Consider the following 246,024-nt stretch of genomic DNA (forward strand, 5'->3'; position numbering starts at 1 on the left):
ACCTGGTTCCCAGATGCTTTATGGGCCCAGCACTGCAGCCCTTCCCTGGGTGTTTTGTCTGCAAAATCAGGTCCTATGTGCCAACAGCAGCTTCTACCCCAGCTGTTAGCCAGTATTTGGGTTCTTGCCAGGCTGTTTCCATTAGGAGGGGAAATTGATGGCGCAAGTCAGGTATATCCTTTGCTGCAATCCTGTTTATTTGTGTAGAATGAACACAAAGTCCTGTTTCTCTGGACACAATAGAAACATACAAGGCAAGGAGTCAGTTTCCTTACTCACCATTTCCAACCCTGTTTCTCCAGCCAGTCCTGTGTCCCAGGAAGCTCTGTCTCTGCTCCCTCTCACAGGTATGCTTCTCTTGTTGTCTGGTGGCTTTCAGGTTCCTTACATGTACAGCTCCAACCAATCAATGCCCCAACACCTGCATTCAGTCTCCAGGGAAACTCTTTGGGCCACATAGCTTAGTTTTTTCTCAACCGTTGCTCTCTTGGCCTGCGCTTTGGGCAGTGGCTTCTATTATTTCAGCTCTCACCAAACAGGACATTTAATTGCCCCCCTCATTTAGCCTAAATAACTAGTGCAACTTTTAATAGGTCTATGATTGACAACTGCCATTAACACCTTCCAGCATATCATTATATATAGTGGACATTCAGGGTCTAACATTGCCATGTTCTGCTGAACGCATAATCTGCCTCAGCTCTCACTTTGGCTTGTTTCTCCGTAAAGATAATCCAAGGCTTGATTGTTCTAATTCCCTCCTGGATTCCAGCAGGTTTTCTCTATGATAGGAACGTAAGAACTGCCAGACTGCAGCAGACCACTGCTTCATCTAGACCTGTATCACCTCTCTGTCAGTAGCCAGTACCTCAGAAAAAAATGCCAGAACCCTCCTAGTAGATAATTCTGGAATAACGTCCTGTCCCAGATTCACAGGAGGGGTGCTATGCCCCAGCTTTGGAACAGTCTCTAGGAGGAATCCCTTCAGTGTGCCAGACCCCCAAGGGGTCTCCACTCTTCCTTCAGCCTTCCATACGGCCTCACCACCTCTTTAGACTGACTCTCTGGGGCTCCAGCACTCCTGCTTCACACCGTGAGCTCTATTCACCAACTCCAACTGAGAGACTCCTGGTAGAGACTTTTCAGGGATTAATGCATCTCATGAGGATTTGCAGTGACACTCAAACAGCATTTTCTAAACAGCAGGGTTTATTAGTCAAAGGAAACACAGCAGAAGAGGTCCTTAGGTTAGCAGAGAGAAATGAAGATAAAGCATAGCCTGGTTAGCCCAGAGCCCAGCCAAGAGGTAGTGAACCTCATGGCTCAAGCTCTCTCTCCATCTGACCTTGGTCAGTTCACAGGTGAAAGTCTCAGACTCTCTCCAGCAGCCATCTCTTATACCCCCACCTCACTCCTCTCCAGTCCTTTGTTCTCAATTTGGGAAATGTTGCTCAGCTTTCATATTGAGAGCCTGGGAAATGAATCTCCCTCCGGGTCATTGGTTGCTAGGTGTCAATGTCCTGGTGACTGGATTTGCCATTATCTTCAGATTTTCTGAGAGCAAACAGTCCTTTTTCACCCCCTCAATAGCTATGCACAATATAGGGGAAACTGAGGCACGTACAAGGGTCATAAAATATTACAGAAAATTCCCACTTTGTCACACCTCCCCTGGGAAAGTTTACTAATCTCCTTCAGTTAGTGGTTGTCTTAAACCATGAAGCTATAGACTTTATAACCCCTCAATTTGTATCCTACCTAATGCAAATGTGGATATTCCCATTATCCATATAAATATCTAACCTTTTCAGGAATCCTATTAAATTACTGGTCTCATCAATATCATGTGGCAGTGAGTTCCATAGGCTAACTCTGTGTTGCACTAGGAGCTTGTTCTGAAAGTGGCAGCATGTTTGCTCTGTGGTTAGAGCCAGTATGATTCTGTTGTGCAGGCCCTGTGTTTCTTTATGATGGCCAGCTCTAAAGACTGATTTTATAATCATTTTCCCTCCTATCCAAGGATCCCAAAGTACTTTACAGACACTAACAAAATATCCCTTTCAAGCCCTTTCTTGAATCAAAGGAATATTTGCTCTCCCCATTTGACAGATGGGGAACTGAGGCAGAAAGAGATGTAATTTTACCTGGCCAAGGTCAGAGAGGATCCAGAGTATGGCAATGAGAATGATCAACCACCTGGGGTAAACTCTCCTCTGAAGAGTGATTGAAAAGACATGGATCATTATTTTAAAGAGGAGATGAATACAGGGAGCTGTGGTCAAGTATGAAAAATATGAAAGTGATGGAGAAGGTAGATCAGGAATTTCTGTTCTCCTTGTCACCTAACACAAGGACAAGGGGACTTTCATGGAAATTTAAAAGTGGCAAATTCATAACTGATAAAAAGGATTTTTTTTCACAGCGGGTGTAATTAACTTGATTTTTTTTATGACATTACAAGTTTGGTTGATAAAGGTGATAGTGTTGATGTAATATATCTAAACTTATTTAGGCATTTGACTTGGGTGCAAACAAATAATATGTTTTTAATACAGCTAAATGTAAATGTATACATATAGAAACAAAGAATGTAGGTGATACTTATAGAATGGGGGACTCTCTCCTGGGAAGTAGTGACTCTGAAAAAGATTTAGGGGTAATTAGCTGAACATGAGCTCCCACTTTGATCCTGTGGGCAAAAGAACTAAAGTGATCCTGAGATGCATAAACAGGGGAATCTCCAGTAGGAATAAAGAGGTTATTTTACCTCTGTATTTGACACAGGGGCAAACACTACTGGAATATGGTGTCCAGTCCTATAGCCCACAGTTCAAGATGGATGCTGATAAATTGGAGAGGATTCAGAGAAGCGCCATGAGAATGATTAAAGAATTAGTAAATATACATTATAGTGATAGTGTCCTGGGGCACTCTACTCACTGCTAGGGATGCCTCTTTGTGGTCACCTCTGGGATTAGTTTCACCCAGCTCAGATGTTCCCTTCTGATTCTTGCTGCCCGCCCACTCTGCTGTCTCTCTCTCACTCCCTGTGACTCTAAATGCTTTGTCTTCAGGGCTTGGCCCTCCAGTCAGGTCACTATAGTCTTCTCCTTCCAGGGTATCTAAGTCTTGCCATATCAACAGTCTCTTGCAGTCTTCTCATGCACCACCTTAATGTTGCCACTTCCCCAGTGGCTAGTAGGGGAACCCAGGCCCGCCCACTACTCCATGTTCCAGTCCAGGGACCTTATACCTGGCAACTGTGGTCAACTTTCTCTCAGACCCTGTTCCTCTTTCTCTGGACCCCTTATTACAGCTTCTGGCTCCCCACTCTTTGGGTGTACCAACCCAAACTCCCACCTCCCAAGGAGTGACTTCAGACCACATCCCTGCAGCCCCTTTCTGTTGCCAGCTTCCTGGCTTTATACTAACCTTGCCTGTTCCTTCTCAACTTGGCGCTGTCACCATTCAGGGGATTACTTAGGACACCAGATTCCCATCAACTGTGGACTAGCTGATCCATTGGCCCCTTCTCAGCCTCATTAATCTCTTCCAGGATGGTGTGAGGTAAACACCCCATCACAGATAGACTCAAAGAGCTCAAAGAGTCTATATAGCTTAACAAAGAGAAGGTTCAGAGGTGACTTGATTACTGTCTACAAAGGGAACAAATATATAATAATGGGCTCTTCAATCTAGCAGAGAAAGGTATAACACAATCCAGTAGCTGGAAGTTGAAACTAGACAAATTCAGATTGGAAATAAGGGTAAATTTTTGACAATGAGGGTAATTAACCATTGGAATAATTTACCAAGGGTCATGGTGAATTCTCAATCACTGGCCATTTTAAAATCAAAATTGGATGTTTCTGCTAAAGATGATCTGCTCTAGGAATGATTTTGGCGCAGTTCTCTGATCTGTGCTATACAAGAGGTCAGGCTAGATGATCACAATGGTCTCTTCTGGCCTTGGAATCTATGAATCTATCATTAGACTATGGAACTCACTGCCACAGGAAGCTGCTGAGGCCAAGGACGTAACAAGATTCACAAAAAGATTGGACATTTCTATGGATAACAAGAATATTCAGAGTTAGCGTAATTAATCGCACCAATGGTTATGGAAGGTATGTCAAACCTCATTCTTTAGGGCTTGAACTGATCTCTAACTATTAGAGATTAGAAAGAGACGTAAGCAGGTGGTGGATTATCCCACATCTGCTACTGCAAGCTTCTTATACCAGTGCTGGTCACAGTCAGAGAGAGGATTTGGGACTAGATGGATCACAGCTCTGATCCAGTCGGCAATTCCTATGTTCCTAGGTCACCCAGGAGTCTGTAACAGAGCTGAGAAGTGAATCCCAGTTGCCTGTATATCAGTACCGTGCATTAACCTCAAGGCCGCCCTTTCTCTTTGCCTGAGTGATTCTAACACCCACAGACTTCTGTCCCTTCTGCCTTTATCTCACATTCAGTACTTGCTGTCAGACAGCAGCCATGAGATAAGCAGGACAGAACTCCGGGAAGGGTTCAGAGTCCGGAATGGGTGAGTCTCGGGTCCACCCATCACGCAGTGCCCTCCTTTACTGAACTCCTTCCAGACTCTCCGTCTTCTCCACCTGCCACTTTCTTCTTCTCTGGCAGGTTTGATTCCAAAGGACTCATCTATGGAACCGCTAGATCCAGGGTCTCTCTCCACCTGCAGTAGCGTGAAGCGCTGGTAATGTCACAGCAGGTGGGTGCTGGGAGAACACAGGCTCATCTGCCTTAAGGAGGAAGGGGATGAATGTTTGGCACTGGAAATTGGAGTAGGTCAGTGTCTGGAGCTGGAGGAGAGGCAAGAGGGAGGGTGCAGGACATAAATAAATGGAGAGATAGCGCTGACGGAAGGATAGACAGAGGCTGATAGACACAAACCTCTAGCACGAGACAGGAGAGGATGGGTGGTTCTGTGGTTAGGGCACCTGGATTCAATCTTTGCCACAGACTCCCTGGGTGGTCTTGGATGAGTCCCCTAGGACAAAATTTTCAGAAGGGCCCAGAACATCGGGATCAGAGCTCTTTGGAAAATTTGTCCCACGTTCCTTTGTGCCTTGGTTTCCCATCCCTTGTTCGTATGTTGTATCCCTTTCTCCCATCCTTGGCTTGTTTATTTAGATGCTCAAGCCTTTCAGAGTGGGGACTGCCTTGCCATGTGTTTGTTCAGCAACCAGCTGATCTCTGTTGGGGTCTGTGCAGCACCCACCACAATGGGGGCCCTAATCTTGGTTGGGGCCTCAGGTGCAATATAAGAATACAGATTCTGTGAGCAGGGTGTATGAGAGAGTTTTAATTCAGGTTTCACTCTCTTGCCCTTCCATAGTTCTTGTGGCACACCCACAAGCAGATCCCTGGCTCCTTTCGTGCTTCTGTTTGCTCGGACCCGGTGGGAGGAGTCACCATGAAGAAGACCGTGAGAGACAGCTTGCTGTGGACACTCAATGACCTGACAGACAGAGAGCTCAAGACCTTCAAGTTCCACCTGAAGACAATGCCCGTGAAGAAGCCATATGAGAACATCCCCTGGGGCACGCTGGAAAACACAGATCGCATCGACCTCACTAACCTGCTTGTCAGCTACTACCAAGAGGACTATGCAGTGGATGTGACTGTGGAGGTGCTGAAAACAATAAACAAGAGAGACTTGGAACAGAGACTTACCAATACACGGAAAGCTGGTAAGGAGTTCTCTAAGGGGAGGAGATCTCCCACGTGCCTACAGAAAGATCTCACATAAAATCATCATTGATAAAGTAATGACCCAAAGATTGGGGGAGTGGTAAATAATGAAGAGGACGGGTCACTGATACACAGCGATCTAATCTCTTGGTAAGCTGGGCACAAGCAATCAATATGTGTTTTAATATGGCCGAATGTAAATGTATACATCTAGGAACAAAGAATGCAGGCCATACTTACAGGATGGGGAACTCTATCCTGGGAAGCAGAGACTCTGAAAAAAACTTGGGGGTCATTGTGGATAATCAGCTGAACATGAGCTCCCAGTGCGACGCTGTGGCCAAAAGGGCTAATGCAATCCTTAGATGTGTAAACTGGGGAATCCTGAGTAAGAGTTGAGAGGCTATCTCACCTCTGTATTTGGCACTGGGGTGGCTGCTGCTGGAATCCTGGGTCCAGTGCTCGTGCCCACAATTCAAGAAGTATGTTGATAAATTGGAGAGGGGTCAGAGAGGAGAGACAAGAACGATTAAATTATTAGAAAACCTGCCTTAGAGAGATAGCTTCAAGGAGCTCAAGCTGTTTAGTTTAAGGAAGAGAAGGCTAAGGGGTGACTTGATCACATCTATAAGTAAGGCTATGTTTTAGTCATGGGTATTTTTAGTAAAAGCCATAGACAAGTCACGGGCAGTAAACAAAAATTCACTGCCCGTGATCTGTCCATGACTTGTACTATATACCCCTAACTAAAACGTAGGCCTGGGGGTGGCGGGTGCTCTGGGGATGAGGACCGGGGGTGCTGTGGGTGCTGGGAGGGTGGCCCAGGACCCCTGTTGGTGTGGGGGGCAGAGGGCGGTGTGCGACCTGGGACCACCGCTGGTGCTGGAGAGGGGCTGGGCTGAGGCACACAGCCTGGGACCTGTACTGGTGCTGGGAGGGCAGGGGTTAGCGGGGCTGGCAGGCTCCGATCCCTACCTGGCTCCGCACAGTTCTCCGGAAGCAGCTGGCATGTCCCTGCAGCTCCTAGGGGGAGGGAAGGCCAGGAGGCTCTGCGCACTGCCCCCTCCACAAGCTCCAGCTCTGCAGCTCCCATTGGCCAGGAACTGCAGCCAATGGGAGCTGCGGGGGTAGTGCCTCCAGGCAGGGAGAGCTTGCAGAGCCTCTCTGTCCCACCAGCCCGTCCTCCTAGGAGCTGCAGGGACATGCCGGCCACTTCCAGGGAGCCCACCCCCTCCCAAGGCAAGCACCGCCCCACACCCCAACCCCCAGCCCTGAGCCTCATTCCACACCCAAACTGCCTCAGCAGCGGCCAGTGTGGTTGGCCCAGGGGCTGCCTGATCTGCTCGGGCAGCTCTGGAGCCAGCCGCACCGGCTGCTGAAGAAGTCACGGATGTCACAGAAAGTCGTGAAATCCATGACTTCCATGACCTCCGTGACAGGCACACAGCCTTATCTATAAGTACCTACATGGGGAACAAATATTTAATAATGGGCTCTTCGAACTAACAGGCAAAGGTCTAACAAGATCCAGTGAGTGGAAGTTGAAACTAGAGAAATTCAGGACTGGAAATACAATGCAAATTGTATTGACCATTGGAGAAATTTACCAAAGACGTTGGTGGTTTCTCCACCACTACAGATTTTTAAATGAAGATTGGATATTTCTTTAAAAGATCAACTCTAGTACAAAGAGGGATCAGTTTAGGGAAGTCCTGTGACCTATGTTATACTGGCTAGATGCTATACTACTGTTATATAGGCGAGATGATCACAACTGATTCTGGTTTTATGATCTATACATCTATGAAATCTATACCATCTCAGCATTTGTTTATAGGTGGGATCTTAGCTACAAAGAAAAAGCTTTAATATACCAGGATATTGGAGGATGGATGCAAAATTCTCACTGGTTGTTGTTCCTTAACAGCTTAGAGCATCTCCGCTCTGTGTCACGGCATGGTAGAGCCATGGTATGCTAGTACCACACAGGCTACGGTTTAGCTGGAGGTGTACAGCCAGCATTCTACCAGGTGTAGACCATCCGCAATCAGACTCACAAGTCACGACTCTCCAATCAGAGAGAGACATCTGTACTGTGTAGATAAGAAGGACTGAGACCACACACAGAGTTGTCCATTATTCCCACACGAGCCACCTAATGGAAATGAGATACCCAGTGGTCAAAGAGACTAAGGATCAGCCTTTGTTTTAATAGCCCTCCGGGCCAAATTTTTCAAAAGCAGCCCCCCTCAGTTCATGACTGAAATGCCTACAGATTGATGTCCCAGATGTTTTGAGCATCACTAACTCCAGCTGACGTCCATTACAGGTGCTCAAAATCTGTGAAATTCAGGCCGTTGGTGTCTCAGTTTGGACACCTGAACAATTAACGTCAGGTAATGGGAAAAAGGTAAATAAGATGGAAAGAATGCTCCCAAGCAATTGCGCACATTAAACCAAAGCCTTTATCTCCCCAAACTGAAGAACCCCAGTGAAGAGGGGCATGTAAATTAGTGTAATTCCTACACCCCTTTTCCGTGACAGACTGGCTGCTCTGAGAAGGAAACAGAATGTCTCGCTTGGTCATTCTTTGTAGTCCTCACAGGAGGCAACCAATAGCATTTGAGAATTTGCACATCTTCAATCACTGACTCCTCCCCCTTTTCTCTCTCCATAGCTCCAGCTGAAAACATCCAAAGCTCAAACATCAGCTTAGGTTAGTAATGATGCAATAGGCTTGTATATAAGCTAAACTCTGCATGGAAACTCCACGAAAGCACATGGTAACTGTAACTGAAGAGTGGCTGTCCTTTATGTGCTCAGCCAGCCTGCCATCAGTTGCTCAAGTCCTACTGGTCAACAGCTCCCTCTGGTGGCCAGACTGCGGGGGGCGAGGGTGTTGAAAAACCAGATCAAGTCATTGTATATTTGTAAAATAAGCAAGGCCAGGGGATATCCCTGAAGTTCAGGGACGCACAGATGGCCAGGTAGGACAGACCTTCATGGCTCCCAGCTACAGAAATTCAGCTTCTATCAATAAAATGGGATCTGGATTGAAAAATATAACCTGGCTTACTTTTATTAACATGAAATTCTTGCTCAGCCAGGGATTTTAAAATTCAGAAGTCCACGGACCAGCTACAAAGGGGAAAGGGGAGGGGAGCAGATTTCCCTGCATCCCAAAAATAAAAGGCTCCTTCAACGGGGAAAGCTGGGCTATAACCCTGCAACAATGCACACTTTACCACAGCTGGGGGTCAGGACGGGAAACAAGGGGTGGGACTCTTTCAAGCTCCACCCACAATATAAGCTCCACCCATGCGAGTTGCCAAAATGAGACACCACACATAGTAGATTGTGCAGGTGTTAAAAATAGGTTTGCACATGCCACTTGGTTCCTCTGGGTTCCCTGAGCCTGGCTGTCCCTCTGTGGGGCTTGGGTGTGCTCATGGGCTCTGCCAGTCTCCATAATCTTGGCTCCTTAGTGACTGAGAGAAAAAAAAAGTGGTGGAGACTCCCCAGCAGCACCCACTTAAGTCTCCAGAATGTCACTCATAGTAAATTGTGCAGAGCTGTGATTCCCCTTTCTCCCGCCCCCCCACCCCTTTCCTCCCATTAGAGATAAAATAGCTACCAAAGTTGGCATTTAAAATGATGATCACTGAGCATCTGAGTTAAACCCTCACGGAGATGAACTGGAGAGTTCACACCTCTCTGAGCTACAAGTAGGAAGGTTCACACCTCTGAGAGTTATTGCTCCAGACTCTCTGCACACTCACATCATTTTTTAGGTGTTTTTCTTCACAACCAGAGCAGCTAGAAACATTCATTCTTTCTCTTTCAAGGTAAGCTGAGATTCTAGAGAATAATGTAGCGGCTTCAGAGAAGTGTTGGTCCAGCGTAGGGAGGACAGATTGGCTGTTTCCAAGTCCTGGCCACAGCTCTGACAGAGGTACCTCTCTCTTTCTTTTTATATTGATATTCTTTGCCAGGTCAGGAGGGACTAAATTCCAGTGGTAGGAAACCAGAGACAAGCAGATGCTTGCCATGTTGCTGGTGTTGGTGCTGTTGGTACTGCTTATACTGCTGTTGTAAAAAATGCATGATGAAGCGCGAACCCACAGGTAAGTTGGATTTTTCCCAATGTTTTTGGGGGGGTGGAGTGGCAGTAGGGTTCAAAGCTTGTCCTTGACTTTTCCTTCACAGGTTACCCAGCCTCGCCACTTCAGGCCCTGGAGTTGACCTTTGGGGTCCATGAAAACTATGGTCATGGTTCCCTCAGGTTTTTTCAAGAACAGTTCATGGCTACTGTGGGACGGTGCTACCCAGGCTGCTACTGACAGCCACCAAACCTGCCTCCCATCAAGCCACCAGCGTGACTTCTGGCCTGAGAAGAAATGGCTAACAGTCCAAAGGGCAGTGTGGTCTAGTGGCCTTGCTACAGATCCAATACCAAGCAACTCCCATGTTCTAATCCTATCTCTGACACCAACTCCCTTGATGACCTTGGTCAAGCCACTTAGGCCCGAAGCGTTGAGAGTAGCATCTAAGTTTGGATGCCTCCATTTTTAAAAGGCCAATTTGAGACACCTGAGCACTGGTTCCCAACAGCGCTGAGTTCTCCATAGCTCCCACTGAGTTCAAGTGGCATTGTGGGTGGCCAGCACAACAGAGAACCAAGGTGTCTCAAGAACGGGCAGTGGAAAATTGAAGCCCTCAAGATGAGGTCACTGTTGATTATCTTCCTAGGGCCTGACTTTCAGAGGGGCTGAGTATCCACAACTCCAGTCAGTAGAATTCAGCATCTCTGACAAGCAGGTCCCTTGATGGTGTCTTACAACACTATAGCAAAGTAGTCACGATGGAGACAGCATCTTCCATTGAAATGGGTAGCAAAAGACATGGATTCTATTCTCAGTTCTGCTGCTGACCTGCGATGTGATCTCTGGCCAGTCCCATCTCTTCTCTGTCTCTCAGTTTTTCCTAAAGAATAATGATTCATAGAGGTTTAAGGCCAGAAGGGACCAAATGATCCTGACCCTCTTCTGGGAAGTGCTTTGAGATCTACAGACGAGAAGCACTCAGTGCACTGGAGTTTGAATGGAGTTGAGTTTTCAAAGATCTTTCTTTTTCAGAAACTCTTCCAGCACGCCAGGTTACCAAGGTTCAGCTAGAAACACCTCAGTTTCCAGATACCAGTACAATCTGTCTGCAAATTCCCCAGACATGCTTTGCAGCTCAGTCTGCTTGGAATCATGAAGGTAACAGTCCCCATTTTCACTCTGCAACAACGTGGAGCAATTTGCCTGAATATTTGTGAAGAAAGGCATCCAGAATCTTTTTTAAAGGGTTTTTAAGTTTCAGTTTTAACTGTGTAAACTACCTGATTAAGGTGCAGTTCTGCTCTGAAAAATGCCAGCAGGAATGACATCATGAATGCTAAGTTTATTGTCTCATAATGATTTCAGTATAGAGGAAAACACAATTTGTTTTAACTGCAGACTTACCCTGGGAACTGAAAGTCAAGCTGGGTTACTGTCCATCACAGGCATTGTTACCATTAACATGAGTTCAGCCGGAGCGCCTTCAGATAACGCCTTCAGTGGCCCTCACACAATCCCTCCATATAAATACAGCTGAATTTCTCTCCATCATTAACGTTGACCCAGACATCCAATCTATTCACACACACCCCCTCTTACTTTGCCAGATCTTAACTCACTGATCTTGGGTAGAATTATTGGGGAATCTTTGAGGCAAATTGTACAAGGGGAGTCAGAGAGAGGTGAAAAACTGGGGTACGTTTCACTTCTGGGACAGTTTCACAACTTTGATTGGCTTGTTAGAACTTCAGAAGGGCTTGATCTAGAAACGGCATGTTTGTTGCCATGAGGCAGACACACTGGTTCTGTGCTGCCCAGAACTCAGCCAGGCGAAGATTGTGTGTGTGTTGTAAGAAATGACCCAAGAATCATAAACAGCCTTGGCAGAATTCGATTTTTCATTTTTTATAATTTTGACAGGTAATACAGATATTTACTTTTAATCTTTTTATTTTTATTGATTTAAATTTTCACGCTTGCTGGAAGTTGTGGGGTGATTCAGACACCAGCAGGCATCAGACAATAATTATTTAATGACAAAATATTCAACAAGTTAAAGCTTTATAACTGTTAAGACACAAACTGTCAACATCATATGCAAAATATACAAAGTAAATATCCTTAAATCAAACTCTAATAAGTTCTCAAGCATCAGTTTCTTACTTTGCATATCAGTAAATTTCAGTTATTATTGATGGAAATATTTTTAATCTGTTTGTTTCTGGTGAAATCGATGTTTTCTCAGACATTTACTGATAAAAATAGACTCCTTCCCAGCCTAATCGTAAGGCAAAATCCTCAACAAAGACACAGAATCTTCTGATTAGAGACTGATCTTGTCAGATATGGTTTTAAAGAAATGAGGAGACTATCCTTATTCATTCCCAAATCTGTTATATTCTTTCAATTAGGAATGAAAATTCTTGAGTGGACAAAGTAAGAAATGAAAAGGAATAATGACTTATGAGCATTAATTACTTTTCCCTCTGGCTTTCTTGTTAGGTAGCTCAGACCAGAAGCTGCAAGTCAGCACTCAGCCAACACCAGAGCCCTGGTGGAAAGATGGTTTACATCGAGAGTATGGGTCAGAAACCCAGCCTCACCCAAAGACAGAAGGGGAAGATGATGTAAACCTGGGGAAAGAGAAATCAAAGATTCAGCCAGCCCCTGAGTCAGGGGATGGAGATGGGGTACATCAGCAGCAGACACTAGGGAACCAATCATCCCCAAAGCCAAGGAATAGATATGATTTCACTCTGAAGCAGGAATTGGAGCCGCAGCCAGTCCCAGAGGAGTTGGAGAGAAACCTTTCTGAAGGTATTTTATTTTCCCTTTTATACTTCCCCTCACACGTGTAAAAATTGGTGCCGGGTGCAAATACAGCCTTTCTGATGGGGTGGCACATCACCCTCCCATTATGGTGATGTAAATGACTACACAAGGTGCAAGGCAGCAGAGACAAAGGGTGGTAGCATGGCCCAGTGGATACAACACTGGCCTAGGACTCAGGGGAGCTGGGTGACGTTGGATAAGTCATTTCCCCTTGCTGTGCCTCAGTTTCCCCACCTATAAATGGTGATAACTATACTGACCTCTTCTGTAAAGTGCTTTGAGATTTACCACTGATAGCAGCAGAAGGGGCGGTGGGTTGTATGGGCCCATGGCGCTCGTGCTCCAGGAATATTCAGAGCACGGGGGCCCGGCTCCACCAATGTTCGAGGCTGGGTCTCTCCCTCGGCCCTGCTTGCTGCCCCCTGCACGCCTCCCCCGGAGCGTCTCCCGGCTCTGCCTGCCGCCCCTGGGTGATTTAAAATGGCCCAGGGGCCCTCGCCGCCACCACCGCCAGCACAGCGGGGCAAAAGCAGCTTCCTGCCCGCCCTCGCTCCGCGTGGTGTGCCCCCCCCGTCCCCATCCCTCCCCCGCAGTGCTGACTCTGCCATTGGAACTGTGGCCAATGGGAGCTGCGGGGATGGTGCCTTCCGGCAGTGGTGCATGGAGACCCCCGGCCACCCCCGCCTAGGAGCCGCTACCAGAGGGGTATGGGGGTCACTTTCAGGAGCCACCTGAGGCAAGCACTGCACCCCCTTATCCCCTCCCGCGCCCCAACCCCCTGCCCCCAAATTCCCTCCCAGAGCCCGCACCCTGCACCCGCTCCTGCTCCCCAACCCCCTGCCCAGAGCCTGCACCCCGCACCCAAACTCCCTCCCAGAGCCCGACCCCTCACCTCTCCTGCACCCAGACTCCCTCCCAGAGCCTGCACCCCTCATCCCCTCATGCACCCAAACGCCTTCCCAAAGCCCACACTCCTCACCCCCTTCCTCACCCAAACTCTCTCCCAGAGCCTGAACCCCAAACCCCCTCCCGCACCCAAACTCCCTCCCAGAGCCCACACCCCCTCCTGAACCCCAACCCCCTGCCCCAGCCCAAAGCCTGCTCCCAGCACCCAAACTCCCTCCCAGAGCCTGCACCCCTCCCACACCCAAACTCCGTCCCAGAGCCTGAACCCCAAACCCACTCCCGCACCCAAACTCCCTCCCAGAACCTGAACCCCAAACCCACTCCCGCACCCAAACTCCCTCCCAGAGCCCACACCCCCTCCTGAACCCCAACCCCCTGCCCCAGCCCAAAGCCTGCTCCCAGCACCCAAACTCCCTCCCAGAGCCTGCACCCCTCCCACACCCAAACTCCCTCCCAGAGCCTTAGGCAGGCTCATTCTGGGCACCACCAAAATTATACAAACCTGCCACACCTGAGCAGCAGGTGTTAGTGTTAGTTGTACTGACTACATACAAGGGGCGGCATTAAGGTTGTGTGAACACCCTCATTAGAGGTCAGCAAATCATGGAATTTTTCAGTTTGTGGGCAATTTTGAAAAGCTCAGAGGAAAAAATAGTTTGGGATCAGATAGAAAACAAAACTTTCGAAAAGTTTTGGCAAATCAAAAAGTCGGAAAACAATGTTTTGGGATCAAAGAAAACAGCTTGAATGTTTATCTCTATCTGAATTGTTTGAAATAAAATTAAAATTAAATGTTTCATTTTGCAAACGTCAGAAAAAGTTGGGGGTCTTTTGGTTTAATTTGGCTGGTTAATTTTTTTTACAATTTGGCAAAAAGGATACAAATTAACAAAAGGTACACACTTACTGCAGACTGTCTAATACACACTACAGTAGTTAGTGTGCAAAGAACCAGCGCAAATTATCTCCCCCCATAGACACAAGGCCATTACTAAAAGTATGTGCAGCAGCCAGTACAATGGCGCCCCCTGTCTGCACAGAGCTCATTCCAGGATTGGAACGTTAGGCGTTTTTGGGAAAACATCACGTGTAATGTGTTCCACTCCTTCACATTAGTGACCCAACATCAACATACCTATTTGCCATCAAAGAAAAATAAAATCAATTTTTGTGCCTCAAACAGAATTTCTTCAGCTCTCAAAACTTCTGCCCATGTTTTCATATCTTTCTACAGAGGTGAGAAGAGTATTTGAGAAAGTCCTGTCGGAGCTAAAAGTTTCATGGAAGCAAAATACTCAGGCAGAGTGACGTCCTGGAAATTCACCCAGAAAGTGCAGAGGACTGGACAGTTCAGACATTTGGCACTCTTCCTTGGCAATTCCTGAGAAAAGCCATGGCTTTAAATGGGGTGGCCAGAAGCATGGGCCATTTGCACTGGGCTTCAGATGATACAGGAATTAGTGACTAACACAGGATATCTTGGCATAGAGACAAAGACACCAGAGTTTCTCTGCGCCCCCTCTATGTTCTCTGTGCCTTTCTGCTTTGCTCAGACAGTTCCCTACAACAGGAGATCCTGTCCAAAATGTCCATGTGCCAGTTCGCCCTCCCTCTGCTGCTACCTGCCCTCGACACCCCCAAGGGCACCCTACTGCTGTGGGCCATGAGGGACATTGTGAGGAAGTGGAGGCCGCACTCCCTGGCACAGAGCAGAGGGTTCAGAGAGGAGAGCCTGGTGCTCACATCAATGCCAACCATTTCCTTTGTGTGGATTGGGAGTTTCAGTCTGGACATGGAGTCTGGGAACGTCCCCTGGGAAATTGCAGATGGGCTGGTTGGGATTTCCATGTATTTCCCTGGGAGAAGGGAGAATTCAGATTTTCTCTGAGAGTCTGTTGCGGTTACAAACCTGCACAGAGACCTTGAATCCAACTGGCTGCAGTTCAGCTTTTTTAACAGTGGTTTCCTCATCAATGTCCGTAGTTACTGGCAGCATCAGTGAGAGAGACTACGTGCTGTGATCAGACCTCTCAACCTTCGAGCCTGCCGGTGTGCGACACAACCCACCAAAATGTGTGACAAAGGACTGAAATATAGAACACTTGGGTATTGTTGTGTGTTGTACCACAATGGTAAAATTAGAATGTTTTTAATTTAAAATCTGTTAAGGATGTTTTCTCACAAGGGGCATAGGCACCGACTCCGTGGGTGCTCCAGGACTCAGGCACCCACAGGAAAAAATAGGGATTACTTAGCATCCACCAGCCACAGTGGTTCTGGCCCCAGGGGTGGCCAGCGGAGCAGTGAGCAGCTGGTGGGAGGCGCTTGGGGGAGGAAGCGGCGGGCACACACATGGGGGAGTCTCGTGGGAAGGGGGAGGGCGGAAAGAGGCAAAGCGAAGGTGGGGCCTTGGGGGGGAAGAGGCAGAGCAAGGGCAGGAACTGGGGGGAAGAGGTGGAGAGGGGGCGGGGCCTGGGGGAAGAGGCAGAGTGAGGGCGGGGCCTGGAGAAGAGGCGGAGCGAGGCACCCACTGCGGGGGAAAATTCAGCACCTGTGACAGGGGAAACTAAATAAATTAATGTTTTAAAAAAGAAAATTGAAGAAATGAATTCCATCATGGGCACCTCTCTGCATGGGTCAGAACCAGGACTTGAATCCTCCATCATCAGCTGCCCACGATGGGCATCCACCACCAGAACTAAAGGTGGAGGTGTTCGCCATGGCATGGACCAGCCACTAGATGGCAACATGACACTGCTACTGGTGATCTCCAGCTATTAGCCATCAAAAGCTGGAGCTCAGGACTCCTGGGTTCTGTTCCTTCGTCTGACAAGGCAGCGGCTCTAGTCTGTTAGAGCAGAGGAGGCTGGGAGTCAGGACCCCTGGGTTCTAGCCCGGCTCTGGGAGAAAAGCGTGGTCTCGTCAGTTAGAGCAGGGGAGGGGGGGCTGGGAGTCTGCTGGGTTTGGTTGCCAGCGGTGCTCCCAGCTCACTACGTGGCCTCAGGAGAAACACTTCCCCTTTTGATGCCTCAGTTTTGCCAATCTGTATAATGGACATGGAGATAATAATGAGGTCTAGTAGTTACAGACAAGTCCCCACAAAAGATATTTAATTACTAACCTCATGTGCCATTTCCAGAATGCTAATTTTTAAAAAATAATTGTTAGGAAAACATCAAAATATAGGGAATTAACCCATGAATGCAGTGGTCCCCAAACTGGGGGGCGCACCTCCCTAGGAGGTGCAGAGGAATATTCAGTGGGGCATGCGACGGGGCCTGGGTCAGCCCCCACGGGGGGCAGGGAGGCAGTGGGGATGGAGCTCCACCCAGGTCTGCTCTGCTCCCAGTTGCAGCTCCACTCTGCCCCGTGATCTGCCCCCAGCCCAGGGCTGCTGTCATTTCTTCTCTGCCCCAAGGCCCGCTTCGCCTCTAGCCCCAGTTCCTCCCCCACCCCCAGGCCGGTTCTGCCCCCAGCTCCACCTTCAGCCCTAGCTCCTCTGCTGAGCTAATTGTGAAGTAATGGAAGGGAGCACAGACAGATTCCATTACTGGTAAGGGTGGGACGCGAATTCTACCTCGACACTACACTACTGCCATCCCAACTGTTCAAAAGCCATGGGCCGGGTCCCCAGCAATCACGAGAGTGTCTTAAAAAATCATGACATTAAAAAAACATGGAGGTCTTTTCTTTTGCCTTCAGCTCATGTTTTCAAGCCATTCTCTGAAGCCAGGAGGGCTGGAAATCGCACGTATTTAAAACGAAAGTGAGGATTCACATCAATCTAGGAGCTTTAAGAAAAACACTTCACATCGCAAAAGTTGGCAACAGTGACAGCAGGTCGTGGTGGAGGGAATTAAGGCCACTGTTTCCAGCGGGGAAAGTTTAGGTTCAATGCATGGATCTGCAGCAGGGAAGGATTTCCGGTGAGCTGCATTCACTCAACTTTACTACTTTCCCCCCCTCTATCCCCCCCCCCACACACACACACACACACACACACATCTAACCATGCAGATGCAGAAATCACTTCCCCTCTTTCACTTTTGGGTGGCCTTGCAGTTTGCTCAGGGCCCCCTCTGAGGAGCTGGTATGGAGAAGCCAGGGAGCGACCTCTGCTGGAGGCCCTGGATGATCTTGGGGAGGGCAATTTCAAGAGTTTCAAGAACAAGTTGCGAGCAGCCTGGCTGGAGGAGGGGTACAAAGCCATCTCCTGGGGCCGGCTGGAGAAGGGGGACCCCGTTAACAACCTGCTGATTAGTCACTATGGGGAGCGCTACAGGGTGGAGTTGACGGTGCAGGTGCTAGGAGATATCAACCAGAGAGACCTGGCAGAGAGGCTCAGCAGAGCTGGTGAGGAAAGAGCCAGGGAGAGAACAGGGGGATCTCACTGCAGGGTGCTGGACTTTTGGAGATGCAGCCCTGGAAAGGGACACTTTCATCTTTCAAATTACATCCTGGCTGGATATATTGTACCTGCCCTTCTTGAAAGAAACAAGCTGAGCTCATTCACCCAGTAACTCAGAGCGACTGGAGAGGAAATGGTCTTTGTGCACCATTTTTTCCCCAATTGATTTCCTGTGTGCTTTTGCCAATATTTTGCACTGCGTCTGTTTCATTGTTTCACTGTAGTCGATCTGCCCTCTTGTCTGTCGGGATTTTTCATGCAGCAAGGGAGAAGTGAAAAACAGTTTTGAAAAATGGAGAAAATCTGGTAATAAAATGGCAGGCGTTGACCTAGACGCAGCATCTGAGACCATTCCTTGCTCATTTTTTGAAACTGAATGGATTTAAAATGGACGGTTTCCCTTTAATGTTTATTCACACACAGTCTGAATGTGGATCGAAGGGTATGTCTACACTGCAATCAGGAGGTGGGATTGCAGCTCATGTAGACCTACCTTAGCGAACTTTAATCTAGCTAGTTCACCTGCCAACAGCAGTGAAGACAGAGCGAGATGGACTTCAACATGGGCCGTACAAGCCTGTATGGGACCCTGGGTAATTGCCCACATGGCTAGCCCACACTGAATCCTGTTGCTTTTATCTCAGCTAGCGAGATCAAAGCCAGCTTCGGTATGTCTGCTCAAGCTGCAAGACATCACCTAAACGTTTAAGGACCGCTTCAAACATTAGGTCAAATGTTTTCTAAAAAGAGGTGTCCTGCCTGCAGAAATGTCCTGTCTGCTATTACTAACCCTAAGCATTAAACAGCCGTGAGTCATCCCCCAGAAATCATGAGAGTGGCTTAAAAGAGATTTTTTTAAAAATAATAGATTCGGGGTTCCTTTTCTTTGCCTGATGCTTTCTGCAGATTAGGGTCACATTTTGGGTCATATTTGCAGACTTTTCTCTGAAATGATGAAGGCTGGAAACTTTCTCTTTAAATTAAAGCTGAGATTCTCACAATCAATGACCCCAAGAGCTAGGGATTTTAAAGCAAACAAACAGTACATTCTCATGAAACTTATGAGAAGAACAGATTTTTCAGTTTACTCGCAATACCAAGGAAAGGGTCAAACTGAAAATTTTCAAAACTTTTGGCAAATTGAAAAGTAAAATAAGAATAATTCTGGGCCAAACAAACATTTTGTTCAACCTGAAACAAAATGTTTCATTTCAATTTCAACCATTTTCCAAATGTTTTTAAATTAACAATAAAATTAAAGGAAGCTTCGAAACAAAAAGTCACTTTAAATCAAAAAATGGAAATGTTGCTTTTGTAAAATGTCAAAACACAAGGTTTTGATTTTTTTTCAGAATTGTGCTTGAGGGTTTTCTTTTTTCCCCCCCAACGGAAACAATTTGGCAAAAATGACACAAAATGTTTCGGTGCCACCAAATCGACATTTTTTTGCCAAAAAAAAGTTTTGAATGAAGAGTTTTGCCCAGCTCTAGTTACGGGAGTTGGAAACATTGTTTGGCCCATGTGTGCTGAGAAACACAGTTCACTAATTTATAGCACAATTTTCTGTACACAGGTGAGGCCTGGGTCTACACTACAAAGATTTGCCAGCATAGACATGTTGGTTAGGAGTGTGAAAACTTCACAGCCCCTAGGCAACACAACTACACCGGCAGAACTCCCAGTGTAGATGCATCTGTGGTGACTTTTGTCAGCTTAACTAATGTCATTTGGGGAGGTGGTATCCTTTTATCAGCATATGCTGCGGCTAGGCTAGAGGCTATGCTGACATAAGCTCTGTAATGTAGACGTGTCCTGAGGTTCCTCTGTTACAGGCCATCCTTGCTGGATCACTTTAAGAACTAATCTTTCTTGGTTTGCAGGTTGTGCTCTATTCGCACAAGTGGGGAAGGAGTTAAGCGTGGGATATTCTAAAGCTGTCAGGATTGTTCTGCTCCCAGTAGAGTCCCGTTTACACGTACCGAGGTCTATCACTGTGGACAGAGCTTTGGATCAACCCAGGGTCATTTGGGAGAGGGGAGGGAGACGATCAGGGATTAAGTATCATTAATTTGCATCTCCTCTTGGCTTTCTTGCTAGATTCTTTAAGTCGGGAGTGTGAATCTGAGACTCGGCGAGCCCCAAAGCAGAGGCACAAAGTTGGTTTAAATCCAAAGCTGGAATCAAAGACTCAGAACTGGGTCAAAAAACTGAATACCAGCCAAGGCTGCAGCCAGAGATTCAGCAAGACCCAGAGCCAGGGAAGAAAGGTGATTTAAATCCAGAGCAGGAATCAGGGGCCAGCAAACCCCACAACCTACAGAGATTGTACTTTCCCAAGGCATTTCCTTCCAAATCAACCTCCTCTTATGTGGTCTTCATCCCTCCCCAAAGGAAGTTGCATGAGCTGCCACATGAAAGAAAACACCGTCTCCTCCTGTTGTGCATAATGTGAACAAGAGCTGGTTGGAAAAGCAGGTTTTCTTTTGTGTGGAAAATTTTTAGCAAAAATATCAAAATCTGAAATATTTTGGCCAAAAAATCAAAATATTCCAATTTAGAAATCACATCACGGTGCCTCCTGGGAGCTGTTGTTCGGGTGCCTCATGCTCCCATTCCCTATAAATAAGTCTGACTACATCTCCCATGATGCACCAAAGTCCTCCCCTTGGAGAGATTGTTATCAGGTCCCCCCTCAGTCTATTTTTCTCAGGACTGAACATGCCCGGGGTTTTTTAACCTTTCCTCATAGTTCAGGTTTGTTAAACCTTTTATCATTTTTGTTGCTCTCCTCGGGACTCTCTCCAATTTGTCTACATCATTCCTAAAGTGTGGTGTCCAGAATAGGACACAGCACTCCAGCTGAGGCCTCACCAGCGCTGAGTAGAGCAGGACAATTACCTCCCACGTCTTACATATGACATTCCAGGGAAGGCCGCAGGAGCCAGGGGAGACGGGGGAGCAGGGAGGCAGCAGGGGCCAGGGACAATGGGGGGGAATGGGGAGGAGGACTGGGGGAGACAGCGGGGGCCAGGGATGATGGGGAAGTGGGTGTGGAGCCAAGGGAGGCAGCGGGGGTCAGGGGAGCCAAAATACAAGTTTGCCCAGGGCACCATTCTCCCTAAAGCCGGCCCTGTTTCAGCTACTAGAACTGAGTATATGTGTATAGAGATAATAATAACTAAAATGTCTGTTTAAGATGACTCCAACTCTGGGCTTTGACTTCATATTTCGATATCTTTCTGCAGAGATGATGAGAGCTTTAGAGAGAGCCCAGGAGCAGCAAGGAAGCAGGAATCTGATGACAAGTGATGTGCGAGGAGTCACCCCACAAACTACAGAGAAGGTTGTCCCAGAATCCTTGGAAGATCTGCCTCAGTATTTTATGAAAGTTGTCACTCGGAAAATTTCTGTGCGAGATTCTGGATGACCTAGGAATCAGTGACAGTGATGACAGTTACAGCGAGGAGGAGGAGGATTAAAACATTTTCTCTCTTACTGACACAGCGACATTGTGCTTTAAATGCATCTCCTAGCTTATTTCACAGTAGTTTCCCTATAGAGGCAAGGCCTGTGCCCTAGCTTATCCAAGTGCGTGTGTTTCTAGAGTGGTCCCACCAGGATCAGTTCTTGGCCCTAGGCTATTTACCATTTTTATCAATGATCTGGAAGGAAACATAAAATCATCACTGATTAAGTTTGCAAATGACTCAAAAATGTGGGGAGTGGAAAATAATGAAGAGGACAGGACACTGATGCATAGCGACGTGGATCACTTGGTAAACTGGGTGCAAGCTAACCGTAAATGTATATATCTAGGAACAAAGAATGTAGGGCATACTTCCAGGATGGGGTACTCTCTCCTGGGAAGAAGTGGCTCTGAAAAAGATTTGGGGGTCATAGTGCATAATCATCTGAACATGAGCTCCCAACTTGATGCCGTGGCCAAAAGAGCTAATGTGATCCTGGGATGGATAAATGGGAATCTCCAGGATGAGCAGAGAGGTTATTTTACCTCTGTGTTTGGAGCTACCGCTGCTGGAATCCCGTGTCCAGTTCTGATGCCCACAATTCAAGAAGGATGTTGATAATGTGGAGAGGGTTCAGAGAAGAGCCATGAGAATGATTAAAGGGTTGGAAAACCTGCCTTATAGTGACAGATTCAAAGAGTTCAATCGATTCAGGCTTCGTCTGCATGAGCACTTTTTTCAGTAAAACTTCTGTCGGTCAGTGGTGTGAAAAAACGACACCCCCGACCAACAAAATTTTCACCGACAAATGCGCTGGCGTGGACAGCGCTATGTCGGTGGGAGATGTTCTCCTGCCGACATAGCTACCGCCGCTCATTCGGAGTGGTTTAATTAGGCCAGCCGGTGAGATCTCTCCCGTTGGCAAAGAGCGGCTACACGGGAGACTTTCCAGCAGCGGTACAGCTGTGCCACTGATAGGTCCATAGTGTAGACACAGCTTTAGTTTAATAAAGAAATTAAGGGGTGACTTGATTACAGCTTATAAGTATCTTCATGGAGAAGAAATATTGAGTAATGGGCTCTTCAGTCTGGCAGACAAAGGTCTGACATGATTCAGTGGCTGGAAGTTGAAGCTAGACCAATTCAGACTGGAAATAAGTTGAACATTTTTAGTAGTGGGGGCAGTTAACCACTGGAAGAATTTGCCAAGGGTGGTGGTGGATGCTCCATCACTGACAATTTCCAAATCAAGATGGGATGTTTTTCTAAAAGATCTTGGAGTTATTTGGGGAAATTCCCTGGCCTGTGTGACACAGAGGTCAGGTCACAGGAGGTCATGCTCAGAATGGTCCCTTCTGGCCTTGGAATCTATGAGCAGGAATGCTGGTGCCTAACTCCCATGGGCCTAAGTAAGTGACTTGGCCAAGGTCACACAGGGCATTGAACCAGGTCTCCCAAGTCCCAGATATAGACTAGAATTCCTAAGCTCCCCTCTTAGGCTTTGCCTAGGAATAGTCACCTTTGGGGTGTGTTTGATGAAAGAGCCTGCATTTCATAGAATCATAGAATATCAGGGTTGGAAGGGACCTCAGGAGGTCATCTAGTCCAACCCCCTGCTCAAAGCAGGACCAATCCCCAATCAAATCATCCCAGCCAAGGCTTTGTCAAGCCTGACCTTAAAAACTTCCAAGGAAGGAGATTCTACCACCTCCCTAGGTAACGCATTCCAGTGTTTCACCACCCTCCTAGTAAAAAAGTTTTTCCTAATATTCAACCTAAACCTCCCCCACTGCAAGTTGAGACCATTACTCCTTGTCCTGTCCTCTTCTACCACTGAGAATAGTCTAGAACCATCCTCTCTGGAACCACCTCTCAGGTAGTTGAAAGCAGCTATCAAATCCCCCCTCATTCTTCTCTTCCGCAGACTAAACAATCCCAGTTCCCTCAGCCTCTCCTCATAAGTCATGTGTTCCAGACCCCTAATCATTTTTGTTGCCCTTCGCTGGACTCTCTCCAATTTATCCACATCCTTCTTGTAGTGTGGGGCCCAAAACTGGACACAGTACTCCAGATGAGGCCTCACCATTTCCTTCCTTAAAATCCGATGGACAGTGGTTGCCTGGAGGATTTGCAGTGTGCTTAGCCCTGTATAATGGCTTCGGGTTCAGGAAGTGCAATGGGAGGGCTCTGCTGAACTCAGCAGGGTTTTAGTTTCAATTTCAGTCTGCCGAAGCAGAAGCTGCTTCCTGGTTCTCTCTTTCTCCGTGATGGCCCAGCAGTTTGCTTAGGGCCCTGTCCGAGGGGGTGATATGGAGAAGACCGGCAGCAGCATCTCCTTCCTGCTGGAGACCCTGGATGCGCTGGGGGAGGATGATCTCAAGAGATTCAAGTACAAGTTGAAATGGATCCGGCAGGAGAAGGGATATGAAGCCATCCCCTGGGGCCGGCTGGAGAAAGGGGATCGCATGGCTGTTACTGACCTGCTGATCAGCCACTATGGGGAGCACGACGGGGTGAAGGTGACTGTGCAGGTGCTGAGAGACATCAGCCAGAGACAGCTGGCAGAGAGACTCACCGAGGCCATTTCAGCTGGTAAGGTATAACCAAGGTATAAGGTATAACCTGCAAGTGGCTATGGTGGGGAGAGACTCGGTGGAATAATACATCTGTTCCCTCTCTAGTGACTCTTCCATTCCATGATCAGCAGCTGCTCCCCATTACCTAGGTGCCTGAGCCCAGCTAGAAACTGTCCCTAGCTGGAAGCACTTGAAAGGCCAGATTCACTGATGCCTTGAGATCTTTGGTCTTAGCTCCCAGCAACAACTGAGCTCTGCAGACAGATGGGAACCCAGATGTGTCATGTAAGGCTACTGTAGAATCATAGAAGATTAGGGTTGGGAGGGACCTCAGGAGGTCATCTAGCCCAACCCCCTGCTCAAAGCAGGACCAACCCCAACTAAATCATCCCAGCCAGGGCTTTGTCAAGCCAGGCTTTAAAAACCTCTAATGATGGAGATTCCACCACCTCCCTAGGTAACGCATTCCAGTGCTTCACCACCCTCCTAGTGAAATAGTGTTTCTTAATATTCAACCTAGACCTCCCCCACTGCAACTTGAGACCACTGCTCCTGGTCTGTCACCTGCCACCCCTGAGAACAGCCGAGCTCCATCCTCTCTGGAACCCTCCTTGTGATGAGGCAGCGAAAGACACTTCTGCTGGGATCGACCAAACTGGTGGCATCAGTCCAGAGTCCAGAATGTGAAATGTGTCGTGCAGCGTAGTTGTAGCCGTGGTGGTCCCAGGATATTAGAGAGACCAGGCAGGTGAGGTCAGACCTGAAGAAGAGCTCTGCGCGGCTCAAAAGCTCGTCTCTCTCGCCCACAGAAATTGGTCCACTAAAAGATGTTACCTCACCCACCTGGTCTCTCCAAGTCAAAATTGTCAGTTAGGCCTCAGCCTTGGGGTATTTCAGCAAGATCAAAAATACTGCCCCCACAGATCAGGCCATTAGCCATCCCACTGCTACGTTCTGCACATATAGTTTATTTGCAGGCCCCCCCAAAACCAGCTGATATAATATTGCCAAGGCTCTTCATTTTCTTGTTTTATTTTTGTTTGCGGTTTCCTGGGAATTTATCCGTTTATTTAAAAAAAATTAAAAATGTGTGAAAATTGGTGCAAACTGCCAATGAAGGGCCAGCAGGTGAGGGGAGAGAGGGAGGGGATCTGTACTCATGGGGGGTCAGCAAGTGGGGAGGGAGAGAGCGGATCTCGGTCTCAGGCGGGGGGGACGGGAGGGTGTCTGAACAGCACCCAGCACAATGGTGGGACGGCGTCTGAAACCCTTTCTCACTCATTTTCTGAACTGCACTAGATTTCACAGGTGGTGGTTTCCTTTTTAATGGTTTTCACATAGTCTGCACACACACAAACGTGCGTGCGTAGTTACATGGACTATGTACACCTACGCTAGGCACACCCACACGGAGTGTGCACACCCACTCAGACCACACACACTAACCTGCACACTCACTGCAGGTATACTGATTGCCCTCGCACATTGACTGCGCACACGCCCATGCACACAGACTGATTGAACACATACACACACGCAATTGCATGTACACACATTAATCGTAATGTACACATGACTGTACGCACACAAGTGTGCACTGATCACATGTACACACATTACACACTCATGCACTGATCACACATATACATTGCACATACAGACATCGGTTGCGCATACACACACTGCATGTACACACAACAACTGCACACACACACAGATTGCATGTACACACATTGCCTGCCTACACACACGGACAGACTCTGACTTTACACCCACACACTGACTGCATTCATACACACTGACTCCACACACACACTAACCACACACACGGAGATAGAAACGGAGATTCTGGGTAAGATCAAAGCAGAAATCACTCTGTGTGCTTTCTTCTTCTTTGTAAAAAAAGCCCCACAAATGCCCCATTTATGCTAAGAAACACACCCCAAGGGTTTATATAGAGAGACCCACAACCAGCTCATTTCCAACTGCCCCAGACTGAGCACTTTAAACCAGTCTTTCCTTGTTTGCAGATCGTTCCTGTTTGCACACTGAGGCAGGAGGCAGAGATGCCCGAGCCCTTTGGGAAAAGGGCTGGAGCAGATCAGTGACTGAACGCCATTCATTTGTGCTTCCTCTTGTTTTCCTTGCTAGATCGTTTAAGACAGAAGCAGAACTCAGACACTCCAAAAGCCCCAGAGCTGGGGGAAGAAGTTGATTTTAATCCAGAGCAGGAATCAGAGACTCGGGGTCACCCAGAACCAGAGGAGAGAGACATTTCCCAAGGTATTTGCACTTACAAGCTTGTCTCTGCAAGGGATACAGTCCAGGAAAGAAATGTAACTGTCTCCTCCATATTCCACTGCCAGGGGAGAGCCCCATTAGCCGCCACATGAAGGACATTCAAGACTCCTCTGATGTACACAGAAATTGCAATAGCCTGAGATTTAGCTGTACAATGAAGTAACCTGCACTCACTCCACCTGCATAAGGCAGGTGCTGAGGGATCCGGGGTGCATGGGGGTGTATAGGGCTGGTGGTGAGAGACTCAGTGCCTGCATATCATGAACGAGATGGGAAGAGCATCCATCTGGTTTGTGTATGGAGGTGGGGACTCTGACCAGTTGTGGGAGGGTAAATTGAGGTAGAGTGGGCTATCCAGCCAATAATACAATGGTGATCAGGAGGGGGTGGGAGAGACGCATATCCTTATATGCAGAAGTACGAGCTAATGGGTATGGCCTCTGGTCCTAACATGGGAGTGAAGGGGGCAGTCTGGGCTCCAGCTTATACCATAAGAAGGACCAGACTGGGTCAGACCAATGGTCCATCTAGCCCAGTATCCTGTTTTGCAACACTGGCCAATACCAGATGCTTCAGAGGGAATGAACAGAACGGGGCAATTATCGGGTGATCCATCCCCTGTTGTCCAATACCAGCTTCTGGCAGTCAGCCAGAGAGTACGGGGTGACTGCAATGTTTAGGCCATTATGTCAAGTGTAGCAGGGAAGAAGAGTCTGTGACTTGTAGTTGAGAGCAAGATGGGGCATGGTGAAAGGGGGAACACTTAATATTGGGGGATGATCGCAAGAGTAACAGGGCAGAGTTATGGTTAGAGGCGGGTGGACATGGATAAAGGGGCAGAGTTAAAGATGGAGGATGGTGGAATGGCTTAATGGGGCAGAGTTAAGGTTAGAGGAGGGTGTGTATGGGTAAAGGGGCAGAGTTAAGGTTGGGGATGGGTGGTGTGAAGGTGTAAGGGGTCAGAGTTAAACTTGCAGGGGTGAACATCTGGAAATGGGCACAGTTAAAGTTGGAGGAGGCTGAACATGAGTAAATGTCATGTTCTTATTTTTTTCCTGCAGAGAGAAGACGAGCCACACAGGGAGTTCTGGAGAAGTTGAACTTGGAGCAATATAGAAGCAGGCAGCTCAGACTGAGGGATCTCCAGGAGATCAGCCCAGAGAGCAGAGAGACCTGGGCTCCTATGACATTAGGGGATTTACCATGGCATTTCCTGAGGAAACTCATGGCTCTGAATGGGACGGCCAGAAACACAAGGCTTGTGCATGAGGCAACGGATGATCAAGAGACCAGTGAGGAGCAGGAAGTACATACTGATTACAACAATCTTTCTCTGAGTAACATGGACAGTAGAAATTCTCTGCACCCCCTCGATGTTCTCTGTGCTGTTCTGCTTTGCTCAGACAGTTTCCTACAGCAGGAGATCCTCTCCAAAATGTCCATGTGCCAGTTTGCCCTCCCTCTGCTGCTACCTGCCCTCGACACCCCCAAGTGCACCCTACTGCTGTGGGCCATGAGGGACATTGTGAGGAAGTGGAGGCCGCACTCCCTGGCAGAGAGCAGAGGGTTCAGAGAGGAGAGCCTGGTGCTCACAGCAATGCCAACCATTTCCTTTGTACGGATGGGGAGCTGCAGCTTCTCCAAGTCCAAACTCCTCAATGACATTCTGAGCCTCTCCCAGCAGCCCCACGATTTCTTCATCCATCGCGACATGGAGTCTGGGAACATCCCTCGGGAAATCGCAGATGGGCTGGTCGAGATTTCCTGGTATTTCCCTGCTGGGAAGGCGAGCTCAGATCTTTTCCCAGAACCCGTTGCAGTTACAAACCTGCGCGGAGACATTGAGTCGCACTGGCTGCAGTTCAGCTTTTTAACAGCGGTCTCCTCCGCAGTGTTCATTGTTACTGAGAGTATCAACGAGACACAATACGCACTGTTATCATCTCTGCAGGGATCAGCCACTAAATACTACTTCATCTTTAACTGCAAGATTGAGAAACCCGAGGAGACCCTGGGATTCCTTTATAAATTAGAGTCTGTGCTGAAACTAGACAAACCAAGTGTGCTGATGAGAGAGAACACCCTAAATCATGCTCAGTTTGTGGAGAAGCTGCAGTTCACCATTGCAAGCCCAATGGAGTCCTCTCTCAAGAGAGCCTCCATCGCAGACATGGCTGTGACAGCACGAGAATTAGGTATCCGGGTGGATGAGGACTGTGAGGAATGCCAAAGTGCGAGCAAACGGGTGGCAGGAATCACAGCGGAAATAAAGGACGTGGCAAAGTACAAGAGGGAAATGTTGAGGCTCCCAGGGGATTGGTGCACAAAGTTGGCCAAGGCGGAGAAAGAGCTGTGCCGAATGCAACGGCAAGGGGACGCTGCCCTTGGGGTCCAAGCGTCTCAGCAAAGAGAGGAATGGTTGGACTTATATACCCAGCAGTATAAATATGAGCTTACTGATGGGATGGTCAAGTTTATTGCTGGGCTAGGAAAACTCTCTCAAGTGGAAACACACTACTTCCTAAAGTGGATGAAATACCATCTGGGTCATATTGCTCAGGGCAATCTCTCCAGCCTGCAGGCGGACTATAAGGAGAAATGTCATACTAGAGGGGATGATCCCCAGCATCAAGCAGAATTGCATGAACCAATTTCCTCCAGTCCCTTAGGGGTGGAGCATTTCATGCGTGGGTTGGGGCAGTTTTATGAAGCTGAGTGTGCAATGGTGAAGGAAGGAAAAAAGCTAAAAACCCAAAGGCAACTCATCCATCTCCCAGGCGTAGCAGCTGACCTGATGCTGGAAGGGTTTCCTCTAGAACTGATCGATGGAGACGTATCCAACATCCCACTGCAGTGGGTGACAGATGTTCTGACCCAGCTCCATGCCAAGCTGGGGGGAAGGTCCAGAATGCTGGTTCTAACAGTGCTGGGAGGGCAGAGCACTGGGAAATCCACCCTCCTCAACACCATGTTCGGCCTGCAGTTTGCAGTGAGCAGTGACCAACGTACACGAGGAGCCTTCATGTCAGTCATTAAAGTGGCAGAGAACTTTCGGCAGGACCTGGGCTGTGATTTCATCCTGGTGATAGACACAGAAGGCTTGAAAGCCCCCGAACTGGCCAAGTTGGAGGACAGTTATCAACGTGACAATGAGCTGGCCACCCTGGTGATTGGACTGAGTGACATAACCATCGTTAACATGGCCATGAAGAACGCCAGCGACATGCAGAGAGTTCTGCAAATTACGCTAGATACACTTCTGAAAATGAAGAAAATCAGGCAACATCCAAACTGCCAATTTGTGCATCATAAAGTCAGTGATGTGTCTGCACATGAACAAACCACGGGAGACAGGTATCTGCTCCTGGAGCCGCTGGATGAAATAACTATAGCTGCAGCTTGTACAGAAAAAGGAATCAGGAAAATGAAATTTCCTGGTATTATATATAATGATGGAGAGAAACACAATTGGTACATCCCTGACTTGTGGCATGGTGTCCCTCCCATGGCTCCAGTGAGCCTGGGGTACAGCGAGAGTGTGTTTGAGCTAAAGAAATACCTGTTTGAATTCATGAGAAGATACTCATCTAATAAACCCATTAAGGACATCCCCCAGTTTAGTGAATGGGTAAGGAGCTTGTGGAATGCTATAAAACATTCAAATTCTACCTTCAGCTTGAGAAATAGCTTTGTGGCTCACACTTATAACCAGCTGTTTACAAAGTATTCTGAATGGGAATGGGATTTCCGCAAGGAGATGCATCTCTGGGTGTCTGAGCAAGAAACTTTAATCCAGAATCAGCCTCAAGCTGAACTAGATCATGTGGCTTTAAGGAGGTTAAAACATGAAATTCAGCAGAAACTGCAGCAAGAAGAAAGGAGGCTCTTGGCTTGTTTGCAAGAATACATTGAAAGTGGAGCTGCAAATGTGCTTCTGACAGGGAAGTACAAGGAAGATTTCATCAGGAGCACCAATGGCCTGAGGAAAGAACTCAGAAGGTACTGGTTCAGAAAGTGTGAAGAAGCATTTGACAGCCAAAGCAGCCCAGAGAGATTGAGCCATCAGATCCAAGCCATGAACATGAAAACAATGAAAGGGAAAGAGGACGGTCTGTTGGGACAGTGCAGGAAAAGAAACCTTTTCTCGGAAAGGGACACCTTTCAAAAGGGGATCAGGATATTCTGTGAGGAGTGTCTGAGGCCTGCCCTGGTGGATTACGTTAATAGGATGCTTGGTATAAAAATAGTGGACAATTTTCACAGAAGCACACAGGGGATTGGATATGGCAATCGGAGCTTCTTCCAGTTTTGGTTGCTGAGCAGACTCTTGGAGGAGATGAACTTTGATGGCTACGTGAAATATATTAATAACTACGAAGAGTTTGCCAAAACTTGGATATGGACACACCTGTTAGATCACTACAAAGAGACTAGGGGCATGGAAGATTTGGTGACAGAGCTTCTGTCCACAGTAATAAAGAAAAGCAGGGATGCTCTGGAGAAATCCAAGACTCAGACTGACTTTTTAGGCAGCTTTTTCAAATATTTGCAAAGGGATCTTGTAATACCCAGGGACAGCTTAGGCAGAATCCAGCTTATTATCACAATAAATACAAACCAGTTTCCCACTGCTGTTCAAGGCTTTCTGCCTACACTTGAGCAAGCAATCTTATCCCAGTTTAAAGACTTGGATGTTGAGTCTAAGCTCTCCATCCTGCCTCTGAAGCCCCAGGAGGAGATCTTTAAGCACATGTTTGGCTGTGGGAAGTGCTGTCCGTTCTGTAAAGTCCCCTGTGAAGCAGAAGGCACCGATCACAAAGTTCATTTTGCATCAGTCCACCGGCCCCAAGGGTTAATGAAACCCAAGAGAGTCTTCTTACCCTGTTTGGCACATGGCCCAAAACTTGACTATTCTCCGTGCTATTTTGAATGGCTTATCAGGGATTCCCACGTCCACAGAGGTTACCGCCATTGTTTTTGTGAAGATAACAATGCCTTGAGCTGTCGTTCCCCAGAAGATTCCAGCTACAAAACTTCCAACTATTGGAAGTTTGTTTTCAAGGAGTTCAACCAACAGTTTGCTAGAGAGTATGGTACTAAACCAGCCGATCTGCCCGGGGACTGGGATAATATAACCCAAGAGCAGGCACTGAAAAGTTTAGAGGAAGCTTTTAAAGGGGCAATCTCAGTGCCAGGTCAAAACTGGCTCCAGGTTGTACAAAAGAAACCTAAGGTGTTTCCATGAAACATATGAAATAAAATTCTAATGGAAATAGAATAGTAATTATTCCTGTAGCTCAAGTGGTAGAAGTGCATGCTGGGAAATGGGATGTCTGTGGGTCAAACCCCACTTATTACCTATAGGGAGGAGTTTTATGGTTGCATGTGACAGAATTGGATTTCCCAGTTTTATTTTTTAAATACCGATATATTTAATTATTATTATTTATTTATATGGATTGCTGTAGCGCCTAGAAGCCCTAATCATGGACCAGGACCCTGATGTACCAGGCACTGTACAAACAAAATAAAAGGGCAGGTCCTGTGCCACAAAACTTGAAAAATTTAATTCACACATTGAGAAAAATCTCTCTTCAACTGGGCGTTAGAGTTAAAAGCTGTTATAAAAAAGGGTGACCCAGTTGTTAAGGTGCTAACTTGAAAGACTCGGGTTCAATTCCCTGCTCTGCCACAGACTTGTTGTGTGACCTTGGGACAGTCGCTTAGCCGACCTGTGCCTCAGTTTCCCCATCTGTACAATGGAGAGAATAGCTCTGCTCTGCCTCACTGCGGGGGATGTGGGAACAAATGCATGGAGAATTGTGAGGGGCTCAGATACTACAATAAAGGGGACTTGTCAATTGATGATGCAACAAAACACAGGGTGCTCCGCTTTTCCGCAATTGCAGGTGCAGAGTTAAGAATGACTCCCTGCTGCAGCAACTCAACGACAAGGTGGGGCTATGGCTGGCCAAAGCTGATCAGCGGAGCAGGGGAAAGTATGTAGCACCCTCTCAAGGGACGTAATAGGGAATCGCATCGAGCACTGTGGTTTTCTGCAGCAGAATATCTCAAGATACTTTGCCTGTGGTGGACTGGCTCTGTACTACGGGGTTGTGCTTATAGGGCCTGAACCAAAAGTGGTCTGAGCATTGGCCTGTTAAACCCAGGGTTGTGAGTTCGATCCTTGAGGGGGCCATTTAGGGATCTGGGGCAAAAACTGGGGATTGGTCCTGCTTTGAGCAGGGGGTTGGACTAGATGACCTCCTGAGGTCCCTTCCAACCCTGATATTCTATGATTCTATTCTATGAAAAGGCATGGACATTTGAACATCACTGGACTTTGGAGCAGGCCTGTAACACACAATCCAGCCCGGAATATGGTGCAGATTCAGCGATGCTTTGTCCAGCCAAATCAAGAACCACATGTGATCTATGTTTCTATTTTGATTATGGGAACAGGGTTTTAGACTGTAAACCCCATACTGTCTATATTCCTTTAAAGAAACTGTAGATACTTCCTTAAAACAAAATAAAAAAATACTGATTTTTTTTAATCCTGTGTGAAACAAGAATAATTTTGCATCTAAAGAAATAAACTGCAGAAAGACCCACGGGGATGATTTATTTTGCGTGCAAATTGGTCCTGATTCAGCAAAGCCCTTAAGACCAGATCCTCAAAAGGTACTTAGGTGCCTAATTCCTAGGGGAAGGGGTTAGGTTTCAGGTTCCATCCCTCACCTAGCCGGGCTTCAATTCTTCTTGATGCTTGCACAGATGCGGAGGAGAAGAACCAGTACATCTAAAGGCACAGTGGGTTTGGAATCATGGCAAGAGCTGGTCAGGGAAGGGGCTGTGGATTGAATTAATCACTGATGTTAAATGGGAATCCAGCTCCTCAACCCCTTAGGCAGCTTTGAAATTCTCAGGCTAAAATTCGAGATCCTACTAGCGCTGTGCATAGAATGGAGTTTTCAGATCACTGGCTATTTCATTTTTATTTTAAAATATTCATTTTGTGTGGAGCCGAAAACAATTTAAAAAAAAAAAAAACATCTGATGGCTCAGAAAGTGGGACCCAAAATGAATTCTTGTCTAACAACATGGCTCATGACCCAAAATGAAATTTCTCAATTTTGAACATTTTTAAACATTTTTGAAAATAACAGTCGGTCCACTACACCCAGGATAATGAGTCACTTTTTCAGGGTGTTTACAGGGCACTCCCACGAGGCGTGAGGGACTGTGTGGGTGAAAGCCCAAAGGTGCCTGTTTGGAAGTGTAACAGATGGGTGCTGGAAGCTGCCATCATGGGCCAGCTGAAGGCAGGAGTTGACCTTCATAGTGAAAGGAAGATGATAGGTCGGGTGGGGATTAGCCATGAAGGGCCTTGAAAGGGAAGACAAGCAGCTGACATGTGACGTGATGGAGCAGGGAAAGCTAGTGGAGGGATGCAGAGAGAGGTGATGTGGCCAAAGGGATGGGCCGTGTTCGGAACGGCTACGTGCAAGACAACATTGCCTGAGTCAAGGTCAGAGAGCAGGATGCTTCAGTCATTGAGAGCAGCGATGACACCGGTTTTAGCTGTGTCCTTGGATGGGAAAGGCCACATCTTAGAGACGTTCTGCAGAGCAAATCATCAAGATTTAGACATGGCCCTCTCTCTAGTTCCCGCAGGCGCTGACTTTCCATGTGCTGGGGGGTGCTCGACCCCTGGCTCTGCCCCAGGCCCTGCCCCACTCCACCCCTTCCCCCCAGTGTCCCGCCCCACCTCTTCCCACCCCCCTCCACCCCCGCCCTGCCCCGCCTCTTCCTGCCCCGTTCTGCCTTCTCTCCTGAGCACACCATTTCCTCGCTCCTCCCCAGAGCCTCCTGCATGCCGTGAAACAGCGACGAGCGGGAGGTGTGGGGAGGGAGGGGGAGGCGCTGATAGGCGGGGTCTGCCGGTGGGCAGGAGGCACTGGGGGGAGAGGGAGCTACTGATGGGGGGTTGCCAGTGGGTGCTTAGCAGCCACCATTTTTCCCCTGTGGGTGCTCCAGCCGCAGAGCACCCACGGACTCCGCGCCTATGCTGGGCCCTCACATCCAGGCTGAGTCCAGTAGGATGGTGGTGTTGTCCACCGTGACTGAGAAAAGAGGGAGGCACCAGTGGGGAGGGCCTGGGAGAGAAAGATTAAGAGCTCTCCTTTAACCATGCTGTGCTTAAGCTGATGAAGAAACAGCCCCAAGGGGATGTCACAGAGATAGGCCAAGACTTCAGCTGGAGACTGGTCTGGAGTACACAGCTAGATCCGTGAGTTGTCCGCATCAAGATGTTAGCTGAGTTTGTGTTGGATGTAAAGCTGCGATGTTAATATTTTTAGTTATATTTAAAAAACAGAGTTGAGTGCTCATAAGTTATGGTGGAAAATAAGACATTCTATGCCATGAGAGATTCTGATAATTTCGACATTCGTTTTTTCATACTGATTCGGGACTAAAGTCAAAATTCTGCATTTTTGTCACCGAATGAAAAATTCTGAAAAAATTTCCATTCTGAAATGGCAAACTGTTCCGCTTTGAGCCAGTTCGACATTCAACCGCCTCTGACTCCGGTGCCGCAGAGCTTCCCGGGAGTGGTAGGCCAGAAACCCCACGCCTTCATTCTCTGCTATGTGAGGCTGTCAAGGTTCCTTCCCCACTCTGAACTCTAGGGTACAGATGTGGGGACCAGCATCAAAACCTGCTAACCTTACTTTTACCAGCTTAGGTTAAAACTTCCCCAAGGTACAAATTATTTTACCCTTGAATTTCCACTACCACCACCAAACTTTATCTGGGTTCCTGAAAAAACGTAGTTTGGACACGTCTTTCCCCCCAAAATCCTCCCAACCCTTGCACCCCACTTCCTGGGGAAGGTTTGATAAAAATCCTCACCAATTTGCATAGGTGACCACAGACCCAAACCCTTGGATCTTAGAACAATGAAAAAGCATTCAGTTTTCTTACAAGAAGACTTTTAAAAAAAGTAAAAAAGGAATCACCTCTGTAAAATCAGGATGGTAAATACCTTACAGGGTAATTAGAAAAGGAGGACTTGTGGCACCTTAGAGACTAACCAATTTATTTGAGCATGAGCTTTCGTGAGCTACAGCTCACTTCATCGGATGCATACTGTGGAAATTGCAGAAGACATTATATACACAGACACCATGAAACAATACCTCCTCCCACCCCACTCTCCTGTAATTAGGTAATTACAGGGTAATTAGATTCAAAACATAGAGAATCCCTCTAGGCAAAACCTTAAGTTACAAAAAAGACACACAAACAGGAATATTCATTCTATTCAGCAAAGCTATTTTCTCAGCCATTTCAAGAAATCATAATCTAACACATACCTAGCTAGATTACTTACTAAGTTCTAAGACTCCATTCCTGTTCTGTCCCCGGGCAAAAGCATCACACAGACAGACACAGACCCTTTGTTTTTCTCCCTCCTCCCAGCTTTTGAAAGTATCTTGTCTCCTCATTGGTCATTTTGGTCAGGTGCCAGCGAGGTTACCTTTAGCTTCTTAACCCTTTACAGGTGAGAGGATTTTTTCTCTGGCCAGGAGGGATTTTAAAGGGGTTTACCCTTCCCTTTATATTTATGACAGGGGCACTGTGCTGCAGGGTGCCAGATGAGGGGCTCAGTAGGGGGTCCCCCTAGTGCCACACTGGAGTCAGCACGGTCTGCCGCAGGAGAGCGCCCCTTATCATCACGTGGGCATTGGGGACTGTATTGAGTGTGAAGGGGAAGTGCCTGCACCCTGCACCCTGCAGCACAGCGCCCCCAGCAGCTGACTCCAAGGAACTGCACTACCAGCTCCCTTTCTCGCCTGCCCCTGGCCAGCCCAAGCCCGTTTGGCTCAGGAGAACGGTTCTGAGAGAGCCCCGTTGGCGGGCTCAGCCTAGCCAATGCGTCCCACGGTTCCTTGCGTGGGGCGTGCTACCGCCGGCCTGATTAGACGATTCAAATACATTTGCTCTGGGTCATGAACTGGGTGCGGGGTGGACTTGGGGGCCATCAATCACGCCAGCAGCAGGGTATTTGAACAAGAAGGAGCCCTCGATAAGACCACTCCCTGCTGGCTCACACAGCACAGCTTGACTGACCTGCATATAAAACAAGAGGGTTTATTAGTCGACAGGAACACTGTCTAGAACAGAGCTTCTTAGCACAGAAAGCAGGAACAGGCAGTAAAGTCCATCTTGGGGAAGGGGAGCCCTGGCCCTCCCTCTGAATCCCAAGCCAGGAGAGACTGGCCACTTTCCAGAGCTGCCATCATGATATGTCACAACTGGCTGACATGTCCCCTCTATTCCTACCCTGGCACAATTTGGAAGTTCATGGCACTTTCAGTTCTGCCAGCTGTTTGATCTTTAGGAGTCGCTCCGTCAGCTGGTAGCAGCAGAAGGGTCTTATCCTCTCTGGGAGCCAGTGCACTACAAGGATATGTCTACACTGCATTGTAAGCCTGGTCTGTGGGGCTTGTGGACTCGGTGGGTATGTCTTCGCTGCAATAAAACCCCCACAGCTGGCCGGGGTCAGCTGACTTGGGGTCAGGCGGCAGGGCTATAAAATTGCAGTGTAGACATCTGGGCTTGGGCTCCAGCCTGGGCCTGTGGGGTGCCTGGGGGGCCCGGGCTCCAGCCCGAGCCAGCACATCTACATTATGACAGGTTTCAGAGTAACAGCCGTGTTAGTCTGTATTCGCAAAAAGAAAAGGAGTACTTGTGGCACCTTAGAGACTAACCAATTTATTTGAGCATGAGCTTTCAGGAGCTACAGAGCTTATGCTCAAATAAAATGGTTAGTCTCTAAGGTGCCACAAGTCCTCCTTTTCTTTTTGCACATCTACATTGTAATGTTATAGCACCTCAGCCTGAGTGCTGTGAGCCCAAGTCAGCTGCCCCGGGACAGCCATGGGGGTCTGTCATGGAGTCACAGGGCCGATGCTCTGGAACTGCTCCGAAGGGAGCCAGTCAGGACTCATGTTTAGCGTGTCTCCTCTCTCTGAGCTTCAAGCTCGGGGCTTGTTTACCTATTAAACCCCTAGAGAGTAGAAATAGTGAGAGGGGAAACAGAACCATCTGCAGCTCTCAAGGGTGGTGAAATCCAGTCATGGGAGGAGTTCTTTAGGGTAGGGTAACAGGGGCACTCGCCTCTGGAGCACCTCCTGCTGCCACGTGCGGTACCGCAGGCCTTTCCCATTCCTGGGACCCCCAGGGTGGGTTGCTGACATCACCTGGCAGGTCTTCAGTGAGGCAGCCCTCTGACTGGGTCACTCTCAGCAGTCAAAATGAACCCCTTCCAGGGTAGCACAGAGTCCAACAAAACGGTCTGTCTGCCCTCACCCTCGCCAGCCCCGAGGCAGGGCCAGGCTGGGCCAAGACAGGACCTGCTAAGCACCGTTTATCTGAGCCTGCTAGGCTCACATTGGCTGCATCCCTGTGCAGCCTCCCTAGGCAGACCTAGAGGGCCTTCCTCTGATGCTGCTTGTGTGGGGCAGGGTGTAGTAAGACCAGGGGTTCTCCAGCAGGGGGCGACAAAGGCCCAGGAGCACCCCGGCACAGGTCGCCATCTGCATCGAATTCCGGGTGCTGGGATTTGGACGGAATATCAGGAAAACCTCTTGTGGGATGCATCGGAGTCAGGAATCGCCTCCCAAGACCAGGGCTGGGACCTGGAGCCATTTAAAATTGAGATTAAGATTAAGATTGAGCAAAGCCTTGGAAAGCTGATTGTAGGGAACAATTCTGTACTGGAAGGGCACGGGGGATAGACTCTGAATCGCTCATAGCGCCCCCTAGCGCAGCATTGAGGTCAGCACTGACTGCTAGGGGAGAGCGCCCCCTCCTGAGCCCCCCAACCGGCACCCTGCAGCACAGCGCCCCCTCGTGCCACACTGGAGTCAGCACGGTCTGCCGCAGGAGAGCGCCCCTTATCATCACGGGGGCATTGGGGACTGTACTGAGTGTGAAGGGGAAGTGCCTGCACCCTGCACCCTGCAGCACAGCGCCCCCTAGCAGCTGACTCCAAGGAACTGCGCTACCAGCTCCCTTTCCCTCCTGCCCCTGGCCAGCCCAAGCCCGTTTGGCTCAGGAGAACGGTTCTGAGAGAGCCCCGTTGGCGGCCTCAGCCTAGCCAATGCGTCCCCACGGTTCCTTGCGTGGGGCGTGCTACCGCCGGCCTGATTAGACGATTCAAACACATGTGCTCTGGGTCACGAAGTGGGTGCGGGGTGGACAGTAGCCGGTTGGACTCGGGGGCCATCAATCATGCCAGCAGCAGGGTATTTGAACAAGAAGGAGCCCTCGATAAGGCCACTCCCTGCTGGTTCGCACGGCACAGCTTGACTGACCTGCTGCGCGGAGTCCAGGTAAGTAACTGTGCCTCGGCCTTTTCTCCTGCGTTCTCTGGCCGTCCGGCCCTTATCAGGGGGCGGTGGTGGCTGGCTCTGCATTCCTCTGGGCCCCCTGAACTGTACATCGACGTCTTCCGAAAACCGACTGGAAAGTCGTGCATTGTGGAATTCAGGGGACACTGTGCTTTAGTTATAATCCTAAATGCTGCATGACTGGCTGGCTCAGAGAATAGACTCGGGAGCTTTTCCCCTCAAGTGGGTGCTGGCTCCGATCCAGCCCCAGGACAGGGGACTGGCCGGTTTAGGGGATCAGGGAATGGAATGCGGCCTTTGCTTTCTCAGAACAACAGCTCTGATCCAGTCCCAGGGCAGGGGGACTGGCTGGCTCACGGAGCGGGGAATGGGACACAGGAGCTTTCTTCTCAGCCAAAGTGGAAAGAAGATCCAGGACCCCTGGATGGCAATCTTCCACTGTAACCATTAAACCACAGTCCCCCCGAGAGGTTGGAATAGAACTCAGGAGTCCTGTATCCTAGCCCTCCCCCTCCCCCTCTCTAACCCACTAGACTCCACCTCCCTCCCAGAGCCAGGGATAGAACCAGGACTCCTAGCTCCCAGCCCCAACCCAATGGGCCCCATTACCCTCCCAGAGCCAGGGATAGAACCCAAAAGTCTTGACTCTCATCCCCCCCGATGTAACCCCCTAGACGCCGCTCTCCTCCCAGAGCTGGGGCTGGAACCAGGAGTCTAATGTCCATTCCCCTGTCTTCTAACCACTAGCTCACCCAACTAGCTCAGCCTCCTGTGTGCTGTTACCACTGGGATACCAAGACGTCAGGCGCCTTATAAATATCACGGGGACACCTACATGTCAGGTTTTCATCAGACGGTAGCGCTCAGAGGATGTATCTAACCCAGCTTTTCCCTGCAAACTAGACCAGGCGCTAGCAATCCTCAGCGCTTACTAACCACTGGAACAAACTTCCAAAGGAAGTGGTGGATTCTTCAGTTCCAGAGCAGTTGCCTTTCTGGAAGAAGTTCTAGTCAAACACAAGTTATTGGGCTCACTCCAGAGGGAACTGGATTACATTCTCTGGCCTGTGCCACACAGAAGATCAGAGTAGATGGACAGGTGCGGAGAAGGGCTACTAGCAGGGCCGATGCAGCCACAAGGCAAACGAGGCGGCCGCCTAGGCCACCAAGTGGTTGGGGGCGGCCAAAAGCGCGCTCCGGGGAGGCGGTGGAGCGGAGGTGAGCTGGGGCAGGGGGGTGCGGGGATGGCCGCCTGCAGCAACTAACAGGCGGGGGATGGAGCGCAGGGGAACCGCTCCCCGTCCCAGCTCACCTCTGCTCTGCCTCCTCCCCTGAGCACCGCCCCACTCTGCTTCTCTCCCTCCCAGGCTTGCGGCACCAATCAGGAGGTGGGAGGCGGGAGAAGCGGAACTGCGGCGGTGTGCTCGGGGAGGAGGCGGCGCAGAGGTGAGCTGGGGCGGAGAGCTGCCGCATGGCTCCCCGGGCCGAGGGAGGGGGAGCAAGGAGCTGCCGCACAGCTACTCGGACCGAGGGGAGAGAGGGAGGGCCGGGAACCTGCTGCATGGCTCCCAGAGCCGAGGAGGGCGGGCGCAAGGTGGAAGTTTCGCCTAGGGGACACTGTGCTTTAGTTATAATCCTAAATGCTGCATGACTCCTGTTTCCCTCTGGGCTAAATCGGGGAACAGATAGCTGTACTGTTTGGCAATAAAAATCAGTGAATTCGGCACCCGGGGGCTCCTTAAGAGAGAGGGTTTCAAGCTAAGTCTCATCAAGCTGCCCAGTGGCTGTGTGGTCTCAATGGAGCCGGTGTCCCACTCCATAGGTGTCTTCTTCTCGATCTGTAGACAGCAGTCCCGAAAACATGACACACACGCTGACCTGGTCTGAATGGAACAGATGTGTCTGGGTCAAGCTGTTTAGGTGGAAATCCCAGGAGAATTGGGCTGCAAGCAGCACCACCTCTTGCTTCCATCAGGATTCCCCCCCCCCCTTACTTTTGCTTTTCCATTTGCTTATTGTGCGAGAAAGGACTGATAGCAATAGCTGGGCTAAGTTGGAAGGAAGAAGCATCTGGCAAAGATGTAGGAAGGGGAAGCTACCCCCTAACCTTGCTCTAGCAGAAGCCTAGCTTCTCTAGCTAGCCAGGAGAAAAGCTGGCCCTGGTTCTTTCATCTCATTCATTTCTCTTTGGTTTCGGTGTCATCATAAAACAAGCACTGGTGTCCTGTGTCTCATCAGGAACCTCCTGAAGTCCTTTAGGAAATGCCATCTAGGGTTCAGAGCAGGGGGGATGGGAACAACCAGGACTCCTGGGTTCTATCCCCAGCTCTGGGAGAGGAGTAGGGTTTAGTGGGTTAGCGCTGGGGGGCTGGGAGCCAGGACTCCTGGGTTCTATCCCCAGCTCTTGGAGGGGAGTGGGGTCTAGTGGGTGAAAGCTGCGTGGGGAGGCTGGGCATTCAGAATATCTGGAGACTAGTCCTAGCTCACAGAGGAATTGGAGTCACAGTTCCTCCCAGAGTTGAGAACAGACCACAGGAGTCTTGATTTCCAAACCCCATTCTGATCCACTAGACCCCACACCCCTGCTTTAGCTAAATAAACCACCCTGCCTCTGTACGTCTGATCTGGGCTCTTTGACTCTTCCCGGCTTCGAGAAGGCCCATTCCATTCACACTAGCGCTTCCTGCGGGTAGAGGGGCCATACCCTGGTTTCAAAGAACAGCGGCAGGACTCTGCAGCAAATGAGGTGAGGAACAGAAACTGCCGAGTCATGGGAAACTGATCAACTTGGATTAAAAATGCTTCCTGCTAAGAGCCGCGCCCTGGCTTTGCCTAGCTGATCAAGAAGGAAACTTTGCTCCCCAGCAGGAGAAAGTTCAGTGTCCAGATTAAGCAGCTTTATAGACCCCGTGTGACCATTTCGGTCACCCATCGGAGGTGTGAAGGAGGCTGGATCAGCTTGTCAAGACAACAGGGGGAAGGTAAAAAGCTGGGGAGGTGTAGGAGGGAATCTTGTCTCAGAGCCACTAAAAAGCCAACAGCAAAATCCATATTTAAGTTCTCTAACTTTTATGGCGTAACGGGGGCCTTAGTTTTAAAGGCGTTATTGCAAGAGATGAACTGATCGCTCCCAGAGTTTGGTGATAATTGAGTACAGATTGGGATTCTCTGGTTCCTACAGTTCAGCTGGGATCAATCAAATGAGCAAAATAAAAGACAGTTTAAGACATGAGTGTAACCTGAGAAATGAGCGAGTCTGTTGGAGTCAGGACACCTGGGGTCTCTCTTTGCCACTGACTTGCTGGGCAAATTCTCTTTGTGAATTTCTCCCCTGGCTGGGCTGGATCGAATGGAGTTGGACGTCTCTGGGCCTTTCCGCCCACATCTGCAAAACAGAGGCTTATTAATGAAATTATACACCGTATCTATGGTGTTTATACGCTCCAATTATTCTAGTAGCTGAGCACCTCACAATCTTTAATGTATTCACACTCAAACACCTCTGTGGGGCAGGGCAGGGCTATTATACCCATTTTACAGATGGGAAACTGAGGCACCGAGGGTACAGCTACACTGCAAAATAAACCCACAGGAGCAAGTCTCCAAGTCTGGATCTATATACACAGGCTCAAGCTACAGGGCTAAAAACAGCCATACACACATTCCTTCTCCGGCTCTGGGTTCCACCCCCTTTACTAGGGTTCAGAACCCTGGTGGGAATGTCTACATGGCTCTTTTTAGCCCCGTAGCACAGGCCCAAGTCTGTAGGCCCAGGCTCTGAGACTCCCTGCTCCGTGTGTTTTTCTGCTGGGTAGACATACCCAGACAGACTAAGTGATTTGCCCAAGGTGACACAGGAAATTGGCAATTGAACAAGGTCTGCTGAGGCAAAGGCTGCTGCCCTACCCACAGATCCACCCGTCCTCAACACTTCCTTGAAATGTACAAATGAAATAACTCTTTATTTTCAAACACCAGCTTTCGGCTCAACTGTTTTGCTCTCCGTGCGTGAGTATCAGTGTCCTGTCTTGATGCTTTAACAGCGGTTTTACTCGGTTAGCTTGGTGGAGTCAAGATCTGAGCCAGACTCGAATCCGACGCCTGCATCGCACACATTGTTCTTTTTTCTTAACTCAGTTCAGACTGAAGGCCTGTTACTGCTGATGAGAGAAGGGGAGACCCCTTCTTATCTCTCTGATCCCCGGCTCGCATTACAGGGTTGGTATCTAGGCACGGTTTAAATGGAAGACAAATACTCTCTTGTTACTTTTTCAGCATCTCAGCCAGGACACTAGTGGGTGTTTAACAGTTGCTGTGCCTCACCCCAGAGGCGGCTGCATTTCAGTGCTGGGTGATCATCCAGTCTGCGATACGCTATGTCCAAAGAACAGACTAAAGCGCTCACACCGGAAAAAGAGGGACGTCCAGAACTGGGCCAAGTGGAGGGGATTCTGCTCTCCCAGGCCACCTGTAATGAATGGCAGCGGATCCAGGGTTTCCAAGCCAGGCCCGACGATCTGCTCATCTGCACCTACCCCAAATCAGGTGGGTGTTTGCTGAGGGGAAGGCTATAGAGAAAGTTAGGAGCCCTGAGACGGCAATGTATGCCCATTCCTGTGGCCGGGAGCATCGCTAAAGGGCTTCTTCCGCTGTGGTGGGGAAGATTCAATAGGCTGCTCAAGGAAGAGCCTTGGAGGTGGTAGACGGCTGGTCAGGTATCATGCAGAGGAGCGTCCGGGTGGGCTAGCTCTTAGATGGGAGATGCAGGGAAAATCCCCGGATGCTGCAGGAAATAGCACTGGTGACTCAGTAGCAACCTAATACCCTAGTGTGGCACTAGGGGGCACCGTGCGGCAGGGGGCGGGGGGCTCGGTAGGGGTTGCTCTCCCCTCACGCTGGCCCCAGCGCGGCATTAGGGGGCGCTGGGCTGCAGGAAGCGGGATGGCGGGGGTACTCTGGTCTTTAAATCAGTACGAAAACAACCTGACCAACATGGCACCTGGGGGCGCTGGGCTGTGGCAGATGATGTCTTGGAGAAGATACACAGAGAATAATACATCCTTACCCCTTTTGGACCTGAGGGAAGAGGGAATGTTTCGGGTCCTGTGGGTTCTTTTGGAAAGAAAGAGAAACTGAGACTGGAATTGGTATTTCTTTGATGCAATTCTGTTTATTTACAAGGAATATAGAGACTCCTCTGACCTGAACACAGCAGGGATCAAACCACAGGGGACTGGTTCTTTGCTTACAGTTCCAAGACTCTTTTCCAGCCAGCTCTCCACCCAAAAGCTCTCGCTCGCTTAGCTTTGTCTCAGGGTCATGTTACCAGGGCTTTTTTGGCTGTCTCTGGGGCTTGATTGCTGCTGGCTTCTCTTAGACACACAACTGCAACCAAGTGAGTTGCTCCCCAGCCTCCTGGATTTCCATTCAATCCAGTCTTTGAGCAGTGGCTTTCGTTATCCGTCCCCTGGGTGGCTTTTTCCTTTGTTTCGGCTATCACTAAGCAAAAGAGCATTTAGTTGCTCCCTCATGCAGGCTGAATGGAATATCCCTAGTTCTTATATAGCATTTTCTGTCATCACATCTCAAAGCACTTTGCACAGGAGGTTGGCATCAATATCCTAATATAAAGATGGGGAAACTGAGGCACAGAGAGGGAACGTGACTTCTCCAAGGTCCCCCAGCTAGCCAGAGCCGGGACTAGAACCCAGGTCTCCCAACTCTGGTGTTTTATCCACTAGGCCTTGGTGTCTCAAGGCAGCCAGTAACCCCAATCTCCATAACAATATCGGCACAGCGGGTTTGGCTGGAATAAACACTCCACTCACCTCCTTTCTAGGCACAACCTGGATCCAGGAGATAGTAGACATGATCCAGCAGGACGGGGACTTGGAGAAGTGCAAGCGTGCCCCCGTCCACAGCCGGCACCCCTTCATCGAGTGGGCTCGTCCGCCCCAACCCTCAGGTAGGTGCTGCTGGGGTGGGTGGGGTTGGTTCTTCACGCACAACATCTGAACCTCACTCCCACTTGCAGGTGTGGAACAAGCCGAAGCCATGCCCCCGCCACGGACCCTGAAAACCCACCTCCCCACCAAACTCTTGCCTCCATCTTTCTGGGAACAGCAGTGTAAGGTAATCCTTCCTCTAAGTGCCCTGCCCGCCATGGCAGACACTGCGCCCCACCCCAGAGGTGGCTGCACTTCAGTGCGAGGTGAGTGATCCCTGTGCAGGGCTGCTGTGTGGGTATTTCACAGCTGGGAACAGAGGTGTAAGGTAACCCCTTCCCCAAGCTTGAGCTTAGAGACCCGCCTTGCCCTGCAGCAATGACCCAGAGCAAACCCCTCTCCCTCTGTCTTTCTTGCCCCATCCACCCAGTTCCTGTACGTGGCTCGTAATGCCAAGGACTGCATGGTCTCCTACTACCACTTCCAGAAAATGAGCAAGGTGGTGCCTGACCCGGGCCCCTGGCACGAGTATTTTGAGAGGTTCATGGCGGGCAAAGGTGAGTTCAGCCCAGCTCCTTGGCTTGGCATCCAGAAATTCCTCTTCCTGTTGTTCATCCTGGGGGGAGCGCCCCTGCTGGGAGTCACCCCACCCCCTCAGCCCTGGGGTCCCCTCTAGAGTATCCCACCCTGGGGAGAGCACTCCCTGCTGGGGAGATGTCCCCAGCCATGTGCTCTCAGTCCTGAGGTCCCCCATCCCAGGGAGAGCACACCCTGCTGGGGAGACCCCCCCATCCCTCTGCCCTAAGCCCTAGAGCCCCTCCCCCAAGGAAAGTGACCCCTGCTGGGGAGAGCCCCTGTACCCTTAGCTATGGGATCCCCCCTTAAGCTCCCAGCCTGGGCAAAGCATCTCCTGCTGGGGAGACACCCCACCCACAGGGTCTCACCTCTGGGGTCCCCTCCCAGTGACTCCTATCCTGGGGAGATTGTGCCCTGCTGGGGAGACCCCATCTCTACGCTCTCAGCTCTGGGATCCCCCTAGTGCCCCTGTGGTCTCGGAGAGCAACCCCTGCTGGGGAGCCCCCCGCATTGCTCCGCAGCCCCACTTGTGCTCACGGGGCTGTCTCCCTGCTCTCTCTGCTGCAGTGGGCTGGGGTCCGTGGCATGAGCATGTGAAGGGCTGGTGGAAGGCGAAGGACAAGCACTGCGTGCTCTTCCTCTTCTACGAGGACATGAAGAAGGTGAGCGGCTCTGTGCGGAGGCTTCGGGGGGGCTGAGCTGCGAGCCCCATAGGAGTTTTGAAACTGCAGCATACGGGACTCTGCATGGGAAGGGAGGAGATATGAACCCTTCCCAGCTTGTGTCTTTCAAGGGAACAGGAGATGGGATTCCAGTGCTGTGAGCTTCTCTGCAGCAGTGCCCTGCTCTATAGTCCAGGGCTGTGAGCTTCCCCACAGCTGTGTCCTGATTCAAGCTCAATTAACTTCCAGACAGTAGTGTCATGGACTGGCAGGGCCTCTAGTGCTGTGAGCTTCCTCGCAGCAGTGTCCTGTCAGTGCCTAGCAGGGACCCTAGTGCTATGAGCTTCCTCAGAGCAATGGCTTCCCCACAGGACCCAAAGCGTGAGATCCAGAAGGTGGCCCGGTTTCTGGGGAAGAACCTGGACCAGGAGCTTCTAGAGAAGATCGTCTATCACACGTCATTTGACGTCATGAAGGACAATCCCATGGCTAACCGCTCCGGCGTCCCCCTGTCCATCATGGACCAGTCCATCTCCCCGTTCATGCGCAAAGGTAACGCGGTCCTTAGACCTGCCCCTGGGATGGGTTCCAGGGCACCCCCTGCTGGTGATGGGTGTGTGACACCCCCTCCCCCGAAAGTAACACACTTCCGAGACAGGCTGTACACACCCCGTTCTTGTCTGGACCTGGGTTGGCTGTTAAGCTTCAGAAGGGCATTTAAAAAGGGGAGTTGTGGTTTGGGTACCTCATGCTCCCATTCTCCTATGTGGGTTACACTTCCTGGCTGGACGACAACTCCCATGAGAGACCACAGTCTGCCCCTCTTCTTGAATGCATCATGGGACTCTGGGCCATGGTGCATCATGGGATATGTAGTCTGGTTAGGTAGCCTGGGAGTCCAGAGTCCTAGATTCTAACCCTAAGTCTAGTCAGGACTCCTGGGTTCTCGCCTCAGCTCTTCCACCAACTCACTTCAGAAGGGCATTTCAAAGTCGATAGAGGTTTGGGGACTTGCCCTGCTTGGCTCACAGCAGTGCTCAGCAAGGCCTTGAGAGCTGTGAGCTTCCCCAGAACAGTGCCTTGGCAGCTGTGTTAGGCCTGGGGCAGATGCTGGCTGTGTCTAAAGTCCAAGCCCTTCCCCTCACACGGCGACTCCTGTCTCTGCATCTCTGTTGTCTGCAGGGTCTGTCGGGGACTGGAAGAACCACTTCACCGTGGCGCAGAATGAGCGCTTTGATGAGGACTATGAGGAGAAGATGACTGGGACCAATCTGACCTTCTGCATGGAGCTCTGAGGACCCTGCCTCTGAGCCTGGCAGGATCCACCCAGCCTGCTGCAGCCACCCCTGCAGTCCCCTGCATCTCCACCAGTCTCTTCCAAGGTGACGGACTTTCTGCCACGGACCATTCCCAGGCTCAGCCAAGCCCCAGGGCTTTTCTGTGGGGCAGCGGTGAGGGTTTTCCCATTGTATAACCCTGCCCTCTCTGTCCCATTTTCACCTCTTCTTCCCTTCCCATTCCCACCTACTGCTCCTTCCCTCCTCCTCACCCACCATGGCCCATCTTTAGGACTGGCTGGAAAATGGGAGCTATTTCTTTCCATCACAAATGCCAATTTTTTTTGGCAAAAACCTAAATGCCACACAATTTTAATTTAGAAATGCTGCCTTATGGGAGTTGTAGTTTGGGTACCTCATGCTCCCATTCTCCTATATGGGTCATACTTCCTGGCTGGACTACATCTCCCATGAGAGACCACAGTTCTCCCCTCTTCTTGACTGCATCATGGGACTCTGGGCCATGGTGCATCATGGGATATGTAGTCTGGTGAGGTAGCCTGGGAGTCCAGATTCCTAGGCTCTATCCCTAGGTCTGGAAGGGGAGTGGGGTCTAGTGGGTTAGTGCAGTGGTGGGCTGGGAGTCGGGATGCCTGGGTTCTATCCTCAGCTCCTCCACCAACTCCAGAATTCTTTTTGATGATCAGGTGTTGAGATTAATTTGTTGATTTGACTTTGATTTGGCAATTGTCATTAACGCTGGTCCCCCCCACCCCCCCGAAAGAAAATCTTGACGGAAGAGTTTTCCATCAATGGTGTATGGATGCAAATTGAAAGGTTTTGTTATCAGCTAAGCTTTTGACAGAAAAAAGTCTCAACACAATTCTGAATCAAAATGGAGTATTTTGTTTTGACTTGCTTCTTTTGAATCAACTTATATTGTGAAAGATTAATTGTTGTACTAACTTGATCATTTATCACTGAGTTATCAAAACATTCTGATCAGGTGGTGGGCAGGCTTCTGAATCAAAAATTTTCTTTTGAAATTTCCTTTCCATGAAAGCTGCAACTGCTCATCTGGATTGGCAACAAAATTCAGTGTCAAAATGGTGGGCCTTCCCACGGAAAATCCGGTTTTCCAGCCACCCCCAGTTATATTGTTTTTATTTGTAGTTTAATTTTACATTCGGAATAATAATTTAACTTTGGTGGGTGGGCGGGTTTGAAGTGTCTTTAATAAAATTCATAAAAAGGTACCAAGACATGCCTCTTCCAGTAAGCAATTTGGGTCTGGGTGAATATCCTTGAAGGTCGGGGTGAATATCAGCTGATCAACCTAAAAACCTGACCCTCTCCTCTCAGTCAGTCTCTGTGTCTTACATAAGACAAGTAACAGACAATGAGTGGACTGCAAAGCTTAGCCTACGCGTGACAATAAGTAATCTGAGTACACGTGATTTATTTTTTGCTCTCAAGTGTGAAATTAATAAAATATGAATGGTCTTAGTTTAATCTCATTCTAGTTCTGTTTATGCTCACAATCTGCTGTTGGACAAATCCTAGGTAAAAACAGATGGTTTCCAGATTAACACCACCTCCCTTCTCCCTACAAGGTATTCTTGGACTCCTTCAGGTTCATCTTCACAGGTGGCCTACTAATGGTTCACTCATTTGGGGCTGAGGCAGAGCTGACAGCGGGGTGGGGAACGTCGGTAGGTAAAAGCCTCACAGAAACACGGCACAGGGATGGCTTGCACCGGGCTGAGATGCAGCCACCTCTGGTGTGGGGCATCTCAGTTCTTTGGGGATAAAATCTAGGAGTCCTGGCTTCCAGCCCCCCCCGTAACCAGCTAGACCCTGCTCCCCTGCTAGAGCTGGGAATGGAGGCCAGGAGTCTTGGCTTCCAGCCTGCTCTTCCTTTAGCTACAGGACCACAATGCTGCTCTGTAGGTCTCATTATACTGCCAGCATTTTCGTTGCTAAGGACATTTGCATTCTTAGCATGTCCCCATACCCCTCCTCGTGGCCCATGCCATCTCTTTCTGCGCGTGCAGTGGCGGATTAACCACTGGGCCAACGGGGCTTGTGTCCAGGAGCCCTGGCTAATTTGGGGAACCCCCGGAAAAATGGGCGCCCCCATGTCCCAACCCCACTTCCCAGCAGGAGCGCCGGGCAGGCAGGGGAAGCCCCCACACCAGCTCCGCAGGAGTGCTGTGCATGGGGGCAGGACAGGGCAAGTCCCTGCGCCCTACTCCATTTCCCCCTGCAGAAGTGCTGGCGGGGGCGGGGGGGGGCACTTGCTCTGGCCCAGGGCCCCACAAACTCCTAATCCACCTCTGCTATGTGCCACACTGTCAGCATCATCTCTGTGCTGGGAACAGAACCCAGGAGTCCTGACTCTCAGCAGCCCCCACCCCTAATCACTAGACTCCACTGCCCTTCCAGAGGCAGGGATAGAACCCAGAAGTCCTGAGGTCCAGCCCCTGCTCTAACCATCACTCCCCACTCCCCTCCCAGTGCTGGTAATAAAACCCAGGAGTCCTGGCTCCCATGCTAAACAGGCTCGAGGTGTGAGATCGTTAACTCTGGCTGTGCTGTTCAAGGGCCTTCTTAGAGTCTACTTTAAGGAGACAGGGCCCTGCTTGTGAATTTGCCTGGGGGGGTGTTTTATGCATCTTCAAATACAAAGTCTTGCTCGAAATCCTTTCATTAAAGAAAGGAGGCTAGGAAAGGACCAGCTGACCTGGTGCTGCGGCATTCACAAACCTGGCTCTTAAGTAACCGGGCTAGAAACACAGGGCCAAAGTCATAGAGTTTCTTGCCAGAAGGCACCAGTAGGTTAGATCATATTCCGGTGTAATACGGTTTCACACACAAGGCACTCCTGTCTTGAGCCCAATAACTTGTGTTAGACCAAAGCGTCTTTCAAAAAGACATCCAGGCTGATTTTGAAAATGTCTAAAGATGGAGAATCCACTGCTGCCCTGGGGAGTTTGTTCCTGGGGTTAATCACCTTCACTGTTAAAAATTGGTGCCTTCTTTCTGACTGGAACTTCGTCTGGCTCTAACTTCCAGCCCTTGGTTCTCCTTCCACCTTTCTCCACTGGTTTAAAAGGGCCGTGGATACTTGGGATATTCGCCCCACAAAGGTCCTTGTACTCCAGCCTCAAGTCACCTCTCGATCTTTTTGATCAACTAAACAGACCGAGTCTCTCACTCTCAGACATTTTCTCCAGCCTGCCAATCTTTTTTTTTTTTATCTCTTCTCTGCACCGTCTCCAGTTTCTCAACCTCCTTTATAAAAATGCGTGCGCCAGAACTGGACCCAGCATCTGTGTCACCAATGCGGTGCAGAGAGGTTAAATGGCCCCTCTACAGATTCCCAGCTTGTGGATATCAGCAGAAGTCCCTTGTCTTCAGTGGCGCGACAATGATTAACGCCGGCGGACGGTCTGTCCACTCTGTGATAACCAAGTTACCCCGGCCCTGATTCTCTGCCGCCTTGCACCTTGTGCAGTCCCGGGTTTACAATGGCTCCAGTGGCTCCATGGAGCCGGGCCCTTGCTCAGAAGGGGCCCCAGGCTGCTCTGCTTGTACTGCGCCCCGAGACCCCACTGGCTCCCCCCGCCCACCACTTGCTCCTCTCTGCCCCCTAGCCAGATCCCAGCGCACCTCCGGCTCTGGGCAGTCTTTGCTTCCCACCACCTGTGGGGCCCCCCGTCTCCCTGGAGCTGAGCTGCCTGCGACTGGTGCAGAAGCCTGGCCAGTTTCAGCCAGGTGTGGGGGAAGAAGGGGACAGCGCTGGGAGCTTGGCTGGGCCTGTCCAGGCAAGTGCATCTTGAAGGAGCCCGGCCGGGGCAGGCCCTGGCCTGGCTAATCACACCACTCCCAAGGGACCGGAGCGATTCCTAGCCCTGGGACCAGCCCTGGCTGCGCTGCCGGCTCAGCCAGGCAGATACAGTACGATTACCATATTTGAACATTCAGAAAAGAGGACACTCCATGGGGGGGCATTTGCTCGCACCCCCTCACCCCCAGCCCTGCCCCAACTCCACTCCTTCCCCCGCCCTCATTCCAACCCCTTCCCCAAAGTCCCCGCCCCAACTCCGCCCCCTCCCTGCCCCACTGGACCCCTTCCCCAAATCCCCGCCCCGGCCCCGCCTCCTCCCCTGAGCACGCTGCATTCCCCCCCGCCCCCCTCCGTCCCAGCCACGCAAAACAGCTAGGGGGAAAAGCGGGCACTCTCTTGAGTGATCAACATTCACTCTCTTTCTTGAATGATCAACTCTTCTTTGGGGAAAAATAATAAATGGCAAAATTCTGGACATTTTTAGATATTTAAAAATTCTTCCCGGATGGCGATTTAAGAACCAAAAAGCCAGACATGTCCGGGAAAATATGGACGTATGGTAACTCTAAGATACAGTCTCCTCTCAGCAGGGCCAGTGAGTGCGGCTGGGAGGCAGGGTGTGGGGGAGTGGGTCTCTTGGGGGTCTGGGGTGGGGGGTGCTGGGCTGTGAGGGGGCACTAGGGAGTGGGGGGGGTTCTGTGGGGGGTGCTGGGCAGTTGTGGTGGGGCTGTGGGCCGGGGGGTGCTGGGCAGGAGTGGTGTTGTGCAGGGTGCTGTGCATTTGTGTGGAAGGGGCTGGGGGGACGCTGGGCATAGTGGGTCCAGGGTGGCTCTGGTCATAGGGAGTCAGGAGGGTCTTGGGTGAGGGGGCTGTGTGGCACGGCATGGGCCCACCCCCCGAGGGGAAGGGTCACGCTGTCAGCACAGGGCCCAGCAGGCCACTCTGTGGCTGTCAACTGCCGGTTTGTAAATAGTGCCCTCGCACTGGGCTGGGCGGAGGCGGGGCCGCCCCTGCTATGCCATGCCCCATTGCCCCTGGCTGGCCCCTTGCTCTGGGGACTGACTTTCCTGCGCCATGGTCCACTGCCTGCATGGGGGCCCACAAAAGGTTAATCCGGCCCTGACCTTGTGTTGCCATTTAAATCATATACTTGATAGTGTGGCCCTAGTGGATGCTGGCGTCTCGTTTTCTGCCTGGGGCACACAACAGTTAATCTTCTGATGATTGGAATGCTAGGCCTTGTCTACATGGCCACTTTACAGTGCTGAAATTTTCTCGCTCAGGAGCGTGAAAAAACACACACATCCCCACGGCGATGCAAGTTTCAGCGCTCTAAAGTGGCCATGTAAATAGGGCACCAGCGCTGGTAGCTACACCCCTCGGGGGAGTGGCTTTTGTTAACATGCTGCCACAGCAATGCTTTAACGTTGGTAGCGAAGACATACCCTAAGTCTCACTAAAGTTGTTGGGCTCAATATAGGGGTATTTATTTGGGTGTAATTGAATGGCCTGTGAAATACATATTAGCTGATCTAATGGACTCTTCTAGGCTTAAACTTTGGGCAACTGGGGCTTAAAGAGAAACACCATATACTGAAAAAAGAAAAGGAGGACTTGTGTCACCTTAGAGACTAACCAATTTATTTGAGCATAAGCTTTCGTGAGCTACAGCTCACTTCATCGGATGCACGAAAGCTTCTGCTCAAATAAATTGGTTAGTCTCTAAGGTGCCACAAGTCCTCCTTTTCTTTTTGTGAATACAAACTAACACGGCTGCTACTCGGAAACCATACACTGAGAGAGATGTATGCAGTGGTTGGATCTGAAACGGCTTTTCATTGATGAAATATAAAAGGGAGGCTGCCCCTTTAAAAAAATAGAGAGTGAAATGCAATTGATTCCTGTAATAAAAAAAGGTAGCACTAAAACCAGGATTGCCCTAGGTGACAGCTCAGAGGAAAACAACAAGGTTTTCAATTTCCCATTCTATGGGTGTGTACAGGTGATCCGTATCTGGCTCTGTGTGTTGGCTTGGTGATCTGTCTTTGGGGTGGAGGTTTTTCATTATATGTGTGTGTGCATGTGATGTGGGTATATCTATACGACCATGTGTGAGGGGGAATATTTAGGGTTGGCCATTTTTGCTGGGCTAATAGACAGGGCACTGGAGTGAGACTCAGGACTCCTGGGTTTTGTTTCTATCTCAGCTGCTGGGTGCCCCAGGCAAGTCATTTCCCCTCCCCGTGCTTCAGTTTACCCATCTGTACAATGCTACTTATCTCCTTTGCAAAGCTCTTTTGGGACAAATGGATGTAAACTGGCCACCAGGAAATTTAGACTAGAAATTAGACAAAGGTTTCTAACCATCAGAGTGAAGTTTTGGAACAGCCTTCCAAGGGAAGCAGGGGGGGCAAAAGATCTATGCGGCTTTAAGATTAAACTCGATAAGTTTATGGAGGAGATGGTATGATGGCATAACATGGTTTTGGTAATTAAATATTCATGGTTAATAGGCCCAATGGCCTGTGATGGGATATTAGATGGGGTGGGATCTGAGTTACCCAGGAAAGAATTTTCTGCAGTATCTGGCTGGTGAATCTTGCCCATATGCTCAGGGTTTAGCTGATCGCCATATTTGGGGTCGGGAAGGAATTTTCCTCCAGGGCAGATTGGAAGAGGCCCTGGAGGTTTTTCGCCTTCCTCTGTAGCATGGGGCACGGGTCACTTGCTGGAGGATTCTCTGCTCCTTGAAGTCTTTAAACTACAATTTGAGGACTTCAATAGCACAGATATAGGTGTGAGGTTTTTTGCAGGAGTGGTGGGTGAAATTCTGTGGCCTGCGTTGTGCAGGAGGTCAGACTATATGATCATAATCGTCCCTTCTGACCTAAATATCTATGAATCAGCTGATGAGAAGCTCTACAGAAGCTCTTGTGTGTGGGCCTGTGTGAATTTGTGTGGGATTGGATGTGGGTCTGTGTGTATTTGTGCAGGGCTGGATGTTTCTGATGACCCATATGTGGGTCTGTGCAGATCTCTCTGTGTGTGGATCACTGTTCCCTCTAAGCTGTGCACGTATGCATGCGCATACAGATCCTAAACCCCACGCACACGGCGAAACACCGCACGCACAAAAATTTGCACAGAAGCACGACAATTTGCACAGAAGAAATTTTTTGCGCACACGGCCTGTCAAAAATTTGCACAGAAGAAATTTTTTGCGCACACGGCCTGTCAAAAATTTGCACAGAAGAAATTTTTTGCGCACAGGGCCTGTCAAAAATTAGAGGGAACACTGGTGTGGATCTCTAGAGCTCTGCGCACGCCTGCACTCTGTGGTAGGGATCCGTGTGAACCCGTCCTGCACTGAGCCAGTGACCTACTTTCCACGGTTGCCTTGCCAACGCCCAGCAAGGCCATTCATAAATGGCGCATGGGCCTCTGAGCCGGATTGAACCGGTTTCAGGGACACAGACAGGAAAGCCTTGTATTCGGGAAGAAACCATTCTGCAAAGACGAGGGGGATGGCAGAGAGGAGAATCAAGTTTCTTCCTGAATCCTGATCCAAGACACCGACCAAACCTTTTCTATTCTATATAGGTTGTTATACCCCGCTCATCACTGCAGTATCTGACCCTCTGACACAGACCATCCGAGACACAGAATCCAGCCCTATATTTTGTTAATGGGCTTTTTTTCATTTGCAAATTCAGCTCACCTCCCCACGCTCCTTTTTTTAATCAGTCGACTTGCATTTATTTTTTGTCCTGAGGAGGAGAAACTCTGCACCTGGCAATAATTCCATGCCACTGAATGGCCTGTGATCCTGAGGGGTTTTAAAAGAAAGGCTGCTTTAAAAAAAACACAAACCTACAGTAACAGTTGTGAATCAGATACTCTGGTGATGGGTACAACAGAATTATTATTATTTGCGTTATCACAGCATCTAGGGGCTCTACACCCAAATGCTGCCCCAGGCAAGGAGTGTCTCTGCCCCCCTTCCCCATCTGTGAAACTTTTTAATACCTTATTTTTTATTTCATATGTAGCCCATTTCACGACTTCGATGCACGATTTGCACGCATGATTTATCCCTGTCATATAAGACGATACATTTGCACGCTATAGGATCTGTGTTTATTCACGCCATATATAAGCAAATAAAGAAAAGTGTTTCCTCTAAGCTTATAGAAACTTTTTAATTTTAAGAATAACTGAAATGTACTAACATCCAGAAATTGAACGGTCATCAAACATGACGTGTTAAGCATGGCAAAAGACGTAACAGTACTTCTTTTATATTAGTGCGTAGATAAGGGTTCAATAGATATCTCTGGCATCTCATTAAATATGTCCTCTATTAGTTGCTATTTACACTCTTCAAGTCTTAAAACACACTTACACAATAAAACAAGGTTCACAATATAGCAGCCGGGCTCTCACTTTAATTCGTTCTTCTATCTCACTGACTGCCTGGTGACGCCTTGCCCCGTATATACCCGTGAGGGCATGGCTGACAGCACTCTAGGAGGTTTAAGGAAAATGTAGTTCTCAGAAAGTCTGGAAGGTTCCACGAGATTATACAAAGGTCCAGAACATTCTAGGAGGTCTGTGGAAAATGAATCCACGTACGGACCACCTGAAACCTGTTACTTCAAACATTCTACCTTCCCTTTTGTCAGTAACAACAAAAACAGCACCCCAAGCCTGGCACTCCCCAAACCCGGCACCTCAGGCAGTCGCCTGGGATGCCTGCCCCTAAATCCAGCCCTGGGCCATAGTCATGAACTGTATTGGGCCTAAGGTCCTTGGCATGGCCAGGCGCTGTATAAACACAGAACAAAACATAAGAACGGCCATACTGGATCAGACCAAAGGTTCAGTTAGCCCAGTATCCTGTCTTCTGACAGTGGCCAATGCTAGCTGCCCCAGAGGGAATGAACAGAACAGGGAATCATCAAGTGATCCATCCCCTGTCGCTCATTCCCAGCTTCTGGCAAACAGAGGCTAGGGACACCATCCCTGTCCATCCTGGCTAATAGCCATTGATGAACCTATCCTCCATGAACTTATCTAGTTCTTTTTTGAACCCTGTTATAGTCTTGGCCTTCACAACATCCTCTGGCAAGGAGTTCCAAAGGTTGACTGTGCACTGTGTGAAAAAATACTTCCTTTTGTTGTTTTAAACGGTGGTCCCTACCCCAAAACATTTACAATCTAAGTATAAGATGAGAGACAACAAATGGATCTAGGTAGAAGAAAGAGTACAAAGAAACAATGAAACAGTTGTGGTCAGCACTCCAGCAGCCTAGTCCTGTTTAAAATAGAATGGAGCAAAAATCTAGTTTAGATGGTTGACAGTCAGATTGGGCTAGATTCCCCTGCTCACACCAGTTTTATCTTGGTGCAACACCAGGGGTGTTGCTCCTGATTTACACTGATGTAAATGGACTCAGAATTAGGCCTTTACTCTGATTAAGCTCCTACTCAGTTCCAGTTCTGTGTTTTTAAAACCCGACATTTTATTGTTACTGAAAAGATGATTTGAATGAAAGAGAGGTTTGTTCAGAGACTGTAAGAACATAAGAACGGCCAGACTGGGTCAGCCCAATGGTCCATCTAGCCCAGTGTTCTGTCTTCTGACGGTGGACGGTGCCAGCTGCTTCAAAGGGAATGAACAGAACAGGTAAATGTCTTGCACTGCATTAAAAGAAGGACATGCTTTAAAAACTGCCTTCACGTCAATGCAGAAAAGCGCATCTCTGTCCAGCCTTGGCTTATCCAAATTCTTGTTTCCCCAGGGATCCGGAGGCTTTGCATACAGAAAGGGGCTTTTTGAGCTATCATGGCTTTCATGAGCTTCTTTAAACCCAGTGACTGATGTCTCACCACACTGTGCAAATGATTGATCATGCTGATTAATTAGCCTAATAACCGATTGATTAATTAATTAGAGAGACAAGGTGAGTGAGGACCAACTTCTGTTGGTGAGAGAGACAAGCTCCTGATCCTACACAAAGTTCTTCTTCAGGTCTGGGAGAATGAGTTAATTAGCTAAATAACTGCTTTGGACCAGTAAAGGGTCTGGTACTAGCTCCTCTAGGTCAGGCCCTCAGGGTATTTAGGTACCTAATTCCTGCTGAGTTCTGGGCCAAAGTCCCCCCTGCCGCCCAATCTGTGCAAAAAGGGGGTGACAGATATTGCAACCGCATGCAGTATCTTTGGGGGCCATGTTGTATTAAGTTCATGGTTTATGTCTCACTGTGGGTCAGGGACTGTATGTGACTCCAGTGGGCCACAGCTCCTTCAGGAACAGTGTGGTGTGATGCAGGTGAGTTATTTAGGCTGTAAATACCTAAGAATACCCTAAGAATAAAGGTGTGTTGCTTTGGGAAGTCTGGTGATGACCAGCACATACTGTTGTAGCCCCTGGAGAAAAGCTAATCTCAGGTGTTAGACCCCAGTCCTGGGCGAGGACCCAGTCACGCTAAGGATTGTACGAAAGCAAAAGAGGTAACTCCTAACAGCTTTTGTTCCTATATACCAATCCCTGCTGAGCCAGCCAGATGGGGAACCAGAGTTCTAAGAGGGAAAGACTCTTCATCTTCCTTCAACAACGTGCTCTGGGGCCAGATAAGAGCAGGAGAGGAAAGGCTGTTTTTTAGGATGTGTTATGTTATGGTTCTCTTAAAATAGGGAAAAATCTGACTCCGTTCACCCCCACCCAAGGACTGATGTCCTTCCTGCAGCAAATGGAATTACGTTCTAAGGCCGCACTAAACTGGGATGATCCTAAAAAAGGAGGATTCTGCCACCCTGCACCCAAGCCACCCAATCTGTTGCCCTGTAGGACATTGGCGTTAACTGGACGTAAATCACATGGGCAATAATGTGCAAAGTCTTGGGTGACTTCTTAAGACTCATAGCTGCGGGTAACCTTATGCTCTCAGATTCTTCTTGGGATGAAAATTGCTTATGAGAGTTCAGGACCTGCCCCTCTCCCAGGGATGGCTTAGTGGAAGAGCTAACAGGTTTGAAATACCCAGAAATCCTGCAAACAGCTCTTTATTTTACCAAGATCTTGTCTCCTCCGGCAAAGGTCCCATGATGTTTTTTTTCAGAAGAGCAGGGGTTTGCCCTTAGTTCAGCAGGCCAACAGTGGTGGTGGTGTATGTGGCTTGACCACCAGGCTCCACCCCAGAGATGGCTGCACTTTGGCGGAGAAAAGCATAACAAGAACCAGTGGGTGGAAGCTGAAGCCAGACAAATTCCAATGAGAAATAACAAGGCGCTAACTTTTAACAATGAGGGTAATTAATCACTGGAACAAACTCCACAAGGGAAGTGTTGGATTCTCCATCTTTTCATGGCTTCAGATCAAGACTAGATGCCTTTCTGGACAAAAAGAAAAGGAGTACTTGTGGCACCTTAGAGACTAACCAATTTATTTGAGCATAAGCTTTCGTGAGCTACAGCTACATCGGATGCATTGGTGCATCCGATGAAGTGAGCTGTAGCTCACGAAAGCTTATGCTCAAATAAATTGGTTAGTCTCTAAGGTGCCACAAGTACTCCTTTTCTTTTTGCGAATACAGACTAACACGGCTGTTACTCTGAAACCTTTCTGGACAAGATGATTTCGTCAAACACAAGTTACTCGGCTCAGTACAGGGTTGACTGAGTGAAAGTCTCTGGCCTGTGTTATCCAGGAAGTCAATTCTATTAATGGAATTGTAGAGATGTAGGGCTGGAAGAACCCTCAAAAACCATCTAGTCTACCCCCATCCCACCCCTGCACTGAGACAGGATTAAGTATACCGAGATCTAAGGTCCCTTCTGGCATTAAAATCTATGAATCTGTTCATCCTAACAGTGGCTGCACTTCAGTGGGGATCTATACCCCAGGGTCTCCATCCCTTAATCATTCTCTGTGCACCAACCTTAGGACTGTATTTGGAAGAGCCCCATCTGCATGGCTAGGTAAAATATCATTGCAGAAGGCATGCTTTGAGATCTCCTACGGCTAGGAGGAGGGGTTGGAGCAGACAGTCTAGCGCTGGGGTGATGTGGAAGGTCAGGTGATTGTTACACCAGGGGAGAAGAGGGAACAAGGGCAAGTCATGGGTCTTGAAAAGGAATCAGGGAGTCAGATGCAGAGAAGAAACTTCTGTATATTATCCTTTCTATTGCAGTAGCACTTAAGCCCACTGTACTAGAAAAAAGTGACTAGAAAAGTGCTATTTACCCTTTCACACAATACAAAAACCAGGGGTCACCCGATGAACTTAATAGGCAGCAGGCGTCGTACAAAGAAGAGGAAGTACTTTTTCAAAAAAAGTTCAAAAAAGAACTGGATAAATGGAGGATAGGTCCAAATAGCTATTAGCCAAGATGGTCAGGGACACAACTCCATGCTCAGGGCGACCCTAAAACTCTGACTGCCAGAGGCTGGGAGTGGAAGAAAGAGGTGAATCACTCTAAAATTAACCTGTTTTGTACACTTCCTCTGAAGCTCTGGGTACAGGCCATTGTCGGGAGACAGGATACTGGGCAAGATGGACCATGGTCTGATCCAGTATGGAAGCTCTTATGTTCTTATATTAGGCACCGGACAAGCCCAGAACAAAAAGACAGTTCCTGCTCCAAAGAGCTTGCAATCTAATTTATGACGCACTCTTCAGAGATCTTTTTAATCCTTTTAAACACCCCTCCCCCCAAATCAGTGCTGAAATCCAGCTGTTCTAAATTCTAGGCAATCTCTATATTGTGCAATCTGAAGTGGTTAAAATCTCCCTGTCTTTGGAATTGCTCTGGCCTGATTCCACCATTAAAACCAACTCTTACTTTTATTAGCATTAATTCTCTCCTGGTTTGTTATCGGAGGGTGGCTCATTAATAAACGTCCCCACAGAACCTCATAGCATGGAAGCACTTCTAGGATTTGAGAAGAAGGTGTAGTAAACAGCTGAACTGTTGTTATAAATATTTAGATATGTGAACTTTGCAAGCCAGGGAATAAAGGTCAGCCTGGGTTCCCACTAAGCTTTATTAAGCAATTGAACTGGCTCGCCATCTCGAATCAAGAGCAAGACTGGAGATGTGAACGCACTGTATGCCAACACATGATTAATCCAGATTAAAACAGCTTTTGGAAATACCATAAACAAAAATGCACAGGATGATTCAGATCCTGGAGAAACAAACACAGATCCACACACAGATTTAGATACAAACACGTACCTATCCATAGATATAAACCCATGTACTCAGTCCTGCATATACACACATATACCCTAGCTCTTATCTAGTGCTTTTTGTCTGTCGATCTATAAGCGCTTTACAAAGAAGTTAATTCCTGGTTTAGTTAGGGAAACTGAGGCACGCCAAGGGGCAGTGACTTGCCCAAGATCACGCAGCAGTCCAGTGGCCTAGAACCCAGGAGTCCTGAGTATTGGTCCAGTGCTTTAGCCACTACTCCACACTGCCCTAAAAGCAACACAACTGGACAAATCCACCATCTTCAACCGATTCAATGAGCTCTCATTGGTATAACAAGTGTTGCCTGCACACAGACCCACAAACCTCTCTCTCTCTGTCACACACACACACCCCTGCCCACAGACCCACAAATCTCTCTCACACACACACCCCTGCACACAGACCCACAATGATCTCTCCCCCTCACCCCCCACAAAGAGCTCTCTGTCTCTCTCTCTCTCACACAGACCCCATCTCACCCCACATGCACACACTGCCCCAAGCACAGACCCTGCACACAGACCTCTCCCTCGCACGCATCCCGCCACACACAAAGAGACCCCCCAAAAGCCCATCCCCCACGCACAGAAAACACACACACGAAAACTGCTCACCCCCTCCCCCGCCACTTTGGTTCCTTCCACCCTGCCCCATGACCTCATTCCTCCTCCCCCGGGTGGCCTGCGCCATTCCCCTCCCGGGAGGGGGGGAAGCAGAACAGGGGCTTTTTGTGCACAGCGAAAAGCCCCCCCCCCAACCGCCGCCCCATGGACAACAACGCGCCCGGCCGCGGGGCGGCCTCGGAAGGGGGGAGATCCCGCAGCCGCAGCCCCGCGCATGGGCCGCGCCATCCTCCCCCGGCTGCCGGGGAGTTGGTTCAGGCCGGCGGCAGGGGGTGGGGGAGGGGAGCGTATATGAGGCGCCGGGTGGGGGCGGGACGCTCAGTCCAGCGGCGGCAGCAGCGCGTGGAGGGGACTCGGGGCGGCGGCAGCAGCGGCAGCGATGGCGTCCAACGGTGAGGCGCGGGAGGCTCCCCGGAGCGGGGCACTGCGGGGGCGGTGGGTTACAGGAACCATCGGGGCCGCAGGCTGGGCTGGGCAGGGGCCGCGCCGGACCCCCCCCGCCCCACGTGCATCTTGGGGGGCTCGGGGCGGGATCAGCACCCCTGTGCGGCGGCGGCGGCCGGGGGGCAAAAGGGGCTGAGGGCGCAGCCGCCGCCGCCGCCCCCCCCCCGGGTGGGTAAATTACCCCGTGGTAACGGCTCCCGGGCGGGGCGAACCCCCCCCACGCGTGCCCGTCCGTCCCCCCCACTTGGGGCGCTGCAGGGGGGCTGGGCAAGGGGCGTGGGTCTCTCGCCATCAGAGCAATTCCCCCGGGATGCTGACGGCGGGGTGGGAGGCCCAGTGCATTATGGGAAAGGGGTGGGTCCCCAGCTCCTCTCCTTGTGGCTGCCGTTTCGTACCTGCCCCGTCCTCGACGCTTTGGGGGCTCGGCCAGCCCCCCCCCCCCCCCCCCCCCCCGTTTTTTTTAAACTGCGCCACCAAAGCCCTTGGCCGCCATTTTGTGCGGGGGGGGGGAGGAAACCCCTTCCCTTCGGCGCGCGTGAGGCAACGGCGCCTGCGCGCCGGAGGCGGGAGGAGGCGCGCGCGTCGGGTGGCCGGTCAGGGAGCGCGTGGTGGCGGAGGAGAGGAAGGGCGTCGCGCGCAGTAACGCATGCTCGGTTGTGACGATCAGGTGTGTGCGCGCGTCTCTAGGAAAGTGAGGGTGCGCATGCGCGGCAGAGGGGGAGGGTGTCGCTCTGGGCACGCGTGCCCGAGTTGGCGCATGCGTGCTCCGTCTTTTTTTTGCCGCAGTCTTTCATCCGGGGACTTTCTCACTCCGCCTCTCCTGATCGCGTTTGGCGCGCGGCGCGGGTTCATTGGACCCTAACTGCCCAATCAACCGTCTCTTCTCTCCCTCCCCCCGTCCCTGCCCATTTGCCTTTAAAGGGCCGCCCAGCGCAGTGTGTGAGCCCCAACTAACCCCCAGTGCCCCAGCCACGGGGTTAATGCTCCCTGATAGCTCCCCTAGGGGGTAAAGGCCCCCCCTTGCCACCCACAGCTGGCTGGGGTGTAAATACACCACCCCCCTCACTTCTGCCTCAGTGCTGTGCTACCCACATCAGGGTGAATCCTGGTGATCCATCCCACCGCACTTGGGGGGAGGGCATGGGGGGGTTGGGTCAGGGCAATTGGGGCCAGTCCTGCACACAAGCAAGGACTGAGAGCTGTAGCAGCGCCCCCCCTTCCCCATCCATGTCAATCCCCCCCCCCCCAAAATATGTCCTCACAGGAGCTGGGGGTTGGTTTGGGATCAGGGCTTTGGTGTCTAATTTGTTCCTTTTCCTCTTGCAGATTACAGCCAGCCGGCCACCCAAAGGTAAACCTCCCCGCTTCTCTGTTACTAAAGTGGGGCAGTATAGATTGGTGTTAGTATGTGGTGCAAAGGACGGGAGTGTTAGATACCCCTGCCTAGCTGTCAGTCTGGGCTCTGCAAAAGGGGGGCAATGCTGGCTCATATCACTGGAACACTGGGAGGATTCATCCCAGGAATCTTTTCCCTTCATCCCGCTTCCATTGGTGTCTTACATCAGTGGTACCATCAAGCCCTGGATCAGAGCCATGGGCCTGCATAGCCCAATAACCCAACCCCCTCCCTGCTGCCCCAGATTAGACCCAGGGGCCTATCTAGCCTGGTGTCCATTCTCATTCCCTGTGGCCTGGATCAGATCAGTACACCTATCTACCCCAGTTCCTGTTTTCCAACAGTGGCCGACATTAGCTGGTTTAGAGAAGTCCCCCCAACAACGCCCCACTACAGCGGAGTTAAGCAATAACCTGACCATAAAGGGAGCTTCCTCCTAGACCCCCTTGATTTGTAAGCTCTTTGGGGCTAGGACTCTGTATCTAGCACAATATTGCAAAGGGTCATGACTGAAAGACTGCTAGTTGCCACATTAGGACTTGACGCTTTTATATCCCTTGTCGGGTACTCTTAAACTCTTGATATCTTTATTGTCCTTAGGAATGTCCAGTTCAGTCACATGCTTTAGGCCCTAACCTGTCATTTTGGATTTTGAGGATTAATCAGTTAATATTTCAAACATGGCAAAAAGCTCTTCTCTACCTATTGCCCTGTAGATCAATTGACAAACCCCATCAGTCCCTGCTGTTAAATTCATTGATTTGTGGCTGCTCAGGGTATTCAGGGCTCCTAACATGTTGTGATTGCTCCCAAATTGCACCACATACGGTGCCATGATGTGTCATGGCAATTTCTCTAGGTATATGGGACATTTGAAAAACGCTCTAAACTGTTGCAGCCTTAACTGTGGAGCCTTGCTCCCTCTTATCTGGAATATTTAACCTGAAGGGTGTGTCTGATCGTTCTCCCTCAGCTATGGGGCCTACCCAGCACCACCGGGACAGGGATACTCTCAGCAAACCAGCCAGCCCTACAGCCAGCAAAGCTACAGCGGTTATGGCCAGTCTGCAGACACCTCAGCATATGGACAAAACAGTTACAGTTCTTCCTATAGCCAGAGCCAAAGCTGTAAGTGCCAGAGTCTCTTGATCCAGCTGCATGGTGCATTCTGGAAGATTTTCTCAACTCAGACTAAAGTGAAGCAGGTTTTCACTGCCAGCAAGTCCAATCACTTTGAGTGCTAAGCATTATTTCTCCTGTGACACAGAACCAAGTATTTGCCCTTCAGTCTGCTCTCCAGATGGCCAGTCCCATCAAATAATCCATTTGTTAATGCAGCTATATTGCTGGTTCAGTCCCTACCCCAGCAACTATTATAAACCCAGTTTAACCTTTCTCTGGTGTGTGCCTCGAGGATGTGTACGCTCTTTGGCCCCGGATATCAAGGGTAGTTACTCTGTTGCCAGCTTCCTGAACAGGTCATAGTAGCGCCTTTGTAACACTTTTCACCCCTGCTGCATAGTACAAAATCAGGCTTTTCTGTATCACCTTCCATCCTGCATGGGGGAGAGAGTGAGTCTCTGCATCACCTGGTGTATGTATGGGTTAGGAATTGCCTAAAATTTGCTGCACTACTTGGCTTCCTCCCCTAAGCTGTGAATTGTGCATCTGTTAACCAGCTGCTGTATCGCATCCCCAGAGGTACCTGCATTTCAGGGCTGATGGAGGGATTCCCCATACATAGCGGTTTAGGGTGTTAATACTTACCTAGTGCTTTAAATCAGTAAATCTCGTGTCATTGTCCTGGTCTTACAAATGGGGAAACTGAGGTACAGGGCAGCAAAGAGGCTGCCCAAGGGCACCCAGCAGGCTGGTGGTAGCGCTGGGAATAGAACGTTTCTCCTGAGTCATGATCCAGTACTTGATGCACTAAGCAACACTGCCTTCCCAAAGCAGCTGTGGAGACATGAAGTGTTGATATGTTGGTGTCTCTCAGTTGTTTCAGTGCAGCTCAGGTATAAAAGGGACCCGGCCTCACCATGTTTTAAGGAGCTCTTAACTTTTTTTACTAGCTGGCTACAGCACTCAGTCAACACCCCCAGCTTACGGAACAACAGGATATGGCAGCAGCCAGACCTCTCAGACATCTTATGGGCAACCCTCATCCTATCCTAGCTACTCCCAGCCACCGGCAGCCAGCTCGACAACTGGAAGGTACGGCTAAAGAGTCTTAGTCTTCCCATAGATCTCCCTACATGTGTCCCTTCTCCCCTTTCTAGCACCCTGTGTCTGGATCTTAAAGCACTTTGCAGACGGTTCTACATTTAACATCACAACACCTACTGTGAAGTTTTAATCTCATTTTACAGATTGTGGGGGAGGGGACTTGCGCAGAGTCACGGTCAGTGGCAGAACTGTGTGTAGAACCCAGGAGTCCCAGCTCCCCTTTTCCCCTGCTCTAACCCACTAGACCCCACCCCCCTGCTGTAACCTGTTAGACTCCCCTCCCAGAGCTGGAGAGAGCACCCAAGACTCAGTCTGGTGCTCTAGCTGTTAGACCAAGCTATCTTCCCTGATCAAGCCAAATATCTGGTGGGTTGAAAAGAGGCTTGATGTGTGCGGAAAGGGCAGTGATCTTTTCTAATCCGTAGTTACGGAAGCAGCTCCCAAAGCACAAGCTATGGCCAGCCCCCAAGTGGAGGCTACAGCCAGCAGTCCAGCTACAGCAGCCAACCACAGAGCTCCTATGGGCAGCAGCCTTCTTACAACCCTCCACAAAGCTACGGGCAGCAGAGCCAGTACAGCAGCAGTAGCAGCAGCGGAGGAGGCGGTGGCGGGGGCAGCAGTGGATGTGAGTTGATCTTAATTGTGCTCTGTGTGTCAGGGTTGAAAGCTGGGGACACTTGGTGTAGGGGGAATCCAAATTTGTGCAGGCTGATGGTGAGCAGTAGTCACTACAGTCCTCAAAGGAGGATTACATGTGTCTTAAAGCTGATACGTTACCCTTTTTTAAGGGCTATTCATGCAGGCATCTTACTTTTAACCCCATGAGTTTATTTCCTCCTCCCCAGCCTGCAGGCTTGGATATTGAGAGACTGTTGCAAGGTTATGCAGCAAGTTAGTGGCAGCTCTGGAAATGCAACCTAGGAATATGAACTCCCAGTGCTGCTCTAACCCATTAGACCCCACTTCCCTTCCAGAGCTGTGGATAAACCCAGGAGTCCTGATTCCAGTGCCCCTGCTCTGACCACTGAAATTGTCCTCCTTTTGTAACTTTGAGCACATGTCCTTCTTCTCCCCAGCCAGCAGCTACGGCCAGGACCAGTCATCCATGAGTGGTGGTGGTGGTGGTGGCAGTGGCGGCTACGGTAGCCAGGATCAGAGCAGCTATGGAGGTGGCCAGCAAGACCGTGGTGGCAGGGGCAGAGGAGGATATGGCCGGGGTGGCTTTGACCGTGGCGGAAGAGGCAGCCGTGGCGGCCGTGGAGGCATGGGGTAGGTGTCTAGACGCTTGTGGTGGGAGAGGGAGTGGGTTGAAATGTTACTGTCTCTAGCACTGTCTGAAATTAACGTGTTGGGGAGGATGTGTTGCCTTATGTAGAAGCTTTTCCTGTATGCATGGGTGGAATGCCATGTCCTCATACTGCATGTGTTAAGGGAGTTGCAATGTTTTATGGGGGGTGGAGATTGAATGGCTATAAAAGCTTTTCTTGTATGTATGGGGCAGAGTCCCACTACTGTCTACCTTAAGAACCAGTGTAGGTTCATATCTACAGTAGACAATTTATGCATGGGGGTAAAATACCCCACTGGTGGTTACTATCAGAGTTGTGTGTCTGACATCAAACGTGTGTCTTAACATATCAAATGCACAATGAAAGTTCAGCAAGCACTTGGAATTCACATGCTACCTTGTCTAGGTATATACTGAAGGTTTATAAATATCGCTATTCAAAGGGCGTATAAATCTCTCTACATCAAGGGTTTATTTGCAATTTATCTGGTGCTATAATCTGTTCACCAAAGCACCTGGGTCATCTTGGTAAGAAACAAGGGATGTAAGTCTCCTCAGTCAGAGGAGAAGTTGTGTCTTCTTCCCAACCTGGTTGCTTACAACCTGTGTTGCAAACTTGGTTAACTCTGTGGTCCATCCACACACTGGAGATATTCCATGGGTTAAAGGATGTATTTGGGCACCCAATTAGCAGCTTCAGCAGCTGTGATCACATTTATATATGACTTGCTTTTGGTTTATCTCACTATATACACACAGAAAAGCAGTGTCTTAAACTGCCCTGGTGTAACAATCCTCCCTCAGCAGAGGGTTGCTCAGTGGTCTATTAAAAAGAAACGATAGGTTGAGAAACAGTTGTTAAATAATACTGATTGTGAACTCTGTTGATCTGGAGTTTAAATTGTGTTTTTTAGAAAGGTGAGTATTAGGTTGGGGGGGAAATCAAAGTATTGATGTTACTTGTTATCTGCTGTTAACACTACATGTTATCTGTTAACAAACTCTGCGTTTTATGTGCTACAGGTATGAAAGTCAATGAACTTTATCAATTCTCCACCTTCCACATGTTAGCTAAGGGTGAGGAAGGGAGAGAGCTTATGTTAGGTCCAGGCTTAGTGGTCAATCAGTTTATTATGCTATGCTAGGGAACTTGGGTTAGCTTTTTTTATATGCTTTCAAAGCAAATATTCTACGTATCAATGTTTAGGTGGTATCAACACCAGGGCGGGGGGAATACACTGTACAAATAAGTTGTAACATGCGGTTCATGGATTCGTACGCACGCTAGGACTGCATCGAGGAGTCAGCATTGTCTCGAGTGTACATCACGACGGCTGAAGTAATAGGAGAAGGTTGGAAGCCAAAGTTGCACTCGTGTTAGATTTGTCCATTCCAATTTTACAAGACAAAAAGGGTGTATTTAAATAAATAAATAAAAAGCCTAAATATGCTGAGGGACAGAACAAGGTTGAAAGGAGCATTCTTTAGGCTTTCAGGAAGAACTGGAAAAAACAAGTGTTGGTCAGGATTTTAAGATCTGGTAGTTTTAGTGAACCTTTTAGCCATGGAAAAAGCTTCATTATCTTCTAACTTATCTCCTCAGCGGTGGTGAGCGTGGTGGCTTCAATAAGTTTGGTGGTAAGTCCAAAGAGTTCAAAACTTGAACCAAAAAAAGTATATATATATTTTCCAGAGACTTGTCTTTCATATGCAGAACCTTTATGCGTTAGGAAAAGCCACCATTTATCAGATATAACCTATGGGAGCACCCTCTGCAGCCCTCTATACCAAATGAGTTCTTGAGATACATATGGTGTCACTTATTTCTACATCCACTGGGCTTCTACTTTGACCAAAGTTCTTGGTGCCAATACATCTTGGTTGAATGTTTTGCAACAAGACACACACAAAAACTTTGTGCTTTGGGGAATGAAAACAAAAGTGCTACTTCCTAGAAGTGTCTGGTCTGTGTGTGGTTCCTTTTTTAAAAAACAAAACACACAAGAAGCTTTAAGTGCTGGTGATTTTTTGGAGTTAAAACGTGGTGATGGAATTGCATGCAGTCCTGAGGATAATGATGCAAAGAGTTTACGTACCTTTTTATGGTTACTGGTAAAGAAAATGGGGGACGTCCCCAAAAACTGGAATGAATTTTTGGTCTTGTGTAAACTTCCCTTTGACTACATCACATGGTTTTGTAAGCTTATACCTTAAGAAAGATGGTTTATATTTAAGCTTATATCTTAAGAAGAAAAAAGGTATTTTTGCACTCAAACATACCAAACAAAATGTATCTGAACACTTCCAGGAGAGTTCCCATGGGTTTGCTGAAAAGGGTTTGGCATGAATGATCTCTTGACCAGGTCAATTTAGTTTTAAGAGACCAGTGTTGGGCATATGCTTTTAGGTTCATTAAGATAATTATTGATCTGATCTGGGTGTGATTAAAGGTATAATGGGTGAAATGTCTAAATATAGCAAAAATACTAATATATAAATGGTTTGTATAGGTAAATAATGGTTTAAGTGAAACAAAGCTATATTTATGCAAGGTTAGTTCACTGTAAATGTGTGGCATGGGCTAAAGCCACTATATCGCTGCATAAATCTTAAAGCTGTTAAGTGTGTGGTTATATACTGTGACGCTAACCAGGGTAGCAAGAGGTATGATGCTACAACCTGATGTTACTGAAGGATGTGAATGACAAAGGTGTATAAAAACATGTGGACAAAGATCTCTTTGGGTAGCAGCTACTTAAATTGTATACACAAAGGTCTCAATTTAAACAGACCTCAAAAGGTGATGCTAAGCAGAATTAAACATGTGTTAGGAGGGCTTTTGTAGTTGACCCTCCACGTAGAGTTGGAAAGAGGCGTTTTCTGTGTGCAGTATGACATCTGAAAAAGGAGTTGTCACTGGTTTTGCAGCACTGTCTTCGAAGTACCTTAAGTTCTCTGACTTCACAGAATTTTTGCCTTTGGCTAAAGTAAATGTAGGCTCAACATTCAGAGCACATGTACCAACACTGGCCTGCTGTCTTTAATATGTTTAGTATGTGTGGGAGAGGAGTCAGTTTCCATCAACTAACTAGATCTCTCCTTATTTTCATGTGCAAAAGGGCCCCGGGACCAAGGACCGCGCCATGATCCTGGTATGTGACTGTTCCCAAATAAGTGTGGGTTCACAGCATCAGTTACCTCTTGTGTTGTGGGAGTATTTTGTGTTAAATTAGATCAACTTCAGATCATCTCCCTAAGACATAAGCATCATACCCATTTCACAAAAAGAAAAGCTAATTTAGAGCAGCTTAAACTGAAAGTTTGCATGAAATTCTTGTGTAGCCGGAGTACCTACTAAGGTGTGGTCTTGTTAAAGAAGCTGTTACACAGCTATTGCTGTAGCGTCTACAGCGGGATAATTTTTTCTCAATCTTTTGATCCTTGGGTATGAAACTGAGTGACACTCGCTTACTTTGCAGCTTCTGAACAGGATAACTCTGACAACAACACCATTTTCGTCCAGGGACTCGGTGAAAATGTCACCATCGAGTCGGTCGCTGACTACTTCAAGCAAATAGGAATCATTAAGGTACCAGCACAGGGAACTCAATAGTCTGGGTTAGCAAGAACAGCATGGCGAAACAGCACTTCTCTTGTCCCTCTGCCTCTTGCCCTTAACGTACAATCCAAGCACTCTTACTGTGGAGGGAGTTTGGTCTACTAGCTGAGAATAAGAGTCAGGACTCCTGTATTTCTGGTTCAGGGAAGGGGGATATCGTGGGATAGGGCAGGTGAGATGAGGGCTCAGCACTCCTGCATTAGACTCCCAGTTATATCACTATAGAACTGGGATATATGCTTCTAATGAGCAAGGTTTAGTTTGTTAAAAAGCTTTGAACGATGGAAGGTACTCAGTAAGCAGTATACAGATATTACTAGTACCCTAGACTTGTACTGTGGTGCTGTGCCAGTGTGGATCTGACTGATAAAAAAGCAGTCCCTGCTGTGACCATCTTGCAATCCTTGTGACTAAGGCTATGTTTGTCATGGAAGTCAGGAATCCGTGACTTCCAGAGACCTCCCTATTCCATTCTCTACTGCAGCCCCAGGGGCCGAGGGACTGGAGCTGGCAGCCAGCGGGGCCTTAAGAGGGTTCCAGCAACAGCCTCATGTGGCTCCCTACAAGGTCCAGCGACAGGCCACAGCCTCCTGAGGGGACCCTCCTCAGGGTTCTAGTGAGGGCAACGGCCTCATGTGGAGGGAGGGGAACAGGGATGCCTAGGGCGAGCGGGTGTCCTGTTTTCTCTTTGGAAATTGTTTATTGCTTGTGACCTATCCATGACTTTTTTACTAAAAATAACCATGACACAATTTTAGCCTTACTCATGACTTATTGTTGATGGTTTTCAGAGATCCTTTATTATGCCAATTTCTCAAATAGTCCCTAGTCTAAAGGAATAGAATATTTCCTTCCATTTTTCAGTCCACCCAATAAGGGAGGTGGACAGGGTGGTCTTCAGCTGTAGGTTACTCCAGAAGCTAAGATCATGAGATGTACCCCTTGTTTGTGTTTCAGACAAACAAGAAAACTGGGCAGCCCATGATTAACCTGTACACAGACCGTGAGACCGGGAAGCTAAAGGGGGAAGCCACAGTGTCTTTTGATGATCCCCCATCTGCCAAGGCAGCTATCGATTGGTTTGATGGTAAGTTGCTTCCATCCAGCTGGGCCAAGGAGCTCCTGAAGAAGCAGCATAAATGGTAGAGCTGGGAGCCAGGACTCCTGGGTTCTGTCCCTGGTTCTGGGATGGGAGTGAGATCTACTCTACTGGATTAGAACAGGGAAGGAGGAGTTCTAATTTTAGTAGTGATCTGTTGCTCAGTCACTTCCCTTCTGAACCTTAGATTTTTCTCTTTGTGAAATGGGGATGATACTTATGTCTTGCATAATACTTGGCTACTGTAGTATCTGGTGCTGCAGTCATTTGAGTCAAGGGCAGGGCTTCAGTTAACTTCAGCATGAGTAGAATTCATTCTTCATGCCATGTCTTAAGGCTTGTCTACATTTGAAAATTAATTCAAATTTGAAAGTGGGAAGTGAATTTTAAATGCAGTAGCAGTTCTGGAATAGCTCCATGTGTGGAAACGCCCTTGGCTGTAGTGCCCTGCTTTGATTCAGAGACAGAGGGGTTAAAGCGCTGCTGGTCAGGAATCCTGCTGGTTTGTTTCTCTAGTGGGAAAACAAGTTGCCTTGAAATGAGGTTTTGTTTTTTGTTTTTTTTCCTGTGGGAAGATTTCAGTTCTGCTGGAATTTTGTTTTCCATTAGGGAAATCCATTTTTAGTTGGCAGGACATTCACCTGCATCAATATGGCAATCACAGTCCTGGGAGTTGCAGTTCAGGTCCTCAGCCCATTCTTGGGCTAGGCTTCCTGGCTGGACGACATCTCCCACAATGCACTGTGGTCTCAAACTAACAAAACACAGCCACGGAGTTGTGCATTGGAGATGTATCTTTAGCAATTCTAAGGCCAGAAGAGGGACCACTGTGATCTAGTCTGATCTCGTGTGACACCAGGCTAGAGAGCTTCCCTCAAAATAATTCCTGGAGCATGTAGGAAAAACATCCGATTTTGATTTAAAAATGGTCAGTTACGGAAAATCCACCGCAACTCTGGGTAAAGTGTTCCAACAGTTAATTACTCTCACCGTTAAATGTACACCTTATTTCCACGAGGCATCTGAACTGCAGCAGCCTAAAGAGTGCCTGCTGGGACAGATAGTCAAGCCAAGCAGAAACTCCATATTCCTATCTGGCAACAGCAAACTGGTTATTTGAATCGGAACTTCCCAATTTTAAAAAATTGATCCTAAGTTTTCATCCCAACGTGGGACAAATCAAATCCAAATTTCCATCCCAGGATAGGAATTATTTAAAAAAAAAAAAATTCAACCAGCTGTGGGTTAAAGTGGGGTGGGAACATTCCTTTTAGACCATTACAAAGCCAATCATAAAGCTCTGTATGAGGTGAAATTGACATGTCTGGTTTCTTTCCTCCAATTAGGAAAGGAGTTTTCTGGCAACCCCATCAAAGTCTCCTTCGCTACCCGGAGGGCGGACTTCAACCGTGGCGGTGGAAATGGACGGGGTGGCAGAGGCCGTGGAGGTATTTAGAAATGTGTTTGCTCCTGATGGGGATGGGTGCTCCACCCCAACAGGAGAGTGATCTGTTTTTCAGGATCTGGATACTACCAACCAAGTCTAGCAACCATTATAGAGACTGAGCTAAGGCCTAGCCATATAGACTTTAAACATTTGATTGTGTTAAAAGTCAGCCCTGTTAAGAGCACCCCTCCCTATCACATGTGCTTGTCTGTGGGTTATAGGTACACAGTAGATCTATGGGTCAGCCATGATTTTTGTATCCACTTTTCATCTGTGGCATAATCTTATCTGTGTCAGTGCATGCTGGGAAAATCTGCCTCAGCATGTGAGTGACCAGATGTAACAAAACATTTGTGGGAGTGCATTCTGGGATACCCACTGTCCAGCCAGCTCTGCAGCAAGGGAAGCACAGTTAAGGGGTGTGGCTGAGAGTGAAATAAGTCGTGATCTGGTTATAGGACGTTAACCAGAGGCTGCTAGCAAGAGATGACTGCTGAATCCAACTCTCAGGTGCTGTTGTGGTTGAGCTTGGAGATTGGCCTGCACAGAGGATCAGCGCTCTGCGGGTTGTGGATGCAGATAAACATGTCCCTTTCAGTGAGGCGGACCCCTTTGATACCTCTCTCCTTCCCCTCCTTATGTAGGGCCCATGGGTCGTGGTGGATTTGGTGGCGGAGGTGGAGGAGGCAGTGGCAACAGTGGCTCCAGTGGCGGTAACAGAGGTGGCTTCCCCAGTGGAGGCGGTGGCCAGCAGCGTGCAGGGGACTGGAAGTGCCCTAACCCGTAAGTAGAGGCTCTGGCAAGTGGGGGAACCAAGGGTTAAAACTCTTAGGTTTACCTGACACTAATGCCTCTCCTCAAATACTGCATCTTCCAGGACCTGTGAGAACATGAATTTCTCATGGCGTAATGAGTGCAACCAGTGCAAGGCACCAAAGCCCGATGGGCCCGGAGGACCACACATGGGTAACTTACACCATTCTTTCTCCTGCCCACCAGTAGCGGGCAGGCCTCCATGGGTGGGTGAGATTGTGTATGCTCCGAATGCTATTGCCTCGGAGGTATTCTTGGCACCAGTCTCACTCCTGTGCGTGTTTTTCCCTCCGCAGGAGGAGGATTTGGGGAAGAGCGCCGCGGAGGCAGAGGTGGTTATGACCGTGGCGGCTTCCGAGGAGGCCGAGGTGGTGATCGGGGTGGCTTCCGAGGAGGCAGAGGTGGAGATCGGGGCGGTGGATTTGGGCCAGGAAAGATGGATAACAGGTAAGCAGATTGGCACAGAAAGGGCATGATGTGATCATCTGTCCTGGGTTTTACTCCTGGTTCTGTACAGCTGCAAGTGTGACTCAGGGTCTGCAAAAACCTGCCTACTGGTGACAATCTCAACCCAGACAGCTAATCCAAGAGAAGGTTGGGGGCGTGGCTTGTGTGCCAGTCTACAGGCACACAATTCAGTGGTTGGCAACTGAAGCCAGACAAGTTCAGACCTGGGGTTATTTGTTTAAGTCGTGAAGGTAACTAACCATTGGCTCAACTTACAAGGGTGGTTGTGATGGATTCTCTGTCACTTGGGTCTTTAAATCAAGCCTGGTGCCTCTCAAATGTCATCTGTAGCTCTGCCACACATCATGGGCTGGATGACAGCATCGCTGGGTGAGATTCCGGCCTGTGTTGTACTGGATGGTCAGATGAGAGGATCATAATGGTCCCTTCTGACCTTAACATAGATGAATTGGGCAGGTTACTTCCCCTCTTGTAAAATGTGGATAATGCCACAACATCTAAAACAGTTATTGACTTGTTTCTGTTTATACGTATCACTCAGCTGCTTGTGGGTGAAGCTTAAAATACTTCCTTTATTCTGGCCCGCGCCAGTCAGTCCTAATCCTTCCCCTTTCTCTCCACAGGGGTGACCACAGACAAGACCGCCGTGAGAGACCCTATTAAGATTGTACAAATTCCCAGACCATGTGACTTACACTTTTTTTATTTTGTATGTCAGACTTTGTGCTGCAGCCTGTAAAGCTCGTTCCATTTGTGTAAAACTTTGTATTGCCCTCTCAATTTTACCTTTTTTTTTCTTCCCCCTGTATCTGGAAGAATCCCCTACATTAAAAAAAAACCCATTGTTTTAGTTGCCGTGTGTAGCTTTCTTGGGGCCAGGGTTTCAATAAAGGCAACTTCAGTTTATACCGGAAAGCTGGGGTCACTGTACTGGAATGCCCCAATGCTAGCCATGGGTGTTTAATATACGTAAATGCATTATGCTGTGAACAGTATTAACATGTAATTGAGCAGACGTATGCAGAGAGGCATCATGAGCTGTGGTTTAAATGCCAAATTCTTGATTTACCCTTGTGCATTAACATTTGAGTTCTCTTCTTTACCTGAAGCACCATCCTCCAGCGTAGGAGTGTTCAGCTTAGAAGGGACATTGTCAATGTGTGAGCCCTCTGATCAGTGTCTATATAGAAAGTTTGCTTGCTGAGGTTTTTGGGGGGGCACAGGGAATGGATGGTAAACAACTTGTTTCTGGGTTTTTGTGCTACCCCATGGAAAGTGTGGTAGCTGCAGAATTAGAAAGCTGTATTCTCTAAAGATCTAATACAAATAAGATGTGTATATACATCTTCATGCAAACTACAGGGATATCCATCGACACACAACCTTGAATGTGTTAAACGCAGATATGTAAAAGTGCCACCTCATGCACCAGATGTCTATTTTGTTCATGCATAATTAGTAGAACTATTAAATTCCAATAGATACTCAAATTATGTACACATCTATGCAATCCTATTGCAGACTAGAGAGTTGCACAGGTGAAACTGACCAAAGTTGTTAGTTTGCAAAATGTTATCCCTTGGCCTAAGGTACAAGAGAGAATTTTTTTTCCTTATTAGGGTGAATTTGGAGCAATAGTCTATGGTGATGAGCCACACAACTAGGTGAACAAAAAGCATCCCTGTTTTTCTAGAATCGGAGTTCGTAAGCTCAACCCACCCAAGCAAGGATGTGACCAGTAGTAGTTAAAGCTTATCCAGGGTGTTGCTCATACAATCACAGACAGCATTGTTGTCCATCTGCACAAAAATGGGGGCATGGGTAAAAAGGTGGACACACATCTGTATCTGGGCCTGGTAAACTTCTCCCAGGGGAAGTGCTGTTGTAGAAAACTTCAAGGGAGCAAATTGTCTAGGTCAATCTTTCTTATGGTTGGAGCTGCAGTGTGTATGAATGTAATAAACTTTAACTTAAACATGCTGAATAAAAAACAACCACAGGTTATAAATGTGTATCACTGTTCATATGTTTCTTGATTTCAGTTAGGAGCTGCATGGCTTTTTAAGCAAGGCAATAGTTCCTTTGTGCTCAGCTGTAAGAAACCGCAAAATGAAACGTGTTGGATGTAGGGAGATGTTGCATGATTTTAAAAATCACTGCTCTGGGGTGTGAAATAACTGCAAAGGGATGGTGTAAAGGAAGAGCTTTACTTCATGAACATGTAAAAAAATTTCAACAAACTTTAGGGGTCTAGTCCTAAAGTAAGGAGACCATGAAACTTAAGGCAGGAGGTCTCTCTCCAAACTTCATTATACTAACATCTGCCTGCATGGAACGACTGCAGCTGTTCTCACAAGAACAGGATGGATTGTTTTGGGAGTCTGGTCCTATTGCAAAAGCTTTACATAGCCCAGTTGGTGCTGCTGGCAGGAGTGTCATTCCAGGGTGAAAGCATCATCTGGTTTGCAGTGGAATCCAATTTGAAAAACATTTGCAGGTACAATCTGAGTTGAAGTGTAGGCCAGAGTCCCAGGTAGCAACAGTTCAGAACCAGCTGCTACAGACTTCTGATTGCAGTCTCCCTACTCATTTAAAAGTCATTGTGGAACGGAGTTGCTCTTGTTGAAATGCTTTGGAATAGGGCTGAGAAAAATTAGAATGCGTGTGAGCCAAGAGTATTGCAATACACCAGTTGTGGCTGTGTTACTGGCCCTAAACCACTTGTGATAGAGGATCGACAGTGATCTCTTTCCAGACTGATGCCATGGTGTGATTGATGGGGGGGAGCTCAGCAGTAGTGGCGAGATGCGTGTGTGATGGGGAATGCACATAAGGTTTTACGTAGACCATTTACTGTCACAAGAACAACTTCTCTTTTTGGAGGGGGATGTTTGCCTCTAACCTTTTGAACCCTAAGTAATTTTTAGGTGACAAATCTGTGGAAGTGTCCTGATTGAGGTTTATACATTTGTTTCAAAAATCCAACTATGTGTAAAGAGTAATAATTCATCAAGACCAGCTGGCCTTCATCCAAGAGTTTTGAAGGCACTCAAATATGGAATTGCAACACTGCTAACCGGGGTGTGTAACATGCTACCAGCAAACTGGATGATAGCCAATGTAATGTTTTTGTTTGAGTGCTTGCACGTGTCCATTCCACTGTGTGCCCCAGGCTCAGTTGCTGGAAATGTCCCTCGGTGGTACTAGTGGGGTTGGGTGTGGCACCCCCGGGTGCTGTGTGAGCAGAGCACCATTATAAAGAGCCCAGCTGGTGCCATGGCTCCTCAGCTCCTTCTTACTGCCCCTGACTACCAAATTTATGGTGGTGACTACTCTCCTTGCTCAACCAAGCTGGTCTTCATTTTTCATTTCTTCATATTGTGTATAGTTTAGTTGGCGCTTCTCCATAAGCGGAGTTCTGTCCGCTGCCTTTGCTGAGGCATGCCTCAGTCACGGGGCTTCAAGGCCCTGTCTCTCCTGTAACAAGGCTCCGCCTTTGGGCAACCTGCACTGGAGTTGCCTAAACTGCTTGGGTGAGGCTCACATGGACAATCCCTGTCAGATGGGCCATGAGTTGAAACCTACAAAGGACAGGGAGGCCAGGTTAAAGTGCCTATTGATGGAGGTAGCGCTCAGACCTTCTCTGAGCTGAGATGGTCGGACTTGGCACCAAATACCTCACCGTCAGGGCAGAGCACTCCTCCCGCTGTATGGGAGTCCTGACATTGTGTGCCATGGCTGATGCAGAGAAAGATGCTACTGGCCAGGGAGGGATGCTCTCCAACTTTGAAGAAGGTTAGACATGGGGAGTAGAGCTGAGTGTAACCACTGTTAGGCCACTCTTCTGCTTCAGCATTGCAGGCTGGCACACCTTGACTGCAGCCCATTCTCAGGCACTGTTGAGTCTGGTCCCAAATGAGCCATCTGCCCTGGAGGGACAGCAGGGCACCAGGGCTGTCCACTCCAGAGATGTTTCCTGCAGCCAGAGACCTGCTGGCACTTCTGGTGGCACCGTTGCTGGCAGTACAAGTCAGTGGTGCCTGTGAACAGGAGGGAACATATCATCCCCAGTTGCCATCCAGTTCTGGCCCCCCTCTACCATCTAGAGGGAAACCATCCTTGCTGGACCTTGTGTGGTGCAAGCCTCCCCGCCCCGGCACCGATCTCTGGCACCAGTAGGAACCACACCCCCATGGTCCCTGGAGAAAAGCTCATCTGATTCAGAGGATGGGTCATACTTCTCTTGTTCGAGGAGTCACCTTCATTATCCCTCCGGCCATCCTTACCCTGCCATGTGCCCCGAGTGCTGGACCTAGCAGTCAATGGCCTATGCTAATGCAATGGCCCTTTTGGAACCCATGGGGGTTTCCCCCAACGTCAGGGCCCCATTTGAGATGCTTTTACTCAGTGGCCCCTGAGAGAAGGGCACCTCTGTCCCACCGGGCAGCGCCTGACCCGGACTCTGGAACAGAGCCCAGGACTGAGCTTCAGGACCCGCATCTGTGGAATCCCATTGGTGCAGAATGAGAGGAGGGTGGTGCAGGCCACCTCCTCCTCCCTGGACAAGGCAGCGACCGGGCCGCACATGTCGCTTCAACACAACGATAAGGTCCAACAGGAGCTACTGAAGACGGTGACCTCAAACTTAGGCTTGCCGTCGAAGAATCCTCTCACAGCCTGGTCAACATCCTGGCCACAGTGGGCCCATCTAAAATGGCTCTACCTCTCAATGAGGCCATTATGGACACCGTGAAAGCCCTGTGGCAAACTTCCGCCTCCCTTCCCCCCACATCAAAGAGAGCCAAAAGGAAGCACCTTGTGCCTGCCCAAGATTATGAGTTCCTATACTCTCATCCCGCCCCACCCTCCAGGTCCCTGGTGGTCTCTGCGGCCAATGAAAGGGAGGGGCAGGGCCTATGAGGAGCGACTCCCAAAGCAAAAGACCCCAAGAAACTGGACCTTTTCAGTAGAAAGGTTTATTCGACTCAGGGACTACAGCTCAGGCTCACCAACCAGCAGGGGTTGCTGGGCAGATATGACTTCAACATGTGGGACTCCATGTGGAAGTTCAGAGATTGGCTTCCCCAAGAGTCCAGGCAGGTGTTCTCCTCACTAGTGGAGGAGGGGAAGGCCATAGCCAGGACCTCCTTGCAGGCAGCCCTGGATTGGCGGACTCGGCTGCCAGGTCCATGGCCTCCTCAGGGCCCATACATAGGAGATCACAGGTACAGTCTCCCGATGGAGGTCCAGCAATTGGTCTCCTACCGCTGCAAGTGCCCATTACGCAGACAAAGCGACACCACCTCCCCGACTGGCGTAGAGCCACGGTCAATGTAGTTTGACACATTGCTAGTGTAGACACTGCATAAGTTATGTTGACTCAAACTGTCCTCCAGCAGCTGTCCCACAAGGCCCCACGCTGACCGCTCTGGTCACCACTGTGAACTCCACTGGCTGAAAGCCCCTCCTTCCCCTTTAAAGCCCTGGGAAGTTTTAAAATTCCTTTTCCAGGTTACCTGGCTTGGCGAGCACACCTAGCAGCTCTCTGTTGTTCAGTGCAACCGCCCAGCTGACCATGTCTGGAGCCCATGTAGCCAGCGTGGTCCTGCCTGGAGCAGACAGGAGGTATTGGATCTCCCAGGCCTGTGGGGAGAAGTGGCTATGCAGGCCCAGCTCCAAACCAGCTGTAGCAATGTTGACATCTATGAGCAGATTGCTCAGGGGATGCAGGAGAAGGGGTATGACAGGGACCAGCAGCAGTGCAGCATGAAGCCAAGGAGCTGTGCCAGGCAGACCAGAAGGCCGGGGAAGCCATTGAGTGATCTGGTGCCGAGCCGCTGACCTGCCACTTTCCCAAAGAGCTGCACGCCATCCTCGGTGGAGACCCCACCACTGCCCCTAACAGCACAGCAGATACCTCTGCAGAAGCGAGTCACAAGCCCCTGCTGTGAACCACGAGGAGGAGGTGGTGGACAAGAAAGAGGAGTATGGGGGATGGGCAACTGGGGATCCAGCTATGCAGCCAGCCCCAGGACCTGGTTTTGACACCACTGCAATCCAGCCAGTGGAGCACAGGCGAGCCTGACGCAGGGAAAGGAACTTCGGGTAAATGTGTAGATTAATTTTCCATAATTGGGATGCCCCTTCCCCCAGTAAAGGAACAGGACACAATCTTTTGACTTTTCATTAATTTTACTTGTGCTAGACGAGGTTGTGGTCCAGGGCTGCTATCTGCTTTTCCTTCCTCTCCAGAGTTAGGCGTGAGGGCATGCGGAGCAGTTTGCTTACATACACAGGGATGACCCTGGAACTGTCCTGAGAGATCGTGCTGGATCTTCCATGGAGGTACTCTGCAACCCTCGGCCCCACGTTTCTGCGGAAGGCTGCCTTATTTCTTCCTCCACGATAGGAGACTTTCCAACGCCAGGCCGCGATAACTTCAGCAGGCACCATTGCAGCACACAGACTAGCAGCATACAGGGCTGGGCAGAATCAGCTGTACTCTCTCTGCCTCTGTTACCCTCAGCAGCGAGAGATCAGCTCAAATCACCGTCGTCTGTGGAAAACGGTGCCAGTGTTCGGTGCCAGTGCTCTACGCTATAGAATCATGCACATGAGCAATTCCTGCCTCATTTCCCCTGCTGCCATGGCTGATGCAGTGACTGGTGCCATGCACAAATAATCCCACACAGGAATGAGAATGTAGTGTGGACAGGGGAACAAGGGGAGTGAGTTCAGCATCTTAAGTTTCACTTTCTCTAGCGCGTGCGCTGACCGTGCTACCTGTGTGTGACATTGCAACCTTCTGGGTCTCCCCCTCCACGCCCGTGGAATGCCTGAGCCAGAGGAGGAGGAGGAGAAAGAAGGGGACTCGGGGTGATGTGTTCCAGGAGATCCAGCAAACCAGTGCGGCATCAGACCATGAGCAGCCTGGAGGATGAACCGTGTGGACAGCCTGGAGAAGAAAAGAGTGGACAGGAGAAAGGCCCAGGAGTCCCAGCAGGAAAAGGAGAGGGAGATGCACCAGGACATAATAGGGCTTCTCTGGCAGCAAACACAGATGCTGCAGACTCTGGTGGACCTGCCGATTCAACAGTCCCGGGCTTGCCTCCCTCTGCAGCCCACTGAGACCTCAAGATCAGGACCTCCCTGTTCCTATTAGTTGACCCCAGGGACTATTAAAGACAATCACAGCTTCACATACATGGGCTTGTGAAAGCCACGGTGGTTGAATGGATAGCTGAAATGGACCTGAATGTTCTTTCCCTGCATAAGTTCTGTCCTCTTGTTATATACTGTGACGCTAACCAGGGTAGCAAGTGGTATGATGCTACAACCTGATGTTACTGAAGGATGTGAATGACAAAGGTGTATAAAAACGTGTTTTATTAAGTTTTTAATGTATTTGTTTTAAAATTGCATGTTTGGTGGTGGTTGGGGTGTTTTGGGGTTTTTTTTGCACTAATTTTGTTAAAATAAAATTCTGTTCTTTGGAACGTCTTCATTAGTGCAACACATATGCTACTGCGTGCTCAGCCATTCTGAAGGCGACCAATTACCTGTAACTGGATGTCACACAACTCACACGAACAAGATTGATAGTTGTAATGACAGTGTTATATCTCTACACATACAGCAATCACCATGTGACTCCTACCAGGCCACAGAAGAGCAGGGCCAGGTAGAGCATGTTAGAACAAACACCATACTGCCCTGGCTCACTGTTTAAAATGGTTTCTCAAAGCCTCCCTGAGCATTATAGCTCTGTATTGAGCTATTCCAATAGCCCTTGTATCTGGCTGTTCAAATTCAGCAGACGGCTGCTCCACCTCCGACCCAGTGGAAATGTTTCCCTCTTTGCTTCACATACGTTATGTGGGACACAGCAGGCAGCTATAACCACTAGGATATTTTTCTTACTGAGGTCCAATCTTGTGAGTAAACAATGCCAGCGACCCTTCAAACAACCAAAAGCATATTCAACTGTCATTCTGTACCTACTGAACCGGTAGTTGAATCATTCCTTGGTGCTGTCGACGTGATCCCTGTATGGCCAGGGAATCAAGGGGTTGGCTGTGTCCCCCAGGGTCACGATTGGCCTGTCCACATTCTCAATGGTAACCTACTGATTGGGAATGAAAGTCCCTACTTGCCGCTTTCAGAATAATCCTGTGAGTTTAAAGATGCGAGCGTCCTGCACCTTTCCTGACCAGCCCGCACTGATGTCACTGAAGCATCCCTGGGGATCCACCAAAGGAGGTGATTAATGGCCCTGCACACTTGCCCCACAACGTCCCCTGCAGTGGATTTCCTGACTCCAGATTGATTCCTGACCGGCCAGTAGCAATCCAGCACTGCAAGTTTCCACTATTCAATCGCCACACACTTCTCCTCTGTCAGTACAGATCTAATTGTGGGGTCGCTGCTCTGGAGGGCAGCTATGCACACGGATCCAGGAATGTGGCCTTACACATCTGAAATTTCTGCAGCCACTGCCAGTCATCCCAAGCCCACACTGTGATGCAATCGCACCACCCAGTGTTTGTTTCTTAGGCCCAGAACCGGTGCTCCACCATCTGCAGCTGCTCTGGGAATGCCACCAACCACCTTAAATTGGTTGTCCCTATGTCCCACAGCAAACCGTCTTCCAAGGAATCGTCATGTTCCCCACTAGTTCAGTTCTTCCTGTGGCTCCGCAGATGCACCAGGATCATGCACCCTGTGCTTGCAACACCCATGACAATAGTGCAGAGCTGCGCAGGCTCCAGGTTTCTGTCAGAGTTGGTGGACAGCAAGAAGGGCTGTGCGAGCACTCCAGATGAGTACGCCCACCACCGACACCAGGAGCCAAGTGCGGGGGCAGTGTGCCGATGCACCTGAGTCGACATAAGTTTGTAGTGGAGACGTGGCCTAAATTTCCAAGTGCCAGAAGCTGGGACTGGACGACAGGGGATGGATCACCCTACATTGCCCTGTTCTGTTTATTCCCTCTGAAGCATCTGGCACTGGCCACTGTCAGAAGACAAGATACTGGGCTAGATGGATCATTGGTCTGACCCAGTATGGCCGTTCTTATGGATGATGGTTGCAAATAGGCTGTTCCATGGAATGAGGAGGGTGCATGGAGGGATTGGAGAGGGAGGAGCTTGAGTAGTGGCAAAGGCTGTGTGAGTTGGGAGCGGGGAGCCCAGGACTGGGTAGCATGGGGGGGCTGGGATTGAGGAGCACTGGCAGATTTTGGCGGGGGAAGAGGGTAGCTGAGGGCTGGGATAGGAGGTTGTTGCTTGCTAAGCCCCTGTTCCACCCCACTGTACTCCACTGGGCTGGAGATAGAACCCAGGAGTCCTGACTGACAGCCCCCTCCCACGTCAGTTTTTGACATTTACTCCTGAGCTACTGTCTCTCTCTCTCTCACACACTCCCCCACCGGGGCCTTGTTTTTTCTCCCCTCCCCGCCCCTGCCGATGGGAGGCTTTGGCCTGCCAGGGTGGAGGAGCCTGGCTCCAGGTGGGCATCAATAGCTCCAGCTGCTTCTAGCCAGCTGGAGGAGCGGCTCAGGAAGTTGGGTGCACTTCATAAATGGGAGCTAGGGCAGTGGAGCAGGGGGAAACCTCACATCCCTCTGCTGAACTGCCTGAAGGGGTGTCACCCATCTCTGAGTGCCCGTTGATCACTCCTTCCCCCCGCTGCCACCATTCTTCCCTGCCTTAACCTCCCCTTATCCCTTACAGCAATGCTGACTTTTAAATAACCACCATTAGGTTTCAGAGTTAACATAATTTGTATAAATGGGACAATTTGCCGCCTCTCACTCATGGCTTCACATTTCTGCTCAGGCTGCACTAATACACCTGGAACACTCCTCTTCACCCCTCTCCACACACACACTGCCCGCCTACCCTGTCCCTGAACCCACCTGCCTCTGAGTTGTAGTCCTGGTTGGTTTCAGGCTGTGTCAGTTGCGAGCAGAGGCCTTGGAGTTGGATTTTATTTTAGGAAGCACCACCTGGTGCCTTAGTCTCTGCCCTTACTTACAAGGAGTAGAGCTACTGCAGTTGGAGTAAAGTGTTATTCAGCTTGAAACTTTAAAGCTCATCATTAGTTTTCAAAGTTAACAATGCTATTCAGATGAGCTGGGGTGGTTCACACCTGGTAGATAATTGGCTCAGGCTCTCTGCAGACTCAGGCAGCCACTGCTACAATGGTTACGTTTTCCATTTTGAGGGCGGGAGACATAATTTTGTAACAAAGGAAAGCTGAGATTCTGGAGCACAATTCCGCAGGGCTGTGACTTACCCACATACACAGAGGGACCTGCTTGTAGGACAAATGAAGAAGGCCAGCGACATGCTTTAAGTGACCAATATACTCAAAGGCCAGCAGGGGGCAGCATGACAGAAAAGGTGGATAGGAGGGCGTTGTGTGCTTCTAGGCTGTCTCATACTCACAGGCCAGAAGGGACCATCATGATCTAGTCTGTTCTCCTGCACCCTGCAGGCCACAGAACCTTACTCCCCACCCCTGCTCAGCCCCGCTCCTAAACTCTGGCTGAGTCTCGGAAGTCCTCAAATCATGGTTTAAAGACTTCAAATTACAAAGAATTCACCATTTGCACGAGTTTAAAACTGCAGTGGAAGGTGAAAACCCCCAGAGTCTCTGCCCATCTGACCTGGGGGGGAAATTATTTTTTTTGGCTGCGTGGCTGGATGGCTCAAGGGAATGGGATGTTGAGATATGGAGGCACTGTTTTCCACTCCCTGTTCTTGTGTTATGTCTGTTTTTAACTCCTCGTCCTCAACAGGGACCTGGGGCCTTTCTCCTCTAGGGGGCACCAGCTTCAATCCAGATCCAAGGCCCCACGGAGCCTTGCCTGTCTAAGCCGCTAAATCTAAGGTGACTCCATATTTTCAACGTGCTTCTGTCTGAAATGTGCTCAGCGCCCGGTGAGCCATCCCCATGCGGCGCAGCTGTTCCCCAGATGTCTCACCCCAGAGGCAACTGCGTTTCTGGTCCTTTAAGCCACCAGCCTCGTTAACCCTTCAATTATTGGCAGTGAGGATGCTCTGCCCTGGGGTAATCACAAGCTTCCTGCTGTTGGGGAATCCACGCCCAGCGATTGACCAAGGACTCACCCGGATATAGCCTGGCTGTTTATGTAGCCGCGTGATGTGGGCAGATACTTGTTAGCTGCCTGCACGTCAACCCTGGCAGCTGGGACACCAGCTCATTCCTCAGCTGTCCCCTGGTGACTAAGGGCCAAGTCACGGGAATGTGATGCAGTGCAGGTGACTGGAGGCCGGGGATGGATGGGACAGGAGGACTGGGGACCAGGTCAGAGAGCTGTCGGCTTGCCCAGCACAGCAGTTGCCCAGCCCCACAGGCGGCTGCATCTGAGTGCCTGGTGAGCCATCCCGGTGTGGTGTTGCAGGGCAGCCGTTATCCAGTTGTCCCTTCCCAGAGGCAGCTGTATCTCTACGCAGGGTGACCCATCCCTGTATGGCAGTCTTCGCTGCAACACTCTGGTAGCAAAGGGCCAGTTCCCTGTACATAGGCTGCCCCTGGGGTGGAGGCGGGAATTAATACATTGGCTTGGTGTGTGTGTCTGGGGGAGCCAGTCCTGGTGCTGCCACCCCCTCCTGCTGGTGATGGTGAGCAGTTACACCATGGGAGGGGGTGGGTGCCATGGGTCATGGGGAGAGTGTCACTGGGGCATTGCTACCCTGCTGAGGTGGGTGTCAGTTCCCAGCAGGGCTGAGATAGGGCAGCTGCTCCTTTTGGGGTGGGTGGGGGGTGTATATCTGTCCCCGCTGCCCCCTAGTGGCTGTGCAGGGAGGAGGGTCCACTGCCCCCTACTGCACTGGCTGGGCATATTTGTGTTTATATTCACCACTGCCCCCTACCCGACTGCAATGTCCATGCCATGCCAGTGCTGTGTGTGTTCTTTCTCTTCTCTGGCTTTCCCGAAAGGGCTATTTGCTCTGAGGCCAATAAATGAATCAAGCTATAAAGATGAATTAAAAAGGAAGTAATTCGAGAAGGCAGGGCCTTGCCTCTGATACCAGTGATAAGAGGTATCAGGAAGATTAGAAAATGTACTGAACTGGAAGTAGAACCCAGGAATCCTGGTTCCCAGCCTCCCCTGCTTTAATCCACTAGATCCCATTCCCCTTCTAGGGCCAGGGCTAGAACCCAGGAGTCCTGTACCTCGAGCTCCCCCTGCGCTACCTCACTCCCCTTCCAGAAACCCCAGCCCTGCTCCTCTAACCCACTAGATCCCACCCCCCACCCTGAGCTGGGGATAACACCCAGGAATCCTGACTCCCAGCCCCACCCTGATCCACCCCACTAGACCTCACTCCCCTCCGAGGCCTAAGGCTGGGGACAGAACCCAGGCATCCTGACTCCACTCTGCGCTGGCCGTGCGAGTTTGTCCAGGGTTGCCCTCTTCAGCCCCCAACGCCAAATCCGTGATCAGTTTTTCCAGCCCATAAACTCAAGCCACCGAAACTCAGAGAGGCCAGGACCTGGGGCCCTGTGTGTGTGTGCCCAGCCATTGTGTGTCACCTGTCCGTGTGAAGCGCTGCAGGAACCTGTGTGCATTCATTCCCTGGCAACTATTCATACCCCCATCCCCCTTAGATAATGTCACATTCTTCACAGATCACTGCTTGATAAAAGCCACTGGAGTGCATTCCTGCCTCACTTATCAAGGGCAGCTAAACCGGCTCCAATGACGCTAACTAGTTACCTATTCACCTGTTCCAGACTTTATGCTTGGAGGCAGATAAGAACAGAGACTTCAACCTAGGGACAGCGGTCCAATAAGGCCCCAGAGTGGGGGAAGATATTAGCAGCTGGCTTTGCAGGGTGGGGAACGGGATATGGGGCCTTTCCCCTCCAGGGGGCCCTGGCTCCAATCCAGTCCTAGGCTGGTGGGACTGGCTGGCTTAGGGAGACAGGGAATGGGAGATGGGGCTTTTTCCCTCTAGGGAGAATGGGCTCTGATCCAGCCCCAGTGTGGAGGGCTTGGCTGGGCCAGAGGTAGGGTTGTTAATTTATTCCTGGAGGTTTCATCACATGACAGAATCTTTCATGAAAGATTAATCTTGGATTCCGGAGACACCAGGACAATCCTGGAGGGTTGGTAACCCTGCCAGGGTTGGTTGTTGGGGGTGGGGGAAGGATACGGGGCCTTGTCACATATCCCCCCAGCTTTCCTAAAAGTGAAAAGCTCGTATCTAGTTCCCACACACCCCTGAGTCCAGTTAGTTGAGTTGAACGGTGTTCATCCCAGGGGAAGGCGATTTTAACAGCTCATTTAACGACACATTTGCTTGGCTTTCCCCTTACCGACCTGTGCATTTGCCTCGTGGGCTTTCAAATTGGCTGGATGCCCTGGAAAACCACAAGCACACTCACCACACCCTTCCTGACCTAGGATAAACCCACCCAGCTCATCACACTAGCAGACTGTTTTGGTCTAGAGGAGACATGCCACCGCAATGGGGTTGCCCCAGCGTAACGGTTGCGGTCGCCAGCAAAGTTGCAGTTGCCAAAAGGGAGTAGGTGCAATAGATACTGTCAAACTCTAGGGGGAGCCAGGAGAAGGCACCCAGCCTGCTGCCCGCAGCACAGCGCCCCCTAGCGCCACACGGGAGCGGTGGGGCCAGCCCTGACCTCATAGCTTCATTCACTCCCTGTCCCAGTGTTAAGGTCGTTCACACGCTCCAGCCCAAAGGAAGTAGGGTGTGGGGGAGGGTCTGAAGGATCCCCCTCCCCATGGATCAGGGCTTTCATCCCGAGGGCAGGTGTGAAAAGAGCCAACCCACCCCCTGCTGAGCCCAATTAGCACCTTCCCTCCCTGCACCCAGCCCAGGGGCCCTGGGAAAGGAACTGCACACATCACATACACACTGACACCAGCAGCTCTTCCCCCGTCCCCCCACAGCATTCACACACACATCCCGTTCACACTCTCCCATTCATACATACACACTGCATTCACACACACGTCCAATTCATACACACACTGCATTCATATCACACACACATCCAATTCATACACACACACACACTGCATTCATACACACACTGCATTCACACACACCTCATTCACACATACACACATCCAATTCACACACACACACACTGCATTCATACACAAACACACATACATCCCATTCATACACACACACTGCATTCAGACACACACACACACATCCAATTCATACACACACACTGCATTCACACACACACTGCATTCACACATATCCCATTCACTCACACCATTCATACACACACACCGCATTCAGACACACACAAATCCAATTCATACACACACACCGCATTCATGCACACACGCACACTGCATTCACACATACCCACTCATATATACACATTGCATTCAAACACACACACATCCAATTCATACACACACACACTGCATTCACACACACAGATATCCCATTCATACATAAATACTTCATTCAGCCTCCATTCATACATACACACTGCATTCACAAACATACACACCATTCATGCATACACAGTGCATTCACACACACCCCATTCATCCACACCCCCATTCATCCATACACCCCTCAGTCACACACGCATCCCGTTCATACATACATGCTACATTCCACACCCGATTCGCCCGCCCACCCAGCTTCCCCCACTCCCTCCCCAGCACAGTGCTAAGGGCCCAGGGCCCCAGGCAGCCTGGCAGGGCTGCGGGAGGGGGACGGAGGGCCTGGCTGGCCTGTCAGTAGTGACCCTGCCCCTCCCCCTGCCCATGCAGCGGGGCCCCAGCCCTGGGGTGCTGATGAGGTGAGCGGGACATGGCTCACGTGCATCAAGGCAGGAAACAATTTTTCCCTTCCGGCCCAGGTGAGTGAGTCAGCCTCACATTAATGGATCGTGAAAACAGAGCCAGGAATGTCCCGGGCCTCACCGAGAGACCCTACCATAACAGAGGCGTCTGATGGGAGTCCCCACAATAACAAGGCGGCATGTGCAACGGAAGGAGAGACCCTACAGCTACTGAGCAATGTGTGCAAGGTACTGAGAGACCCTACAAATCTCAAGGCAGTGTGTGCCCTGCAAGGGGAGACCCTACAATAACAGAGCAGGGCAAGGACAGGCCCTAAATAAGGAGCACGTACAGTGCAATCAGGGACACGGCAATAAAGCAGCAGCGGCGTGTACAGTGTATAAGAGCCCCTACAATAACAGAGCCGTGTACTGAGAGACCCTACAATAACAGCGGGGGGCGGTGACCGAGCGGCCGGAGCGGGGCCGGGGGCGGGCCCGGGCGGGAGGTGGATCCCTGAGCAGCAGGTTGGGCGGCTTCCCTGGCACGGGGCGCCGTGAAAAGGGGAGGGAGCGAGCGCCGCGTCCCAGTGTCCCCGCCCGTGTGGAGACAGCGCACCTGCCCGCCGCTCAGCACCGCCAGCCGGCCCGCGGGACCCCTCGCCGCCCGCCCAGGAGATGGGGGCGCCCCTGGGGGCGCTGCTCTGCCTCCTCCTCAGCCTGGGTGAGTGCGGGCGGGGCCGCTCGACCCCTGTCCTCCCTCCCCCTTGTCTGGTTCCCCAACCCCCCCTTCTGCCTCTCCCCAAACCCCCCTTGTCTGGTTCCCCAACCCCCCCTTCTGCCTCTCCCCAACTCCCCCCCTTGTCTGGTTCCCCAACCCCCCCTTCTGCCTCTCCCCAAACCCCTCTTCTCTGGTTCCCCAACCCCCCCTTCTGCCTCTCCCCAACTCCCCCCCTTGTCTGGTTCCCCAACCCCCCCTTCTGCCTCTCCCCAAACTCCCCCCCTTGTCTGGTTCCCCAACCCCCCCTTCTGCCTCTCCCCAAACTCCCCCCCTTGTCTGGTTCCCCAACCCCCCCTTCTGCCTCTCCCCAAACTCCCCCCCTTGTCTGGTTCCCCAACCCCCCCCTTCTGCCTCTCCCCAAACTCCCCCCCTTGTCTGGTTCCCCAACCCCCCCTTCTGCCTCTCCCCAAACTCCCCCCCTTGTCTGGTTCCCCAAATCCCCCCTTCAGCCTCTCCCCAAACCCCTCTTCTCTGGTTCCCCAAATCCCCCCCCTTCTGCCTCTCCCCAACCCCCCTCTTCTCTGGTTCCCCAACCCCCCCCCTTCTGCCTCTCCCCAACCCCCCCTTGTCTGGTTCCCCAACCCTCCCCTTCTGCCTCTCCCCAACCCCCCCCTTCTCTGGTTCCCCAACCCCCCCCCTTCTGCCTCTCCCCAAATCTCTTTCTCCCCCCTCCCCTCTTTCCTTTGCTCCTTCCTTCTCCAAGTCCCTCTATCTGTCCCGGTCGCCCAGCTCAAGGTCCCAGCTCCTCCGCCCTGCACGGCGCTGCGGGGCTGGGACCTGGGCGGGACTGGGTCTCGGGGCGCCCTTTGGTGCCCCAGGGCCATAGATGCTGGAACTAGGGGTGCTGGTTGTGCTGCCGCACCCCCTGGCTTCAAGTGGTTTCCATTATATACAGAGTTCAATGGCGCTCAACGCCCCCACTATGCAAATTGTTCTGGGGAGGAGCGCAACATGGGGCTGAAAATCACCTGTGTGTGGGGCGGGGGGGTTATGGGTGAGTGGGTCTGTGTGATCCTGTATGTGGGGTGGGTGTTTGTGATGGATGTGGTGGTGGTGTTGTGTGTGTCTGTGTGACGCCTGCGTGGTGTGAGCCATGTGTGGTGGGGTGAAGTGGGGTGTGTTCCAAGGTGTGATGCCTGGGTTGTGTTGCAGGTGTGGTATGCGCTGTGTGTGTGTCCGGTGACATTTGTGTACTGTTACAGGGGTGGGTGGGTGTGTCACGCAGTGTGTATGCGCATTTCTGCAGGATGTGTGTGCTTTGTGTGGTAGGTGGGTGTGATGCGAGTGAAAAGCACCTGCCAGTTGATTGGTTTGAGGATTTGTACATTCCTGCAGGGCAGGTTTCCCTGGTCTGAGTTATCCAGGTTTTTGTGTGTATGTGTGCGGGGGAATGGTTAATCCTGATTTAGGAAACGGTTTTGTCTGGCTGGAAAGGTTTGCATGAAATCAGAAGCCAGCAGGGCTCCTGGGGTCTGTTCCCAGCTGTTTTGGAGGAAGTGAACTCTAACGGTTAGAGCAGGAGGGACTAGCAGTCAGGACTCCTGGGTTCTATTCCCAGCACGGGGAGGGGAGTGGGGCCTAGTGGGTTGGAGCAGAGGGATATGGATGAAAGGCCCCATTGCCAGACCTCCTGAGCCTGCCAGTCCCCTTTGTCTCCTTGTACAAACAGTATTTGGGAGGCTGTGAAACTCCCTAAGGTTCACCTGAAACTCCCTGTAATCAGACACTGTGTGAAAGGCCCTGCAACCCAAGGCACACCAGCAAATGGCCCATCAGCCCCTGCATTGTGTGAGTGTCTGTGGTCAGCTTGGGCGGCACCTGGGCTGTAAACTACAGACATGAACACCTGACCTCCCCCTCCAACCCCCCAGCAGGCTCTGTCTACTCCTAGTTCTGAATGCAGCAAGCAACAGGGCTCTGGGTGGCCAGGAACAGGGAATGGGCCACCGGGCCTTGCCCCGCTAGGGGGCAGTGACTCTGATCCGGCCACAGGGTGGGGGCAAAAAGAACAGGAGGACTTGTGGCACCTTAGAGACTAGCCAATTTATTTGAGCATAAGCTTTCGTGAGCTACAGCTCACTTCATCGGATGCATACTGTGGCGGGCTGAGTCTTGGGGGCAGGGGATGGGACAGGAGGCTTTTCTTCTCTAGGGGGTGCTGGCTCAGATTTGGCCCCAGGGAGGGGGAACTGGCTGGCTCGGGACAGGGGAGCAGGGAATGGGAGATGTTCCCATGGCTGAGGTACGTGAGCAAAGGTCTGTGTGAGCCTGGCCCCCGTCCTAGGGTTGCACAGAGAATCCAGCCTTCTGATTTGCCCCCACGCCCAGTGTAAGGCTGTGGCTCCCTGGGGTAACGGCACAGAACCTAGTGGAGGTACAGCCTGTGGGTTGGGTTGGGTCATGTCTAATGTTGTCCCAGGGCTGAGCCAGGCTCCCACTGCCCCTGCCAGTGTCTCTGAAGCTGGCCCAGGTTCCTCTAGCAGAAGAAGTAACGAAGTAACCTGTCCTGCAGGTCTGGCTCTATATTTAGCCTCTCTGCTCAGGCTGGAGGAATGTTGGGCGGACAGACAGCCACAAATACCTATTGGTCCATGACTGGGTCCCAGGCTAATGCAGGTCACTTGAGGTGATATTAAATCCGAAGCACCCTCTCTGTGGGGAGCGAAGAAGATGGGTGTATATGGCCCATCGAGCCCCTGGCTGAGGCTGGCTCTTGTGGCCTGCTGGGAACTGGGCTGAGACCTGTCAAATTCGCTTCACTGAATGGGACATCGGGTTGGGTGGTTTTAGAGCAATACGGGTCCAAGCTGGCTCCCCCTAGAGGGTAAAGGCCCCGTGACCCATTCACCACTGCCTTGAGGCAGTCAGTTGCTCTGCCCTGGGGCTGGATCGGAGCCAGCGCCCCGTAGAGGGAAAAGTCCCTGTGTCCCGTTCCCCTGAGTCAGACAGAGCCTTGAGAAGTGAAACTGACAACTTGCCTACTCGCGGAAGAATCTGGAATGACGCTGGCAGACCAGGGCCCTTCCTCTAAACAGGGAGCAGTTCCTGGGAAAGGAGGTGGCACGGGCTGGGAGACAGAGACAAGGCCCAAGGGAATAACCCTGCCAGGCTGCAGTGACGCGGCTGCCTTGGCCCAGGGGCTGTGCTGTATCACGTGGACAGCTCGGAGAAACCCAGGGGCCTTGGTGTTCCCGGCTCAGAAGGTGGCGCTCTTCCCTCCGTCTGCTAGGACTCCTGCGTTCTAGCCCTGGTTCTGGGAAGGTAGAGGTATCTAGTGGGTTAGAGCAGGGTGGGCTCGGAGTCCGGACTCCTGGGTTCTACCCTTGGCTCTGGGAGGGGAGTGAAATTTAGTAGGAAGAGCTTAGCTATGACTTGATTGCAATATCAGCATCTTTATTATTGCCTACTGTGTGGGCCCTATCCCGGAAATCTGACCATCTATTCCCCCAGCAGAAATGGAGATGCCCCTTTCCCAATTATCCCTGAGATGCTTCATTTCAGTGGCCCTGGTGTTGATGCGTGTTGTCCTGGGATGCATTCCTGATGGTGCCCCTTTTTTTCCTCCTCTGAACAGGTGTACAGGAGACCTCCGGACAATCAGGTAAAGATCTGGCTGGGAATGCGGCCCGTACGGGCAGCCGGTCGCTTTTCTCCTCCAGATCATTTTCCCACAACCCGCCCTTCAGTCATGTATTCAGCCAGTGTCATTTTCCTCAGTGGTTATTTGTGTAGCCATGTGTCAGCATCTCTAGGGGATATTTGTGTTCAGTATAACCAGCCCCCATAGTGATGGGAGGAGGATTTGAGCCCACCATCTCCTGCGTTTAAGGTATGAGCTGCTACCAATAGAGCTAAGGGAGCAGCTCCCTTGACTTGCAGCTATTGTAGGCTCATTAACCTCATATGTGAGCCAGCCACTGACGGGAATGACGGTGCCCCCCAGAGGGGAAAGGGAATGAACATCTATCCTCCCTTAGGGGTCAGGTCTACATTAAAAAGTTAGGTCCACCCAACTACCTCCATCAGGGACGTGAAAAATCCACACCCCTGAGCGACATAGTTAAACTGACCTAACCCCTGGTATAGACAGCACTGCGTCGACAGAAGGATTCTTTCATTGACCTAGCTGCTGCCTTTCGGGGAGGTGGATTAAGTACAGCGACGGGAGAGACTCTCACATTGGTCTAGGTAGCGTCTACACCACTGTAGCGTTTCAAGTGTAGACAAGCCCTTCGTCTGGGTTACATCTGTGTTGGGAAGTTGTGGTGAAGAGGGTCTCCAAACTTTTTTGATGGCAAAAATTGAGTTTTCAACAAAACGTTTTGTTTTTTTTTCTTCTTCAAAAAAGTCTGTTCTCGACAGAAAATGTAGAGGTGTTTGTGGACAAGCTGAGCAACCAAAACCCCAAAACAAACAAAAATATGTTTGGGGCTGAAACGTGGGCTTCACGGGTTCTGTTCCCAGCTGGGAGTGGGGTCTAGTGGGATAGAGCGGGGGAGCGGGGAGTCAGGACTCCTGAGTTCTAGCCCCAGCTCTCAGAGAGGAGTGGACCTAGTGGTTAGACTAAGGGGCTGTTTCTGCTTCATTCACTGCTGCTCTGCTCCCCTGCAGGAACATGTGGATCTGTTTCCATGGGCCGGATTGTGGGGGGCACAGATGCGCAGGCCGGGCAGTGGCCTTGGCAGGTCAGCCTGAATTTTCAGAGTGCTCATGTGTGTGGCGGCTCCCTCATTTCCCCCCAGTGGGTGATCACTGCAGCGCACTGCTTCCCACAGTAAGTACAGGGCACGGAGGGGGTCATCTGGGCTGGGCCAGGCTCTGAGTGTTACCGGGGTTGGGGGGGGCTAGTCAGGAGGAGCCTGTATCTTCCATCCATTTCTGACCCTAAACCTGTTTGACTGGGTTTCTGTGGACAGACTCCCAGCTGCCCCCACTCTCCTACCAGAAGCAGAGTTAGAGTCCAGGAGTCCTGACTCCCAACCCTCGCATCTCTAACCACCTAGATTCCCCTCCCAGAACGAGGATAGAATCAGAACCCAGGAGTCCTGATTCCCATATCCGTCCCACTCTAACCCACTAGACCCCACTCTCAATGTGGATGTGTACCTCTACCCTCCACAACATAGAATCCGCCCCTGCATGGCATGTTTCCTTGCCCCTACACTGCTGCTATCTAAGGGAGATTCCCCATTAGCTGAAGCTTTCTGCAGCCTGAGGTGCTGGCTTCTCTCCTTGCTGAAGGCCTATGTCTCTCTCCTCCACCTTGCAGGGAAAACCCCATCGCCGACTATGAGGTGACGCTCGGAGCCTTCCAGCTGTCCAACCTCCTGGCTGACATCGTGGTGGTTGGGGTGGAGCAGGCCATCAAGAACCCCGACTACACGGATGAGGGCTCCGGCGGGGACCTTGCGCTGGTGAAATTGAAAAGCCCCGTCTCCTACACGCGTAACATTCGCCCCATCTGCCTGCCGTCCGCTTCCGTCAGCTTCCCCAGCGGCATGACCTGCACCGTGACTGGCTGGGGGAATGTGCTTACTTCTGGTGAGTGAAGGGTTAACACAGCCACCTCTGGGGCGAAGCAGCCGGGTAATGATGTCGCACCTGGGGATGCAGCTGTGTCTGGGGTGGGGCAGCTGGATAACAGCGGCCAACAATTTTGGAGAGGAAGTGCAGGTGAATTGTGTGTTCAGTTGACACTGCAGGGAGGATTTTAGGGCCCGACCAGCCCCTGAACCTCGCTCTGGGATCTGGACTCACATCACTCCCCCGTCCCCGCTAAGCCTGGCTTAGAGCCTGGGCTGCTGTGGAGTGAGTCTCTTGGCCCGTTCCCCACACCACAGCGCCCCCTGGTGGCTCCCCCCCCCCCCCCCCCCGACTGAGGAGTCAGCTGCCCACCCGGACTTGGCTGATTTCTTTCCCCCCATGCAGTCAGCCTGCCCAGTCCCAAAACCCTGCAGCAGCTGGAGGTGCCCCTGATTGGGCTGGAGACCTGCCGCTGCCTCTACAAGATCAACGCCAACCCAGCGGATCCCCACGTGATCCAGGACGACATGATGTGTGCGGGCTACGCCGAGGGCAAGAAGGACGCCTGCCAGGTGAGCGGGGTGCTGGGGGTCCATCTGTCCATGGCACTAAGGGTGGGGCTACTGGGAGTCAGCCCTGGGTACTATGAGCACTGGCCCAATGATTGGGCTGTAGATTTCCCGTCTCTTCTGGGCTTAGGTGCCACTCCTTGACCTTTAACCTCAAGGCTCCCACCCCCACTCTGCCAGGCTCCACCCACCATGGCTAAGCTTTGTCGTAACCAGCCAGTTGTATCCCACTTCACCCACCAATCCCCCTCCTAATGCCATTTCCCTCTCCCCACCCTGTTCTTCCAGGGTGACTCCGGGGGACCCTTGTCCTGCCGTGTGGGCAATGCCTGGCTGTTAGCTGGGGTGGTGAGCTGGGGGGACGCGTGCGGGTCCCCCAACCGGCCTGGCATCTACACCCGCACCTCGGCCCACACAGCCTGGATTAAACAGATCATCCCGGCGGTGGAGATGAGCGACGTGCGCGTGAATCAGGAGCCAGTCTCGGAGGAGGGGCTGTGCCCCAACACCACCCGTCGGCCTGGCCCCTATGATGGCATCCAGCCCCATCCTGACTGGCCCCGGCCAATCTCCCCCAACAAGCCACTGGACCACGCTACCTCCCACGTCCTCGCTTCCAGCCTGCTGTTCTTCTGTCTGCTACTTCATGTACTCCCTGCCCTATAGCGCCCCCTACTCTCAAGGTCAGCTCAGCATGAGACCCCACCCCCGATGGCAGTCCAGGGGCATCCTGCCCCCCTCCCAAACTCAGCAGGATGGTCCCAAGATTTCAAAGACTTGGTTTCCCTCCCCATCCCCTTATTGTCCCCGTTTGTGTCCTGTGTTGTGATGCTCTGTCATGACCAGGGCACCGAGCTGGCAGCAGCCCTGTTCATGGCAACATCATTTCTGCCTCCGGTCCTGTAGACCCCTTAAGTTTTGGCCAACAGGGTCCTGCAAACCTCTCCCAAGCCTCGCTCTGGGATGGAGGCTCACGCCAGCCCCTGAGCCTCGCTCTGGCATCCGGGGTCACGCAACCCCTCCAGCCTCCCTCTGACCCCCCCAGGGCCCCACTCTGGGAGAATCAGGGCCCTAGCAGTAGGCAGCTCCCCGACCCCTGTTCCCAGGCCTGGTTCTGTCACCACGACACCGCCAAGGGCAGCCTAACAAGCTCCCAATCTCCCTCTTCCCACCCTGATTTTTCCAGGGCGACTCCGGGGGACCCCTCTCCTGCCAAGTGGGTAGTGTCTGGCTGCTAGCCGGAGTGGTGAGCTGGGGGGATGCATGTGGGGCCGCCAACCGGCCCGGCGTCTATACCCGCGCCTCAGCCCATGCTGCCTGGATCAAGGAGACCGTCCCAGAAGTGGAGCTGAGCGACGTGAGGGTGGATCTGGAGCCAGTCTCTGAGGAAGGGCTGTGCTCCAGGGCGGCTGCCCATCTCCTGGCCCCCTGGCTGCTCTGCTGGGCCTTTCTGAGCCTGGTCCAGGCTGGGTAACCCCACCCTCTCCAACTCCCAAGTGTAGAGATGCAAGGCGGGGAGGGGAACTTGGGGGCACGGGATCCGCCATTGTTGTCGTAGTGACTTGGTGGCAGATACCCCAGTAGAACTGGATTTTGCCCCCTACTTCTCCTCCCCACAAAGCTATTTTCAGGGTACCTGCCCTGGCAGCCCTTTGCCTGTGGCTGTCCCCAAAGGATTCTGGGAGGAGGCAGATTGGCCCCAGAAGAGGGGTGCTCTGGGAAACGTTCCCCTCGTCCTTACACCTGTGTCACGCAGAAACAGCCGGGTTTCAGTCCTGGCGTGAGTCAAGCCGATGGGCTCTAATGTGACACGTCTGGCAGGACACTCTCGGCTCCCTAACGTCAGCCGAACCCCCAGGGCTGGGCCAGGTGGCACCAGCAGAGCTGGTTTTTCTGCCTCTGGAGAGTCACTGAGTGAGGGCAGGTTCTAAAGGGATCGGAGTTCATCACACGCGTGAGCAAGGGACTGTTAGCACGTGGGACTGTGTCTGCCTATCTTTTATCTGGGGCATAAGGCCAGACCTCCTCCTTGTTCTAAATCAGGGGTGGGGTATGGAAGGGCTGTTTGACTCCAGATGAAGGGTTTAATAAAGAGGGTATTAGCCCTGTATTATGGGAAAGGCTCTGTTGGTTTTTTTTAAAAAAGGGTTTTGTGCTGTTCTAACCACTAAACCCTGCTCTCCTCCCAGAGCCGGGGCTAGAACCCTGGCATCCAAGCTCCCAGCCCCGCTCTCCTCCCAGAGCCGGGGCTAGAACCCTGGCATCCAACCCTGGAATCCAAAGTGAACAGAATGCTGGGAATAATTAAGAAAGGGATAGATAATAGGACAGAAAATATCATGTTGCCTCTATATAAATCCATGGTACACCCACATCTTGAATACTGTGTGCAGATGTGGTCACCCCATCTCAAAAAAGATATATTGGAATTGGAAAAGGTTCAGAAAAGGGCAACAAAAATGATGAGGGGTATGGAACGGCTTCCCTATGAGGAGAGATTAATAAGACTGGGACTTTTCAGCTTGGAAAAGAGGCAGCTAAGGCGAGATATGATTGAGGTCTATAAAATCATGACTGGTGTAGAGAAAGTAGATGAGGAAGTGTTGTTTACTACTTCTCATAACACAAGAACTAGGGGTCACCAAATGAAATTAATAGGCAGCAGGTTTAAAACAAATAAAAGGAAGTATTTCTTCGCACAAAGCACAGTTAATCTCTGGAACTCCTTGCTGGAGGATGTTGTGAAGGCCAAGACCATAATAGGGTTCAAAAAAGAATGAGATAAATTCATGGAGGATAGGTCCATCAATGGCTATTAGCCAGGATGGAGTCTCTAGCCTCTGTTTGCTGGAAGGTGGGAATGGGTGACAGGGGATGGATCACTTGATGATTACCTGTTCTGTTCATTCCCCCGGGGCACTTGGCACTGGCCACTCTCAGAAGACACGACACTGGGCTAGATGGACCTTTGGTCTGACCCAGTATGGCTGCTCTTATGTTCTCCCAGAGCTGGGCCTAGAACCCATGAATCCAAGCTCCCAGCCCCGCTTCCCACCCAGAGCTGGGGCTAGAACCCAGATGTCCGGACACCCAGAACTCAGTTATAGGAGCCCTGCCCCACAAAGCAAAGGATGGGCCAAATCTGGCTAAAGCTTGTTTGCTGGCCAAGAGGTTGGGTGTTGGGAACAGTTAATCCAGGGCTGGGCAGTGCTAATACACTCGGTGAATCCGGGTTGGATGTGCTCCAACGAACCTGCTGGCAGGGTCAGGGAGAGGCGCCTCGGTGGGGAGGCACCTGCGCTGAGCTGGCTGGGTGTGGGGAGGTTTTAACTCTTAGGGGAGTGGCTGGGACAGAGATGGGGAGGCTAAATACAGCGCAGAATGAATTTCTGTGTGGCCTCCACACTGCCAGGATCCCTCCAAGCCTGTGCTTCCCACCTGCCTGGATCCCTAGCCCAGCCTGTGTGCCCCAGTGCTAGGATCCCTCCCTGATCCCCCTCCAAGCTTGTTCTCCCCACACCGTGCACCTGCCAGGATTCCCCGTCCCGGGGCAATCCTGCTAAACTGTGCACCATACCCTGTGTGTGACCATTCCCCGGCAGACTTCCTGACAGACATGGGCTGTTCACACTTTTCCTTTTTATTTATGAAAAATACACTTCTTAAAACAGAAAAAAATACACCTGTAGGCAGCGAGTAGGAGTACAGAGAAGCTGTGGGGACTGGCTTGGGGGCTGTTGGCGCCAACCGTTCCCCCACGCTCCAGCCCCCCGGCAGCAACGCTTACTTGCACCTCCAGCTGGTGGCACCAGCCTCGGGATTGGAGGAGTGTGAGATTGGTGCTGAGGGAAGAGGCCTGAGACAGTATCCTCTGTGTATCTCTAGACTGGGGTGTCCCAGCCCTGGGAGAATCCCATACACATCTGCCCCATGCAGAGCTTGGCTTTGTGGGGGTGCGGTTCAAGAACTGACTTGAGACCAGCCAAACTCAGCAGACATTCCCACAGCCCTGCTTTTCCTCCAGTCCCTTGTGGGGATCCCAGGATCTCTGGAATGGGAGATCAGGGAGGGATCCCAGCCGTGGAGGAGGTGGGACAAGAGAACTGGGACAGAGATGCCAGGAGCAGGAGGGGCAGGTGGCAGGGGGAGCACTGGATGGTGAAGGGAATCCTGGCCTAAGGAGTGCAAGCCAAAGGGGCAGGTCGGGGGGAAGAACCCCAGCAGCAGGCTGGCAGCTGGGGCGTGAAAGGTTCCGGAAGGGACCCAGCTGAGATCCTAGTGGGGAGATGCCCACATCAAGGAGGCCTAGCAGAAGGGGCATCGTCATGGCCAGAGTGGGCTCTGCCTGCAGCAGCTGGGGCACATCGGTGGCATGTGTGTGTGGGGTGGTAAGTCAGGGCTCTGGCATTCTGCTCCCCCCTCCTCGAGACCCCGGCTCAGGGCAGGAGGTGCACGGTGGCAGAGCCAAATGTACGTTAGAAGGGACTCTCACACTGCCCCTGCCCTGTTCCAGCCTCCTGGTGCAGCTGTCCCAGTACCTTCCCCCAGTGCCGCTTCCCTATCTTGCAAGCCCAGGGGATCAACTGGACAGGGAGTGTTTGCCCAGCAGAGAACACCCAGTGCCATCCTGCCATTAGCAACCCTGGGCATCTCTCCCCCCTCCCCTGCCAGCTGAGTACCTCCTCCTGCCCCAGATTCAACTGCTGGCTGCCCAGCAGACCGCACCCCCCGACAAATTAGCCAGTCCACCAAGGTGATATTGACCAGGGTGCAGCACGCAACTGACTAGCCGGGCAGCAGACACTGGCAGTGGTGCAGGGAACCCCCTTTACTAGAGCTGTTCGGGAGAGCAAAGCTCAGCCGTGGGCCTATTCTGCCATGCAACGCTCAAGGGGAATGAGATGCGACAGGACAGGACACCAGCCCTGCTCAATCGCCGCTGGCCTAATGAACGACGTCCAGCCCTTCCAGCTGGTTGTTTGCTCCGGTGCTCTGTGGTCAGGCGGGGTGCAGACCAGATCCTCATGTGACTGAGGGGTCATTTGGACTCCTGTGTCCCACCATTCCTTCACTTCTTGGAGATCTTGGCCTGCTTGTGTTTGGGGGGTGCCCACTTGAGACAGATGGAATCCACTGAGGAGGGAAAAAGGGGAGGGGGTGAGTTTGACAGAATCTATGAACATCCCCACCCTCCATTGCTCTCAGGCCAGAAGGGCCCATCCAATCTCCACTCAAGCACCAGCCAGCAACTCTCAGCCTGTTACCCACCCCTGTGTCAAACCCAGCGACTAAAGCACCCTCAAGAAAAGCCCCTGGTGTGGACTGGAAGCCATTAAGGAACAGACATTTCACCATTGCCCTGGGGAGTTTATGGAGGGGATGGCATGACACTGCCTGCATGTAGCCGATCCGCAACTGCTACCAGCAAATATCCCCAATGGCCGGTGACGGGACACTACATGGGGAGGTCTCTGAGTTACTACAGAGAATTCTTTCTGCCTGGTGGGTCTCACTCACATGCTCAGGATCTAAGGGATGATCATATTTGGGGTCGGGAAGGAATTTCCCCCCAGGTCAGATTGGCAGAGACCTGGAGTTTTTTCGCATTCCTCTGCAGCATGGGGCAGTGGGTCACTTGCTGGTTTAAACTAGTGTCAACGGTGGATTCTCTGTCACTTGAAATCTTTAAATCCTGATTTGAAGACTTCCGTAACTCAACCAGAGGTTAGGGAGCTATTACAGGAGTGGATGGGCAAGGTTCTGTGGTCTGCGATTTGCAGGTCAGGATGGTCCATTCTCAGTGTAAGTTGGTTCCAAAGGTTCATATCTGCACTGTTAAAAACTGGTTCCTTATTTCAAATTGGAATGTGTCTGGTTTTAACTTGCAGCCCTTGGTTCTTGTTCTGCCTTTCTCCACTAGATTAACGAGCCTGTAAGCACCCGGCATTTTCTCCCCCGGGAGGTACTTTTACACCAGGATCAAATCACCGCTCAGTCTTCTTTCGATAAGCTAAAGAGATCACGCTCCTTACGCCTCTCACTTTCTCCAGCCCTCCATTCTTTTTTGGCTCTTTAAAGGCTGCTACAGGGAAGTGGTGGACTCTCATTAAGCCTGCTGTGTAAATGCACTTCAAGTAGAGGTTTATTCCAGTGATTTTATAAAGAACCCCCAAAAATACTCTCTATACAAACCCTCAGCCAGTTACCGCAGGGAAGCAAACTGCACCCATGGGAAAGCAGTCGGTGTTGGAACACAGTGGAAGCACGCACCCAGATCTGAGCTCTGGGGTGAGGCAGCTGGGTAACAGCAACACTGCAGGGGCATGCTTCACCCGGCACTGAAATGCAGCCATCTCTGGTGTGCCAGCTGTTTAACAGCCGCTCCACAACTCTTCAATGGCATTAGAGGATTCCAGGATAATCAGTGTCTCTTGTCCAGTTTCCAAGCAAAATTCATCCTCTTCTTCCTCCTTCAATCCCACTTTGTCATTTCAAGCCCAGAGGTAGCTGGGTGAGCTGTGCAGCATTGCTGTTAGCCAGCAAGTCCCACCCCAGAGTGGTCGCATTTCAGTGAAGGGTGTGCGATCCCTGCATTTGCAGCCGGCGAAGAGCTTGGAGCTTTCCCTGGGAGAGAGGGAAGTGGAGAGCTGGCTTGCTGAGAGTGCCGTTTTCCCAGCCTCTGGTTACATAACCCGATGTGCCTGTCACCTGCCCTTGGGAAAACAATGTCCTGCTTCAAGAGAAGCCCGAAACCTGAACGCAGCCAAGGAATGTTCAGTGGGGTGTGTATACCCTGGCCTCTAACAGGGCTGCATTGTGTTTGGGCTTAAGGACTGGTTTGTGTGGAGATGAGTATGAACTTATGCGATTCTTTAGAATCACAGAATCTCAGGCTTGGAAGGGACCTCAGGAGGTCAATCTAGTCCAACCCCCTGCTCAAAGCAGGACCAATCCCCAATTTTTGCCCCAGATCCCTAAATTGCCCCCTCAAGGATTGAACTCACAACCCTGGGTTTAATGCTGCTTCGCTGCTCTCTGGGCCGCCGCACGCAGAGTAGAAACATGCCAGGGACCTCAACAGCCTTTCCAAAGGGGGCAATGTTCCCTCCAGGGGAAAAGGCCCTATATGTCCCATTCCCCACCCCCAAGAGCCAGCCAGTCGCGCCCCCCCCCAAGCTCAGGGCCGCATCAGAGCTGGTGCCCACTAGTGGGGGAAAGCTCCTTGTCCCACTCCCCAGCCAGTCGCCCGCCCTCAGGCGGGATCAGAGCCAGCGCCCCCCAGCGGGGAGAGGCCCCATGTCCCATTCCCCACCCAGTACCTGTGATGGGAGGCTTCTTGTACTGGGCACTCTTCAGATGCTCCTCCACCAGCTTGGGCGTGACGCAGATGACGTGTTGCCCCTTCCAATACTTCACCATGTTGAGGGACTGAAGCGTGCTGATGATGTCGTTCTGAGTGATGCTGGTCATCTGGCTGCACGAGAAAGGGGGGGCAGAGGCGTCGGCACCAGGGTGGGGCTGAGTGCTAACGGGGAGGGCTGGTTCAAGGCTTGGAGGGGAGAACACAGCTGCGGGTGTGGGGCTCAGTCAGGGGTACGAGCCCCTCGCAGGCAGAGCGGGCCCCAGTGCAGCGCTAGGGGGCGCTGTACTGCGCTGCAGAGAGTGGGGCGGGGTTCAGCAGAGGGCGCTCTCCCCTCTCAGTCAGGGCTGGAGGGCTCAACGGGGCGTGCTCTCCAATCCGAGTCCCTGGTGCGGTCTGCCCCCCTGCCCCGCTCCCTCGCTCACCTGAGGTCTTTGATGGACAGGGTCCCTCGGAAGTCCCTCAGGATCTCCAGCAGCACCCAGGACCAGTAGCTCCGGTAGCTCAGCTTGCCCAGGTCCGAGAGGGGCTTCTCTGGGGAGCCCACCGTGCTTTCCAGCTTAGACAGCTCGTAGCCTACGGGCATGGAGAAGGGGGTGGGGAGAGATCAGAGCCCCCAGCCTTGGCATGCAGGGACCCTACCCCATTCCCCTCCAGGAACTGTGTGAGTGCAATGAGGTTGGGGGGAGAGGGGCGTCTCAGGACAGAAATCATTCCCACCCTGTGCTGCTGGGATCTCCTATACGGGGCAGCAGGGAGTTCACTTCCTGGCTGCCGAAGAGGGAAGCCAGTTACTCCCATTCGAGAACGTACCAACTCATTGCACACGTGGCCGACAGCACAACAAAGGCAGACACCAGGGCTACTCACTGAAAGCGATGAGAAACTTGCCATAGCCCCGTCTTTGGTAGGGGGGCAGGGTGAGGATACAGGCCACGTTGTTCCCGTCTGGAGACTCCTTCTCCTGAGCACAAAGAATGCACAGACACAAGGTTACCGCAGAGCCACAACGGAGCTCCTAGGAGTGGGGGAGGACAGGGCAGCGAGGTGGAGAGGGGATGGGCACGGACTGGCACAGGAGGGGGAAAACAGTTTTCCACATCTGGGCTCAGAGATGACTCAGATCTGTCCAAAATCGCTGCAGAATGGGGGAGGACTGGTGCAAACTGACAAAAGGTTGTTCCGATTCTCAATCCGCTTGACTCCCATCCCAGAACTGGGGATAGAACCCAGGAGTCCTGGCTCCCAGCCCCCCTGCTCTAACCCACTAGACCCCACTTCCCTCCCAGAGCCGGGGAAAGAAAACAGGAAGAACCCAGCTCCCATGCTCCATGCTGGCCCCTCAGCGTGGGCTCCAGGCTGTTACCTTGGAGAAATAGCCGACGATGTGGGCGCCCTGCCTGTCGACCTCGGTGAGGATGTAGAAGACAAAGGGCTCAACATCAAAGTAGAGGGTCTTGTGGTCTAGGAAGAGCTTGGCCAGGAGACACAGGTTCTGGCAGTAAATCTGAGCAGGAACGAGAAAAGCAATCATCAGACAGCACAGGACTTGCCCAGCTTGGGGCACCAAGGACAAACAGTGAGCCACAGGGAAGGAGTGGGAGCCCAGAACGGGGGAGCCCTGGGGAGCAGACCGCTGGGGACGATCCTGTCCTGGGTGGGACGGGTTAGGTGGGCCCTGACGGAGCGACTGCATCTCTGCTGGGGAACCGAATGCCAGGAGTGCTCCTGCCCCAGGTGGGGACAAGCTAGACAGGCCCAGATGGGGAGTTCTGATCTATTGCCCTGCAGCCTTTGTTTGGACAGAGACGTACTGGGCTCCTCGGAGAAGGACGAAGGTCCCGTGGTAGCAGGAAATTCCCCAGTGGCCACACATGGGATGGCCAGCAGCACTGCCTCACCTTGTGATCTTTGCCATCCACTTCATAGACAGAGATGTTGTTCTTCCTGTAGATCTCCTTCCCCGGGGGCTGTCTCCACTGGCACTGGCCCTGAGACGGAGAAACTCTCAGACGCTGGCCAAGCCAACACAGTGCTGCCGGTGCCCCTCAATCCCCACACGCAGCCCCCTGCTATGCCAGCCCTGGGTTAGTTCCCCCACCCAAAGCTCTGCCAGGGGCCCCTCAATCCCAACCCTGCCCCCACTCTCCCCAGCCCTCGGCTGCCCCTCTCCCCGAACAGATACACCATCGCCCCTCAACTCCAACTCACAGCCCTGGGCTCCCCACCTCTGACAATACTGGGACTTGGTCCTTACTTACTAGGTGGTACCTGTAGCTCTTCTCGAACTTCATGTATTTCAGGCAGTACTCGCAGATCCACAGTTTGGGCTGCTTCCCATAATCCTCCGGGAAGGGTGAGAAATACCAGGCGTCGATCTCATAGTGGCCAATGTGGATCTTATCTACGTATTTCACCTTGGTGATCTGGGATTGGGGAGGGGGAGGGAGGGAGGGAGGACACTCCAGGTTAGCAATCAGAGCAAGGAGCCAGGGTCCTGTCCATTTAGATGCCAGGCCATGCCATTGCCCCAGGGGCACTCACCGCCTCATGCTCCTTCTCCAGGGCAGCTGTGGTAGGATCCATCTCTGCGTATGTCTGTGGGAAAACAGCAGACTATCAGGTAACTTCTATGCCGTAGCACAGACTTTAGTTGAATCCTCACTGAACCTTCCACCCCTAGCACTGCACAGGGTTCAGGACTGACTGCAAGGGGAGAGCACCCCTTACTGAGCCCCCCCAACCCCGATCCCTGCCACACAGCACCCCCTGATGTACTTACCTTCTGAACATGGTTGATCTCGTCATGTTTGCGCTTCTGGTTGCGGGTGATCTTACGCTCGGGTTGCTCCGACAGCTCGTTCATGTACTGGTCTGTGTTTTTCTGCACTGCATCTTTGACTGTCTTGGTGAGGGCCAGCCGGTTCTTATCTACCCACTCATCCAGACGCCGGTTGACTGTGGTTAGGGTTGGGTAAGGGGACAGGATGGAACCTTGAACAAATCTATCCAGCCTCACGGTGCAGAGGGACTTTCTCACCGTGTCCCCAAACACTCAACAGCTGGTACTGGAACCAAGCAGTCCTGACCCCCAGGTGTTTTAGCCCTCTGGAACCACACCCCTCCCAAAGCCAGGCAGCGTAGACATACCCTTAGATCTCAGATGCTACAGAAGAAAATCCTGCAATGGGGAGTTCTGCAGGCTAATTCTCCATCGATTTGGGGGGTATGGGTGAGAGACTCATTTTAAAGGTGAAAATGAGGCAGTTACTGAACATAAACTACGGTGGGAAAGGAATTAACACCGCCACAATCCTAGGCACTACCGTAGTGCGCCTAATAAACAGCCACCTACGTTAATCCCTCCCCCCAGGAACAGAACTCAGGGCTGCACTCACATCCGACATAGTGCACGTAGTATTCCTCCCGAGCCTCCTGCTCGTTGAGTCGGGACTGGATGACCTCGGCCGAGTCTGCAAGGCAATCACCAGGTTAGCGCCAGCCTAGGTGCTTGTGGAGAGCAGGAACCGGTTAGGTGCAATAATGTATGCCCTTGAAAATGATAACCCCGTTCCGCTGAAGGGTAACCAAGCACTCTACTCAGGGCATGCCCCCCTGAGGGGGGGGGGGGGAGAGCATTCTTAGTGCGGAACAAGAGCGTCCACCCATGGAGCTAGCAGGGAATAATTGCTGCGCTTTAAATTTACACTCTGGCTTATTTTGCAATAGCTTCCCCATGAAATCTCTGTGCAGGCATGTCCTAAATCTCACGACTGCTTGAAACAGGGGACGCTTAATATTCGTTTATACTGGTGTAGTGAAACAGGGGTGGGCCTAGGACATATTGCACGGGGAAGGCCTTATGCCAGGACCTGTGGGCACATGGCTGGGTACAGGGGTGGGGGAGGTCTGATGGCAGGTGGTCCTGGGGAACAGAGAGACCAGCGAGAAGTATCACAAGAGGGGCTGGTCTCTCACCCCAGGTCCCCTCTGTGCACCAGCACAGGGATGGGGAGAGCCAGAGGATGATGGGGGAGGGCTGGAGGGGCTCACACCAGGGGCCATTACAAGGGCGTGGGGTGGTGCTGAGGGGAGGGGGGACAGGGCGAGGATCGGGGTCTGAGGGGATTGTGAGGGGCTGGGTTTGGGGGGGGGGGGGAACTGCGAGGGGTGGGGTCTGGGGGGAGTCGTGGGGCAGGGTCGGGGGGGGGTCGCGCCACGAGGGGGGGGAATCGCGAGGGGCGGGGTCGGGGGGACTCGCGCCTCGGGGGGGGAATCGCGAGGGGCAGTGTCGGGGGGGGGACTCGCGCCTCCGGGGGGGGAATCGCGAGGGGCGGGGTCGGGGGGGTCGCGGGGCGGGTCTCTCACGCCAGGTCCCGTCCGCCCGCCGGCACAGGTAGGTCTCCCCGATCTCCACGGTGACCTCGGCCTCGCGCAGCGGCCCCGGGCTCGGGGGCCGGGGCCTGGGCCGGGCCGCTCCGCGCCCGTCGGCCTCCCGCTCCTCCTCGCCGCCCGCGCCGCGCAGCGGGTCCAGCCCGGGGGGGCTCCCGCCACCTGCCCCGCCCTGCTCCGCCGCCATGACAGGCCGGAACTGCGTCACCGGAAGTGACTTGGGACAACAAACCGCCCCCCCCCCCGCAGCCTGCGCGTGGCGGGCGCCCGGAGGTGACGCGCCCGCATCACGTGACCGCGGCCGCCGAGGGGAGGGAGAGAAGGGCCTGGGCGGTGCCCTAGTATCCCATCGTGCCCCGCGTCGCCGCCGCCGTATGCCTGCGGCCCCCAGTTTCCCAGCATGCACCGCGCCCCATCCCTGACCCCCCGTGTCCCTGCGTGCACCGCGCCCCACCCCCCAATATCCCTACGTCCCCCAGTATCCCAGCATGCACCGTTCCTCCTCGCCCCATCTCCGGGCGCCCCAGTTTCCCAGTGTTCACCCCGCCCCCCGCATCCCCCAGGGGTTGCCAACTTTCTAATCCCACAAAGTTGAACCCCCCCAGCCCCGCCCCTTCCCGAGGCCCCGCCCCCACTCACTGCATCCCCTCCCCCCCCCCCGTGGGTTGCTCTCCCTCCCCTTCCCGGTGCTGGGGCAGGGGGTTGGGGTGCACGAGGGAGTGCGGGCTCCGGGGTGGGGCCGGAAATGAGGGGTTGGGGGGGCACAGGGTGGGGGTACAGGCCTACCTGCGGCCGCTCCTGTCAGCAGTGCAAGGAGGGTGCTAAGGCAGGCTTCCCGCTTGTCCTGGCCCTGCGGACCGGGCTCTGCGCCCCGGAAGCAGCCAGCAGGTTCAGCTCTTAGGGGGAGGCGCGGCAGGCGCCTTTGTGCCCCGCGGCTCTCGCCCGCAGGCACCCCCCCTTCCCCCCCAGATCCCACTGGCCATGGTTCCTGGCCAACAGGAGCGTGGAGCCGGTGCTCGGGGCGGGGGTAGTGCGTGGAGCCCCATGGCCGCCCCCCAGCCTAGGCGCCGGACCTGCTGGCCGCTTCCTGGGTGCAGCATGCTGCTAGGACAGGTAGTGACTCGCCTGCCTTAGCCCTACAGCACCTCCGTGCTGACCAGAGCCGCCAGGGTCCCTTTTCGACTGGGTGTTCCAGTCGAAAACCGGACACCTGGTCACCCTAGTATCTCAGCATGAATTGCTCCTTGTCCCAGTGCCCCTCCGTGTCCCAGCATGCACCACTCCCCATTGCCCAGCCTGCGCCCCTCCCTGTCACCCCATCCCCCTGCATAGAACCCAGGAGTCCTAGCTCTCCTCCCACCCTGCTCTAACCCACTTGACCTCACTCCTCTCCCAGAGCTGGGATAGAGAAGTCCTGATTCCCAGCTTCCTGTGCTGCAACCCTCTTCCCCTTCCAAAGTGCCTATAAAACACACTCCCAATCCGATAAGGATTTTGAAATATATATGATTTATTGAGGTTTTACGTCAATGAAAACGTTATCAGTTAATCAGGAGTACAGTCAACACAAGACAATCACAGACAGGGAGGAGAGAATCTAGGACAGGACACAATAAAACTTTATTCCAACATAATGACTCAAGTACGTGTATAAAATTGTTGGCTTCTATCCATGGACCAGCAAACAGTATATCAGAACTAGCTACAGTGAATCTTTTATATTACCGTAAGCATAGTCCTTAGGCCTTTGATTTGTGTTGCCAACAGCTATGGGTATAGTTTGGCCAATGACCAGAACATCTGTTTGGATTACATTTAAATTCACAAAACTAAAACCCACAAGGCTGAAATTCACAAAACAGAATTAGGATGATCCAAGGCTATAGCCCAGTATTACTAGAATAAACAATATGATCCTTTACTATGTGACCACTCGACAATGGCCCATTTGAGCATAGCACTCGGCCAGACAACACCGGACTGTACGTGACATGTGCATCTTTTTTCCATCATAGCCTCAGATGCAAGGAGGTAGTAATTTGAGTCACTGTCTATTGACCCTAAATAACATCATAATTCATCCATATAGTGTACTGAATGCCCTCTAGTGGTAGGTCTATTTACAGTATTAATACTTCTATCGTGCTTATAAATATTAACTAATAAAAACTCAGGTCAGTAGTGTTATCACCCTATTTAAGAGTGGGGAAACTGAGAGCGAGGAAATTACTTGCCCCCTAATGGTCAGCAGGAGAGATAGCAATAGAACCCAGGTGTCCTGACTCCCAGTCCTCTCTGCTTTAACTAGACCACACACTCCACCCTTAGAGGAGAAGAGACACCAGGAATACTGGCTCCCAATCCTCCTTTTAAGGCTTGTCTATATGGGGAAACTGACCAGAATCTATGTGGAATAAGATCCCCACGTGGCCACTCTATTCTGGAATAATTCGTGAGCTTCTGAAGTGGACCACTTTCGCTAGAATCAAATCCCTCTTCTCTCAGAACAGAGAACCCACACAGGGAGCTACTGCGGTCAATTTGCCAATGCAGATACGCTCCTCCACTCGTCTGCTGCAATGGATGGACCCTGTTACAATGACTTGGTGCAATGAGGTTAATACTGAGGAGGGAAGTTTAGACTTTAATCCCCCCCCGACCTCCCTGCAACTATTTATACGTCTCAACCTTAGCACCCTATCAGTGCAGGGTTGGTATTTTACCAATACACACAAACACACAACTAGTGCATACAAACCAATATAACACAGCCAAGAGACCGAGAACACTGCCTTTGGAACTGTTTAGAGTCTACAGTCTGTTAGTCGCTATAATGGAAGGGTTCTCAATTGTATAAAGTGAAGCCTACTCTAAAGATCTTTCATCTAGTGTGACAATAACTAGTGTGTAGACTGCCAGCCTGGGAGCTCTGACCCAACCAGGGGAGTCACGAACAGGTGTGTGACCACCATGCCCTAGATGGGAGGGGAATCCCAGGGCAGTCTTGCTGTGGGAAAGGTTCCAACACACTGAATTAGTATCTCTTAGGCTGGGAGCACCTTGCCTCAGCTAGACTGGAACCACTAACCTGGAGGTTAGCTCTGGTGATGTCCTGGTAGCTTAAACCAAGGCTCACCATAACATCAGTTTTCAGCTACTCGCAACCTCCTTCCCAACAAATTCCCAAATACACAACCACAGCTGGGAACGGAACTCATTAGTGCTGACTCTTGGCCCCCCTGCGCTAATCCACCAGACCCCCCCACCCAAGAGCTCTGGGTAGAATCCGAGTCCTGAATACCAGCCCACCTGCTCTACCCCCAGAACTCAATCCCCTCCCAGATCCAGGAAGAGAACCCAGGAGTCCTGCCCCCACGTGCTCTAACCACTAAATTCCACTCCCCTTCCAGAGCCATGGATTGAACCCGGCAGTCCTGACTCTCAGCCTCCCTGCCCCAGATCCCACTCCCGGAGCTGCAGGAAATCAAGAGGAGGAATTCCCGTGCTCCAAGACAGGAGGCCCGAGGAATTCCCGTACTCTAAGTCAGGAGGACGTTGACCCCACCCAGGGTCAGGACGGCCACAGGCTCCTCCCCCTGGTGCAGCTGTTGGTGGCGGGTGAATTGCTGCTTGTAACGGAAGCTCTTCCCGCAGGCGCTGCAGCCATAGGGCTTCTCCCCGGTGTGGATGCGCCGGTGTTTGACCAGCTTGGAGTTGACGTAGAAGCCGCGCCCGCAGTCGGGGCAGCGGAAAGGCTTCTCGCCGGTGTGGATGCGCTGGTGCTCGATGAGGGTGGAGCTCTGGCTGAAGCGCTTGCCGCACTCCGTGCACTCGTAGGGCCGCTCCCCGGTGTGGGTGCGGTGGTGGGACACCAGGTGGGTCTTCTTCTTGAAGCGCTTGCCGCACTCCCCGCAGGCGAAGGGCTTCTCCCCGGTGTGGGTGCGCTCGTGCTTGATGAGGTTGGAGCTGAGGCTGAAGCGCTTGCCGCACTCCCGGCAGCCGTAGGGTTTCTCGCCCGTGTGGGTGCGCAGGTGCTTCACCAGGTTGGAGGTGCGGCTGAAGCGCTTGCCGCACTCGGGGCAGTGGAAAGGGGTCTCCCCGGTGTGGGTGCGCTGGTGCTCGGTCAGGGCGGAGCTGCGGCTGAAGCTGCGCTGGCACTCGGGGCAGGTGAAAGGCTTCTCGCCCGTGTGGGTGCGCTGGTGGCCCAGCAGCGTGGAGCTCTGGCTGAAGCGCTTGCCACACTGGCCGCAGACGAAGGGGCGCTCGCCCGTGTGGATCCGCATGTGCTCGATCAGCACCGAGCTCTGGCCGAAGCTCTTCTCGCACTCCGTGCACCGGTAGGGCTTGTCCGCTGGCCGCCGGGCGGCAGAGTGGGGAGGTTCCAGGATGCCCAGAAGGTTGATGAAGCCCGGCTCGGCGCAAGCGTGTTTAATCCGTCTCCTCCTCGGAGGGTCTCTCTGCTGGTGCCTCGGGACACAGACACTGGGGGACGTCCCACGTGGCTCTGCTGTACTTGCTGTCCCAACACCTACCAGAAGAAGGATTAACAGATTATCAGGATAGAAGGGACCACTGTGATTATGTCTTCTGACAGCCAGCAAAGCGCTTGGATTGTCAGCTCTTTGGGGCAGATACTCTGTTTGCTCTGTGTCTTTACAGCATCCAGCACAATGGTTCCTAAGCACTACTGTAATACACAATGTACTGCACCTAGCACCGGGGGGGTGACCCTGATCCATGACTGGGCTCATAGGGGCTATCGTAATACACCTAATAAAGCATCACCATCATCGGTGATGCCTTGATTCAAGGATGATCTACACAACCTGCTCAACGGCTGGGGAAAGGAATTCCTACCCTGCACCAGGAAGAAAGGGGATGGCCAAGGGGTAAAAGACCCTGATCAACAGGGACCAAATCCTTGATAGACCTTCCCCCAGAGGAGAGCCTGGTTCTGCCCCAATATCCCATCTGAGTTCGGGGAGGGGTGGGGGTCTTCAGGACAGGCAGGAGCCTACCCTAAGGTCCTGAGCCAGACAAAAAGGGGGTGGGGGAAGCCTTGCTGGGGTCGCAGCTTTCCCCTTCTCCCCCGGACCCTGTGAGCCGGTGTCACTGATTCATCACCTGGGCTCTCCCTTTCCGCAGAGCCCCGCAGAGCCGGGCCACGCGGCTCAGCCCCGCGCTCCATGGGGGCGACCGGGGCAGGCTCTGGGAATCCTGCTCAGCAGGCGAGTCAAGGCTGCAGCCGGGGCTCCCCGCAGAGACCCGTCCATCGGCTCAGCCCAGCGTTCCAGGGGGAGCCCAGTGATGATGTCATAGCCCCAGGGTCACGTGACGGAGCGGAAACCGGGCGGGGGGAGAGCAGCTGTTGCTAGGAGACAGGCCTGGAGGGCCTCTGTGTTTTGGTTCCTGCAGGATACGCTGTTCTTAATAAAGATGAGCTGTTGCCCCATTGTCAGCTGGTATCCCAGCATGCACCATTCTCCTCCCACCCCCCCCCCCCGGGCACCCTCCTCCCTGTTACCCTTGGCAGCATGATTTGCCCCTTATCACCACCTCCCAAAGCTGGCAGGGGAAATCGTGTATCCAAGCCCCCCCCTTTCTTTAGTTGTGAGCCCCCACTCTCCTCCCAGAGCTGGGACAAGAACCCAGGCAGGAGTCCTGGCTCCCAGCCCCGCCCTGCTGTAACCCACCAGAGCCCGCTCCACTCCCAGAGCTGGGAGAGAACCCAGGAGTCCTGGCTCCCAGCCCCCACTGCTTTAACCCCCCAGACCTCACTCCCCTCCCAGAGCTGGTCCAAGAACCCAGGCAGGAGTCCTGGCTCCCAGCCCCCAGCTCTAACCCACCAGAGCCCGCTCCCCTCCCAGAGCTGGGAGAGAACCCAGGAGTCCTGGCTCCCAGCCCCGCCCTGCTGTAACCCACCAGAGCCCGCTCCCCTCCCAGAGCTGGGAGAGAACCCAGGAGTCCTGGCTTCCAGCCACGCCCTGCTCTAACCCACCAGACCTCACTCCCCTCCCAGAGCTGGTCCAAGAACCCAGGCAGGAGTCCTGGCTCCCAGCCCCCAGCTCTAACCCACCAGAGCCCGCTCCCCTCCCAGAGCTGGGAGAGGACCCAGGAGTCCTGGCTCCCAGCCCCGCCCTGCTCTAACCCACCAGAGCCTGCTCCCCTCCCAGCGCTGGGACAAGGACCCAGGTAGGAGTCCTGGCTCCCAGCCCCCACTGCTTTAAGCCCCCAGACCTCACTCCCCTCCCAGAGCTGGGATAGAACCCAAGAGTCCTGGCTCCCAGCCTGCCCCCCTGCTCTAACCCAAGAGAGCCCGCTCCCCTCCCAGAGCTGAGAACAGAACCCAGGACTTCAGACTCCCAGGCCCACCCCAGCTCTAATCACTAGAAACCACTCCCCTCCCAGAGTGCGCCACTTTCACAACACACTGCAAGACAAAGCCGACATTTCAGGGACTTTCACATTTATTTTCGGTGACAGTCTACTGATGTTTTACAAGAAAGAAAGAAAACAGTAGGAGTTAAGCAGGAATACGGTCAGTACAAAACAACCAGACACAAGAGCAGAAAACCTGAGTTATGTCTGCCAAAACAAAACGACACTAACATTTGATTTAATGAATCAAGAGCATCTCTGACACAGAAGTCCTACAGTGGCCAAGGCACAGAGAGATTAGCCCTAGTAGTACTGACAGTTAAAGCTAAATCTCCTGCGTTGTTATCATAAGCATCTGAAGTGTTTCTGGAGTTAGATTGGTTGTAGATTCATATAGTGGATTTTTGATGTATGTAGTGTTGTCATCTCTTGTGATTTTATTGCAAGTCTCACAATACTTGTTGTTTTTCCTTAGCATCTCAACTCCTGAACCCATCTGACTATGTGAAAAATCTCAGGTTTCATTCCAAAAAATAAGTTTCTAGCCCTTGTGGTTACAGAGAAAAGTGTGAAAAGGCACCTTCTAAAGGCTCAAAGAAAGCAAAGAAAATGAACCACAAATTTTTCATGTTTTAAAAAAGTCATGATTTTTAAAGCCCATCTTTTGGGGGATGGGAGGACACTGATTCATGGACTTTGAACACATAGGGTTGGCAGTACTGCATGTGCAATCTGGCTAGCCAACAAGAAGTCAGCATAGTTTACATTAAAATTCACAAAAAGAAAATCTGTTACATTTAAATTTACAAAACAGAATTGGACAGAATGACCCAGACTTATGTGGTCAGGTAAGAGCTCCCTATTATCAAATTAAACAATGTGATCCTTTATTACATAATCATTCAACACTGGGTCATTTCCCATGGCATTCTGCTAGATGATACTATGTGCTAAATCACTACCACAATGGATATGCGATGCCATTTAATATCAGGTTGCCATTTGCGTCACTGCCTATAGACCCTAAGTAATGTAGCAATTTGTCCATGTAGTGTTTGGAATGTCCTCTAATCGTAGGTCTATTTACAGTACTCTTTAGTTTAGGAAATGAGTGTTGGACTGTACTACCCAGAATGTTTAGTGAGGAACTGGATGTTCCTGTGATTTGAGAATGAAATATAAAGAACTGTGCATTGCATGGATCAAATCTCAAGGTCTCCGCGTCTGATTCTGCTCTCACTTACACGAGTGTAAATCAGGAATAACTTAGTTGAGATAAGTCCTCTGAAGTCACACTGCAGGTAAATAACAAAACTGGAAATACAACATAGAAATCTTTATCCGGCTACCACCTAGCTCTAACCACCAGACTCTATTCCCTTCCCAGAGCTGGAAATAGAATCTGTGGGACCTGAATTCCCATCTTCCCCTCACCCTTCCAATTCTAGTCACCACTCCCCTCCGAAAGCCGGGAATTGAATCCAGGGATCCTGATTTCCAATTCTCCCTCCTCCCCGCACTGTAACCACAAGATCCCACACCTCTCATCGAGCTGCGATCAGAACCCAGGAATCATGATATCCAGTCCTCTGCTCAGACCACCTCTCTTTTCAACATGTTAACGGAAGGACCCTATTCTAGTGTCTGTTCATAATGAGTAGTTAATATTCAGGATCAAAAGCTTTGCTTTTGAATGTCAACCTGGCTTCTGTGCGAGAATTAAAATCTCAGCTCTAACATTATCTCAAAGTAGGGCTGTTAAAACACATGAGAACTAGTCTATATGGCAATGTAACACCACAATCAAGCGCCTAAGAACGTTGTCTTTATAACCATGAAGAGTCTAATATAGTAATCCCTCTTAATACAGGGGTTTGAAACCATATACAGTAAAGCCTACACTAAGAGTCACCTCCTGTCTATCTACCTACCTACCTCTGCGATCATCCCTCCAGAATCACAGGGCTAACTCTTGTCGGAAGCAACCTCTTTGAATTATCCCTAGTTTACATTTTGCTTTATTAAAAATAATATTGAGTTTATATTTGGGTGTGAATTTAATCCCAGGTAAAGGTGCCCTGGGAGACTGGATTCTCTAGGCATGTTCATAGGAGCCTGGGAAGTGGGAGATGGAGCTTGCCCAACACACACACCCTGTGCCCCTCCCGCCATGCCTCACCCTGCCCTGGAGACTGGATCCTCTGTGTACTCCCAGAACGGGTTCAACCCTGCCTGAAGGGATGTCTTGAGGGGGGAAGAGGGGAGAAAGAGAAAGGAGCTTAGTCCCCGTGGTCCATTCAGTCCTCAGCCTTTCTGCTCGGGCTAAGGATTAGTGCTGATGATTAAGGGATGTGGATGCTCACCCGCTGGGAAGCAGACTGAGGCTCAACAAACTTGTTTCATACAGGGGTCACTGGCATGCTAACTGCAACTGTCCTAGGCTGATTTGCATTAGTGACCTACAGGCTGAAGGTCTAGGAAGGCAGCTAAGAGAGCCAATAGGTGACCTCAACATTCAGGCACTCCCCACTACAACCCTTCCCCCCATTCAAATAGAGATTAATTTCCAAGCTTTATAGGAAAAAAAAAAAAAAGGAAAATAGAGAGACATTTGTCCAGATCAAATCCATCTCCCCGTAGTTCACAGGCTCCCTTGGCTCTCACACGGTATCAGTATCCTCTGCCTAGTCATGCACCACGTTCTTAGCCTGGTGGGACACAGAACCAGTGCAGTGTACAAGCAAAAACCTTTATACTTGCTCCATCTTGGCAGGTGCCTGTGGGTTTGTCCAAAAAATAAAATAAAATAAAATAAAATCACAGAACCACAGGGTTGGAAGAGACCACAAGGGTCATCTAGTCTAACCATCTGAGACAGGAAGATGGTTTATTTCCCCCCAGTGGCCGAAGTCTAGAAGACAAGAGGACACTTGTCCTAACACATCACTCCATCTAATTTCCCAGGAGAAGCAGTGAGTCTCCTGGCCTCTCCTGAGCTCCTGGGGATCCCAGTCCAAGCTGGAATCTGAAATGCTCCTTCTGCCCTCTGCCTCGCTCCCCGCAGCTTTGTGAGCCGTGGCCACATCCTGCTCCAGCCCCATGTTTGGATGAAACAAGACGAAATGGAGCGCACCAGACCAAAGCTCTTGGCATATCCCCCCGAATGGGTAGCACAGGAACACACAATTCCCTTGCGCCTCATATTGCGATACTGCCTCTGTAAGGGGCAAAGGTGAGTTCGGCCCCTTTTCAGTCTTTAGCCTTACTGCCAACAAGGGAGCTGTTAAGTGCCAATGTAATGGTGATTTTGTGGCAGACACACCCACCCTGCTAAGAACAAGACTGAGACCCAATCGACTGGTTCCATGTAAGGGACTCTGACACCATCAAATGGTGATGGCTTCAGGCCATGCTACCTACGCAAGGTCCCCACCTCTTGCAATAACTAGAATGTCCATTTCACAGGATATTTTCCCCACCCAATCTCTGATCTTCCAGACATTTGCTCCTTTTGCAGTGGCATGAGGCCTCAAATGCCAGTCCAGATCCTGCAAGAACTGGGGCTGCCAGCTTTAGGACTTGCTGTTCACAGTCTAAGGGTTTGTCTACACGAACATTTAGTTTGTGGCAAGCTGAGTTGTGAATCGACTCCACACTAGCCTGCTGCAGACTAAATGTTGGCAGAAAGTCTTCTTTGAAATTGGACTAGATCAAAGTGCATTAATGAACTGTTAATATGTGTCAGTAGGGTCCACAGGGACAGCTAGTCTGTGGCTGGCTAGCAGGCTAGAGTAGACTGACACGCCGCTTGCCACAAGCTAATTGTAGTCAAGACCTAAGGAACAACAGCCTTCCAATGGTCTTAGCCTGCTTTGTGGGATTTCCTCCGCTGTATTGCCAGGAAATGGCAATAGAAAGTGACATTGTTAACCTGTGGAATTCCCTGCAGCAGGATATTATGGAGGAAAGTATCTCACTAAATCATAAAAAAAAAAAAAGGATTTAATGTTTGTAGGAATAAGAATAGCACCTGCAGTGACACTGACAGGATAAACACTGAAATGTCAAGGACATTTTACCCTCATGATCCATCATGGAAGCCGAGAGCCAGTTGCAGTCCGGAAGGAACTGCTTTCTCCCTCAGTGGTACACAGCACAGTGAAGTGCGTTCAACATTTCCTTTGCAGCATCTAGCATTGGCCACTCTTGGAGGTAGGATACTGGACCAGATGGACCATTAGTCTGAACTGGTGCCACAGTGATGGGTGTGGGAAATATTGGGCTAGATGCGTCCATTAGTCTGACCCAACATGGCAGGGAGTAGGGGGGATATTGGGCTAGACAGTCCCATTGGGCTGACCTGGGGCAGCAGGGAGCTGAATGGGAAACTTTCAGTCATTTTGATCCACCGGGAAAGGGGGAGGATACTGGACTAGACAGACCTATTGATCTGATCTGGAGAAGCAGAGAAGGGGGCATATCAGGTTAGACGGGCCCATCAGGTTAGATGGGCCCATTAGTCTGATGTGGAATAGCAAGGAGCGGGGATACAGGATTAGATGTAGGGAAGCAGGAGGAGGAATACCACATTGGTCTGCACTGGAGTGGCAGGGAGTGTTGGGGGTAGAATGCTGAGCTAGATGCGCCCATCAGGAATTCCCATATTCTTAAAACAGGAATCAGAGAAACTCCAGCTGCAAGTGAATCAGAGCTGGGCCGAACAGCTTAGAGAAACACACCTCAATTCCAGCTCAGCGCTCGGCCCAACAGAGCTCAACCACACGCTGGCTCTAGTCCCTGATCTCCCTCATCCCCGGGGTGGGCGCTTGCCTGCTTTAAACAGTCTCCGTGATCTGTATGAGTGGGGCTGCCGCAGCCCACGGCCCCAGGGTCAGGACAGCCACTGGCTCCTCTCCCTCTCCCTGGTGCAGCTTCTGGTGGCGGGTGAACTGGGGCTTGTAGCGGAAGCTCTTCCCACAGGCGCTGCAGCCATAGGGCTTCTCCCCAGTGTGGATGCGCTGATGCTTGATGAGGTTGGAGCTGACGCAGAAGCACTTCCCGCAGTCGGGGCAGCGGAAAGGCTTCTCGCCGGTGTGGATGCGCTGGTGCTCGATGAGGGTGGAGCTCTGGCTGAAGCGCTTGCCGCACTCCGTGCATTCGTAGGGCCGCTCCCCGGTGTGGGTGCGGTGGTGGGACACCAGGTGGGTCTTCTTCTTGAAGCGCTTGCCGCACTCCCCGCAGGCGAAGGGCTTCTCCCCGGTGTGGGTGCGCTCGTGCTTGATGAGGTTGGAGCTGAGGCTGAAGCGCTTGCCGCATTCCCGGCAGCCGTAGGGTTTCTCGCCCGTGTGGGTGCGCAGGTGCTTCACCAGGTTGGAGGTGCGGCTGAAGCTCTTGCCGCACTCGGGGCAGTGGAAAGGGGTCTCCCCGGTGTGGGTGCGCTGGTGCTCGGTCAGGGTGGAGCTGCGGCTGAAGCTGCGCTGGCACTCGGGGCAGGTGTAGGGCTTCTCACCCGTGTGGGTGCGCTGGTGCTCAATGAGGGTGGAGCTGCGGCTGAAGCTCTTCTCGCACTCGCTGCAGGTGAAGGGGCGCTCGCCCGTGTGGATCCGCTGGTGCTCGATAAGATTCGAGCTCTGGCTGAAGCTCTTCTCGCACTCCGTGCACCGGTAGGGCTTATCCGCTGGGCGCCGGGGCTCCAGAATGCCCAGCAGGTTGATGAAGCCCCTCTCACGGTGCGCAGACCGGCGACGCCTCATCTTCGGAGGGTTCACACGCAGCCTCCCTGGTCCACCCTGGCTCTGGCAGGCTGGAACAAGCCCCGGGACTGTCCCACACGGCTCCACTTCCTGCTGAGGAGTCTCCTCATCCTCACTTGCCGCCCTGTCACCTGCTGAGAGAAGAAGAGAATTAAACCACAGTAGGTAAGCGTGGAAACCAGGACTCAAATCCATCCCTGCAGACTGTGGATTCTGCTCCAATGTCACTCAAGGAAAGGATGGGACAGGCTCCTACCTGGGATCAATCTAGATGGGCACTGAAAGCCATCACTTTAAATTGCTCCAGGCCTTGGCCTGCTGTGAATTCCATTCCTACTTCCACTTGCCAACAGCCACTTTTAAGAATCATTGTGGAAAACCAGAGTGAACCTGCTACAGCATCCAAGGTATCATCTATTTAATGAATCCTTTGAAGTGGTTTTCTATAGTTCACACAGAATCTGATGCTGCCGTGTTTATTTCTTAACCAGCATTATGGGTGACGCCCAAGAACTGGTTGAAGGCTCAGTTATGTCTTCCTGATACATTTCTTCAGTGGCTTTTAAAACCTCTTCCCTTTTTGTTTCTGGTAAGTGGTTAGGTAGCTGTTAAATGTCAATCTTGCGGTGGACCAAGGCAGTACAATCTATATCTTTGTAGAATCAGAACAATTTGATTCCTAACCAGAAAGTCTCTTAGACCATTCTGCTGCTAGTCATTAAAATGTACAGCACTGCATTGGAACAAGGTCAACAGAAACTCTGGGAAGGTCTACACTTGAGCCAGGATCAACAGGATCAACGAGATCGATCCACCGGCTGTCGATTTAGCAGGTGTAGTAAAGACCCACCAAATCGACTACAGATCGCTCTCCAGTCGATTCCTGTACTCTACCCCGGTAACATCCGATGGGAGATTTTCTCCTGTCGACCCCCCGCAGTGTAGACTCCGTGGTAACTTGACCTAAGGGACGTAGCTGGAGTTGCGTAGTGTAGGTAGACATAGCCTCTGGGAGCTCACCTTCACCCCTTTCTTCCTATACCAGCATTTACTCGATCTACATATTCTCATTTTGCCACCGTGGGTCCCTTTTTGTACTATTTGCTGTTTGTCTGAAACATTCAGCAAATGAACAGAGATCCATTCCTGCTTCAGTTCCACAAGAACTATAGCAGCTAGAATTCCCCCTGGGTCTCAAAGCAGGTCTCACTACTCCCTAAATTCCCCTTGCTGGAAAGCTACCACCACATGTAGCTCTTATAATGATTTTTACCCCCTCAAGGTAAGACAATTTGCTCACAGCAAACCAGTTGCTTACAAACAATTTGTTTCACCTGGGCCACATCTTTCAAGGGAGTTTCTACAGAATGAATTTGTAAGACAGCTTTCCTGGTATTTATTATAGTAATTAGCCATAATGAAATCCAAACCAACTGTCAGATTATTCACTCTATTGGCTATTCACTTCTTGCTCAAATTCCCAAGGTCCAGTTTTCAAACCCAGTTTTCCCTACTTTTGGACTGGTGCATGTTCCCCAGTCTCCGTCTCCATTTGGGACCACGTAGCTGGTTCAGTTTTGGATCCTCTATTCCATAACATGGTTAACACGTCTGGTCTAACAACTGTTATCTTTGATCCAATGTCCATTATTCTTATGCATTTCACAGGTCTTATTACATATCCATACGAATATGTAATAGGATTATATCACATGTTCATACTCCCATTATTGTTGTTTAACTGCCCAAATCTTAGCAAACACTCTGGAGCTGATCCTTGTAGTTCCAAGCATTGCCCCTTCATCTTGGTGCTTCCCGTTTCCCAGTTTGGATGATGGACTTTCACTAAGTGCTTGGGACACTCAGTTCCGTCTTTCCTTAAATTTAAAACACTTCTTTTTGCGGGTAATTTTTTGCACAAGTTCAAGCATTTAAATGAACTGCTACCCTTCATTTTTGCAGTATTAAACTCTTCATTTTTGCAGTATTACCAATTTCCATTGGTGTACAAACTGGACTGAACAACTTTTCCAATAACTCAAAAATGTCATGAACCAGATTAGAATCCTCTGTTCCAGCAGGCACATTAGACACAGAGCTGTACTTACAAAGCTCATGGGAAGCATCTTCCATCTTCCGCTCTAGTGGCTGCTTCCTGGTCTGCTGCAAGGAAAGATTCAAGTTCTGTGGCAAATTCCACAGCCTCTCTGAGCGTCCTTGGCCTCCTTTTGCTGATCTTCATCTGCAAGTCCAAGTCCATCGCTAATGTATCCTGGAAGGCTTCACTGGTATCTGGGTAAGCCAGGAACACAAATCTCTGCAAGTCCTCTGCCAGTTCAGGTGGAGTTTCTTCTTTCCCTCTTCTTCTAGCCCTTAGCTATGCCCTGGCCGGCTCAGATCGATGGCTAGCCCCAAACCGCATACCAAGGGCTTGTATCAAATCTGGATAACTCAGGCTCTTCTCTGGGGTAAGTTCTGCCGCACCATCAGAGCTGGACCACTCAAGTCCTTGCTGTAGTTCATCTCTGTTAGCATGTTCCAAGCTGGCCGTAACTTCCTTGGTCTCCTCTATTTCCTGGAAAACCTTTTGGTTTGTGATAGTCAGTTTGCTGGTCACCTCACTGATCTGTCTTGCCAGTCCGGAGTGGAAGTTTGGTAGCTGGGCTTTGAAATCTGCTCCAACGCGTTGTAACTGCTGTACCAACAAAGATACTATCTTCAAATGCAGGTCATTTCTCAGTCCTTTCTGGGAAACCTCTAGATGTTGCTTCAATTTCTTTTGAGAAGTCTCCAGCTCCTGTTTTAGGTCTTGTTTTAATTCCTTCTAGACATTTTTGATTTCTGCAAGCACCTCCATTATCTGTTCCATCTTGGTTTAACAGGAATACAACTCACAATTTCTCTCTTGGAAAATTCATCCATTCACACCTGTGTGGCCCCTTTGGCCTGACCAGATAGACAATATTCAAGGTTTTGCCAGGTTGTTTCCATTAGGAGAAGAAATTGATCATATGAATCAGGTATATTCTTTAGTTCAATCTACTTTGTTTACAAAGAATACACACAAAGTCTTGTTTCCCTGAAAACAAACAACGGTAGGCACTTTCCTTGCTCACTACTTAAAGTCTGCTTCTCTAGTCCGTTCAGTGTCATGCATATAACTTCCTCTCTCCCTGTCAGCTGGCTTTCCACCTCTCTCTCACAGAGCTAGCTAAACAAACCCCTGGCCACTGCGTTTGCCACCAATCCCAGGGAACCGCTCAGACCACACAGCTCAGCCCTGCTCAGGCTTCTCCATGCGGTCCAGTGCATGCAAAATTCATTATTTATTTTCTTAATTTAATTAATTTTAAAAGGACATTTTAAAAAAATGTATTAGCTATGAAAAGAAATAATCTAATCCCCCTGAGTTGTTTGTTTAATTCCACTTTTTTCAGTGTGGGAAGTAAGATTGCGGCTATGGTAGGTGGGTAAAGGCAGCTGCAGCTTTTGGAGAGTCAGTGGAATAAGAACACTAGCTGGATGTTTCTGTTAAAATGATCAGCAGTGAAATGGTGAACAGTCTGAATAGTTAAATTGCCATTGTTAGGTTTCAGAGTCAATGCCCCTTTGTAATGAATGGGGCAATTCACAAACACACAGTTGTTTCACGTTGTCGACAGGGTCAGGTAGACATCACCGCATCAGTACAATGGGGTTTGTTTTTAAGAATTTCTTTACAACTGTATGAGTGACAAAAAAAATTGGAACTTGAAGCATGATTTTGTGTCAATGTGTGGACGCCGTGGCAAAATAATATAAAGGGGCCTATGCTGTGAGTGCCAGGAGGCTAGGACACCTGCTTGGATGATACTGAGATGAGATGAGAAAAAAACAGAACCGGGGAGGCACCTAGTGGCTTTGCTGGGATCCCAGCTTTCCTCTTCACTCCTGGACAGTCTCTGAGCTAATGTCACTCATTCCTCACCTGTGTGTGTCTCTCTCTGGGTCTCCCTTTCTTCGGTGCCCTGGAGATCCAGGATGCACGGCTCTTCCTCTTGCTCCATCCAGGAGATCACAGGATGTTCGAGGATTGGAAATCCTGCTTGTGGGGAAGAAAATAGGTGAAATCAACATCCATCGAAAGCTGTACAAGAAAGGAAACAAGCTCCAGCAGAATAAGGACTTTAATACTGGTATACGGATATAATTATTTCCGTTAAAAAAAAAATCACACTACAAACCACAATAGTTACATCAGTACAAAATCTGTATGTAGGCTAGGCTTTAGACAGTAAGTTCTTTTACTATATGCATGTACAGTGTCCTGTACTATGGTGCCACATTCTCAGTTGAGGCTTCTAAGTGTTACTGTAATGCAAATAATGGTGATGATAATAATAATAATTAGAGCCGGCTGGATAATATTCACTAAAAAAACTAGCTGGCTAATTTATCCCCCATCAATTAGTGGAAAAAAATGATTGCCCACTCTTTGTTTTTCATTGTGTGACTAGCCCTCAAATATCCAACCAATTTTCCTGTTCGCCACCACAGAAACTGCCAAATTCATTTCAATTTCATATACCAGATTTACCTTCCTTTATTGATTCTGGGTCAAATGGACCACGTTTTTCAAGTCAGAGGAGCTAGACGCTGGTGTTGGGATAGGATATAGAGATAGCCCAGCATAATAAGATCTGGGGATGGAGATATGGAGAGAGGTAGAAAGAGAGAGATGTGTATGGGAGAAGGGGTTTGTGGGGGGCAGAGCGTGAGATGTATGGAGCTATATATATATATGGGGGGGTGTATGGGAGAAGGGATTTGTGGGGGGCAAAGTGTGAGATGTAGAGCTATATATAGAGAGAGAAGGGGGTGTATGGGAGAAGGGGTTTGTGGGGGGCACAGCGTGAGATGTATGGAGCTATATATATAGAGAGGGGGGCATGTGGGAGAAGGGGTTAGTGGGGGGCAGAGTGTGAGATGTACGGAGCTATATATATAGAGAGAGGGGGGTGTGTGGGAGAAGGGGTTTGTGGGGGGCAGAGCGTGAGATGTACGGAGCTATATATATAGAGAGAGGGGGGTGTGTGGGAGAAGGGGTTTGTGGGGGGCAGAGCGTGAGATGTACGGAGCTATATATATAGAGAGAGAGGGGTGTGTGTGGGAGAAGGGGTTTGTGCGGGGCAGAGCGTGAGATGTACGGAGCTATATATATAGAGAGAGGGGGGTGTGTGGGAGAAGGGGTTTGTGGGGGGCAGAGCGTGAGATGTACGGAGCTATATATATAGAGAGAGGGGTGTGTGTGGGAGAAGGGGTTTGTGGGGGGCAGAGCGTGAGATGTACGGAGCTATATATATAGGGAGAGAGGGGTGTGTGTGGGAGAAGGGGTTTGTGGGGGGCAGAGCGTGAGATGTACGGAGCTATATATAGAGAGAGAGGGGGGTTTGTGGGGGGCAGAGTGTGAGATGTACAGAGCTATATATATATATATATACGGGGGGGTGTATGAAGATGGGGGGCTGTATGGAGCAGAGAGGGGGTGGGATGGGGTGGGCGAGAGAGAGACAGGGTCTGCGGGGTGTGTAGGGGGATGGAGAGATGCGGGGGGGGGGGGCGGTGCGAGACAGAAGCACTGGGACCCAGGGACAGAGGGAGGGATGGGCGGACAGGCAGACACAGAGAAGTCTCCGCCATCACAGACAGCCCGGCATAAACTCTGCCCCACGCACCCCAGCAGCTACCTACCCTGCCCCCCCCCCCCCCCGGGGGAGACAGCCAGCCAGCCAGCCAGCCAGCCCCCTTCCCGCACAGCCCCCCCCCGGGCGAGCGAAAAGCCTCGCGCCGCCGCTGCCCCTTCCCCCGCCGCTCTGAGGGGCGCGGGGCTGGCGGGGGGGGCGGCTGGGGAGACGCGCGCGCGCCGAGCCCGTCCCCCCCCCGGGGGCCAAGGCGTCTCTCACCCGGCCGCCCGCAGCCGCCGCTCGGCCCCGCCCCGGGGACAGGAATCGGCTCCGCCGGTGCCCCAGGAAGGGCCTCCCCGGGAACATTCCCCGGCCCGATGGTTCCCGGCCGGGCGGGCCCCCCCCGCGCTGCGCTCTGGGCTCTCGCCGGGCGGGAGCGGCGGGCGCCGCCGGCACGACACAGGCCTCGCCCCGCGGGCCCAGGGCGGGGCCGGCCGAAGCGCCTCGCCGGCCCCCGGGGCGGTCTCCCCGCGGGCGAGACGGGGCGGGCTCTGCCGCATGGGCCCGGGGGCTCCTTCGCCTGCCCATCCCCCGCCCTGACCCGGGCCGGCAGGGCCCCTCTGCCGCGTCCCTTGGCCGGAGCGGACAGTCTGCGCCAAGGCATCAGTGGGCACGGATCTGACATCAGGAAGCATAACGTTCAAAAAGCAGGGGGAGAACACTTCGCCCTCGCTGGCCGCTCAGTGAGAGACCTGAAAGTGCCAGTTCTTCAACAGCAAAGCCTTCAAAACCGGACTCCACCGGGAAGCTGCAGAACTGGAATTAATTTGCAGACTGGACACCATTAAATGAGGCTTGGATAAAGACTGGGACTGGCTGGGTCATTACACAAACTGAAAACTATTTCCCCATGCTAAGTCGTCCCCTACTGTTACTCACACCTTCTTGTCAACTGTTTGAAATGGGCCATCCTGATTATGACTATAAAAGTTTTTTTTTTTCTCCTGCTGATAATAGCCCACCTTAATTGATTAGTCTCTTAAAGTTAGTATGTCAACCCTCATCTTTTCTTGTTCTCTGTGTATGTATATATGTATATATATATATACATATATATAATCTTCCTACTGTGTCTTCCACTACATACATCTGATGAAGTGGGTTTAGCCCACGAAAGCTTATGCCCAAATAAATTTGTTAGTCTCTGAGGTGCCACAACTCCTCCTCGTTCTTTTTGTCTTATCTAGGTGGCTATTACCCCGCCAAGCCCTGTCCCGATTTTTCAACTTTGCTGTCTGGTCACCCTACCTATACTACAAAATTAAGTCAGCTTAATTTAAGGCTGCGTCTACACTGCTGTAAGATCTGACCTGTAGCCGGCGGGAGAGAGTGCTCCTAGCCACATAATTAAACCACCCCCTACGATCCGCATTAGCTATGTCTGTGGGAGAAGCTCTCCCGTCAGTATTGCGTTGTGCTCACTACCTCTTATGCTGGTGAAATTTGTGTTGCTCGGGGGTGTGGGTTTTTTCACACTCCTGAGTGACGTACGTTTTGCTAACATAAGTGGTAGTGTAGACATGAACAGGAGAATATTCACTAGGAGGGTGGGGAAGCACTGGAATGGGTTACCTAGGGAGGTGGTAGAATCTCCATCCTTAGAGGTTTTTAAGGCCGGGCTTGACAAAGCCTTGGCTGGGATGATTTAGTGGGTGTTGGTCCTGCTTTGAGCAGGGGGTTGGACTAGATGACCTCCTGAGGTCTCTTCCAACCCTAATCTTCTATGATTCTATGCTAAGAACATAAGAACGGCCCTACGGGGTCAGACCAAAAGTCCATCAAGCCAGTATCCTGTCTTCCGACAGTGGCCAGGGCCAGGTGCCCCAGAGGGAATAAACAGAACAGGGAATCATCAAGTGATCCATCTGTCGCTCATTCCCAGCTTCTGGCAAACAGAGGCTAGGGACACCATTCCTGCCCATCCTGGCTAATAGCCATTGATGGACCTATCCTCCATGAATCTATCTAGTTCTTTTTTGAATCCCTGCCTAACATTCCACAGTAATTACATCGCTTGTGTGTATCTACTTTTTGCTTCTTGTGTTGGCAGTACGAGTCCTCACTAGAAGCTCTTGTATTGATTATATTGTCAGCGTGGGGCATTGTGGGATGGCTTCTGAAAGCAATGCAGTGTCTACACTGATACTGTGTCAACCTAACTACATTGACATTAACTCTATGCCTCTCATGGAGGTGGAGTTATTAAGGGTGTGTCTACAGCACAAAATTATGTTGACCTAAGTTACTTCCTCCTCAAAAGCCCCTCCATTACCCTCCTTTATGGACTCCCGATACTGAACCCTCTGAGACCCCTAAATATACCCTTCTTAGGGTCCCCCCAATATCCCTCTCAAGAATTCCCCAATATTGACTTCCCAGAGACACTCCCAATATTTTCCCTGGATGGATTCCACCAATATGTGCCCTCATAGATCCCCACATATTAACCTCTCAGAGATACCCCAATACCTCCCCGCATGGACTCCCCCAATACTGACCCCTCTGAGACACTTCTTTAAGCCCTTCCCCACAAATCCCACTCAGGGGTTCCCCCAAAATTCCCTTCTCAAAGACTCCTTCACTATCCTCCTTCATGGATCCCCCTATACTCACCACTCTGAGACCCCAAACATACCCTCTATAGGCCCCCTCATGTCTCTCCTCCTGCACCCCCAAAATAAACCCCTCAGGGACAGCCTAAATGGTTCCCTTAGGGCCCCCAATACCTTCTCCTCATTTACTCCCCAGGACTCCTGGGTTCTACCCCTGGCTGTGTCAGGGGAATGGGGTCCAGTGGTTAGAGGGAGTCACGACTCAGCCTCAAAGATGAGACTTGTGGCTTTGTTGGACAGAGCTTTCTCCCCAGCCATCCCATGACTGTGACACTCACACCCTGACCATGAACCTCACTGTATGCAAAACAAAATGCAACTCGGTGGCTTGATTTAGCAACCAAATGAACCACCACAACAAAATCTGAGGGGAGGAAACGTAAAATATGTAAGTTGCACGGGAAAAAAATATACACACTTGGATTATGTTCAGAGCCCAACTGCGTAGGTGAGTGTAATATAAAAACTCTGGGTTCCATTCCTGCCTCTGAAAGCCAGCCTGACCTCACCAGTCCCTGCAACATCTAGGAGATATGGGGATTGGGAGATGGGGCTCGTGAACTCTAGGGCACTAGTTTTAACCCAGCCCCAGGTTGGGGGGACTGGTATGCTTGGCGGGAGGGGGAATGGGATATGGGGCTTTTCCTGCGTACCAATCTACCTACAGGTTGGAAGGGCTGGCTGAGGGAGCAGCAAATGGGATACGACCCATTCGCCTGTACATCTCCAGCCTCTAATGTAACTCTAAGCTGGGAGACTGGTTAGCTGGCTGGAGTAGGGAATGAGATAAAGGGCCCTTTACCACAAGGGCACTTATTCCAGTGTTTCAAATCTCCCATACAGCAGTTGGGGACTGAAAGCTGTTCCCACTGGGAAGTCATTTGTTGTGAAATGAGTACAGCGGGGCCTACTTCCTAGCAAAACAGGAGTCCACATCTCTATTTCCCCCTTACTTGCAATCAGGCTGAGGAACTGAACAGGCCACGAGCGCTGAACTCCCCTTTCCCATGATTGATGTCCCTCAAGGGCAGGCCTGAGGCGTGGTGGAGCAGAAATTTTCCCTGCTGCTGCCAGGCTGTACTGTCTCTGGGCGTACACACAGGATTCACTCTCCAGGGTCTGCCTTTCCCCAGCGCTAAATGGACCATAAAAATAACAACGGTAAGTAACAACTGTAAAAATATCTCTTTATTTGTTCAAAAATAGGCATGTTGGAAATCTGTGGTCATCCCGAGCAGGGAAAGGCAAAAGCCGTAAGATGCCGAGACAGGAATTGGAGCATGGCAGAAGTGGCAGAGAAAGGTGTCTGCGATGCTTCTGTGATCTTCATCGTTGGCCATGGGCATGTGCAGAGAGACCCAGGTGGGTGGCAGGATCGTGAGTTTTCTTTCTGTCTCTGTGTGGCAGGATTTGGAGCTCTTTAGAGGGAAAAGTGCATTTTGTTCTCTGGGATGTTTTCTTTTTCATTAGATTCCCCTGTAGGGAGAATTTGGTAGGAAGTGATTAGCAAAGCATTTTTCATTGTGCAAATCACGAAGCACTTTGGAGTCATAAAGTCATAAAGTTTAAGGCCAGAAGGGGCCACTGGATCATCTAGTCTGACCTCCTGCTTATTACAGGCCACCAACACCAGCCAGCACCCAACAACTGTCATTAGACCAAAGTATTGCAGCCCTCAGGAAACTAGACTATTATATGCCAGAGGCAGAGAATAGAAGGGATTGAGGTGCTCCAGTGCCCGAGGCCCCTGCAATGACAGGGAAATGATTTAAGTGAGATGTACCCAAATAATCAGGTATATCCAGAACAATCAGTTGCACGCATACAAAATGGGAAATGACTGCCTAGGAAGAAATACTGCAGAAAGAGACCTGGGGGTCATAGTGGATCACAAGCAAACAAGTCAACAATGTAACGTTGTTGGAAAAAACAACAACAAAAACCATAATTCTGGGATGTATTAGCAGGAGAGTTGTAAGCAAGACACGAGAAGTAATTCTTCCGCTCTACTCCGTGCTGATTAGGCCTCAACTGGAGTGTTGTGTCCAGTTCTGGGTGCCACATTTCAGGAGACATGTGGAAAAATTGGAGAAAGTCTAGAGAAGAGCGACAAAAATGATTAAAGGTCTAAAACAAGAACTATTAGGGAAAATTGAAAAAATTGGTTTGTTTAGTCTGGAGAAGAGAAGACTGAGGGGGGGACACAATAACTGTTTTCAGGTACATAAAAGGTTGTTACAAGGAGGAGGGAGAAAAATTGTTCTCATTAACTTCCGAGGTTAGGACAAGGCCTTGAGTGCAGGGGTCTGGGCTAGATGACGTCTCGAGTTCCCTTCCAGTCCTATGATTCTATGATAATCCTGGCAAGTCACTTGTACTCACACACTGCAGAGGAAGGTGAAACTTCCCCCAAGGTCCTTGCCAGTCTGTCCTGGGGGAAAATTCCTTCCCGACTTTCTCTATGGTGATCAATTAGACTCTGAGAATGTGAGCAAGAACCAGCCAGCCAAGCGCCTGAGAGAGAGAATGCTTGATTTCGCCTCAGAGCCTGGGCCCTCCCCATTCCGTTTTCCATCTCCAGCCTTGGCCATCCCTGATGCTTCAGAGGAAGGAGATAAAAAAAACAACAACTCCAGAATACATTGGGATGGGGTGCGGAGGAATGTCCCTTCATGACCCCTGCAGGAGACCGTTTGAAACCCTGAAGCACGAGCTTTTTAGGAGCCAAAAATTAGGGAACTGTACTGAAGTGCAGCCACCTCTGGGGTGGGACATGCAGCTAAAAGCCAAGTACACAGCAACACTACACAGGGATTGCTCATGCAGTGCTGAAATATGGCCATTTCTGGAGTGAAACTGTTTAACAGCCACATGGCCATGCTATAGGAAAGAAGTGAAGGAGAAGCCTATATTTCGGGGAAACTGCAGGAAGAGTTTAAGAAGTCAGAATGAAAATTCCTGAGCTGGGATCTGACTGGGAGCCTGGGCTTTCAAAAAAGTGTCACAGGATTTTTGTCTGGCCACGGGTGATCAAAGCCTTGATTTTAAATCTCATCACACAAACACCTGCAGAAGCAACCAGCCTTTAACACTAAAGGAGTATGGTCCTCAAGAGTGTAAGTAAATAAATTTTTTGGGGGTCCATTCAAAAGCATCTGGCGGTCCAGATTTGGCCCATGGTCCACCTATTGACTACCCTAGCACTAGAAGCTTGAACTAGGACAACCTAAGTATTTTCTCACCGTTTCCAAAACTTCACATGCGAATAACTTTCAGAACTAACAACGGGCTGGCTTGGAACTGGTACCACCTTGAGGGGAAATGACCCGGTATCCTATTCCCCAACACCCATAGCCACATATTCCCCCTGCCCTGGGGCAGGATTGGAATTGACACCCCCTAAAGGGAAAAAGCCCCGTATCTCATTCTCCAACCCCCATAACCAGCCAGTCCCCCGATCAGGGGCTGGATAGGAACTGGCAACCCCTAAGGGCAAAGACCCCATATCCCATTCCCTGCTAAGCCAGCCAATACCCGTGATCTGAGATTGGATAGGAGCCGGCACCCCCTATAGGGAAAAGTTTCTCAGAACCCAGCCAGGTTTCAGAGTAGCAGCCGTGTTAATCTGTATTTGCAAAAAGAAAAGGAGGACTTGTGGCACCTTAGAGACTAACAAATTTATCTGAGCATAAGCTTTCGTGAGCTGTAGCTCACGAAAGCTTATGCTCAGATAAATTTGTTAGTCTCTAAGGTGCCACAAGTCCTCCTTTTCTTTTTGAGAACCCAGACAGTTACCCTGCTTTTAGCAGAGATGTTCCCTGGAGCAGGGATCAGCTTGACAGCATCGCCCTCTTGAGGCCTTCTTCCTCCCTCTCAGAAATCGAAAGTGAAAGCAACAAAGCCTTTGATGAACCAGAGGTGGGCAGAAATTACGCTGGTTGTGGGCCCAATCCGGAGTCAGATCCCCTCACCTCTTATACCCCCTCCAGCCTGGCAGCCAAGTGCCTCTGGTTGATGTCCTCCAGCACCTGCTTGGCCATCTGTATGGCTCCCTTCTCCAGGTAGTAGCTGATCATCAGGCTGCATACATCTAGATAGTCTGCCCGCTCCAGCCGACCCCGTGGGATGTTGCTGCAGCCCGAGGGCGGCTGGGCCTGGTTCAGCTTCACCTTGAACTTCTTGAAGTCCATCTCTTCCAGCTCCTCCAGGACATTCTCCAGCCGGTCCCGTGCGCTCATTCGTATTGCAGTGGCAGCCAACACAGCTTCGAAACTTTCCTTTTTCCTCCTCCTGTGTCTCCTCCCCTGTCTCCTCCCCTAGCCACAAGGCAGGGCAGCACTGAGAACCAATGCTCTGAAAAGCAAATGATTTCCTGGAAACCAGGGCATGTTGGCTTTCTGTAACGTGCGCCAAATCCCTGTGGATATTGCACCATGTGCCTTATCAGAGACTCATCAGCCCCTTAGGGAGCTGGGGGGCGGGGGTTGAAACTGCCTTTCTCCTTTGCCCTCTCTTTCTGACTAGTCAGCCTTGGCAGACTCTGTGAGCTATCTGAGCTCTTTTAAAGCTATCCGCTACCCAGACTGATTTCCTAGGGAAATGTGATAATTTAGGATTTGATGCTAATTTTCTGTTTGTTTGTTTTTCACCCAGGGGAGCAAAATGTACAGGCACAAGCTGACCGTTTGAAAAGCAGCTCCCTTGGTCAAACGTCTTCCCCGGGCTGAGTGGGCCACAGAGATTGACTATCCATCTGATGGGCACACTGAGAGAGAGAGAGAGAGAGCGTGTGTGCGTGTGTCTGCATGCATCCATTCTGCAGGATACACAGGAGTGTCAGGTATCCAGGGCAGGTTGAAGTGCATGGGCAGGGGAGGGTGTGGAGTTCTCCCCTCTGCTGCCAGGACTGCACCCCCTCTGGGTGACCAGATAGCGTGTGTGAAAAATCGGGACAGAAGTGGGGGGATAATAGGCGGATATATAAGAAAAAGCCCCAAATATCAGGACTGTCCCTATAAAATCAGGACATCTGGTCACACTAGTGGGGACACACTGGGGGACTTGTTCACACATAAGAGCTGTACCTTTTAAACTATACTTGTATACTTAAACCTCACTAGTGTTGGGAATGTTTTATCAGTATAAAGGCGATTGCAGTGGTATTGTTTATTCCTGTATGAGAAGGGGAATGTATAACTGCATCCACGCTAGAGGTTGTATCAGGATAACTATTTTGGTAAAAAATCACCCTCCTAACTGAAACAGCTAGCCCCCCTCAAAATCTTTGAGTAGACCAAGCCTCAGGCTATGTCCACACTACGGACCTTACTGCGGCACGGCTGTCCGGCTGCAAGGTCTCCCGTGTAGCTGCTCTGTGCCGGCAGGAGAGAGCTCTCCCGCCAGCATAATTAAACCACCCCCAGGGCGGCGATAGCGACATCAACGGGAAAGCATCTCCCGCCAACATAGTGCTGTCCGCACCAGCACTTTTGTCAGTGAAACTTTTGTCGGTTGTATGTGTGTTTTTTTTCACACCCGACCGACGAAAGTTATACCCACAAAAGTGCTGTGTAGACATAACCTCAGTTTCCAGGGTCCACCAATCTGGTGCTAAAACTTGCGAGAAAAAGAGAACAACAAGGGGAAACAATTTGAAAATTTTAATGGTTTTGTATTCGAATCAGAGAGAGAGAATTCTTTGGGGATCCTGGGGCTCGGGAAGGTGAATGAGGAATGGCCCAGTGACCTGAACTAGCTGTGGTCTGTCACAGCTGTTGCTGAAAGCTGCTGCTGTCCCATTCATGTACTGGCCACTCTCAACTCTGCGTAACTTGTAAAATCCACAGCCCTTCAGAACAGCCTTATCTTCCCCAATTTTCCCTAGGTACTAGGCTCACTACACTGGCTTTGGTTGTTGCAGAGCAGAAAAGCATAAGGAAGGTTTAGGAGAAAGAAGAAAGGAAATATACATAATTAGCATCTGAGAGGAGCCCTCACTAGAACTTCTCTGTGTGTATTGATCTGAACTGCTATCCGTTACTTTGGTGTGAATCTGGAGTGACTCCATTTAAGTCAACTGATCTAGGTTATACCAGGGCAAAACTGGAGTGACACGACTGAAGTCAGTGATTTCAGTTACACCCTTCAGAATCAGGCCCTAAACCAACTACTGCTCTACAGTAGATAATTCAATTACATTCTTCTCCCATCTCCTAGATCATTTAGCAGCTTTTTTACTGACACTGCGAGTTTGAGGGTTTTCAGAGAGAGGAAGTATAGGACCCTTGGCAGTGATTAACTTTCCATAGAGATACCGGTGTCCAAAGCACTTTTGCCAGCAAAGCCCTGGGGAAGGAATATATGGGAACACACTAATAAGGGTACGTCTACACTACCCACCGGATCGGCGGGTAGTGATCGATCTATCGGGGATCGATTTATCGCGTCTAGTGTAGACGTGATAAAAATCGATCCCCAATCGCTCTGCCGTCAACTCCTGTACTCCACCGCAGCGCAAGGTGGAAGCGGAGTCGACAGGGTGCAGCGGCAGTCGACCCCGCGCTGTGAGGACACGAAGTAAGTCGACCTAAGATACGTCAACTTCAGCTACACTATTCTTGTAGCTGAAGTTGCGTATCTTAGGTCGATCCCCCCCCCGCAGTGTAGACCAGGGCTAACTAACCCATCCACTATGCCTCAAGAAGGATTACAGGCCTAGAAAACATGCCTTATGGTGAAGACTCAAGGAGCCTGTGATAGGATACACTCCCCCACACTGGTTCTGAGAGGGCTGAGGTGGGCCAGGCAGGCCCTATCAGCCAATTAGGTAGCAAGATGAGGGAATTAAGGGTGAGAGGAAAGTCCTAATTAGGAGGAAGCTCACCTGAGCAGAGATATGCAGGGCTAGAATAAACTCGGGAAGCTGGCCACGGTAAAGGCTGTTGCGAGGAAGTTTGTGGTTGCCTTCTGGGTAGTAGAGAGGGAAGGAGGGAACCCAGGGAAAGAGTAGCTCCCTGGGGGCCTGGCGGGAAGGGAATCCTGAAGACAGTAGGGTGGAGAAGACCACATTGTGGGAAGCAGCTTTGGGGGGAAAGTAGCAAGGTTGGTGACTGAACCTTGGCTGTGTGTTGTAGGGTCCCTGGGCTAGAACCCAGAGTAGAGGATGGGCCTGGATTACCCTCCCTGCCACTGGGGCGTGGCACCAGCAGGATAGTGAATTGGAAGACTGCCTGGACCATTGTGGGAATGACAGTGTGAGAGGACTGCTGGATGCCACTGGAACAGAAGAAACTTTGAAGGACACTACCCTGGAAGGGGGGAACGCTGAGCACCCTCAGGGCAGAGTCATAAAGAGGCAGCAGTAGCTCCTACAGCGAGAGAGGGGCTGCAGACTGAGAGAGAGCAATGGCATGCAACTGCAGGAAGGGACGTTGGCCTTGCAGAGCTAATCCCCAGAGCGACCAGGAAGAGGCATTCTCCTGTGGTGAGTAGAGCACCTTGCCATGGAGCCCAATCTAGTTATCTTAACAAAGAGGGGGTTAAAGGGTGACTTGATCACAGTCTGTAAGTTACTAGATGGGGGACAAATGGGCTCTTCACTCTGGTGGACAAAGGTAAAATATGGCTGAAATTTGAAGCTAGACAAATTCAGACAGGAAATAAAGTCTCCATTTTTAACTGTGAGGGTGATTAACCATTGAAACAATTTGCCAAGGGTCATGGTGGATTCTCCATTGCTGGTAATTTTAAAATCAGAATGGGACGTTTCTCTAAAAGATCTGCTCTGGGTCAAACAGGAATTATTTTTAAAGAGGTTGTATGGCTTGTGTTATACATGAGTTCAGACTAGACGATCACAATGGTTCCTTCTGGCACGGGAATCTATGAGACAATAGATACAGCAAAGGGAGGCTCAAGGAGAGATTACAGAGAGGTAGTGGGATCAGACTCTGGAGGGGGTAGCATTAAGAACTGGGTCACGATAATTTTTTGGGATGTGAGAAAAAGCCTGGGCTATTTTTACCCATCAAAAGATGTGGATTCTTAAATGTAGAACATCAAGTTCCGCTATTAAAGTGGCAGTGTCCAATAGTAGAAAGGTGGTTTATAAATTTAGAACAGTGGATTAGAACTTGTTCTCGAGTTAGAAGTGTAGAGTGGCAGTTTCTAAATTTCTCTCTCCGTTTCCTTTTCTCTACCTCTTTTTCTCTGTGCTCTCTTGTTCTGATCTCTCTCTCTCTCTCGTTCTTTCTCTATTTCTCTCACTATGTCTCTGTGCCCTGGTCTCTTTCCCCCCCAATCCCACTTTAGCCAGCCTATACACAGTGGAACCAGACCTGCCCACCGTGACTCCTTTGCGCTATGTTATTCCATCATTTGGTTTATCTGGAAGCTTTTGGTGCCTGAGCAGAGACAGGAGCTGTGGCTTGCAGCTATAGGTGTAGTTTGACTTCTCTGTGTGTGTGTGTGTGTGTGGGTGGGGCGGCTGGCTGGCTATTCATGAGGGCCAGATTCCATGCATGCCCACCGGGGCACCTTTTCAGATGTTGTTGTTGTTTCTTTTGGGGGGGAGGCAACTTTAACTATGATTCCAGGGGCTACTTAGGCAACTGAAAACTCTAGGGTTGTGAGTTTTGTTTGCAGATAATTTCTAAGGTATTATCTGACAGAGCACTGTATTTAATTCTTATATCAAGAAAGATTTAAATCAATATTAGACCCACTCAGCTCTAATACTAACATGTTCTGACATCTTGTGGCAAGCCACTTAAGAGACACTGGTTAGATTTAAAATTGTAATGTCTATTCTTACTCAGATACTCTTACTAAAGTCAGAAGGGACCATTGTGATCATCTTTCTAGTCTGACCTCCTGCATGCTACAGGCCACAGAACCTCACCCACTCGCTCCTGTAATAGACCCCTAACCTCTGGCTGAGTTGGTGAAAACTGTGGGCAGGTCTACACTACAAACTCTACTGGGGTGCTTTGATGACGATGCTCTAAGCCTACGGGAGAGAGCTTTCCTGTTGGCGTAGTTACTCCACCTCCGCGACTGTCTACAAGGGGAGGCTAAGGTATGTGGATTTTTCACAACCCTCAGCGATGTAGATATACCAAAGTATGTGTGTGGTGTAGACCTGGCCGGAGTCTGCACTACAAGCTGGGGGTGTGATTCCCAGCTTGCACTGACACTCACTAGCTCTCTTCAAGCTAGGGTGAGAAGAGATCCCAGTGCAGCATGGACGGCAGCAGCCGCAGAGGCAGGGCTTAGCCATGCTGAGCGGGTACCAATTGGGTTCAGGCGGGTTTGTACTCGGAACAGCTGAGCGATGCCTAAGCTGCCCTGGCTACACTACTATTTGTACTCCCGCTCGCTGGATGAGCACTAGTGCGAGAGTGTGTGCACCAGCTGGGAATCACCCCCCCTAGCTCAGGGGGGTCGACTTCGCCATTGAGTGCCGAGGCAAATGACTGTCTGAAAGACATCCTATCTGCAAGCCGTTGGGCCACAGTGAGCCTCGCCAAAGGCCACGTGTGTGAAGCTGTGTATCAGTCCCTCCCCGTTGCTATAAATGCCACCATGTGGCTCAGACCTGGATGGAGACTCGGGGGCTCAGGGGTTCTTCCCTGGGAAATAACCACTCAGTACAGTTTCCTGCCCTGGCAAAGATTTTAAGATATTTCAGGAGAGGGATTTTATGCAGCACATATGCACTACACACTATTATCGGGCTCTCCCTCTGAGAAAGGGACACAGGTTGGGGAATCCTGGCTAGGGCATCTTCCCCTATTAGGTGTGGTTCTTGCTGTTCCACCTACAGAGGGGAGAGGTTAGGAGCCACAGAAACAAGCCCTCCCAGAAACCACTTCCACCTGCTGCTCCCATTTCATTTTCCTGTCTGGTGAGTTTTCATTTCAAGCGTGAAAGGGGAGCTCTCCTTGCGCTTTGTGCAGAGGAAGGGGAGCTGAGTGTCTCCAGGCTACCCACTGCTTTAACCTCTGATTTCCCTCCCCCAGCATGTCACTCATTCCTCCATGGCACGTGCTGTCCATCCATGCACTCTCTGAACCAGGCCACTCATCCAGGCCGCCCAACCAGACCATCCACCCATCAATCCAGGCCACCAAACCAGTCTGTCCATGCCACCCAACCAGACCATCCACCAACCCCACCACCCACCCATGCCATCTGTCCTCCTCCACCATCCTTTTAATCCATGCTTCTATTCATGCATCCCCACTATCCTCTCACCTACAGACATTTTGAATGAAAAACAGAGCAGACAGTTACATCATCCTTCTCAGACTGGGAGGCACTTCTAGCTTTATTTGTGGACATAGTTTCTGGTTTTCCATTTTATAACAAAATATAAACTTATATATATATATATATATATATATATATATATATATATATATATATATTTTTTTTTTAAAAATATAGTTTGGGCAAAATCCCCTTTAACCATATTACAAGGCGGAGGGTGAAAAATTGTTCTCCTTAAGCTTTTGAGGATATGACAAGAAGCAATGGGCTTAAATTGCAGCAAGGGCGGTTTAGGTCGGACATTAGGAAAAACTTCCTAACTGTCAGGGCAGTTAAGCACTGGAATAAATTGCCCAGGGAGGTTGTGGAATCTCCATAATGGACTTTTAAGAGCAGGTTAGACAAACAGCTGCCAGGGAAGGTCTAGATAATACTTAGTCCTGCCATGAGTATAGTAGATGACCTCTCGAGGTCCCTTCCAGTCCCCGCAAACAAAACCACCTTGCCAAGAAAACAGGCCCCTGAGTTCTTGGCAGCTGGTGAGGAAGGTGGTAAGACGAAGTCAGAGCCTTGGCAGGAATTCTGAGGTTGAATTTGGTCCAGCACAGCGATCCTTTCGGTAGATACTTGAATGAGATCTTCTTGTGGAAAAAGACCGATGTTCTATACACACCGCAGCTTACGTCGGTATAAGCTATGTCTCTCAGGGGTGTGAATAAACCACCTCCCCGAGCGATGTAAGTTGCACTGACCTAAGTGCCGGTGTGGACAGGGCTATGTCGGCAGGAGAAGCTACTGCCACTAACTCCTGTCCACTTACAGCATCTACACTAGCCGGGCTACAGTGGCGTAGCTGCGAGCTCTGGAGTGTGGCCACAGCCGAAGCGTCTGCGGTGAGGCGCAGGGGTGGGCGCTAAAGGAACTGTGGAGGTGCACGATGGATGGGACGCTGGCTGGAGTTCCAGCAGTGGTATATACTAGAGGAGTGATGTGCAAAGTTTTTTCCGGTTGCGTCCCCTACCCCTTACCATTAATGGAATCGTGTCGTCTCTTCCCCCACCCCCCCGCCGCCCCCGTTACTGCACAGCCAAGGCTTCCTCCGCCGCGGGCTGCTTCTACCTTGCAACCAGGCTGCACTGCTAGGGCAGGGCCAATACCTGCCCCTCTCCGCTCAAGTTTTCAGGGTTGGGGAAGGTGCCTGCGACAGGCTCCGGGGGAAGATCCAGTGCTGGGTGCAGAGGCTGCTGGGGCTGGAAATTGGCACAGCACGCTGACCCACAGGCCGGGCGGCCTGCTGAGATGAGTCGGGGTGGACATGAGCCACCTGGCGTCGACACTCACCTCCCTGCATGTTCCTCCGTGCCCCCCTAGGGGGGTGTTTCCCCCAGTTTGCGCACCACTGTGCTAGAGTACAACTCCCCCATTGTCCATGTAGCCACACACCATTTGCTGTAAGACGTTGGTTTCACTGTGGTGTCCAGTTTTCATAAAATCCAGTACATATAACCCACCCCAGAGGCAGCTGCATTTCAGGTATAGATGATTGATCCCTGTGCGGCATTGCCGTGCATCTGGTAATCCACTGCCATGCTGCACCCCAGAGGTGGCTGCATTTCAGCACTGGGTGAGTGATCCCTGTGCAGAGCTGCTGAGTAGTACCCCCATTTCAGAGCTTGGCAAGCAATCCCTGCGCAGCCTTTAAGCACCTTAGAGCTCTGCTCCATTCTCTTACTGTATCCCATCCATCATGTACTTACCCTAAAGCCAATAACGGATGTCTACACTGCAATTAAAAACTCATGGTTGGCCCCTGTCAGCTGACTCAGGCTCACGAGGTTCAGGCTCTTTAATTGTGTTTGTAGATGTTTGGGCTCAGGTAGGAGCCTGAGTTCTGAGACCCCAGGAGGAGGGAGGGTCCCAGAACCCAGGCTCCAGCCCAAGTCCGCACATCTACAGTGCAATTAAACAGCTCCTTAGCCTGAGCCTCGTGAGCCTGAGTCAGCTGATACGGGCCAGCCGTTGCAGTGTAGACAGTCCTTAGTGACCACCTCACGGCTGCATCACATCACAGGCTCCCCCAAAGGCACAGGCTTCCCATCACATCTCAGGCTTCCACCAAAGGGAGTGCTGGAAAGAGGTTTTTTTACCCTGAAAGCTAGCAAAGGGGTGAAAGCACCACCCTGCCCAGAAAGCCATGTGGAATCTAGAGCTAGGGTCCTGTGCACCTGGAATGGATGCATGTTCACAAGCAACATAACTTCTTGGTTGTCTTAATTTCCCTCAAGGTCTTCAATGAGGAACCTATTCTTGGCTTTCAGTGCGTCATAGAACCGGTCCTTGCACGCTTTATTCCAGCTTGGCATTAGCTGATACAGCTTCCGCATTTTCTCCTGGCTGGTGATCCCGGCTCTAATGGTCTGGTACTGCTCGTCGTCCAGAACATTCCCATGAAGCATGTCCAGAATGGGCTCCACGTGGGCGGTACGTTCAATCAGCTGCACTCGGTATCGATCGACAAAATGCCCCTCTGGAGAGACTACACACACAAGGTATGAATAGATATTTGCAAACATACTGTTCCATCATTCCAACCAGTACCGAAATACAGCAGACGGTGGGGGCCGGCGTGGCAGATCGTTAACAGCTACACACCACAGCAGTACTGCACTTGTAATGCCGTGCCCCTGGGTGGGTTGGCAGTAGCAGGGGGACTGAATCTGGGACTTCTTGATCTTAAAGCATTGGCTACCTGAGCTGAAAAACCCACCTCTTAGTCAAGGTTATAACAGGCTCATTAGCCTCCATCTGTGGCCCAGACACCACTAGAGGGGAAGAGAGCATCACACTAAGTGGATTACAGTTGCAGCTGCATCTGGGATGAGGCACATCGACTGCTTGAGAGCTACACAGTCGTGATGCACAAGAATCACTCGCCCCGTGCTGAATTGCAGCGGCTTCTGGGCTGGGGTCCATCCGCTGTTTAAATGGCAGGGGGCATTTAGGAAACGTAGACTGCCGTCACCTGGGTTAGGATTTTGCCAGGACGCCCAAATTTACACCCCAGTTTATAGAAAGAGCCTGGGAGGTGGGGCGGGGTTAAAGACCACAGGTAAGCAAAGCTTTGGTTTGGTGCCTCCTAGCACGGACACAAGGTGGCAACACCCTGCTCCCTGCGGTGCAGCACCCCCTTATGCCACGTTGGAGCACTGAGTGGAGGGAACACCCTACTGAGCCCCACCTTGCAGCGTCCCCATTAGCACTGGGGTCAGCACTGACACAAGGGGGACAGTTGTCCCAACTGAATCACCCACATTGCTCCCTGCAGCACAGCGCCCCCTAGTGCCATGCTGGGATGTTGGAGTCAACATTAACTCCAAAGGGAGAGCACCCCGTACTGAGCCCTCCACTGCCTCTCTGTAGCAAAGCACCCTAGCACCACACTGGGGCATTGGGGTCAGCTCTAGCAGAGGAGAGAGCATCCCCTTCTGAGCCCCCTGACCCACTCCCTCCAGCAGAGCACCCCCTAGTGCCACACTAGAGGGGCTGGTGGTGGCAGAGCTGGGCTCTGGATGGCTTGGCAGTTGGCAGGCAGGGTAGAAGGTTTGTCCCAGGAGCTGGGAGGTAGCTCTGGTTGGGGAGGCCGATTGCCGGAGGGTCAGGTCACTCTGCAGTGAGACCACACTTCCGAACACCGCTCAGACTGCCTGGGGAGTGAAAAAGAGCCCGCGAGTGTTTACGGACTCACCTTCCTTTCCTGTGGCACCAATGGATGGCACTGGCTGCTGCCCCTCACCACTGAAACCTGCAGCATTGAGAGGGATAGTCAGTGAGTGTCTGCGTCACCCACGTTGTTCTCTAGCTCCTCACTGGGGCATTGGGGTCGGCACTGCCTGGTAGGGGAGAGTGCCCCCTACTGAGCCCTCCTTCCCCAAGAGACAGACACACAGACTAGGACTGACAGACAGAGGCCCACACCGAATGAGAGTGACCGAGAAGCAGAGAGGGATCTAGTTAGACATGAAGACACTTCTGCTTAGACCGGGTGAAGCTCCTCTTTCTAGCTCGCTTCCTGTTCGTAAGTAGGAGAGAGCTCGAGTCTAACGGCTGTGTTGCAGTCTGTGCTACTGGGGCTTCCCTGCTATTGCTCCTTGAGCGAGCTCGATTAAAACTACCTCGGGAACGTCTACACATGCTGCAATTACACTTCCCCTGATTGCAGTGCAGCTGTACCCACAGACACAGAGCGAGATATGGAGGGGAGAGTGAGGGACAGACACACAGAGCCCAAAAAGCCCCCCCAGAAGGATCCAGGGATACTGAGGATAAGACAGATTCACACATTCAGCTCTTTAGTTGGGATCTGGGATCAGATTTAAACTTTAAATTCCTCATTTCCCGTTGCTTTAATATTTCACAGCGCTCCTCTCTGCCTCCTGCCATTTCCCCCCCTACCCATCTGCTTTTAATGGCAGCCATATAAAGGCGTGTTCTCTTTTTCAGTCTGAGTTGGGGAGCATTTGGACTGAATCCTTTGTATTCCACCATGCAACATTGTGCACAGACCAATTAATAAGCAAAGCGGGGCCAGATCCTCAGTCAGTATAAAGTGGTGTAGCTCCATGGAGCGATGCTGAATGACCCCAGCTGAGAATCTGGCCCTAGATTTCGAAACGAGAGGCCTCATGGGCCAGTTTCTCCGCTGGGGTAAATTGGTGCCGCTCCAGTGAAGTTTGCCCTCCTTCCGCAGGGCGTGTAGCAATGAGGAGAAATCAGATGCAAAGCTAACAAACTGCAAACCCTTCCAGCAAGTTCAGGCAAGGACGTGGAATTGACTACACTTGAAAGTGAAAACAAATTTCAAGGGCTCAGAAGAAACATTTTAAACAAGGAGAAAGAAAATGGAAGATTTCTCTTAAAAAAACAAAGAAGATGCCTCCCCCTCCCCTTAACTCTGTGTGATAAGTTGTAGAGAGAACGGAGATGGCCAGCTAGGGTTGGACAACAGACTTTCAAAACAGAAATCTGGTCTCTGGTGAGCATGCCTATTTGTCTCTCCTGTGGAAAGGGTTGGATGGGACTGTATTTGTGTTGTTCTGTGCACAAGTGCTGCAGGGAGGGGAGAAACAGAGAATAGAGGCAGGACTTACAAAGAGAGAGCGATGCACTCAGGGGCAGAAGATAGAGAGTAGAGATCATCCTGCAAACTTGGTGTTTCTGTCATTTCCTCTTAGCTGGGGTAAAGCTCCATTTTCTAGCTAGCCTCCTGCACGTGAGTAGGAGGGAGAGCTCAGGGGCAGGCTCAGTGGGGCCTCCCTAATAATAATATTGCGCTCTTCTGTACAACTTATCATCCATAGATCTCAAAGCACTTTACAAAGGAGTTCAGTATCATTATCCCCGTTAATGCTCTCTCCCTGCCCCGATCCTTACCAGTCCCTGTTGCCTTGCGGAATCTGTCTGCCAGGTCCCGCTCATTGATGTCTGTCAGGAGCTTCACAGTCACCTCCACCGCATACTCCTCCCGATAGTAGCTGATCAGGTTGTCGCACACATCCAGGACATCAGCTTTCTCCAGCCGGCCCCGGGGGATGTTGCTGTAGCCCTCCTTCACTGGGAACACGTTCAGCTTGGCCTTGAACCTCTTAAACTTGTCCTGCCCCAGCTCCTCCAGGATGTCCACGAGGTGATCCCGCACCGTCTTCCCCATCCTGTCTCCTCAGCAGCTGAGCAAAACTGCCAGGGGGCAGGAACAGGGCTGAGGGAGCAGTTCTTTGCCCTGAGAAGCGATTGGTGCTCAGAAATGGGGCGGGCCACAGGCAGCTGGATCTGCTTGCTAAAAATGGTTCCGGCTCTTTCTCTGCTTCGTCCTCATTTCCTGGGAATGATTTTTGTCCCAGGGTGCCGATCTAAACCAAGGTTTCAGAGTAGCAGCCGTGTTAGTCTGTATCCGCAAAAAGAACAGGAGTCCTTGTGGCACCTTAGAGACGAACACATTTATTTGAGCGTAAGCTTTCGTGAGCTACAGCTCACTTCATCGGATGCAAGTAATAACAAAACCCACCCGCTTCCTGGCCGTAACAGATACATGCAGAATCGAAACTCCGGTGCACCTTAGATCCCCGGCCAGCATGAGAAGAGGGTGGTGCATTTGTAAAGCATGTTATCTGCTCCCTTCAGGAGAGCCCCTGCTTGTGCTGCCCTTTGACAGAGGGAGGAAAAGTTGAAAGAACGAGGCATGTTTAGCCCAGAGAAGAGGAGGACTGAGGGGGAACATAATCTTCAGATACGTAAGGGTTGTTACAAAGAGGCCGGTGATCGTCCGTTCTCCATGTCCACTGAGAGTAGGACAAGAAATTGGCTTAGTTTCCAGCAAGGGAGTTTCAGGTTTGATGTTAGGAAAAACTGTTTTTTTAATGTAACCCTTCTGCCCGTCAGAGTTGGCAGCAACAAGGGCCGGGTTCAATATCTAGGGGATCCATTCCAATAACACAATGCAAACCGGCTCGAGCCCCCACCCAGTGACCTGGGACAAATATATACCACCCCCGCTGGGCGCCTCCAAGAGGCAATACTTCCCCTCTTGCAAGCACATCCTCTGAGTGTAGCAAAAAGCCTTTTAATAACAGAGAGAAACAATGTGGCATTATGTTGGGGAAACACCACCAACAGGATTCATAACACAACCCATGAGCAAAAAAACCCACCCCCAAGCAAATTGGGGCATGCCCTTTCCCTTTGGTTCTTGAGTCCAGCAACCCCAAATCACCCAAAGTCCCAAAAGTCCAATGACCCAAAAGTCTCTGTCCCTGGTCAGGGCAGCCCCAGAGTTCAAAAGTTTGTCTACAGAGCTTTACCTCCCAACCCGGGTGGAGATGGGGGCGGAGGTAAGAGGCACCTTACATGATCTGAAGCTGACCGCCCCACAGCTCCATAGGCCTTCGCTCCGCTCTGCTCGCCGCTCCACGAACTGCTTCGCTCAGCTCCGCGTCCCACCAGCAGCTCCCGCCGTCCTATGAACTGCTCCACCAGCCTGTCCACAAGGCACGCCAGCCATCCCACAAACTGCTCCTCAATATATCTTCAGGCTCCCCCACTACTTAACACAACGCTCAGTGATTTCAGCTCTTAGTCAGTTCAGCTCTTTGGTGAATTCAGCTTGTAGTAGGGGAGCCTCAGTGCTGGTGCACTATTAGACCAAAGTGAGCTCAGCAGCCTGTAACTAGACTTCTAATGAAATCAAAATTAGCTCTGATATTCCACAGTGGAGAGAGGAGGAAGTGCAATTAGCATGTGAGGCCCTCACCAAGAGGCCTATGCCACCAAGTATTAATACTTGTCCCCAGTTTTGGAACCCATGACACTTGCCTAGCGAGTGCTACTTAGATGACGGTGAGTCCCTCCATCATAACAAAAGGCCAAGTACAGTTCCAAGCACAGTTCCCATAATCAGGGTAATAACAATTTATTCTTCCTGCCCCAATAACAGAGACACTGGGGATCCCACAGCAGCCAAAGTGACCATTTGGGCAGCTATGGCCTCATTCTAGGCGGGGTGGGTGTGTCTATGCAAATGAGATCGGCCCCTGAAGTTCTTTTCCACAACTTGCCACACCTCACCAACAGATGTCAGGGTGGAGCTCATCCTGACACTGCTTACATCAATTCTCCGGATAGTTAAGCACTGGAAGCAGGGCCGGCTCTAGGCACCAGCCAAGCCAGCAGGTGCCTGGGGCGGCACATTTCCAGGGGCGGCGTTCCGGCCACCCTTTTTTTTCGGGGCAGTTGCGCTCTCAGAGCTGCGCTGCTTCGACGGGGTGAGGGCGCCGCGCCCCCGGCCGCAGCGGGAAGGGGAAGCCCCAGCCCCGGGATGCTGAGCTCCCAGGGCCCCCCGCTCCCTGGGGAGGAGAGGGCGAGTCCTGCCGGGGAGCCGGGGCTGCGCTGCCTTGTGCCCAGGGCCGGTGCAATCACTAGGCGGTCGCCTAGGGTGCCAAGAGGTTGGGGGCGGCCAAAAGCGCGCTCCGGGGCGGCGGTGGAGCGGAGGTGAGCTGGAGCAGGGGGGCGCGGGGAGGGCCGCCTGCAGCAAGTAATGGGGGGGGGTGTGGCATGCAGGGGAACCGCTCCCCGCCCCAGCTCACCTCCGCTCCGCCTCCTCCCCTGAGCACCGCCCCACTCTGCTTCTCTCCTTCCCAGGCTTGCGGCGCCAATCAGCTGATTGGCGCCGCAAACCTGGGAGGCGGGAGAAGTGGCGGCGTGCTCAGGGAGGGGGAGGAGCAGAGGTGAGCTGGGGCAGGGAGCTGCCGCACGGCTCCCGGGGCCAAGGGGGAGAGAGGGCGCGGCGGGGAGCTGCTGCAGGGGGGGGCCTCAGGGCGGAGGGCGGGGCAGGGAGCTGCCGCAGGGGGGCGCCTCACACAGTGCAGTTGTTTCTGATAGGCCACAGGAGCCTGGGACCAAAAGGTTGAGGCCACTGCACACTAGGCAGACCCTTTGACAGTATTCAAAGGGAAGGTTGATCCTCATCTCTCTCCAAGAGATGCAAGGGACGTGCTTCTCCAGCCACATGGCCCCCAAGAATTTGGGGGAAATGTGGGGAAAGGATTACGTTGAACCTCCCGATGGCTCCAGATTACAGACTCAAGGGGTACCGTTTCCTGAGACACTGGCCCCGGGGACAGGAGGCACCCATCTATCATTTCTATGAGAACTGAAGTGGGATTTAAGTGGAGGGGGTTCATAGTGCTCGAGCGGCTTTAGCATCTATGAAGTGATCAGTGGCCCTAGAATTGATCAGAGCCCACTGGGCTTGGCCCCATTTATCGTGCGTAACTCTAATTATACTTGGAAGTGTGGGGAGGACCCACATGTCCTGGATGGGGTTTCTTTTGAGGGCTGGGGGGATAGTTCCAGAGCATGGTGTCCAGGCTGGTTCCCCCTGCATGCCCTGGGCTCGCTCATTTCCCGATTCCTCATGGGCCAAGGTTCGCAATGGGCACATGGCAAGGGAGTGTCCTGATGCTCCACTACAAAAACCTAGATTATTGCTCCATTGCTGTTCCTTTTCTTCTCGGGTCAGGTGTCCATGGCCCCGGTCAACCTGCATTGGTTTGTGGTTAGCCTTGGTCTTTGATGTGAGGTGTGGCTGAAAGATAGCAGGGTGCCCCTACTCTCCTCCTTTCGCTCACAGCTGGTTGTCGGTGAGGAGAGAGAAGGGTGATAAATGCATCCAAGCAGGTTGGAGGGTCTCAGTGTGGGGCTAACTCATCTTTACTTCCTCACTAATCCCGTGCCAAAAAATGATGCCGTTGGGCTTCCTTGTTCCACTCAACATCAGCAGTGAGTCGCCGAAACTGGGCAGCGTGAGAGGCTGCTGGCCCTGGAGCCTTTGTCGAGCTGCTTCCCCTGAGTGAGTGTGATGCGGGCTGTCGGATTGCAGAAAGCGTTCACAGGAAGGCAAAGTTCCAGTCCGTTAACACCAGGCGGCCTCGTTCCAGCAGTGGGGAGGCCCAGTCCAGTGCTTCTCCAGTAAGCAAACTGATCACTCGTCCCACCTCCGCCGGCTTGGTGGGATACGCTCGAGGGTGGAGCAGGAAAAGGAAACCACACTGGCTCAGGAAACCCCGCAACTTCTGGCAGTTCCCATCAAAACGTTTGGGTAGTGATACTGCGGGGCTCAGTTCAGCGAGCAGGGGCCCAACGTGGGCCCAGAGCATGGCATTTTCCCCCCGGGACCGTGCCAGCTGTTTGTGGCGTGTCTGACTTTCTGCAAGCAGCCATGCCACTTGGGACTGCAGCAGATGGTTCTCAGTTTGGAGTTGCACAACCTGCTCCCGGGGGTCCAGTACCCTATGGGGGCCAGTCGGTGGTGGTAGACCCAGCCCTTCCACTTCTGGGAGCCCCTTACTAGGGATCTTGGAAAACCGTAAGGGACGGGGCCATAGGTGGTCTGGCCTAGCTGTCACAGCTGGGCTGAGGTCTGCCCACCAGGGACGGGAGTCACCGGGCAGTAGCTGGAGGAATCACAAGGCCAGGTCCTGTGAACAAGAGGCTGGTGTCAGAGACCAGAGATCAGGAGATGAGGTGGAGTCTGGCATTGCAGCAAGCCAAAGTCTGTGTAATTGCCTAGTCAACTTCCTGGAGTTAAGTAGAAGCCAATCAGAGGGCCACAGGGGGGGTCTCTTGCACAAAGGGACACTCTGGTACTCTTGCGCAGTACTTCCTGTGGCGCTTAAAAGTGCTCCCTGGCTGCAAATCTGCAAGGTCTCCCGATAGCACTGTGGGAATATCAGCCCCTGTCTCCCTCTCCTCCCCCCGGCTTTGCAGATCCTGCTTCTAGTCCCTGGGTCCTTGCAGTAGCTCTGGTTCAAGTGTAGCCACATCAGTCTGAGTGGCAGTGGGACCGGCCGCTCAGTATGTGCCTGTCTGAGACATTATGCATGCCACTTACTTACAGTGCTATGACTACACTGTATTCTTAGTGCATTAGCTCAATGAAAGCTCACATGGGGTTTGTCTCCTCAACCTGGGAATTACACCTCCAGCTCAAAACATAGGCGTACCCTGTGTGTGGATGCAGAGGTCTGTCCATATTGATCCCTTTGCAGGATGCAAACTGAGGTCTCCCAGTGCATCCAGGTGCCTCAGTATCTGTCTTCTGGATTGTCAGAGGTCTGGGCAGGGGCTGTTTTTACCCTTGAGACTTTTACAGGGCCAGACCTGAACAAATAATATTGATTTGTTGCTCTTATATAGCACTTTACCTCTGTAAAGTACATTGATATGTATTGATTAAGAGTAACATTACTTATTCCATTTTACAGATGAGGAAACTGAGGACAGGGAAGGGACTTTCCCAAGGTCACACACACACACACACACAGAGAGTTACCAATAGAGCTAGGAAGAGACACCCAGGAGTCCTGACTCCCAGCCCCCCTGCTCTAACCCAGTAGACCCCACTCCCCTCCCAGAGCTTGGGATTGAACCCAGGAGTTCTGACTCCTCAACCCCACTCACCTTCTGAAGATGGGAATAGAACTTAGGAGTCCTCACTGCCCATTCACAATAATAATAATAATAATAATTAATAATAACCAGAGGGGATCAGAGAAAGAGAATGAGTGTGCATACACTCATGCTTACTGGGACATTAAGATTGCAAAGGTGAAATTAAGGTAATTCATATAAATAAGAGTCAGAATAAAGCAAAGTTAAAGGATAACTTTGACTCTGTCCCTTTGTGAGCCTGCACTATGATACAGGGCAAAATCTGAAGGTTATTTTGTTCTTAGTAAGTAAGTGTAAATCCAGAGTGACTGCACTGAATTCAGTGGCATTCAAGCTGGATTCTGATTGCAGTGACCCCAGTGTAACTCTGAAGTCTCAAACCCGTTTTCATTTAGTGTTGGTGTAAGGGATATATGGAACAGAAGACAATAATAATAAAAAAAAAGTTCACATCATGTGAGACACTATCTATGGACCCACAAATCAGCCATTCAGTGGCAGAGCCAGGAATAGAACCCAGGAATCCTGAGCCCCCCTCCAGGGCTTTAACGATGAGGAACACTCCCTCAACTTAGCAGGCACTGAAATTGAATGAAAAAAAAATGCTTTGTTTGCATAATGGCAAGACACGCGGTTAATTTACTTCCCTCTACAAAGGGAAACCATTATTTTGAAATCCAGCCCGTCAAATGCTGTGGCACCTTCGGCATGGCAGATGGGGCGAAGGAGCCTGCTAAGCTGGCAACACCAGCGGGGCACAGCAGAGAGAACCTCTGGCTAAATCTCTGCAGTTAGCCCCCCGGAGTCCTGCTCAGGCCCCAGCTCCCTCCCACCTGTCTGTGCCTCTTCATTACACTCAAGGGCCCAGTCCCTCAACTTCTGGACACCCGCCATGCACACGGATTCGCTGCCTCCCTGGAAGCAGTGCCCCCCGGTTCACTAGCTTCACCTCAGTTCAGCGCTCTCCTTAGCCGACAGCGCTCAGGTGTCTCTAGTAAAACCAAATAGTTTCTTTTGATAAAGATTCAAATAGACGCAAGGATAAGGCGTACAAACATATGGTTACAGATCAAAGAAAAGTATAAAATGCAACCTAGAGCCTGTACTTACTGGCAGGTTCCTTTCTCGTGCACTGTGCTTGTCCAGTCGAGAGAGCTGGGAGACGCTCATGCTGGCAAGGCGCTGCCTCCCTCATGGGTGCTGTCTTGTGCCTTCCTTTCTCCTATTATACCGTTCCTGACCTTTTGTCTCTTTCCATAAACAGGCTGTTTCCTTAACTTCAGTTTGCCCCTGGTGGTCCCCCTATTCAGGGTCTTTTTCCTGGGCTCTTTTGTGCTGAGTCAAGGCCCAACCCTTCCCCTTGTCGACTCAATCACCTGGTCTAACCCTATTCCGTTGCACTGCACGCTGAAGCATCAGGAATGGAGTCCTGGTTTCCAGCTCCCAGTCTGGTCTAACTCACTAGATTGGCTCCTTCCCAGAGCTGGGAATGGAGTTTCATAACTCCACCCCATCCTCTCCCTGAACGGAGGTAGAACCCAGCAATCCAGTGTGCCAGTCCTAGCTCCTTCAGTCCAGTAGGCCCTACTCCCCTCCCAGAGACAAGAACCACTTCACGTCCTAATTCCAGATGAGTCACCTGGCTGCATGAGGATATGATTTCACTACAAACACTGCAACGGCACTGCTGTAGACATCAGTGTGGACACACACTACAGCGACGGCAGAGGTTCTCCTTTGGCTGTAGTTAATCCACTTCCCTGAGAGGCGGTAGTTAGGCTGATGAAAGAATTCTTCCATCTACCTAGCGCTGCCGACACCAGGGCTTAGGTCAGCTTAACGGTATTGCTCAGAGAAGTGGATTTTTCATATTCCTGAGTGACATCGTTGGGTCGACTTAACTTCTTCGTGCAGACCTGGCCTGAGTCCATCACCTGACATCAAGGACTGTTAAAATCTTCTGCCCCTTGACACTCCTGGGTAACCTGTCCTGGTGAATGTTTGTGTAGTGACAGTGGGTGGCAGCAGGACTCCTGGGTTCCACCTGCAGCTCTGACTGGGAGAGGAGTACGGTTAGAGCTGGGGGGGGCAGGGGGAGTCAGGACTCCTGGGTTCTATTTCCTGCTCTGGGGAGAGGAAGGGTGTTTAGTGGTTACAGCAGCCAGCTAGAAAATAGAAATTGCCAAATCAACATACGCCCGTACCCCCAGTTCTCACACCTCCCTACTGAAACCCCACGCCCAAGACTTCCTCAAATGTCTGTTCAGAGATGGACTTTGCAGTGTGAGCTGAATATAAATAGATTCCTTCAAACCAGGCTGAGCAGGAGTGAATTCCAAAGTCATAGATTCCCCACCAGAGACTGCTCTGCTGGCAGCTCGGTCTCTTTAACACCTCTACCCGTCACAACGGTGGCCAGTTCACACAGGGTTTTAATAACAGACATTATATTCATCTTCTGCCGTGAGGAGGACATGGTGGGAATGAGGCCTCCCGCTGGGAAAAATGAAGATCACCAGCTCAATGTATTGCATTTAGACTGCACTGCTGGCAACTAGTGTATTAATATTTTTGCCTTTTGATCTAAGGGACTTGCTGCCTATCAATCTTAAGGATTTACAATACCCCAGTTTCCATAGTGTCTGAGCACTTCCTAATCCGTTCATCCTCAGGTAGGGAAGCACAGCTTTCCCCATTTTACAAATGGGAACTGGGGCCCAGAGAGACTAAGTGACATGCCCAAGGTCAGACAGGGAGTCGGTGGCAAAGCAGGGAACTGAACCCAGGTTTTCCAAGTCCCAGGCTGGACTGGGAGCAGGAATTGAAGCCCAGAAAGACAGCTGAGGAGTCCTAAAGTTTTTCCGCCTTTCTTAGGGGCTCTCAGCCAAGCCGCTACTGCGGCACACAGGCAGCAGGCTGCCACTGACACGGTTCCCAGACCTACCTAGTGGGAGCTGCTCAGATGTCATGACGTTTGACCAATGAGCTACCTTTCTGGTCACACATGGGCGGAGTTAATTAAATCCCCCGCTCCAGTTTACTGGGCCTGCTGCTTCTCAGACTGTCCAGTTGTGTCCTGGGTTGTGCTTTGCTCAGGATTTTTCATACCGCTGCCCGATTTCCTTGAAACACAGGTGCTCTCTATTGGCAAAATCTTCAGTCGGGGTTGCTCAGGTGTTCTGCTCTCTTGCATTGCTTTGCCAGCTTCTTTCCTGGAGCTTCCATGTTATGACTCACCCTCACCTTCGCCTTTGATGGCCTGCAGGGATCGCTTTTTTTGTCCTGCTGAATCAAAGCATCAGGCAGTTTCTGCTGAGCTAGAGTTTGCCCTCATGGCCTCAGGACATCAGCTGTCTCATCTCCAGCTGGGGTGCCATTTCAGATTTTGGTAGGGGCGGGGGCAACTTTAACCATGATTCCAGGGACCACTTAGAAATTAGCTGACAGGAGCAAGGTGTCTAATTTCTATATTTTTCAAAAAGAGAATGAAATAAATATTAGACCCACATCCGATGAAGTGAGCTGTAGCTCACGAAAGCTTATGCTCAAATAAATTGGTTAGTCTCTAAGGTGCCACAAGTCCTCCTTTTCTTTCAGCTCTAACAGGAGTTCTCACATCTTGTGTCAACTCACTTAAGGGACACTGGTTAGGTTTAAAATTTTAATGTGTACTCTGACTTTGTTACTAATGCTTGAAGACAACAATTGAAACGACTGTAGAAAAATCTAGATGACTTTCTATCCCTTTTTTGCAGTTCACCAAGCGTGGAATGGATCATTGAACTTTGGAAACAACCTACTAGGGCAAGGCCCTGTGAGTTTATACTGCACCTGCCTCAGGCTCTCGGGGTGTTACCCCACTGCGAATAATAGACGAGAAACTGACCTTAAAAAGGAGAGAAACCGACACTTTCGAGTCACCTTTACAGTATTGCCAACCCCAAATGTTCAAAACCATGAATCAGGCCCATCAAAATTCATGAGATTTGCTTTGAAATCATGAGATTATGTAAAAATAAGCTTTGCAGTTAATAGCTTTGCAGTTCTTTTTATTTGCCTTCTGCTCTTTGAGCTTTTAGGGTGCACTGGGGGTCTCATTTTGAAGCTTTCTCCACAGCCACGAGGGCTAGAAACTTCATTTTTCTTTACGACTGAAAGCTGAACTCACATATCCACCTGACTCCAGGAGCTGGGGCTTGAAGGAAAACAATCAGTGTCATGAGACTCATGACAAAATCACGAGAGTTGCCAACACCGCTTTCCCTTCTGTTTAAAGGCTAGTTACTTTCCAGCAGGCTCTTAAACACAACACGCCAGTGATTGAGTTGCGGTTCTCACAGGAGAATATTTAAAACCAAGCACCAAGAAAAGTCCACATTTTAAAGTTGAGGGAAAAATGGAGACTTCTGCGGGTATTTCAGGGCCACAGTATGCAGGAAAGGAAAATAAACAGGCACAGGAGATCTGGGCCGCTCTTTGTCGTGAAAGAAAGTTGGAGGGTCGAATCTTCTAGTTCTTAATCAAGTAAAACTTCTGTTGCCATCAGCGCCTCCGCTCACAGATATTAACATGTACTCAATAACTATACACGTCATACTTAAATATCTGAGCCATCTTCTCCAGGACAAATCGGTGAGACATTGTGAGGCACTCAGATGCTAGGGTGATGGGACCACATAAGTACCCCAGGTAGAGTGGGAACCTCTCTACACCACTGCTGGCCCTTCCCTGGGTTTTGGCCCCTTCTTTTCACTTATCCCCCTCAAATCTTCCTCTTTTCAGAATATAAGCTTGGCTCTTCTGAGTCCCCTGCGTTCTCTCTCCAACATCCCCACTCCCTGCAGAGGGATTCCTGTTTTACAGGCAATTACCAGCCCTTTCTGATCTTAAATCACCCTGCCTCTGTTTGGAAACAAAATACTGACTCCCTGCCCCTGGAGCACCTGTCCTCTGCAGAATTCACATTAACACCCATGCTGCAGTTAGGAGCTCTGACTGGGCTCATACCTCCTGTATGAAAGTCGCCCGCCTGTACCCCAAATGGTGCCCCTACAGATAGATTGCAATTCCTCTCTTGTTATGCATTCCTGATGCAACAAGAAACTGTTCAAAAATACCCGACTTTCTAGAGATGTTACGGGAAACACTGACTAACCACTGCCCTACAACTCTCCAGTTACAAGCTCTCTGCTTTAATTCCCCTCCCACTGCTAGGTCTTCCTTTAAGGCAGTGGTGGCTTCTCTCGCCCCGCACAGCCCTTTCCCCAATCTCCAAAATGTGGCTGTTTCTGGCTTCGGGTTTGCAGCCCTGTTTCACTGCAGAGGCATGTCCCAAGGGACTTATTTTGTCTCCCTATACAGGCTGGAGGGGGATTTCATCCCAGTTTCTCAAAGGTGCTAAACTCCCACGCAAATCAGTGGGAATTAGGTGCCTCAAACCTTTGCGGATCTGGGCCTTCCTCTGTCTTCTTCCTGCTCAGCCTGTTCTGGGGGCTGCTTGGGTGCTCAAAGGTGAGGACTACAAACCCTCACACTGCAGAGGACTCTCACTTCATCTCTCCTCCTTTATTCCTTTTCCATTGCCTCTCCCTGTCTGGAGAGATGGGGTCCAATCAGTTCCAACCGCCCGTCGTGTTGTGTCGCAGGCAGGAACCAGGGGCACAGAGATCAGAGCTTTATTTCAGGCAGCCTGGTACTGAGTTAGTATAGTTAAATCTTTCAGTGCCTTATAATACCCCCCCACCATTGCACTCTGTGAATCCACACACTAGCTAATTCTCTCCAGTGTCTCCCCGAGTGTAGCTCAGTGCTCAGCGACAGAGACAGCATCAGAGCCGGTGGGGTGGCCCATCGTTTTTAAAAAGTTCTCCAAAACAGAGACAAATGTGGTGCTAGGAAGCAGGACCTCTTGGGTTCGAAGACCAGCTCTGTTACTGACGTGCAGTGTGACCTTGGTCACTTCCCCTCTCTCTCTACCTCAGTTTCCCCATTTGCGAAATGAGGTTAATGATATTGATCAGCCTCAAAGGGGTGTAGTGTGGGCCAGTTAACTCGGTAACTTATGCAGAGTGCTTAAAAAATATGCAGTTGTCACGAATCTGATCTCAGTGACCCTGGTGTAAATCCAGAGCGACCCCGCTGAAGTCAATGGAAGCAGGGCCCGATTCTGATCTCAGTTACTCCAGTGTAAATCTGGAGTGACTCCACTAAAGGCAATAGTCACGACTTGATTATGGTTTCAGTTACCCAGCTGTGAATCCAGAGTGACTCTAATGCAGTCAGTACAGTCAGGGCTGGATTCTGATCTCAGTGATCCTGGTGTAAATCCAGAGTGACTCCTCCGCTGAGGTTAGAATGTGTCCCACAGTCTGCTGATTAAATCCCCATATCTATAACGGCACAGTCAGTTAAACAGCCGTGATCCAAACCAGGCATATTCGGGAGAGAGAGAGAGAGAAACACCACACTGATCTCTGGACAGGGGATGTCAGATGTGAGTACAGTCACAGGTAATACAGAGGCGAAATTGCCACCTAACCAGCACCCTGATTGGACAGTGTGATCTCACTAAAAGAGCAGGAATCAGGAAGTGCTGGAGGGTGTGTGGTGTAATGGGGCGGTCTCCTGCAGCCTGAGTCCTTCCCACTTCTCAGGGGGCAACAATCTCTTTGCTTCCCGTGGCACTCAGCACTGAACTGCAGTTTCCTGACTCTCTGCTGACCAGGAAGCTGCATGGAGGCCCCTGGGAGAAGTGACCTGCTGAGGAAGCTGAAAGCCCTGGGCAAGGAGGAGTTGGAGGGGTTCAAGGATAAGCTGAGTGAAGTCCTGCTGGAGAGGGGATCTGAGCCCATCCCCGTAACACCAGCTGACCCAGCAGCCCTAACCGACCTGCTGCTCAGACACTGCAGAGGGGACTCAAAAGCGGTTCTGAAAGTCCTGGAAGATGTTGAAGCCAGACTCCGGAAAGGTAAATCGAGAGCTGACCCGATTGCTCTTCACTTGAGTTACAACACATGCACATACATCTTTTACAGGGTTTGCTGATAGGCCCCCGTGGGCCCAGGTGCAGTGGTTTATGGGCAAGCATCCCAGACAGACATGCCAAACCCACACAAAAAAAATGCAGAAATTTGGCTTGTTTTTGGCTTAATTGGCTGGTGAGTTGCTTGTTAGCTAGTTTTTGGCTTGTAACTTGTTGCTTGTGGCTTCTTCTTTTTTGATTGGCTCCCAGCAAGCAGGAGCAAGGGGGGGGAGAGAGTCGGGGTGCACAGTGGACCCACCCCAGTCTCAGACTGCACCCTGCGGGGATCTAGTCACATAGAGTGTTGGGGTTCTTAGGGATTGGCTTGTTTTGGCCTTGTTTTGAAATGGGATTAGCTTGATTTTTGGCTTATTGTGAAAGTCGGGGTGCTTATTTACCGCGTGAAAGTTGGTACCTGTGATCCCAGAGTGCCCTGGGCCTGGCTGATTTTTTTTTTGCATGGCCTTATGGGAGAACTTGTCTGCGTAAGGGCAGAGAGTGGGAGAGCTGTGGATAGAAAGGTCAAATGAGTAACAGCTCCCATGATCCAGCCTTCTTCTGCCTGTTCCAGAATTCCACTTTCCCATGATGCTTGTGAGTATGGGTTACTCACTTGAGAGCTGGGGTGCTGCCCAAACCCTGATGGAGATTGGGGGTGGGGCAGTTGTGCCAGGCCCTGGACAGACACTCTGAGAGACAGGCCCTGACCCAGAGAATTTCCTATCTAAACAGACAGGGCAGACAATGGGAGGTTAATAATGGGGATCAGAGGCCCAGACAATCAGTGACTTTCCCCAAATGTCACATGGGTCTGTGGCCAAACTGCAAATGTAACCCAGATTTCGTGGGCCCTTTGCTAGTTCCTTAACCACAAAACCAGCCTGCCGTCCTATCAGGATAGGGGCCCTGCATGCAGGGTGGATTTGATTTAAATCAAATTTATTTAAATCACTAGTCAGGAAGACTCCATTTAATCATGGCTTTCTACACAAAAGTGCATTCTGGTTGGTTGTTATAACCTTAATACATATTCTTCACAACTCAGAGGCAGGTGTAGGTTTCATTTTTAGAAGGTACACACTGTACATTTTTAAAGTGATTTATTCTGAAAACTTTTCAGATTAGTTTTACAGCTATATGAGAAAATGAATGATTGTTTGGTTATTTCATTTACCAAAGGTAATTGAAGCAGATATTTATGAAGTCATTGGGAGGTGAACTATCTCCAATTCAACAGGTTAATCAATATTTGGAGGATTTTTTTGCCATACTGTATTAGGAGGAGAACACCACCAGACAGGCATTTAAATTGTTTTATTTAACTAAAACAACAAAGTTAAGTATTCTGGATTTTTTTCTTCAACAGCAGACATATAATATTTTAACAAAACAAGCATATGCCCCTCGCTTCTCACATTTCTCTCCAGACTTCTCCTTGTCCAGATCTATTCTGCCCCCAACAATCTTCTATTCATTGAACTTTTTGAAACTTTGCACTTTTAGAGAGAGGTAAGGGATTGACTCTGTGTTTACAAATTTGCAGAGGGACAATAGAGTTGAGGTCTGTTATTTCTCACCTCTATATATTTATTTATTTAAAAACATTTTTTGCCATTAACAAGCATGTTACCCCTGGAGACACAAATCCACAGTTTGAGAACTGCAAAACTAAGCATCTCTGACGGTATCTTCCAGACTGAGCACTGAGTCCCAGTGGGTAGATAGAAAGAGTAACTTAAATAATCTGTACAGAAGCCTGTGGAACCCCATAAGATTGGTTCCCTAATCCATGAACCATTGGAACTCATTTACAAAACTTTTCTAAAACATTATATGAATATATTGTCTCATACTATAGAATTAGAATTTATAATCCCTATTCCATGATAAGATACATTATAGCTCAAAGATATTTCAATTAAAACTATCTTTAGATAGGTTTTTTCCTCAAAAAGCATTTTATCAAAAAAATCCGATTTTTTTAAATTTTATTTTTTTAAAATCATTGATTTTTATCCACCCTGCCTGCACGTATAGGAGTATTTCCTCTTTTGTAGCAAACGTTATACAGGTGAGATTTCAGTTCTCAGTGGCTGACACTCTAACTCTCATTTTGCTCAGTCCTTATTCAGACGAATCCGAGTGGAACTTAGTAAAGGGAAGCTACTGGTCTAGTGGATTGTGGGGGCTGAGGGTCAATGGAACTTGAGTATAGCCTGCCAAAATTATATGACCACAGTGAGCTGTAGCTCACGAAAGCTTATGCTCAAATAAATTTGTTAGTCTCTAAGGTGCCACAAGTACTCCTTTTCTTTTTGCAAATGTTTTAAAGATTCCTTCCTTTAGCTCATTCCTCCTTATCTTAAGCTTTTGTTTCCTTCTGCTCTTAAAGCCTGAAGTGCCCATCTTGCTTTGTGTTGTAATTGACACCTCTGCTCAGGTGACAGATGAAGTGAGCTGTAGCTCAGGAAAGCGTATGGTCAAATAAATTTGTTAGTCTCTAAGGTGCCACAAGTCCTCCTTTTCTTTTTGAGAAACTATCTGCTGTATCATCATCAGCAGTGTAAACAGCTGTTATCCATGTGAATGGAGAACTGATTTGACAGCACCAGGCAGCAAGGAAGTTTCCCTTCTTTCTCCTTGCAGAGCCTTGGAAACATAACTGATATAAACCAACTACTAGGGGCAGACTTGATCTAGTGTTGTTCCTAAAGATCTCAGGTTATTCTGGTCCTGTGTGGAAAAATAGTTTTTTTTGGGTGGAGGCGGGGGGGGAGGTTGCTGAAAAATTCTGAAAAATCGGGGCGGGGGGATTCCTTTTGCATCAAACTGAAAATTTTATACATTAATGGCAACCCCAAAAATGTAAAAATGTTCATTTTAGGTTTGTTTTGACTTGAAACTTTGTTTCACTGTTGGCTGTTTTAAAGAGTTTTTTGATTGCTTAAAAAAAAAATTAAAGGACGCCTGGAAACAAAAAGTTTTGTTTTGAAGTGAAAAATCAAAATGTTTCCAATATGTCAATGTGAAATATTTCAGATTTTTTTGGAGTTTCTTTTTAAAGGTTTTTTTTCTAAATGAACAAGTCAGCCAAACTGACACCAATTCACAGAACATTTTGGTGTGGCCTGAAGCTGAATATATATATATTTTTGGGGGGGTCGACAAAAAGTCAGATGAAAATTTTTTGTCCATCTCTAGTCCTGGCCTGTTTTTACCTTTCAAGTTCACTCTCTCCTAAGTCTCTCCCACAGCTTCCAGCCACCCACAACAAGCGCGGAAGCCGTCCACTTGCACTAAAGCAGGAGATTCAGGTGAGTTGTGCTGAGCACATGAAAATCTGGCCCTGTGGTCTGTTGTATCTCTTTATCCCAAGCTCATGGTGGAGGTACCCGAGTATCTTACAGAGCTGTGTATCTGTCATGTAATGCTAATCTTTGGCTGTCTCCCTCTCTGTCTGTCTGGGTGTCAGTGCAGGGGCTAGAAGAGCGTCACTCCAGGGTTACAGAGTAGCAGCCGTGTTAATCTGTATCCGCAAAAAGAAAAGGAGTACTTGTGGCACCTTAGAGACGAACAAATTTATTTACTGTATGCATCCGATGAAGTGAGCTGTAGCTCACGAAAGCTTATGCGCTAATAAATTTGTTCGTCTCTAAAGTGCCACAAGTACTCCTTTTCTTACTGCAGCGTTAGTGCGCTCTCCTCTGATCTGGGAAGCCAACTCTCTAGTACCTCTCCATGGAGAACTCCTCTTCTCTCTCTTATCTTTAGGACCAAAGAGCCACTTCACGCATTCAGGCGATGAGATTCCCCCTGGTGAAGGAGGGACGCTAGCATCTGGTGAGTTGAGAATCGCTCAGGGTGATGGCAGGGGCCCTGGGGGAAATTCACTGCTGTGATGGACCGTGACAGCCTCAGGGCTGTATGTCGGACCTAAGTCATTGCAGGGGTTTGGGCCTGTTTGATTTTTCCCCTCAGGGAGGGGCCACATGGGGGTTGTTGCCTGATTTTAGGAGGTTAATATTATTAATTTGGATAGTATGGGTTATAGGCTCGCTAATCAATCTGATCAGAAGATAACAAGGTTCTTGTCCCAGAATCTGGCTACACAGAATATGCCCAGTACCCTCGGGGGCATGACAGGATGCTCACACCGAGACCAATATAGTCTTAAAGACTTTTACTGAGATAAAAAGGAATTATAATCAAATAGTAATCAAATGGTAAAATAATCAGAGTTACAAATGCGGTACTATTATTTTAAATATACATATGATATTATATACTATAAAGTTTTTGATTAATATACTCACACCGTTCCTGGATGACCTGGTTATAAGAGACCAAGGACCAGCCTCGCCTCGGGTTCCTCAGTTCTTTTGAGTGGGAGGTGCAGATCTTAGCTACACCTTCTTCTAAGAGCTATTGAAGCTGACTTAGAATTTCACTTAACTAACAGACTAATAAACTAAGAAAGATGCCTGAAGCTTAGATTCGTAGACACTTAGATTATATTAGATAATGGTGTATTGTAGCATGGTGTGTCATCCCTTTTATAGGACATGGGTGCTTGAGCCCTCCTATGTCCAAACTTAGTTTCCTCACCCACCAAAATGTTGGGGTACACTTACTCCGGAGGCTGGTATGTGTGTACGTATTGATGACATTTACGTACATATTAATGACATTAGATCATTCACACCTTTGTTATTTTTGTTCTGGTTATTTCGGTTCTTTCCTTGTGGTGTACCTGTTTACAGAGGGCATGAACTTCGGAAAGCCCCTATGCCCCCGGCTTCAACGCATCCTTTATCTATCTAAGTTAAAGGTCTCTGCCATATATGGACCTTATGCTTTAACTTATCACTATCTATCTAGGTGAAAGCATACATATGTCTGGGACCTAACTTTGCCTTCGCATAACATATAGGGTGTGGCCTGTAGGTCTCTTGTGTTACAGCCAAACTACTTTAATATACATCTATAAACTTATTATAATAAAACAAACAATCAAAACCATAAGAAAGGAGATACAGGCAAGCAAGGTAGCCTTATAGGCTACAGGGTTGATAGAGGAAAGCAAAACCTGGGGTTGGCTTCCTGGAGTAGGTGCTAAATTTCATTCCCCTTTTCCTTCCAAAACATGCAACTTAAAGAGCATTTCAGTGTTGGGTGGATGATCTCTGTGTGGAATGGCTGCTATCCAGCTGCTGTGCCCCACCCCAGAGGTGGCTACGTTTCAGTGTATGGGTGAATAATATTTTCTGCATGCACAAGGATCATAGTTCCTTCACATATCCATATAGACAGGCCTCATCTGGAATACTGTTTTACTGCGTGTTCGCTTTCTTTTTCCTTACTGTAACAGGTTGGTGAGAGGCCCTCACAGGAAATAAACACTTCAGGCCAGCTTCTGATCTCCGTTACCCCAGTGTAAATCTGGCTTTGGCTCCAGTGAGATCAAGATAGTTATTCTGGATTTACACCAGGATAAGTGAGATCAGAAGCTGCCCCTAACCTCATTAATATTAGCCGAGTCCCTCTGGATTTACACCAGGGTTGCTGAGATCAGAATCTCTCCCTAACCCCATTGACTTCAGTGGGGTGGCTCCAGATTTAGCCAGATTCATAATGCCTTTATATAAATCAATGGTGTGGCCTCATCGGGGATACTTTGTGCAGTCCTGGGCACCCCATCTCCAAAGGGATATTGCAGGAGTAGAGGGGGGTCATAGGAGGGTGATAACAATGATCAGGGAGCTGGGAAAACTCTCCTATGGAGAGAGATTGAAAAGACTGGGATTGTTACATTAAAAAGGAATTGAATAAGAGGGGACATGATACAAATATGTAAAATAACAAAGGGCATGGAGAAGAGAGATCAGGAGCTTCAGTTCTCCTCTCCTCCTAACACAAGAACAAGGGGCCATTCGATGACATTGGAAGGTGGCCAATTCAAAACAGATGAAATGAAATCCTTTCCATATAAGGTGTAATTAGCTGGTGGAACTTACTGCCACAGGAAGTCACTGAGGCCAAGAATTTAACAAGATTCAAGAAGGGATTCAAGATCTATTCATATGGATCACAAGAATATCCCGAGTTAGCATAATTCCTAATGATATAGATTTTGCAGGGGATATTGAGCCTCCTGCTTCAGGGTTTAAGCCAGTCTCTATTAGAGACCAGGATGAGACCTATGTGGGAGACAGATTATCCAACATCTGCGACTACAGGGTTCCTACACCTGCCTCCAAAGCACCTGATGCTGGCCACTGCCAGAGGACACTAGGCTAGATGGATCCTGTGTTCCTACCTGTGAGAAGCACTCTGGGCCAAAAGATGCTAGGGACCTGCTTTAGATATTCATATTGATTTATTCATACTGTAATTCCACACTCCCCAGCGATTGCCTTCATGAAGAGGCATCTTTCCTTCACTGGCTCCAAGGCCGAAGCTGCAGGTGAGTGAGGCTGAAATTGACCGGGCGAAGTGGGGTAATTTGAGGGGCCTGAGTGGATAGAATCCAGACGCTGCCTTGGCCTGCTGCTTGGACCATCCGCACAACGTCCCCCTTTAGCCGCGCTTGATTTAATCTGTTGATTGCTGGCACCGTCATCAGGCTGCCTTTCTTCCCTGCACTGATTGGCTGTTGGTTCCCATCTCTCCCTCACGGTCTCTTCCCCTCCACACCTGCTCCTCACCAGGGGTGAAAGTAACTTAAAGGACTTACCGGTACTCCGGAGTCCTGAGCAGGGGGGCGTGGCCTCAACCGGAAGAGGCGGGGCCGGGCCCTTTAAATCAAGATTTAAAGGCCTCAGGGCTCCGGCTGTGGCTGGGAGCCCTGGGGCCTTTAAATCACCCCCAGAGCTACCAGCTGCAGAGGCGGCTGGGAGCTCAGGGGCGATTTAAAGGGCCTTGGGCTGTGGCCACTGCTATCGCAGCGGAGCTCCGGGCCCTTTAAAGCGCCAGCTTGGGGAAGCTGGTCAGGTCCCCTCACGGCGTACTGGCTCTTGACTGGTATGCCGGACCGGACCGGACCAGCTTGCTTTCATCTCTGCTCCTCACACCCTCCTCCATCACCCGCTCCCCTGTCCTCTTTCCCTTTGTCTCTTTGTTGAGCTAATCTCTACCTACATTTTTTTTTTTTTTTTTATTTTTAATATCCTCCAGGCTGCAGAATCTGCCTCTGCTCTGGTCTCATTTGCTTTTCACCAACCCCAAAAAACCCCAATGGCACTGAAAAAAATAATCCCCTGGAGAATGTGTTACTTGAAATAATATCTCCCTGTCTGCTGCAGGAAAACAAAGCAGGAAGGAGGATCCCACTGGGGACAGCTGGGGAACGGACAAATGCAAACTGTGTCCCAGGGAGGAGGTAAGGGATTAGGTGTAATTTTTTTCCCTTGCTCATTGTCTGTCATTCTCTTTCCCTTCTCTGTGGTTTCTGGCTGTGATTTCACCCTCGGAGCTGAGCCAGGGGTATTCTAACACCTCCACTGTTTAGATCAGAGAAAGTTTATTTAGGCGGGATTGTGCCTGGTGGGCCAGTCAGGTGATGGCAAATGGAGGAATCGGAAACTATTTAAGGATATGTCTTCACGGCAGAAATTCTTAATTACTGTTATTTATTAGGTGTATTACAGTAGCCCGTAGGAGCCGGGGTTATGAACCAGGACCCCATTGTGCTGGACTCTGTATATTATTTATTAGGTGTATTACGGTAGAGCTCCAGACATGGACCACAGAACAAAGAGCGTTCAACTCGGGTTAAAATAGCAGCGTAGATACGGCCTCTCAGCTTTAGATTCAGATCAGCAGCTCACGTTCAACCCCGGCTGCCCTGTAGGCTTCAACGCGAGGCACTAACCTGATTTAAAAGCCGAGATACTGTGTGTTTGCTGCTGTTTTTACCTGTTGGCTAACCCAAGTTAATACAACACCTTGTCTTTGCAAGGAAGACGTGTTCCCCGTGTGCCTTTGTCAGTGTCTGTCCGTTGGGGTACGTCTACACAGCAGCTGGGCGGTGTGATTCTCAGCTCGGGTGGACGGACGCATACTGGCTCTGCTTCGGCTCATGCCCCAAAATGGTCATGTGGCCGCGGAGCTTGGGCGAGATTGTATTCGGGCTAGCCTGAGCCACCAGCTGTGTCGCCACAGCGTTACTTTTTAGGCCCCCGCTGCTGTGTAGACTTAGCCTGAGTCTGTAATATCATAGATTCATAGATTTTTTTTTTTAAGGCCAGAGAGGACCATTATGATCATCTAGTCTGACCTCCTGCATAACCCAGGCCAGAGACCCTAACCCAGTAATTCCTGCATCAGGCCCATAACTTCTGTTTGCCCTAGAGTGTAGCTTTTAGAAGACATCCAGTCTTGAGGGAAAGATTGCAGTTGATGGAGAATTCACCACACCCCCTAGGTCAGTAGTGATTCCAGTGGCCTCACGTATAGTCTGAATTTGTCCAGCTTCAGGTTCCAGCCACTGGATCTCATTGTGCCTTTGTCTGCTAGATGATCAGAATGTAGACTGGGGAGTGCAGGGTTGGAAACCCGCTCTCCCCTTCAAGCACGTCTAAAGGGATTGTGTCAGTTGCATTTATTAAATGCTGGGTTTCAAATCTCTCTCGTAATGCATCATCAGAATGGGCAGTGCACGCACCATTTCCCTTCATCTTTTGGTGTCTGCTGTGCTATTTGTAACAGAGCCTGTTTATACATCAGGAGTCTGGCCAAATGCAGGTCAGAGGCCTAATCAGTTGTTTACATGCAGCTCTTCTTAGCTTCAGTGGGAGATATTCATGTAACTAAGGGAATAGCTGAGCCCTGGATTGAATGACTGAATCGATCCGGAGTAGTCCCATCTCTCCTGGCAGAGGTGTTTAGCTCACCCACCTCAGTGCAGCCAGTGGCTTAGAGAGACGATTCATGACTCTACAGAACCTCTCTTCCTGCAATCCAGAGTGTGATCACACCTGACAGTTGTCAGAGAGGATCCCACCTCAACTAGCTAAAGATAACCAGGCATCGTAGTTGTGACCTGGGGCATCTTGGTCACCTGGGAAGCTTCCGACCGTGGAGCTGGAATTCAGCTGATCACTGAGTCCTCTCTGCCAAATGCTCTGCAAGGGTCCCAGGCCACAGCAAACCCCCAGCTGAATACTAGGCTACAGCAGACAAGATTCCCTCCTCACAAGAGCTCTGAAGTGGGAAATCCCCAGTGGGGCCGAGTTAATGCCAGTTCCTGTGTTTTAGGATCCTCCAGAAGAAATACACCCTGAGACTGTTCGGGGCACAGATGGGAACCAGGAGACGTACAGGTGAGGACTGGGGTTGGGAGGTTGAAGTCACCCCCTCTGCAGGCGTCTCTGTCTGTGTGCACAGGCCAGCTCCTATCGCACCTGAGACCTTCTCCACACTAGAGAATTTCACAATAAAATTCTCACTGGCGCTAAACCCCATTTATTTGCCCCCGGGGGAACGGTGACCTAGACAAGGTTCTTCTGGCTTTCGGTGTGTCAATTAAATAAGCAGTGAAATTATCGAGGGATACGTGGCAATAACCACAGGAATGGTGACCGTGATTGTGAAAGGCTCAGGCAGATTAGAGAGCTTACAAAGGCAGAAAACGCAATAATAATGGGGGATTTCAACTACCCCCTTACTGACTGGGTACGTCACCTCAGCACAGGAGGCTGAGATAAAATTTCTAGACCCCGTAAATGACTGCTTCATGGGACCGACCGGGGGAGAGGCAATTCTTGATTTAGTCCTAAGTGGCGCACAGGATGTGGTCCAAGAAGCTAATATAGCTGAACTGCTCGGTAATAGCAACCATAATATAATTATGTAATTAAATTTAACATCCTTGTAGGGGGAGAAATGCCAGAGAAACCCACCACACTAGCAGTTAACTTCAGAAAGGGGAACTACACAAATATGAGGAGGCTCGTTAAATTAAAAGGAATAAGGGTAAAATGCCTACAAGTTGCATGGAGACTATGTTAAAAACACAATAATAGAGGCTCAAACTAAATGTATACCCCCAAATAATAAAAATTAAAAGACCCAAAACAAACAAACAAAACCCAGAGGACCAAAAATGCCACCATTTGTAAACAGCAGAGTAAAAGTGATGGTTAGAGGCAAAAAGGCATCCTTTAAAATCTGGAAGTTAAATCCTTCTGAGGAAACTAAAAAGTCTGGCAAGTCAAGTGTAAAAGTATAATAAAGCAGGCCAAGAAAGGTTTTGTGTCCTTAGCTAGTTGCTCTTCAAATTCTAACAACAAAATTGTTTTTAAGTACATCAGAAGCAGGAAGCCTGCCAAACCGTCAGTGGGGTCCCTGGACGACCGAGGTGCTAAAAGAGCACTCAAGGAAGACAAGGCTGTTGCAGAGAAGCTAAATGAATTCTTTTCATTGGTTTTTACTACAGAGGATGTGGGGGAGGCACTCACCTCACAGCTGTTCTTTTTGGGTGACAAATCTGAAATAGGTTTCAGAGTAACAGCCGTGTTAGTCTGTATTCGCAAAAAGAAAAGGAGGACTTGTGGCACCTTAGAGACTAACCAATTTATTTGAGCATAAGCTTTCGTGAGCTACAGCTCACTTCATCGGATGCATACTGTGGAAACTGCAGAAGACATTATATACACAGAGACCATGAAACAATACCTCCTCCCACCCCACTCTCCTGCTGGTAACAGCTTATCTAAAGTGATCATCAAGTTGGGCCATTTCCAGCACAAATCCAGGTTTTCTCACCCTCCGCCCCCCCCCCCCCCCCCCCCCACACACAAACTCACTCTCCTGCTGGTAATAGCCCATCCAAAGTGACCACTCTCTTCACAATGTGTATGATAATCAAGGTGGGCCATTTCCTGCACAAATCAGGTTCTCTCACCCCCTCACCCCCCTCCAAAAACCACACACACAAACTCACTCTCCTGCTGGTAATAGCCTATCCAAAGTGACCACTCTCCTTACAACGTGCATGAAAATCAAGGTGGGCCATTTCCAGCACAAATCCAGGTTTTCTCACCCCCCCCCCCCTTTTCCAAAAAACACACACACACACACACAAACTCACTGAAATCTGAAATACCGTCCCAAATTGATGTGTCAATAGAAGAGGGTTTAGAACAAACTGAAATCTAAAGCAGTATTAAGTCACTGGGACCAGGCTGTATTCATGCAAGAATTCTGAAGGAACTCAAATATGAAACTGCAAAACTACTAACTGTGATATGTAATCTATCGCCAAAATCTGCCTCTACCAGAGGATAGCTAATGTAACACCTACTTCTAAAAAAGGCTGCAGAGGTGATCCTGGCAATTACAGGCTGGTAAGCCTAACTTCAGTACCAGGCAAATTGATTGAAACTATAGTAAAGAGCAGAATTATCAGATACATAGATGAACATGATACGTTGGGGAAGAGTCAACAGGGGGAATCACGCCTCACCAATCAGTTAGAATTCTTTGAGGGTGTCAACAAGCACGTGGACAAGGATGATCCAGTCAATATAGTGTTCTTGGACTCTCAGAAAACCTTAGACAAGGTCTCTCACCAAAAGCTCTTGAGCAAATTAAGAAGTCATGGGATAACAGGGAAAGAGCTCTCATGGATCAGTAACTGGTTAAAAGATGGGAAACAAAGAGTAGGAATAAATGATCAGTTTTCGCAATGGAGAGATAAATAGTGGGGTTCCACAAGGATCTGTACTGGGTCCTGTACTGTTCAGTATATTCATAAATGATCTGGAAAAGGGGGGCGGTGAACAGTGAGGTGGCAAAATTTGCAGATGATACAAAATTACTTAAGATAAGTCCAAAGATGACTGCGAAGTTACAAAGGGATCTCACTTGACTGGGTGACAAAATGAGAGATGAAATTCAATGTTGATAAGTGCAAAGCAATGCACATTGGAAAACATAATCCCAGCAATACATACAAAATGAAGGGGTCTAAATCAGCTGTTACCACTCAAGAAAGAGATCTTGAAGTCAGTGTGTGTAGTTCCCTGAAAACATCTGCTCAGTGTGCTATGGCAGTCAAAAAAGCTAACCGAATGGTAGTAACCATTGGGAAAGGAATAGATAATAAAACAGAAAATATCACAATGCCACTATATAAATCCATGGTAGGCCCACACCCTTGAATATTGCGTGCAGTTCTTGTTGCATCATGTCAAAAAAGATATATTAGAATTCAAAAGGGTATGGAAAAGGGCTACGAAAATGATGAGGAGTTTGGAACAGTTTCCATATGAGGAGAGAGATTAAGAAGACTGGGCCTGTTCACCTTAGAAAAGAGATGACTAAGTGGGGATAGAATAGATGTCTGTAAAATCCTGAATGGTGTGGTGAAAATGTTATTTACCCCTTTACATAACGCAAGAACCAAGCGTCACTCAATGAAAGTGATAGGCAGCAGGTTTCAAACAAACAAAAGGAAACTTCTTCACACAACGCACAGTCAACCTGTGGAACTTGTTGCCAGGGGATGTTGTGAAGCCCAAAAGTATAACTGGGGTAAAAAAAAATCAGATAATTTCGTGGAGGACAGGTCTGTCAATGGCTATTAGCCAGGAGAGTCAGGGACACAGCCCTGCTCTGAATGTCCCTAAACCTCCAACTGCCCAAAGCGGGGACTGGGTGATGGGATGGATCATTTGCAATTGCCCCTGTTCTGTTCATTGCCTCTGGTACAGGTCACTATCAGAAGACAGGACGCTAGGCTAGATGGACCATTGGTCTGGCCCAGAATGTCCGTTCTTATCTTCTTGTAGTGGTTCCTCCTTGTCAACCTTGGAGGGAGGCCACTCCGCCTTGCTACGCCACCTAGTGGCCGATAGCCAATTGACAAGAGATTAGTGTGGGAAGGGTCAGCAAAGAGTCTAGGGCCCTGGCTCCTTTGGCGGGGCAGCAGAGCGGGCAGCCTTTTAGCCCAGCTCCCTGGCTGGGGCAGACAGCAAACAATCAGGCTCAAGCCCTCTGGGTGGAGCAGAGCAGTAGCAATCTACAGTGAACACAGACAAGCCATCCGGCCGAAATTGAGTAGCTGCCACTCCGGGGGTGGGGTTGGCAGTAGGGGGACCCGGGCCCACTCCACTCCACCGGGTCCCAGTCCAGCACCCTACCAGTGGCGAGGGGTCCCTCCAGTGGGTCAGCGGGGGTCCTACTGAAGCCTGCTGACTGTGGTTTCAGCAACACAACCAGACTAATGTCTGGTTTCAGAGTAGCAGCCGTGTTAGTCTGTATCCGCAAAAAGAAAAGGAGGACTTGTGGCACCTTAGAGACTAACCAATTTATTTGATCATAAGCTTTCCGATGAAGTGAGCTGTAGCTCACGAAAGCTTATGCTCTAATAAATTTCTTAGTCTCTAAGGTGCCACAAGTACTCCTTTTCTTTTTGCAGACTAATGTCTGGTTTCCCTGGGCTACTTCCTACCCCTACCTGTTCGTAGGGCTCAATTGCTTGCAGGTCCTCAGTCTCCTTGGGGTACTCGGCAGCCGGCAGTTCCGGCGGCTCCTGGGGTTATTCCTCCAGTGGCAGTCCTGGCGGCTCCTCAGGGTATTCAGCCGACGGCAGCCACCGCAGTTTTCCCTCCCTCAGCGTCCTGCTCCAAGGGCAGGGGTTGGCACAGCTTGGTCCCTGGTCCCGGGCCCAGCAGCAAATCCGACTCCTTCCCTGGCTCCGGCCAACTGAGCTGGAGGCCCCGGTTCTTATGCTTCCTGTTCTGCCCCTCTGTTTCTGGCATGAGGGGGCGGCCCGGCCTGGCTCTGCCCACCAGAGGGTGGGGAGTGGTTCCCCCCCGTCAGTCTTGGAGGGAGGCCACTCCGCCTCGCTACAGTTCTTATGACAGCAACCGAGTTAATCCAGGAAACGTGGGCTGGTTCCATCTGTTCTTTTATTTTTTCCCTCCCCGGACCGTGCAGGGTTCACCTCCCCGGGGCAGGCTTGTTCCGTTGCTCTGAAACCGAACTGGGGTTTGAGGCGAGGGCAGCTGTTACTGTCCAATACAGATACGGCTTCTGGGATCAGCATCTGAGTGTGTGGAGCACTCCTAAATGGATGATCGCTGGCCCTCTGTTCAGCATCCAGGCAGAACCGGCCGGGGCCGTGGCAGCCATTCACCTCCCGCACTTCCTGTGTCTCAGAGGTACGGTAGCCAAGGGCAATAACTGGACTTGACACCTTGACTGAGAAGTGGGAGGTGGAGCCCAAACCATGTGCCCCAGACAGAACTGTTCGCCTCCCTCTTCTCATGTGTTTCAGAGGCAAGGTAGGAAAGTAATAATTGTAATCCCAATCATACCTATCGCAAATATAGGTGTATTAATATTAATTGGCCATTCCTCACAGCTAGATCGGGGCAAAATTCTGTGCATTAACCTTTGTAGATTTGGCAACACCAAAAAGTTTCACTAATCTTTGTCCCGCCCCCCCGAATTATTATTTTTTTTGTGGTGGGGGGAGCCCAAAACAAAAAATTATGAAAAAAATTGAAATGATTTATTTTAACATTTTTGAAAATAATTTTTTTCTGGTTTTTTGTGTGGTTTTTTTTTGTTTGTTTCCAAATTTCCTTTCATTTTATTTTTAAAAGTTCAAAATCCTTTAAAAATGGTCGAAACTGAAACAAAATGTTTCATTCCATCCGAAACAATTTTTTTTTTTACTTTCAAAATTCCAACAAACTAAAATATATGTTTTTCGCCCACCTTTAATCACAATGCAGAATCGCTATCATGACGAGGGTCACAGTTGTAACCCTACTATCAGAAATATTACTGCAATCCCAATGGCTATGTTAATCATATTTACAACCATAGTTGCAGTCCTAATCAATCACAATTATAATCAAATAATAATTTTTACTTGAATTTTAATCACACCCATAATTATAATCTTAACTGAAACAACAGCTGTAATCAGAATTTTAGTAATTATTGCAATCTGAACGGAAATGACAGCTATAATTACAATTATTGGTAGTATTTGTATGTGTAGAGGCTTGTAGGGGCTTTGTGCTGGGAGAGAAGCTGAGCCCTGATTAGGGGGCGGGGCTTCACTGACTAGGGGTCCTAGTTAAGGTAGCAGCCAGTCAGGCAGCGGCACAGACAGCTGCAGCGGCACAGGAGCTAGCAAACAGAGCTGTAAACAGGGGAGTTTGAGTGGGAGTTCTGTTGGAGGAGAAGGTATTTGTGTGTGCTTGGTTTTGTATTGGTAGTATTTGTATGTGTAGAGGCTTGTAGGGGCTTTGTGCTGGGAGAGAAGCTGAGCCCTGATTAGGGGGCGGGGCTTCACTGACTAGGGGTCCTAGTTAAGGTAGCAGCCAGTCAGGCAGCGGCACAGACAGCTGCAGCGGCACAGGAGCTAGCAAACAGAGCTGTAAACAGGGGAGTTTGAGTGGGAGTTCTGTTGGAGGAGAAGGTATTTGTGTGTGCTTGGTTTTGTATTGGTAGTATTTGTATGTGTAGAGGCTTGTAGGGGCTTTGTGCTGGGAGAGAAGCTGAGCCCTGATTAGGGGGCGGGGCTTCACTGACTAGGGGTCCTAGTTAAGGTAGCAGCCAGTCAGGCAGCGGCACAGACAGCTGCAGCGGCACAGGAGCTAGCAAACAGAGCTGTAAACAGGGGAGTTTGAGTGGGAGTTCTGTTGGAGGAGAAGGTATTTGTGTGTGCTTGGTTTTGTATTGGTAGTATTTGTATGTGTAGAGGCTTGTAGGGGCTTTGTGCTGGGAGAGAAGCTGAGCCCTGATTAGGGGGCGGGGCTTCACTGACTAGGGGTCCTAGTTAAGGTAGCAGCCAGTCAGGCAGCGGCACAGACAGCTGCAGCGGCACAGGAGCTAGCAAACAGAGCTGTAAACAGGGGAGTTTGAGTGGGAGTTCTGTTGGAGGAGAAGGTATTTGTGTGTGCTTGGTTTTGTATTGGTAGTATTTGTATGTGTAGAGGCTTGTAGGGGCTTTGTGCTGGGAGAGAAGCTGAGCCCTGATTAGGGGGCGGGGCTTCACTGACTAGGGGTCCTATAAAGGTAGCAGCCAGTCAGGCAGCGGCACAGGAGCCAGCAAACAGAGCTGTAAACAGGGGAGTTTGAGTGGGAGTTTGAAAGGGGAGTTTGTCTTGTGGTGCTCGTGTGGGGTTTGGTTTTGCTGTGGGTGGTGGTGTTTTGGTGTGGTTTGTGTTTCCCAGATTAACAGGATTTAGGTGGAAAGGATATGACAGATACAGAGGTGGCAGTGGGAGTGACCCATGTAGCAGATGACACAATGAAGATGACTGGATGTGGAAGCTGTGGTATGTACATGATCCTGGAGGGGGCACCTGGTAAGAGTTTTGTCTGCATGAAGTGCCGTCTGATAGAGCTGATGGAGGAAAAGATCCGAGGTTTGGAGATGCAGGTGGAAAGTCTGGTAGAGTTTAGGAAGGGGTTTGAGCAGATTATGGAGCAAAGACATGAGGTATCTGAAGGGAAAAGCTCAGACTTGCAGATGGAAGCAGGACTAGGGAATTCTGAGGGGAGACTGGGTGAGGAAAGTGGTCAGTGGAAGCATGTGACTAAAAGAACTAGGCAGAGGAAAAGGCGGGCTAGTGAAGGAGAAATAGAGCTTAAGAATAGGTTTGCAGAGTTGGAAAATGAAGAAGGGGCTCAGCAGGTAGTCACTGAGGGTGACAGGGCAAGGAAGAAGAGAAGAGAGGTTAGTCCTATAGGAAAAGGGGAAGAGTTAATGGAGATTACACCAAATATGAGCCCCAATAGGATACAGGATGGGTTAAAAAGGATTACAAGGGAGAATGGGAATGGAAAGAACTTGCAGCCAGAGGGAACAGGGGATAGACTGGAGAATAGCACTGTCACTAGGAAAAGGCAGGTCTATGTGATTGGGGACTCTTTATTGAGAAGAATAGATAGGCCTGTAACCAGAGCTGATCCAGAAAATAGGAGGGTGTGCTGTCTTCCGGGTGCTAAGATACGGGATGTAGACCTGAGGTTGAAAAGGATTCTAAAGGGAGCGGGAAAGAATCCCCTAATTATCCTTCATGTGGGAACAAATGATACGGCTAGATTCTCGCTGGAAAGTATTAAGGGAGACTATGCTAGGCTGGGGAGGACGCTTAAGGAAATTGAGGCTCAGGTGATCTTTAGTGGGATTCTGCCTGTTCCTAGAGAAGGGCAACAAAGGTGTGACAAGATTATGACTATCAATAGATGGCTTAGGCAGTGGTGCTATAAGGAGGGCTTTGGGATGTATGGCCATTGGGAGGCATTCATGGATAGAGGACAGTTCTCTCGGGATGGACTTCATCTGAGTAGGGAAGGAAATAGACTTCTAGGATGGAGGCTGGCACAACTGATTAAGAGAGCTTTAAACTAGGAATTTGGGGGAGATGGTTGGGAGATGTCCAGGTAATCTCCACGCCAGAATTCAGCATAGAGTGGAAAGAAAATGAAGTAAGAGTGGATACAGCTGTAGGTAGGAGGAAGGGCAGTGTAGATACAAGTCTAATAGGTTATACTGGTAGTAAAATAACCGTGCCTAATAGGGTACAGAATGTGAGTGAGGCTAAACAGCAAAAATTAAGATGTTTGTACACTAATGCAAGGAGCCTAGGTAACAAAATGGAGGAACTAGAGTTACTGGTGCAGGAAGTGAAACCAGATATCATAGGTATAACAGAGACCTGGTGGAATAGTAGTCATGACTGGGCTACAGGTATTGAAGGGTATGTGCTGTTTAGGAAAGACCGAAATAAAGGTAAAGGTGGTGGAGTAGCACTGTATATCAATGATAAGATAGAATGTAAAGAAATAAGAAGCGATGGAATGGGTATGACTGAGTCTGTCTGGGCAAAAATTAAATTGGGGAAGAAAACTATTAGAGCCTCCCCTGGGATAGTGCTTGGGGTGTGCTATAGACCGCCGGGATCTAATTTGGATATGGATAGAGCCCTTTTTAATGTTTTTAATAAAGTAAATACTAATGGAAACTGTGTGATCATGGGAGACTTTAACTTCCCAGATATAGACTGGAGGACGAGTGCTAGTAATAATAATAGGGCTCAGATTTTCCTAGATGCGATAGCTGATGGATTCCTTCAGCAAGTAGTTGCTGAACCGACTAGAGGGGATGCCATTTTAGATTTGGTCTTGGTGAGTAATGAGGACCTCATAGAGGAAATGGTTGTAGGGGATAATCTTGGCTCAAGTGATCATGAGCTAATTCAGTTCAAACTGAATGGAAGGATTAACAAAAATAAATCTGCGACTAGGGTTTTTGATTTCAAAAGGGCTGACTTTCAAAAATTAAGGAAATTAGTTAGGGAAGTGGATTGGACTGAAGAATTTATGGGTTTAAAGGTAGAGCAGGCCTGGGATTATTTTAAATTAAAGCTGCAGAAGCTATCGGAAGCCTGCATCCCAAGAAAGGGGAAAAAATTCATAGGCAGGAGTTGTAGACCAAGCTGGATGAGCAAGCATCTTAGAGAGGTAATTAAGAAAAAGCAGAAAGCATATAGGGAGTGGAAGAAGGGAGGGATCAGTAAGGCAAGCTACCTTATTGAGGTCAGAATATGTAGGGATAAAGTGAGACAGGCTAAAAGTCAAGTAGAGTTGGACCTTGCAAAGGGAATTAAAACCAATAGTAAAAGGTTCTATAGTCATATAAATAGGAAGAAAACAAAGAAAGAGGAAGTGGGACCGCTAAAAACTGAGGATGGAGTGGAGGTCAAGGATAATCTAGGCATGGCCCAATATCTAAACAAATACTTTGCCTCAGTCTTTAATAAGACTAAAGAGGATCTTAGGGATAATGGTAGCATGATAAATGGGAATGAGGATATGGAGGTAGACATCACCATATCTGAGGTAGAAGCGAAACTCAAACAGCTTAATGGGACTAAATCGGGGGGCCCAGATAATCTTCATCCAAGAATATTAAAGGAATTGGCACAAGAAATTGCAAGCCCATTAGCAAGAATTTTTAATGAATCTGTAAACTCAGGGGTTGTACCGTATGATTGGAGAATTGCTAACATAGTTCCTATTTTTAAGAAAGGGAAAAAAAGTGATCCAAGTAATTATAGGCCTGTTAGTTTGACATCTGTAGTATGCAAGGTCTTGGAAAAAATTTTGAAGGAGAAGGTAGTTAAGGACATTGAAGTCAATGGTAAATGGGACAAAATACAACATGGTTTTACAAAAGGTAGATCGTGCCAAACCAACCTGATCTCCTTCTTTGAGAAAGTAACAGATTTTTTAGATAAAGGAAACGCAGTGGATCTAATTTACTTAGATTTTAGTAAGGCGTTTGATACGGTGCCACATGGGGAATTATTAGTTAAATTGGATAAGATGGGCATCAATAGGAAAATTGAAAGGTGGATAGGGAATTGGTTAAAGGGGAGACTACAACGGGTCCTACTGAAAGGTGAACTGTCAAGTTGGAGGGAGGTTACCAGTGGAGTTCCTCAGGGATCGGTTTTGGGACCAATCTTATTTAATCTTTTTATTACTGACCTGGGCACAAAAAGTGGGAGTGTGCTAATAAAGTTTGCAGATGATACAAAGCTGGGAGGTATTGCTAATTTAGAGAAGGATAGGGATACCATACAGGAGGATCTGGATGACCTTGTAAACTGGAGTAATAGGAATAGGATGAAATTTAATAGTGAGAAGTGTAAGGTCATGCATTTAGGGATTAATAACAAGAATTTTAGTTATAAGCTAGGGACGCATCAACTAGAAGTAACGGAGGAGGAAAAGGACCTTGGAGTATTGGTTGATCATAGGATGACTATGAGCTGCCAATGTGATATGGCTGTGAAAAAAGCTAATGTCGTCTTGGGATGCATCAGGAGAGGTATTTCCAGTAGGGATAAGGAGGTCTTAGTACCGTTATATAAGGCACTGGTGAGACCTCACCTGGAGTACTGTGTGCAGTTCTGGTCTCCCATGTTTAAGAAGGATGAATTCAAACTGGAACAGGTACAGAGAAGGGCTACTAGGATGATCCGAGGAATGGAAAACTTGTCTTATGAAAGGAGACTCAGGGAGCTTGGCTTGTTTAGCCTAACTAAAAGAAGGTTGAGGGGAGATATGATTGCTCTCTATAAATATATCAGAGGGATAAATACCAGAGAGGGAGAGGAATTATTTAAACTCAGTACCAATGTGGACACAAGAACAAATGGATATAAACTGGCCACTAGGAAATTTAGATTAGAAATTAGACGAAGGTTTCTAACCATCAGAGGAGTGAAGTTTTGGAATAGCCTTCCGAGGGAAGTAGTGGGGGCAAAAGATCTATCTTGCTTTAAGATTAAACTCGATAAGTTTATGGAGGAGATGGTATGATGGGATAACATGGCTTTGGTAATTAAATATTCATGGTAAATAGGCCCAATGGCCTGTGATGGGTTTTAGATGGGGTAAGATCCAAGTTACCCGGGAAAGAATTTTCTGTAGTATCTGGCTGATGAATCTTGCCCATATGCTCAGGGTTTAGCTGATCGCCATATTTGGGGTCGGGAAGGAATTTTCCTCCTGGGCAGATTGGAAGGCCCTGGAGGTTTTTCGCCTTCCTCTGTAGCATGGGGCACGGATCACTTGCTGGAGGATTCTCTGCTCCTTGAGGTCTTTAAACTACAATTTGAGGACTTCAATAGCACAGATATAGGTGTGAGGTTTTTTTGTGGGAGTGGTGGGTGAAATTCTGTGGCCTGCGTTGTGCAGGAGGTCAGACTAGATGATCATAATGGTCCCTTCTGACCTAAATATCTATGAATCTATGAATCTATGAATTATAGTCATTGCCACAATCTTAATTGAAATTTCAGTCCTGATCACTGTCACAATTGCTGTCTGAATCAGGATTGTATTGATTGTTACAATTTTAATTTTTATTGTAACCTATTTACACTGATGGCAACAAATTTGACTAGTACCATAGTTGTGATCATGATCATGAATGTGGTACTGAGCACTATTACTACGGGGCTTTTTATCCATAGATCTTTGAGTCATTTACCAAGGCAGATTGGAGTAGAAATGACTGGACTGTGAGTTTTGATTTAGCCCTGGGAGTGTAGATTCTACAGGGCTCTTCTCCCATTTCAGGGATCTGTACATACGGACCATGCTACACTGGACAGCAGCTGCTTGGCTGTCCAGGAGTAAATACAAACCCAGGCTAGCAGGAACTAAGGGAGCAGGCTGGGAGCTCCCAGGGAGCGGGGTCAGACCGAGCAGAAGGAAGGGGGAACATTTGGCGCCAGCATCAGAATCCAAGCAGCCCCCAGAGCTGCTTCCGTAGAGGGGGCAGAAATAGGTGTTTGCAGAACTCAGGTGGATACGTGGCCTCTCTGACAGCAAGAAATCACAACAAGCTAATGGAGCATCATTTGCTCTGTGTCCTATTGACAGGGGCTGACACCTCCCGGATGCAAATCGCCCATTTCATCGAGGAGGGGATGACCCTGGAGAAGCCAATGCAAGTGAGGCCGTTCCATGCTGTGCTGGAGAACCCCAGCTTCTCCCTGTATGGAGTGGTCTGGGGGAATCGCTCCAAACCACCAATTCTGATCCACTCCATTGTGCTGCTCTACTGGGCACTCAAGATGGCAAAGACGACTCTTCACCTCTACATCATCCCTAATGACCACTCCCGGTTCAAGGTAACTGAGAATCAGCTACAACCTACAAGCAGTGTGAGCCACCCTGTAGCAGAGAGCATGGAATAATTCACAAGGCATGCAGCTGGTGTGATAGCTGTGCACTGAAACATGTTTCTAAAGACCAATTTCTGCCACTGTGCATTTCACTCCAACAATTCCCTGCTCTAACCCTAGTGTGCTGGCTGACCTTGGGCAAGTCACTTCCCCACTCTGTGCCTCAATTTCCCCGTATTTTTAAAATGGGGATCATGATGTAGACTTCCCTGTGTAATGCACTTTGAGATCTACTGATGAAAACCATTCTATAAGAGTTAGGTATTATTATTAATAATATTTTGTTACGTCACCCAGAAAATGACCTGACAGATTAACAGTGAAAAAATATAAGTTACTTATGCACCTTCTGTTTTGGTCCCAGATTTATTGTGTTCAGATAACCTTAAACTAGACACTTCAAACTTGGCTTGTTCTGTAGATCTCACTGAGACCGAAGCATCAAGCCGATTTTGAAATAAACGAGTTCAGGAGCTTTAAAAATGATAACTGTCTAATGGCAAATGATGATGAAAAATTAATAAATGTGGACTTCTGGGTTGGTGTTCTTGTTTCAGCAGCCTGGGTTATCCAGAAGTTCTTGCTGATCCTTTGTAGTATAATCTTATAGGTTCAGAAACGGAGTCCCAGGCATGGTGGAACTTCTGCATGGACTGTGAGGCTGCTGCTATCCTCATGGAGAATCTGGAGCTGTACGTTGGCTATGTCTACCTTTTCATGTCCTACTACTTTGATAGTCATGAAGTGGCCTCGAGGCCCACAGCCCAGTTCTTGAAGAAGCAGTCCCATGAGCAGGGGGAGCATGTAGAAAAGTTCCTGAAATGCCAGAACAACCAATTGTGCTTCAAGCCATCAAGAAGCCAGAGCAGGGTGAGTGGGGGAAGAGAGTGGAGGCCCTTCATGGTTCGCTGCAGCTGGAGAAGTCTGGGAACAGGTCCTGCTACTCCTCAGTGTCTGAATACCCGGATGAGCAAATGAAGATTATCAAGCATCAGGGAGACAATTTCATCAACTGTTGTCAGGCTTCCTGGGAGTACCCTGGTTTGTGAGGCATCTCACTACAATGTGCCCTTAGCATGAGGAAGCCAGGGTCAGCTCCCCAACTCCACGAGCAACACAAGCACTGCCTTTCAGGCCTACATGGGCCACACACTCTCTCTGCAGGTTAGCTATAGGCACACTCCACCCTTCGAGCCCTCCAAGCATTCTCCTGGAATGTCCGGCCCCTGTTCCAATGAACACTTGCAGTATTCAGATTTGCTGCTCCCAAAGAAGCAGTATGCACCAGCTTACCAGTTCCACCTCAGATCACCGCTCCACTTGATGCGCGGCGCTGAGATATGTTCATAGTGAAAACGAGTACAAGTTTATTTAGCAAAGTAGAGAGATTTGAGAAGTATCAAGTAAAAGTAATGGAGACAAATGGTTACATGTGAAGCAAAATCATCACCTGCCTTCTAGAGCCTAGACTTAATTAACAAGATACTTTGCTGTCCATTGAAGTTTAGCTCACCCAAAGTCTTCGCAGCATTCTCCTGCCAGTTTGGCTGTGACCCTGCTTTTATACGACCAAACACCCTGACCATTCCCCTCCTCAGTGAAGGATCCATGCTGTACCTCTGTACCCCTCTTTATACCCCCAAAATCTGTTGTCTTTACTCGTAAACAGTCTACCCCCCCCCAGCTGTTTTTTGTTTTTCCCCTCAGCTTTCCTCTCTTGCTGCATTTGCAATTTCTGATTAACATCAGGCTCAGTAATGCAAATAGGCCTCCACTGTGAAGCCGACTAGCCAGAGAGAGAGAGAAACCTGACATGAGTATGTTTATTACCTTCTGGTGACCTGCCTTAACTCGCATACCTTAAGAAGAGAACTTTCAGTACAGATGCTTAATTCCTGAAGCATTGTCCATGCATACATTGCCTGACGATTATGATGACCAATGGGTTTCTGGCTCTTGGTAAACTAAATAGGCATACATCTGACCCAGGGGATTCCTGGAAAACTCTATGCACCTGCTGTGTCTTCTGCCTGTTGGCACCAAGAGGTTCCCAGGTCACACTTGGGAGTGTTCCAGAATGGCATGGAAGAGCACCTGTTTGGAAAGCACATACTGGAGGAGAGCAGCTGGTCTCTCCGTTAGGAAGTTTTGTCCATCGCAGAGACTATGACACACCAGTAAGCTCTTGTTCCTCTGCATATGGTTTGCTGAGAAAATGATGATCTGCAGTGGGAAATTTCTGATCAGAAAAAGAGGTGTGCCCTGGGGTGGCTGGCCCTTTAAGAGGAGATGGATCTCAGCCCCATCTGTGACACTGTTAGCGCCTCTCCCCAAATGGGGAAAATGAAGATCCTCATGATGTGGGTCATGTGACTCAATTAGGCCTCTGGTGTAGGTAAGGTAGTAGCATGGGAGTGAACCAGAGGTTTGTCTGCTGGTGTCTCCAAGCCACAGAGAAGACCAGCCCAGGGAGCATTTTGGATCTTTTCCTGGGGGCAGCAAAGACTCTAGCTAAAAAGGGCTGGAAGTGGCTGCGCCATGAAGAGCAGAGTTGGGTCTGTAATGTGTAAATGTTTAAGCGTGAGGGTATCTAACCCCTGGGACAACTTACCAAGGGCTGTAGTGGATTCTTTCTCACTGGATGGAGAGGGTGATGTTTATCTAAAAGATCTGCTCTCGGTCAAGCAGTGGAGTTGTAGCCGTGTTGGTCCCAGGATACTAGAGAGACCAGGCGGGTGAGGTCATATCTTTTGTCCAGTAAAAGATATTACCTCACCCACCTTGTCTGCTCTAGTTCAAACAGGAATGATTTTAGGGCAGTTCTGTGTATTGCAGGCCACAGGAGGTCAGACTAGATGGTCAAAGTGATCCCTTGTGGCCTTGGAAGCTATGAATCTGTGCAATAAACCAGCTCCAAGCAGGGGTGTTAGTGGCCATGAGGAAGAAGCAGTGGAGTTCTTGAAGAGAGGGAACTGAAGGTGGGGTGCCTACAGGGCCACCCCGTGCCATGAAGGCATATTCTGGGGGTGGTATCCCTGTTACAAGGGGAAATGAGCTCCTTGGGACAGGGATTGTCTTTGTACAGCACCTGGCACAATGGGGTCCTGGACCATGATTGGGGATCCTGGGTGCTACAATAATACAAATAATTAATCCTAATAATATATGAAATTAATGGATGCAAACTATTCGCCCAGTTCATTATAAAACTAACCTTTCCCCGAGAGGAGTCTGCCCTCTTAATGCAAGATACAGCTTTTCTCGGTGTTAGTAACAAAGACCCTTCTTTCGGAGGGCAGCTGTGTGGGAGGGAAAAGGGAACTTGGCAGCCGCTGTTGTGTTTTCTCTGTGTAGCTCCAATAAAGGATGGTGCTTGTATGTTACAGGCCGTTGATGACTATGAAAAGAAGTGCCCATCAAGGCTGGTGTCGACATCTCTTCAGACCTATAAGCCCCTGACCTTTGATTCTCATTACGTTGTGTCCAGTCAATCAAACATAGAGGTGACACCCAAGGTAAGTGAGATGATCCTCTTTTCTTCCATAGAGCCGGAAAAACATCCTGGTTCTCTGTCCTGATGGGGAGTGGTTAGAGCGGAGGACTGGGAGTTAAAACTCTTGGATTTTGTTCCTGCCCCTAATAGGGGATTATGTTATAACGAGTCAGAACAGGGGGCGCTGTGAGTCAGGACTCCCATCTAGTCCCAACTGTTGATGATAATTTGTCTAGTCAATTGCTTGACCAGGCTTGGTTCATTATTTCGCTATGAAATATACTCAAGAGACTAAATAAACCACGTCAATCAGGCTTATTAGTATGGTACAGGGAAAAGGCTCTGTACGACCCCAGTCTTCGAGGAGCCGGTCTGCGCAGCGATGTTACATTCCCCTGACACGGAAGATGTGCTCCTCAAACTTACACATTTCAGCTGGTATTGTGTAGCCTGTCAGATCATATAAACATCTCTTTAGAGCTCACTAAAGTCCAACCCATCAGTTTGTTCCAGTCCCCTAACTTCTTTTGTTCCTTCCTTTTCTTGGTTTTGGATAGCATTCCAGGTACTGGTCGGTAAAGGTCCTTCCCTAGCTTGTATTAAGACATAAAACAAGGGTATCTTGATCCTGACAAGTTTCCTATCTGTTTGTGCCAAATGCTTACTTCAGCTACTGCAAGGTGTTATGGGACACGTAGCATAAGTGAATGCGATTATGGTATAGACCAGTTTAGGCTACATCACTGTTGCAATATTTGTGCTTAATGTTATTGGTGCGTAATGCATACTAATATATATGGTATGGATAATACATATTATTATGATTTTTTTTATGCTAGCCAGCATTTATTAGTCAACACCGCTCTGGAAGAGGAGTGAGGCCTACTGTTTAGAGCAGGGGAGCCTGGGAGTCAGGACTCCTGGCTTCTTTCCCCAGCCCAGGGGGGGGTAGGGTTTATGGGGTTACAGCAGGGGCCCTGGGAGCCCAGACTTGTGGGTTCTATTGTCAGCTGTGGAAGAGGAGTGGGGTCTAGTGGGTTAGAGAAGGAGATTTGGACTCAGGACCTCTGGGTTCTATTCCCAGCTCTGCCATTGTCTGCTGTGTGGACTTTGTGCCTCAGTTTCCCCAAACACAGGACTGGCTGGAGAATGTTTTTGCAATTTAAAAATCTTCTTTGGCCTGCTCTAACAAACATACCTTATCCCCTTTCTGAGCCTTGCTGGCTCAAGAGGGGGTTGCCCTGAATGCAATTCATTTGTTTTCAATCAGGAGCTGGAGTTTTGTAACATCCAAGCAGAGTGTCTGCAGTCGTTTATGGAAATCTACACCAAGGACATTCAGGGGGGACTGGAGTTCAGCTTGGTAGAGAAGATCAACAAGGGGCCCATCTGGGAGGCACATGTGAGACCAGGTAGGCTCAGCTCAGCAGGAGATCACGGCAAGGGGAGAGGTTTGTGTCTGGTGCCCCAATCTACTTCTGCTGATGGCTAGTTCAAAACCTTGGAATAGGATCTTAGTTTTTCACCTTCCTCTGTAGCATGGGGCACGGGTCACTTGCTGCAGGAGTCTCTGCACTTTGAAGTCTTTAAACCATGATTTGAGGACTTCAATAGCTCAGACATAGGTTAGGGGTTTGTTACAGGAGTGGGTGGGTGAGATTCTGTGGCCTGCGTTGTGCAGGAGGTCAGACTAGATCAGGGGTCTCAAACACGCGGCCCTCGGGGTTATTTTCTGAGGCCCGCCAGCTCCCCGTGGCACCTCCGCCCCCCCGGCCCCCTGCCTCAGGTTCCCCGTTCCCGGCCAATGGGAGCTTCGGGGGAGGTGCCTGGAGGAGCGGCCAGGGCAACACACAGATCCCTGTGCCCCCGCCCCTCCCTCAGGTCCCGGCCACTTCCCAGAGCGGCGTGGGGCAGGGCAGGCAGGGGGGAGCCTGTCCTGCCCCTGGTGCACGCCGGGCCAGACCCACCCCCTGAACCCGTCCTGCAGCCGAACCCCCTGCCCTGAGCCCCCTGTTGCACCCTGCACACCTCCTGCACCCCGACCCCCTGCCCTGAGCCCCCTGCCTCACCCTGTACCCCTCCTGCACCCCCTGGGGTCAGGGAGGGGACGGAGTTGGGGTGGGGATTTCAGGGAAGGGGTTGGAATGGGGGCAGGGAAGGGGTGGGAAGAGGCGGGGCAGGGGCGGGGCCTCACAGAAGGGGTGGAGTGGGGGCAGGGCCGGGGCAGCGGGCGGGTGGGGGTGGTCAGTGGTGCGGCCCTCGGGCCAATGTACTCATCCTCATGTGGCCCTCGTGGTCCTTTGAGTTTGAGACCCCTGGACTAGACGATCATAATGGTCCCTTCTGAACTTAAAGTCTATGATTCTGTGATTCTTTGGATCCATCTCCTGTCTGACTTCCCATTTCTCTCTCTCTCTTCCAGAGGATGTGACGCTTTCTGTGTCATCTGCCCAAACTCAAACAGGTCAGTAGAAATGTACTCCGGCTCCAGTACCTACGGCCATTTCTTCCCGCAGACAGAGCCCTCCAGTGAGAAGCCCAGAAAACGGAGCGTTAAACCCCATCTAGTCCATGGGTTGTGTGGCATAAATGTGCAGCTGTTAAACAGCTGTCAAGATCCACGAGAGAGGTGGCTACACTTCAGCGCTGGAAGAGGCATCTCTGCCCAGCGCTGCTATGTGGCTACCCACTGTTGCACCCCACTCTAGAAATGGCTGCATGTTAGCACTGGGTGAGAGGTCCCTCTATATCTAGCTGCAAGACTAAATACGGTGACATTCATTTGGGAAATGTAAGATTATTAAAAGACAGCGTGCTAAACCTCAGTTCCTTCTCTCTCTCCCCTTCCTCATCCTCGTCTAGATGAGCATTTTGTCAGCCAGCACCGAGAACAGTTGATCCAGCGAGTGATGGCAGTGGATAGCATCCTGGATTCATTGTATGGCCCCGTTCTGGACCTGGAGCAAATCCAGAGCATCAGAGCGGAGAGATCCAGCGTGGAGAAGATGAGGAAGCTGTACGAGCTAGTGCCTAAATGGGACAAGGACTGCAAGGACCGGCTCTACCAGGCACTGAAGGAGAAGCACAGACCTCTAGTGGAAGAGCTTGAGGGGATATAGATTGTCCCTTGGGGGCCGCAACCTTCTAGCGCGGGGACAGGATGTGGTTGAAGATCTCCTCCCAATTCCAAATGACCAGCCCAACAGCCAGAGTCCATCACCCGACTGACTCTGTTACGGGTTAAGGTCCTCTGCTTCTTAACACACCCGGCTTATTGTGCTAAGGTGAATATTTGTCTCGTGATGAGAACAGCTAGGGTGTAGGAGTTGGGATTCCTGGGTAGCGTTCCCGGCTCTGGAAGGCGAGTGGGGTTTAATATTTGGTGAGGGGGCAGGGCTGGGAGTCAGGTTGCCTGGGTTTTATTTCCTGAGCCGAACTCGGGGGAGTGAATTCCAAAGTCAAGGTTCCCTCATGGAAAATGCTCTGCTGGCTACTCACTTATTTAGTCTCCACTTCTTCAGTTGTCTGGTCTGCTGTACTTCGGAGTTGCCTTTGAGACTTTACGGGGGTCTGTGTAAGCAAAAGTATCCACCCGAACAGATCCAACTACCAAAGAGCTCAAGTGCCTTCACTGACCGCAGGGGAATGTATAGAAATGATATTAAATCTTTCCTGTGGGGTGGGTGTGCTGAGAATCAGACCCCCAGTTTGGGGAGATTAAAGTCTTCTAAGGTCCCCAGTTATTTCCAGTGGTCTGTAGCTAAGGAAATGTGAGTGAGCCATTTCTGATGCCACCTTTGCTGCTGTCAACTAGAATGACTAGTACTTTGCATCGACCCTCCCAGCTGGAATATCAGTACTTTGCACTGACTGAACACCTGGAATCCAAAGGACTCCCTGTGCTTTTGCAGTTTTGCATCCAGAGAGTGGAAAACCCGATCTATGTAAGCGCCAAGGGGGTCTGAATTGATTGAACAAACTTTCCAGACAACAAGCCTCTCTCTCAAAGGTGTCACATTAGCACTGGGGGACTGGAGGCCTCATGGTACTGCAAACAGAGTAGAGTGAATAATGGATTTTCTGGCTTGGGGGCTGAACCAAAAAATCCAAACAAAAAAAAAAAACCTGTTCGATTTGAACAGAAAACAGTTTCTTTCCTTCTGTTGTTGAATCGAAAATAATTATTTTAGAAGCGGCCGAAACATTATGAGTCAACGCGAAACCATTTTTGTTTGTTTTAGTCTATTCGGCTATTTCAGGTGTTTTCCATGTTGGTTTTGAATTGGTCAAATTTGAAATCAGAACACCTGTTTCTGATTCAAAAAGTCTAATCAATTTTTTTTCCAACCAAAACTATTCATCGAATTTGACGGGGGTATAGGGCTTTTCTTCACATGGCCAATAATCTTTCTCACCTGAGCAATCACACTGACATCAACTGCTCGTTTTTTCCAACTTCCACATTCTTGGAAGGCAAAAGTTGGGCACCCTGGAGCATCAACAATCTCAACACCATCCTTAGCAGTATATATTTGTCTGGTGAAATCGATGCCTGGGCTGGATGGCATGTAGTGAATGAGATGGGAATTTCATGGATCATCAACGTTAAGGCCAGGAGAGACCATTGTGATCATGTAGTCTGACTATTGTGTTCACAGGCTGGTGGTTTGCCTCTGGTGACAGAGGTAGGAAGAAGTATAAGGTCCATTGTTTTCAATGAATGGCTTATGTAGGATTGTGTTCTACTCCAGTGAAAAGTGCTATCCCAGCTCCTCCAGGAACTAAAATCAGTGGTTGTTGATTAAGGCAAGCCAGCCAGGTTGTAACCCCACCCACAAGGTTCCACCTCGCAGGGGAGGCTCACAAGTACTGGTTCAATTAGGTTCTCCGGAGACCAACAGACAAAGAAAGGGCTTTTGGATAAATAGCCTGAGTTTAAACAGACTCAGGGCCTTCTTCCTGATCCAGCAAACAGACAGGACCTTCTGTCCAAGCCAGACTCCAGTCCTTGCAGAAGGGTTGGAAGGGCTTGATCTGCTAGGGCCCCATAAAACAGATGGGTGGCCTCTGGTAAGCTTTTAGTGTGCGTGTAGGTTCTTGTATTGTTTTGATATGTTTTCTCTGTAATGTTTTCACCTTAAGAATAAATGTGCTCGCTCAGAAAGAGTGGTGTGATAACATAACTGCGGGCAATGCATGGGCGTAGCCTCTGGAGAGATAGCAAAGCATGGACACTGGCCTTTTAAGCAGTGTGCTTGCTGGGAATAGCCTGAACACCCTGATCAGGGTGGGGTGGTGGTGGGCAGGGGATGGGAAACATGGGTCTCTGCCCAAAAGAGATGATGGTGGGGGCCTAGAGTGGATGCCCTTGGTGGACCATGAGGGGGTAGCAGAGGTGCAGGTGCCCTGAACTGTATCAGGGGATTTAGGATTATCTCAGGTATCACCTGGTACCATCTCGGTGATTCTGGCTTCCACAGTACAGATGGCACTGGTGCAGATCACCATGGTGCCCGCGATCTTGGTACCACCCACTCCCATACTGATAAACAACAGGGCCAATCTTGTTAATGCATAGGGCTCCAGGAGAGGAGCTTGCCACCTGGGATCTCTCTCTTCAGTGCTGGAGGCCCCTCTATTCACTTCTACTAAAGTACTCCCATCGGTACTGACCCGAATACCTTCTTCTCTGCCAGCGTTGCAAAGAACTCACTCCATTCAGGCTCCACATTCTCTTACAGGGACAGCTCCACCGATCCATGAGGAATATTCCTTTCCCTTCATGTTGTCTCCCTTGTGCACGGGAGGAGCTCCCCATAGACACTCACAAACCTACGTCATTATCCTCCTTCAAAACCCTCCTTAAAACTCTCCTTTGCCATGATGCTTACATAAAACTTGGCAGCGGCTAGGCTGCTGTGCTCCAGTTGCTCCCCATAACGCTTTCCAGTATTCCTCCAGGATTGTTTCCTTGTACTTCCCCATCTGTCTGTCGGTATCCACCTGTTGTCTCTTATCTTGTACTTTAGATCACAAGCTCTTTGGGGGCAGGGACTGTCTTTCTGTTCTGTTTGTAAAGCAATGGGCCATGACTGGGGCTATCAGACAGTGCGGTAATACAAACAGTAAATTATGATCCGAATGTCCACACTTTGCCTCTCAGTCTGGCTTCTCAGACTTACTCCCAAAATGTTGACTCCCTGTCTAATGCCCCTTTTCTTGGGATGGTGGGCCCAGATACTCTAGGCCCCCAGAGCAGTGCTGACCCCCCAAGTCCCCCAGTAGTTTAAGCTAGGTCAGAAGAGACCATGGGATCATATAGTCAGATTTTTTTAGAAAAAACATCCAATCTTGTTTTAAGAGTGGAGAATCCACCATGCTAGTTGGTAAATTGTTCCAATGGCTAATTATTCTCAATGTTTAAAATGTACGCCTTATTTCCTTCTGAATTTGTCTAGTTTCAGCTTCCAGCCATTGGATCATGTTAGACTTTTCTCTGCTAGATTGAAGAGCCCGTTATTAAATATTTGTTACCTATGTGGGTGTGACGGGTTCGGTCACAGAGACCCCCTTGGGACTGTCAGCTGATGTGCTGAAACTACCTCTGAGCCCATTTTCCCTGTCAGCTTGGGACTCCAGAACCCTGTCTTGTGGAGCCAGACATGCAAGCCTGCTGCAACACAGACTCAGGGTCTGGGCCATGCCCCCAAAGCTGCAGACTTTAACTAAAACAACTCAGCAGGTTACCCATCTCCAGCACCCAGACACTCAGCTCCCAATTGGATCCAAACCCCAAATAAATCCATTTTATACAGGGTAAATTCATAAATTGTTCGCCCTCTATATCACTGATAGAGAGATATGCACAGCTGTTTGCTCCCCCAGGTATTAATCACCTAGTCTGGGTTTAATAATAAACAAAAGTGATTTTATCAAGTATAAAAAGTAGGATTTAAGTGGTTTCAAGTAATAACAGACAGAACAAAGTAAGTCACCAATCAAAATAAAGAAAAACATGCAAGTCTAAGCATAATACATTAAGAAACTGATTACAGGTAATATCTCACCCTCAGAGATGTTCCAATAAGTTTCTTTCACAGACTAGACTCCTTCCTAGTCTGGGCCCAATCCTTTCCCCTGGTACAGTCCTTGTTAGTTCCGGCAGACATCTTAGGTGGTAAGCAGGGGTCTTCTCATGACTGGCAGCCGCCTTTGTCCTGCTCCACCCCCTTTTATAGCTTTGGCACAAGGCGGGAATCTTTTGTCTCTCTGGGTCTCCACCCCTCCTTCTAAATGGAAAAGTACCAGATTTAAGATGGATTCCAGTATCATGTGACATGGTCACATGTCACTCTAAGACCCCTAGTCTCCTTTCTTCCTGGGTTGGCCCACAGTACACAGGAAGGCTTTTAGGTAAATAAACCATTTGCAACCAGTTTTCCTAGTTAATGGGAACCATCAAGATTTTAGTGCCTTGCATAATGACAGGTTTCAGAGTAGCAGCCATGTTAGTCTATATCTGCAAAAAGAACAGAGTACCTGTGGCACCTTAGAAACTAACAAATTTATTTGAGCATAAGCTTTCACGGGTTACAGCCCACTTCATCGAATGCATAGAATGGAACATATAGTAAGAAGATCTATATACACACACACACATATAGAGAACATGAAAAGGTGGAAGTAGCCATACCAACTGTAAGAGGCTAATTAATTAAAATGAGCTATTATCAGCAGGAGAAAAAAAAACTTACATTTAAAACATTGCCCAGATGACTGGTCACTGGGGCAAGGTGGGTTGCTGGAGAATGGTGTGGTGGAATGATAAGGGGTCTGGGGTTTTCCTTGGGGTGTAGTTGGGGCCTTGGGCTGCCCTTGGTGGTAGGTTGTGGTCTGAAGGTGTCACTTCTGGTATCCCCCCAAACTGAAACCAGGGTTGTTCCTCTCTGCTACCTCCACCCATTTGGTTCCAATTTTCCTCGCTTCTCTAGCGGTCTGGGACTGCTCGTATTGATCAGCATAAGAAGCAAGACTTTCGGCTGAGTCCATTTTCTTATCCCATAAACACTGTTTTACATCATCAGTCATAGTCAGGAACTGCTCCTGTATCATCAAATCACCCATTCCTTCAAAGCTAGTTATACCCCTTCCTTTGACCCATTTATCGAACAGATCCTTCATCTGGTTTACATAAGACACATTACTTAGTCCAGCCCCTCTCTTAAGGGCTCTAAATTTTACTCTGTAGGTTTCAGGTGTAACCTGAAACTATTTCAAAACCAAGTCCTTAAATTTATCATAGTTTGAAGCATCATCAAAGGGCATCTTATTGAATATGTCCAGAGCTCTGCCAGTCAATTTTGCTACCAATGTGGTCATCTTGTGATCAACAGGAATTGCATGGAGTGTGCAGAATCTCTCAAAGGAGGAAATATTCAGCAATTTAATTGGATTCATCATACTGTGGACATAGTCACTCCCATTTGTGGATTTTTGGGGAAGTGGAGCCAGCAGCTGAAGGATTTTGTCTCTTCAACTCCATAACAGCCAGTTCATGTTTCTGGTCCTCCATAGCTCTCCTGAGGGCAGCCTCCTGTGCATTTATTTCTAGTTGTTTTAATTCCATTAGTCTCTCATGTTCATTTTCTTTCTCTTATGCTTCCAGTCTAGCCAGCTCTAGTTTATTAGCTTCTTTACTGGTAGTCATTTTTCTGCTTTCTTGTGCTTAACTCTAGCTATACCTGAGAGTTAGGGGGAAAAATAACTTGTGAATTTCCCTGCAGGAGGTTAACTACCCTGCCTTTAGGCAGAGAAGAACTCCAGCTGCTCTCAGCTCAAAACCTCTCCCTGCTTCCAAGCAGCCAAAAGGAGAGCGAGAGAGAGAAAAGTTTTGTTTAAACCCTCTGTGCTTCTGGTTCAAAATTATCCCACTGCTCTGCCACCATGTCAGGGTTCCCTCCCCACTCCGAACTTTAGGGTACAGACATGGGGACCCGCATGAAAGACCCCCAAGCTTATTTCTACCAGCTTAGGTTAAAAACTCCCCAGGCACAAATTCTCCCTTGTACCGTGGGTTTAAGTAACGCTGCCACCACCAAGTGATTTAACAAAGAACCAGGGGAAAGGACTACTTGGAGTTCCTCTTCCCCCAGCAATCACCCCAAGCCCTTACACCCCCTTTCCTGGAGCTGCTTGAGAATAATATCCTAACCAATTGGTTACAAAATGATCAAAGACCCAAACCCCTGGGTCTTGGAACAATGGAAAAATCAGTCAGGTTCTTAAAAGAAAGATTTTATTAAAAAAAAAGAAAGGTAAAAATCATCTCTGTAAAATCAGGATGGAAAATACTTTACAGGGTATTCAGATTCAAAACACAGAGGATTCCCCTGTGGGAAAAACCTTAAAGTTACAGAAAAGAGGAATAAACCTCCCTCTTAGCACAGGAAAAATTCACAAGAAAAACAAAAGATAAACTAATCCGCCTTGCCTGGCTTACCTATACTGGTTGCGATATTGGACACTTAGATTGGGAGGGGTTGGAGAAGATGGATTTCTGTCTGGCCCATCTCAGTCTCAAGAGAGAACAACCACACAAAAACAAGAGCACAAACAAAACCTTCCCCCATCCCAAGATTTGAAAGTATCTTCTTTCAGGTGCCAACCAGGCTATTTGAGCTTCTTAACGCCCTACAGGTAAGGAGGAATCCTAGGCTACCCGTAGCTGTATGTTTATGACACCATGTCTGGATAGACATGATCAACCTACCTATCCAACCAGCTGCTGTAGGCAGTGGAAACCCCTCCTCTCCATCCAAGACTGTAGCTGGGGTGCAGCATGCATGCAGGGGGTTGGGGGAGAATGGCCCTGGGTTGTGGTGGGTCGCTCTGTGGCTGGTTCATCTTGCTGCTTGGCTGCTTTCCAACCCCACACCCTGCTTACTCATTGGCCCTGTGGTGGAGTGACCCCCATCACCTGCAAGGCAAGGGGAAGCACCCCAATTAGGCATGCTCCACACCTGGCAGGTGATTAATGAATTGCCTCCTGGCTGGAGAAGGCACAACTAGGCTTTGTGAGGAGCTGGGGGAGGTCCATGGCGGAGGAGAGACCCAGGAGAGAGGAGCTAAAGTGAGTTCCCTCTCCCTGGAGGATGGGCTAGTAACTTGGGGTTGGCTGTGGCCAGAGAGTACAGTTACAGAAGTAAGGTTAACTCCTGTGGTGGGGCTCTAGAGTGGAGGGGAGTCCAGAGCTAGAGGCTGTGAGGATCAGGGAATCAGACAGAGGGCCGTGATGGGGTGGAAGGCAAGTTTTAGTGGTACTTGGACTCCCAGCAGAGGAAAACCGGGGGAGGGGGGCAACACCCTGACAAGAGGGAGGAACTGAAGTCAAACCCAAGAGGGGCAAGAGATCTTTTTGTTTATACCAACTGGGATTTTGTTACCCTGGCAGTGAACTGAAATGATACATGACTTGACTGGAGGGCTGAGCCACAGAAGACCCCAGTGAGGGCATTGCGGGAAAGACACCAGCTGGAACTGGTCATCACGACCAAGAATGTGGCAACCAGGGAGGGTGTGAGACAAGAGGTCAGGCATGTCCGGGCCTGAGGGATTGCCCTACAAGTAAGGCCATTTCCTTATGGGGCCAAACCCTCCCAGGTGGTCTTCAGCCAAGCCCATGTCTTTGTTTTAGAGTGGTGTGTCCTCCCTGCCATCAAGGTTTAGATGCATATGTTTAGGCCCTACCAAATTCACGGTCCATTTTGGTCAATTTCATGGCCGTAGGATTTTTAGATTAGTCAATTTCATGTTTTCAGATGTTTACTTCATTACCTGAATAATGTAGCTGAAGTCGACGTACTTAGATCTACTTACCACGGGGTCCACACTCCGTGATATGGACTGGAGATGCCCTCCCTTTGACTCCCCTGGCGCTTCTCATTCAGGTGGAGTACAGGAGTGGACGGGAGAGTGATCTGCAGTTGATTTAGCAGGTCTTCACTAGACCCGCTAAAGTGACCACTGATGCATTGATTGCCTCACGTCAAATGCCCAGTAAGTGTAGACAAGGCCTTAGATAATGGCATAGAGAGGACACTTATAAATTTTGTGCATGATACCAAACTGGGAGGGGTTGCAAGTGCTTTGGACGATAGGATTAAAATTCAAAATGATCTGGACAAACTGGAGAAATGGTCTGAAGTAAATAGGATGAAATTCAATAAGGACAAATGGAAAATACTCCATTTAGGATGGAACAATCAGTTATACACATACAAAATGGGAAATGACTGCCTAGGAAGGAGAACCGTGGGAAGGGGTCTGGGGGTCATAGTAGACCACAAGCTAAATAAGAGTCAACAGTGTAACACTGTTGCAAAAAAAGCAAACATCATTCTGGGATGTATTAGCAGGAGTGTTGTAAGGAAGACATGAGAAGTAATTCTTCCGCTCTGCTCTGCGCTGATTAGATCTCAGCTGGAGTATTGTGTCCAGTTCTGGGTGCCATATTTCAGGAAAGATGTGGACAAATTGGAGAAAGTCCAGAGAAGAGCAACAAAAATGATTAAAAGGTCTAGAAAACATGACCTATGAGGGAAAATTGAAAAAATTGGGTTTGTTTAGTCTGGAGAAGAGAAGACTGAGAGGGGGCATGATAACAATTTTCAAGTATATAAAAGGTTGTTACAAGGAGGAGGGAGAAAATTGTTGTTCTTAACCTCTGAGGTTAGGACAAGGAGCAATTTGTTTAAAGGGAGGTTTAGGTTGGACATTAGTGTAACCCTTCTGTCAGGTGGACCCAGGAGCAACAGGGGCCGGGTTCAGTATCTAGGAGCTCCTTTTCAACCGTACTACACAAAACCACCTCGAGCCCCCACCCAGTGACTTGGGACAATTACACACCACCCTGGACACCTCTAAGAGGCAATATTTCCCCTCTTGCAAGCACAGAGTCTGAGTGTAGCAAAAGCCTTTTAATAAAAGGAGGGAAGTAACTCAGCATTAATTTGGGAAAACACCACGACTAGGGTTCATAAACACAAACCGTGAGCAAAAGACCCACCCCCAAGTAAGTTGGGCAGCATCGTTTTCCCCTCATGGTCTTAAGTCCAGCAACTCCAAAGTCCCTCTAAAGTGCCCATCCCTTCTCTGTACCCCACTCACAGTTGCTGTCCTTGGCCAGTGCAGGCCCAGAGTTTAGAGGTTCAGTCACAGAGTTCATCTCCCACCCTGTGTGGAAGGCAGGGGTCACAATAAGGAGGCATCTTATATGCTCCACTGCTCAGGCACTCGATTGTCACCCCAATAGCCGATTGGCATGCCTCTGCAGAGCTCTGCTCTGGCCCTCTCCACCAGCTGCCTTGTTGGCCATGATGTCTTCAGGTCCCCCCCAACACTGCTCTCAATGATTTCAGCTGTTAGTGTGGGGAGCCTTACTGCTGATACACACTGGGCAATCTCTTGCAATAGAGACACTGTCACAAAGTAGATTTAATACTTAGACCTAGGTATCAGTGATTTCAGCACATAACAAAACTCCCAATTGATTCTAAATTAGCTCTTTTATTATACCATGGGGAAAGGAAGCGTTAAATGGTGTCTAGGATCCTTAAGCAGGGCCTACACAACCACATAAAAATGCCTATTTTCCTCTCCCCACAATTCACTGGGCTTCGGAACCCATGTCCCCTGCCTAGCAAGTGCCATTCAGTTGAGGGTGAGTCCCTCCATTGGGGTATGCCAGGTACAGTTCTGCTGCCCTCAGTTCACACAACAAGGATAACAACGCTTTATTACTCCTGCCCCAATAACAAGGAGATTGGGGATCCAACACCAGCTACAAGTGTTCATTTGGGCAAGCAATCCCATCATGCGGAGCACCTAGGCAGGGTGGGCGTGTCCATGCAAATGAGATCAGCTTCTGAAGTCTTTTTCCACAGCTCACCACTAGATGTCAGGGGAGAGCTCATTCAGACTCTGCTTATGTCACGATGGTCAGGGCTGACAATATTACTGTGGATTATTGTGGCTATTGGCCTATTGTTAAGTATGCTAATTTTGCAATGTATACTACCATGGTTAAGGGGGGCACAGACTCACAAGATACAGCCACTAATTGTCACATATAAGTAATGTAAATGGCCCTCCACCAAAGTGTAACAGATAACCTGGACCCAACCTTCTCGGGCCCATTACTATGGGGAGTCTGACACACTCATTGGAATATACGTGCAGTATGTCCGTACGAGGGACGGTGCAGGGCAACATACTGCATGGGGAGCAGTCGGGCAAATGGAGCACCGGCACATTCCATCTTGATATCTGGCCCTATCAGGAAATGTGCCACCATATGTCCTATGCTTTTCCCAGGGTACCTGAGCAGGAGGGTCCCAGAAGAATCATAGAATCATAGAATCATAGAATATCAGGGTTGGAAGGGACCCCAGAAGGTCATCTAGTCCAACCCCCTGCTCGAAGCAGGACCAAGTCCCAGTTAAATCATCCCAGCCAGGGCTGTGTCAAGCCTGACCTTAAAAACCTCTAAGGAAGGAGATTCTACCACCTCCCTAGGTAACGCATTCCAGTGTTTCACCACCCTCTTAGTGAAAAAGTTTTTCCTAATATCCAATCTAAACCTCCCCCATTGCAACTTGAGACCATTACTCCTCATTCTGTCATCTGCTACCATTGAGAACAGTCTAGAGCCATCCTCTTTGGAACCCCCTTTCAGGTAGTTGAAAGCAGCTATCAAATCCCCCCTCATTCTTCTCTTCTGCAGACTAAACAATCCCAGCTCCCTCAGCCTCTCCTCATAAGTCATGTGCTCTAGACCCCTAATCATTTTTGTTGCCCTTCGCTGGACTCTCTCCAATTTATCCACATCCTTCTTGTACTGTGGGGCCCAAAACTGGACACAGTACTCCAGATGAGGCCTCACCAGTGTCGAATAGAGGGGAACGATCACGTCCCTCGATCTGCTGGCAATGCCCCTACTTATACATCCCAAAATGCCATTGGCCTTCTTGGCAACAAGGGCACACTGCTGACTCATATCCAGCTTCTCGTCCACTGTCACCCCTAGGTCCTTTTCCGCAGAACTGCTGCCTAGCCATTCGGTCCCTAGTCTGTAGCGGTGCATTGGATTCTTCCATCCTAAGTGCAGGACCCTGCACTTATCCTTATTAAACCTCATCAGATTTCTTTTGGCCCAATCCTCCAATTTGTCTAGGTCCTTCTGTATCCTATCCCTCCCCTCCAGCGTATCTACCACTCCTCCCAGTTTAGTATCATCCGCAAATTTGCTGAGAGTGCAATCCACACCATCCTCCAGATCATTTATAAAGATATTGAACAAAACCGGCCCCAGGACCGACCCCTGGGGCACTCCACTTGACACCGGCTGCCAACTAGACATGGAGCCATTGATCACTACCCGTTGAGCCCGACAATCTAGCCAGCTTTCTACCCACCGTATAGTGCATTCATCCAGCCCATACTTCCTTAACTTGCTGACAAGAATACTGTGGGAGACCGTGTCAAAAGCTTTGCTAAAGTCAAGAAACAATACATCCACTGCTTTCCCTTCATCCACAGAACCAGTAATCTCATCATAAAAGGCGATTAGATTAGTCAGGCATGACCTTCCCTTGGTGAATCCATGCTGACTGTTCCTGATCACTTTCCTCTCATGTAAGTGCTTCAGGATTGATTCTTTGAGGACCTGCTCCATGATTTTTCCAGGGACTGAGGTGAGGCTGACTGGCCTGTAGTTCCCAGGATCCTCCTTCTTCCCTTTTTTAAAGATTGGCACTACATTAGCCTTTTTCCAGTCATCCGGGACTTTCCCCGTTCGCCACGAGTTTTCAAAGATAATGGCCAAGGGCTCTGCAATCACAGCCGCCAACTCCTTCAGCACTCTCGGATGCAACTCGTCCGGCCCCATGGACTTGTGCACGTCCAGCTTTTCTAAATAGTCCCTAACCACCTCTATCTCCACAGAGGGCTGGCCATCTCTTCCCCATTCTGTGATGCCCAGCGCAGCAGTCTGGGAGCTGACCTTGTTAGTGAAAACAGAGGCAAAAAAAGCATTGAGCACATTAGCTTTTTCCACATCCTCTGTCACTAGGTTGCCTCCCTCATTCAGTAAGGGGCCCACACTTTCCTTGGCTTTCTTCTTGTTGCCAACATACCTGAAGAAACCCTTCTTGTTACTCTTGACATCTCTTGCTAGCTGCAGCTCCAGGTGCGATTTGGCCCTCCTGATATCTTTCCTACATGCAAAATAAAACGAAGGGGCGGAGTGTTAGTTTATTGGTCTGTTTGTTAGCCTGGGATAGAATTTGGGTTTGACTTTTTGATACTCACATACTAAAATGTGTAAACAAGGGACAAAGACACTGTGATGTTGATTCTGCCTAGTCAGCTGGATTTGTCAGTACAATGGGAACAGATAAGAGCAGTTAAAGTGTTGAGAGCACACTGGAAGACTGCCTCAACTCCAATCTGAAGGCAAATTCAAGCAACCAGTTGGGAGGGGCAAAGGAGCTTGAGGGTGGGGAGGTATAAAACACTAAAAGACCAAAAAAATGCCCAGCCCTGACCGCAGCACAACCTCCCACCTTACCCCTCCCATGGAGTACAAAGGGGATGTGTCATAAATATAAAGGGAAGTGTAATCACCTTTAAAATCCCTCCTGGCCAGAGGAAAAAATCCTCTCACCTGTAAAGTGTTAAGAAGCTAAAGGTAACCTCGCTGGCACCTGACCAAAATGACCAATGAGGAGACAAGATACTTTCAAAAGCTGGGAGGAGGGAGAAAAACAAAGGGTCTGTGTCTGCCTGTGTGATGCTTTTGCCGGGGACAGAACAGGAATGGAGTCTTAGAACTTAGTAAGTAATCTAGCTAGGTATGTGTTAGATTATGATTTCTTGAAATGGCTGAGAAAAGAGCTGTGCTGAATAGAATGACTATTCCTGTCTGTGTGTCTTTTTTGTAACTTAAGGTTTTGCCTAGAGGATTCTCTATGTTTTGAGCTGGGAAGGGGGATACGGGGTAAGTGCTCCATGGTATCAGAGCTGGGAACTGAACACTAGGAAACAGATGCAGATTTTGCTTGTGTGTAGAGCTCTAGATATGCTTGTTGGGAACTAACCCCACTAAACATCGCGTTGTCTACACCTCAGACTTCTGGTCGTTTGCTGCTTGCTGTCTGCATGACAAGAACCAGTGGAGTGGGAGGGTTGAGGGAAAGCCCTCTAACACCTTCCACCCTGGGACCAAACTTCCCTCAGTTCAAAGTCATTGTCTTCCAGATGTGCTTCCAGGTGTTGAGATGGGGAGTGGGGAGAGTCCCCGTGATGATGTCACTTCCCCACTTCTGTACTTTCTTCCAGCTTGATGGAAAGATCTGTGCTGTGACGTGGGGGTCAGGCAGTCCCCATGGGTCAAGCAGTCTCCATTCCGTACCTGCCTTCTCAGAGAAGTCTGTGGGATAGTGGGTTGGATGTTGACGAGCCATAATCGCCCCTCTGGCTATGGATGGCTGCTCCTTTGTTTTCAGTGAAAGGCTGGTTGTGGGTGTGCCCAACCTCACCACATATTACACTAACACATACAGCAGCGCTTCATAACTTCATACACAGTGTTAGCACACACAGGCTATTAATGTTCAACAGATCAAGACTTTTAAAATGATGCCTCACAAAGACATCCTTTGTACAAAACTTATAATAATTACATGACCGTGGTGAATACAGGGGTTCCAGGGTGCTGCTTTGAGGTACAGAGTGTCACAGCCAGGAAAGTTTTTAAGGAAGCAGAATGGATTACACAGGTGGGGACACTGGGTTTAACCCAACATGGGCAGATTAGTCCAGATTTGTCAAGGAGGAGGGTCTTGCACCTTCCCCTTAAGAAGCTGGTACTGGCCCCTGTCACAAACAGGATACTGAGCTAGATGGGCCCCTGGTCTGATCCAGGGCAGCCAGTCTTATGTCCCCTTAAGCTCTCGGATGAGGAATTTCTGCTTGGCCTCCAGCACCTGGTAGAGCTGGTCTTTGCAGTCCTGGTTCCAACTCGGGAGCAGGTCGAAGAGCTTCCTCATTTTCTCCGGGTCCGTTCTCTCGGCTCGGATGCTCTGGTACTGCTCGTTGTCCAGCACGGTGTTGTACAGTTTATCCAGCACGCCGTCCACCTGGCGCACCCGTTGGATCAGCTGTTCTCGGTGCTGGTCGATGAAATGTTCTTCTGAGGGGAGAGACAAAGAGAAGAAGAGAATTGCTATTTCTCATCATGCCGTGGAACAGTCAGACCTTCCGTTTCTCTAGGGCCTTGCTCCTAATGGATTCGAAGTTTGAACAAGATTTACAAGCTTCCGCTGCAAGCATCACATTACTCATTGCCACGGATTGCTCCCCCAGCACTGAAATGCAGCCACCTCTGGGGTGGAGCACAGCAGCAGTGCTCCAAAGGGATTGCTCACTGAGCTGTGAAATGCACCTGCCTCTGGGGTGGGACATGGCAGCTGTTTAGTAACAGTAGTGCACAGGGATCACTCGTGAAATGCTGAATTGCAGCTGCCTCTGGAGCGGGGAAGGACAGAGAACAGGGACTAGAATCGATCTCGCAGATAAGTGCCCCAAACAGTTTTTCTCATGATCTGTCTTTGGCTCAATGACTATTCAAGTTTTTATACCCAGTGAAACAGCTCCAACAGGAGAGACTAAGGGCTTCCTCAAAATAGACTAGAGCTTGGTGGTTAGGGTACTCCGCTGGGATGTTGGAGATCCAGGTTCAAATTCTTCCTCCAGAGTATGGATTTGAACCAAGGTCTCCCCATCCCAGGTGAGTGCTCTAACCATTAGGTATAAGAGGAGCACCCCCGCCCCTAGTTTGTGAATCTAGCCCTGCATTTCCTTTGCTTTTATTAAAAAGAGCTGAAATCAAACCATTTCAATTTCAGGTCAAATGAAACATTTAATTTGACCCGATACGAATTCCACCCCCACCCGTCCAGGTTTTCGGAGCTGCCAAAGCAAACAAGCAAATCCATTATTTGCCCCGCTCTATTCATGATCCAAAACAATCTTGCAACTTTCCAATGTGGAGAGTCCCCAGGCTCCAGAGATTTCAAGAAGAGTCGACACTCTGGGAGGATAAACAATGCCGGACACCAAATGATCACAAAGGATCGCAGGGGCTTTCACAAGCATTTTGTGTCCAGAAGTGCTGAGATCAGAGAACAGGTTTTGCGGCTCAGTGAATCCCTACTAACCTGTCTGCATTTGGGCAGATGAAACACAGACCATCACGTCTTCTGGAAGAGAGAAGGGAAGGAGAGTCAGGGGGCTGGATCCAAAGGGTTTTGATTAATGTGGCTGCTGCTGGTCACGTCCTAGCGGGGACTGTTCAATCTGATTGGCTAAATTAGTCACATTGTAATTTATGTATTTATTGCCACCAGGTTGCAGTGAAACATCCATCCATCACTAGACCCTAAAGTGCTGGTTTATTTAGCTAGCTACATCCCTGGATCCTCAAATGCTGATCTGGCTAATCTAGCTAATCCTATTTCATTGGCTGCTTGTCTATCTATTCATCTGTCTATCCATCCCCATACACCCTCCATCCACAACTATCCATCCCTCCATGTCTATATACACCATTCCATGCATGCAACCATCCGTCCATCCACCCACATACACTTACCCATCCATCCCCAGACACGCCCATTCATCCCTCCATCTGTATATGCACCATTCCATCTCTCCACCCATCGCCATGCACACACTTCTGTCCCCATCTTCGGCTGGGCTGAGCCTACCTGGTCTCACCAAGGCCTTCCAGATCGGTTCCCCTTCTATCTTTTCCAACAGGCTGAGCTGCAGTCCCTCCTGCATGTCCCGGATGTAGATCTCCAGGTACGGCTGCTCCATCTTGGGGCCCAGATAACAGAACTCCAGCTCCTGATGGGAAGGGAAGACAGTCCATTAGGAATGACCCTGCCTGAGCCAGCAGACCCTCCTGAGCTCCCCCCTCCACTTCATTTCCTGCGGCGCAGAGGGGGGCACGCCATGCTGGGGCACCGGGTCAGCATTGGCTGCAAGGGGAGAGCGCCTCCTCCTGATCCCCTGCCCTGCTCCCTGCAGCACAGCGCCCCCTAGTGCCACTGCGAGGCACTGGGGTCAAAAATGGCTGTGAGGGGACAGTGCCCCCTACTGATCCCCTGCCCCGCTCTCTGCAGCACAGCGCCCCCTAGTGCCACACTGGGACAGAACAGAGTAAGGACTTGAGGGGCTGGTGATTTTAAGCCTGTCACTCACCTCAGGTATCACCTCAAGCTGGGATGAGCTGGATACCACACAACAGGAGCCAAATTTCAAGGGCTTGGTCCTGGAAGGCTTGTGCACACGCACCGAGGGGCATTTGAACTCATGGTCATTAACGGCCTGTAGGGCACAAGCAGAGCCATGGCTGGGGGATACAGAGCCCCATGCCCGGGTTCCTGCCGTCAGGGTCCTGCTTACCCTGGCCTTCCCGCACAGCCACCCACAACGAGAGGGAAAGGTTGGCTTGTGTTAAGGCCCTGGGCTGGGACCCAGCTTCAGCCCTTGGCTCTTCCACAGACTCCCCATATGGACTCGGGCTAGCCACTGAATCTCCCTGGGCCTTAGTTTCCCATCTGTGAAATGGGAAGAATAATCCTCCATTGGTCTATTTAGATTCTTAACTGCTTGGGGCAGCAACTGTCTCACTTGAAGTGTCAGGGCAGTGCCCGGCCCGAGGGGGGCCCCGATCTCGGCCGGGCTCTGGGCAGCATCCAGCACAATGGATCTCCTCTGCCGCTCGGTGGGCAGTGCCCGCGTGCCCTGCTATCTGCTGTCCCACACTCTAGGCTGACTGGTGGCTCTGGTGCGTGCGGTCGGTTCCCGGTTACCTGTCTCAGGGAGTGGTCATTGGGGATCAGGTAGAGGTGCAGGGTTGTGTTCGCAGACCTGAGTGCCCGGTAGAGCAGTGCCAGGGTGTGGACTTTTGCCTGGCATTTAGACTGTATCTTCCTCCAGAGCACGCCCAGAGGGGAGAAACTGGGGTTCTCCAGCACGGCGTGGAACGGCCTCACCCCTGTTGGCTCCTCCAGGGTCATCCGCCCATCAACGAAATGGGCAATTCGCATCCGGGAGGCATCGACCTCTCCCCCTGGGGGTGGATTATAAAGCAAACAAAGGGGAAGCGTGGGTAGGTAAGTAGAGTGGCCAGGTGGGAGCCAGGACTCCTGGTTTCTACCCTGGCTCTGGGGAGGGGAGGGGAGTGGGGTCTCTGATGGGTTAGAGAAGGGAGGGCTAGGAGCCAGGACTCCTGGGTTCTGTCCCTGGGAGAGGAACACAGGCTGGTGGGTGAGAGCAGGGGCTGGAGGCCAGGATTATGAAGATGAGGAGAAGCTCTATGATTAGGGCTCTGTTTCAGGCTGTGATGTAGCTAAAACCCTAAGAATTACAACTCACAGTGTCACTGTGGGTCTGACTCAGGAGATGGTGGTTATGGCTCAATATGGGTCTGGGTTGCATGGCTGGGTTTCTAGGGTGACCATTCCCACGGTGATTGCAAGCACACTGGCGACTGGGCTTGCCATTACCATGTACAGTTATTTCTACTTTGATTATTTCCGGCCGTACCCGCAAGGCACAGGAAGTGCGGGAGGTGAACGGCTGCCACGGCCCTAGCTGGTTCCACCTGGATGTTGAACAAAGGGCCGGACACCATCCATTGCTGCTTCTCAGATGCGCTCAGATGCTGATCCCAGGAGTCGTATCTGTACTGGATGGTCACGGCTGCTCTTACCTCGAACCCCAGTTCGGTTTCAGAGCAACGGAAGGAGCCTGCCCCCGGGATGTGAATCCTGCACAGCGTGGGGAGAAAAGGGTTAAACAGCACTGGCTGGAACCATCTCACGTCCTTTTCCAACTGACCCCAGGTGCCCTCACATTTATCCCCTTAACTCTGCCTTCAGCTCAGCCCTGTGCTTCGCTATCAGGGTTACTCTGTAACCAACAACTGAAGTTGGGTGACAATGAGAACAGTTGGCCCTTCTCAGACCTGTCCTCCTCCGAGGAGCGAAGGAGAGTCAGCCTAAATGAGTGGATTCATTACGTTCCTCCGCATCACATATGGGAACACTGTCTCCCCATTTGGAGAAACTGAGGCACGGGAGGAGAAATAACTCATCCTAGGTCACTCAGTGAGGAAGTGGCAAAGTTGAGAGTAGAACCCAGATCTCCTCAGTCCCAGCTCCGCTGCTCTGACCCACTAAACCCCACTCCCTTCCTAGAGCTCTCAAGACTCCTGGTTCATTCACCCTCTGCTCTGCTCTACCCACCCACGCAAGCGTCTCTTTACATTGAGCCCACCCCATGGGATGCTGCGCATTCAGTGTGATAGGAGCAGCCCTGCGCTCCCAGACACGGCTGCAGAGAGGAGTGACACCGGACTCCCAGGACCAGCTCTCACCTGTACGTCTCCTGCTTCCTATCTGGGCCCCGAACAGTCTCAGGGTGTATTTCTTCTGGAGGATCCTAGAACACAGGAACAGATGTTAACTCAGCCCCACTGGGGATTTCCCACTGCAGAGCTCTTTGCAGAGGGAACCGGGACAGCTGTGGCCAAGTGGTCAGCTGGGGGCTGTTTCCATGGCCTGGGACCCTGGCAAAGTGGCTGGCAGGGGGGACTCTGTGATCAGCTGGATTCCAGCCCCACAGTCAGTCATTCGCCAGGGGTGTTTCCCAAGTGCCCGAAATGCCCCAGCCCTGAGCACTGGTGAAATTCTCAGAGGTATGGCTGAGGCGAGGGAGAGAAAGAGAGAAGGGAAGTGGTGATAGAGGGACAGACAGAAAAGGATCCGAGTGATCCCACAATTCTTTACCTCCTCTCTGGGACACAAGTCACATTTGTCCTGTCCCCAGGGGTCCCTGCTGGGATCCTCACTCAGGCTGGTCTCTCCTGCGGCTGAGAGGGGGAAAGACCCTTTCACATCTCACCTTCTCACAACGTTGAATAAGGAGCCCCCTTCCCCTGTGCAGAGCAATGGAACCTGGGCATTTCCATCAGCAAACTTCCCTGCAGATGGGTCTGTTCTGTGTGTCTGCCCAGCCCTGACACTGCTGCTGTGTAGTGTGCTGGGCTTTCAAGGCCTGTGGGAAGGGCTCTATGCTGGGCCAGAGGGTGGAGTGGGAAAGACGGGGTCAGGGAGGGGGATCGGGGTGTAAAGGGGAGAGGACTGGGAAGGATGTGGGGCGGGTGGAATGGAGGGAGAGGAGACCCCAAAAGTGGACATTTGGTTTCTCTCTGCTCAGTCATGAGCGAGGCCCATCAGACCACCCGCCACCGGGTCCATTTCAACCTCACTCACCGGCAGCCTTAGCCCCAGCCCCAGCGGAGAGAAGCAGAGTCTGTTGGCAGATGATCTCTGGGGAGGGATGAATTATTAATAATGTCAATAACGTCATTAGCATCTATTTCCCAGGCCTCTTCCATCCCAAACTGCTTTCCAGGATACAAGTGCAGCCACCTCTGGGGTGGGACACAGCAGCTGTGTAACTACCTCACAGCAACACCGCACAGCGATAGCATATCCACTGCTGAAACACAGCCACCTCTGGGGTGGGACAGCCGGGTGAGAGATGCACAGCATCGTCACACAGGGATCATTCACTGAGCAGTGAAATGCAGCTGCTTCTGGGGTGGGGCGCAACAGCTTGCTAGCAGCCACACAGTGACACTGGGAGTTAGGGACAGACGGTGAAGGAGAATCCTGAACCTACTGGACTCGGAGGCTGTGCACAGGGCCTAGTTGCTTGTACAGAATTATGGTTGCCAGGAATAAGGTGGCCCCTTTGGCACTGGGAGGGCCGAAGAACCTCTGGAAGTGATGGGCCAGTGTGTATGGTAGAAGCGGAGGAGCAGAGCTGTGATCGGTGCCACCCACCTTCAATCTCAGCTGTCCCTGCCTCCGAACTAGGGCTGGGCTCAGTCTCGTTATCCAAAGATCCTGCAGGGCAAAACAGAGGGAAAGGGCCAAAACGCTGAAAAAATTAAGCCACATTCTGACCTCAGTGACCGTGGTGTAAATCTGGAGTGACCCCACTGGTGTCAATGGAGTCTGGGCCAGATTCTGATCTCGCTGACCCCGGCTTCCCTTAGGGAAAAGTCCAGCAGGATGGCAGTGAGACACAGCCCCGGCGCTGTCACTGTCCACCCTGCAGCGAGTTCCCATCGGGCCCGTTCCATCCCTCTGGGCAATTCCGGACTCACCTGCTGATGCCACTGCTGGGTTTTCACCAAAGGAAATTAAATCATGAAGAGCTGGCGTGTGACTTGCACGACCTATGGGTGAGAGAGACCAGGAGTAGTACCGGCTGTTCATTAGCAGAGCGCAATGATTTCACTGCTTAGATTGCCAGCACTCTGGGGGTGGGACTTGTCTTTTTGTTCTGTGTCCATACACAATGGGATCCTGAGCCAGGAGTAGGGCTCCAAGGAGCCAGGATAATACCAATAATAAACAACATCAGTAGAGCTCGGGAGGGGGAATGACTGAAATGGATCAATTTCCCCCCCCACCCCCCCTTTTCTTCATGAAATTAATAGGCAGCAGGTTTAAAACAAAGAAAGGGAAGTATTTTTTCACACAATGCACAGTCAACCTGTGGAACTCCTTGCCAGAGGATGGTGTGAAGGCCAAGACCATAACAGGGTTCAAAAAAGAACTAGATAAGTTCATGGAGGATAGTTCCATCAATGGCTATTGGGCAGGGAGGGTGGCCTTAGCCTGTTAGCCAGAGGCCGGGAATGAGCGATGACATGGATCACTTGATGATTCCCTGTTCTGTTCATTCCCTCTGGGGCTCCTGGCATTGGCCAATGTCGGCAGACAGGATACTGGGCTAAATGGACCTTTGGTCTGACCCAGTCTGGCCATTCTTATGATCTTATGTTCATTCAAACTCCAAATGTTGTTGAACTTTGACACATTTTATCCAGCAGGGCTTCTAGCGCTAACCATGATCCTGACCCCAGTTGTTTGGTTGAAAACCAGAAAAAAGCTATAATGAGAAGAGCTTTTCTGATGCAACGTTTTTCCGTCGAGCGATGCCCTTTCATTGGAACTGAAATTGTGCAGATTTTGGCATCTTTTTAGAAGGAGGACGTGGGGGAAGAGGAAGAGGCTGAGGTCTGAATTTCAAGCAAAATGGAAAGTTTGCAAAAATTTCCATCAAGGGAGGTTTGGCACAAGATTTTGGATTTGGTTTCAATTTGGAACAAAAATCAAGGGTCAGCCTCATGCAGAAGTTCACAAAATGGAAATTCCAAATTTCCAGCCGGTTCTCATGATGGCTTAAAAAAAATTCTTCAGTTTTTCTGGCCAAAATGCCAAGTCAATTTTTAAATCTGAAATCTGAAAAATTCCGACCAAGCTTTAGCTGGGTGATTAAAGCAGTGGCTCTCAACGTTTCCAGACGACGGTACCCCTTTCAGGCGTCTGATTTGTCTTGGGTACCCCCAAGTCTCACCTCACTTAAAAACGACTTCCTTACAAAATCAGACATAACAATACAAAGGTGTCAGCCACTGTTACTGAAAAATTGCGGACTTTCTCATTTTTACCATATGATTATAAAATACATCAATTGGGGGAATCCAGCCAGGGTCGAACATGTATCAGTCAGATTCCACTGACAACAGGCACTGGTGGTGACCAGGCTTGGGAGTAACGGTGGCTACATGTGAGGGGATATGATGTTATCTGATTGAAATACGAACTGGGGACACTGGTTTTAAGAACCACTTATCCCTATAAGGAGTGCTGCTGGTGATGACACAGGGAACTGGAGTATCTGAGGGAATTGCTCCTCTAACTTCTTGATAGCCAGTGTGGTGAGACAGAAGTTCTTTTTGTGGGCTGGTCTGGTGTATCTTATAAGTGGAGGACCACCAGGCTTGGGCTGTGACTACCCTGTTTCTTGGCAGTTCGTCCTGGATTGGATACTCTCAGTAATGTCCCACTAGAGCACATCTGTTTACCGGGGGCCATTTCTGTCTTCAGAGCGGGCGCCTCAGCTGAGCCCGGCCCCCCCATCTGCTCCCAGGATGGGAGGGGGAATCTATGCCTTTAAAGGGGAGCCCTCCAAAGCCCATTTGGCTGGAGGGACCTTGTGCCCCAGACATAGGCGTTGACTCCGTGGGTGCTCCGGGGTTGGCGCCCCCATGGAAAAAAAATGCGCCCACTATCCCACCAATCAGCTCTTCCTGCTCCCTCCCAGCGCCTCCTGTCCGCTGCTGATCAGCTGGACCAGAGGAAATCCCCGCTGCTTGTCATGGGGTGGTGGCTGGAGAGATGGGGAGTTCTCTGATCTGGAGGCCCTGTGCCCAGCTGGGTCACTCTGGAGGCAGAGGGAGAAGAGGAGGTGGCTTAGCTGTCTGTGAGGTGGTGTCCAGCCCTCGGGGATCCCGCCCCCTTTGTCACTGCTTCACCTGCGGATGCAGTCGCAAGACACCCAGCGCATGCCCCTAGGGAGCTGGGACTAGAATGGAGCAGACCCAGGGGCCCAGCTAGTCTGGTATCCCACCCCGGGGAGCTCCCTGCCCAGTAACTTCTTTCCCAACACACCTGGCCCCCCACCGAGTGCCTCCAGCACAGGGGGAACGGGACCCCCGGTCTTTTTCTTCCCCGACATCAGTGTGACTTCTCCCACGGCCCCAGCCGGCTGGGCAGGAGGTCCCTGTGGGACACTGCCATAAACAGACTCCTCCTGGGGATGACGCACAGTGCTCTGGGAGCGTTGTGGGAAGGCTGCTTCCATAGCAGGGTCCAGGCAGAGAAAGAGAGAGAGAGAAAAGCATCAAAGAATGGGCCCATCTAGCCCAGCATCCCGACTCCTCCCTGCTGCCCTGGATCAGACCCATGGGCCCATCCGGCCCTCTGCATCAGAGCAATGGGCCCATCTCTCCTGGTTGCCCCTGCCAAGTTCCAGCAAGTCCCACCCTGGGATGCTCGCTGCCCAGATGCCGCTTTTCCAGCACAGCCTCCAACCAGCCCTAGAGCTCTTTCCATGATGTCCAGCCCTGCGTGTCGACTTCCAGGCCACCAGCCGCAGCCGGTGGGGACATCCCCATGAGCTATTATCATGGGTCATCCCCTCCTCCCCCTCATTCTCCCTCTTAGTCTCCTCCCCCAGCTCCCCATTCTCCTCAGCCTGGGGACTAGACCCACCTCTCTGGTTGTACAAGGGGTCCAGGTCTGTAGCTGGGCCAAGAGAGAATGAGAGCCTCAAGCAATAACCCCTTCTAGACCGCTATCCCTCCCCCTGCCCTCCTGGATTAGACCAGCGGGCCCATCTAGCTCAGTATGCCATCTCCTGCCCCCGCAAACTTCCTGCTGTCCTGGCTTGGGGAGGCGGGGGCATGACGGCTGCTGAGAAGGCACACAGCGATGCCACACGGTACTGAAATGCGGCCTTCTCTGGGGTGGGGCACAGCAGCTGGCTAACAGCCGCCCAGTGACAGGGCACCAATAGGAGTTTGGGACAGGAAGTGAATGAGAATCCTGAGCCAGGAAAACAGTGTCCTGGTCAGCTGCACTCACTGCCTGTGAAGGCCTGATGCGGTGTCGCCTTCTTGTCCTGCAACTTCCTTATCCACCGCGAAGGTTTAGGTAAACTCAGGCTTGGGAAGTCGACCTTCATCATCACTGTCCTCCCTGAAAATCTGCTCCGCTCAGGTGGCATCAACCCCACATCCCGCAGCACGTTGACGTCCTCAGAGGACTGTAAGACAGGGCCCTGTTCCCTCATGGGGTCTGGAGGGAGACATAGAGGGAGCGCGTCACACACACAGCCCAATACCTGCCCCCCACCCCTGACCAATGGCCCACCTAGCCTGGGTTCCCACCCCCTCCCTGCTGCCCCAGATCAGACCCCTTGGCCCATCTAGCCCCATCTCTCCCCCCACCCCCCGCTGTCTCGATTCGGCAGGGTGATGACTGTTGAGAAGACACGCAGCAAAGCCACCCAGCATTGAAATGCAGCTACCTCCACGGTGGGGCAGCTGGTTAACAGCCGCACAGCCATGGTGCGCAGGGATCGCTCACCTGCTGCTGAAATGCAGCCACCTCTGGGGCGGGGCGCGGAAGCTGGCAAACTGCCGCACAGTGACAGGGCACAGCTTGGAGTTTGGGACAGGATGTGAACGAGAATCCTGCATCAAGGAGATTTTAGGCCGTACATAGGCCTGGTTACTTGTATAGAGTTGTGTTGCCAGGAGTAAGGTGGCCCCAATAGTACCGTGAGGGCAAACACACTTTTTGGGTCAGTGTGTATGTTAGGCAGACAGAAGCTGAGCTGTTGTCAGTGCTACCCACCTCCTGCTGCCTCTGTCCCTGTACTAGACCCAGGGGTGGATTGAGTCTCTTCACTGAAGGATCCTGAGAAGAAAAACCAAAAGTAACTGAACATCTACTGAAAAATGTGAGCCAAATTGTGATAGCAGTGACCCTGATGTGAATCCGGAGTGACTCCCCTTTCAGCAATTGAGTCAGGGTTAGATTCTGATCTTGATGGCCTCGGGGTAACTCTGGAAGGATCTGGTCCCAAGCAGGCAGGGCTAGGTGGGCATTGCCGGGTCCTCACCCCCTTTCCCAGTAGCTACTGCAGGGCAGTCTGTGTCTCTCTCCCTGGCCCATTGGGGCGCACCCCCCCCCACCAGCGCCTCCACCTGGTTCCCCACAGCTAACTGATTGGCACCATCGGCTCGGTCGTCTAGGCGCTGATGCGGTTGCCTACAGACATCACTTTACAGCTGGTCAGGAATTTTTCCATGAGACCCTTTTTTCCCAGTGACAATAAAGCCTTGTTTGTTAGTAATGAGAACTGCCAGGTTTTCCGGTTCGAACCGTCGTTCCGTTTCCAAATCTTAGCTAATTAGACTTTTGAAAAAAGGAGGTGGGAACCACCCACCCGAACAGCAAGAGGAGTCGAAACCAACCTGAAACGTCCCGAGGGACCTGAACTGAAAAGTGTTTAGTTTTTTCACTTTGCCGAAATATTTGAGATTTTGCTGTCTCATCCCGATCAGGGACGGGAAAGCTTACTTGAAGGCTTGAAAATTTCCACAGGTTGGGAAAACCGTGCCCTGGCCAGCTGCACTCACCGCCTGGGGAGGCTTGATGCTGCTTCCCCTTCTTGCCCGTCAGCTTGCTGAGCCACTCCAGAGGCAGAGGCCGGCTGGCCAAGGATTTTTTTTTTCTCCCCTTAAGCGCTGAAAGACTGCTCCCCAGCTGCTCATCGGTGACCTCGGAGAGGTGTGACACAGAGCCTACAAAGAGTCCAAGAGGGTGCGTGTCATACACAGGGCCCGTTCGGGTGACCAGATGTCCCGCTTTTATCGGGACAGTCCCGGTTTTTGGGTCTTTTCCTTATATAGGCTCCTATTACCCCCCGCCCCCTGTCCTGATTTTTCACACTTGCTGTCTGGTCACCCTAGGCCCAGTACTTGCCCCCCTATGCACCCTGAGGCCTGACTGGCCCCCTAACTAATGGGCCCATCTAGCCTGGGTTCCTGCTCCCTCCCTGCTGCTCCAGGTCAGAGCCACAGGCCCATCTAGCGTAGTATCCAACCCCGCCCCCCCTCCCCCACATACTTCCTGCTGTCTTGCTTTGGTGGGATATGACAGCCGCTTAGAAGACACACAGCGATGCTAAACAACATTAGAAATTAGCTATCGCTGAGGCGAGGCTGCTGGTTAACAGCCACACAGCGACGGTGCACATGAATCACTCGTCTGCTGTTGAAATGCAGCCACCTCTGGGGTGGGGCACAACAGCTGGCTAACAGCCGCACAGTGACAATGCACAGATTGGAGTTTGGGAGAGGATGTGAGCGAGAATCTGCAATCAAGTAGATTTCAGGCTGTACACAGGCCTAGTTACTTGTACAGATTATGGTGGCCAGGAATAGCACTGGGAAGGGGGACACATTTTTGCTGCAGTGGGCCAGTGCCTATGTTAGACAGAGAGAAGCAGCGCTCCCCTGCGGCCGCTGTGTGTGCAGCAGAACTAGGGGTGGATTCAGCTTCTCCACTGGTTAATCCTGGAAAGAAAAACGAAATGGGACTGACATTCTGAAAAATGGGAGCCAACTTCTGATCTCAGTGACCCCCGGTGTGAATCTGGAGTGAGCCTCCTGATGCCAATGGAGACAAGACTGGCCTGGATTCTGATCTCAGTCACCACAGTGTAAATCTGCCGAGTGGAGGTTGCAGGGGGTGATGGTGGGGATAGGGGTGTAGAGACGAGGTTGCATTGGGCAGGTGGGTGGGTTGTGGTGGGCAGAGCGCAGGTGATGGGGTGGGTTGCGGAGGACAGAGTGCAGGTCACGTGGGGTGATGGGTGGTGCGGGGCAGAGTGGACATTGTATGGCATTACACAGCCCTGGTGGGATAAGTGTCATGACTGGAATATTGTAATAGTGGGGTCTAGCTTGTTCAGGAAGGCCAGGCAGAGAAAACAGGAAGACAGGGTTCCATTGTACGTCAAGAGTGTATACACTTTTTCTGAAGTCCCGAAGGAAATGAGAGGCAGAGCAGCTGAAAGTCTCTGGTCAAGATAAAAGGGGTATAGAGTAGGGGTGATGTAGGGGGTCTTCTATAGACCCCCAAATTAGGAGTAGGGGGCGGATGAGGCATTTCCAGAACAAATAACAGAAATACCCAAAATACAGGACCTGGTAGTAATGGGAGACTTTGAACTCCCCAGCCAGCTGTTGGAAAAGTAATGCGGCAAAACACAAGCTGTCCAATAAATTCTTGGCATGTATTGGGGAAACTTTCTGATTCAGAAAGTAGAGGAAGAAACCAAGGGGACAACCGTTTGAGACTTGATTCTGTCCAACCAGGAGGAATTGGTTGCGAATCTGAAGGTGGAAGGCAATTTGGGTGAAAGCAGTCGTGAAAGGATAGATGTCATGATCCTAAGGAAAGGAAGGAGCGAGAGCAGCAGAATGAGGGCAATGGACTTCAAAAAAGCCGACCAACAAACTCAGAGAACTGGTTGTTGAGGTCCCCTGGGAAGAGAATCTAAGGAGTTCAGAAGAGCTGGCAGCTTCTCAAGGAGAACGTATTAAAGGTACAACTATCATAATGAAAAGAAGAAAGATGAAGACTAATAACAGACCATTATGGCTTCAGCAGGAGGACTTGAATGACCTGAAAATCAAAAAGGAATCCCACAGAAAGGAGACATGTGGACAAATTGCTACAGAGGAGCACAAGCATGCAGGGAAACAATCAGAAAGGCTAAGTCACAAAATGAGTCACACCTGGCAAGGGACATAAAAGGCAGAAAGAAGAGGTTCTTAAGAAAGACGAAGGAAAGTGTAGGTCCTCCCATCATTGGGGAAGGAGAGCTAATAATGGATGGCATAAAAAAGGGTGAGATGTTTAATGTCTCTTTTGCTTCAGTTTTCACTAAGAGGTTAATGGTGACCAGATACTTAACGCAATTAATATTAACAGCAAGGGGAAATGACCACAAGCCCAAATAGGGAAGGAAGCACTTAAAGAATAGCTAGATAAGTTAGAGGTTTTCAAGTCAGCAAGGCCTGATGAAATTCATCCTAGGGTGCTTAAGGAACCAGCTGAAGCAATCTTGGGACCATCAGCAATTATCTTTGAGATACGCAGATGACAGGTAAGGTTCCAGAGGACCGAAAAAGGCCAAACGCAATACCTGCCTTTAAAAAGAGGAGCAAAGGGGACCTGGGAAATTATAGAACTCTGCTACCTAGAAAGAGACTAGAACAAATGATTAAACAGTTGGTTTATAAGCCCTGGAGGACAACAGGGTTATAAGGACTAGCCAGCAGGGATTTTTCAAAAACAAATCATGCCAAACCAGCCAAACTTCCTTCTTTGACAATATTACTGGCCTAATGGCTGTGGGAGAAACAGGCAGTCATGATATATCTTGTTTTTAGTACATCCTTTGATAAGGTCCACATGACAGTCTCATAAACGAACTAGGGCTAGAGGAAACAAATATAAAGTGAATGCACAACTGGTTGAAAGCCCGTACTCAAAGAGTAGCTATGAGTGGTTCACTGTCAAACTGGGAGAATGTATCTAGCGGGGTCCTGCTGGGGTCTGTCCTGGGTCCTGTTCACAATTTTCATTAATGACTTGGATGATGGAGTGGAGAGGATGCTTATAAAATTTGCAGATGACCTCAAGCCGCGAGGGGTTGCAAGCACTTTGGAGCACAGGATTAGAATTAAGAAGGGCCTTGACAAATTGGTCTGAAAGCAATAAGATGAAACTCAATGAAGACAAGTGCAAAGAAGTACACTTTGGAGGGAAAAGTCAAATGCACAACTTCAAAATGGGGAATAACTGGCTGAGGTGTCGTACTGCTGAAAAGGATCGGATAAGTTATAGTGGGTCACAAATTGAATATGAGTCAACAATGTGATGCAGCTGTGAAAAAGGCGAATATTCTGGGGTGTATTAACAGGAGTGTTGTATATAAAACATGGAAGATAATTGTCCTGCTCTACCCAGCCCTGATGAGGTCTCAGCTGGAGCACTGTGTCCAATTCTAGGTGCTATACTTTAGGAAAGATTAAGATAATTTGGAGAGAGTGAATGAGAGAGCAACAAAAATGATCAAAAGTTTAGGAAATTTGACCTACAAAGAAAGTTTAGAAAACCAGGCATGTTTAATCTTGAGAAAAGAAGGCAGAGGGCGGACCAGATTACAGTCTTCAAAAGATGTTCAGGGCTTTTATAAAGAGGACAGGGATCAATGGTTCTCCGTGTCCACCAAAGGCAGGACAAGAAGTAACTGGCTTAATCTGCTGCCAGGGAGATGTAGGTTAGATATTAGGAAAATCTGTATAACTCTCAAGGTAGCTAAGCTTTGGACCAGGCTTCCAAGGGAGGTTGTGGAGTCCCCATCACTGGAGGGTTTTAAGAATGGGTTCGACAAACACCTGTCAGGGATGGTCCAGGTTTACTTGGTCCCACCTCGGTGCAGGGGGCTGGACATGATGACCTCTCATAGTCCCTTCCACCCTGAAACTTCTGTGATTCTCTGGGGTGATGGGAGGTATGGGGCAGAGAGGGGCGTGGTCCAGGACAATGGCGTGGGGGATGGGGCAGAGACAAGGTTGTTGGGGACAGCGGTTCATTTCCAGGGGCAGCCCTAGCCTCTGCTGCCAGCTATCCTTGGGACAGTGGATTGGGGAGGGCGGGGCACGGTAGTTGGGCAGCAGGATGTGCCAGTTTGCAGTGATGCAATGGGAAGGCCGGGCAGGGAGCGGGGACTGGATCAGGGATGGGATTGTCCCGTGACTCTGTTCCCAGTCGCTAGCGCGGATAGCTGGGGGAAGACGCAAGAGGCACTGGGCGACCCACTGGGCCCGGTCTCCTCCTGCCTGATAACTCACCAGCTGCCCTTGAGACTTCCATTGCAGCTTGTTCTGCACTGCATAAAGCCTGGGCGAGCAAAGCCAGCTGCAGCCCATACTCCTCCCCATAGTAGCTGATCAGCAGCTTGGCCAGGGCCCCCGGATCGGCTCCCTCCAGCAGGGCCTCGGGGATGCGCTGGTATCCCTCCTTCAGTGGTACTTTGCTCAGCTTCTCTTTCCATCTCTGGAGCTCGTCCTTCCCCAGCCCTGCCAGGGTCTGCAGCAGGTGCTGTCTCCCCGTCCCCTCCATGCTCCCTCGGAGGGCAGCGGAGCCGAGCAGAGAAAGAATCAGGAAGCTGCATCAGGCAGGGCTGGAAGCGATTGCTCCACTTTAACCAACCCCGTTGCCACACGCCTCCCTCCTCCGGCCTGTTCCGCTCTCTGCTTCCCCGCAGCCGCAGCCTGGCGGCTCTGCTCCGCTCCCGCCAGCCGGGGAGGGAGACCGCAGCCCCCTGTGCACACGCCTGATGTGGCCTGTCCAGAAGTTAGGGCTCTCCTCTGCCCACGCTGCCTGCCAGCGGCGATAGCAGCTTGAACCAGCACGAGGAACCGAGCCAGTGATCCTAAAGGGAAAGCAGATTTCGGACAGGATTCAGTTACGCCGGGTTCAATAAGCTCCGAATCTTGCTGTGACTCCATTGACATCAGTGGGGTCACTCCAGATTTACACCGGAGGCTGCACAGTTACATAAGAAGGACAAATTCTTACCCTGAACAGCAATAGACAAAGGATTATCGTCTCCAGTGTACAGATGGGGAAACTGAGGCATCCGGAAATTCCCAGGTGCTAAGTGGGCTGGTTCTGGGATACCAAGATGACCCCCAGTTCTGGGATTTCCACCATCCTTGGATTTAGCTACTGCAAGGGTGAAGATTGTCTGTGCCAAGGGCCCCAGACTGTGGAACTGTGGAACTCACTGCCCCTGGAACGAATTGCTAGCACCTCCCCTCTCCCCCTCACTGCTCTACAGCCCGAGTGCACAGGGAATGAACTCCCGCAGTCTTCACTGACAATTTCACATCACTAGGGCCCGACCAAATTCCCGGTCCATTTTGGTCAATTTCATGGTCATAGGATTTTAAAAATAGTAAAATTCATTATTTCAGCTCTTTAAATCTGAGGTTTCTCGGTGTTGTAGTTCCAGGGGTCCTGACCCAAGAGGAGGTTGTGGTCGGGGCGGGGGGGGGGGGGGGGGGTTGCAAGATTATTGTAATGGGGGTCACGGTATCGCCACCCTTACTTCCGTGTGGCTGCCGGCAGCGGCGCTGCCTTCAGAGTTGGGCGGCTGAAAAGCGGCGGCTGCCGGCCCCCCTTGTGACCCCCTCCCGCGACCCTTTATTGCGTCGTGACCCCCCGTTTGAAAATGCTGGTCTCCCCTGTGAAAGCTGGATATAGGAGAGGGTAAAAGTAGACACGAGACCAGTTTTCGTGGCGAGACCAGATTTCACGGTCCATGATGCATTTTTCACGGCCACGAATTTGGTACACATTGCCCATTCGCTAATAAATACAATAATAAATACAGTAGCCCCAGGGACTCATCCCTGTGCCCCTTGGAGGGCAGGAAGCCGCCACTGACAGATGAGAGAGCAACTTTATTTTTTCTCCCCTGGATCCGCAGGGGATGAACATGGGGTTAGTACCAGAGTCCACGGAGAAGACAGCAAGAAATGCCTGCGACACCAACAAACCCCTACCCAAACCAACCACTCCACTGTGCACGCAATGCCTAGGTGTTTGAAGCCAGGAGGCCTCATTTTATCAGCTAGTCTGACCTCCTATAGAGCACAGGGCAGAGAGTTTCACCCTCTTCTCCCTACACGGAGCTAATGCATCTTCCAGAAAGCCCTCCAGTCTGGACTGGAGACCTTCAAGAGATGGCGAGTCCCCCACTGCCCTGGGGAGTTTGTTCCAAGGCTTCATCCCCCTCCATGTTAAATCTCTCTCGGCTTTGTTCGGCATTGGAATCTGTCTGGCTTCAGCTTCCAGCTGCCGGTTTGTGTGCTGCTTTTCTCCACTAGATCAAAGAGCCCTTTAGCATCTGGGATGTTCTCCCTGCGAAGGTCCTTCTACACCCAGATCAAGGCTACGTCGACACTGGGAAGTTCACAGCACTGCCGCGGGAGCCCTTTGATGTGTGAGTGTGGTCGCACGCGAGTGCTGGGAGAGAGCTCTCCCGGCGCTCCTGGTAATCCACCTCCATGAGAGGAATAGCTCAGAGCGCTCAGACCCTGTCCACACTGGTGCTTTACAGCGCTCCAACTTGCTACCCTCGGGGGTGGTGGTGTGATTTTTCACACCCCTGAGCCAGCAAGTTGGAGCGCTGTAAAATGTAAGTGTAGACAAGCCCCAAGTCACTGCTCAGTCATCTTTCTGATCCCGTAAACAGATCAAGCTCTTTACGTCTCTCACTCTCAGGCACTTTCTCCCACCATTTTTGTGGCTCTTCTTCGCACCTTCTCTGATTTTCCAACATCCTTTTGGAAATGGGCCCTCCAGAACTGGACCCAGCACCCCAGCGTTGGTGTCCAGTACCGCACGCAGAGGTAAAACCGCCTCCCCAAATTTGCTGCCTGAATAAGAGAGAAGGTGGTCCACGTGTGACAGCTGTGGGTCACATTGCTTCTTGAATGACTGGTTACCATGGTGAAGAGGGCGGGATTAGAACATACAGAAAAGAGAGGGCGGGGCTAAGGGACCATGTCGAGGGGGTTTGGCCTTGTAGCTCCTCCCCTTGCTTTCTGAGCACCAGTGACTCAGCTTCCTGCTCTTGTCTCTCTGCTGTCCCAGATCCAATGGAGAAGACAGGCAGGCAGCACCTGCTGGAAGCCCTGAAGGAGCTGGCAGGCCGGGAGCTGAAGGAGTTAAGGGCCAAGATCAGTCAGGTCTGGCTGAAGAGGGGGCTGGAGGGCTCGGGGCTGCTGAGGGGAGCCCTCCACCCCTCTCTATGGCTGATGGTGGATGCCGAGCTGGAGGTGACTGTGGAGGGGCTGAGAGCTGTGAACCGGGGAGATCTGGCTGAGGAATTGGCTGCGTTGCTGGATGCTTATGAGGAGCAGCGCCGGGAGCAACGATCAGCCACCTCCAGAGCTAGGGGCCACCTGCTCTGCACCTTGGATGAGCTGGGGGAGGATGAGCTTGGGAGGTTCAAGGTCAAGCTGGCTGACATGGGGCAGAAAGGGGGCTACAACCCCATCCCCTGGGGCTGGCTGGGGAGAGCGAAGCCTGCAGAGGTCACCGCCGAGCTGATCAACCACTACGGGGTGCACTGTGGCTTGGAGACTGCTGGGGAAGTGCTCAGGGCCATCAGACGGGAGGGAGCTGGCAGGGGGACTTGCCGAGGCACTGGAGACTTACGAAGAGCGATGCAGGGAGCAGAGACTGGCTCTCTGCAGAGTGCGAGAGACGCAGGCATGAACCTTGGGCAGCTTGGGCGAGGAGGGTCTCAGGAGGATCCGGGAGAGAGCGGCCAAGACCCATCATCAGGGGCCCTACGGCTGACCCCTGGGGAGGACAGGAGAGAGCACAGGTCATGGAGATGATTGAGGAGCTGGTGAGCACCTATGGAGAAGGCCATACTGTGTGGATGACCCAGGAGATGCTCAGAGCCATGAGCCAGGGACCTCTGGCCGAGCGACTGGCTGAGGCCACTGGGATCAGTAAGGGAGATCTGCCCCCACATCCCAGCTCCGGAAAGTCCCTTTCCCCCTCGCTACCTGGGAGTGATGGAGATGCCAGCTGTTTGCAGCTGGGAGGCTGGTGCCAATCCCACCCTGTTTTGCTTTAACCCCTTTCCCTGCGCTTGGCTTTTCTGACCCATGAGATGCAGATTTTGCTGTTGCTTCCCCTCTGAAAGTGGAAATTCTCCCGTAGTGCGGAGCCAGATTCACTGCTGTCTGCAGACTGTACTTCTCCTTTTTATATTTCCTGCAAACTCTCTGTTGCCAGGCAGAGGGTAGTTCGCTGGGGCTTTCCTGTGCAGCACAGAAGAATCCCAGCCACGGAGACGGCGAATTGGCTAGAAATCAGATTAATGGGGGATTTGTGCCATTGACTTTGGATCAGGCCCCGAGAGATTGCCTGTGTTTTTAACTCCTGGCTCTCCCAGCAGGGGCACAGTAGGGAGTAGGGCAGGAGCGCTGCCTGAGGATAGCTCCTGGCCAATCCAGCCCTGGCCTCTGCCAGCAGGGGGCACTGTAGGGACCAGGACAGGAGCTCTGGCTAAGGGAGCGCTCTGGTTTGGGGGGAGCTCCTGGCTATGCTGGCTCCAAGTCCGGCCTCTGCCAGCAGGGGGCACTGTCGGGACCAGGGCAGGAGTGCTGTGCTCCTGGCTATTCCAGTCCCAGCCTGTCCCATTGTATAAACTGGAAACCCTGCCCCATGGAGGCACTGTGGGTCAAGCTGTACCATAGCTGATCCTTTCCTATGATGTCAGCTTGCAGAGCAGCCCCACGGCAGCCCGGACGATGATCCCACTGAGCTGGGCCCAGGGCTATGCCGAGCTGGAATGGTGTTTCCTCTCTGCAGCAGGAGATGGACCCAGGGGGAGGACCTCACCATGGAACCCTCCGGGAAGCAGGAGAAATGCATGTGGTGTGTGACAGAGGTGGTAGGGATGGGGACCTCACACTCCCTGCTGGGGTATTCTAGTGCCTCCAACTGGCCGTTCAGAGGAAGTTACCCAGCCGGGTTGGTGCGGTGCAGTCTGGAAAAGGAAACAAGACCAATCAGTGGGATCAGGGGACTGGGAGTCAGGACTCCGGGGTTCTATCTCTGGCTCTGGGAGGGGAGTGGGGTGTAGGGAATGAGGGTGGGACCTGGGAGTCAGGACTCCTGGGTTCTATTCCCAGCTGAAATTAAGTAGCTTCTTCAGCCAACCGAATAGGAGCAATGGTTTGCAAAACTCTCCCCACAAGCTCCTGGCTCCGAGACCAGGGCGGGCCGGGGTATGTGTGTCTCTGTTACCTGGGAACCCCCCCGCCCCACCCCCCAGGGCAATGACTGATTGTGGGGCTGGAATCCAGCTGGTCAGGAGTCCGTTCTGCCAGGGTCTCAGGCCATGGAAACAGCCCCCAGCTGAACCCTTGCCCACAGCCGCCCGGGTTCCCTCCTCCAAGAGCTCCGCTCCCCATGGTGCCACCTTAACACCTGTTCCTGTGTCTTAGGACCTCTCAGAAGTGAAGCCAGAGCTTGTGCTAGAGTCCGAGGGGAAGCCCAGATCCTACAGGTGAGAGAGCCTGAAGGGGTGAACCTGGTGTCTTCTCGGTAAGACGCTAGACTGGGATGTAGGAGACTGGAGTTTAATTCTTGCCCCTGTCACCGACTCCCTGACCCCTCGGGCCAATCATTGAATCCAGGGGTTCTCCACCTTTTTCTTTCTGAGGCCCCCCCACAATGTGCTTTAAAAACTCCATGGCCCCCCTGGGCCACAACAGTTGTTTTTCTGCATATCCGGTCGTTGAAAGCGAGGGCCGGTGTTAGGGGGAAGCCAGCAGGGCAATCGCCCCCGGGGTCCCACACCACAGGGCGGCCCGCAGAGCTCAGTTGCTCAGACTTCAGCTTCAGCCCCAGTCCCCGGCGAGTCTAACGCCAGCCCTGCTCTCTGCTTTATTTTGGCGGAGCTCCTGAAACCTGATCACAGCCCCCCAGGGGGCCACAGGTTGAGAACCACTGATTTAATCCACCCTGGGCCTCGGGTCCCCATCTGTAAAATGAGGAGAACTATTTGCTCTCTGGGGCAAGGACTGTCCCTTGTGATGTGTTTGTGCAGCGCCCGGCACAAGGGAGCCCTGATCGCAGCCGGAGTCTGTGTGGTGCCCAGCACAAGGGGGCCCTGATCTCGGTCAGGGTCTGTGTGGTGCCCGGCACAAGGCAGGCCCAGATCTTGGTTGGGGTCTGTACAGCGCCTGGCACAAGGGGCCCCTGATCTCCGCTGGGGTTTGTGCAGCGCCTGGCACAATGGGGCCCTGATCTCGGCTGGGGTCTGCGCGGTGCCCGGCACAATGGGGACCCAGTTCTGATCTGAGCCTATATGCACTACAGTAACGCCCACACAAACAATGGGGACTAACGGACCTGACTCCAGCTGGTGTCAGTGGGGGCAGGAGATTGGCTAGTTCCATCTCGCACTGATAAATTCCCCCTCTCCCTTTCTCCCTGCGCCGTGCAGGGTTCACCTCCCGGGGCAGGCTCCTTCCGTTGCTCTGAAACCGAACTGGGGTTTGAGGTGAGGGCAGCTGTGAGCATCCAGTACGGATACAACTTCTGGGATCAGCATCTGAGCGCATCTGAGAAGCAGCAGCGGATGGTGTCCGGCCCTTTGTTCAACATCCGGGTGGAACCGGCCGGGGCCGTGGCAGCCGTTCACCTCCCGCCCTTCCTGTGCCTCAGAGGTAGAGCGGACAAGAGCAATAAGTGGGGTCTAAGCTTTGACTGACGGCTGCGATCCCCATGGCAGACACAGACTCGAAGGGGCTGAGGACAGAGCTCAGTGCAGACACAGGACACTGTGATCTCTCTGTATAGCTAAATACATTCAGTTATAACCCTCGCAGAGCCAGGGATGGAACCCAGGAGTCCTGACTCCCAGCCCTCCCTGCTCTAGCCCACGAGACCAGTGGTTTCCAAACGGCAGGTCGCGACCCAGCACCGGGTCGCGGAAAGTAAGTCGTTGGGTCGCGGCGGCTCTGGTCAGCACTGCTGACCGGGCCATTAAAAGTCCCGTGGGCGGTGCTGCCTGGCTGAGGCAGGCTAGTCCCTGCCTGTTCTGACACCGCGCTGTGCCCCGGAAATAGCCAGCAGCCACCTCTGCCTGATCCCCAACGACCGCTCGCTCATACAGGTAACTGGGAACCGACCACACAGCAGGGGTGAGCCAGAGCCACCAGCCGCGGCAGGGCACAGAGGGAGCGAGAACTCCCAGCGGGGCTGGCTGCTCTTGTGGGACAGCTAAACCGACACCTGGAGCTCTCCGCTGATTCAAACCCAGAGGGAGTCCAGCTTCCTGAACATGTTTTTCCTGCCTGTTATCTGTTCACCGTGTCAGTGTCTGGGTTGCGAGCGGTCATGCCTAGTGGTTAGAGCAGGAGTCAGGCCTAGTGGTTAGTGGTAGCCAGGAATCGGAACCAAGGGTCAGGAACCAGGAGTCGGAGCCCAGGTCCGAACTGGAGTCAGAGGCCAATGCCAGAGCCTGGGCCAGAGCTGAATTCAGAAATCGCAGCTGAAGTCAGGACCGAGTTACCTGGAATAAGGTAAAGCTGGAGGCACTGCCAGAGCAGGGCTGGGAACAAGCAGGCACAGGAGACCCTGTGAGCCTGAACATTGTGGGTGGGGATTTCAAAGTGCCCAAGTGACTTAGGAGCACACATTTCATTGACTTTCAACAGCACCTGGGATTTTCAGAACGGCGTAAGTGGATTAGGCACTAGAACTGGTTGGAAATTTTCCAGCACAGCTTAGTTTTGTCAGAAGATACCAGTTCAGTAGGGTGAAATGTTTGGGGGGGTTTGTCCCTTCACAAAGCTTTTCAGTGAATTTGGTTTTGATCTGATTTGGAATGAAACCAAATTCCGAAATACCGAAACTTTTCGCAAATGGAACCCCCAACATTTTAGCCTTTCTCTGTTAGGCGTCTCACTCCCATATGATGTAGCCTCTTAAATCCCTTAGGAGCTCAGGAAAACCCCTTCCTGTATTCAGTCCTCCAGGATCCCTCTGATCTTCGAGGGTGAACAATACCCAAGTCCTAATTTGCTCGATGGTCTTTGCAGCCATTTCCAGGACCCGCTGCAATTCCATCACGAGATTCTCTCTCACCCTTCCATCTTTGAGGGTGAAGGAGAGTCTGTGACTTGGTTGCCTCATGGGTCCTGTTAGATCCCCTTGTGTTCGTAAAATCCTGCTCTAAAGAACCACAATCCTTGCCCAGCATATGCAGGGACCTTGAGTGCTGGCATCTGGATACCATCTTCCCTGGCTTGGTGACAAGCACCTTTCTGCTGTGTGAGGCGATCCAGGACTCCCCAGTCCAGTGGGAGCATGGAGGAAAGAATTGGGCCTTTCCCCATATTTTTCTGTTGGCCAGTATCTCCTGGAAACACCTGTGTTTGAACTCTTATAGGCGGTGGATGAAGAGGAGAAAAAGCACCAGTCCATACAGGTGCTCAAGCCCCCTTAGACGAAGCCCCTCTACTTCGGCTCTTGTTACACTGTGTCCAGTTCGTTGGACTTAGAGGTAACCCCGAGGTGAGTGACATTTAGCTATAAGTCTAAAGAATGAAAACCACCGGCTGCAGGATTAATAGACTTAACAAGAGCATGTAGTTAGATCTCACTCCAGATCCCTCCTTACTACAGCTGGTTGAAAATGTTCTGGTGGAGCTGTTTTCCATCGGCGGATGCTGACTGGACAAAATTGGGAATATGTCCATATCAATGACATGTCATTGAAATGATTCTTTTCTATAAGATCAGAACATTTGATTTTGATTTTTCGTTTTGAAATGTTTTTCATTTAACAATTTATATGATATTTTTATAGTAAATTAACACTTCCCTTCCCTTCCCTTCCTGACTTCTTTTCCCGTTTACACAGGGAAATTCTTCGGCACTCCTTGCATGGCATGGGCTTGCAGGTCATGGAGTTCCACTCCTTTTCTCTTCAGACGTCTCTAGACAGAGTTTTGCCAGCCTATCCTCAGCCTCCCTTGTCCTTTCTTGCTGTCCTCTTCCTAACATGCTTTCTTTGCTAGTTGTTCTTCTCCCGTTCTTATCACATTTCCAACCTACCTGAAACGTGCACTCTGCAGCCTATCACTGAGAGTCCCAAATTCATCTTCCTCCTTATTTCTTACATGCGCACCCTGTCTACCCTCCACTTGTCTCCCATTGTCCTCAGTGTATTATTTTCTACTACCTCTATCTTCTCTTCCTCCATCTCCATAAGACCCACCGTTTCCAAACCATGGAGCAGGTAGGGACAAACACACACAGAATATACTTTTCCTCTGCGTTTGTTACATCTCTGCTGGTCCCACAGTGTTCCTGCCACTTTCTTCACTGCTGCCCATGCACGCTGGCTTCTGCTTTTCAATTCTTGAGCTCTCTCTCCAATGGCACTAGGTGTACTTCCCATGTACACAAACTCTTCTGATTCAGCTTCTCTCCTGAAACTTCAATCACCAGCTCTTGCTTCCACTTTCCCTGCATAATTTCAGTTTTCTTTGCGTTTACCTTCAAACTCGGGTCTTCAAACACCAGTGCCCACCCTGATACCATATTTACCAATTCCGATTTCAGCCAGAAGGGCCAGATTGTCAGCGTACATTTGTTTTCTCTGTGGCTACACAAGCTTGGTTCTCCTACTGATTAACTCCACAACTAGGATGGAGAGAAGTGGACCAAGCGCCCTGCCTTGTCTCAATCTCACATCAAAACTCTCAGAGTTACCACCTTAGCTCCTGACCTTCACTACAGCTCCTCTCGCATCTCTGCTTTTTGAGGTCCCTCTCCCATCCAGCTCAATACTCCAAACCTCATCTCCCATGGAACTACATCATGCTTTTCAAGACCAATCCATTTTACATAGCAATTATGACCTCTAGTTACTGTTCTTTCAGACTTCTGTCTCATTGCAAATATTGCATCTCCTTCCCCTTCTAAAGCCACGCGGCTCCTCTTCTATATTTTCCTCCACCTTCCACTTCAATCTTGCCTCCAGATCTCTCTCAAGGACTTTGAGAAGTTGACTTAGCAGGGTGATGCTCTAGTAGATTTTGGATTACTTATATCACCCTTACCCTTCCGAAGTGTTGGGAACTGGGACCAGCAGTCCGGCCTACTGGTCAGCACAGAAGTCAGGTCTAGTGGGCGGATGAGGCATCCAGAGGAGGGAACAGAAGTGGGGGTCAGACCCAAGGGTCAATCTAGCGTTGGAGTCAGAAGTCAGAACTGGGGATCAGAGCCAGGAATGGTAGGTCATGGCCAGGAGCGAGGTGTAAGGGCAGGAACCAAAGGAGAGGCAAGAGTCAGGCCTGGAACAAGAAGCAATGGTCTCAAGTTGCAGTGGGGGAGGTCTAGGTTGGATATTAGGAAATGCTATTTCACTAGGAGGGTGGTGAAACACTGGAATGGGTTACCTAGGGAGGTGGTGGAATCGCCATCCTTATTTGTCTTTAAGGCCAGGCTTGACAAAGCCCTGGCTGGGAAGATTTAGTTGGTGTTGGTCCTGCTTTGAGCAGGAGGTCGGACTAGATGACCTCCTGAGTTCCAACCCTGATCTTCTATGATTCTATGGAGCAGAAACAAGGTGGTAGCTAGGAGCAAGGGTAGGGGTGAGGTAGGACCGGAGCAAGAGTCAGGAAGAGGGCTGTATGCTGATTGTAGGAGGCAGACAAGAGCTGGTTTCAACATGGCAGCAGCAGGGAGTCTGTGCAGCCCTTGGGTTGTAGACCCGCACCCTTGGATCATTACACAGAGGCACAATCAATCCCATTCTCTAGTCATCTGGTATCCTAGCTTGTTCCCAGCAATCACAGAGTAATCTATGAAGCCACTTTATTCCAGTACCTCCAGCTGCCTTGATCATATCAACAGTTTCTCCTCTTCACCAGCTGCTTTACCATTGTCCATCTTAACCAGTGCTGCTTTTACCTCCTCTACAGAGATTGATACCCTCTGAGGCTTGTCCATAGCTGCTGGCAGTGCTTGCCCTCCCAGCAACCTCTTCTCATTTAACAGCCTTTGGAAATATCTCTAGTACTTCTTTAGGGGTCATCACCTCACAGATCCCATCCTTCACACAGAAAGATTTCTTCACATCTTGTGTTACATTGTTCCTCTTTTTTTACCAAGCCCAAACCCAATTTCCTGCCATCATCTTCCTCCAGTTTTCTGTAAAATTCGTCTTCAGCATCCATTCTTGATTTAGCAACTGCCCTTTTAGCCTCCTTTTTTTGAGTTTTCAGTTTTGATTGTCTCATTATCACAAGCTGCTTCCTCAAACTCTTGGAACAATTATTTCTTTTTAACTTCCCTTGTACATCAGATTTCCACCACTGGCTTGTTCTCCAAAAACACCCCATTCAACCACTTGTTCTGCTTTGTTACCTCTACCACCTGAATGAAACATTTGTTAGTCTTGAGGGAGTTCTGCGCCAAAAATTGAAAAACTCTGCACCAAAAAAATAAAAATTCTGCATAATATTTTAAAATTCTGCATATTTCATTTGTCAATAAATAAATGTGGAGTCTCTAGCATGGCAGTGGGGAGCACAGGCCACTGACTGTACAGATGTGGGAGATCACCATGCAGCTCCCTCTGCCCCCCCAGGATACAGATTAAGAGGTGAGGCTGCACCCAACCCTGACACAGCACAAGGGCTGGGCCTGCCCCAGAAAAATCCCAGGGCCCTGCCACTCCACACCAGATGCACCAAGATAGCAAGTGAGAGGAACAGTCATGGATGCCCAGCCCTGGCCCCAATCCAGATATGGGGCAAGCAGACTCAGCCCAGCAGGATCCAAGTGTGGAGGGGCTTAGTGTGGGGGGATTCAGGTGTGGGGTGAGAGGGTTCTGTGAGGGGCAATCTAGGTGCAGGCTCAGTGGGAGATCTGGATGCACAGGGGCTTGCCTGGGGGTTCAGGAGGAATGGGACTCTGCAGGGAGGTCCAGGAGAAAGTGGTTGGGGCTCAGTGGGTGGCTCCAGGTGCTGGGGGAGTGGGGCTTCATGGGTTGGGGGTCCAGGTGCAGCTGGTTGGGGCTCACTGGGGTGGGGATCTGGGTGCAACAGGCTTGTTGGGGTGGTCCAGGTGCATGGGGTGTTGTTGGGATGGGGGTTGGAGTACAGCAGGCTCAGTAGAGGGTGGTCTTGGTGCAGGTCTGGTTGCAGGGGGGTTGGGACTCAATGGGGTGGGGGTTTGGGTACAGGAGTTTCGGTGGGGGGAGGTTCTGGGCATGGGAGGGAGGCTTGGCGTGAGGGTCTGAGTATGAGGGGTCCAGATGCACGGGGGTTGGATGGATGGAGGAGCAGCTCCCCATTCGACCCCTCCCCCTGTCGCTGAGGAGCAATGGGGGCAGGAAGAGTGTGTGTGTGTGTGTGTGTAGCTTCCTGTAGCTGGGGGAGGTTTCTGGGGATGCATCTGACCCAGCCCCAGCCCCAGCCCCAGCCCCAGCCCCAGCCCCAGCTCCAGCCATTCCTTACAGGGGAAGAAGAAGCTACCAGTTGAGCCCAACACAGGGTGGAACTACCAGTTGGGGCGTCCTCAGCCCCACCCCACCTCCGCCGGCTGCTCTGGGCACCTGAAATGACATGCCCACACTGCTAGAGAGGGGGCACGTGACCGGTCTTGTGGCTTCCCTTTGTTTCCTAGCCAAAAAGTCATTTTTTTGCAGAGAAGCAATGAAATCTATGGGGGACATGAATTCTGCACGCACGTAGTGGTGCAGAATTCCCCCAGGAGTAATTTATTAAACTTCCTCCATTCTTCTTTATTGTCACTGGCAAAGTATGAAAACTTCCTTTACTTTTTGGCAGAACTCTTCCTTTCTTCGCCCCCTTACGTAACCACCAACTTAATTTCTCCCTCAATTTCATCTTCTCTCCTGTTTTCTCAGGTTGCAGTTGGATTTTAGCTCTTAATACCTCATGTTGTTCTGCCACATATGTGCTCGGTATAATCTTTATGTCTTTCACCATTTTCGTATGTTCACTTCCCAAAATATAGTCCACCCAGACTTTGCGTTCTCCACTAATTATCGTAAATGAAGTGAAATCAAATGATGTAATATTAAACTAGATTACATTAAAATATAGTTTAAAAAGTCAAAACCAAAATGAAGCTTTTCAACTGACCTGGAATGAATTTTTTCTAAACATTTCATTGCATGGGAAAATCTGAATGTCAACATTTCTTGCCGATTCAGCACATTTCAAAATCGCAGCATTTCCGACTACAGGGAAATTCTGGTTCCTGCAGAGCTCTGCCTGCTACATCCCACATGGGCGCCCTTTCCAGGACAACAGCTCAGAGGAGAGAGGCTGCCTCTAATGCAGCCGTGTCTGAACCACACTGAAAAGCCCTCTGGCTATGTCTACACTGCAGTCATGGGGCGTGATTGCAGCTTGTGCAGACACACCCGAGCTAGCTTTAATCCAGCCAGCCCAGGGGCCGGAGCAGTAAAGATGCAGCAGCATGCGGCTCAGGACAGGCTGCAGAAACCTGCCCTGAACCCAGGGTAGTTACTCGCAGGGCTTGTCCACCTGCTGCAGCTTCGCTGCTCCGGACCCCAAGAGAGCCGGATGAAAGCTAGCTTGGGGTAGGCCTGCTCACACTGCGATCACACCCTGTGACTGCCGCCTAGACCGACCCGTAGGGCTCACCGGTTGAATGTGAGTTCCCAGTGCGACGATGTAGCCGACAGGGCAAACATGATCCTTGGAGATCTGAGCAGGGCGCGTCCAGTGGGCGTTGGGAGGTGATATTGTTTCAGTATACGGCGTCAGTGAGACCATTCCTGGAGACTGTGTCCAGATCTAGCAGCCGCACTTCCAAAAGGAGGCTGGGGCAGAGCGGAGGTGGGAAGAGGAGGGGTGGGGGTGAGGTCTGGGGGCAGCGGTGGAGGGGAGGCAGGGCCTGGGGCTGAGCGGGGGTTGAGCAACCCAGGGAAAGGAGGAAGCCAGTGCCTGTTCATGGGATATGCCACCAGCTGTCTGAGCCCCACACACAGGTGAGCATCAGAGAGGACACAGTGACTTGGTGTTAGAGGGTGGCCATGCCCAGTGGTTGGGGCAGGAGTCAGGCTGAGTCATCAGAGCAGGAGTCGGTGGCCAAAAATCATAGACCAAGGTCAGAGCCAGAGTCAGAAGCCAGGAGTCGGAGCTGGGCAGGGCATTGCAGTGTGGCTGCTCACATCCGGGCTAGGTTAACCCTGTGTTCAGACCAGGTGCCAGTCACCTGAGTTCACTTTGCAGCATAGACGTGCCCAGAAGGCAGAGGGCTTGGTTTTGGGACAGAGCTGAGGGGCCTCGTTAAGGCAATTTGCAAAAGGTCGTTACCTGCTTGGTCTTCTGTCCAAGGAAACAGGATATGTACATATTGCAAATAAACAAATGATGCTTAGAAATTGCTCCATGTCACTGATTTCTCATCCACATGGAAACCACTATACCACAGGGACACCCATACATTATTATTTAGCTGCCACCAGCTAATGAACTAGGCAAAGACCCCAATGAGTTATTTAGGACTGGTGCATCCCTGCATTGCGGACTCAAGTAGGGTCTCCCCTATAGGAATGTCTTGTCTCTACATCAGGAAGTGGACTTTCGCTACATGAGTCCAGAGGACCAGCAGCCGTTCATGGAAATCTACACCAAGGACATGAGGGAGGGACTCAAACTCATCGTACTGATGAAACGCTACGGGGAAGTTGTCTGGAAGGTGTTGGTGAGACCAGGTGGGGACTGTCTTTTTGGTCTGTGTTTATACAACGTGAAGCAAAATGGGGTCCTGAACCCTGACTCGGCCTTTAGGTGTTATGGTGACACAAACAATAAATAACAGAGTATTCTTTCAATGGGTGGGTTATTCCAGCTGTAAGGCCTCTTGGTACTCCAAACACAGGGGCTCTATGCACCATCATGTGTAACCATTCAGACCTGAAAGTGCTCGCTGTGAATGTAAAGTGTCTAATATAAAAGGGAAAGTATTCTGATGAACAAGTTGACTGACCTTCTCTTTGTTTCTCTCCTAGAGGATGTGACGCTTTCGGGTTCATCCTCTGAAAAGTTCAAGGGTCAGTTCTTCTGGGAAAGACCCATGGGTGAATCAGTGGCAAAAGCAGGAAGAGAACCTGGGAATCCCCCTATTCTAACCCACCAGACCCCATTTCCCTCCCAGCTCCAGGGGTAGAACCCAGCAATCTTGACTCCCAGCCAGCTCACTCTAAACCACTAGACCCCATTCCCCTCCCAGAGCTTATTAGAGGGAGCTTAGAAACCTGTTTTAAACCACAGATCTCCTAACTAGTCATGTTAAGCTAAATCCTTTGTTTTCCAGGGCTTCAGAAACTGCTCCCTGAACTGAAACAAGGGTTTATTGGACTATGTGGCCAGAGAGAGTTCAGAATGTCGCCCCCAGCTGCCTGGAGCTCACTGGCAAGGCCTGTGGATGGGGAAGCAGAGGGAGAGCCAGGCAGCGGTGCTACACTCAGGACCGTGGCTAACGAGTGAGCAATGAATAGCTGAGACGGGGGTGAAATTGACATCCAAAACTGGGCTATGCAGGAGGTCAAACTAGATGATCAGAATGGTCCCTTCTGGCCTTATCTATGAAACCACAGAGCTGCTGCTCTTGCGATGAAGTTATTATCCCTGGCAAAGGGCCTATGTGATGGCTCCCTTACAAACCCTCTCTCTCAGCATTTTTACATTTATAGGCCAGAAGGAACCATTCTGATCTAGTCTGACCTCCAACAGGATCTCAGCCGGTGATTCCTGCATCCAGCCCTATAACTCCAGTGTTTGAGCTATAGCTTGTCTTTTAGTAAGAGACTACAGATATAGGTGTAAAGATTCCAGGTGCTGGAGAATCCACCACAGCCCATGGGGAGTGGCCCCAATTGTAACTGGTGTTGTGGTTGTACCTAGGAGCTCAGCCGTGGCCCACCCCCCATAGCACTAGGTCCTGGGCAAACCCGTTATGTATCTTTTTGGAGTAGAGCTGGGTGGGAAATGGTTTTCCCATCTCATAAAAAATTTCAAGATATCAGCAAATTTTCCCATTCCAAATTGGGATGGAAAGTCAAAATCTTGAAAATTTTCAAGAACTGGAAATCTGAAAAAAAATATTGGTTCAGGTCAACCAGAATGTTTTGTTTTGATTGTGATTCTATCTATCTATCTAAGTCTAGCTTCAGTTTCAAACTGAAATGTCATGTTGAACCAGAAAACCAGAATTTTTTTCTTTTAAAAAACATTGACACAAAATGTTTCAACAATTTCAAAACCTTTCGTCGACATATTTTTCTGAGTCACTAAGTTCCCGCAAAAAGTTTCAGTTTCAAAGATGTGGCTGTCATAGTTCAGGGCAACTGCACCCATATCCCTCACCACATGGTTCCTTGAGGGCACCCACCCTAGGCTCCCCTCTCCCCGGCCTTCACCTCCTTGGGCAGAGACCCATCCCTCCTGAGCAGGATTTTTCCAGGCTGCGCAGGTCCCTGCCCACACTGTGATATTCCCAGCAAGCCTGGCTGTCTAAACAGGCTAGCTTCTGTGCTTTGCTTTCTCCTCAGAGGCTATGAACAACGTAATTCCCAGCAATTTTATAAGTTACTACACAGCCCTTTATAAGCAAGCACATTTATTCTCAAGGTGAAAGCATTACTGCACAGACATATTAAAATCAATCCAAGTTCCTATATGCAGGCTACAAGCTTCCCAGAAGTTACCAATCAGTCTTATGGGGCCTCAGTAGGCTGAAATCCTTCCAACCTCTCCCAGGAAGGATTGGGGCCCCCTTGGACTGAAGGTCCTGTCTGTTTGTTGGATCAGGAAGAAGACCCTGAGTCAGTTTGAACAGAGGCTATTTATCCAACAGTCCTTTCTTTGTCTGTTGGTCTCTGGAGAATCCAGTCTGAACTAGTCAATGTCAACCTCTCCAGATGGTGGTGCCTCACTGGAGGTGTTTCAACCTGAGAAAATTTGCCTAATCTCCCCTCCTCCCCCTGCCCCCCCCAACACACACACTGTTCTTAGTTCCTGGCAGGGCTGTGGTTAGCCTCGCCCATGGAATTACATATGTTCTCTGGTCCACAATGCCACATAAACTTAGACCAGTAAACTCTCCCAAAGACAGTGCAGGAAATTACCAGATCAGTCACAGCAACACTTTTCAATTAAAAAAACACTGTCAAAAAGTTCCTGATCATCTGGTCACGGACCAGGAGCCCATTGCACTCAGGATTGTACAAACCTGGGACAGCTTCCTGCCCTAAAGAGCAGCTGACCATTTAGATAAGGGTCCAAGAGTGAATTCCCTTTCCTGTTAGAAAACATTGCACTTGCTTCCCGTTTGCATTTGTCTAGTGTCAGCATCCAGCCACAGGGCACGGATGGCAAGGAAGGAGCCAGGCTCAATTCCCTGCTCTGCCACAGACTTTCTGCATGACCTTGGGCCAATCACTTAGCCTCTGTGTGCCTCAGTTCCCCATCTGTTCAATGGGGATAAATAGCCCTGCCCTGTGCCACAGGGGTGTGTGGGGATAAATACATTGAAGATTATAAGGCACTCAGATACTATGGAGATGCAGACCAGATAAGTACCTAAGATAGACAGACAGAGCGTAAGAGGGTCAAAACACTCAAGTTCAAATGGGAATTAATCCAGGGACGTTCTATGGCCTTTGTTATTCAGGGGTCTGATTAGATTATCTTGATTAGGGTTCTTGCTGGCCTTAGAATCTATGAACGAATATTTATCAATTTCTTGATGGGTAGAAACCCTAAATGAGCATAGAATCTAAAAGTAAATTTCTCTTGGAAAGTTGGGAAATTTAAATATTAAGGTCGGATTTAAAAAACAGTGAATTCTTTCCACCGCATAGGAATTGCCAGATTGGATCCGACCTGAGGTCCAGATAATCCAGTGGCCTGTCTCTGAGTGTGCTGGTGTCAGCTGCTTCAGAGGAAAGCATAAGAACCCGCAGTAAGAGATGCAGAGTAATCTACCCATGACCTTCCATCTCATCCTGGTCTGTAACAGTGAGAGATCAGCGTAAGTCCTGAAGCACAGGGTTTGGTGTCCCTTCCAAAATTGTTATCAGTTATGATAACTGGATATTCTTGATTGCAGTGGTGTTGTAGCGCTGTTGGTCCCAGGGTATGTGAGAGACCAGGTGGGGGAGGGAATATCTTTTATTGGACCAGCTTCTGTTGGTGAAAGAGACAAGCCTTCAGCTCCACAAGACCTGAAGAGCTCTCTATGGCTCGAAAGCTTGTCTTTTTTACCTACAGAAGTTGCTCCAATTAAAGATATTACCTCACTCATCTTGTCTCTCTGGATATTCTTGTTATCTATCTAAAAGGCCAGTCCCTTAGTGAATCTTGTTAAATTCCTGACCTCACTTCATGGCTAATCACTCGTTGTGTGATTAAATCCCTAGATACCAGCACATCTGCAGGGAACTAACACTCATCCAACTGTCTTCTTGTACAGATGTATTTCCAGTCCATTCCAGGCACGGTGACTGGCCAGCAAAGGTGTCAAGTGGGGGCTCCTGGGAAGTGATCCAGCAGCTGAGAAGAGAGTTAATGACAATCCTCCAGAGTGATGCAGAGGCCGTGGTCAGCGCTGCCGACGCCCCCTCCTCCTCACGCAGGGAGAGTACCTCGCCCTGAACTGGCTGGAGGATCAGGAGATCAGGGCTGCCATGCTGATTGATATGGTGCTGGCCAAGGGGGACCAGGCCCATCAGCTCTTCCTAGACTGTATGAGAACCCTGTGCTTCACCTTCCTTGCCCTGGAGCCTATCCTCACGGGGTTACAAACCGGTGAGATTCAACCGTGGCACTTACATTTTTTATTAAGTTAAAAATAACATGGGTTTTGATCTGGGCCAGATCCAGTTTCCTGTGCTCTGCCCTTGCGAGGACAAACTTCCCATTGACCACAGAGAACCTGAGTCAGGATGGGTCAGTTAAGTCAGAACCTGAGTTAAGACTTATTAAGACCTGGAGTTTTGCCTAAACAAAGTAGCATGGTGAAGGATGCGTGGGAAATAAAGGCCCCTCTCTGGGTTGCTGCAGCCCCTGGTAGCCCATTTCCTGCAGAAACGGCTCCCTCAAGCGGTAGAATGTTGAAACTGCAGAGAGGGAAGACGCTGTAGTGACTGCAGAAAGCTGATGGGTCCCCTCCTTTGTGATTTGCGTATAAGCCCAAAAGGCATCAGTGGCTTTTGTGATGGTTTCTTCTGGTCTCCTCCTACAGGCTTCGAAGCAGATGTGGCTATCCCCAGGCCCGGAGCACAGATAGGAGGCCCAGTCAGTGCTGAAGGTGAGATACGGGGCTCAAGGTGCAACATCTCTGGATTATAATAAGCAAACCCCCTTGGGAGAAGAAGCAGGGAAAGGCAGGGGAGAGATGGAGGAGGGGCTCCAATGCATCCTGGTTGGAGCTTAGGCACTCCAAGGAAGCAAACGGGATGAGACGCTGTATCAATTCACTACCTTCTGGTGTCTCCTCCGCAGGGGAACATTTTGTGGACCGGCATTGAGCAGAGCTAATTCAACGGGTCTCTATGGTGGATGGGGTCCTGGACATGCTGTGTGGCACCGTGCTGGGTAACGAGCAGTACCAGCGCATCTGAGCCGAGAGAAGCAACCCGGAGAAGATGCGGAAGCTCTATGAGCTCATGCCGAGCTGGAACTGGGTCTGCAAGGACCAGCTCTACCAGGCGCTGAAGGCCAAGCACACGTTCCTCACTGAAGACCTTGAGGGGAAATGAACGCAATAAACTGTCCCTCCTTCTGGAGCGGCTGTGCCTAGAGTCCATTCCATGGTACTCAGGACTCCAGTTCTGGTTCTTCTCCCTATTCACAGAATCATAGAATCATAGAATATTAGGGTTGGAAGGGACCTCAGGAGGTCATCTAGTCCAACCCCCTGCTCAAAGCAGGACCAATCCCCAATTTTTCCCCAGATTACAAATGGCCCCCTCAAGGATTGAACTCACAACCCTGGGTTTAGCAGGCCAATGCTCAAACCGCTGAGCTATCCCTCCCCCCCCCACCCAGAATCCATTGTGGCGAGGCTCCGGAATCCGGTTCTGGTCCTTCAACCTGTCAATCAGTGCTTGTCTGGTCTTTATCCACCCCGCTATGCACATCCCCTACCATCGTCACAGCTGGGTCTCTGACAGGGGGGCTCCATCAGCCCCCCTCTGGCCTCTCCTCAGGCTGAACTTGGGTGGAGATTCCATCAAAGGCCCCAGTTCCCCGCTCACCTTCCTCAGCAACGGTGCCAGCAGCACCATCTCCATTCTCTGTGATGTAAGGGCACATGCCTCAAGCTGGAACACGGCGCGTGCTCCGGGAGTTCCCTGGGCATCCCTCCTCCTCCCCGCCTCCGACGCCCCCGGGACATTCTGTGGGGAAGGGTTTATCGATCACGGAAGCCGATTAAATAGAACTCGACGTAGTTCACTTGGGAAGTGAGACACTCACCCTCAACGTCACGGAAGCTGCATGAAACAGGGTCTTGGGTTTTTTGTTTTTGTTTTTTAAGAATAGTTGATGTATTTTTGTTAGAGAGAAAAAAGCCATGAATTGGGGGTGGCCACCAGAGCACGGGAGGGGAAATGGAACACAACGACTGGCCTTTTCTCAGCTTTCCAGGGTGGGGAAATGCCCCGGGACTTGCTCAGTTGGGAAATGGAAGTGGTACTGCAATACGCCCCGAAGATCATCTCTGGGCCAGCCCCTCCTGCTCTCAATGTAGCCAGATCAGAGGGCAGGGGCAGCTCTGGACATGGAGAACTAGCTGCATGAGAACAGGGGCTGCTTTCCCCTCCTTAAGCCCTGTTGCCACCCCCTCTCTCAGAGCCAGGGAGAGGAACCAGCGGTAGGTCTGCACTGCAGATGGGAGCATGCCTCCCAGCCCACGTCAGCTGTTTAGGCTCCTGAATCAGTTAGGCACCACAACGCTGAGCATAGTGTTGTCAGTTGTTGGCTGTGTGCGTGTGTTCTCCCTGGGTGCTTTTCTGGCTTTGGCCAGATGGCCATCACAGCAGACCTCAGTCAAACTGCCCAAAAAGACTCGGCCAGGTTTACTGCCAATAAGGTATGGAACTAGCACCTGGCAGACTCTACAGGGCCACTAATACAGGTATGCCCACGACAACAGACTCAGCTTAGTCAGCGGTGGGACTTTCCACTGTCCTCTCAGCTGGACAAAGACACTCCTCCTGTGACCCCTCTTTTATACAGATACAAACAAGTTACCTAGTACCTTTCTGATGTGGTTAATGACCACCTTACACCTTGTACCTGTTGGTTCAATCAAAACATCCCCATCCGTTATCCTGCCATCCTGACCTTCTCTTCAGGAGGGTCAGTGTGTCCCTGTACCATTTTCAGGGAGTGTGTTTATACCACAACTTTGTATCAGGTACTACCGTTCTGGACTGTGTTTACATGAATGAGGTAACTCCCTTCTCTTCATGTGTCAGTATATAATGCCTGCATCTGTACTTTTCACTCCATGCATCTGAAGAAGTGGGTTTTTTACTCACAAAAGCTTATGCCCAAATAAATGTGTTAGTCTTTAAGGTGCCACCGGACTCCTTGTTGTTTTCATGAATACTTAGTGCCTAATACTTCTTAGGAGTGTCCGTGTTTAGCAATACCAGCCATAATCTTACCAAGTTCATGTACCCGACAGTGAACGTGTAAGCTGGCATTTGCTTTAGAGAAGGGCCTGACTCTTGCTCATAACCTCACTCTTGCTGATTTTGGTGCAGGCCTTATGTCTTGTACCAGGCCACGTGTTTCAGGCTCACACTCTTTCTACTACATTCCCCCACTTTTTGTCTTTTTATGGGGAGGATGTTTACCCATCACTCCAGAAAAGCATAATGCATGGATTGAAGATGACCAAGTGGGCTAAACACTGTTATATAGCTGTCAGGGTTCCTTCCCCACTCTGAACTCTGGGGTACAGATGTGGGGACCCGCATGAAAGACCCCATTAGCTTATTCTTACCATCTTAGGTTAAGATTTCTCCAAGGCACAGATTCCTTTCTTGCCGTGGGATCGCTGCCACCACCACGTGATTTAACAAACAATCAGGGAAAGGACCACTTGGAGTCCTATTCCCCCCAGAATATTCCCCCAAGCCTACAACCCCTTTCCTGGGGAAGGCTTGAGCATATATCCTCACCAATTGGTTACAAAGGGACGACAGACCCAAACCCCTGGGTCTTAGAACAATGGAAAAATCAGTCAGGTTCTTAAAAAAAAAAGGATTTTATTTAAAGGGGAAAAGGTAAAAGAATCACCTCTGTAAACTTAGGCTGGTAGTTAACCTTACAGAGTAGCAGAAAATTCAAAGAGCACAGAGGAACCCCCTCAAGCCTTAGTTTCAAAGTTACAACAAAACAGGGATAAACCTCCCTCTATCAAAGGGAAAATTCACAAGTTGAGAAAACAAAGGCAAACTAATACACCTTGCCTGGCAGTTACTTACAAGTTTGAAATATGAGAGACTTGTTCAGAAAGATTTGGAGAGCATGGATTGATGTCCAGTCCCTCTTAGACCCAAGAGCGAATGGCCACAGAAACAAAGAATCCAAAACAAAACCTCTCCCCCCCACCAGATTTGAAAGTATCTTTTGTCCCCATTGGTTCCTTTGGTCAGGTGCCAACCAGGTTACTTGAGCTTCTTAACCCCTTACAGGTAAGGAGGAATTTAGACTATCCCTATGGTTATGACACGGGCCCCTTGAGAACAGTTAATTTCCCCTTTTTCCCCTGCTCGGAGAAGGCTTTAGCAGACCCAAACTACGAGGAGGCGTACCACCCCCACCACCCGACTCTGACATGGAGGGACGGCCCGCCAGTCTACAACTTACCATTAGAAAAAACATCATCATTAACAATCAATATTGAACATTTGCCATTGAATACCTTTAGGATTAGCGGTCCACAGCTGTGCCCATCACTTTGTCTCTTGTGTTCCACTATTTTGGTTTTCCAATCCACTGTGAGTTTTCCAGTTCCTTGGTTGATGAAAGACCTGAAATTTAAAGGGAGTACAGTAACCAAATGTACAAGAGGATTTTTCTTTTTCTTTCAATTTCTGTACATGTTTTGTAACCCTTTCTTTTTCTACGTGCAATGACAATGTTCATATATATCTGCACTTGGTTTCATATAATTGTATCTGAGTCTTATGCTACGTATATCACTTGGTCTGCTGTGGCCAGTGTTGCTACTAACACCCTATGACTCATGCTAAATGCTAGTGTTTCCTGCCCATGTTTAATGAAGTAGTTAGCCATGCTCAAATCGCACACGTTTACTCAATGTCCATTATTAAGCACCGTCAGCACAAGTGTATAATGTTTCCATTTCTCTTTGTATCTATCTGGAAGATATCCTCATTGTTACAGGTTTTTAAAACAGCTTTCACAATAACACTATATGTGAACTCTGAAAGTGTCTAAAAAGTTACCTCCAATTCCTTAGGAATTTGCTTTCATATGTCATCTCATTACCCAAGGGGTAAGTTATTAACAATTCTTTGGTTCCCATTAATGTTATCTGTAAGTGTACATGAATAAGCATATGTTGTTGGTAATATGATAATTTCAACAATTGTATAATTTTTCTAAACACTGCATGCAGATAACATCTGTAATGTCTCACAAACACAAGAGAAAATCATATTGTCAATTCTTTGAATACAACAGTGTAGACTGTATTCTTTACATTTACATTGCCGGCAAAATAACAGTCTTCACACGAGCATTTTATTTTCTAAACTGCAGTCCTCAGAATTTCAAGGCTTATATTACAATTCCATTTTCATGTATTAAAGTTATTAAAACCCCACAATACAGGAAATGATATCAGTGATTCACAGCTGTATTTGAATCTTAGGTATACATTAAGTGCAGACAATCGCGAAGTATAACAATGGAAAACGTCTTAGCACAATAACCCAATGATTTGGTGTGTTGAAAGGAAGCTGTTGGGGGTAGAAATTGAGAGAGGGAAGGATTGACTCTGCAGGCAGGACCGTTCAGTCTATATCGCCGTTTATTGCATGAGAGTTGTCACAAGCTTGCAAGCTGTACCGCCTCTTCCACTCCTTCCTAACCCTGAGGAGTGAGCCCAGACATTTGTTTGCGTTTCCCCTTTATTGTAAGCATTAGCCCTCCCCCTACCCAAGTAGGCAGTTATGGTCTCGGTCTTGTACCAATAATTATTCCCCAATTATCCTGCTAAATTCTCCACCCCTGTTCATATTTACTCCTGCTTGTGTCCACTGCTGCCTTACATGGGGTTGTTTCAAGCACTTTGCTATATTCTGTCAGCAAGATACCTGCAAGCTCACGGTTTTGTGGTTTCCTGTTATGTACTTTCTGATAGCGTCTTACCAGACAGAGCCAGGCCCCTACATCCTGCTTGCGCTTGCCATGCACCAGACAGATTTGATGTCTGCACAGGCCTGCACAGAAGCAATAATATATCACTTTGCAGAATTTCACTCTGTGATCATTGAGAAAAGAATTAAAAATGCAGTTATACCTGCCTGTAAATCAAAGCAGTCAATGGGGATTATATTGAATTTCTCAGTTTCAGGACATGCTTACTGTCACTCATTCCCCAACCTAGCATTGTTTTTGCTGTTAATTAAGACTGTGCTTAGCTGCCTTCCTGAAAATGGGATTTGCCCATGTTGGGCATGAAAGCTCATTAAAAGCTCATGAAAGCGCATTTACCTTCTCCAGTTTCATTCGTCTTGCTTTGCCTGACAGACTGCTAGTACCAACTACTGATGAGACGGCTTGTACCTCTTGACACTCAAGCAAATTGTTAATGTGGCACACCGTGGAAGGAATCCTTACGGTTACAAAAACCTGTGTGAGACAGATTACAAGCCTTATGTTTTTAAGACTCCCTGTGCTCTATTGTACTTACTTTAAAAACTGACTATGCAGTGCATACACTTGTGTTGATGCCATGTCCCAACTGAACTGTATATTAAACAAATGTGGCCCTAGACACGTCACAGATTGTATCTCAGGTATATACCTCGAATTACTTCTGAGTACATGTTTGGCAGCTGTAAGTACAGTGAAATGCAGCAATTAGCGATTTGTATTCACAATTCCAGGCTATGTAGAGTTAAAACTGTCTTAGCACATATTCATCTTCTGGTTTAATTATTGATATAACTGATATTTCCATGTAGCACCACAATAAGTGGGCGCCCTTTCCACTTGCTTTCTTGACCACACAACACCAATACGCATCAGTAACCTACAGCAGATGTTGAAAGAACAGTTAAAATTTCAAAAACATCTGAGGAATCAATCCAGTCACCTTCCAAGTTTACAGCTGTTTCAATTTCCCTCATCACCTAGCTATCTTCCTAGCATCAGGTCACAAAATGCAGTGTCATACAGACTGATTTTTCTTACTTTGGCATCCAGTCTCCGTGTAACCTTGTGGGTTTGTACAAATTTTACTAGAAAAAAAATGGTAACTGTCATAAATATAAAGGGAAGGGTAAACCCCTTTAAAATCCCTCCTGGCCAGAGGAAAAATCCTCTCACCTTTAAAGGGTTAAGAAGCTAAAGGTAACCTGGCTGGCACCTGACCAAAATGACCAATGAGGAGACAAGATACTTTCAAAAGCTGGGAGGAGGGAGAAAAACAAAGGGTCTGGGTCTGTCTGCGTGATGCTTCTGCTGGGGACAGAATAGGAATGGAGTCTTAGAATTTAGTAAGTAATCTAGCTAGGTATGTGTTAGATTATGATGTCTTGAAATGGCTGAGAAAATAGCTGTGCTGAATAGAATGAATATTCCTGTCTGTGTGTCTTTTTTGTAACTTAAGGTTTTGCCTAGAGGGATTCTCTATGTTTTGAATCTAATTACCCTGTAAGGTATTTACCATCCTGATTTTACAGAGATGATTCTTTTTTACTTCTATTAAAAGTCTTCTTGTAAGGAAACTGAATGCTTTTTCATTGTTCTAAGATCCAAGGGTTTGGGTCTGTGGTCACCTATGCAAATTGGTGAGGATTTTTACCAAACCTTCCCCAGGAAGTGGGGTGCAAGAGTCGCGAGGATTTTGGGGGGAAAGACGTTTCCAAACTATGTTTTTTCAGGAACCCAGATAAAGTTTGGTGGTGGCAGTGGAAGTCCAAGGGTAAAATAGTTTGTACCTTGGGGAAGTTTTAACCTAAGCTGGTAAAAGTAAGCTTAGGCGGTTTTCATGCAGGTCCCCACATCTGTACCCTAGAGTTCAGAGTGGGGAAGGAACCTTGACAGTAACACAATTACTTTTTCCTCTGTTTGACCATCATGAATGCTGCCATTCTCACATGGAAACTTTTAACATGCTTCGTAAATGGAAGTATGTTAACAAATTGCTTAAAAACAAATGTGTGGTAAGCAACACCTTTGAGGAACCATCCTTTGTCTTCCCCATCCTCCATAAACATGTCATCAACATCACTTGAATCACTGCTTGCAACTTCTGCCACTACTCTCCTGTTCTTCTCTGTCTGTGACCTCCACCTTGATCACTTTGCTGTCATGAGGCTTGTGAGATACATCGCCTCCCATTTCTCCAATCTCTTCTGAGGTGACTGTTTTCTCAGTGTCACCCACAGCAGTTTCCATTTCTATGTTTTCCTGCGATCTGTTTTCAGCGCCTAATGTTGGAGGCTCTTTAAATAGTTTTAAGTGGGAGATACTGTACATAGATCCTAAAAGTTCCCCTGAAATGGTTTCCAATTTAACTCTTTTACCCTCAACAGTGGTAACTTTGTGTGGTCACGGTAGGCAGGTTGCAGCGGCCCTCTCTTTCTTGTTTTCCTTCTTGTATTCAGTAACATGACACTGTCCCCAACTGTGGTGGTGTATGCACACCCTGTCCCCAAAGGGGGCTGCAAGGGGGTATGTGGACACCACCTTTAAGTCCACTTGTCCATCTCTGACCTTGCCACTCTGGGGTCTAAGGACCAGTGTAAAGTTAATAGCCCTGGTGCTCAGGGCAGCATGGCCCAGCGGCCAGAGTAAATAGCACAGCTCTTTGGCAAAGGGCAGCGTGGGCTAGTAGCCAGAGTCAATAGCTCAGCCCTTTGGTGCAGGGCAGTGCAGCCTAGTAGCCAGCACCCAAAGAGGTATCAGCAAGGGTTGCTGGCGGCCCAGGTAGTGGGGACCCCGGTCCATCCTACTCCACCGGGTCCGGACCCAGGGTCGTGGCAGTGGCGGACCGATCAGTCACTGGTTCAGCAAGAAGTCCCACTGAAACATGCTGAGCTTAGCTGGGTGGGAGATACCACTCCGTCACCCTCCGTGGGTCACTCCCTACCATAGTCTCTGGTGTGGCAGTCCATGAGCCTTCGGGGTCTCCAGGCTCCACAACACAGGTCACTTCCTGGGGCTCCATTGGTTGCAGGGGTCAAAGCCGACCCTTGGGACCTCTGATCTCCACAGGCAGGGGCTGTAGCCTGTCCTCAGTGGGAGCTTCCAGCAGAGGTCCTTCGCCTCTGGCATCCAGCCCTGAATGATCTGGGCTTCCTCCCTTTATACTGTTGCAGCATCTGAAGCATGCCCAGTACAGCTTAGGGGGCGGGACTTCTGCAGTCAGTAATGTGAGTTTAACCCTGTCTTCACTAGTGTGGGGTATGCACACCCTGTCACACCAACCTTGAGTGTTATTTTCCCACGTTTACAAGTCTTAATTTTGGCATACCGTATTTGTTGTTTTTCTTGTGCTTTAGAAATATTACTAATAGTCAGTTCAATGTCATCATCATTTTTATAATTCAAATTTATGCTGTACTCTTTGTAGTATTCTTCACTGAGTTCCTCGACATTTCGTGGATTTGTAAACAAATGGAGAAGGTGTTGTATTTGTAAAATGAACAATCACAAATAACATATGCACCTGAAAGCTGATGGTTTTTAAAGACACTTACCCTGTAATTGTCTGGGACTTGGTCTGGTAATGTTGCTTCAAAGCCGTACAGTAGTCGAAAGGGTGATGTTTTGGTTGTTGTTTGGTTTTGATCACAAAGAAAATAAAATGTCACCAAGAAATTCATCCCAATTACTCCCAGTGTCATCAGCCAACTTCCGCAATGGTCTGTAACAAATGGTGATGGATTATTGGAGGGGCTGTCTTTAGTGAGACAAATTATATGGTTTAATTTAATCCAAAAGGTTTAAGGAGAGGGACATCCTAGTGCATTAATATGATTACTTTTTCTTGAAATGCAAGAAAAGTGGACTTGCAATGTGTACTAAAATAACGTTGAAGATTTTGAAGCAATTTGCAGTTTTTTGCATAGTGTATTCTCCTTACTATTAATACTGTAATTTTCCTAGCCCTAAAATTATCTTTTGATGGATTTGTTTGTATTTTCGGCCAATCCATTGGTTCGTGGGTGGTATGGGCTGGTGAAGCTACATTGTATTCCCAATTTTTGGCAAATCTCCAGGTTACACTGAAAGAAAATAAGTTAGGCCATAACATTTCCTTTGGACAGGTATGGTGGGTAAAAAGAGAATGAAGAATGAAAAGTTATAGCAACTGTGATGGGGCAACCAGCAGTACTGTTTGCCAAAGCTGAGTGGGAGTTCATAGAAACTTGTCAGCAAAAATGCCCATAATGAAAAACTCACGAGGGCAATGAAGCCTCTGTTCACCGTCGACCAGGGTGGATAAAAATCAATGATTTTTAAAAAAAAAATTTAAAAAACTCAGATTTTTTAAAATTTATATCGTATTTTTTTGATAAAATGCTTTTTGAGGAAAAAACCTGTCTAAAGATAGTTTTAATTAAGATACATTATAGCTCAAAGAGATCTCATCATGGAATAGGGATTATAAATTCTAATTCTATAGTATGAGACAATATATTCATGTAATGTTTAAGAAAAGTTTTGTAAATGAGTTCCAATGGTTCATGGATTAGGGACCCAATCTTATGGGGTTGCAAGGGCTCCTGTACAGATTATTTAGGTTAATTTTTCTATCTACCCAATGGGACTCAGTGCTCAGTCTAGAAGATACCATCAGAGATGCTTAGTTTTGCAGTTCTCAAACTGTGGATTTGTCTCCAGAGATAACATGCGTGTTAACAGCAAAAATGTTTTTAAATCAATAAATAATATATAGAGGTGAGAAATAACAGACCTCAACCCTATTGTCCCTCTGTAAATTTGTAAACACAGAGTCAATCCCTTACCTCTCTCTAAAAGTGCAAAGTTTCAGAAAGTTCAATGAATAGAAGATTGTTGGGGGCGGAATAGATCTGGACAAGGAGAAGAAGTCTGGAGATAAATGTGAGATGGGAGGGACAGGCAGTAGAAACAAAAGTGAAATTGTTTGAGCAGCATATTCCAGAAGTCTTGAGGTCTTTCTGAGTGTAGCCTTCATTGATTTGAGATCTACCGTACCATTCTCTCACTAAAAGGGAAAACCTATAATGGCAGCAGGCTGTAAAAGAGACCCAGTTTGGGAATATTTTAATGAAGTTCCTCTACCTGTGGGTAAGACAGGCATGCATGCAAAATGCAAACAGTGCAACAAAGAAATGCAAGGCCTGGTTGCCTGAATGAAACAACATCATGAGAAGTGTTCCTTCTCAGGAGGAAGCTGCATTGAAGATGATGAAAGGAACATGTCTGAACATGCAGGATCTTCAGGTTGGTAAACTTTTTTATTTCATACTTCTTTCTTAAGGACTGCCTGTCTTCCTTCTGGACTATTCTTGAATTCTCATGTTTGAGCAAAAACTATAGTTGTTACTCTATGGTACTATCATTTTAGATGCAGTTGTGATAAAAAATAAAGAGCTGAAATGGGCAGATTTTCCTTTTATAATTTCACCTTTAAAGTAGTACTGAGTGTCAGTGAATGCAATGAGTAATACTAAATGAGCAGTATGGTAATAATAATTAAACAACTGCATTGACTTATTTTGTTTAGGAGTATCCATCCTCAACATACAGGATTGTGAAGACTATCCACCTTCAAGATCACCATCATTCTCTATTGTTTCAGAGTTATCTGCCAATGATAGTGTTTCAGTCACATCACAGTATATCATCTGTAGCAAAAAGAAAAAAAATCTCCATCATCCAGAAACAACCACAGATAAATTTGTGATAAGAACCAGCAGATGACAAAAAGAGGTAATTGATGAAAAAATTGCCTGGTTTGTTTATGTAACAAACACTCCTTTCTGTATGATTGAGAACCCACACTTCATTAACACGGTTCAGTCATTAAGACCAGGATACAGTCCACCCGACAGAGCAGATGTTGCAGGCAAATTGCTGGATAAGAACATAAGAATGGCCCTACTGGGTCAGACTAAGGGTCCATCTAGCCCAGTGTCCTGTCTTCCGACAGTGGCCACTGCCAGGTGCCCCAGAGGGAATGAACAGAACAGGTAATCATCAAGTGATCCATCCCCTGTCAGTCATTCCCAGCTTCTGGCAAACAGAGGCTAGGGACACCATCCCTGCCCATCCTGGCTAATAGCCATTGAGGGACCTATCCTCCATGAATTTATCTAGTTCTTTTTTGAACCCTGTTATGGTCTCGGCCTTCACAAGATCCATTGGCAAGGAGTTCCACAGGTTGCTTGTGCGTTGTGTGAAGAGATACTTCCTTTTATTTGTTTTAAACCTACTGCCTATTAATTTCATTTGGTGACCCCTAGTTCTTGTGTTATGAGAAGTAGTAAACAACACTTCCTTATCTACTTTCTCTACACCAGCCCTGATTTTATAGACCTCAATCATATCTCCCCTTAGCCGTCTCTTTTCCAAGCTGAAAAGTCCCAGTCTTATTAATCTCTCCTCATACGGAAGCCGTTTCATACCCCTAATTATTTTTGTTGCCCTTTTCTGAACTTTTTCCAATTCCAATATATCTTTTTTGAGATGGGGCGACCACATCTGCACACAGTATTGAAGATGTGGGCATACCATGGATATATGTAGAAGCAACATGATATTTTCTGTCTTATTATCTATCCCTTTCTTAATTCTTCCCAGCATTCTGTTCACTTTTTTGATTGCTGCTGCATATTGAGTGGATGTTTTCATAGAACTATCCACAATGACTCCAAGATCTCTTTCTTGAGTAGTAAAAGCTAATTTAGATCCCATCATTTTATATGTACAGTTGGGATTATGCTTTCCAATGTGCATTATATTGCATTTATCAACATTAAATTTCATCTGCCATTTTGTTGCCCAGTCACCCAGTTTTGAGATATCCTTTTGTAGCTCTTTGCAGTCTGCCTGGGTCTTAACTATCTTTAGTCATTTTGTATCATCTGCAAATTTTGCCACCTCACTGTTTACCCCTTTTTCCAGAACATTTATGAATATATTGAATAGGACTGGTCCCAGAACAGACCCCTGGGGGACACCACTATTTACCTCTCTCCATTCTGAAAACTGACCATTTATTCCTACCCTTTGTTTCCTATCTTTTAACCAAAAAGAAAAGGAGTACTTGTGGCACCTTAGAGACTAACCAATTTATTTGAGCATAAGCTTTCGTGAGCTACAGCTCACTTCATCGGATGCATACTGTGGAAAATACAGAAGATGTTTTTATACACACAGACCATGAAAAAATGGGTGTTTATCACTACAAAAGGTTTTCTCTCCCCCCACCCCACTCTTCTGCTCGTTCACCTGCACATCTACCAATGTGATATATGCCATTATGTGCCAGCAATGCCCCTCTGCCATGTACATTGGTCAAACTGGACAGTCTCTACGTAAAAGAATAAATGGACACAAATCAGATGTCAAGAATTATAACATTCATAAACCAGTCGGAGAACACTTCAATCTCTCTGGTCACTCGATTTCTGATCTCAAAGTGACTATCCTTCAACAAAAAAACTTCAAAAACAGACTCCAATGAGAGACTGCTGAATTGGAATTAATTTGCAAATTGGATACAATTAACTTAGGCTTGAATAGAGACTGGGAATGGTTGATTCATTATAAAAAGTAACCTATTTCCCGTTGTTTATTCCTTCCCCCCGCCACTGCTCCTCAGACGTTCTTGTTAAACCCTGGATTTGTGCTGAAAATGGCCCACCTTGATTATCATACACATTGTAAGGAGAGTGATCACTTTAGATAAGCTATTACCAACAGGAGAGTGGGTTTTGGGGGGTGGGGAGAAAACCTGGATTTGTGCTGGAAATGGCCCACCTTGATTATCATACACATTGTAAGGAGAGTGATCACTTTAGATAAGCTATTACCAGCAGGAGAGTGGGGTAGGGGGAGAGAAAACCTTTTGTAGTGATAAACACCCATTTTTTCATGGTCTGTGTGTATAAAAACATCTTCTGTATTTTCCACAGTATGCATCCGATGAAGTGAGCTGTAGCTCACGAAAGCTTATGCTCAGATAAATTGGTTAGTCTCTAAGGTGCCACAAGTACTCCTTTTCTTTTTGCGAATACAGACTAACATGGCTGTTACTCTGAAACCTATCTTTTAACCAGTTACTGATTCAGGAGAGAACCTTCCTTTTTATTCCATGACAGCTTACTTTGCATAAGAGCCTTTGGTGAGGGACCTTGTCAAA

The 246,024-nt window shown here is 49.8% G+C and overlaps 10 protein-coding genes and 2 long non-coding RNA genes across 29 annotated transcripts; 6 read left to right on the plus strand and 6 right to left on the minus strand.

Moving 5' to 3' along the window:
- The first annotated feature begins 23,643 nt into the window (after positions 1-23,643).
- Positions 23,644-33,097, plus strand: LOC102934445 (up-regulator of cell proliferation). Its single transcript, XM_027833403.3, has 3 exons — positions 23,644-24,026; positions 26,162-26,293; positions 27,373-33,097. Exons 1-3 carry the CDS (start codon positions 23,744-23,746, stop codon positions 31,554-31,556), a joined length of 4,599 nt encoding a protein of 1,532 aa, XP_027689204.2. The 5' UTR covers positions 23,644-23,743; the 3' UTR covers positions 31,557-33,097.
- A 4,085-nt stretch (positions 33,098-37,182) lies between these two features.
- Positions 37,183-62,073, minus strand: LOC122466267. Its single transcript, XR_006291656.1, has 3 exons — positions 61,764-62,073; positions 41,973-42,118; positions 37,183-38,019 (listed from the first exon to the last, which is right to left on the minus strand). It is a non-coding gene; the product is annotated as an uncharacterized LOC122466267 (long non-coding RNA).
- Positions 41,494-48,699, plus strand: LOC102934219 (sulfotransferase 1C2). Its single transcript, XM_027833411.3, has 8 exons — positions 41,494-41,714; positions 43,009-43,278; positions 44,573-44,698; positions 44,768-44,865; positions 45,109-45,235; positions 45,822-45,916; positions 46,288-46,468; positions 47,099-48,699. Exons 2-8 carry the CDS (start codon positions 43,110-43,112, stop codon positions 47,209-47,211), a joined length of 909 nt encoding a protein of 302 aa, XP_027689212.2. The 5' UTR covers positions 41,494-41,714; positions 43,009-43,109; the 3' UTR covers positions 47,212-48,699.
- FUS (FUS RNA binding protein) lies at positions 61,193-75,736 on the plus strand. Of its 4 annotated transcripts, XM_037898987.2 has the most exons (15): positions 61,194-61,316; positions 62,695-62,719; positions 63,738-63,892; positions 64,837-64,978; positions 65,416-65,615; positions 66,067-66,259; positions 67,882-67,916; positions 69,398-69,430; positions 69,758-69,867; positions 70,855-70,984; positions 72,343-72,444; positions 73,088-73,226; positions 73,321-73,409; positions 73,553-73,703; positions 74,348-75,736. In XM_037898987.2, exons 1-15 carry the CDS (start codon positions 61,304-61,306, stop codon positions 74,385-74,387), a joined length of 1,557 nt encoding a protein of 518 aa, XP_037754915.1. In that variant the 5' UTR covers positions 61,194-61,303; the 3' UTR covers positions 74,388-75,736. The 4 variants fall into 4 exon arrangements, with proteins under 4 accessions (XP_043404923.1, XP_037754916.1, XP_043404924.1 ...); XM_043548988.1 differs by having other exon boundaries at positions 61,193-61,316; positions 73,321-73,703; XM_037898988.2 differs by lacking the exons at positions 69,758-69,867; positions 70,855-70,984 and having other exon boundaries at positions 61,193-61,316.
- Positions 75,737-88,383: 12,647 nt separating this feature from the next.
- PRSS8 (serine protease 8) lies at positions 88,384-97,546 on the plus strand. 5 transcript variants are annotated; one of them, XM_037898991.2, is made up of 7 exons: positions 88,632-88,784; positions 92,891-92,917; positions 93,928-94,090; positions 94,586-94,857; positions 95,245-95,411; positions 95,697-96,091; positions 96,595-96,728. In XM_037898991.2, the coding sequence occupies exons 1-6, from the start codon at positions 88,736-88,738 to the stop codon at positions 96,072-96,074; spliced, it is 1,056 nt and encodes a 351-aa protein (XP_037754919.1). In that variant the 5' UTR covers positions 88,632-88,735; the 3' UTR covers positions 96,075-96,091; positions 96,595-96,728. The 5 variants fall into 5 exon arrangements, with proteins under 5 accessions (XP_037754918.1, XP_037754919.1, XP_037754921.1 ...); XM_037898990.2 differs by having other exon boundaries at positions 88,384-88,784; positions 95,697-97,546; XM_037898993.2 differs by lacking the exon at positions 95,697-96,091 and having other exon boundaries at positions 96,595-97,546.
- Positions 97,547-99,027: 1,481 nt separating this feature from the next.
- Positions 99,028-107,362, minus strand: KAT8 (lysine acetyltransferase 8). Of its 2 annotated transcripts, XR_005225344.1 has the most exons (12): positions 107,137-107,362; positions 106,167-106,241; positions 105,551-105,726; positions 105,313-105,366; positions 105,030-105,194; positions 104,670-104,759; positions 104,135-104,275; positions 103,639-103,732; positions 103,194-103,344; positions 102,728-102,882; positions 101,601-102,032; positions 99,028-100,541 (listed from the first exon to the last, which is right to left on the minus strand). XR_005225344.1 is itself a non-coding variant. In XM_037898989.1 (11 exons), the coding sequence occupies exons 1-11, from the start codon at positions 107,345-107,347 to the stop codon at positions 100,477-100,479; spliced, it is 1,377 nt and encodes a 458-aa protein (XP_037754917.1). In that variant the 5' UTR covers positions 107,348-107,362; the 3' UTR covers positions 99,028-100,476. The 2 variants fall into 2 exon arrangements, 1 of the variants encoding a protein (XP_037754917.1); XM_037898989.1 differs by lacking the exon at positions 101,601-102,032.
- A 3,337-nt stretch (positions 107,363-110,699) lies between these two features.
- On the minus strand, positions 110,700-125,848 carry LOC102933526 (zinc finger protein 271). Its single transcript, XM_043548398.1, has 4 exons — positions 125,234-125,848; positions 123,259-123,375; positions 118,376-119,425; positions 110,700-111,688 (listed from the first exon to the last, which is right to left on the minus strand). Exons 1-4 carry the CDS (start codon positions 125,637-125,639, stop codon positions 110,700-110,702), a joined length of 2,562 nt encoding a protein of 853 aa, XP_043404333.1. The 5' UTR covers positions 125,640-125,848.
- Positions 125,849-131,597: 5,749 nt separating this feature from the next.
- On the minus strand, positions 131,598-131,967 carry LOC102933026 (pyrin). Its single transcript, XM_007057074.4, has one exon. It carries the CDS (start codon positions 131,862-131,864, stop codon positions 131,601-131,603), a length of 264 nt encoding a protein of 87 aa, XP_007057136.1. The 5' UTR covers positions 131,865-131,967; the 3' UTR covers positions 131,598-131,600.
- A 6,090-nt stretch (positions 131,968-138,057) lies between these two features.
- LOC102931493 (apoptosis-associated speck-like protein containing a CARD) lies at positions 138,058-143,944 on the minus strand. 2 transcript variants are annotated; one of them, XM_027833410.3, is made up of 3 exons: positions 143,326-143,941; positions 141,641-141,697; positions 138,058-140,431 (listed from the first exon to the last, which is right to left on the minus strand). In XM_027833410.3, the coding sequence occupies exons 1-3, from the start codon at positions 143,600-143,602 to the stop codon at positions 140,166-140,168; spliced, it is 600 nt and encodes a 199-aa protein (XP_027689211.2). In that variant the 5' UTR covers positions 143,603-143,941; the 3' UTR covers positions 138,058-140,165. The 2 variants fall into 2 exon arrangements, with proteins under 2 accessions (XP_027689211.2, XP_043404942.1); XM_043549007.1 differs by having other exon boundaries at positions 138,288-140,422; positions 143,326-143,944.
- LOC102933294 (NACHT, LRR and PYD domains-containing protein 1b allele 2) lies at positions 140,325-186,305 on the plus strand. Of its 8 annotated transcripts, none has more exons than XM_027833405.2 (13): positions 140,325-140,444; positions 155,621-155,863; positions 159,160-159,231; positions 159,689-159,757; positions 162,324-162,380; positions 163,219-163,295; positions 165,173-165,237; positions 169,859-170,082; positions 177,344-177,594; positions 181,035-181,163; positions 182,412-182,553; positions 183,564-183,605; positions 184,004-186,305. In XM_027833405.2, exons 2-13 carry the CDS (start codon positions 155,629-155,631, stop codon positions 184,258-184,260), a joined length of 1,620 nt encoding a protein of 539 aa, XP_027689206.2. In that variant the 5' UTR covers positions 140,325-140,444; positions 155,621-155,628; the 3' UTR covers positions 184,261-186,305. The 8 variants fall into 8 exon arrangements, with proteins under 8 accessions (XP_027689206.2, XP_043404929.1, XP_037754913.1 ...); XM_037898985.2 differs by lacking the exon at positions 140,325-140,444 and adding an exon at positions 147,183-147,414; XM_043548994.1 differs by lacking the exon at positions 162,324-162,380 and having other exon boundaries at positions 140,348-140,444; positions 155,585-155,863; positions 159,172-159,231.
- Positions 186,306-197,810: 11,505 nt separating this feature from the next.
- On the minus strand, positions 197,811-213,942 carry LOC119566345 (NACHT, LRR and PYD domains-containing protein 1a allele 5-like). Of its 2 annotated transcripts, XM_037898981.2 has the most exons (16): positions 213,630-213,942; positions 209,340-209,504; positions 208,552-208,614; positions 207,778-207,990; positions 206,803-206,985; positions 204,447-204,518; positions 204,121-204,183; positions 203,545-203,601; positions 203,059-203,141; positions 202,647-202,711; positions 201,815-202,038; positions 201,079-201,338; positions 200,465-200,590; positions 199,966-200,107; positions 199,417-199,458; positions 197,811-198,389 (listed from the first exon to the last, which is right to left on the minus strand). In XM_037898981.2, the coding sequence occupies exons 1-16, from the start codon at positions 213,898-213,900 to the stop codon at positions 198,133-198,135; spliced, it is 2,286 nt and encodes a 761-aa protein (XP_037754909.1). In that variant the 5' UTR covers positions 213,901-213,942; the 3' UTR covers positions 197,811-198,132. The 2 variants fall into 2 exon arrangements, with proteins under 2 accessions (XP_037754909.1, XP_043404921.1); XM_043548986.1 differs by lacking the exons at positions 197,811-198,389; positions 199,417-199,458 and adding an exon at positions 199,459-199,563.
- A 13,345-nt stretch (positions 213,943-227,287) lies between these two features.
- LOC114022255 lies at positions 227,288-235,314 on the plus strand. The gene is made up of 5 exons (XR_003566425.3): positions 227,288-228,877; positions 231,257-231,426; positions 231,868-232,202; positions 232,639-232,704; positions 232,899-235,314. It is a non-coding gene; the product is annotated as an uncharacterized LOC114022255 (long non-coding RNA).
- The last annotated feature ends 10,710 nt before the right edge of the window (positions 235,315-246,024 follow it).

The sequence above is a fragment of the Chelonia mydas genome, chromosome 6 (genome assembly GCF_015237465.2).
Source record: "Chelonia mydas isolate rCheMyd1 chromosome 6, rCheMyd1.pri.v2, whole genome shotgun sequence".
NCBI lineage: Eukaryota > Metazoa > Chordata > Testudines > Cheloniidae > Chelonia > Chelonia mydas.

Coding starts and splice junctions, on each gene's coding strand:
- LOC102934445 (XM_027833403.3), top strand. CDS start 23,744: ATGGAGAAGACCGGCAGCAGCATCTCCTTCCTGCTGGAGACCCTGGAT. Junction 24,027..26,161: donor CACCGAGGCCATTTCAGCTG/GTAAGGTATAAC, acceptor TTTCCTTGCTAG/ATCGTTTAAGACAGAAGCAG. Junction 26,294..27,372: donor GGAGAGAGACATTTCCCAAG/GTATTTGCACTT, acceptor TTTTTCCTGCAG/AGAGAAGACGAGCCACACAG.
- LOC102934219 (XM_027833411.3), top strand. CDS start 43,110: ATGTCCAAAGAACAGACTAAAGCGCTCACACCGGAAAAAGAGGGACGT. Junction 43,279..44,572: donor CTGCACCTACCCCAAATCAG/GTGGGTGTTTGC, acceptor CCTCCTTTCTAG/GCACAACCTGGATCCAGGAG. Junction 46,469..47,098: donor CTCCCCGTTCATGCGCAAAG/GTAACGCGGTCC, acceptor TGTTGTCTGCAG/GGTCTGTCGGGGACTGGAAG.
- FUS (XM_043548988.1), top strand. Junction 66,260..67,881: donor GGCGGCCGTGGAGGCATGGG/GTAGGTGTCTAG, acceptor TTATCTCCTCAG/CGGTGGTGAGCGTGGTGGCT. Junction 69,868..70,854: donor AGCAAATAGGAATCATTAAG/GTACCAGCACAG, acceptor TTTGTGTTTCAG/ACAAACAAGAAAACTGGGCA.
- PRSS8 (XM_037898990.2), top strand. CDS start 88,736: ATGTGCAACGGAAGGAGAGACCCTACAGCTACTGAGCAATGTGTGCAA. Junction 92,918..93,927: donor GGAGACCTCCGGACAATCAG/GTAAAGATCTGG, acceptor GCTCCCCTGCAG/GAACATGTGGATCTGTTTCC. Junction 95,412..95,696: donor GCAAGAAGGACGCCTGCCAG/GTGAGCGGGGTG, acceptor CTGTTCTTCCAG/GGTGACTCCGGGGGACCCTT.
- KAT8 (XM_037898989.1), bottom strand. CDS start 107,347: ATGGCGGCGGAGCAGGGCGGGGCAGGTGGCGGGAGCCCCCCCGGGCTG. Junction 105,367..105,550: donor AGATCAACCATGTTCAGAAG/GTAAGTACATCA, acceptor GTTTTCCCACAG/ACATACGCAGAGATGGATCC. Junction 104,760..105,029: donor AGAGCTACAGGTACCACCTA/GTAAGTAAGGAC, acceptor TCTCCGTCTCAG/GGCCAGTGCCAGTGGAGACA.
- LOC102933526 (XM_043548398.1), bottom strand. CDS start 125,639: ATGTCAGATCCGTGCCCACTGATGCCTTGGCGCAGACTGTCCGCTCCG. Junction 123,376..125,233: donor CGGCGGCTGCGGGCGGCCGG/GTGAGAGACGCC, acceptor CTTCCCCACAAG/CAGGATTTCCAATCCTCGAA. Junction 119,426..123,258: donor CCAGAGAGAGACACACACAG/GTGAGGAATGAG, acceptor TTCTTCTCTCAG/CAGGTGACAGGGCGGCAAGT.
- LOC102933026 (XM_007057074.4), bottom strand. CDS start 131,864: ATGAGCGCACGGGACCGGCTGGAGAATGTCCTGGAGGAGCTGGAAGAG.
- LOC102931493 (XM_027833410.3), bottom strand. CDS start 143,602: ATGGGGAAGACGGTGCGGGATCACCTCGTGGACATCCTGGAGGAGCTG. Junction 141,698..143,325: donor CCGCAAGGCAACAGGGACTG/GTAAGGATCGGG, acceptor TCAATGCTGCAG/GTTTCAGTGGTGAGGGGCAG. Junction 140,432..141,640: donor TGGTGCCACAGGAAAGGAAG/GTGAGTCCGTAA, acceptor TTGTGTGTGTAG/TCTCTCCAGAGGGGCATTTT.
- LOC102933294 (XM_027833405.2), top strand. CDS start 155,629: ATGGAGGCCCCTGGGAGAAGTGACCTGCTGAGGAAGCTGAAAGCCCTG. Junction 162,381..163,218: donor CTCCAAGGCCGAAGCTGCAG/GTGAGTGAGGCT, acceptor TGTCTGCTGCAG/GAAAACAAAGCAGGAAGGAG. Junction 181,164..182,411: donor ACATAGAGGTGACACCCAAG/GTAAGTGAGATG, acceptor GTTTTCAATCAG/GAGCTGGAGTTTTGTAACAT.
- LOC119566345 (XM_037898981.2), bottom strand. CDS start 213,900: ATGGAGGGGACGGGGAGACAGCACCTGCTGCAGACCCTGGCAGGGCTG. Junction 206,986..207,777: donor GCATCAGGCCTTCACAGGCA/GTGAGTGCAGCT, acceptor CTATGGAAGCAG/CCTTCCCACAACGCTCCCAG. Junction 200,591..201,078: donor ATGACCACTCCCTGAGACAG/GTAACCGGGAAC, acceptor TGTGCCCTACAG/GCCGTTAATGACCATGAGTT.